This window comes from Coregonus clupeaformis, unplaced genomic scaffold, assembly GCF_020615455.1.
Source record: "Coregonus clupeaformis isolate EN_2021a unplaced genomic scaffold, ASM2061545v1 scaf0005, whole genome shotgun sequence".
Lineage (NCBI taxonomy): Eukaryota > Metazoa > Chordata > Actinopteri > Salmoniformes > Salmonidae > Coregonus > Coregonus clupeaformis.
In genome coordinates, this window is record NW_025533460.1 from 793,450 (window position 1) to 1,081,807 (window position 288,358).

The following is a 288,358-nucleotide window of genomic DNA, read 5'->3' on the forward strand; positions in this document are numbered from 1 at the left end:
CCCCTCTGGTGGATGGTCGAAGACCGCATGGAAGCGGCGGGAGAACTCCGCATAGGTGATAGTGGCGGCGTCTATTCTCCTCCATTCGGCGTTGGCCCACTCCAACGCCTTGCCGGTGAGACAGGAGATGAGGGCAGAAACGCTCTCGTGTCCCGAGGGCGCCGGGTGTACGGTGGCAAGGTAGAGTTCCACTTGTAACAGGAACCCCTGACACCCGGCAGCGGTGCCGTCGTACGCCCTCGGGAGCGAGAGCCGAATCCCACTGGGTTCCGGTAGTTGGACGGGCGGGCTGACCGATGGTGATGGTGCGGTAGGTGGGGGTGTGGGTACCCCGCTGGTCTCCCATCGATGGAGGGTGTTCATCACTCGGTCCAGGGCGTGCCCGATTTGGTTGATCCGATCTTCTTGACCACGAAGGCGCTCCTCCATGATCTCGGTGGGTGCGGGTGCTCCTGCTGATTCCATAAGATGGTGTGTAATTCTGTCAGGAGTGGAGTGTAGTGGGATGTGGAATCACACGCAGGACACAGAGAATTTAAATCCAAAGGTCCATCGTCCCTTTGGAATTTAAATCCCGTCCATCGTCCCTTTGATGCGGTGAAGTTGTCCTGTCCCCTTAGCAGAAAAACACCCCCAAAGCATAATGTTTCCACCTCCATGTTTGACGGTGGGGATGGTGTTCTTTGGGTCATAGGCAGCATTCCTCCTCCTCCAAACACGGCGAGTTGAGTTGATGCCAAAGAGCTCCATTTTGGTCTCATCTGACCACAACACTTTCACCCAGTTCTCCTCTGAATCATTCAGATGTTCATTGGAAAACTTCAGACGGGCCTGTATATGTGCTTTCTTGAGCAGGGGGACCTTGCGGGCGCTACAGGATTTCAGTCCTTCACGGCGTAGTGTGTTACCAATTGTTTTCTTGGTGACTATGGTCCCAGCTGCCTTGAGATCATTGACAAGATCCTCCCGTGTAGTTCTAGGCTGATTCCTCACCGTTCTCATGATCATTGCAACTCCATGAGGTGAGATCTTGCATGGAGCCCTAGGCCGAGGGAGATTGACAGTTATTTTGTGTTTCTTCCATTTGCGAATAATCGCACCAACTGTTGTCACCTTCTCACCAAGCTGCTTGGCAATGGTCTTGTAGCCCATTCCAGCCTTGTGTAGGTCTACAATCTTGTCCCTGACATCCTTGGAGAGCTCTTTGGTCTTGGCCATGGTGGAGAGTTTGGAATCTGATTGATTGATTGCTTCTGTGGACAGGTGTCTTTTATACAGGTAACAAACTGAGATTAGGAGCACTCCCTTTAAGAGTGTGCTCTTAATCTCAGCTCGTTACCTGTATAAAAGACACCTGGGAGCCAGAAATCTTTCTGATTGAGAGGGGGTCAAATACTTATATCCCTCATTAAAATGCTAATCAATTTATAACATTTTTGACATACGTTTTTCTGGATTTTTTAGTTGTTATTCTGTCTCTCACTGTTCAAATAAACCTACCATTAAAATTATAGACTGATCATTTCTTTGTCAGTGGGCAAACGTACAAAATCAGCAGGGGATCAAATACTTTTTTCCCTCACTGTAGATGTCTATGATCATGTCAGGAGTGGAGTGTAGTAGGATGTGGAATCACACGCAGGACACAGAGAATTTAAATCCAAAGGTCTTTAGTGAAGTCCGTAGTACACGCCAAAACCGGCAACAGGCCACAGGCGAAAACAAACGCACACTAGACTGACCAAAGTAAATATGCACAACGTGCAGGACTCTCTAATACCACACAAAAATAAGAGAGAACAAAAATACAGAGGACCAAACAACCACACGACAGTAGAACAATTACACACAACACCTGACCTAACACAAGGGAACTAAATAGGGTGCCTAATGAACACTAAACAATAAACAGGTGTGACAAACAGACAAAACCAATCAAACATGAAACATCGAACGGTGGCAGCTAGTACTCCGGAGACGACGACCGCCGAAGCCTGCCCGAACAAGGAGAAGGGGCCGCCTCGGCCGAAACCGTGACAGATCATTTCAGATTTGGATCTGGTCAGCACCGACCAAATGTTTACTTGTTTAAATAATACCCAGCACGATTTGCAAGTGTTTATTTTTTTTACATTTACATTTTGGTCATTCAGCAGATGCTCTTATTACATTTACATTTTACATTTTAGTCATTTAGCAGACGCTCTTATCCAGAGCGACTTACAGTTAGTGAGTGCATACATTATTATTATTACTTTTTTCATACTGGCCCCCCCCGTGGGAATCGAACCAACAACCCTGGCATTGCAAACGCCATGCTCTACCAACTGAGCTACATCCCTACTGGCCATTCCCTCCCCTACCCTGGACGACGCTGGGCCAATTGTGCGCCGCCCCATGGGTCTCCCGGTCGCGGCCGGCTACGACAGAGCCTGGATCCTTATCCAGAGCGACTTCAACTAAGGTAGATAAACAACAACATATCACAGTCATAGCAAGATAATTTTTTTTACTGAGAATGTTTTTGTAGTTGAAGGGGTCTGTTGGTTTATTCTGTTGGTTAGACTACATTGATGTCATTGCTGCCAGTTTTAAAGCTTTTGAAAAAGCTAACAGAAACTGCATGTGACAGATGGGAGCAATGATCAATATTCTGTTGCAATCTTCAGTTGGCTCCTCTTTTCTATATTAAGAGGCTTTAAAGTTATTAATATTACATAATGCTTATTTAATTGAGAATGTACACTACCAGTCAAATGTTTGGACACACCTACTCATTCAAGTGTATAAAATACATTTTGATTTGTTTAACACTTTTTTGGTTACTACATGATTCCATATGTGTTATTTCATAGTTTTGATGTCTTCACTATTATTCTACAATGTAGAAAATAGTAAAAATAATGAAAAACCCTGGAATGAGTAGGTTTGTCCAAACTTTTCACTGGTACTATATATATGCAGATGAAATTTGGCTTTAGAATCAATGAATGAAAAATATGTATTTTCAACTTCAGGAGAATACGTCTATTCGACATCTAGGAAAAAAACGTATTTTCACCTTTCATTCAGCACCAAAAATGCACCTGATTTCAACGTCCGTAAAATACATATTTTCAAAGTCCGGAAAATAAGTATTTTTTGATGTCCGGAAAATACATATTTTCACCTTTCATTCAGTACCTAAATTGTACCTGACTTCAACGTTAGGAAAATATGTATTTTCAACCTCCGGAAACAACATACTGGGAAGGTATTATTTCACTCATTATCAAACTATTATGCTTCTGTATATTTTGAATATGACTAAATTGTTTAAAATGTCAATTTTTACTTATTTTCTTAGATTCCTTGTAAATTTTGCAGTCAATGTTTTTTATGTCATATTGTCACTACTGGGGGTGTTTTTTGTTAATGACACCTTACAGGACACGTAACGTTACTCCTGGTCACTTCCTACATTCTTTGTCTCCAGACCTGTAAAGGCTTCCGCATGTTTCCCAGCTGAAACAGTTATGACAACTTTTTGTGAGGGTTTTTTGTTCGTTTTGGTTAGTTTTTTTTTGGCTGTTTGGGCACAAACATGTTTTTCTGGAGGCAATCCGAAGTTCGGAGCCGAAGTCTACGCACCTTCATTGATGATTGGTCAACTAGGGATTCTTCAATAAAGTCTTTGTTGTCGTTCAATGAGAGACGACTAGTTTTCATGCACATTTTTTCATTGAGAGATACTGCACCAAACATTTTAGTTAGATGTAAAATTGCTCCTCTGCAAAAAATTTCAACATTAATGACAGATTTCTTGTGTTATCTTAGATTAATTCGGACTATTTTAATTCTTGTTTTTCAAGCGAAGGTCTTTTAATGTTTATGACCAAAAATAACAATAACTGTAGCGATCCTGTGTTTATAAACGTGGATATTGACTTTGCCGACCACCACAAACGAGCTCACTCTTCCTGCCTGTTTCATTACACTACGATCAAAGCCGGCTGCAGACAAACTGTTACAGATCTACAGTGGGGAGAACAAGTATTTGATACACTGCCGATTTTGCAGGTTTTCCTACTTACAAAGCATGTAGAGGTCTGACATTTTTATCATAGGTACACTTCAACTGTGAGAGACGGAATCTAAAACAAAAATCCAGAAAATCACATTGTAATTAATTTGCATTTGATTGCATGACATAAGAATTTGATCACCTACCAACCAGTAAGAATTCCGGCTCTCACAGACCTGTTAGTTTTTCTTTAAGAAGCCCTCCTGTTCTCCACTCATTACCTGTATTAACTGCACCTGTTTGAACTCATTACCTGTATAAATGACACCTCTCCACACACTCAATCAAACAGACTCCAACCTCTCCACAATGGCCAAGACCAGAGAGCTGTGTAAGGACATCAGGGATAAAATTGTAGACCTGCACAAGGCTGGGATGGGCTACAGGACAATAGGCAAGCAGCTTGGTGAGAAGGCAACAACTTTTGGCGCAATTATTAGAAAATGGAAGAAGTTCAAGATGACGGTCAATCACCCTCGGTCTGGGGCTCCATGCAAGATCTTACCTCGTGGGGCATCAATGATCATGAGGAAGGTGAGGGATCAGCCCAGAACTACACGGCAGGACCTGGTCAATGACCTGAAGAGAGCTGGGACCACAGTCTCAAAGAAAACCATTAGTAACACACTACGCCGTCATGGATTAAAATCCTGCAGCGCACGCAAGGTCCCCCTGCTCAAGCCAGCGCATGTCCAGGCCCGTCTGAAGTTTGCCAATGACCATCTGGATGATCCAGAGGAGGAATGGGAGAAGGTCATGTGGTCTGATGAGACAAAAATAGAGCTTTTTGGTCTAAACTCCACTCGCCGTGTTTGGAGGAAGAAGAAGGATGAGTACAACCCCAAGAACACCATCCCAACCGTGAAGCATGGAGGTGGAAACATAATTCTTTGGGGATGCTTTTCTGCAAAGGGGACAGGACGACTGCACCGTATTGAGGGGAGGATGGATGGGGCCATGTATCGCGAGATCTTGGCCAACAACCTCCTTCCCTCAGTAAGAGCATTGAAGATGGGTCGTGGCTGGGTCTTCCAGCATGACAATGACCCGAAAAACACAGCCAGGGCAACTAAGGAGTGGCTCCGTAAGAAGCATCTCAAGGTCCTGGAGTGGCCTAGCCAGTCTCCAGACCTGAACCCAATAGAAAATCTTTGGAGGGAGCTGAATGTCCATATTGCCCAGCGACAGCCCCGAAACCTGAAGGATCTGGAGAAGGTCTGTATGGAGGAGTGGGCCAAAATCCCTGCTGCAGTGTGTGCAAACCTGGTCAAGACCTACAGGAAACGTATGATCTCTGTAATTGCAAACAAAGGTTTCTGTACCAAATATTAAGTTCTGCTTTTCTGATGTATCAAATACTTATGTCATGCAATAAAATGCAAATTAATTACTTAAAAATCATACAATGTGATTTTCTGGATTTTTGTTTTAGACTCCGTCTCTCACAGTTGAAGTGTACCTATGATAAAAATTACAGACCTCTACATGCTTTGCAAAATCGGCAGTGTATCAAATACTTGTTCTCCCCACTGTATATCCATCCTGTCCTGCCTTTTGAAAGTATTTGAAAGCCAAGTTAACAAACAGATCACCGACCATTTCAAATCCCACCGTACCTTCTCCGCTATGCAATCTGGTTTCCCGAGCTGGTCATGGGTGTACCTCAGCCACGCTCAAGGTCCTAAACGATATAATAACCGCGATCGATAAAAGACTGTACTGTGCAGCCGTCTTCATTGACCTGGCCAAGGCTTTTGACTCTTTGAATCACCACATTCTTATTGGCAGACTAAATAGACTTGGTTTCTCAAATGACTGCCTCGCCTGGTTCACCAACTACTTCTCAGATAGAGTTCAATGTGTCAAATCGGAGGGCCTGTTGTCTGGACCTCTGGCAGTCTCTATGGGGGTGCCACAGGGTTCGATTCTCGGGCCGACTCTATTCTCTGTGTATATCAATGATGTCACTCTTGCTGCTGGTGACTCTCAGATCCACCTCTACGCAGATGACACCATTTTGTATACACCTGGCCCTTCATTGGACACTGTGTTAACAAACCTCAAAACGAGCTTCAATGCCATACAACACTCCTTCCATGGCCTCCAACTGCTCTTAAACGCTAATAAAACTAAATGCATGCTCTTCAATCGAACGCTGGTTGCACCCGCCTGCCCGACTAGAATGACTACTCTCGGCGGATCTGACTTAGAATATGTGGACAACTACAAATACCTAGGTGTCTGGTTAGACCGTAAACTTTCCTCCAGACTCACATTAAGCATCTGCAATCCAAAGTTAAATCTAGAATCGGCTTCCTATTTCGCAACAAAGCCTTCTTCACTCATGCTGCTAAACATGCCCTCGTAAAACTGACTATCCTACCGATCCTTGACTTCGGCGATGTCATTTACAAAATAGCTTCCAACACTCTACTCAGCAAATTGGATGTAGTCTATCACAGTGCCATTCGTTTTGTCACCAAAGCCCCATATACTACCCACCATTGTGACCTGTACGCTCTCGTTGGCTGGCCCTCACTACATATTCGTCGCCAAACCCACTGGTTCCAGGTCATCTATAAATCACTTCTAGGCAAATCCCCGCCTTATCTTAGATAATTGGTCACCATAGCAACACCCACCCCGTAGTATGCGTTCCAGCAGGTATATCTCACTGGTCATCCCTAAAGCCAACACCTCCTTTGGTCGCCATTCCTTCCAGTTCTCTGCTGCAAATGACTGGAAAGAACTGCAAAAATCTCTGAAGCTGGAGACACGTATCTCCCTCACTAACTTTAAGTATCAGTTGTCAGAGCAGCTTACCGATCACTGCACCTGTACACAGCCCATCTGTAATTAGCCCACCCAACTACCTCATCCCCATATTGTTATTTACATTGTTATTTATTTTGCTCTTTTGCACCCCAGTATCTCTATTTGCACATCATCTTCTGTACATCTATCACTCCAGTGTTAATAGTAATTATTTTGCACTATGGCCTATTTATTGCCTTACCTCCATAACTTACTACATTTGCACACACCGTATATAGATTTTCTATTGTGTTATTGACTGTACGTTTTGTTTATTCCATATGTAACTCTGTGTTGTTGTTGTTTTTATCGCACTGCTTTGCTTTATCTTGGCCAGGTCGCAGTTGTAAATGAGAACTTGTTCTCAACTGGCTTACCTGGTTAAATAAAGGTGAAATAAAATAATTTTAAAAAATTATCAGCTATGGGGAAATCAGATTTTCTACATTTTGATGCCATATTTATAATTATATGCAAAATTTTCCACCAACAGGTTTCTGTGCCAATGCACCACACAACCAATAAGCAAAGCATACCAACTTCGGGCACTTCAATATCATGGTTTGCATTTTCAACACCACAATAAATAGACTATGTAAATCTCGTCAAACAGAAAATCCATCCCTCCCTACCATGTAGGCTTACCCCGTAACGAAGGCTTGGCTTGACAATCTCCAAATGTCATTAAAGTTTTTGGTGTCTCTATCCTTTCATCAATTGGCAGAATAAAGCCGGGGACTTATTTCCATTGTGGTCCCTATTTTTGACATATATACAATTACATAGATAGATATTAAAAAATGCTCAACCTCCAGATGAGTATGAGGGTGGAGTTTAAGTACAATTCTTACAAGCTTGTTTAGCTGGTAGCTTATTCTTTAGATGTTTGGGGCTGCTGGTGAACCATGATGTGCAGGCATAAATAAGTGACACTGGACTAGCACACTTCCCAGAGTCTTTAGGGTGTCTATAGCTAGGTTTTCATCCAATTGGCGACAGATTTTATACTATAATGGCGCCAGAGAAGATGGCTGCCGTTTTACAGCCCTCTAACCAATTGTACTATTATGTGTGTTTTTCCGCGTTATTTGTAATTTATTTTGTACATAATGTTTCTGCCATCTTCTCTTATAACCAAAAAGAGCTTCTGGATATCAGGACAGCGATTACTCACCTCGTATTGGACAAAGATTTTTTCTTCAACGAGGCGGCCGTGAAGGATATCCTATAAACACCCGACAAGGCCCAAATCCCCGTCATTCGCATGAGGAAGAGACGGAGATATCGTGGACGTAGGTCGGGGTGCCTTGTAAGGATCCGACGGCGAGCTGGTAAACTGCCTCTCCCATCAATCCTATTAGCCAATCTTCAATCATTTGAAAATAAATGGGATGACCTAAGATTACGGTTATCCTACCAACGGGACATTAAAAACTGTAATATCTTATGTTTCACCGAGTCGTGGCTGAACGACGACATGGACAACATACAGCTAGCGGGCTATACGCTACATCGGCAGGATAGAACGGCTGACTCCGGTAAGACAAGGGGTGGCGGTCTGTGTATATTTGTAAACAACAGCTGGTGCACAAAATCAAATACTAAAGAAGTCTCGAGGTTTTGCTCGCCTGAGGTAGAGTATCTTATGATAAGCTGCAGACCACATTATTTACCAAGAGAGTTTTCATCTATATTTTTCATAGCTGTCTATTTACCACCACAAACCAATGCTGGCATTAAGATTGCACTGAATGAGCTGTATAAGGCCATAAGTCAACAGGAAAACGCTCATCCAGAGGCAGCGCTCCTAGTGGCCGGGGACTTTAATGCAGGGAAATTTAAATCTGTTCTACCTAATTTCTACCAGCATGTTATATGTGCAACCAGAGGAAAAAAAACTCTAGACCACCTTTATTCCACACACAGAGACGCATACAAAGCTCTCCCTCGCCCTCCATTTGGCAAATCTGACCATAACTCTATCCTCCTGATTCCCGCTTATAAGCAAAAACTAAAGCAGGAAGCACCAGTGACTCGGTTAATAAAAAAGTGGTCAGATGACGCAGATGCTAAGCTACAGGACTGTTTTGCTAGCACAGACTGGAACATGTTCCGGGATTCTTCCGATAGCATTGAGGAGTACACCACATCAGTCACTGGCTTCATCAATAAGTGCATCGATGATGTCGTCCCCACAGTGACCGTACGTACATACCCCAACCAGAAGCCATGGATTACAGGAAACATCCACACTGAGCTAAAGGGTAGAGCTGCCGCTTTCAAGGAGCGGGACTCTAACCCGGACGCTTTTAAGAAATCCTGCTATGCCCTCCGACGAACCATCAAACAGGCAAAGAGTCAATACAGAACTAAGATTGAATTGTACTACACCGGCTCTGACGCTCATCGGATGTGGCAGGGCTTGAAGACGAGCTAAGACTTCCAGACGAGCTAAACCACTTCTATGCTCGCTTCGAGGCAAGCAACACTGAAGCATGCATGAGAGCACCAGCTGTTCCGGATGACTATGTGATCACGCTCTCCGTAGCCGATGTGAGTAAGACTTTTAAGCAGGTCAACATTCACAAGGCGGATTACCAGGACGTGTACTCCGAGCATGTGCTGACCAACTGGCAAGTGTCTTCACTGACATTTTCAACATGTCCCTGACTGAGTCTGTAATACCAACATGTTTCAAGCAGACCACCATAGTCCCCGTGCCCAAGGACACTAAGATAACCTGCCTAAATGACTACCGACCCGTAGCACTGACGTCTGTAGCCATGAAGTGCTTTGAAAGGCTGGTCATGGCTCACATAAACACCATTATCCCAGAAACCCTAGACCCACTCCAATTTGCATACAGCCCCAACAGATCCACAGATGATGCAATCTCTATTGCACTCCACACTGCCCTTTCCCACCTGGACAAAGGAACACCTACGTGAGAATGCTATTCATTGACTACAGCTCAGCATTCAACACCATAGTGCCCTCAAATCTCATCACTAAGCTAAGGATCCTGGGACTAAACACCTCCCTCTGCAACTGGATCCTGGACTTCCTGACGGGCCGCCCCCAGGTGGTAAGGGTAGGTAACAACACATCTGCCACACTGATCCTCAACACAGGGGCCCCTCAGGGGTGCGTGCTCAGACCCCTCATGTACTCCCTGTTCACCCATGACTGCATGGCCAGGCACGACTCCAACAGTGGTAGGCCTGATCACCGACAACGATGAGACAGCCTATAGGGAGGAGGTCAGAGACCTGGCCGTGTGGTGCCAGGATAACAACCTCTCCCTCAACGTGACCAAGACAAAGGAGATGATTGTGGACTACAGGAAAAAAAAGAGGACTGAGCACGCCCCCATTCTCATCGACGGGGCTGTAGTGGAACAGGTTGAGAGCTTCAAGTTCCTTGGTGTCCACATCACCAACGAACTATCATGGTCCAAACACACCAAGACTCGTGAAGAGGGCACGACAAAGCCTATTCCCCCTTAGGAGACTGAAAAGATTTGGCATGGGTCCTCAGATCCTCAAAAAAATCTACAGCTGCACCATCGAGAGCATCCTGACTGGTTGCATCACCGCCTGGTATGGCAACTGCTTGGCCTCCGACTGCAAGGCACTACAGAGGGTAGTGCGTACGGTCCAGGACATCACTGGGGCCAAGCTTCCTGCCATCCAGGACATCTATACCAGGCAGAGTCAGAGGAAGGCCCTCAAAATTGTCAAAGACTCCAGCCACCCTAGTCATAGACTGTTCTCTCTGCTACCGCACGGCAAGCGGTACCGGAGTGCCAAGTCTAGGTCCAAAATACTTCTCAACAGCTTCTACCCCCAAGCCATAAGACTCCTGAACAGCTAATCATGGCTACCCGGACTATTTGCACTGCCCCCCACCCCCACCCCATCTTTTTACGCTGCTGCTACTCTGTTAATTATTTATGCATAGTCACTTTAACTCTACCCACATGTACATATTACTTCAACTACCTCAACTAGCCGGTGCCCCCGCACATTGACTCTGCACCGGTACCCCCCTGTATATATAGCCTCCCTACTGTTATTTTATTTTACTTCTGCTCTTTTTTTCTCAACACTTTTTTGCTGTTGTTTTATGTTACTTTTTTAATAAAAAATAAATGCACTGTTGGTTAAGGGCTGTAAGTAAGCATTTCACTGTAATGTCTGCACCTGTTGTATTCGGCGCATGTGGCCAATAAAATTTGATTTGATTTGATTTAAAATGCGAATATTCTAAAATCTTAATAAAAACAATATGCCATTTCAGAGATTCCTTTAGGACAATTTGACGCCAGACAACATGACAGGGAAGATTTTAATTTACTGGACATTTGAGAAATTTAAAGGACATCCACCTGCATTCAGATCCGACCTGGCGCTACTAGCGCCATCAATAAACGAGGGATGTTGGCCAAATGAGCAACATTTGCGCGTCCTTAAAAACAGCTATAACTAATTACAAAAACACTATTCCTTGTGTTTCGATGTGTAGCATGTGCAAAACTTTATAGCCTATTTTTGTTTTGTTTTTTAGGCTACTTTCCTAAAATAATAACTGTCCACCTCATGGTTCAGCTGTCAGAGATTTGAGCACTAAATGTATAAGTTCATTGCATGCATAGGCCTATACAGTAGGCTTAGATGTCCACTGTATGATATAAATATTTTTAATATATATATATATATATATATATATATATATATATATACACAGTGGGGAAAAAAAGTATTTAGTCAGCCACCAATTGTGCAAGTTCTCCCACTTAAAAAGATGAGAGAGGCCTTTAATTTTCATCATAGGTACACGTCAACTATGACAGACAAAATGAGAAAAAGAAATCCAGAAAATCACATTGTAGGATTTTTAATGAATTTATTTGCAAATTATGGTGGAAAATAAGTATTTGGTCAATAACAAAAGTTTCTCAATACTTTGTTATATACCCTTTGTTGGCAATGACACAGGTCAAACGTTTTCTGTAAGTCTTCACAAGGTTTTCACACACTGTTGCTGGTATTTTGGCCCATTCCTCCATGCAGATCTCCTCAAGAGCAGTGATGTTTTGGGGCTGTCGCTGGGCAACACGGACTTTCAACTCCCTCCAAAGATTTTCTATGGGGGTTGAGATCTGGAGACTGGCTAGGCCACTCCAGGACCTTGAAATGCTTCTTATGAAGCCACTCCTTCGTTGCCCGGGCGGTGTGTTTGGGATCATTGTCATGCTGAAAGACCCAGCCACGTTTCATCTTCAATGCCCTTGCTGATGGAAGGAGGTTTTCACTCAAAATCTCACGATACATGGCCCCATTCATTCTTTCCTTTACACGGATCAGTCGTCCTGGTCCCTTTGCAGAAAAACAGCCCCAAAGCATGATGTTTCCACCCCCATGCTTCACAGTAGGTATGGTGTTCTTTGGATGCAACTCAGTTGAGTTTTTACCAAAAAGTTATATTTTGGTTTCATCTGACCATATGACATTCTCCCAATCCTCTTCTGGATCATCCAAATGCACTCTAGCAAACTTCAGACGGGCCTGGACATGTACTGGCTTAAGCAGGGGGACACGTCTGGCACTGCAGGATTTGAGTCCCTGGCGGCGTAGTGTGTTACTGATGGTAGGCTTTGTTACTTTGGTCCCAGCTCTCTGCAGGTCATTCACTAGGTCCCCCATGTGGTTCTGGGATTTTTGCTCACCGTTCTTGTGATCATTTTGACCCCACGGGGTGAGATCTTGCGTGGAGCCCCAGATCGAGGGAGATTATCAGTGGTCTTGTATGTCTTCCATTTCCTAATAATTGCTCCCACAGTTGATTTCTTCAAACCAAGCTGCTTACCTATTGCAGATTCAGTCTTCCCAGCCTGGTGCAGGTCTACAATTTTGTTTCTGGTGTCCTTTGACAGCTCTTTGGTCTTGGCCATAGTAGAGTTTGGAGTGTGACTGTTTGAGGTTGTGGACAGGTGTCTTTTATACTGATAACAAGTTCAAACAGGTGCCATTAATACAGGTAACGAGTGGAGGGCAGAGGAGCCTCTTAAAGAAGAAGTTACAGGTCTGTGAGAGCCAGAAATCTTGCTAGTTTGTAGGTGACCAAATACTTATTTTCCACCATAATTTGCAAATAAATTCATTAAAAATCCTACAATGTGATTTTCTGGATTTCTTTTTCTCAATTTGTCTGTCATAGTTGACGTGTACCTCTGATGAAAATTACAGGCCTCTCTCATCTTTTTAAGTGGGAGAACTTGCACAATTGGTGGCTGACTAAATACTTTTTTCGCCCACTGTATGTATATATATATATATATATATATATATATATATATAAAGGAAGAGAAGCTTAGGCCTAACCCCAGAGAGATAGAGATAGATAGAGATATGCTGGTGCCGATGCTGACGGCGACATTTATTTATGTCAGATGGCTACTGCGTCTGCTATACAGATATAGACGTACAGAAGGAGGCTAATTCGTACATTTTCGATTATATTGTTAGATTATAGGAGTAACTCTGGTAGACCTGAAACAGTCTTCCTCACCTCAAGTTCAACTGTCGGAGTCAGTTGGAGCACCGGGGCGCACTGCCTTCATATCATAGGCCTGCCATAGCTAAAGCTTAATAATAGCCACCCCATACCAAACCTTCACACGTTTCTAACCTTTATTAGGGTAATATCAAAAGTAAGTCAAGCCATTGTTTATAGGGAAAATACGAGCAGAAAAGCAAATGTAAACCAGGTAAAAAACGCACTACCCTCCCCTATGCCCAATAAAAAAAACACACAACCCTGCCCAAAGCAACAAAAAATAGTTTGGACCACCCCTCCCCCAGTCAATTTCGATCTGTCCCTTACTCAGTCCAGAGTCTACCCATGTACTGTAAAGTATTATGTATTTTATTAATTTTGTTACAATAAAAGTTAGACTGGTCGAGCAATATGATTTTTTCTAAAACCCTTTGTCTCAGTTTGAACAAAGTAGCCACAAAAATATGAACATACGAAATGTTGATGTTGTCATTGTGTCTGGGCTCAAAGGACATGACTGGATCCGAACAAAACAAAGTGTTCTTCTGAAATCTGTTCAGCTGCTGAGGAGATCTCGCCAATCCTAATTTCCAAAATAGATTCAAACACAGATCACTCAATACCAGTTAGTGCACACCAGCCATGCGGGATAGAATTGCACCGTAGTCGCTCTGCCCTCGCCTCCCAGAACATCAATATAATATTCCATTACAGTGGAAATAAAGGGACGAGACAGAGAGAGGAAATAAATTCAGCTCTGCAGTCATAACCAAATGAGCTTTGTGATATAAGAACCTGAATAATAAAGCAATTATTTGTTTTGGGATTTATTTGGACAAACTACTTTGTTGAACAACTTTACGATGTCTTACATAATCACATTGATGATATCACTTATGTACATCTACCATTACAGTAACAGTAAATTAAGGACATTAACAGTGAAAGAGAAGAGGAGGATAGAGGATAGCGACAAGGAGTGGGACAGAACAACAGGAGGAGATATACTGATAAAAGAAGAGAGGAAAGTGGAGAAAAAATAGCAGGGAGCGGACACAGCATCCTACAGAGGATATACTGTATCAGCTGTCAAGGTGAGGAGGGGGAGGTGGGGGAGGTGGGCTTGGCCATGGAGACATCTTTAGAGATATGCTATGGATAAAAGGGAGGGGCAGATGGAAGATGAGAGAGAGAGAGCGAGAGAGAGAAAGAAAACACAGGGAGGGAGGAGGGCCTGCTGCTGTAGGCCAGGGAGTGGCCTAAGACTGCATATATGTTGAGGAGTGATGGATAGAGGAAGGAGGCAGGGGCTCTGGAGACTAGAAAGGAGGGAGGGAGGGTGGGGGTGAGGAGGACCTGTTTGCAGAGAGGCAGCGGGGTGGGGTGAGGCGGATGGGATGTCTTGTGTGTATAAAAGCTCCGGCACTCCTCAGTCGGACGTCCTGTTGCTTCACTCCCTGCTCCCAGGCACCTTTGGCTCCAACAAACAGAGACAGCAAGAAGGAGAGCTAGACAGATAGATAGTAAGAATTAGATAGTTAGCAGAATTAGAGACCACCAAACCTCAACCATGAGCCACCCTTCAATGAACCACCCTTCAGGCCGCGCCTCCACCTCTTACCGCCGCACGTTCGGGGTCCCCAACCCCATCTCCATGTCCTCCTACTCGCCTTCCTACTCGTCTGTCAACTCCCGCATGCCAATGTCCAGCGGGCACTACATGCGCTCCATGTCGCCCGTGGTGTCCTCTCGCTCTTCCAACTACCACCACCAACAGCGCCAGCGTTCCAGCACCCAGCTGCCCCGTCTCACTTACGAAAAGGTGGACTTCCAGCTGGCAGATGCGGTCAACGCTGAGTTCCTGGCCACCCGCAGCAACGAGAAGGTGGAGCTGCAGGACCTCAACGACCGCTTCGCCAGCTTCATTGACAAGGTGCACTACCTGGAGCAGCAGAACAGCGGGCTGCAGCAGGAGCTGAGCCAGTTCAAGGGCCAGCTGCAGGAGGGAAAGCTCAACCGGGCCACCGAGCTCTTCCAGGAGGAGTTGAGGGAGCTGAGGCGCCAGCTGGACCATGTGGGCAAGGAGAGGGACCAGTACCAGGTGGAGAGGGACAACCTGGCCGAAGACATAAACCTCCTCAAACAGAGGTGGGTGACACGGAGGAGAGAGAGGGAGGGATGGGGTGGGGTATGGATGATGTTTCGGTCGATTTGGGAAGTGAGGGTTAGGGTAAGGAAGGTGGGGGGGTATTGTTGGGGATGTACATGAGTGACGCAGATAAAGTTTGGGAAGTAGTGGTGTTTGGAAAGTGGGGTGTAACAATTGGGAGTGTATTTTAGGAAGTTGGCAGAGGTGGCAGGGGACTGGCTGTTGTTTGGCTCTGATGTTGATTGACACATTCTGGGCAGAGCCTGTCGGGTAGGGGACATGGACAGGGCGTGTGACTGTGGACAGTCTGACTTTCACCATATCACCACCACCCTCCCCTCACCCCCCTAATCCTAAAACACACCCTTACACCGCAATGTTCATGGACTGTATTTTAAACACTGATACAGGACAGGGGGTCTTTGGGCTCCTGCCAAAAACTCCAGACCAGCAGTGGTTAGCTGGCTGGGGCGTGGCACTTTGGAAGGATGGAAACAAAAGCACCGCATATACTACCACACTGTGCTTTACTGCAGTGTGTGTATGTGTGTGTGTGTATGTGTGTGTGTGTGTGTGTGTGTGTGTGTGTGTGTGCGCACTGAATGTCATGGCCATGGACAGGATCCAACATAAAACAAGATAAAGTGCTTCAGCATATCAGAATTTAATTTAAAGGAAGATGAAACTTCCCGCATGCATGGGACGTAAATATGGACACAATACATTTTATTTGAAATGATGCTGCAGTTCCGTCTGCCCTTTCAAACCAAACCACAATACTTTGCATTGAAACTTAAACTTGAGAAAATTCAGACAACCAGTTATGGGAAACAGTATTTTTTCCCATTTGAGTTAGATTATCGGAACAATTTCTTTAGACATACTAGCTACATATTAATACACAAATACTCCCCACATCTATTTCCGGCCCCAAAGAGACAGAGAGATGACAGAAGAGGAGGATGGATAGACTGTGCACAGGGTGGAGCCAGGAAAGAAGTAGGGAGGGGGATGAGAGAGGGAGGGGGCAGAAGAGGAGGAATAGGAGGAAGAAGAGGAGGAGGGGTGGGGAGAGGTGGTGTAGGCGCAGAGAAAAATAGCATCTGGATAAATCAATGTGATTGAATGAGAGTGGCTCCATTAGGGGGTGGGTGTTCAGTGTCTCCTTGTGCTGATGGGACAGTGCCAGGGACACCATTAGGAAAAAAGGAACCCTGCGACATGGCATGAATTAAAGATGAGATGAGGCAGCAAATCCCTACATCCAGTACATGCAGTTTTATTAAATGAAACACATTTAATTAAAAGGAAGATGAAAGTCCCTGCATGCATGGAATTTAAATATAGACACAATAACACATTTAATTCTAAATTACGCTGCAGTTCCATCAGCCCTTTCAAATCAAATCACAATATTTTGCTTTGAAACTTAACATTTAGAAGAATCAGACAAGCAGTTATAGGAAACAGTAATTTTCCCCACTTGAGTTACTTAGATTATCGGAACAATTTCTGTAGACACACACTAGCTACATGTTAACACATATACACTCCCCACGTCTATTCCCTGACCCAGAGAGAGAGAGAGAGAGAGAGATGACAGAAGAGGATGGATAGACTGTGGAGCCAGGAAAGAAGTAGGGAGGGGGATGAGAGAGGGAGGAGGCAGAAGAGAAGGAAGAGGAGGAAGAGGGGTGGGGAGATGGGGTGTAGGAGGGGAGAAGAATTGCATCTAGAAAAATCTATGTGACTCAATGAGAGTGGCTCCATTAGAGGGTGGGTGTTCAGTGTATCCTTGTGCTGATGGGATGGAACCCATTAGGAAAAAAGGACCCCTGCGACACGGCATGAATTAAAGATGAGATGAGGCAGCAATCCCCCCCCCCCCCCCTTCCATTCTAGACATGATGCTGTCTGAGGGGGTGGGCCCTGAGGGGGGACAGACACACCCAGCAACCAAGTGACTGACCACAGGGACAGCCAATCCCCAGCGAGCCTGCTGTGATTCAATGTCAGATATGGAGAGAGCATGGTGTGCACTGATATCACTGGACTTATGATATCATTTCTGATGATCACAACAGTGGAAGCGACACTGTTCTATGACCCTGTCCTATGACGACTAATAAAAAACCAAAAGCTTTATCTAACTGTTTTAACCTATTAGAATATCTATTTAACAAGGTTTTATCATTTGAAATCTGCTTATAAAAACATAAAGTATTTTTCACGTTTGGGAAAGGGAAGGCTTAGTCAGACCAGTCAGTATACTATAGGCTTAGATAGTTTAGTCTTTGCGGCAGAATGCCCAGAGCTGTCAGGATTAAGACAGGGTGTGTGCAGTCCAGATGAACTCCAACAAGGGGTAATTTGCCTAAATTTGTTTGGAGTAGCAGCTGCTGACCCTGTTGGATACGCTCCCAAATCCTTTTACAGGACTTGTGAATTACCAAATTGATCCAGAGGCTTTTTGCCAGCTGATGCTTCTGCCAGAGGAGGCCTATGATACCAAGCCAGACATATTTGGTTTGCGTCCCAAATGGCACCCTATTTCCTATATAGTGCACTACTCTTGATCAGAGCCCTATGGGGGGTGCACTATATAGGGAATAGTGTGCCATTTGTGACAAAACCTTGGATAGCAGTTATGCAATTAGCACTGTGTTCAGTCCTGTCCCAAAGCTTCAGCTTCCTTTGTCCAGAGCTTGACTTAACCTAGACTAAAACCCAAGTATTGTAAACTATATAAAAAAGTTATTAAGTGCCATAAAGAGATAGGATGTGTGTTTATTAACTACAAAATATATGGTGTTATATATTTAATGATTGTAATGTCTATTTTTTTCCCATTCATTTATTTATTCTATGGTGGAGTCCCATAAATAGATACATTAATTTATAACATGAATTTACAACAGTAGGCCTATGCATGATTGTAATATATATGTTCTCCTTGTGTGACCACACCCTAACCCCCCACCCTCTTCATACAGGCTAGATGAGGAGAATCAGAAGAGGGCTGAGGCTGAGAGTAACCTGCTGGTCTTCCGCAAGGTAAACACACCCTAGACTCAAACCATCACACTGTACACCAAATCAATATTTTGGGCAGCGAGTCAATAGATCACGGAAAAAGTCTGATTGAATCACTCAGCCTGGATAATCATACTTGGCTCACCAGTTATGATGTCAGGGCCCAACCCAAAGCGTATTTTTCCTCATAGCCCTGCATAACAGTGACATCTTCTGGTTCGCTGAGATAGAGCTGATTATTATGATAACATGACAGCTCTGAGAACCCTGAAATCAGGGGTGTATTCACTAGGAACCAAACAGAAACAAACAGGCTGAAACGTATGAAAAATGTATGCACTCACTAACTGTAAGTCGCTCTGGATAAGAGCGTCTGCTAAATGACTAAAATGTAAAATGTAAATGTAAACGGTGAGGGACTAATCTGAACTTCTCCAATAAGAAATGCTTGTTTTCATTGCAAAACATTATTCTACGGTTTGCAACAGTGTGCACGAATGAATACAACTCAGGATACTTGCCACTGTGCACACACTGGTTGAATCAACATTGTTTCCACGTCATTTCAATGAAATTACGTTGAACCAACGTGGAATAGACGTTGAATTGACGTCTGTGCCCAGTGGGGTATGACAATGACAAAACATAATATTGATAGTGCTGCATTGTTAATTACATTTACATTTTAGTCATTTAGCAGACGCTCTTATCCAGAGCGACTTACATATATTACCATATGCATCCTACCAACTGTTGAGTGTTATCTAACCAAGACAATGACATTTGTTTACCTGTTTGGGGGTTGATGAAATACTTACTAATCGCAGTTTGATCTGAAACCAGGATGTGGATGATGCCACTCTGTCTCGCCTAGAGCTGGAGAGGAAGATCGAGTCTCTGATGGATGAGATTGAGTTCCTCAAAAAGCTGCATGAAGAGGTAGATGCCGCTGCTGAGATGGTCAACCACAAATTATGGTCTTTGTGATGACTCATTATAATCAACTATGATCCTTATGAATAACAATTAACTGTGGTCCTGATGGTCATGTTATAGTCCTGGTGTTTGACCTGTAATTTGATATGCTGATCTGCTCCTACTTGCATATATTTTTGTACATCTTTTTGTGAATAGTTCACTAAAGTTTATCTGCATCATACCTTTTTGGATTCTACCTGCCATTTTTTCCACTAACCTTCTCACTTGCTCTGCGGTCTTCTCAGGAGATCCAGGATGTGCAGGTGAGTGTCCAGACCCAGCAGATGAAGATGGAGGTGGAACAGACTGCCAGGCCTGATCTGGCCGCTGCCCTCAAGGACATCAGGGCCCAGTACGAGAACATCGCCTCCAAGAACATGCATGAGTCTGAGGAGTGGTACAAGTCCAAGGTGAGGGGGGAACAATACACACACACACTCATGTATGCACACACGCAGAGTAACACCTGTGCTTATTTGTGTGTTTGTTCTGTGCTCCTGCAGTTTTCTGACCTGACGGACTCTGCCAAGCGTAACACTGATGCTCTGAGGCAGGCCAAGCAGGAGCAAAATGAGCACAGGAGGCAGATTCAGTCCCTCAACTGTGAGATCGATGCACTGAAGAGCACGGTGAGGCCTCACAGAACCTGCCTATTTATCTGTAATCACCCCCAGTTTACACTGGCTGAGTGAGCAACTAAAGTACATTGATCTCAGACTTAGCCCCAAATGGTTGCCAGCTGTGAATCACCCAAGTGGGTCATGCATGTAAGTAGAGGATGATGTGAGTGAGCAAAATCCCTCATAATTTCCTCCCACAAAAATCTCCCCCAGAATCTTCCCCCAATGATTGAATACAGTGTTTTATAAGCCCATATGGACTGGGAATCCTGAAGATACAAGACACTCTAATAATAAAATAAATCAAATGAAAGCCCCCATTTCCTCCTGCCCTCATATGTACAGTATGTGTGCATTTTTCAGAACGAGGCTCTGCTGAGGCAGATGCGTGAGATGGAAGGCCAGTTTGGCATGGAGGCCAATAACTACCAGGACAACGTGGGTCGCCTGGAGGAGGAGAAACACCACCTGAAGGACGAGATGGCCCGCCACCTGAGGGAGTACCAGGACCTGCTCAACGTCAAGATGGCCCTGGACATAGAGATCGCCACCTACCGCAAGCTGCTGGAGGGAGAGGAGAGCAGGTGAGGAGGATAAGGGTTAGGACATCCTTACTGGTGTCTGATTATGAACATGTTCCTGAGCTAACATCCTATTGCTTAATTTTCCTTAGGATTACTGTACCCATGCATCCCTCCCAGTATGGCCGTAGTGGTGATAGGGGTGAGATCCATCATATTGCCAATAATACTAGTCTGTTTTTCTTTCTCTCTTCTACTATTCCTTTATTTCTCTCTCCAAGCAAATACACAGATACTTGTCAGTCTCATCTTTAGATTTAACATATCCATAATTGATTAAATTGAGATAAATCATGCACAGTATCAATGTCCCTAAATCAGACGTATCCCCTCATAGCCTATGACCACACACCAGACACCCCTAGCAGGAAGCCCTTGGTGATTAAGACAGTGGAGACTCGTGATGGAGAGGTAAACATTCTAAACATTTCCTGGTATCAAGAAAATGTGTTCCATATTTTCCATGCCCATGATGATATTCACTATACAGTGTAATTTGACTGAGGTCTGTTTCGTTTCTTCTCTTCCTCCAGGTGGTGAAGGAGTCAAAGAAGGAGAAGGAGAGGAGTGAGATGGATGGCAGGAATGACAGGGACCATGATAGGAATGACAGGGACCATGATAGGAATGACAGGGATGACTAGAATAGTTAGCTACCAATCGCCTGTTCCAGATTTAGATGTAACAATATAACACAAAAGATGGAAACAAAAAAAGCAAGTAGTAAAATAAATAAATAGTTTAAAGCTCCTTAATTGCTGCTCACCTTTCACCCTTTAACAGGTATTTTCTGTTGAGCAGAGAGCCTGTAGTAGATATTCGTGCAATGTTAAAACTTGAAGAAATCTCTTAGATAGCAAACTTAGTCACAGGATGTGACCGTGGGGTTACTTTTAATAACCGATCATTTCTCATTGAAGAAAAAATACAAAGACAGCCATACATGAGCATACACAGACACGATAGTGCTATCAAGCAGTGAATGAACGCAAACTTGAGTAGCTCCTGCGGCAAATCTTTTTATTGATACATCACTTGAGGCCTTAATTTACATTGAAATCCCTTACATAAAATGTTTTGTAGCTGAACTTATCATTCACCAAGGGGAAAATAGAAAGTGGCATAACAAAGCAACAGGTTTTTACTGATCCCTCCACAGAAAAAGTTTCTCTCTCCAATAGAAGGACACAATCTGATGTAGCTTTGAGAGACAGTGGACATCAATAAGGAACATTTTGAAAGGGAAAATGTCTCCGTATAGCGCCATGGAACGCTCAATGTCAAATATCTTGCCAGAGAGGGACCACCAATGGGATTGATGATAGATAAACACAGAACAGTAGAATACTGCACTTGCTGCACCACATACTCTGCACATTGCACTCTGCTCAAAAATTAAAAACCTGACAGGGAAATGTGCTATGCGATCATATGAGAATGTGTGTTTCTGACCGCCAAAATATATACAAATGCAATTAAAGTAAACTGGAACAGAGCTACAGAGTTTTGTCTTGACATTCATTTGTATTGCTCTTATATTACTACCCATGGGCAGCTCCAGGGAGAGGCGAGACAGTGCTGAAGGCCCCTCTAGAATAGGCCCCCCAAGAAATATTTGATTAGTACATGCACATATGTGTTCACTGACATTTTCAACCTCTCCCTGACCCAGTCTGTAATACCTAAATGTTTCAAGCAGACCACCATAGTCTCTGTGCCCAAGAATGCCAAGGTAACCTGTCTAAATGACTATCGCTCCGTAGCACTCACATCTGTAGCCATGAAATGCTTTGAAAAGCTGGTCATGGCTCACATCAACACCATCCTCCCAGACACCCTGGACCCAGTCCAATTCGCATACTGCCCCAACAGATCCACAGATGACGCAATCTCTATTGCACTCCACACTGGCCTTTCCCACCTGGACAAATGGAACACCTACAGTGGGGAAAAAAAGTATTTAGTCAGCCACCAATTGTGCAAGTTCTCCCACTTAAAAAGATGAGAGAGGCCTGTAATTTTCATCATAGGTACACGTCAACTATGACAGACAAAATGAGGAAAATAAATCCAGAAAATCACATTGTAGGATTTTTTATGAATTTATTTGCAAATGATGGTGGAAAATAAGTATTTGGTCAATAACAAAAGTTTCTCAATACTTTGTTATATACCCTTTGTTGGCAATGACACAGGTCAAACGTTTTCTGTAAGTCTTCACAAGGTTTTCACACGCTTTTGCTGGTATTTTGGCCCATTCCTCCATGCAGATCTCCTCTAGAGCAGTGATGTTTTGGGGCTGTCGCTGGGCAACACGGACTTTCAACTCCCCTCCAAAGATTTTCTATGGGGTTGAGATCTGGAGACTGGCTAGGCCACTCCAGGACCTTGAAATGCTTCTTACGAAGCCACTCCTTCGTTGCCCGGGCGGTGTGTTTGGGATCATTGTCATGCTGAAAGACCCAGCCACGTTTCATCTTCAATGCCCTTGCTGATGGAAGGAGGTTTTCATTCAAAATCTCACGATACATGGCCCCATTCATTCTTTCCTTTACATGGATCAGTCGTCCTGGTCCCTTTGCAGAAAAACAGCCCCAAAGCATGATGTTTCCACCCCCATGCTTCACAGTAGGTATGGTGTTCTTTGGATGCAACTCAGCATTCTTTGTCCTCCAAACACGACGAGTTGAGTTTTTACCAAAAAGTTATATTTTGGTTTCATCTGACCATATGACATTCTCCCAATCCTCTTCTGGATCATCCAAATGCACTCTAGCAAACTTCAGACGGGCCTGGACATGTACTGGCTTAAGCAGGGGGACACGTCTCGCACTGCAGGATTTGAGTCCCTGGCGGCGTAGTGTGTTACTGATGGTAGGCTTTGTTACTTTGGTCCCAGCTCTCTGCAGGTCATTCACTAGGTCCCCCCGTGTGGTTCTGGGATTTTTGCTCACCGTTCTTGTGATCATTTTGACCCCACGGGGTGAGATCTTGCATGGAGCCCCAGATCGAGGGAGATTATCAGTGGTCTTGTATGTCTTCCATTTCCTAATAATTGCTCCCACAGTTGATTTCTTCAAACCAAGCTGCTTACCTATTGCAGATTCAGTCTTCCCAGCCTGGTGCAGGTCTACAATTTTGTTTCTGGTGTCCTTTGACAGCTCTTTGGTCTTGGCCATAGTGGAGTTTGGAGTGTGACTGTTTGAGGTTGTGGACAGGTGTCTTTTATACTGATAGCAAGTTCAAACAGGTGCCATTAATACAGGTAACGAGTGGAGGACAGAGGAGCCTCTTAAAGAAGAAGTTACAGGTCTGTGAGAGCCAGAAATCTTGCTTGTTTGTAGGTGACCAAATACTTATTTTCCACCATAATTTGCAAATAAATTCATTAAAAATCCTACAATGTGATTTTCTGGAGAAAAAAAATCTAAATTTGTCTGTCATAGTTGACGTGTACCTATGATGAAAATTACAGGCCTCTCTCATCTTTTTAAGTGGGAGAACTTGCACAATTGGTGGCTGACTAAATACTTTTTTTCCCCACTGTATGTGAGAATGCTGTTCATTGACTACAGCTCAACGTTCAACACCATAGTGCCCTTCAAGCGCATCACTAAACTAAGAACCCTGGGACTAAACACACTCACACATACTAAACTGACACTCCAACACACACATACACATACACAAACACACTCACTCACTACATAAGCTCACACACACAAAACACACACGCACCTGCATATTGACGTCACACACACACACAGACTCACTCACACATAGGAACACTTTCACACTCTTCACATACGCTGCAGCTACTCTGTTTATTATCTATCCTGATTGCATAGTCACTTTTACCCATACCTAAATGTACATATTACCTCAACTACCTTGTACCCCGTCACATTGACTCAGTACCGACACTCATTTATATAGCCTCGTTATTGTTATTTTATTGTGTTACTATTTCTTTATTTTTTTTGCTAATCTTTTCTTACTTTTTAACTCTGCATTGTTGGGAAAGGGCTTGTAAGAATTTCACGGTAAAGTCTATACTTGTTGTATTCAGCGCATGTGACAAATAAAATGGTATTTGATTTGATTTGTACACCATATTAAAAGCACCACTACGCGGGGGCCTCCTGATTAGCGCAGCGGTCTAAGGCACTGCATCGCAGTGTTGAAGCGTCACTACAGCCTCTCCCGAATGCGTTGGGGAGTTGCATGGATGAGACAAGATCGTAAATGGATCGCAATTGGATATCACGAAATTGGGGAGAAAAAGGGGGTAAAATTACCACCAAAAAACCTCACTACGCAATGACAATGCTACCCCTTAGCTACCAAAGGAAAAATGATCTGCTGCCGCCACTGCTACTATGAAAGCCTGTTTAAAATGGAGAAATGATTGACAATTGCAATGAATGTGTATTTGCATAAGTGAAACATATAATTCTACAAGTATTCTACAACAGAAACATGATCAACATGAACATGATTTATTACACAGTAATATCTCAGAATAACTAAGAAATCTGAAGAAGAAAAAAACATTCCCAGTGCTCTTTTATGTGTAATGCCCTACTTTAATCAGTGAGCTACTGGAGCGCTACTAGTGAATCACCATGGAGACTAACACCTTGCGGGACAAAATGCAGCCAAGGAATACACAAGAAAAGGTGCTATCTAGAACCTTAAAGGGTTATTCGGCTGTCCTCATAGGAGAACCCTTTGAATAACCTTTTTTGTTGCAGGTAAAACCCTTTTGGGTTCTGGGTTCTACATGGAACCCAAAAGGGTTCTACCTGGAACCAAAAAGGGTTATCCTATGGGGGCAGCCGAAGAATCCTTTTGGAACCCTTTTTTCTAAGTGTAGGCTACACTTCCGGTGAGTAATGCTGTGGCTGGTCATTGCGCCCCCATGGAAATCAATAATGTGCTTATCTGTTAAACAGAGCAACTGGATCCAAAATACAACTAGAGACTGAAATAGTCACTGTTCCATTCATTCCGGTGTTCATGCTGAACTAGCCTGACACATACTGTTTTTTAAACAGCTGCACCTTTTTGTCACAAACAATATCATGTTCATGCAAATGATGAAACACTTGAATCAAAACTCACATATTGACAATATCCGTTCTTCTGGCAAAACAAGAGAATATTCTACCTGTAGGCTAACCTGTGGGCATGCAATTCAAGTGTGGATGATCTATATAAAAATGTAGGCATACAACCCTATAACATGTCTATGTAACAAATGATTCCCTAATGTTTGTTTTGATTTGATCCTAAATGTCAGTGGTAGGTGTAATTCACGTGAGGGACTAGATAACTATTCTTTGGCAGCCACTGATGCAAACAATTTGGACAGCAAACCATGACATTAGATGTAATTCATTGTTTCTGTTATAATAATTGTGTGTGTGTCATATCTGTTAAATCTTCCATAACAGTGGAGTGAAACGCGCTGTCATTCAACTAACAAGGACTGTATTATATGGGGCACAATGTATGGCCCTGTGTAGCTCAGTTGGTAGCGCATGGCGCTTGCAACGCCAGGGTTGTGGGGAGAAAAATAAATGTATGCACTAACTGTAAAGTCGCTCTGGATAAGAGCGTCTGCTAAATGACTTAAATGTAAATGGACAAAGCCATCGATCAGGTGACACCATTCATTCCTATGTGAAGACTGAAAAGAGCCCCACGATGGAGGTGACATAATACCTATAAAACCTAACGGTTAAACAGGGAAATGGTTCGAATCCTTTTTCCCGCCATACATTTTTCCCATAGGGGATTTTAGAAACACTTAATAATAATATGCCATTTAGCAGACGCTTTTATCCAAAGCGACTTACAGTCATGCGTGCATACATTTTTGTGTATGGGTGGTCCCGGGGATCGAACCCACTACCTTGGCGTTACAAGCGCCGTGCTCTACCAGCTGAGCTACAGAGGACCACACTTAAAATAAGGGCTGTGTTTTGTGTAGGCTTACCCTGGCATGACGTTTTCATAACCATGTTTATCTCTCTCAGACAAGGTGACTTTTATCAATATATTCGGCTCTATTTACACTCAATTCGAAAATGCTAATTAGCATCAAAGTAGACATCATGCAAGACTACAAATCCCTGCAAGCTCCTGCACGTCATCTCTAGCTGGCACCTTTGCTAACAGGTAAATTTAAAGAAATGTAGCTAATGTATTCATTGCTACATTTAGCTAACATTAGATACACTGAACAAAAATATAAATGCAACATGTAAAGAGTTGGTCCTATGTTTCATGAGCTGAAATAAAAGATCCCAGAATTTTTCCATACGCACAAAAAGCTTATTTCTCTCACATTTTGTGCACAAATTTGTTTCCATCACTGTTAGTAAGCATTTATTCTTTGCCAAGATAATCCATCCTCTTGACAGGTGTGGCATATCAAGAAGCTGATTAAACAGCATGATTATTACACAGGTGCACCTTGTGCTGGGGGCAATAAAAGGCCACTCTAAAAATGTTCAGTTTTGTCACACACCACAATGCCACAGATGTTTTAAGGGAGTGTGCAATTGACATGCTGACTGCAGGAATGTCCACCAGAGCTGTTGCCAGAGAATTTAATGTTAATTTCTCTACCATAATTTGTTTTAGAGAATTTGGTAGTACGTCAAACCTGCCTCACAACAGCAGACCACGTGTATGGTGGCGTGTGGGCGAGCGGTTTACTGATGTCAACGTTGTGAATAGAGTGCCCCATAGTGTGGGGTTATGGTATGGGCAGCATAAGCTAAAATTGCATTTTATAGATGGCAATTTGAATGCACAGAGATACCGTGATGAGATCCTAAAGCCCATGCATATCTGTATTCCCAGTTGTGAAATCCATAGATTAGGGCCTAATTTATTTATTTAAATTGACTGATTTCCTTATAGGAACTGTAACTCAGTAAAATCTTAGAAATTGTTGCATGTTGCGTTTATAGTTTTGTTCAGTGTAGTTAATCCAGAGATTTTTGCCTTAACTCGGCAGTCTCGTCCAGATCATCATGGTATTTGTAGTTCTTTATGATAGCCACATTAGCAGCTAATTAGTGTTTAATTTGTTGGGTGTAAATACAGGCGAACATATTGATAAGTCACCTTGTCCGAGAGAGATTTACACGGTTATCAAAACGTCACGCCAGGGTAAGCCTACACGAAACACAGCCTTTTATTTTAAGTGTTTCTAAAATCCCCAAATTATTGGAACCATTTCACTGTTTGACCGCCAGGTTTTATGGGTATTATGACTCAAACTGTAGTACTCTATAACTCATACTGTGGTACTCTCCAACCCTGTTCCTGGAGAACTACCCTCCTGTAGGTATTCGCGGCAACCCCAGTTGTAACTAACCTGATTCAGCTTATCAACCAGCTAATTATTAGAATCAGGTGCACAGTGGCGTCTATTCATGAATGCCAAGGGAAGCCAGGCTTCCCCAAAAAATGTTCCAAGAAAATAACATATAATTTATCTTTTGTCTCTCTGTGTTTCATCATTTTCTTTCAGTTCGCAAGAGGCTGAAAGTATCTCACCGGAGAAAGCATCCGAGCAAGCAAAACGGCACTCCTCTGTCTCTGTATGTGTAGGCCATCTACTTGATGCTGTCTGGTCAGAAAGAGTATGACATTATTGCTGCCCGTAGCATTGAATGCAAGGGAAGCCAACGAGCATTTGACTTCCCATGATAAAAAAAGTATAAAATAATAGCCAATCAGCGTTGGGCTAAACTGAGTGAGCTCAACTGTGAATGGTCCTGCGCACCAAAGAAAGTGTCAAGGGAAGCCAGTTTGTATTTGGCTTCACTCCAATCATGTCGAGAGCAAAACGACATTGACAGAAACAACTTGAATTGTTGCAACTTGTTGTGTCCTCCAGTAGCTACCCAGCTAGCTAAAATTGGCCTTTCCATAAATTAGCCATGGCTGGAGATAGGGATTTAGACTTGTGGTTTTACTCAACTCTGTACTGGCCAATGATTTTAACGGTGATTCTGATCCAACCATAAATTCATACATTGTGCCCCTGGTCTCAGAGGATGGAAGTTCAATATGTAGCTAGATGTAGTAGGCTTATGTTAACTGGCTGGCTCATCGATGCCTATGAAAGATAGGCTGGCAAGAAATCATTTTAGCCAGGTAGCCTAGGACAACAAAAAGTAAAATCATGTACTTTATGACAGTCATAGACCGTTTTGTCAACACGAAAAAGAGGATGGCATTGGCGTTAATCTACAAGTAGGGTGAGTCAACATGTTTTTTCTACTTGCATGAACGCGCACACACACACAGACATCAGAATCGTGGACAGCCACATATTTAGCTCACGTTGATTGGACTAAATTGTTTTTGGTATCTTTTAGTTGTCACTGTATTAGACTAAGCATAGGTAATTTGATGATGGTGAAATGGTGTTGGAATAGTGGAGGCAGCTCGTGTTATCTTTGCGACTTGCGATAACTCTCCGTAGTTCTAAATCAATAGTTGTTTAGTCGTCCGAAAATGTCAAACATTATCTTGCTTGACCATGCTGTAGGTCAGCCAAACGCAACTGGTGGTCCGGGTCCGGACACAGAGAAGGGTCAATATGGACCGAACATCGCATTTAGTTATATCAAAGTTAATTATTTTTAAGACAGCTTTCAAAAATCAACCGGGCGCCGCGACCACTAACTCAGCAACCTCTGTTTCTCTCTCTCGAAGCAACCCCCACCTCTACTAATGTCCTGTCTAATCCAATCCCGTGGTTATATGCAAATACAAGAGGCCGCGTCTTACCCAATCACATAAATGCAAATATCCTCCTCGGTACAAGCAGGCAGAAAGAAACAAAGATTTCACCGCGGTTCAACTGTTAATATCAGAAATAGGAGCTTAGTTACCAGTATCTTAGTTAATATGGCTTGTTAAAAAAATTAAAAGAAGCTGACGGCGAAAACCGGACATTCAAAGACGAGTGGACGGAAAAGTATGCATGAATTCACCCCGCAACCAGCACAAAACCAATGTGCATGATATGCAGTGAGTCCGTAGTCCTCGTGAAAGGTGGTGATGTTTAGCGCCATGACACCAATCGTACACTGAACAAAAATATAAACGCGACATGCAACAATTTCAAAGATTTTACTGAGTTACGGTTCATATAAGGAAATCAGTCAATTGAAATAAATTCATTAGGCCCTAATCTATGGATTTCACATGACTGGGATACCGATATGCATCTGTTGGTCATATACAGTGGGGAAAAAAAGTATTTAGTCAGCCACCAATTGTGCAAGTTCTCCCACTTAAAAAGATGAGAGAGGCCTGTAATTTTCATCATAGGTACACGTCAACTATGACAGACAAAATGAGAAAAAAAATCCAGAAAATCACATTGTAGGGTTTTTAATGAGTTTATTTGCAAATTATGGTGGACAAATTTATTTGGTCAATAACAAAAGTTTCTCAATACTTTGTTATATACCATTTGTTGGCAATGACACAGGTCAAACGTTTTCTGTAAGTCTTCACAAGGTTTTCACACACTGTTGCTGGTATTTTGGCCCATTCCTCCATGCAGATCTCCTCTAGAGCAGTGATGTTTTGGGGCTGTCGCTGGGCAACACGGACTTTCAACTCCCTCCAAAGATTTTCTATGGGGTTGAGATCTGGAGACTGGCTAGGCCACTCCAGGACCTTGAAATGCTTCTTACGAAGCCACTCCTTCGTTGCCTGGGGGGTGTGTTTGGGATCATTGTCATGCTGAAAGACCCAGCCACGTTTCATCTTCAATGCCCTTGCTGATGGAAGGAGGTTTTCACTCAAAATCTCACGATACATGGCCCCATTCATTCTTTCCTTTACATGGATCAGTCGTCCTGGTCCCTTTGCAGAAAAAACAGCCCCAAAGCATGATGTTTCCACCCCCATGCTTCACAGTAGGTATGGTGTTCTTTGGATGCAACTCAGCATTCTTTGTCCTCCAAACACGACTGAGTTGAGTTTTTACCAAAAAGTTCTATTTTGGTTTCATCTGACCATATGACATTCTCCCAATCCTCTTCTGGATCATCCAAATGCACTCTAGCAAACTTCAGACGGGCCTGGACATGTACTGGCTTAAGCAGGGGGACACGTCTGGCACTGCAGGATTTGAGTCCCTGGCGGCGTAGTGTGTTACTGATGGTAGGCTTTGTTACTTTGGTCCCAGCTCTCTGCAGGTCATTCACTAGGTCCCCCCGTGTGGTTCTGGGATTTTTGCTCACCATTCTTGTGATCATTTTGACCCCACGGGGTGAGATCTTGCGTGGAGCCCCAGATCGAGGGAGATTATCAGTGGTCTTGTATGTCTTCCATTTCCTAATAATTGCTCCCACAGTTGATTTCTTCAAACCAAGCTGCTTACCTATTGCAGATTCAGTCTTCCCAGCCTGGTGCAGGTCTACAATTTTGTTTCTGGTGTCCTTTGACAGCTCTTTGGTCTTGGCCATAGTGGAGTTTGGAGTGTGACTGTTTGAGGTTGTGGACATGTGTCTTTTATACTGATAACAAGTTCAAACAGGTGCCATTAATACAGGTAACGAGTGGAGGACAGAGGAGCCTCTTAAAGAAGAAGCTACAGGTCTGTGAGAGCCAGAAATCTTGCTTGTTTGTAGGTGACCAAATACTTATTTTCCACCATAATTTGCAAATAAATTCATTAAAAATCCTACAATGTGATTTTCTGGAAAAAAAATTCTCAATTTGTCTGTCATAGTTGACGTGTACCTATGATGAAAATTACAGGCCTCTCTCATCTTTTTAAGTGGGAGAACTTGCACAATTGGTGGCTGACTAAATACTTTTTTCTCTTGATTTAAATATTATTGGGCTAGGTTATTCGTTTTATACAGTTCATTTTCACCTAAACAGTTAAGCCTAAATCCACCCGATTTACTTTACGCCTTATTGAGGTTGTAGGCTAATGGAAGCATGGAATAGGCATTGGTACTCAATGTATGCCAGAAGGAACTTGGTTTGCTAGAATGACTTGAGGTGTGGATTTCTAGTTTCACCCATACCTGAGAACATTTAGGCTACGTGAAGTAAACCTTGACTGCTTCTTGGAGATGTTGCCTAATAAATCAGACTGTGATACAGTCTGAAACAAAACACTGCAAAAATGTGGAAAGTTACCTCTCACGACCTCTACAAGCCAGAAAGATGAAGAAACTTCATTTGAACTTACTCGAACTGTTGTCTGTGCGGTTGGTTCTTTTGTCTTTCGAAATTTGAGTTAAAAATATCCACAGGAAAGTATTATTAAACCAACTTTTTAAAACGCTGGTACTGCCCTTGAGATTTCTGGTACATGCGCAAAATATAAACCCCTGGTTAGAATGCGTGAATCGCGTGCACGTACATGTCTTGTGCTCGAGCCTCAGGTTTTGATGTCTGTTTAAAAGTATCCTCTGGATATTTTGTCCCAAGGTTCAGGAGACAAGTACCAACCACACATAGACAACAGGTGTGGAGTAAGTCCAAATTAGGTTTGTTCAACATTCCGACTTGTAAAGGGACTGTTTGGAATTTTCTACCGTATATACTAGAGACAAGTGTGGAGACTTCCACACTCGGGTTCGTAAAAGGCAATTGGAGATGACTTACAGATGCTTTTCGTTTACAGCTTTGAGTTACAACCAGAGCCATTTGCCCAGATCTATTTATATGGAAATTATGTAGGCTATTTCTTCTATCGTTGTGTATTTTCTCCCCTCTAAATATAGCCTAGTTTTCCACTACAGGTTTTAAACATGCATTTTAAATTTGAACAAGTTGTTACGTTATAGATGGATGACATGGGTTGCCATTACCCAATGCCTCTAGTCTCACTGCTTTTTTTTGTGCTTAGAGGACTAGAGCTTCTACCTGCACCAAAACTCCAGTATTTTTCCTTCATAGCTTGTTCTCCATCTTCTTTTTAAATAGGGAGCCAATTTGTTTTCAGCACTTATTTCCATGACTGATCAAACGCTTGTGTAGTGTTAAAAGGATGAAACTGTGAAGTACAAGTCCTCGTTCATATTTTTTTCAATTATATGACCATTATCAGTTGACCTACATGACCAGGTTACACAGAGGCTGAAATAAAATAGGTCTGTAAAATGGCCATAGCCCCTCTCTCACCATTCAGAGGAGAGCAGGGATACATGAGGTTCTGTGTACAAAACAAAAGGCTGCTTCTCATCCACACCATTTGCTCATGTTGTCCAAATGGTGTTACTGGCCTGTTTACCTGAACTCAGTGACCCGCTGGCCAGATTAGGTGAGGTCAGATGGTTAATGTCACTAGGTCCTGTAGTCTGGGCTAATCCTGGACCAGATAACTTTGCGGTATTTGATTTGATAGTAGGCCTTTCAACTCAACTGTCCGTTTGGATCTTGTCATAGTAAAGGTGTGTGTGTTTTGAGAGGAAGAGATTGAGACATACAGCCAAGCAGCATGCTCGCTGTGCTGCAAAGTTGTCGTCTTGGCATTCAATCTGCTACTAGTGTCACGATCGTCGTTAGATGAAGCGGACCAAGGCGCAGCGTGATATGCGTACATTCTTTTATTTCAGTACACAACACGAACCAAAACAAACGATACGTGAAGTCCTGGGTTGAACACAAACCTTCCGGAACAAGATCCCACAATAAACAGTGCCAAACAGGCTGCCTAAGTATGGTCCCCAATCAGAGACAACAAGCTACAGCTGCCTCTGATTGGGAACCACCCTGGCCAACATAGAAATACACGAACTAGAACAAAACATAGAAAATAACACATAGAAAATCCACACCCTGGCTCAACATATAAGAGTCCCCAGAGCCAGGGCGTGACAACTAGAATGGCAGGTAGCCTAGCAGTTAGAGTGTTGGGCCAGTAAGCGAAACGTCGCTGGTTCGTATACCCGAGCTGAAATGGGGAGAAGTCTGTGACCGTGAACAAGGCACTTAACCCTAATTTGCTCCAGGGGCGCTGTTCTACTATGGCTTACCCTGTAAAACAACACATTTTACTGCATCTAGCCGGTGTATGTGACAATACAGCATATTTTTTAGTGCTGAAAAAATGTGATTGCAATTCCAGACTTGTTGCTCAGTTATTGGTTAATGAGATACCAAAAAATTTCTGGGCTGTGTTAATTCCCAATAAACAAAATCTAAAATCACTAGTACTTATCTTGATTATTCCTTGTGACTTTGTAATAACATTTGATGTAAATTGTTGCTAGTGCTGGTAAAGGCCATATAACAATGTCTCACTCTCTTTGTCTCCTACAGGTTTGAACGGCCTATGAGCTGACGTCTGAAGACCTCAGCTCTGATTATTAGCCAACAAGCCTATAATTTCTCTCATACAGTACTTGTTTTTATGGTATACTATATTCATCTATAGTTATTTATATTAGTTTTTGACTTTTAGTCTTTCCAGAACTATATTAAAAGACTTCTTCCCCACCTCATTATAAATGTCTATTTTTCCATTTCCTGGTTGCAGTCTGTCAGATTGAGCACCGCCTCTCCTGCTGGCAGGCTAGTGCTATATGGACTTGTACATGATGAACTGTGAGCTTTTGACAACATGCAGTGCCCTGGGTTACCTGGAGGGAGACACCTACCACAAAGTACCTGACTGTCTAGGTGAGCTACTACACACGTTGGCTAACAACACTTGCTGTGCTATAAACACAGTGCTGAAGGTAGTAATGTGTACTAGGACCCAGACTTGAAGTGAAGTACTGTGTTTAGGGAGGATTTACAGTATATTTACTATCAAATCAACTTAACTTACTTGTATTAATCTGAGCTAGGCCTAACTGCACTAAATAAATAATGTAAATCCTGTACAGGGCTGTTATGCACACTGCATGTGCAACCTCTGACCCTGTGTGTGTCCCCTGTAGAGAGTGTGAAGGACCTGATCCGGTACATGCGGCATGAGGATGACACGTGGGACACCCGTCATCAGCTGGGGGCGGGCCAGATCCTCCAGAACGACCTGCTGCCCATCATCACCCAGCATAGCCAGGACAAGGCCCTGTTTGACGCCTGCATCAGGTACACTACACAGCCTCAGTACAGGCCTACAGGGACACTTGGCTAGAAAATGGAGGACTTAACTTGTGTACAGTGAGGGAAAAAAGTTTTTGATCCCCTGCTGATTTTGTACGTTTGCCCACTGACAAAGAAATGATCAGTCTATAATTTTAATGGTAGGTACTCCTGAGTGGCGCAGTGGTCTAAGGCACTGCATCGCAGTGCTAACTGTGCCACTAGAGATCCTGGTTCGAATCCAGGCTCTGTCGCAGCCGGCCGCGACCGGGAGACTCATGGGCGGCGCACAATTGGCCCAGCGTCGTCCAGGGTAGGGGAGGGAATGGCCGGCAGGGATGTAGCTCCGTTGATAGAGCATGGCGTTTGCAACGCCAGGGTTGTGGGTTTGATTCCCACGGGGGGCCAGTATAAAAAAATATGTATTCACTAACTGTAAGTCGCTCTGGATAAGAGCGTCTGCTAAATGACTAAAATGTAAATGTAACAGTGAGAGACAGAATAACAACAAAAAAATCCAGAAAAACGCATGTAAAAAATTTTATAAATTGATTTGCATTTTAATGAGGGAAATAAGTATTTGACCCCCTCTCAATCAGAAAGATTTCTGGCTCCCAGGTGTCTTTTATACAGGTAACGAGCTGAGATTAGGAGCACACTCTTAAAGGGAGTGCTCCTAATCTCAGCTTGTTACCTGTATAAAAGACACCTGTCCACAGAAGCAATCAATCAATCAGATTCCAAACTCTCCACCATGGCCAAGACCAAAGAGCTCTCCAAGGATGTCAAGGACAAGATTGTAGACCTACACAAGGCTGGAATGGGCTACAAGACCATCGGCAAGCAGCTTGGTGAGAAGGTGACAACAGTTGGTGCGATTATTCGCAAATGGAAGAAACACAAAAGAACTGTCAATCTCCCTCGGCCTGGGGCTCCATGCAAGATCTCACCTCGTGGAGTTGCAATGATCATGAGAACGGTGAGGAATCAGCCCAGAACTACACGGGAGGATCTTGTCAATGATCTTAAAGCAGCTGGGACCATAGTCACCAAGAAAACAATTGGTAACACACTACTCCATGAAGGACTGAAATCCTGCAGCGCCCGCAAGGTCCCCCTGCTCAAGAAAGCACATATACAGGGCCGTCTGAAGTTTGCCAATGAACATCTGAATGATTCAGAGGAGAACTGGGTGAAAGTATTGTGGTCAGATGAGACCAAAATGGAGCTCTTTGGCATCAACTCAACTCGCCGTGTTTGGAGAAGGAGGAATGCTGCCTATGACCCCAAGAACACCATCCCCACCGTCAAACATGGAGGTGGAAACATTAAGCTTTGGGGGTGTTTTTCTGCTAAGGGGACAGGACAACTTTACCGCATCAAAGGGACGATGGACGGGGCCATGTACCGTCAAATCTTGGGTGAGAACCTCCTTCCCTCAGCCAGGGCATTGAAAATGGGTCGTGGATGGGTATTCCAGCATGACAATGATCCAAAACACACGGCCAAGGCAACAAAGGAGTGGCTCAAGAAGAAGCACATTAAGGTCCTGGAGTGGCCTAGCCAGTCTCCAGACCTTAATCCCATAGAAAATCTGTGGAGGGAGCTGAAGGTTCGAGTTGCCAAACATCAGCCTCGAAACCTTAATGACTTGGAGAAGATCTGCAAAGAGGAGTGGAACAAAACCCTCCTGAGATGTGTGCAAACCTGGTGGCCAACTACAAGAAACGTCTGACCTCTGTGATTGCCAACAAGGGTTTTTCCACCAAGTACTAAGTCATGTTTTGCAGAGGGGTCAAATACTTATTTCCCTCATTAAAATGCAAATCAATTTATAACATTTTTGACATGCGTTTTTCTGGATTTTGTTGTTGTTATTCTGTTTCTCACTGTTCAAATAAACCTACCATTAAAATTATAGACTGATCATGTCTTTGTCAGTGGGCAAACGTACAGAATCAGCAGGGGATCAAATACTTTTTTCCCTCACTGTATATGTAGTTCATCCCTAAACAAATTGTAAGAAGCCTGGATGGATGTTGGATATTGGATCCTGTGGGGTTGTATTTTGGTTGGAGTGTGGTTCTAATGCTGTCTCTCTGTTTCCCCCACAGGCTCATGGTCAACCTTACCCAACCTGCTCTGCTCTGCTTCGGTAAAGTCCCAGATGACCCCACTGTCAGACCACTTCCTGCAAGTGGTGTCCTATTTACAGGCCTATAAGGAGGTAGGAGTGGTGCCACTATGTTTGTGTCCCAAATGGCAACATATTCCCTTTATAGTGCACTACTTTTTACCAGAGCCCTATGGGCCTTGGTCAAAAGTAGTGCCCATATATAGGGAATAGGGTGCCATTTGGGACACGTCCTCTGTACACTGTGTGCACAATTATTAGGTAAGTCAGTATTTTGACCATATCATCATTATTATGCATATTTCCCAACTCCAAGCTGTATAAACTGGAATGCTTATTGGATTTAAGCATATCAGGTGATGTGTATTTGTGTAATGAGGGTGGGTGTGGCCTAAGGAGATCAACACCCTATATCAAGGTGTGTATAATTATTAGGCAGCTTCTTTTCCTCAGGCAAAATGGGCCAAAAAAGAGATTTAACTGACTTTGAAAAGTCAAAAATTGTACAAAGTATTTCAGAGGGATGCAGCACTCTTGAAATTGCTAAGATATTGGGGCGTGATCACAGAACCATCAAACGTTTTGTTGCAAATAGTCAGCAGGGTCGCAAGAACCGTGTTGATATAAAAAGACGCAAATTAACTGCCAAATATTTGAGAAGAATCAAACGTGAAGCTACCAGGAACCCATTATCCTCCAGTGCTGTCATATTCCAGAACTACAACCTACCTGGAGTGCCCAGAAGTACAAGGTGTTCAGTGCTCAGAGACATGGCCAGAAACCCGACCACCACTGAACAAGACACATAAGTTGAAACATCAAGACTGGGCCAAGAAATATCTGAAGACAGATTTTTCAAAGGTTTTATGGACTGATGAGATGAGAGTGACTCTTGACGGACCAGATGGATGGGCCCGTGGCTGGATCAGTAACGGGCACGGAGCTCCACTTCGACTCAGACGCCAGCAAGGTGGAGGTGGGGTACTGGTATGGGCTGGTATTAAAGATGAGCTAGTTGGACCTTTTCGGGTTGAAGATGGACTCAAACTCAACTCTCAAACCTACTGCCAGTTTTTAGAAGACACTTTCTTCAAGCAGTGGTACAGGAAAAAGTCTGCATCTTTCAAGAAGACCATGATTTTTATGCAGGACAATGCTCAATTGCATGCGTCGAAGTACTCCACTGCGTGGCTAGCCAGTAAAGGCCTTAAAGATTAAAGAATAATGACATGGTCCCCTTTCTCACCTGACCTAAACCTTATTGAGAACTTGTGGTCCCTTCTTAAACGGTCGATTTACGGTGAAGGAAAACAGTACACCTCTCTGACCAGTGTCTGGGAGGCTGTGGTTGAAAAGAAGGGTGGCTATATTGGTCACTGATTTTTTGTTGTTGTTGAAATGTCAGAAATGTTTATTTGTAAATTTTGAGTTTATTATTCTCACTTTAACAGATGAAAATAAACAAGTGAGATGGAACTTTTTGTTTTTCATTTAGTTGCATAATAATTGTGCACACTAATAGTTGCCCAATAATTGTGCACACATAGATATTATCCAAAGAAAGCCAAAACCTCACTTACTTTCTTAAATATTCAGGTTTTAATAGGTTGAGTAGTTGTTCAATAATAAAATTAATCCTCAAACATACAACTTGCCTAATAATTGTGCACACAGTGTAATGATTATCTATTTGAGCCCACTCTAGGGGGGAAGAGTGGAGGACTACGGTATGAGCAGTATGATTGACTGTTCTCCCTATGTCTCTCCCTCTCCTCAGGCCTTTGCCAATGAGAAGGTGTTTGGAGTTCTGAGTGAAACCCTGTACAATCTGCTGAAACTGGTGAGTGTTGCACTTTCAGACCAACACACCACAGAATGGAGTCCTCCACAAATTTTCAAAAAAAGAGAGAGAAGCATTGGCCGTGTGTTAAATAATTCTCTCTCTCCCTCTCAGGACTGGGAGCAGAGGCAGGAGGAGGACAACCTGCTGATAGAGAGGAATGTACTGCATGTCCCCGCTGACCCTTACGAGGAGAAGGTCAGAGTTCACTGTGTCCGGTTATGCTGTGACCCCATTCAGTAAATTCCCATTCCCAAGCAGCAGTTCCTGCTGAGGTTTTTAGCCTTGGTCCATTACCATGGCTCGCTCATCAGAGCAACACTCAATGTCTGCCATGTTGAATCATCTCAATCACTCACTGTATTGTCTTTCTTGTTGTCTTGTCTATTTTACTACCCTTCCCTACTCCCCCCTCTGTCTTTCTCTTGCCTCTCCTCTTTTCCTCTCTCACCGCTTTTTCTCTCCCTATCTCCTCCATCTTCTATCCTTTCTGCCTCCGCCCTCCTTTCTCCTCTGGTATTACCTTTACATTTTAGTCATTTAGCAGACGCTCTTATCCAGAGCGACTTACAGTTAGTGAATGCATACGTTTATTTTTTATTTTATTTTTTCATACTTGGCCCCTGTGGGAAACAAACCCACATCCCTGCCGGCCAAACCCTCCCCTACCTTGGACAACGCTGGACCAATTGTGCGCCGCCCATGGGTCTCCCGGTTGCGGCCGGCTGCGACAGAGCCTGGACTCGAACCAGGATCTCTAGTGGCACAGCTAGCACTGCGATGCAGTGCCTTAGACCACTGCACCACTCGGGAGTCAATGTAGAACGTGGACGATGATGCCAGTGTGCATGACAAGCTGCTGTGGGCCATCCACATAAGTGGTCTGGACGACCTGATCAAGTTCCTGGTCTCTGCGTAGAGCGAGCAGCAGTGGACCATGCATGTGTTGGAGGTCATTTCCCTCATGTTCAGAGACCAGGTGAGACCTGAGAGAAACACACCTGGGCCCATATTCATAACATATCTGAGTAGGGTAGCTGATCTAGGACTAGGTACCTGTCCGTGTAATCGCATGCATCAAAAAGGCTGAGAATGAATTAATCAAACATTCCAGCTTCTGCTTCACCCAATATGGCTGCCCATACACAGCCCACAGAATGACTTTTTAAGTGAAAGTGTCCATTCTATTGATTCTAATTCTATGTTCTACCTCCCTGCAGACGCCTGAGCTCCTGGTGAGTGCGGGTCAGGCTCGTTCAACTCAGGAGAAACAGAGAGATGTTCAGGAGCTGGAGGTGCTACGACAGAAAGAGCAGGCGGAGAAACTCAGCCGCACCCTCCAGAGAGGAACCAGGTAACTACACTGATCTCAGAGCAGAGGTAGATTTGAATAAACAAACTGACCTCAGAGCAGTTAAAGAGAACAAGATATTCTCTAGAGAGAAGCCAGGTGAAAACCCCTGTGATTTGCATGCTTTTGTATTGTCTGATGCCTTTTCCTCTCCTTAGACACTCTCGCTTTGGAGGCTCCTACGTGGTTCAGGGACTCAAGTCCCTGAACTGGGCCACCACCCAGCGTCGGCAGGTGGTGGCCCAGTTGGTGGCGATGGGGCTGATGGACAGTGTCAAAGACCTGAAGAAACAGAGGTCAGTCGGTGTCTGTCTGGGGGCCATCATATCTAGGCTACATCCTGTAACCTGCTAGCTTTTACCATAGAGATTCTATATTAATGTCTGGATGTAACATACTGTTTACATGTCAGTACTAGTTAGAGTATTGAAAGGACAAAACCTGACCTGTAGCCTCTGATCTGACCTCCATGAAGGAAAGGCACTCGTATCGTCCTGTGGACAGAGGACGAGAGCTACAGATGCTGTTTGAGGAGTTCAGAGATTCGGATGGTACGTTTTGAAGGTGCCCTTGATTCCCATGCTATACCATGTTACCATAGTGATAAGGGTTGCAGTATTCTTCGTCTCCGTTGGGATAATGGTTGCAGACCTGGGTTAAATTACTATTTGAAATCTTTCAGTTTGCCGTTTTGCACTCATTCTATTGGTTCCATTGTGCCGGGCAAGCTCAATCAAGCCCAGCTAAAGTATTTTGAATTCAGATAGTATTTGAACCCAGTTTTGAGTGGTTGTTATATTTCCGTAGACGTGCTGGGGAACATCCTGAAGAAGGTGACGGCTAAACGGTCCTGCGCCCGCCTGGTGGAGAAGCTGCTTAGCATGGGCCTGGTCTCCGACCGATGGGAACTCCACAAGAAGAGACGCCGCAACCCTAACGCTCTGGGGAAGAGCTCCAGAATTGCAATGGTGAGGGGAATTTATTTCAAATGTTTTGTCTCTTATTGTATAGGGTGTGCAGTATAGAATAAGTTGGCAGTCTAGAAATGTCATAAAAGTAACACCACTATAATGACTGAAGAAAGTCAAAGTATTTGTGTGTAATCTGTTAGACTGAAGAAGAGTTCCTGGCTGACCTCAATGGCGGTCTAACAGAAGAACCCATGGGCCAAGATGAGGAAGATGATGATGATGATGATGATGATGATCACTCGGAGGAGAGCAAGGGGGAGGAGCAGGGGAGGCAGGCTCAGGCAGCCAGACGGAGGAAAAGCAGGGTGGCAGAGCGGGAGAGCACAGTTGAGAAGAATGCCAGGTTGGGGACCATGGTGTACACTCTACGGCAGGAAGGTGAGAGCAGGGCATTCATGTAGCCTCCTGTAGCTCAGATGGTAGAGCATGGTGCTTGCAACGCCAGGGTTGTGGGTTCGATTCCCACGGGGGGCCAGTATGAAAAATTTATGCACTCACTAACTGTAAGTCGCTCTGGATAAGAGCGTCTGCTAAATGACTAAAATGAAATGTTTATGTTCACGTTTTAAATACAGACTACCCCATCTAGGTATCAGTATAGTAGTATGTTCTTTTAATTTGAACATTACACAAAATCAAAGAAGATTTCCTATTGGCAAGAAGGCCACAAAACAGTTTGTGTTTGTCACCATTTGATAAATGGTCCCTAAAGCTGTATTATTTTGTTACAGGTATGTCAGGACCCCTGTTGTCGCTACAGAACAGCCTGAACAGGAAGAAGGTGAGTGGAAATCCACGTGAAAAATGACTATAAAAGTACTGGGGGAGGGGGACACTTGAGCATTAGTATGTATTCCTTTATGTAGTGTAGTGTCTAAACAGTTTATGACTTTGCTGACGTTTGCAAATGGTGTGTTAGAGGAAGTTGACTCAGCTTGCGGAAGCATCTGGAAAGCATTACTATAGGGGCCCCCTAAAACAGAGGAAGTCTGTTATGTGAAGGCCTGGGATTGGTTTATGGGAAAACCACCCATATCATGTTACATATTATAAATACCATGGTTGAAACAAAGGACGGGGAGAATATAACATATTAGAGATTGGGTCAGTTGTTCTCCAGATGTCTGCAGGAGTCTGTAAATTGACGCTGAAATCTTTGATGTAATAAACCATTATAATCAAGGACAGTGTCAGCAGATTTCTTGTTTTCACAGCATCTCAGCATCGTTATCTCGACACTACATTAATGGCGACGAGGTATTTTGGACGTGTTGCGTCTGTTTCAACGTTGCATCATGGGTGCCGGGCTGACTCTCGCTCCAGAGTCCGGCAGATAAGGGTGAGTTTTCTCACCACTTTGGGCACTGGTCAGTTCGTGTGTCCGTGTGTGTGCGTTGAATGACTGCACCGTTAAGAACTTGCGTGTGCGCTTTGCTGTTATTTGCTGTGTGATGAGAATCCGTTCTAAATTTGTTTGCGTTGAAAACAACGCAAACAGGGGGGAGTGTCTATAGGAATTGATAACACTGGGCACAGGGATATTTGGCTTGAATAAAATTGAAAAAGAATAGAATGAAGGAATAAGGCCAGGAACTAAGGAAAAATGTATACTAATTAGGACGTCGTTGATCTACGGAAGCCCTCAAACGAGGCGATCATTAGGATGGGCCGAAAATCCTGAAAACTCACTAGGTTGATTTTTAAGGTCAGTTCTGGGAACTGGAGTTTGTGGTAAATACATTCATTTGTAAGTTACCCCTCGACATATAGTTGACGAGGTATATGTTCGATGTAACCTCTCATTGAATATCTGCAAACTCTAGGTAGCAGAAATTTAGGAAGGAACTATGAGAAATAAGGAACGACGGTAGCATGCTTTAGAGGACCGTAGGAACGGATACATTCCTCTTGAATTGTGTGTGTGTGAGAAAAGAGAGCCTGTGCGTGTGTGAAAAAAAGGGGAGGTCTCTGCTGTGTGTCGACTAAGGCTATGACAACAGAGGTTTTAGTTTTTTGTAAGGAAATATGTTAGTTAAGGTTAAAATCTTATGAGTCTCCATTAGCGAGAACGTTAATAATTGTTTAAAAAACTATGAGCCCCCTGGGAGGAAGTTAAGGTTAAAATCTTATGAGTCTCTATAAAAAGAGAACGTTTAATAACTGTTAAAAGACTATGAGCATACAGGGAGGATTTTAAGAGTGTATAGAGATGTTTTGTAATGGATAAGAAAATAACTATAAATCTGCAGATTAGGATAAGTGAAGATAAGAAACTTCGAAGTAGGATTTGTGTTCTATGTTCTGTGTTGGTTTGGGAGTTTTGTTAAGTGTTACTGTTTGTCTGTGTTGGAAATAACGGAGGGACAGCTGGTCTGTCTACTTTCTGTTGTTTAGCTTGGAGAGAGCTGCTTGGGAGCTCTTCTCACTCTGAAATCGCATTGGTGAATGAACTACGCATGCGTGGGATTTTATGAGTTTAGAGTTACGTAGAGCAAATATGCCACTCCCCTGCCTGCACTTGTGACAGGTTAAAGGACATATTCATAGCCTGTTATACACTAAAAAGTATTAGTAAGTTCATGGTATGTAAGGATCTTAAAATATCTAAGGTTAAAAAGATCATGCATCCAGTACTAGTTCATAGAGATTGATAAAATTCATAATTGTGTTAAAATCCGTCAAGTGTACAAAGGGTAAATATTGTAAGAGGAATGTGTAAACGTTATATTGACTACTTTATTTTGTGGTGCCTAATTTAAGGGTAAAGGTGTTAATCTGTGATCTACTAAATGCTCTTAATCTATGAGCCTGAGATCGATTGCTCTGGTCTCCACCCAACTTCCTGGGGAAATCGCGGTCTTTTTTCCTCATTATACTAAAGTTTTCAGTGAGGAAACATAACTGCATCACTTTCGTGATTATTTCTCCCCTTTTTCAGGTACGTTATTGATATAAAACGAGTTAATTTGAATGTAATAACTTGCTAACATGTCAAGAGAGTTTAAGGTATGTGTTAGTAACATCTTGAGTAAGTTAGAGTTAAGTTGAAGAGAGTTATTAGGTGCGTGTGTGAGTGAAACCTGCTTGGTTGCAGCGAAGAATAGCTTCGTACTGAGAGTAGCTGCCATTTTATGCTAATTGTGAATGAGCATGTGCGCTGTTAATAATATATTTGGGGTTATTTGTATAATGTGTTTCGAATACTTTGTTGACATGGTTGATAAATGTAGTTATGGGTTACTGAGCTAAAGCTACTTTGTGTTTGACAGTTATATTGAAACATTTGTATATGTTTTAGTGAATTACAGTTTATGCTGTTGTGACTTGAATAAGCTTTGTACCCTACAAAACTCTGGTTCCTGTAGATCTGTTGTTCTGTAAAATGTGGTATTTTTGTAAAAGCATTATACTAAAGTTTTCAGTGAGGAAACATAACTGCATCACTTTCGTGATTATTTCTCCCCTTTTTCAGGGGCGTAACATTTTGGAGGCTCCGCTGAGATTGCTGCTCAGATGTCCGGCTTCCACATCCTGGTCGCTGAATTTCGAGCCAGCTAAATCCCTACATAACAACCCAGGCAGGCTGCAGTGAGGAAAGTGTTGCTGTTCGAGGGGAGCTGGAAGTTGGGGGTTAAGTACGTGTCAACTGAGGCCGTTGAGAGACCATCAGAGACAGTAAGGACCATCTAATTCAGAGTCAACTCCTGCACAGTAAAGGTTCCTCCTGTCCTGTCAACATGACAACCGCCTTGGAAGAACTACAAGAAGAGGTAGTAGGAGAATTGCACACCCTGACTAAAGACAAGTTACTAGACGTATGTGATTTCCTTGACATATCAGGCGAACAGAGAAGAGATGTTCAAGACAAATCCCGCATATCACTGATGACTCACATTATGATGTTCCTTGAAAGAGAGGAAGTTGCAGAGTTAGAAGATGGCGGCATGTCGGAATTATTGTTACTTAAAGACAAAATGACAGAGATGATCAGTGGCATAGATAGCAAGACAGGGCAAACTGACCATGATATTGAAACAGCCAGAACACATCACATAATCGAGGGACTGAGAACTGTAACCCCACAACAAGGGGTGGGAACTGAGCAGAGTACTGCAGACAAAGCCAGTGATTCTCTGCGCCAGCCCCAACCCCCTGCCCATCTTCAGAGGAGCATGCAGCTCTCACCCAGTGCACCGCCCGGCTCATACTGGCGCAAAGAGTTAAAAATGTCTGGTCAGATAGGTGAACCGGGCCAGAAAGATAAACTGACTTTTTCCAGCCTTGCCCATCAGATTGAGAATGGACTTAACAGAGGCTATCCTGAGGTAGAAATAGTAGACGCAGTAATCAGGGCTATTTCTCCAGGCTCACAGCTACGCAGCTACTTGGAAGGTAAACCCCAGCTAACTATTCCCACACTTAGATGCATCCTGCGTTCCCACTTCCAAGAGAAGAGTGCAACAGAGCTTTACAAACAGCTAGCTTCAGAAGCACAGCATAGCAAGGAGACCCCTCAAAGCTTCCTGATGCGCGTCTTAGATTTGAGGCAGAAAGTACTATTTGCGTCCCAGGAGTCAGAATCAGGGCTTAAGTATGACCCTGCTCTAGTCCAGCGCATGTGTTTACACACAGTCCTTACAGGTCTCCAGAGTGACAGTATCAGGATAGACATGCAGCCTCTCCTGCTTGATAGCGAAACATCAGATGAGGTTTTGCTAGAGAAGCTTAACATTGCTTGTGCTAATGAGATAGAAAGACGAAACAAAAAGCGTTTTAATGCCCCACAGCCTGCTACAACCGTAAGTGTAGTCCAGTTAGAAGATACGCCATCTGCAAAGTGTCCTGTGAAGGAAGCCAAAGCTAAGATACCCGCAGAACTGTTAACAGAGTTAGCTGAACTTAAGACAGGTGTAGCTTCCCTAAAAGGTCTCAGTGCAGAGATTGCTCAGATTAAGGAGACATTACAGCAGCCTATGTTTCAGTCATCGCCTTATGCCCATGCCCCACTTCCAGTTAGGAGGCCAGATAGGGACCCCCAGCCACCTGTTTCCCAGCAGCAGTATTACAGCAACTACAGTCAGCCCCAAGCACCTGACCCTGTGCAGTATCAATATGCACCTAACCTGTATACCAACCGCTCTGCTCAAGCTCCAAGGAGGTGTTTTGTCTGCCAGCAGGCCAGAACAGATGCACGCTGCACACACTGCTTCCGATGTGGGAGTGGAGAACATTTTCAAGCTGGATGTAAAATCCGGGGAGTCAGACCATCCAAAGAGGCCCCTTTAAACGGGGAAGGGTTACCGCTGAGGGACAAGTGTTAACCGTAGCTACCAAAAAGTCCCAGAAATGTGCAAATTGTGCCAGAGAAGATTAATTTGAGAACCTGAAACAATGTTCATCATGTAAAGAGACACTGTACTGTTCCAAAAGATGTCAAAACCAACATTGGACTAAACATAAGGAAAAATGCACTCACCTAAAAATTGACTCTACCTGTGAAAAGCTTTCCTGTACAGAAGAAAATGCCCACTCTTTACCATCCCTAGCTCAAGGTTGCCACCCCCATAAGGTCACCTCGCTAGTCGGTAGACAGTGCCTTGTTGAGTGTCACCTCAATCGCCACCACCTCCAAGCCCTATGGGACACAGGCTCTCAGGTATCGGTCATTGATGAACGATGGAAAGCGGAATCTCTCCCAAACGCAAGGCTGAGGGATGTTTCAGAAATTCTGGACTCACCTGATGATCTAAGATTGACGGCAGCAAATGGGACTGAAATGCCGTACCTGGGATGGATTGAAACAACTTTTCGGCTAGCCTCTGAAACTGACCAAACAAAGGAACTGATCATCCCAGTGCTGGTAATGAAAGGCTGTCACCTATCTCATCCCATCATAGGTTTCAATGTTATTGAGCACATCCTGACAATGACCGAAAAGACTAAACGGTACAGTACAGTGAAAAAAGCTTTCCCAAGCCTCAAAAGAAATAAGGTGAGGGCTTTTATACAGGCTGTTAGCGCAGAACAGACAGATGAATACGCAGTGAAAACCAAGAAAGAGAAGGTTGCTGTACCAAAACACAGTAGCATTCAGATTGAGTGCCGTGTAGCTTCCCAGCCTTTCAAAGACGACATGACAATGCTTTTCCAGCCAGACCTGAACCCGCAGTGGCCAGATGAACTTGAGTTCTTTGACTAACTAGTCAGACTTAAAAAAAGTTGTTTTTCCAGTTGTCATGCTTGAAATGTCTCTAACCCCACTGACCACGACATTGCCCTGCTAGGACGCACCATAATCGGTACAGTACAAACCATTATGACTGTGTTACCTGCCCAAGTCTTTGAAAAAGCTGTCACCCCAGCCACAGTGAATCACACCAGTGTTCAGACCCCATGTACTGCTACTGAACAGTGGGATCCACCAGTAGGTTTAAGTCACCTAACCGAAGAACAGAGAGAGCTTGTTAGGAAAATGCTTAGAGAAGAGTGTCACTCCTTCTCCAGATCAGACAATGACATTGGCTGCATTGAACGATTGAAAATGACTATTTCTCTAAAGGACTCTGAACCAGTCAAGCGCACATACATGTCAGTGCCCAGGCCACTGTATCAGGAGATGAAGGGTTACCTTCATGACGTCATAGCCCAGGGTTGGGTTAGGAAGTCAAACTCTTCATATTCTTCACCTGTCGTGTGCGTTAGGAAGAAGGACGGGACCCTCCGGTTGTGTATAGATTACAGAGACCTGAACAGAAAGACACATCCCGACCGCCAGCCCATCCCTCGGGTCCAGGACATCATGGACAGTTTAGGTGATAATTCCTGGTTCTCCCTTTTAGATCAGGGAAAAGCATATCACCAAGGGTTCATCTCTGAAGAAAGCAGATCACTGACAGCATTTGTGACCCCATGGGGACTCTATGAGTGGATACGTATGCCATTCGGCCTCATGAACGCTCCTGCAGCTTTTCAGCGTTGTATGGAGGAATGTTTGGAAGGGCTCCGGGACAACATCTGCATTCCTTATCTGGACGACACGCTAGTTTTCAGTAAAACTTTCGACAGCCATGTGAATGATGTGCAAAAGGTTTTGCAGCGTCTCAGAGAGTATGGCATCAAACTCAAGCCAAGTAAGTGTGATCTCTTTAAACCCCAGGTCCGTTATTTGGGCAGAATAGTGTCTGCAGACGGCAGCAAAGTTGACCCAGCCGATTTTGAAGCAGTAAGAGCATTGAAAGAGATCAGACCACAGACTGTGGGCCAGCTCAGAAAAATGCTTGGTTTACTCACTTACTACAGACAGTACATCAAAGACTTTTCTAGGAGGGCCAGCTGTCTGTATGACCTCCTGAAAGCAGATTCAGAGAAAATACCTGACCACCCACGGAAAGCAAAAACAAAGAAAGTAAGTCATGTGGTGCCCTCAAACAAGCCAATCCTGTGGACTGACCAGCATCAACAGGCACTTGAACAGCTGATTGAGTGTCTGCTTCACCCACCAGTCTTAGGTTTCCCTGACTTCACTCAGCCATTTGTTGTACACACTGATGCGTCACACCAAGGCTTGGGAGCAGTTCTTTATCAAGAGCAAAATGGGAAGCTTAGGGTCATTGCTTATGGCTCTCGAACCTTAACAGCAGCTGAGAAGAACTATCACTACCACTCTGGCAAGCTAGAATTTCTAGCTCTAAAATGGGCAATCACTGATAAGTTCCATGATTATTTGTACTATGCTCCGACCTTCACTGTATACAGCGATAACAACCCGCTCAGCTACATTCTGTCTACTGCCAAACTGAACGCAACCACTTCCAGGTGGGTTGCAGAATTGGCTGATTTCCACTTTACAATAAAGTACAGGCCAGGCAGAGAGAACAGTGATGCAGATGCTTTGTCGAGGATGCCACTGGATGTAGAGTCACTGATGAGAGAATGTTCTGAGGAGCTTCCACCAGACACCATTGCCGCCACGATACAAGCAGTAGAGGTACAGAAAGAGCCTTTTGTGCCTTGGTCAATTTCAGCTGCATCTATGTCAGTATCAGCTGAAGGTGAGACAACTACAGCAACAATCAACTCGATCCCAAAAGAGGGGATAAGAGAGGCACAAGAGTCTGATCCGGTCATCCGTCCTGTGCTCGATTTCAAGCTGTCTGGTTCCAAACCGCCAATTAAAGAGCAAAAGGAATTCAGTCCAAAGACAAAATGCCTATTCAGAGAATGGGACAAATTGACAATCGACAGTGATGGTATTCTTTACAGAATCACTACAGCCCGCAAGCAGTTAGTTCTACCAGAGCAGTACAAAGGTAAAGTGATGGAAGAGTTGCACAATAACATGGGACACCAAGGTACTGACCGCACTGTATCACTAGTACGTGACCGCTTCTTCTGGCCTTATATGCAATCTGACATCGAGCACTATGTGACTAAAACTTGTAGCTGTGTCAAGCAGAAAAAGCCAGGCCATGAAACAAGAGCCCCTTTGACAAACATTGTGACAACACAGCCATTTGAACTGGTATGTATAGATTTCCTCCATCTCGACAGATGCAAAGGGAGATATGAGTACATCCTCGTGATTGTTTTATTTTTATTTATTTTAATTTTATTTTTTCGGGGGGATGGATCAGCTTAATATTGCAGATAGATTGTATCTTCTATCAATGTAATTGTCTGCATCACTTCCAATCCCCCATGTTTTTTTTATTTTTTTATATATATATTCCCCTTTATTACTTTTCAACCCCACCATCCTTTCCCTACTTGGAGTAAATTAGTGAACAACAACGCCCAGGCCTCTACTTCCGGTCTATACTTACTATCTACACCTTATGGACAGAGTTAATTTTACAATAATTCTATATCTATATATATATAAAAATATATATATTTATTTATTTTTTTGCTCCTGAACTTCTTCTACTCTCAACCTCTCCGATCATTTTCATGATGTCCATCCGGTTTGCTTCTAAATGCCATATCTTTCTAACTGTGCTCTTTCCCAAAAGCTCCCAACATACAACCTATATACTTATTATGGACACAGTATGCTTACATTATTAGCTATCTTTGTTATTATTTGTTGTTATTTGTTATTAGTCCCATCCTTCAACTCTATTCAATACCTCCCATCTATCTCTTAACACCATCCATATAGGATTTCTATTTGCCATATATATTTCAACCGTACTGTGATGTTTTACAAAAGTTCTGAACCTTTCTATTCTCATTGCTTCTACAGATTGTGAATTAAAAATAAACATTTTTGCTAAAAGTATTATTATATTATTGATTGATTGACTATGACTTTTCAGATCACCCAGTAATGCTATCTGCAAGGTTAGTTCCAGGTAAATATTGCAATCCTTTAGCCATTCCTGGACCTGTGTCCAAAAACAAGCTACAAATGGACAGAACCAAAACAAATGATCTAATGATTCTATCTCTTCACAGCAAAATCTGCAGAGCTGGGAAGATTGTATCCCCCATATAAATAACATTCTATTGGTAGCAAGAATTTTATATAATAATTTAAATTGAAAGATTCTAATTTTTGAATCCGGTGTCGTTTTGCGTGTCAGTTCATAAACACTATGCCATGGGATCGGTACGTCAAAGATCTCTTCCCAACTATTTTGCAATCTATATGGGACTGCTGTCAATCCTTTGGTCCTTAAGTGAAACTGATATACTTTTTTATTTATCACAGTTTTCCCTTAACCAATTATGTTCTTTAATGCAAGGCCGACAGACAAGTTCCTTACTTTCTCCCCCTTCAACTTTCCTCTTCCACTTTTGCGGTAAGGCTGCAATTATTTGGTTGTAATTTTGGGTAGAGCAGACATTTCCATATGTTTTTGTTAGCTGCATGTGCAACATAACTCCACCAGTCCTACCGATGATATCATTTACGAAGATTATACCTTTTCTAAACATTCTGTCAAAAAATAAAGGTTTTTTGTCAATTAGTATATTTGAATTTAACCACAATATTTGTTGCATTATTTGTTCTGTCGTTTCTGGAGGATTAAATTGAAATTGCAACCAACTTTCTATGGCTTGTTTTAGAAATAGTGACATTTGGGAGATTATTTCCTTTTCAAATAACTGAAAGTGAGAGGTTGTAATCTGAATAAAGGGAAAAAGGCCTTTCTTGAACAGTGGGTGAGACAATCTTACTAATTTGCTTGAGAACCAGTTCGGATTTAAGTATAACTTTTGGATGACTGAAGATTTTAGTGATAGGTCTAATGCTTTAATATTTAATAATTTCTGTCCTCCGAATTCATATTCATTATATAAATATGCTCTTTTAATTTTGTCTGGCTTGCCGTTCCAAATAAAATTGAATATTTTTTTCTCATATAATTTAAAAAACTGTTTGCTAGGCGTAGGCAAGACCATAAGCAAATAGGTAAACTGGGATAATACTAAAGAGTTAATCAGGGTGATTTTTCCACAAATTGACAGGTATTTTCCTTTCCATGGTAGTAAGATCTTATCTATTTTTGCTAACTTTCTATTAAAATTTATTGAAGTGAGATCTTTTATTTCCTTTGGGATATGTATTCCGAGTATATCCACATCACCATCAGACCATTTTATTGGTAAACTACATGGTAATGTAAAAATGTAATTTTTAGTGATCCAATACGTAATATAGTACATTTGTCATAATTTGGTTTTAATCCAGAGAGGTTAGAAAATGTATCTAGATCCTCTATGAGGCTGTGGAGGGATTCTAGTTGTGGATCTAAAAGAAAACATGAATCATCTGCGTACAATGACACCTTTGTTTTTAAGCCCTGTATTTCTAATCCTCTGATATTATTATTGGATCTGATTTTAATAGCTAACATCTCGATGGCCACAATAAATAGATATGCCGATAGTGGACAACCTTGTTTCACTCCTCTTGACAGTTTGAAACTTTCTGAGAAATAGCCATTATTTACTATTTTACACCTAGGGTTACTATACATGATTTTGACCCATTTTATAAGAGATTCTCCAAAATTGAAATGCTCCAGGCATTTATATATAAATTCCAGTCGAACTTTATCAAATGCCTTTTCGAAGTCTGCTATGAATAGCAGGCCTGGTTTCCCATATTTTCCATAGTGTTCTATTGTTTCCAATACTTGCCTTATATTATCTCCAATGTATCTTCCATGTAAAAAACCTGTCTGATTAGAATGAATAATATCCGACAATACCTTTTTAATTCTATGCGCTATACATTTTGCTAGGATTTTTGCATCACAACACTGAAGTGTAAGGGGCCTCCAATTTTGTAAATGGACTGGATCTTTATATTTTCCACTTGTATCCTGTTTCAGTAATAATGAGATCAGACCTTCTTCTTGAGTGTCAGATAATCTACCATTTACATAGGAGTGGTTAAAACATGCTAATAACGGTCCTCTTAGTACATCAAAAAAAGGTTTGGTATACCTCGATTGGTATGCCATCCAACCCTGGAGTTTTCCCGGACTTAAAGTCTTTAATTGCATCCAGAAGTTCCTCCTCTGTAATTTCACCTTCACATGAGTCTTTCTGTGTGGCTGTTAATTTGACATTATCAATAGGAAAAAAATCTCTACAATTAGCTTCAGTTAGAGGAGATGGAGGCGACTGAAAAGAAAACATATGCTTAAAATACTTTGTTTCTTCCTTCAAAATATCATTAGGTGAATTATGGGTGACTCCGTCAATTGTAACCAGTTTCATTAAGTTCTTTTTGGTAGCATTCCTATGTTGAAGATTAAAAAAGAATTTTGTGCATTTTTCCCCATATTCCATCCAGTTTGCTTTATTTTTATAATATATTACAATTGATCTTTCTTGAATAAGTTTTTCCATTTCTTTTTGTTTTTCCTCTAATTTATTCTGAGCCTCTATGTTACAGTTTTTATTGCCATCTATCTGTTCTGTTAGACTTTCTATTTCCTTTCTTAGTATAAACTCTTTTGACCTAAATTGCTTTTGTTTTCGAGATGAGTACTGAATTGCATGGCCTCTAAAGGCACATTTAAAGGTGTCCCATACAATAAGGGGATTCGCTGTACCTATGTTATGTTGGAAAAAGTCAGTTATAAATTCCTTTGTTCTAATTATAAATAAATTATCATCTAATAGGCTTTGATTAAATTTCCAATATCCTCGCCCACGTGGAAATTCAGTCAGAGTAATGTATATGCCTATTATATGATGGTCCGACCGCATTCTGTCCCCTATCAACACTTTTTTTACTTTTGGTGCCAACGAGAATGAGATAAGAAAGAAGTCAAGACGACTAGCTTGATTCAGTCTCCGCCATGTATATCTCACTAGATCAGCATATTTAAGCCTCCATATATCTACTAGTTCTAATGTATCCATGACATTCACAATTTCCTTAAGAGCATGTGGGTGATTGTTTGTGGTGTGATTTCCTTTTCGGTCCATTGAGCTATTTAAAACAGTATTATAATCCCCCACCATAATAATATTGTCTTGAGTTGCTTGCAGGCTTGATAATTTATTATATATATTGTCAAAGAATTGTGGATCATCATTATTTGGTCCGTAAAGGTTAATGAGCCATATCTGTTTATGGTCCAATACCATATTTAAAATAATCCATCTACCTTGCGTATCTATTTGGACAATTTGCACATTCGGATCGAAATTACTATTAATTAATATCATCACCCCTTTTGAATTTCTTTGCCCATGGGAGAAGTATATTTCCCCCCACCCATTCTTTTTTCCACGCTACTTCATCTCGAATTGTTGAATGAGTTTCCTGTATACAATATATATTATATTCCTTCTCTTTGAGCCATGTAAATATTGTTCTTCTTTTGTTATTATCAGCTAAGCCATTACAATTATAACTGGCTATACTTATTTCACCATACACCATAATGAGATACAAGTTTCAAGTCTATTTATCATTATATATGTTTGTAAATTTACCAATAAAAAATAGCGTAATGATTGAGTGTCCATATAGCTGTACCGTGATATTTGCATTGCTACGGAGTAACCCTTCAATTGTTCTCCACTAATTCCCCCGCTAAAGCCCCTCCCCATCCCAAGTTGAGCCGTCATCCCAGTGATCAGCATCCCCCCCACGTCCCTCCGTATCCCTAAGGCCCCGAGAGGCCAGGACCCATCCATCGAAAACAGCACACAGTGCCACCCACAAAACAGAAGCAGGTTAACCGCCAAAAGCATTTCCAATGCTTTCACCTCTATATATATATATCTATATAACAATTTTTTTTATTTTTATTATGCATATCCTATTTTCCATCATTATCAATTAATATGCGTAATAATGTCGGCAGTTCACGCATAGGATTCTAACATATAACCAGGATTGCCATTGTATTACATTTAATTCATTGACAAGCAATTATTATCCTAGCAAATAATTCCCGCGGTCCATCCCATACCCCCCCCAACATCCCCACCCCCCACAACAGATGCCAGACCAGCACACACGCACATACTCACATACTCCAACACATCCTCGTGATTGTTGATCATTTTACACGTTTCACTCAAGCCTACGCCACCACATCAAAGTCAGGAAAAACTGCTGCAAATCTCATCTTCAATGACTTTGCCCTGAAGTTTGGGTTCCCCTCCCGCATCCACCATGACCAAGGGGGAGAATTCGAAAATCAGTTGTTCCATCAGTTAAAGAAACTCAGTGGCATGGCGGGGTCCAGAACAACACCCTACCACCCGATGGGGAACGGTCAAGTGGAACGAATGAACAGAACATTGTTGCAAATGCTAAAGACACTAACTGAGACACAAAAGTCAAACTGGAAGGAGTCTCTAAACAAACTGGTTTATGCCTATAACTGCACCCGTTGCGAAGTGACTGGCTATTCACCATTTTATCTTCTGTTTGGGAGATCACCCAGGCTTCCAGTTGATATGTTCTTTGGATTGTGCACAGAGGCAGGTTCCAGTAACCAGCGAGACTACGTGGAGAACTGGAAACGAGGAATGGAAGAAGCATACGCCATTGCAAATGAAAATGCTCAGAAAGCTGCTGAAAGAAGTAAGAAGTACTATGACACTAAAGTTAGGAGTTCAGTGCTACAGCCTGGCGAGCGAGTTCTGATTAAAAACCTGACACCAAGAGGAGGACCAGGCAAACTCCGTAACTATTGGGAAGATCAAATTCACACAGTAGTGAGACAAATGGGTTCAGACCTGCCGATTTATGAGTTGAAACCAGAAAAGGGTAGGGGACGCTCCCGGGTCCTGCACAGAAACCTGCTCATGTCCTGTGACCACTTACCTTTTGAGGGACAACCAGAAATGACTAAAGATGACAAAAGTAAGAAAAAGAGACATCAGCCTGGATCACAGCCTCTAGATTCTGATGAAGACAGCGGGGATGAATATGACCTTCATCATGAGCCGCTACAGGTCCCCACATCTCCTACAGTACCTGAGAGGTATGCTGAACCAGCGAGAGAGTCGGAAAACAGGCCCCCACCAGTGAAACAGACAGTTGCGGTGCCAGTTCCTGATACGCTACCAGCACAGCCTCTTGTTGAAAATCAGCTGGAGGAGAAAACAACAGTTAAAGAACTGCCTGCTGAGGAGATGAACTTGCCTGCTGAAAATGTGCCTGATGATCGTCCACTAAGTGCCTTTCCTTCATTAACTGCTGCTGCTGAACCTGAGGAACCAGCTTACCAGCTGCCACAAAGAGAGAGACACCCTCCAAGACGTACCACCTATGATCAGCTTGGTATCCCTTCCTGCTACAGTATCCAGCCACAGCCACAGTTGTTCCCTGTCTACCCTGCACCAGGACTGGTTCCATGGCTGCCATCACTACAGCGATATTACCTTCAGCCACCCTACATGTATGGACTTCAGCAAACTTGAGGCCACAGACAGAGTTGACATGTTTGACCATGGACTACTGACTGATTTCACAGACTGTCACGAGACAATTAGCAGACTATGCATATAGATCATTAAAACTGATGGACTGTTGACAATAGTATGAGAAAAGACTGCTTATGGACTGTTTATACAGCTGGTCAACAGATATGGACTGTGAATATAACTTCTTGGTTCTATTTGAACTGTGAACTTTGACCTCTGCTCAAGTACTAGCTTACAGAAGAGGATTTTCTACGTCCAGTGCTTATAGACTGTTTAAGAAGACAATGTTGGTAATGTTGGGACAACATTTATTTTGTCGGGGAGAGTGTGACAGGTTAAAGGACATATTCATAGCCTGTTATACACTAAAAAAGTATTAGTAAGTTCATGGTATGTAAGGATCTTAAAATATCTAAGGTTAAAAAGATCATGCATCCAGTACTAGTTCATAGAGATTGATAAAATTCATAATTGTGTTAAAAATCCGTCAAGTGTACAAAGGGTAAATATTGTAAGAGGAATGTGTAAACGTTATATTGACTACTTTATTTTGTGGTGCCTAATTTAAGGGTAAAAGTGTTAATCTGTGATCTACTAAATGCTCTTAATCTATGAGCCTGAGATCGATTGCTCTGGTCTCCACCCAACTTCCTGGGGAAATCGCGGTCTTTTTTCCTCATTATACTAAAGTTTTCAGTGAGGAAACATAACTGCATCACTTTCGTGATTATTTCTCCCCCTTTTTCAGGTACGTTATTGATATAAAACGAGTTAATTTGAATGTAATAACTTGCTAACATGTCAAGAGAGTTTAAGGTATGTGTTAGTAACATCTTGAGTAAGTTAGAGGTAAGTTGAAGAGAGTTATTAGGTGCGTGTGTGAGTGAAACCTGCTTGGTTGCAGCGAAGAATAGCTTCGTACTGAGAGTAGCTGCCATTTTATGCTAATTGTGAATGAGCATGTGCGCTGTTAATAATATATTTGGGGTTATTTGTATAATGTGTTTCGAATACTTTGTTGACATGGTTGATAAATGTAGTTATGGGTTACTGAGCTAAAGCTACTTTGTGTTTGACAGTTATATTGAAACATTTGTATATGTTTTAGTGAATTACAGTTTATGCTGTTGTGACTTGAATAAGCTTTGTACCCTACAAAACTCTGGTTCCTGTAGATCTGTTGTTCTGTAAAATGTGGTATTTTTGTAAAAGCATTATACTAAAGTGTTCAGTGAGGAAACATAACTGCATCACTTTCGTGATTATTTCTCCCCTTTTTCAGGGGCGTAACACACTGAGCTGCTGTGACATGCAGACAGAGAAGGAGGGGGAGACTTACACACGAATAAAGTATTCTGTTTGTTAAATCGGCTGTTGCTTAACAATGAAACTATTTGATTGAGATCTATTGAATGTATAAATGAGAGATACAGTGGGGGAAAAAAGTATTTAGTCAGCCACCAATTGTGCAAGTTCTCCCACTTAAAAAGATGAGAGAGGCCTGTAATTTTCATCATAGGTACACGTCAACTATGACAGACAAATTGAGAATTTTATTTCCAGAAAATCACATTGTAGGATTTTTAATGAATTTATTTGCAAATTATGGTGGAAAATAAGTATTTGGTCAATTACAAACAAGCAAGATTTCTGGCTCTCACAGACCTGTAACTTCTTCTTTAAGAGGCTCCTCTGTCCTCCACTCGTTACCTGTATTAATGGCACCTGTTTGAACTTGTTATCAGTATAAAAGACACCTGTCCACAACCTCAAACAGTCACACTCCAAACTCCACTATGGCCAAGACCAAAGAGCTGTCAAAGGACACCAGAAACAAAATTGTAGACCTGCACCAGGCTGGGAAGACTGAATCTGCAATAGGTACGCAGCTTGGTTTGAAGAAATCAACTGTGGGAGCAATTATTAGGGAAATGGAAGACATACAAGACCACTGATAATCTCCCTCGATCTGGGGCTCCACGCAAGATCTCACCCCGTGGGGTCAAAATGATCACAAGAACGGTGAGCAAAAATCCCAGAACCACACGGGGGACCTAGTGAATGACCTGCAGAGAGCTGGGACCAAAGTAACAAAGCCTACCATCAGTAACACACTACGCCGCCAGGGACTCAAATCCTGCAGTGCCAGACGTGTCCCCCTGCTTAAGCCAGTACATGTCCAGGCCCGTCTGAAGTTTGCTAGAGTGCATTTGGATGATCCAGAAGAGGATTGGGAGAATGTCATATGGTCAGATGAAACCAAAATAGAACTTTTTGGTAAAAACTCAACTCGTCGTGTTTGGAGGACAAAGAATGCTGAGTTGCATCCAAAGAACACCATACCTACTGTGAAGCATGGGGGTGGAAACATCATGCTTTGGGGCTGTTTTTCTGCAAAGGGACCAGGACGACTGATCCGTGTAAAGGAAAGAATGAATGGGGCCATGTATCGTGAGATTTTGAGTGAAAACCTCCTTCCATCAGCAAGGGCATTGAAGATGAAACGTGGCTGGGTCTTTCAGCATGACAATGATCCCAAACATACCGCCGGGCAACGAAGGAGTGGCTTCGTAAGAAGCATTTCAAGGTCCTGGAGTGGCCTAGCCAGTCTCCAGATCTCATCCCCATAGAAAATCTTTGGAGGGAGTTGAAAGTCTGTGTTGCCCAGCGACAGCCCCAAAACATCACTGCTCTAGAGGAGATCTGCATGGAGGAATGGGCCAAAATACCAGCAACAGTGTGTGAAAACCTTGTGAAGACTTACAGAAAACGTTTGACTTGTGTCATTGCCAACAAAGGGTATATAACAAAGTATTGAGAAACTTTTGTTATTGACCAAATACTTATTTTCCACCATAATTTGCAAATAAATTCATTAAAAATCCTACAATGTGATTTTCTGGATTCTTTTTCCTCATTTTGTCTGTCATAGTTGACATGTACCTATGATGAAAATTACAGGCCTCTCATCTTTTTAAGTGGGAGAACTTGCACAATTGGTGGCTGACTAAATACTTTTTTCCCCCACTGTAATTGTGGACAGGTTGGTGACTTTGCTCTGAAATTGCTCCAGAGGGAATTTCAGAGGAAGATACAGGGGCCAGTCAAAGATCATCTGGAGGACCGGTGAACCCTTATAGGGGCCTGGAGCAAGGATTCTAGGGGTGCCCAGAAGATCCGAAAGGGGGGTGTCAGCTGGTAGCATCAGGACCGGAAAAAGATCCAACAATTGAGGTGAAAATAAACAACCGACCATTGGAGGTGATGGCGGATAGCGGAGCTGCTTTTATCTGTGTTCGGCCTGAAGATGTTACACATCTCACTATGTCCAATCAACTAATTAGGACAGTTGGATTTGAGGGTGTGAAACAGCTGATTCCTCTTACGGAACCAATTGAGCCCATATTGGTATCAGAACATACACCTATTGCATTGTTGGGAAGAGATGCATTGTGTAAGTTGAACTGTACAATAACATGTACACCAGACGGCTGTCTGGTAGAAGTGCCAAAGGAAAAGGTTTACCAATTGTTGATGATGACAGAGATGGATTCTTCTTCAGTATTCTGGATTGGAAATCTCAGTGAAGATTTTTTGAAGCAGGCTAAGATATGGGAGAAATTCATTGTGGCAAATATGCCAGATGCGAGGCTTCCGGAATATCCATTTCATTGTACGCTCAAGTATTTCAAGAATGCTGCCCAATCGAACTCAGAGGAATGGTTGAGTCATCAACCAAAGAAAGTTCAACTCAGCTCATGTTGCATAATTTTAGGACCACAAGGAGCAGCTATGAAGATAAACACAGACGATTATCTGGATAAAGAATTTGAGATTGAGAAGAGTGTGCCACATGTGACCTTGTTGGTTTCTGAAGGCTATGAGCAGAAGCAAATAGGAGAAATTATGACAGAAGCAGAGAAAGCTGTTTTTGTACCAATGAAAGAGAATTTGGGGGATTTGGAGGAGTGAAGATCAGCGATTTCTCAAAATAATGATTTTGGCTCAAGGACAAGGAGAGCCATAAGCTGTACGGATGACACATTAATCTATTTGCAGTGTGAAGATGGATTCAGACCCTATGAAAGAGGAGATGTTGCAACAAGTTCCAGAATGTTTGTGGTCTCAACACAGTACCGATATTGGACTTGTGAAATCAGCCCAATTGAGGTGAAAGTTGAACTTCGACCAGGAGCCAGACCTCCTTGGAAGAATCAGTATCCATTGAAAGATGAAGCAATCCAAGGGATTGAACCACAAATTGAAGGACTTTCGAAAGCAGGTGTTTTTAAAAAAATCCTCAGAGTAACAATCCTTTGTTGTCTTTGGAGAAACCATGAGGGGTTGATAGTAGCGCCTCTAGACCTATTAGGTCTGATGATTCAGGAAGCACATGGGTTAGCTAATGTTGCAAGGGGGGAGGTTAGGAGAAAGATCACAAAGGAGTATGGTTTTTGGGCACCATATTTGCTTGAACAGGTTGACTATGTCATAGGCAGGTGCACAATCTGTCTGAAAAATAATGTTCGCAGGGGTGTGACTGTTATTCTTGGTTACATTCCTACACCAAGAGGTGCATAGGATGTCCAACTAAGCTAAAATATGCTCAATCGGTTGCCAAGTTCTTGTGTAAAGAAGTCATAAGCAGGTGGGGACTACCCGATCGAATATCCTCAGATAATGGGAAGGAATTTGTGGATAAATCAGTGAAATTTATGTTGCAAAAATTGGGAATTAAGCAATGTCTTGGAGCAGTTTATCACCCACAAAGTCAAGGGATTTGTGAAAAAAATGAACGGTGTCTTGAAAAATCGCATTGTCAAAATTTGTCAGCATACGGGTCTAAACTGGATAGTGGCGCTTCCTTTAGCATTAATGGTGTGTCGCTCAAGTGAGTTGCGTGATCTACGTATGACACCCCATGAACTGGTAACAGGAAGAAGGATGCCTGCGCCTTGTTTGCGAACAAGCGGAAAGGGTCCAAGCTTGGCTCTTTTGGAAGATTAAATGAGAGCGTACGTTACATATATGGCCAATTTTCATAAAAAGTTGTCCACATATGTTTCTGACAGGCAAAGAAAATAAGAGGTGCAGGAGAAGCTTGATGAGCAAAAAAGGAGTACAGTGCAACCTGGGGACAAGGTGTTCGTGAAGGTATTTAGAAGGAAGTGGTATAACGAACGTCGTGAAGGACCATTTGAAGTTGTTCGTAGTACTGGAACAGCTGTCCAGGTTAAAGGGTCTCCAACGTGGTATAATTTGTCACATTGTGTTAAAGCGCCTGGAGGAGAGGTGCCACGCGCAGAGACAGGATGTTGAAGGCTCAAGAGAGCAGGATGAAGATAGGGGAGAACAGGCAGAAGGAGGGATGCATGACAATATCCAGAGTAAAAACCCAGAAGGAGAGATTGTCCATGTTGTGGACAACGTTGATGATAATGTTTACACTTCTGATGATGCCAGAGATGACTCTGCAATGGATGAAAAGGAAAGGAGATTTGGGGACATTGATTTTCAATACATCCCAGAAACAACAGGGAATATTTCAGTGGAATGTGAAGCAGCAGAGATCACCAAGGGCAACTCTGTTACAGGAGAAGCTGGTGATTCGGTTAGACAAAGTAGGCCTAGACCAGTTAGGAGAAAAGTCAGACCAAAACGTTACGAAAACTAGAGTTGAAGTAACTCTAGGAAAGTCAGCTCAGCTTCCATGTCAGTGCACGAGGGAGAACAGTGGTGAAGGGAAATGTAGAGTTCAGTGGGAAGATAGCTATGGCAGGAGTTTAGATCTGTTAGGAGCAGTTGCTTTGAGAAAGTATGCGTTGCTGAATGATAAGAGAAGACTGAAGATTGAGGGTGATTGCAGTCTCTATGTGTACAATTCCCAGCAGGAGGATCAAGGTGATTATAAATGTATGTTTTATAATCCACAGTTTGAAATTGAGGGATTAGAGTTGGGACTGAGAGTTAATGTAGTGAGACTAGTGGTGATAGATGGAAATACAAATACAAGTAAAGAGCTCCAAGCTGTAGGGAAAATAGATGAATCAACAACAATGACATCAACACTTCAGCCTAATACAACAACAGTGAGAAGCAATTCAACTCTTTCAACATTGACAGATATTAAAGCTATAAATGTATCACATTTGATTACAATGGAGCCTCAGAAAATCGCTCCAACACCAATTTTAGAAGAAAATACTGTCATTAGGGTTAGGATGGGTGGTACAGCTCATCTTCCTTGTAGATGTGAGAGACGGAGTGGGGGTGGTGAAATTCCTCCAACGTGGAGAGATAATTATGGAGAAGAAGTGTTGTTATCAGGACCAGAAGTAGAAGCTGTTTCATCTAGTCAACGGAAGTATATTTTGTACAACGATATGAAGTGGAAGAGGGTTATGAGTGATTGCTCACTTATTTTGCGTAATGTTAAATGGGAAGATCAGGGAGAATATATGTGTACTTATTTAGAGCCAGCGTTAAAATTTGTTCCGGTTAAGAATTATTGGTTACAAGGCTATGTAATTTGTAAGGTGACACTTATGATGGAAGATTTAAAGTCTGCTGAAGTTTTCACAGTCACCAAAGGAGTTCAGGAGCAGTATATTATAGTAGCCACTCCAACAGTAAATAATACACAGAGGACATCTGTCACTTTCCTACTGGAAATAATTAAGAGTGTTAATACATCAACTAAAGCAACTATTTTAACAGTAACTTTGAAAGAGATTAATGTTACGACGGCAATAACACATTTCGGAAATGTGACACAGACACCAACAACAACTTTTCTGAAACTAAAGGATGTAGTAAGAGTGACTCAGAAGTTTATGATACGGATGGAGAGTGCTGTGAATGGTAGTAAGGATAGTTTTGAAATAGGAGAGCAGATGGTAGTAGAGAATTATGTAGATTCATCTGAAATAGTGCAGAATACTATCCTGGAGGTAAAGGATGAGTTTTTTAATTTTGATGGAAGACCAGACGATATATCTGATCAATACCGCTCGTTAGGGAAGAGAGAAACTAAATGGAAGGCATATGGATTTGATTCTTCTGTTTTGCAAATTAAAGATGGATGGGCAGGTAGGAATCTATGGTTCCAGCAGTTAACTCATTCTGTAAGATCAGTGAGGAATCTTGAGGGTCCATGTCTGTTGAGAATTCCAGCACCAGGCACATGGGGTTCAATCTTAGAGACGGTGGCTCAACCTCTATCAAGTACGTGTCAATCTTATGCTTTATAATGGCTGTTGTATCAGCAACAATCATTAACAGATATAATAATGTCGTTGTCGAAGCATTTGTTTAGGCCTAGGTTTAAGTGTTCTTGGTTAAATGAATTACCCTATGTGAATTTGTTAGATCGGAAGGAAAATCAGTTAACAGCGATTCCTGAAGCATTGAAGGTGAAACCCGTGAGGGTTAAAAGCTGTTTTTGTTCAAATAAAACATATGATGGACCGGGTATGTTTATGGGAATATCAGATTGTGATGATTATATGATGACTTTGGGTAAGCATGAACGTAAGGTTAGTAATGAGAAATATAATGTAACTTTTTATGTTCCATTTAGTAAGAAGAGCAGGACTTTGATGGTGAAAGATCAGCTTTTGCCTGGCAATGTGACTATTGGTAATTTTAGAGATATTTGGTGGGTTTGTGGTGATAAAGCATATATATTCTTACCCTATGGATGGAAAGGATGTTGTTACATGTCGACGTTGAAGCTTCCATATGGTTTTTACCATTCAAAGAGGGGAAGCACCGGATACAGATAAATCTGATTCTAGGTCTGGAAATAGGGTGAAAAGGAAAATGGTGCAATTTCCTAGTCTGGAATCCTACCATTGGAGGATAAGTCTAGGAGAGAAGTGGGGACTTAGACTTTTTCCATGGTATGGTGTAACATTTTTGGCAGATCACATTGATAATATTACCTATACTTTGCAGGGTTTTGCAAATGAAACGATAAGAGGGTTTAACCTTCTGTCAAATACTCAAAGAAGTCACAGACTGACGCTGTTGAAACATGACATGGCTCTTGACTATATTTTAGCAAAACAAGGTGGCTTATGTTTGGCTATGAACTTGACGGGGGATGATTGTTATACTTTGATCCCTAATAGTTCCGATAATATCACTAGTGTTATAGATGCATTGAAGAATATAAGGGATGCGTTTGGTAGATCTGAAGGAGCTGGATGGTCAGCAAAGGCTTGGTTGCAAGATCAGTTAGGCCCAGTGGGAGCAGTGATAGTTCAGATTTTAGTGGCCGCTCTTATAGCGCTGTGTGTGATGTTTTGCTTTTGTACTTTGTTATTGACTTTTGCGAAAGCTATGATATTGAGATGGGTTGGAGTTGTGATGCCTGGAGACAACACTCAGATGCCGTTGTTAACTGTTACTGATCTAGATGGAGATAAACAAGTGGGACTGGATGGAGTATTGATGGATAGATATCCATTTTGAATATCCGATCATTTTTCACGTCTTTACATATTATTGTGATATTTAGTATTTTCTTATGAATCAAAGGGGGGAAATGGAATGTGATTCATTTTATATATCATTTTTATATTATTGTTGATATTGATGTTTTAATTTGCATGTGTTGTTTTGCAAAAGATACTGGTTGGTGTTTTCTTTTCTTCCAGAAGCATATGGGGGAATGTGGTAGAGGGGATTCAAATACTCAAACATGGACAATATGAATGGACTGGAGGAAGTGGAACAAGGAAGGTGTGGAAATGTTCAGATTCCATCATCGACGTTGCATTGAAAGTCGAAACTGCTGAGGAGATGCAGTGTAGTGGACTACATTCCACTGTCTGCAATGATATATAGACATATTTGCAAGTGTAATACATAATTTGTCATATTCTTTCTGTATTAATTTTTTAAGAATGATATTTTCTGTTGTTGGGTACATGTGGGGACCTCAGATGTTTTTGTTTATTTCGTGGATGCTTAGGGATATTGGGTCTAGGCAGGGACAGAGAGAATCCACAGGAGGGTCCGATGGGTCGACCAGCCTGAATGTGGACATTTTTGATTGTATTTTGTTTTCTGAGGCTTTCATGTGTATTCAATTGCATCTTAGTTTAAAATGCATTGATAAAGATTTATGAATTGATCTGGAGTACTTAGGTGGTCGCTTGGGGCAGAGGGGCCGTGAGAGAATTTTACTGTCTTGATTGATTGATGGTGTGATGTCACGAGAGGCTACACAGCTTTCAGCGGGATTGCTCAAGTAGTGCAAGGAGACCAGGTTCAACCAAAACAAGGATTTTATTAAAGGTCTTGGGAAACTAACGAAAGTATAACACAATTCTGTTCTCTGGTGGCTCTTTAAGGGTTAACAGTTCAGGGATGTCTCTTCCACATCCAAAATCATAACTCTCCCTCGCTCAAATAACTTTTCCCCAGTCTTACTGTATTCCACGTTGCAGCTAGTGGAAAAAAAAAAAAAAAGTCCTTCCAAATGTCTCTCACGTATTTCCACAGGTGCATATATCCAAAGGTGAGTATTTCCCAAAGGTAAGTATCTCCAAATCCTTATATTCCTCATGGAAGTGGACGTGCAGCACTCTTGTCCTCCAGAGAGCCCAGGTTGGAGACTGTGTCTCTTCCCTTCAACAAACCTTCAGCTCATCAGCTCCTGATTGGTTTCAGCTGCGTGGGAAGATTGGCCATAGAGGGTTGGAGTTCCCGACCATACCAGCAGATGGAGCCATAGCTGTCTGGGTTTGCAGCCATCTCAGGGGGATGTAACGTCCCTCCAGGACACAGCCTCTCGTGACATCACAATGGATATTTGGAAAGAAAGCTGCCAGACAGGTTTTTCGCTCTCACACTCCATAAAGATTTGTTCATATTTCATAGAAATGTATTTACACTCCATAGAAAAATGTGTTTACTCTCCATACATTTTGGTTTATTGCTAAAGTTACTCAATAAGATTTTTTTTTTTTTGTCATAATCCTATTCTTTTCGTTTTCGAGACATAATTAGTCTCGAAGGGGGGAAATATGTAGTGTCTAAACAGTTTATGACTTTGCTGACGTTTGCAAATGGTGTGTTAGAGGAAGTTGACTCAGCTTGCGGAAGCATCTGGAAACTACAGTAGTCCCCTGTAGCTCAGTTGGTAGAGCATGGCGCTTGCAACGCCAGGGTTGTGGGTTTGTTTCCCACGGGGGGCCAGTATGAAAATGTATGCATTCACTAACTGTAAGTCGCTCTGGATAAGAGCGTCTGCTAAATGACTAAAATGTAAAATGTAAATCATTGTGAATTGCTGCATCTTTGAAGCGTGGTTGAGGACATTTGTGATTTATTGTGGCAATTAATGTTCCGTTTTCGTCATCAGGCTTGTTTCAGCCCGTACGGCTTGTCCCTCTGACGGAGGAGAATGTGGACGCAATGGAGAAAAGGAGCTTCCAGAGGTTACTACGGAAAATAGGGGTCTGAGCACCAGCTGATGAGCAGGTGGGATTTAGGCGGCAACTCCGTTACTTATATAAAAATATGTATATTTAATTTTTTTGTCTTACCCACATTAAATGACAGGACTTAGCCCCAAAACATATTTACTTACTTAAAGATGGAATCCGCAGTAGGGGAAACTGCCACTGTCGGCACCATGAACATTATGGTTTTGGTTTTGTTGACGAAGTGAAGGTGAGGAGCGTCGCGCAACGCGCCCAAATAAATTGCAGTACATATTTTGCTGTTCAGTGAAGGGAGAGAAAAAACAGCGTTGTTTGCAGTAACTTTGTTGTATTATCACAAAAGGACGTGGCAGTTTCACAATTAAGGATTCCAACTTTAAGGCAAGATGCGGCTTAAATGAGGCAGTCAACTTTTAAAATGTTGCATTTATGAAAGGCATTGAAGTGATGTCTGTGTTTTTCAGCACTTAGACTACTGTATAGGTAATGTGTGTCTGATGATCGATTAGGAGTCATTCTGGAGGATCCCAGCCAAGATTAAACTGTCCCAGCTAAGGGGAGCGGCGTCGGCCCTGAGCCCCAGTGAGGAGGCCGCGGCAGGGGGAGAGGGGTCGGAGCGGCCAGCCCCAGGGAGCCCCATCCAGGAGCAGCCACAGTGGGAGGCAGCCTCCCACGAGCAGAGAGCCCAGGCCCTCCGAGCCCTGCTGCTGGCCGCAAGAGGAAACATCCCTCTGCCTCAGCAGAACACACAGGTCAGCAGATTAAAGACATTGGATGTGTCTGAAATGGCACCCTATTCACTATATAGTGCACTACTTTTGACCAGAACCCTATGGGTCATGTTCAAAAGTAGTGCACTAGTGAATAGCCATCATCTCATACTCCGTTGATAACTCTTGTAACTCTGAATTGTGGAGATCTCATAGAATTGATCCAAGGTTGTTGTTTAGTTAACCGTAACTTTATTAGGGGAGGTAATATTTCCATCAAACTCTTTACAAATGGATGGCTACCAAAAATTGGAACATGATTAACTACTGTATATTCGCAAACATCCAGTTATATCTGACAAGCCATTTCTGTCTCTTTCTCTTCAGATTTCACGCCTGTTGAGGATATAGATTCAGACACTGCACCTCAGAGGTGAGTTCTCCATTCTGTACACGGTGTGTCTCTTATGCAATAGCATAGCTCTGCCTGTTCTTTTCTGACTTCCACCAAGAGAAGCAGAGTGCTGTTGTTGGACAGCGATGAGGATGGAGGTACTGTGCTTTAACCTAATCATAATCTAGTCATGTTAGTTTTACCCTCAAACTAGAAATGATAGCCTGGGTGCCAATCTGTTTAGCCAACTCCTTTGTCATTGTCTGTCTTGCCAAACAAAGGCAATGACGTGCGTTTGTTAAAGAAGAAACGGACTGGCATCCAGGCTACAAAATGATTAGTATGACATTTAAACATGGAGCTGTTTTGCTAACACTGCTGTCTCCTCTCCTGACAGAGGACTCCTTCACTATGGACCTAGGGGCTGACAGGGACGCGGACTCAGACAGGGAGGCAGTCACTCCGACAGACTCAGACAGTCACTCCGTCCCTGCCAAGCGCAGACGACAGAGGGTCCTGATTGACGATGATGAGGAAGATGATGATTAGAGGAGAAGTCTTCAGTTGGATTTATTTCATTTATATACAGCTTTTCCACTTAGGTGCTCAGTGTTTTACGTAGAAAGGGGGAAACTCACCTCGTCCACCACCAATGTGAGGCATCCAGTTGGACCCAATAGGATTGAAGCATCATCTTACACTATGCCTCTACAGGGCTGTGTGGGGACTGAGGATGGGGAAACCTGGACCTTCACTTAACAAATATTTCTGAGGTGGTAAACAAGTCTTCTCAGAGAAAATCCAAAGACCAGAGAGAGCGAGGGCTCCAGGTTTATTGGAAACATATTGCATTTGATGGGTTTGTCATTATATTCTTCAGTCTTTCTCTTCAGTATTCAATGTTCTGTAGGTATTTCAAAGGTCCAGCCAATACAGGGATTGTACTGTCAATGCCCAGGTTTTAGAATAAAAAAACGAGGTGTTTCTTACCATGGATTTGTCCCAAATGGCACCCTATTCCCTTTATACTGTACTACTTTGGATCAGGGTCCATAGGGTAGAGAGTGCCATTTGGGAGGCAGACTATATTAACTCAAGATTGTAATCAGCAGACTACTGGTTAACTTTTATCACAGTTGGGGTAATAATATATCCGCTGTTTTCAGAATGTTGTTTCATATGTTGCGGATACAGTTCAGGGTAAATCCTGCGCATGTTGATTAATAAAATAAATAAGTAATTACAAGTTTTGCATCTGTGGAGTACACTCATCCACTCATGCTGACTTCACACACCAGCACTGTGCCCTTTTCACCACTAGGGGGCACGTGACATTGTAGAGTAGATTATCTGTCAACCACAAACTCAATTTCCTGGTGGATTTGTTCAGGGGCCAAGCAGAAAATGTTTAAGCACATGAAAGAACCAATGTTAAAAGTATACCTCTATTCAAGAGAAGCATTCATGCCTTTTTCTTAATCCTTAAACATTTCAAGATCCTTAAGCTTTATAACATACTATTCGTTTTTTCCTCATTTATACCAGCATGTCACGTGTGCAACTGGACGTGAAAACTCTAGATCACCTTTACTCCACACACTGAAATGCATACAAAGCTCTACGCCCTCCATTTGGCAAATCTGACCATAACACTATCTTTCTATTTCATTTATATACATTTATACATTTTCTACATTTAGCAGACGCTCTTATCCAGAGCGACTAGGGTTAAGTGCCTTGCTCAAGGGAACATCAACAGATTTTTCACCTAGTCAGCTTGGGGATTCAAACCAGCATCCTTTCAGTTACTGGCCCAACGCTCTTAACCACTAGGCTACCTGCCCCTTACAAGCAAAAACTCAAACAGGAAGTACCAGTGACTCGCTCAATACGGAAGTGGTCCGATGGAGCGGATGCTAAGCTACAGGACTGTTTCGCTAGCGCAGATTGGAATATGTTCCGGAGTTCATCCGATGGCATTGAGGAGTTTACCACATCAGTCACTGGCTTCATTAACAAGTGCATCGATGACTTCGTCCCCACAGTGACCTTACGTACATATCCCAACCATAAACCATGGATTACGGGTAACATCCGCACTGAGCTAAAGGCTACAGCAGCCGCTTCCAAGTAGCGGGACACTAATCCGGACACTTATAATAAATCCAGCTACGCCCTCTGCAGAACCATCAAACAGGAAAAGCATCAAAACAGGACTAAAATCGAATCCTACTACACCAGCTCTGACACTCGTCGGCTGTGGCAGGGCTTGCAAACTATCACTGGTAACAAATGGAAACTCAGCCGCGAGCTGCCCAGTGACCCGAGCCTACCAGACGAGCGAAATGCCTTCAATGCTTGCTTCGAGGCAAGCAACACTGAACCCTGCATGAGATTACCAACTGTTCCGGAAGACTGTGTGATCATGCTCTCTGTAGCCGATGTAAGTAACATTCACAAGGCCGCAGGGTCAGACGGATTACCAGGACGCGTTCTCAGAACATGCGCTGGAAAGTGTCTTCACTGACATTTTCAACCTCTCCCTGACCCAGTCTGTAATACCTATGTTTAGCCATGAAATGCTTTGAAAGTCTGGTCATGGCTCACATCAACATCATCATCCCAGAGACCCTGGACCCACTTCAATTCGCGTACCGCCCCAACAGATCCACAGATGATGCAATCTCTATTGCACTCCACACTGCCCTTTCCCACCTGGACAAGAGGTACACCTATGTGAGAATGCTGTTAATTGACTACAGCTCAGCGTTCAACACCATAGTGCCCTCCAAGCTCATTACTAAGCTAAGGACCTTGGGACTGAACACCTACCTCTGCAACTGGATCCTGGACTTCCTGATGGGCCGCCCCCAGGTGGTGAAGGTAGGCAACAACACATCCGCCACACTGACCCTCAACACGGGGGCCCCTCGGGTGTGTGCTTAGTCCCTTCCTGTTCACCGGCTGTGTGGCCGTTCATGACTCCAACACCATTAAGTTTGCTGATGATACGACGGTGGTAGGCCTGATCACCGACAATGATGAGACAGCCTACAGGGAGGAGGTCAGCGACCTGGCAGTGTGGTGCCAGAACATCAACCTCTCCCTCAACGTCAGCAAGACAAAGGAGCTGATTGTGGACTACAGGAAACAGAGGGCAGAGCACGCCCCCATTCACATCGACAGGTCTGTAGTGGAGCGGGTCGTGAGGTTCAAGTTTCTCGGTGTCCACATCACTAATGATCTATCATGGTCCACACACACACCAACACAGTCGTGAAGAGGGCACGACAACGCCTCTTCTCCCTCAGGAAACTGAAAAGATTTGGCATGGGCCCTCTGATTCTACAGCTTCACCATTGAGAGCATCTTGACTGGCTGCATCACCGCTTGGTATGGAAATTGCTTGGCGACCGTAAGGTGCTACAGAGGGTAGTGCGTACAGCCCAGTACATCACTGGGGCCGAGCTCCCTGCCATCCATGACCTCTATACCAGGCGGTGTCAGGAAGGCCACAAAAATTGTCAGACTCCAGCATCCCAAGTCATAGACTGTTCTCTCTGCTACCACGTGGCAAGCGGTACCGATGCACCAAGTCTGGAACCAACAGGACCCTGAACAGCTTCTACCCCCAAGCCATAAGACTGCTAAATAGTTAGTCGGTGTAGCCATTTGGTTAACTATTTATCTATCTGCATTGACCCTTTTTGCACTAACTTTTTTTGTCTCATCACATACACTGCTGCTACTCTTTATTAGCTGTCACTTAATTCTTAGTTATGTACATACAGTGCACATTTTGTTACGTTACAGCCTTATTAAAAAATGTATTACATTGAGGGTTTTATTTTTATACACAATACCCCATAATAACAAAGCAAAAACAGGTTTTTAGAAATGTTTGCAAATGTATAAATAAAAACTGACATCACATTTACATAAGTATTCAGACCCTTTACTCAGTACTTTGTTGAAGCACCTTTGGCAGCAAATTACAGCCTCAAGTCTTCTTGGGTATGACGCTACAAGCTTGGCACACCTGTATTTGGAGAGTTTATCCCATTCTTCTCTGCAGATCCTCTCAAGCTCTGTCAGGATGGATGGGGACCGACGCTGCACAGCTATTTTCAGGTCTCTCTAGAGATTTTCGATCGGGTGCAAGTCCGGGCTCTGGCTGGGCCACTCAAGGACATTCAGAGTCTTGTCCCAAAGCCACTTCTGCGTTGTCTTGGCTGTGTGCTTTGGGTCGTTGTCCTGTTGGAAGGTGAACCTTGCCCCAGTCTGAGGTCCTGAGCGCTCTGGAGCAGTTTTCATCAATAATAATAATAATAATAATATGCCATTTAGCAGAAGCTTTTATCCAAAGCGACTTACAGTCATGCGTGCATACATTTTTGTGTATGGGTGGTCCCGGGGATCGAACCCACTACCTTGGCGTTACAAGCGCCGTGCTCTACCAGCTGAGCTACAGAGGACCACATCATCAAGGATCTATCTGTACTTCCTGACTAGTCTCCCAGTCCCTGCTGCTGAAAAACATCCTCACCGTATGATGCTGCCACCACCATGCTTCACTGTAGGGATGGTGCAAGTTTCCTCGAGATGTGACGCTTGGCATTCAGGATAAAGAGTTCAATCTTGGTTTCATCAGACCAGAGAATCTTGTTTCTCATGGTCTGAGAGTCCTTTAGGTGCCTTTTGGCAAACTCCAAGCGGGCTGTCGTGCCTTTTACTGAAGAGTGGCTTCCGTCTGGCCACTCTTCCATAAAGGCCTTATTGGTGAAATGCTGCAGAGATGGTTGTCCTTCTGGAAGGTTCTCCACATCTCCATAACTCTGGAGCTCTGTTCGTGACCATTGGGTTCTTGGTCACCTCCCTGACCAAGGCCCTTCTCCCTCAATTGCTCAGTTTGGCCAGGCGGCCAGCTCTAGGAAGATTTTGGTGGTTCCAAACTTCTTCCATTTAAGAATGATGGAGGCCACTGTGTTCTTCGGGACCTTCAATGCTGCAGATATTTTTTGGTACCCTTCCCCAGATCTGTGCCTCGACACAATCCTGTCTTGGAGCTCTACGGACAATTCCTTCGACCTCATGGCTTGATTTTTGGTCTGACTTGCACTGTCAACTGTGGGACCTTCTATAGACAGCTGTGTGCCTTGGACTCCAATCAAGTTGTAGAAACATCTCAAGGATGATCATTGGAAATAGGATGCATCTGAGCTCAATTTTGAGTCTCATAGCGAAGGGTCTGAATACTTATGTAAATAAAGTATTTCTGTTTTATTTTTAATACATTTGCAAAAATGTCTAAACCTGTTTTCGCTTTGTCATTATGGGGTATTGTGTGTAGATGGATGAAAAAAAATAATTTAATCAATTTTAGAATAAGACTAACGTAACAATATGGAAAAAGGGAAGGGGTCTGAATACTTTGTGTATAGCCAAGTTATCGTTACTCATTGTGTATTTATTATTACTTGTTTTATTATGTTTCACTTTTCTATTTCTCTATTTTCTTTCTCTCTTTATTGTTGGAAAGGGCCCGTAAGTAAGCATTTCACTGTTGGTCTGTGCATGTTTGCGAATCATGTGACGAATAAAATTGTATTTGATAAATTGTATTTGATATCCCCCCACATTATTATCCGCCCTACTATTATCTCAAATGAGCAAAATAACTGCTGTACTGTAGGCTGAATTTCTGTGTTCTTCCTGACTCTACCCGTCTACTTTTTCTTTTTTCGTCTACTTACCTATCTCTATTTCCTCAGACCTTGTTTCTGTAAGGACGGGAGAAAGTGGGTGGGTTCAGAGGCATCCCAGTCTGTTTACAATCAGGGCCTGTGGTCTCTCACCTTTCCCAGCTGCGGCGGGGGTGGTCCACCTGGTCCCCACATCTGGAGCATGTTAGTCACTTCCTGTCGCTAGCATCCGGTCAGACCCCTATCCCACAGACCCAGAGCTGGGATGGGAGACGGAGAAGCACAGGAGTGGTCTGGGCCTGTACAAACACAACGAGTGTGTGTCCTGTTGCAAGAATGGTGACCCAGATATTAAATATTGACTGACAGCTAACTATTGACTGACAGCTCAAAGAGTTATGATTTCCAGGTGTTTGTTTTGCAATGAGGGATATAAAGAACCTGTAGGGTATCATACTAGATGGTATAATTAACTGTTTTAAAGTGTTATGCTTTACGGGAAGGGGTGTGTGAATAAACAAACATATTTGAAGTTGGAATATCAGAAGATGTGTCAACAGGTGTCTTTAAGACTGCGTAGAGATATAAAAGAGGACATTTGTGAAGGATATTTTCAAGAAGTAGGCATATCTAGCTGTGTTTTCTGATTCTCTTTCTATAACTTCTCTTCTGTTCCCTCGTGGACTCATATACTCTTTAAATTGACTGAACCTCCCACCTTCCTGTGCTGCAGTACAGAAAAGCTGTAGTTTTATAGGCAGTTCAAAGCCTTTGCACCTCTAGTCAAACAGAGTGCCTTGAAAACATGAACACATTAAATCCTCCTTCTTGTGTACCCATATGTGTGCCGTGTGTATAGGCTACAGAACACTAACCCACTGCTCTGACGTCGTCAACCCACTATAGACTCTACGTCTGGCAATGCTGCCTGTCTGTCATGGCAGATAGTTACAAATCCACAGGAACCCTAGGACTGTACAGAGCTGAGAGAGAAGAATGCAAAGTGACATGGCTTCAAGTCAAACCCAAGTGAAGTAAATACAGCCATAGACCTTTAAAAACATTCCAAAACAGAGATGAGAAGGGCAACACCTACACTACAATCAAATACTGACCACAGAATATGATACAGTACTTCAGCTTCATTGTGTAGCTAAGCTATCTTTGAGCTTGATGTAGTATTGAGGACAATTTTTTTATATGACAAGAAAATGAAATGTTCTAAGGATGTTTAGTTATACTACTCGGAAAATGGGTAACGTACTTACTAAGACAATTCAGTTAAAATTATATTGCATCCTTGAACACTGCTAGCCTAAAAGCATGATCATTATATACAATCAGAGGACAATTTGAAAAGCAAAAGTTGTAAGGATTTGTTTTAGTGGTGTGACTGGGTTGAGGTTTGATATGAAAAGTGTTGAATGATCTGTTGATTTTTGGAAGGTGGGGTTGGAGTCCAGGTTGTTTTTCAAGAGTATTTTGCCAATATCTATCTCCATTCCCCCACGTGCAAGTAGGTCCCCTGCCTGTTCCTAATGTCTTTTAGGCTTGGGGTGGAACTTGGTCGCGGAGCATTTCGTATTATTCTGTACGTAAATCCGTGACACTCCATTTAGTATGATGTTATTTGTTATGGTTACATAAGACAGATGGTTACTTAAGGCAAAACAAAAATTGGGTGGGCGTAGAATGCAAACGTCAGCAACCAAAATGTTGCGAGTTTGAATCTCATCACGGACAACTTTAGCATTTTTGCTGATTAGCAACTTTTCAACTACTTCCTACTTTTTGGCTACTTTGCAACTACTTAGCATGTTAGCTAACCCTTCTCCTAACCCTTACCTTAACCCTTTTAGCTAACCCTTCACCTAACCCTAACCGTAACCCTTTTAGCTAACCCTTCCCCTAACCTTAACCCTTTAACCTAACTCCTAGACTTAACCCTAACCCCTAGCCTAGTGAACATTAGCGAGCTAGCTAACGTTAGCCACCTAGCTAGAATTCGTAACATATCATACATTTTGCAAATTCATAACATATTGTACATTTAGAAAATTCTTTAACATATTGTATTTTTTTAAAATTTGTGACATTGTACGTTTTGCAAATTCGTAACATATAATACGAATTGTAATTCGAAACATATACGAAATGGGTGCTGTACAGGCCAAAATTAATACATACCATATGAAACGTAACATACTAAATGGAATGTTGGGATTTACATACAGAATAATACGAAATGCACTGAGACCAGGTTGTACATTGTTGTGTTCAAATCACCCAATTAGAAAATCGCCAGAGAACACCGCTCTATTCAAAACAGTCACTGGAGGGTACTCGTCTGTCTCTCTCTCTTACACACACACACACTAAGTGCAGTATGCCTAACTATGTTATTACACATTTATTATCTATAATCTATTCTCTATTATTATTATCATCATTATTATTATAGAAGACAAACTCAGTACCATCCAAGCCTCAGGCCCCTATCTCGCCCTCCCAGTCCCAAATTTGAATGCAACTGGGCAGCAATAACAGATGGTATGTTGGCTATGATGTCAAGCGTTTTCAGCTGTTGGCTGAACGTTGGAGGGGAGGGGGAGGGGGAGGGAGAGGGAGAGAGAGGAGGGAGTGGGACTCTCACGAAGAAAAATAATAGGCCTACTCTTTTTAAAATGAGTTTAGAACTCGAGAGAACTAAAACCCCTTGGGTATCGACAACAGTCCACGCCAGATAGAGGGAAAGAGGTGGCGTGTAGAGGAAAAACAATTTGGCTCGCTGTAGCTAGCCTCTGTCAGACGTGACTAACTAGCCAACTGACAAACTTATTTTTAATACAATGCCGTGGAATTTATGAATACATTGTTATAAACCGCAAGAACTCACTTTATTTAAGTTCCTCCGTTGAGACTGCAAATAACGCTTGACTGATTTATAATTTTGGACAGTTTTTGAAGAAGACAAGAACGCGGGGCTGATTCATTTTGAATAGTCTACTTTTGTCCTTAAATCATTGAAGGGAAAACTTTTTATGGTCACTGTGACTGTAGCCTATGTGCATTGGAACCGGTTTTCCCACTGCTGTCTCGATTTTCTGTTTTCGGTTGTGTTCATGCCTGACAGTTTTCACGGAAAACAGATCCACGTAGCCGAACGCAGTCGGTAAGTGTTCTTTACATTGTGTAAATAAGTTATTAACCTTTATAGTATGTAAATTACAGCCATATCATTGGCTATGATGGATTATACTCGCACGGCAGACAATACAATTTATGATCTTTAGGCTCCTTCAAACAGGAGAAAGATACAATGTAACTGAAATACTCTGTAACGTTAGTTCCTGTAGAAGAGCTTTTGTTACATTGTATCTTTTCCCTGCTGTTTGAAAAAGTCTGCGGGTGGGATGCTCATAAACTTGTGTTAGTGACTAGTAAGTTACACCCTTTTGAAGGCAACAACACGATTTTAATAATGAATTCCATAGAGTAAGTATAGGCTAAACTATTTTTGTTTTATTCATTCAGTAATTTATCATATCATTATGATGTCACTCTCCAGTAAATTAATGTGTGGGCTCTGTTTCAAGATAATTTTAGTAGAACCTATTGGGTTATTATACAGAAGATAACAATGTAAACAACTTGGGCAATTAGCCATTGTATGGAGAAAAGCCTGAAATGGATTGATTGTTATCTTTAACAATTGTTATCATAGTCAGACGTGCACTCCCTGATCCTATTGACCAGATAAGCATTGTTATGTATTTTCTCCTTGACAGCTATACAACTACATACAAACAACACCCACTGTAAACATGCCTAGTTTTTTCTCACATCAGTTCACATATTCATTTTTTTCTATTTGTTTTCATCCATTTTTCCTCTGCCATAGTCTCAGACAGGACATGAAAGAGCCTTGGCCTTGTAGCCCAGTGTGTTTACTGGTGGGGGTGTGCCTTGCTTTTTTTTTGGGGGGAATGATAGCTTATGTCCCTCTGTGGCAAAGGAGTCACACATCGTCTCTAGTTACACCCCCCCCCAACGCTCTTTCCTCTCCTACACCCTCCCAGCTAGCCCCCCCAAAGCCAGTCGGCTAGCTAGGGCCAGATGGCTTTGCCTAAACCACCTTGGGAAAATGCAGAGATGGGGCACTTCCCTGATCTGGAGAGAGAAAGAGAGAGAGGCATATGAGGGAGAGGGGGAAAGAGCAGACAGTAAATGCTGGCGTGTGATACTTAACTCCTAGTCCTTGAGGGCCTGTAGTGTACTGTGTTATTCTGTTTTTCCATAATACCTTTTAATTAGCACTGAAGCACTCATCATCACTCCCTGGGTCCCTCCAACCAGGAGCCTTGGTCTTGACCTCAGGAGGGGGTCTTGGTGGCCCGTCTAACCATCCGCCTCCAGGGGTATTGTAATTCCCTAGCTCTGTCTGGCTAGAAAGAAGACTAATCATTCTGAACTACTTTCCTTTCATAATTGTCTACTTTCACTCACCACCTGTAGATCTGAGAGAACATAGTTGAGAGGTAAATTGGAACTCCATCCCAGGGTGTTCACCAATAGCAGTTTTCACACTGGCATTTTCAACCAAAGGTGACTCAAAGACAAACTGGTTGATTAGATTTTCAACCCGAATGGTGTCAACCCAACTAAGGACCAGGGTTGAAATATATTTTTTAATTTTACCTTTATTTAACTAGGCAAGTCAGTTACATTCACATTTAAGTCATTTAGCAGACACTATTATCCAGAGTGACTTACAAATTTGTGCATTCAACTTAGGATAGCCAGTGGGACAACCACCAAATTCTTATTTACAATGACGGCCTACACCGGCCAAACCCGGACGACGCTGGGCCAATTGTGCACTGCCCTATGGGACTCCCAATCACGGCCGGTTGTGATACAGCCTGGAATCGAACCAGGGGGTCTGTAGTGACGCCTCAAGCACTGAGATGCAGTGCCTTAGACCGCTGCGCCACTCGGGAGCAGGGTGGGAAGGAGAGGTCAGAGGAGAGACACCCTAGTCTGGCCTTAATGTAGCCCTGACCCATGATGACAGAGCGTATATTATCCATAATAATCATGGGCGTCAGGTCTTATTGTGGAAACTCTTCTACTGGTGGTGTCATGGTGAATTGAAGTCTTCTACTCTACTGTCTTTACTGACTGTACACTCCACACCCCCGTTAGAGACCCTCAGCTGTGGTAGCAGAGGTCAACCCTGCCAAGGCTCGTATGGTCCAGCCAACAACATGACCTGTCAGAGAATTGAAAGGTCACAACTTTAGCTTAGCGTCTCTTCATCTGTAGGAGGACTGAGGAGCAAGGGGGCAGGGATGGGTCGTGTTTAAATAAGACTGCTGTTGCAAAGCTTGGGCAGCTGTATATACTATCAGTGAGGGGGGTTGGAGAGTGCAGCCTCTGAGGCATGCTCCCTGTCCTGTTGATCTGTAATTCAGTTTGAAACCGGGCCCTTTTTACTGAGCCGGCAGTTTTTAGATAATTTAGAACTGAAAGTTTGTTGAAGTTTAACTTTCCATGCTCTGACAAGCCTGTCTCATGTGTTCTCTGCATCAGGCTATTTCAGGCGAAGTCCTGTGATTGATAGATCCACTAACTTTTTGTTTATTATCATTTCCAGAGACCTCTCCTCATAGACTTGTTCTGGGTCTGGATATCCCCAATTTTTTTGTCCCCTGTAATGTTATTTCTGTATCTATGTCCGCAATGTTAAATTCGTTACAGTAAAACTGAAGATGATGAATGCACAGAGCAGACGTCCTTGTCTATGCAGACAAGGGCAGTCTCTCACATGATAACAAGATTTGTCATGTTATGGTATGTGATGTCACGAGAGGCTACACAGCTTTCAGCGGGATTGCTCAAGTAGTGCAAGGAGACCAGGTTCAACCAAAACAAGGATTTTATTAAAGGTCTTGGGAAACTAACGAAAGTATGACACAATTCTGTTCTCTGGTGGCTCTTTAAGGGTTAACAGTTCAGGGATGTCTCTTCCACATCCAAAATCATAACTCTCCCTCGCTCAAATAACTTTTCCCCAGTCTTACTGTATTCCACGTTGCAGCTAGTGGCCAACCCAGCAAAACGTCCTTCCAAATGTCCCACACGTATTTCCACAGGTGCATATATCCAAAGGTGAGTATTTCCCAAAGGTAAGTATCTCCAAATCCTTATATTCCTCATGGAAGTGGACGTGCAGCCCTCTTGTCCTCCAGAGAGCCCAGCTTGGAGACCGTGTCTCTTCCCTTCACCAAACCTTCAGCTCATCAGCTCCTGATTGGTTTCAGCTGCGTGGGAAGATTGGCCATAGAGGGTTGGAGTTCCCGACCATACCAGCAGATGGAGCCATAGCTGTCTGGGTTTGCAGCCATCTCAGGGGATGTAACGTCCCTCCAGGACACAGCCTCTCGTGACATCACACATCCCCCTCCTCGGGACCGACGTCCTCGTCGGGGTAAAGGCAGCGAAGAAGGCATCACGCCGGGAGAGGGCGTCCGCATTGCCGTGGTGCTTGCCAGACTGCTCTCTCTTCAACTCCTCCAACTCTAGGACCAGGGACTCAGCCTCCTGTTGTCTCTCCTTGAGTTTCTTACTGAACGCATCAGCCTTGGTTTTAGCAGAGTTTAGCTTCTGTTGAGCAGCTTTCAGTTCCTTCTCTCTCTCTGCCTCCGCATTCTTCATCTTGTTCTCCAACACCTTGTACTTCTCCTCTGCCTTCTTCTGGACCTCCTTACTACTGCGCAGGGTCTCCTCACACTCCTCGATGGTCCTGCGCAGCCTCTCCAGCTCCTCCTGTTGCTTAGGGAAGGAGCTCTGTTGGAGTTTAGCCTGGAGGATATCTAACTCTTCTGTCTTCATGTCTAACTGTTGCTTTAACAAACGATACCTCTCAGCGGTCCCCTTCAGACCAGACAGTTCTTTGTCCAGATTCTGTAGCTCCGTCTCTGTGTCGGTCTGGGCACCTGCCATCCCTCTCAGAGCCCGGGCGGGAGTGAGTAACTCGGAGGATTGCACCGGAGCCTTCCCAGGATGAGTCTTGCCTCTCCGTTTCCGAGGTACTCGGGTTATCCTCTCCTGAGACTCCCTCCAGAGTGGGTAAAAGGCTGGGCAGTCTCGTCCAATTAGGACAGGGACGGGGAGGGAATCAACCACCCCCACCGTCGTGTGTATGGTTCCCCGTGTGCTGGTCATTGTAAGTTCAGTAATGGGGTATTCTCTGGTGTCCCCATGGACACAGGAAACTGGGAGGACTTTCCCCGGGGTCAGACACGTTGGGCCCACCAAATCCTTACGCACCAGGGTGGCCCGGCTACCAGAATCCAGTAAGGCCTCCACATCATGGTGATTCACAGTTACCGGGCAGGTGGGGGGTCGATCTGGGCCGCCATCTACGACTCCCAAGAGCGAGGCAAAACGATGTGTGGGTGCTGAGCTGGAGGACTCCGCAGTGGGCATAGGTTCATCGGCTGGTTTCCCACACTGCCAGGAGATATGTCCCATCTCCCCACACCGGTAACACTGTCGAGGTTCCCCATCCTGGTGTACTCTTCTTGGACCCGCCTGGTTTCTGGCTCCCCCTGGAGCCGGGATAAGTCCTGACGTGGCTGGGTTCGAGACCTTGGGGTCCTTTGGACGGGTTCTTCCCATTTGTGGTGGGGCCGCACTCCTGGGGTCTTTTCGGGAAGCATTCAGCATCTCCGCTGTGGCCTGGTACTTTTCCACAGCTTCCACGGTCAGATCAGCCGTGGTCAAGGCCTGTTGACTGATGAACCGTTTTGCCTCATAAGGCAGGGCGCGTAGGTAACGATCCACCACAACGGCCTCCACCACCGCCGCTGCTGTATTCCTCTGCGGATCCAGCCATTTCCTTGCGATTCGGACAAGTTCATGCATCTGCGCCCGAGGAGGTTGGTCTGGTTGGAAGGTCCAACTGTGAAAGCGCTGGGCCATACCAAACTTTGTGAGTCCATATCTGCTGAGGATCTCAGACTTCAGGGCATCATAGTCAGTAACCTGGTCAGGGCCCAGGTCCCGGACAGCATTCAGCGCTTCCCCGGTTAGAAAGGGGGCTAACAGACCAACCCACTGTTGCTTGGGCCAGGCTTCCCTAGTGGCCGTGGCCTCAAATGCATGCAGGTATGCCTCAATGTCATCGGTAGCTCCCATCTTAGATATAAAGTCACTTGCCTTTATTGGGCGGGTATTTTGGACCACCCTCTGTCTCTGCAACTGCAATTCCTCTGCCTTCAGAAGGTTGGCTTTCTTTTGCTCCTCCAAGAGAGCCACGTTTGCTTGCATCTGGGCTTGCTGGCCAGCAACAAGGGCTTTCAATATGTCCTCCATTTCAGTCGGGCGGGGAGCCTACGGCCAACTTGGAAAACTGGGTGATCAAACCTTCGGTATCCTCCTCTGACATGCACTATTAACGCTTGAGCGTGCCTGTATTCTCCACCATCTGTGATGTCACGAGAGGCTACACAGCTTTCAGCGGGATTGCTCAAGTAGTGCAAGGAGACCAGGTTCAACCAAAACAAGGATTTTATTAAAGGTCTTGGGAAACTAACGAAAGTATGACACAATTCTGTTCTCTGGTGGCTCTTTAAGGGTTAACAGTTCAGGGATGTCTCTTCCACATCCAAAATCATAACTCTCCCTCGCTCAAATAACTTTTCCCCAGTCTTACTGTATTCCACGTTGCAGCTAGTGGCCAACCCAGCAAAACGTCCTTCCAAATGTCCCACACGTATTTCCACAGGTGCATATATCCAAAGGTGAGTATTTCCCAAAGGTAAGTATCTCCAAATCCTTATATTCCTCATGGAAGTGGACGTGCAGCCCTCTTGTCCTCCAGAGAGCCCAGCTTGGAGACCGTGTCTCTTCCCTTCACCAAACCTTCAGCTCATCAGCTCCTGATTGGTTTCAGCTGCGTGGGAAGATTGGCCATAGAGGGTTGGAGTTCCCGACCATACCAGCAGATGGAGCCATAGCTGTCTGGGTTTGCAGCCATCTCAGGGGGATGTAACGTCCCTCCAGGACACAGCCTCTCGTGACATCACAGGTATATTACCAGATGCATTTAATTGATTATAATACCAAGTTGCATTCTGAACTGTCTCAATAATCCCAACATGGTCTACTCAATCCGTCTCACTGTCTAGTTTCTTTGTGTCACAGACCTTCAAGTAGCTTGTTCATAGGACATGAGCTCAGAAGAACAAGGCTAGCTCTGTTTAAAAGCACAGGCCTACATACAGTGCCTTCAGAAAGTATTCATACCCTTTGACTTATTCCACATTTTGTTGTGTTACAGTCTGAATTCAAAATGGATTAAATTAATTTTTTGCTCACCCATCTACACACAGTACCCCATAATGACAAAGTGAAAACATGTTTTTAGACATTTTTGCAATTTTTTTTGAAAACAAACATTTCAAAAAACATAATTCCACTTTGACATTAAGGGGTATTGTGTGTAGGCCAGTGACACAAAATCTAAATTTAATCAATTTAAAATTCAGGCTGTAACACAGCAAAATGTGGAAAAAGTAAAGGGGTGTGAATGCTTTCTGAAGGCACTATAGTACAGTAATATCCTGTCGTGGTGCAATGACTTGATCCAAGTCTCCATTCTCTGAACCCTTGACTAAAATCCAGATTAGTATTCCTACTCTGGCTGGAAGGGCTGCCGGCAAACGTGGCAAGCTGGCATTTGCCCCTGCACTTTTCACCCATGGTGCCACCTCTGCTGGTTGGCCACACATCTCTGTCTCCTGCAGTTCTAACTCAGTACCTCAGGAGTGACTGGTATTACCCCTAAGTCCCATCTTAACCCTGCACTCCCTCTTTCACTTTAACCCCTTGCAACTCATAGAGGGGACACAGTAGTACTGTAATGTGGATATGACTACTTTATCGGCTAGAGCTCTGATAGAGAAAAGCCTCAGTTATATTTAAGCTAGCAATCAAGGCTGCAGTGTGCTTATCTGTTATCACACTCCTTATTAAGTATTTCAACATAGCCATGAATGAGTTACTGTCCTGATTTGCATCATATCCCATGGTTGTCAGGCATTGCTCTACAAGCCAAGGACTGATTTAGGTAACATATTTCCTTGGAGTAGCCTATACTCTACTGTACTGTACTGTGTTGGTCCTGCACTGGCAGAGTGTATTTATACACTGACCACACTAGGATCTCCCACAAATAAGCCCCCTCAGTTAAAAGAGCCTGGAAATAGAGTCTATGTTGAACCCTGTTGGTAAGAGGAGATGCTTGTTGTGGGTTATGCTGGGAGATGGAGAGAGTCTTCTCCTGTAGCATTAGTCTAGGAAGGGCAGTCAAGAAGTATTTGGGTGTGGAATTGTTTGGCTGTCTCATTGGCCGAGCCGAGCATCCAAAAGGGATAGTTTAGGGTCTTGGAGATCCAATAACATCCATTCATAGAGGGACTCAACGTATTGGGTGATGTAGTTTCCCCCTGGCTTAGGGGATGCCAGGGAAACCTAGTAGTGTACACGAGGGGAGGTATTTTATGATTGGAGAGATCTTAAGGAGGTACAATTATACCCTGGCACCAGACAGACGTTGGGTGGAATAGAAGAACTGCTCTGCGCTGCTGTAAATGACAGAGCTCAACTGGAAGTGGCAGAGAGCAGAGATACAGAGATGCTGTGTGGGATGGTGAACTCTTCGAGGCCCACCACTCCCCCCAACCCCACACTACAGTAGATCTAGCTGTTACCTTAAGTAATATGAATATCCCCTTTTTTGGAAGCCATTTTGCCTGTTCCCTGACAGTACTCCACAGTATAATGACATACAATTTCATTTTGATTCAACTCATCAGATACATTTATACAAGGACAATTTAACTGTAACTAACTGTTAGTAACTTAGCAGGCTAAGGTCTGATTTCATTATTACTGAACCAGGATACAAGTGGAAAATATAAAGATCCAGTCCATAAAAAAAATTGGAGGCCCCTTACACTTCAGTGTTTTGATGCAAAAATTCTAGCAAAATGTATAGAATTAAAAAGGTATTGTCGGACATTATTCATTCTAATCAGAAAGGTTTTGTTTACATGGAAGATTCATTGGAGATAATATAAGGCAAGTACTGGAAACAATAGAACACTATTAAACATTCTGGGAAACCAGGCCTGCTATTCATAGCAGACTTCGAAAAGGCATTTGATAAAGTACGACTGGGGTTTATACAGTGGGGAGAACAAGTATTTGATACACTGCCGATTTTGCAGGTTTTCCTACTTACAAAGCATGTAGAGGTCTGTCATTTTTATCATAGGTACACTTCAACTGTGAGAGACAGAATCTAAAACAAAAATCCAGAAAATCACATTCTATGATTTTTAAGTAATTCATTTGCATTTTATTGCATGACATAAGTATTTGATCACCTACCAACCAGTATGAATTCCGGCTCTCACAGACCTGTTAGTTTTTCTTTAAGAAGCCCTCCTGTTCTCCACACATTACCTGTATTAACTGCACCTGTTTGAACTCGTTACCTGTATAAAAGACACCTGTCCACACACTCAATCAAACAGACTCCAACCTCTCCACAATGGCCAAGACCAGAGAGCTGTGTAAGGACATCAGGGATAAAATTGTAGACCTGCACAAGGCTGGGATGGGCTACAGGACAATAGGCAAGCAGCTTGGTGAGAAGGCAACAACTGTTGGCGCAATTATTAGAAAATGGAAGAAGTTCAAAATGATGGTCAATCACCCTCGGTCTGGGGCTCCATGCAAGATCTCACCTCGTGGGGCATCAATGATCACGAGAAAGGTGAGGGATCAGCCCAGAACTACACGGCAGGACCTGGTCAATGACCTGAAGAGAGCTGGGACCACAGTCTCAAAGAAAACCATTAGTAACACACTACGCCGTCATGGATTAAAATCCTGCAGCACACGCAATGTCCCCCTGCTCAAGCCAGCGCATGTCCAGGCCCGTCTGAAGTTTGCCAATGACCATCTGGATGATCCAGAGGAGGAATGGGAGAAGGTCATGTGGTCTGATGAGACAAAAATATAGCTTTTTGGTCTAAACTCCACTCGCCGTGTTTGGAGGAAGAAGAAGGATGAGTACAACCCCAAGAACACCATCCCAACCGTGATGCATGGAGGTGGAAACATCATTCTTTGGGGATGCTTTTCTGCAAAGGGGACAGGACGACTGCACCATATTGAGGGGAGGATGGATGGGGCCATGTATCGCAAGATCTTGGCCAACAACCTCCTTCCCTCAGTAAGAGCATTGAAGATGGGTCGTGGCTGGGTCTTCCAGCACGACAATGACCCGAAACACACAGCCAGGGCAACTAAGGAGTGGCACCGTAAGAAGCATCTCAAGGTCCTGGAGTGGCCTAGCCAGTCTCCAGACCTGAACCCAATAGAAAATCTTTGGAGGGAGCTGAAAGTCCGTATTGCCCAGCGACAGCCCCAAAACCTGAAGGATCTGGAGAAGGTCTGTATGGAGGAGTGGGCCAAAATCCCTGCTGCAGTGTGTGCAAACCTGGTCAAGACCTACAGGAAACGTATGATCTCTGTAATTGCAAACAAAGGTTTCTGTACCAAATATTAAGTTCTGCTTTTCTGATGTATCAAATACTTATGTCATGCAATAAAATGCAAATGAATTACTTAAAAATCATAGAATGTGATTCTCTGGATTTTTGTTTTAGATTCCGTCTCTCACAGTTGAAGTGTACCTATGATAAAAAATTACAGGCCTCTACATGCTTTGTAAGTAGGAAAACCTGCGAAATCGGCAGTGTATCAAATACTTGTTCTCCCCACTGTATATAAATGCCTGGAGCTTTTCAATTTTGGAGAATCTCTTATAAAATGGGTTAAAATCATGTATAGTAACCCTAGGTGTAAAATAGTAAATAATGGCTATTTCTCAGAAAGTTTTAAACTGTCAAGAGGAGTGAAACAAGATTGTCCACTATCGGCATATCTATTTATTATGGCCATCGAGATGTTAGCTATTAAAATCAGATCCAACAATAATTTCAAGGGATTAGAAATCCAGGGCTTAAAAACAAAGGTGTCATTGTACGCTGATGATTCATGTTTTATTTTAAACCCACAACTTGAATCCCTCCACAGCCTCATAGAGGATCTAGATACATTTTCTAAACTCTCTGGATTACAACCAAATGATGATAAATGTACTATATTACGTATTGGATCACTAAAAAATACAATTTTTACATTACCATGTAGTTTACCAATAAAATGGTCTGATGGTGATGTGGATATACTCGGAATACATATCCCAAATGAAATAAATGATCTCACTCCAATAAATGTTAATAGAAAGTTAGCAAAAATAGATAAGATCTTGCTACCATGGAAAGGTAAATACCTGTCAATTTGTGGAAAAATCACCCTGATTAACTCTTTAGTATTATCCCAGTTGACCTATTTGCTTATGGTCTTGCCTACGCCTAGCAAACAGTTTTTTTAAATATATGAGAAAAAAATATTCCATTTTATTTGGAACGGCAAGCCAGACAAAATTAAACGGGCCTATTTATATAATGAATATGAATTCGGAGGACAGAAATTATTAAATATTAAAGCATTAGACCTATCACTAAAAGCTTCAGTCATACAAAAGTTATACTTAAATCCAAACTGGTTCTCTAGCAAATTAGTAAGATTGTCTCACCCAATGTTCAAGAATGGCCTTTTTCCCATTATTCAGATTACAACCTCTCACTTTCAGTTATTTGAAAAGGAAATCATCTCCCAAATATCACTATTTCTAAAACAAGCCATAGAAAGTTGGTTGCAATTTCAATTTAATCCTCCAGAAACGACAGAACAAATAATGCAACAAATATTGTGGTTAAACTCAAATATACTAATTGATAAAACAACTTTTTTTTTTGACAAAATGTTTTAAAAAGGTATAATCTATGTAAATGATATCATCGGTAAGACTGGTGGAGTTATGTCGCACACGCAGCTAACAAAAACATATGGAAATGTCTCCTGCAAAAATGGAAGAGGAAAGTGGAAGGGGGAAAAAGTAAGGAATTTGTCTGTCGCCCTTGCATTAAAGAACATCATTGGTTAAAGAAAACTGTGATAAATAAAAAAGTATACCAGTTTCATTTAAGGACCAAAGGATTGACCGCTGTCCCATATACTGTAGATTGCAAAATAGTTGGAAAGAGATTTTTGACGTACCGATCCCATGGCATAGTGTTTATAAACTGATACGCAAAACGACGCCGGATTCAAAACTTAGAATTATTATATAAAATTCTTGCTACCAATATAATGTTATTTATATGGGGGATACAATCTTCCCAGCTCTGCAGATTTTGCTGCGAAGAGACAGAGTCATTAGATCATTTGTTTTGGTACTGTACATTTGTAGCTTGTTTTTGGACACAGGTCCAGGAATGGCTAAAGGATTGCAATATTTACCTGGAGCTAACCCTGCAGATAGCATTACTGGGTGATCTGAAAAGTCATAGTCAATTGATCAATAATATAATAATAATTTTAGCAAAAATGTTTATTTTCAATTTACAATCTGTAGAAACAATGAGAATAGAAAGGTTCAGAACTTTTGTAAAACATCACAGTACAGTTGAAAAATATATGGCAAATAGAAATCCAATATGGATGGTGTTAAGAGATAGATGGGTGGAGTTGAAGGATGGGACTAATAACAACTAACAACAACTAATAACAACAAGATAACTAATAATGTAAGCATACTGTGTCCATAATAGTAAAATAATAATAAATAAAAAACGAAGGAAAAAATTGGAAATAATAAACTAAAAACTATAAAAACTATTTTTTTTTAAATACAAACAATAAAATAAAAATTTAAAAATTTAAAAAACGAAGGAACATAAAACAATATAAAACAGTAATAAGATAAAACAATTAATGAAAAAATAATAATAATAATAAAAAATATATATATAAAACAAATGAAAATTATAAATATACTCTTAAAATTAAGAATTAAAAAATATTAGTTGAAGTCGGAAGTTTACATACACCTTAGCCAAATACAATTAAACTCAGTTTTTCACAATTCCTGACATTTAATCCTAGTAAAAATTCCCTGTTTTAGGTCAGTTAGGATCACCACTTTATTTGAAGAATGTGAAATGTCAGAATAATAGTAGAGAGAATGATTTATTTCAGCTTTTATTTCTTTCATCACGTTCCCAGTGGGTCAAAAGTTTACATACACTCAATTAGTATTTGGTAGCATTGCCTTTAAATTGTTTAACTTGGGTCAAACGTTTCGGGTAGCCTTCCACAAGCTTCCCACAAAAAGTTGGGTGAATTTTGTCCCATTCCTCCTGACAGAGCTGGTGTAACTGAGTCAGGTTTGTAGGCCTCCTTGCTCGCACACGCTTTTTCAGTTCTGCCCACAAATATTCTATAGGATTGAGGTTAGGGCTTTGTGATGGCCACTCCAATACCTTGACTTTGTTGTCCTTAAGCCATTTTGCCACAATTTGGAAGTATGCTTGGGGTCATTGTCCATTTGGAAGACCCATTTGCGATCAAGCTTTAACTTCCTGACTGATGTCATGAGATGTTGCTTCAATATATCCACATAATTGTCCTTCCTCATGATGCCATCTATTTTGTGAAGTGCACCAGTCCCTCCTGCAGCAAAGCAACCCCACAGCATGATGCTGCCACCCCCGTGCTTCACGGTTCGGATGGTGTTCTTCGGCTTGCAAGCAACCCCCTTTTTCCTCCAAACATAACGATGGTCATTATGGCCAAACAGTTCTATTTTTGTTTCATCAGACCAGAGGAAATTTCTCCAAAAAGTACAAGCTTTGTCCCCATGTGCAGTTGCAAACCGTAGTCTGGCTTTTTTATGGCGGTTTTGGAGCAGTGGCTTCTTCCTTGCTGAGCGGCCTTTCAGGTTATGTCGATATAGGACTCGTTTTACTGTGGATATAGATACTTTTGTATCTGTTTCCTCCAGCATCTTCACAAGGTCCTTTGCTGTTGTTCTGGGATTAATTTGCACTTTTCGCACCAAAGTACGTTCATCTCTAGGAGACAGAACGCGTCTCCTTACTGAGCGGTATGACGGCTGCGTGGTCCCACGGTGTTTATACTTGCGTACTATTGTTTGAACAGATGAACGTGATACCTTCAGGCATTTGGAAATTGCTCCCAAGGATGAACCAGACTTGTGGAGGTCTACAATTCTTTTTCTGAGGTCTTGGCTGATTTTTTTGATTTTCCTATGATGTCAAGCAAATAGGCACTGATTTGGAAGGTAGGCCTTGAAATACATCCACAGGTACACCTCCAATTGACTCAAATGATGTCAATTAGCCTATCAGAAGCTTCTAAAGCCATGACATCATTTTCTGGAATTTTCCAAGCTGTTTAAAGGCACAGTCAACTTAGTGTATGTTAACTTCTGACCCACTGGAATTGTGATAATGTGAATTATAAGTGAAACAATCTGTCTGTAAACAATTGTTGGAAAAATTTGCGAGAAAAAAAACCATATGGGGGATTGGAAGTGATGCAGACAATTACATTGATGGACGTTACAATCTATCTGCAATATTAAAGCTGATCTACCCCCTAAAAAAAAAGCAGGCTAACATTTATGCAGTTAGATTTGAACATTTCCTCAGCAGAATGTTGTGGACTTGTCCCGATGCTTTACAGCTAGAGAGATGAGTTCCACTAATATGTTTGAGCTGAGCTATTACAGCTAAACAGTTAAACCTGACTGACCTTAATATTTACAGTGCCTTCAGAAAGTATTCACACCCCTTGACTTTTTCCACATTTCATTGTGTTACAAATTGGGATTCAAATGGATTCAACAATCTACACAAAATACTCTGTAATGTCAAAGTGGAAGAATAATTCTAACATTTGTTATAAATTAATGAAAAATAATGATTAGATAAGTATTCCACCACCAATGGTCAATACATGTTAGAATCACCTTTGGCAGCGATTACATCTGGGAGTCTTTCTGGGTAAGCTTTGCACACCTGGATTGTACAATTTGCCTATTATTATTATTTTTACTCTTCAAGCTCTGTCAAATTGGTTGTTGATCATTGCTAGACAGCCATTTTCAAGTCTTGCCATAGATTGTCAAGCTGATTTAAGTCAAAACTGTAACTAGGCCACTCAGGAACATTCAATGTTGTCTTGGTAAGCAACTCCATTGTATATTCGGCCTTGAGTTTTAGGTTATTGTCCTTCTGAAAGGTGAATTTGTCTCCCAGTGTCTGTTGGAGAGAAGACTGAACCAGGTTTTACACTAGGATTTTGCATGTGCTTAGCTCTATTCTGTTTCTTTTTATCCAAAAACTCCTTAGTCCTTCCCGATGACTAGCATATCCATAAGATGATGCAGCCACCATCATGCTTGAAAATATGAAGAGTGGAACTCAGTGATGTGTTGTGTTGGATTTTCCCAAAAACATAATGCTTTGTATTCAGGACATGAAGTTCATTTCTTTACCACAGTTTTTGCAGTATTACTTTAGTGCCTTGGTGCAGACAGGATGCATGTTTTGGAATATTTTTATTCTGTACAGGCTTCCTTCTTTTCACTCTGTCATTTAGGTTAGTATTGTGGAGTAACTACAATGTTGTCAATCCATCCTCAGTTTTCTCCTATCACAGCCATTGAACTTTGTAACTGTTTTAAAATCACCATTGGTCTCATGGTGAAATCCCTGAGCGGTTTCCTTCCTCTCCGGCAACTGAGTTAGGAAGGACGCCTGTATCTTTGTAGTTAGTGGGTGTATTGATACACCATTCAAAGCTTAATTACTTCACCATGCTCAAAGGGATATTTAGTGTCTGCTTTTTTTTTTTTTAAACCTATCTACCAATAGGTGCCCTTCTTTGCGAGGCATTGGAAAACCTCCCTGGTCTTTGTGGTTGAATCTGTGCTTGAAATTCACTACTCGACTGAGAGACCTTGCAGATAATTGTATTTGTGGGGTACGGAGATGGGGTAATCATTCAAAAGTCAAGTCTTTTCAGGATGTAATCTTTTATTCCATTTTGACATCATGGGGTATTGTGTGTAGATAGATCAGTGGCACAAAATCTAAATTTAACCCATTTGAAATTCAGGCTGTAACGCAACAAAATGTGGAAAAAGTCAAGGGGTGTGAATACTTTCTGAAGGCACTGTAGGTGAGGCTTGGCATCCACTCCTTAGTTTTTGTGTTCATAGTGACTCCGTCGTACTCCACTCCCTGTATAGCCTAGTCTGGCTTTGTAATGACACTATATGTTCAATTGTTTCTTCTTGTCACGGTTTCGGCCGAGACTGCTCCTCCTCCTGGTTCGGGCAGGCTTCGGCGTTCGCCGTCCCTGGAGTACTAGCTGCCACCGTTGAATGTTTCGTGGTGTGATTGCTTTGGTCTGTCTTGTACACCTGTGTCTGTTTGTGTTCTGATTACGTGTCCTATAAGTTCCCTGTTTGGTATGGGTTAGATTGTGTGTTGTTGTCTGCCTGTATTTTCGGAGCTGCGTTTTGACGCTCTGTTTGTTTGTTTAGTGTTTACGCATGGTTTACGTATTCACTCGCCTCTGTTTGTTTTCGAGGCCGTGTATTGTAATTTAGCACTTTTGACTAGTAAAGTCTGTTGGACGAAGCCTCTGTGTCCTGCGCCTGACTCCTCCACCACATCCACATCGGTTCTACTGACAGAACAACAACACCAACCATGGAGTCAGCAGGAGCAGCTGCGACACCCAAGTCGCTGGAGGAACGGATCAGCTATCAGGACACCATGATCCGGCAACTTGGGTCCGCCATGGACGAGGTGTCCAACACTCTGCGCCGGTTGGTTACTGGGGAGGTGCCCACGTCTTCTTACACCATCCCATCACCAACGGCCAGTCCTCCTCTCTCAGCACCGGAACCCAGGGGCATTCGGCTCTCGCTCCCGAGGGCATATGACGGTTCTGCAGCCGGGTGTCAGGGGTTCCTCCTGCAGGTGGAACTTTACCTGGCTACCCTACACCCAGCGCCCTCGGGATACGAGAGCGTCTCCGCCCTCATCTCCTGTCTATCCGGCAAGGCGTTGGAGTGGGCCAACGCCGAATGGAGGGGAATAGACGCCGCTACCATCACCTACGCGGAGTTCTCCCGCCACTTCAGGGCTGTCTTCGATCACCCACCTGAGGGAAAGGCGGCGGGGGAGCGTCTGTTCCACCTCCGACAGGGGAAGAGGAGCGCACAGGAGTTCGCCCTGGAGTTCCGGACTCTAGCGGCGGATGCGGGGTGGAATGAGAGGGCCCTCATCGACCATTACCGGTGTAGCCTACGAGAGGACGTTCGTCGTGAGCTGGCCTGCAGGGACACCAACCTATCCTTCGACCAGTTGGTGGACATCTCCATCCGTCTCGACACCCTGCTGGCTACCCGCGGATGTCCCGAGTGGGGGTCGTCCATTCCACCCTCCAGCACCTCCGAGCCGATTCCCATGGAGCTCGGGGGTGCTGGCGCTAGAGAGAGGAGGAGAGAGAACCCGAGGGGGGCCATCCCCTGCACCAACTGTGGCCGTGGAGGACACACCGCGGCCAGGTGCTGGGGAGGGTCTCCTGGAAGAGGGGACAACAGGTCACGCACTGGGGAGTCATTTCAGGTGAGTAGGCGCCCCACTTACCCAGAGCTCTCTGTTGGTCACATGAGTATTCCTGTGAGATTTCCACAGGTGGCACCTCATTCCCAGCATAAGGCGCTAGTAGATTCAGGCGCAGCTGGGAATTTTATTGATCGTGCATTTTGTCATAGGTTAGGAATTCCCCTTCGGCCGGTAGAAGCCCCCTTTCCTGTCCACGCCCTAGACAGCCGGCCGTTGGGGTCGGGGCTGATCAGAGAAGTCACAGCACCACTTAAGATGACGACGCAGGGGGGTCATGAGGAGATCATTCAGTTTTATCTGATTGACTCTCCTGCGTACCCGTGGTGCTGGGGCTTCCCTGGTTAAGCGCCCATGATCCTACCATTGCGTGGCAACAGAGGGCTCTTATGGAGTGGTCTGCCCAGTGTGTAGGGAAATGTCTAGGTGTTTCCTTAGGGGCGACCTTGGTAGAGAGTCCGAACCAAGTGCCCGCAATGCGCATTCCCCCTGAGTATGAGGACTTAGCACTTGTGTTCAGCAAAACGAGGGCAACACGGCTACCACCTCATAGACAGGGGGACTGTGCGATAAATCTCCAAACAGGAGCGGCACTTCCGCGGAGCCGTGTGTATCCCCTGTCTCAAGAGGAGACTGCGGCTATGGAGACTTACATAGCCGAGTCCTTGGCACAGGGATACATTCGGTCCTCCACTTCCCAGGTTTCCTCGAGTTTCTTCTTTGTGAAGAAGAAGGACGGGGGGTTTGCGCCCGTGTATTGATTACCGTAGTCTCAATCAGATCACGGTTAAGTACAGTTACCCTCTTCCACTGATTGCGACTATGACGGAGTCATTACGCGGAGCGCAGTTCTTCACAAAGTTGGATCTCAGGAGCGCGTACAATCTGGTGCGCATTAGGGAGGGGGATGAATGGAAAACGGCATTTAGTACCACCTCGGGTCATTACGAGTATCTCGTCATGCCATACGGGTTAATGAATGCTCCTTCAGTCTTCCAATCCTTTGTTGACGAGATTTTCCGGGACATGCATGGGCAGGGTGTGGTAGTGTACATCGACGACATCCTAGTGTACTCTTCTACACGAGCCGAGCATGTAGCCCTGGTGCGTCGAGTGTTGAGAAGACTGTTGGAGCATGACTTGTATGTCAAGGCAGAGAAATGCCTGTTCTTCCAGGAGTCCGTCTCCTTTTTGGGTTATCGGTTGTCCGCGTCTGGTGTGGAGATAGAGGTGTGTCGGCCGTGCGTAATTGGCAAACTCCAACCACTGTAAAAGAGGTGCAGCAGTTCTTGGGTTTTGCTAATTACTACCGGAGGTTTATCCGGGGCTTTGGACAGGTTGCAGCTCCCATTACGTCCCTGCTAAAGGGGGGTCCGGTTCGTTTGCAGTGGTCAGCTGAGGCGGACAGGGCATTTGTCAAACTGAAGAACCTGTTCACCTCGGCCCCGGTGCTGGCGCATCCGGATCCCTCTTTACCATTCCAAGTAGAGGTAGACGCGTCCGAGACCGGTATTGGGGCAGTCCTGTCACAACGGTCCGGCACGCCACCTAAGCTCCGCCCCTGTGTGTTCTACTCCAAGAAGCTCAGCTCGGCGGAGCGCAATTATGACGTTGGGGACAGGGAGTTGTTAGCTGTAGTCCAGGCCCTAAAGGTGTGGAGGCATTGGCTTGAGGGGGCTCAACACCCTTTCCTCATTCTGACTGATCACCGTAACCTGGAGTACATCCGGGCAGCTAGGAGATTGAACCCTCGTCAGGCTAGGTGGAACATGTTCCTGACCCGGTTTGTTTTTAAGATCACATACATCCCAGGGTCCCAGAACGGTAAGGCAGACGCCCTGTCCCGGCGGTATGACACAGAGGAGAGGGCCATTGAGCCTACTTCCATACTGCCAGAGTCTTGTCTGGTGGCTCCGGTGGTATGGGAGGTCGATGCGTGAAATCGAGCGGGCACTGCGTACCGACCCTACTCCCCCGAGTGTCCTGTGGGGGCGGACGTACGTTCCGCTCGAGGTTCGTGATCGTCTTATTTATTGGGCTCATACATCACCCTCCTCTGGACATCCAGGTATTGGCCGGACAGTGCACTGCCTTAGCGTGAAATACTGGTGGCCAACGTTAGCTAAGGATGTGAGGGTTTATGTCTCCTCCTGCTCGGTGTGTGCCCAGTGTAAGGCGCCTAGACATTTGCCCAGGGGTAAGTTACATCCCCTGCCCGTTCCACAACGACCATGGTCCCACCTCTCGGTGGATTTTGTAACCGACCTACCCCCTTCCCAGGGGAATACCACCATTTTGGTCGTTGTGGATCGGTTCTCCAAGGCCTGTCGTCTCCTCCCAATGCCGGGTCTCCCTACTGCCCTACAGACCGCCGAGGCCCTATTTACCCACGTGTTCCGGCACTATGGGGTCCCCCGAGGATATTGTGTCTGACCGAGGTCCCCAGTTCACCTCCAGAGTCTGGGGGGCGTTCATGGAACGCTTGGGGGTCTCGGTGAGCCTTACCTCGGGGTACCACCCAGAGAGCAATGGGCAGGTTGAACGAGTCAACCAGGATGTGGGTAGGTTTCTGAGGTCCTATTGCCGGGACCGGCCGGAGGAGTGGTCTAGGTATATCCCCTGGGCAGAGATGGCCCAGAACTCTCTCCGCCACTCCTCCACCAACTTAACACCTTTCCAGTGTGTTTTAGTGTATCAGCCGGTCCTGGCACCGTGGCACGAGAGCCAGATCGAGGCCCCCTGCGGTGGACGAGTGGATTCGGCGCTCGGAGGAGACGTGGGGACGCTGCCCATGTCCATCTGCAGCGGGCCATCCGTCAACAAAAGGCGAGCGCCGATCGCCACCGCAGGAGGGACCGGTGTACGCACCGGGAGATCGAGTCTGGCTCTCGACTCGAAACCTGCCCCTCCGCCTGCCCTGCCGGAAGCTGGGTCGGCGGTTTGTGGGGCCCCTTTAAAGTCCTGAGAAGATTGAACGAGGTGTGTTACAGGTTACAACTGCCTATTGAGTACAAGAATATTAACCCCTCGTTCCATGTGTCTCTTCTCAGGCCGGTGGTAGCTGGCCCACTCCAAGAAGATGAGATAGGAGAGACCCCTCCGCCCCTTTGGACATCGAGGGGGCCCCGGCGTACAGGGTCCGGACCATCTTGGACTCGAGGCGCCGGATGAGTGGTCTCCAGTATCTCGTGGAGTGGGAGGGGTACGGTCCGGAGGAACGGTGCTGGGTGCCTAGGAGGGACATCCTAGATCCATCCCTCCTGACTGAGTTCCACCGTGGGCATCCCACGCGCCCGGATCCGCGTCCTCCTGGCCGTCCCCGAGGCCGGGGTCGGCGCACGGCTGGAGCCGCGCGTCAAGGGGGGGGGGTACTGTCACGGTTTCGGCCGAGACTGCTCCTCCTCCTGGTTCGGGCAGGCTTCGGCGTTCGCCGTCCCCGGAGTACTAGCTGCCACCGTTGAATGTTTCGTGGTGTGATTGCTTTGGTCTGTCTTGTACACCTGTGTCTGTTTGTGTTCTGATTACGTGTCCTATAAGTTCCCTGTTTGGTATTGGTTAGATTGTGTGTTGTTGTCTGCCTGTATTTTCGGAGCTGCGTTTTGACGCTCTGTTTGTTTGTTTAGTGTTTACGCATGGTTTACGTATTCACTCGCCTCTGTTTGTTTTCGAGGCCGTGTATTGTAATTTAGCACTTTTGACTAGTAAAGTCTGTTGGACGAAGCCTCTGTGTCCTGCGCCTGACTCCTCCACCACATCCACATCGGTTCTACTGACACTTCTAGTCTGCAAGTTCTAAACCGTGTGACTTGTAGACCTAATTCTTATGTTTTATGTTTGCTCTCATTAAGAACCCCATCACCCTTTTACTCTGTGTAATGATAAGTACACTACATTCAGTGGTGTAAAGTACTTAAGTAAAATTACTTTAAAATACTACTTAAGTAGCTTTTTTGGTTATCTGTACTTTACTTTACTATTTATATTTTTGACAACTTTTACTTTTACTTCACTACATTCCTAAAGAAAATAATGTACTTTTTACTCCATACATTTTCCCTGACACCCAAAAGTACTCATTACATTTTGAATGCTTAGCATGACAGGACAATGGTCCAATTCACACACTTATCAAGAGAACATCCCTGGTCATCTCTACTGCCTCTGACCTGGCGGACTGACTAAACACAAACGCTTTTTTTGTAAATTATGTCTGAGTGTTGGAGTGTGTCCATGGCTATCCGTAAATAAAAAAATAACACAAATTGTTCCGTCTGGTTTGCTTAATATAAGGAATTTGAAATTATTTGTACTTTAACTTTTAATACTTAATTATATTTTAGCAATTACATTTACTTTTGATACTTAAGTATATTGAAAACCAAATACTTTAAGACTTTTACTCAAGTAGTATTTTACTGGGTAGCTTTCACATTAACTTGAATCATTTTCTATTAAGGTACCTTTACTTTTATTCAAGTATGACAATTGAGTACTTTTTCGACCACTGACTACATTTACTATCCAAATAATCACATATTGTTATTACAGCCCATTTATTTTGTTGTAGGCTATTTAACAACTGAATGCAATTATTAAGGAGGTTGGTGGCATATCTGGCTTTCTGAACTACGTTGACATTGCCATTTGTACAAACACAGAATTGTCGATGTGCATGGGTGGGGATGATTAGAATGTGTAGATTGGAGTTGGTATATTTGCATGAGTTTGTGGGTGCGTGACGTGTGTGGGTCTGTTGACGCAGAGTTTGTGTATGTGTGTGTGAGTGTGCATGGAAGTAGGGGTGTGTGTCTACAGTCGTGGTCGAAAGTTTTGAGAATGACACAAGTATTGGTCTTCACAAAGTTCGCTGCTTCAGTGTTATGAGATATTTTTGTCAGATGTTACTATGGTATACTGAAGTATAATTACAAGCATTCCATAAGTGTCAAAGGCTTTTATTGACAATTACATTAAGTTTATGCAAAGAGTCAATATTTGCAGTGTTGACCCTTCTTTTTCAAGACCTCTGCAATCCGCCCTGGCATGCTGTCAATTAACTTCTGGGCCACATCCTGACTGATGGCTGCCCATTCTTGCATAATCAATGCTTGGAGTTTGTCAGAATTTGTGGGGTTTTGTTTGTCCACCCGCCTCTTGAGGATCGACCACAAGTTCTCAATGGGATTAAGGTCTGGGGAGTTTCCTGGCCATGGACCCAAAATGTCAATGTTTTGTTCCCCGAGCCACTTAGTTATCACTTTTGCCTTATGGCAAGGTGCTCCATCATGCTGGAAAAGGCATTGGTCATCACCAAACTGTTATTGGATGGTTGGGAGAAGTTGCTCTCGGAGGATGTGTTGGTACCATTCTTTATTCATGGCTGTGTTCTTAGGCAAAAATGTGAGTGAGCCCACTCCCTTGGCTGAGAAGCAACCCCACACATGAATGGTCTCATGATGCTTTACTGTTGGCATGACACAGGACTGATGGTAGCGCTCACCTTGTCTTCTCCGGACAAGGTGTTTTCGGGATGCCCCAAACAATCGGAAAGGGGATTCATCAGAGAAAATGACTTTACCCCAGTCCTCAGCAGTCCAATCCCTGTACCTTTTGCAGAATATCAGTCTGTCCCTGATGTTTTTCCTGGAGAGAGGTGGCTTCTTTGCTGCCCTTCTTGACACCAGGTCATCCTCCAAAAGTCTTCGCCTCACTGTGTGTGCAGATGCACTCACACCTGCCTGCTGCCATTCCTGAGCAAGCTCTGCACTGGTGGTGCCCCGATCCTGCAGCTGAATCAACTTTAGGAGACGGTCCTGGCGCTTGCTGGACTTTCTTGGGCGCCCTGACGCCTTCTTCACAACAATTGAACCTCTCTCCTTGAAGTTCTTGATGATCCGATAAATGGTTGATTTAGGTGCAATCTTACTAGCAGCAATATCCTTGCCTGTGAAGCCCTTTTTGTGCAAAGCAATGATGACGGCACGTGTTTCCTTGCAGGTAACCATCGTTAACAGAGGAAGAACAATGATTTCAAGCACCACCCACCTTTTAAAGCTTCCGGTCTGTAATTCTAACTCAATCAGCATGACAGAGTGATCTCCAGCCTTGTCCTCGTCAACACTCTCACCTGTGTTAACGAGAGAATCACTGACATGATGGCAGCTGGTCCTTTTGTGGCAGGGCTGAAATGCAGTGGAAATGTTTTTGGGGGATTAAGTTCATTTTCATGGCAAAGAGGGACTTTGCAATTAATTGCAATTAATCTGATCACTCTTCATGACATTCGGGAGTATATGCAAATTGCCATCATCTAAACTGAGGCAGCAGACTTTGTGAAAATTAGTATTTGTGTCATTCTCAAAACTTTTGACCACAACATGTGTGTCCACGTGTATCTTACACATGACTCTGCCTCTTGAAAAGGCCTCTCATTGTTTCTCTGTTCTTGTACTTACTGTTTTTTATCCTTTTTTTGTAAGGAACTCGCTACAATCAGAGTTGAAAGGCCTCCATTGTCTGGGCCTTTCTCAAAGGCAGGCGTGGAGTGGAAGGGCTTGAGGGAGAATAGGAACTCTCTCTGAAACTGATAAAACTATTACCATATTTAAAAGGCTATACAGTATGTTAGACTGTGTTAGACCATGTGTTAAACAGCGGGTTTCTTGGATACTCATTCAGACATAATATAAAAGATGTGTGCTTGCCACCAGAGACAGTTGCTTGCTTGTCTGTAAGTGAAGAAATGTAGGCCTATAGACTACATTTGAGTTGAAAGGAGAGACGTGGCCATAACTCTGCCTCCATGGTGATTGAGAGGTAGATGGTTTGGGGGGTTGGATAGTCATGTATTTTCTTTTATGATGACTTTACTGAGGTTTGTTATTTTGGCACATCAGCATGTGTTAGAAAGGTCAGTGTGTATGGTCTTATAGTTCATGCCAGTGTTAGGCTTTGTCGTAAAGTTACTGCCCCTCAAATCACTTTCTATACATTCTCACTCGGTAATTACTGCTCTCTGAATGGATTACAGACTACATTCTCTCTCTCTTCTCTCTCTCTCTCTCTCTCTCTCTCTCTCTCTCTCTCTCTCTCTCTCTCTCTCTCTGTCTGTCTCTCGCTCTCTCTTTCTCTTTCTCTCTTTGAAGAGCACTGTAGGGTTCAGAAAACAGTGGGGACTTTCATAGAGAGAGCTCTCTGCTCTCGGTCCAAGCCCGGCTGAATGAAGACTGGAGGCATGGAGGGAGGGGAGTAGGAGGCGGTGCGGCAGTGCCAAAATCACTGCAGGTCCCCCCTCCGCCTCATTCACTCTTGAGGAACAAAGTGTTGTTTGAGAGGCACTGGTCAGAGATTTAGAGGAGAAATGATACAGAGACAGGCTGAGAGAGAGAATTGTGGCGAGCTGTGACTTTATCACCAACTTCAGAAAAATGTCAGGATGTGAAATCAAATCAAAACAAATGTTATTTGTCACATGCGCCGAATACAACAGGTGTAGACCTTACCGTGAAACGCTTACTTACAAGCCCTTAACCAACAATGCAGTTCAATAAATAAATGAACTAAAAAGGCTATATACAGGGGGTACCGGTACCGAGTCAATGTGCGGGGGTACAGGTTAGTCGAGGTAGTTTGTAAAAACAGTGGGGGAGGCCATTTGATTAATTTGAAAGGAGTGTAGATGAGGTATAAGGACGTCTTTATGACTGGTAGATCATTCATTCTATCCTCTCAAACTTTTTCAGCTAGTTGGCTGTCAAAATTGCACTGATAAATAATGGGGAATTGTAGCTATTCGTCCTTCTGCAGCTTGCCTGCCAATGCATGCTTGTCCAAACCAAGCACCCAAGCTAACTGGCTAAAGTTGTCTTGCTTGCTAGCTAGCTACTTCCAGACACAAATGAAAGAACACCTCACTTTGACAATTTTACTCGCTGTAGCAGAGCTGGTTAGGCTGTTTACATGTTATCTAGAGTGTTCTTGACTAACTATTACTTTTTTTGCCTACATTTACTGACACTGACATATTCAGCAGGTGTTGCACGTTCGTAAATTCATCAGTTGTTCTGCGCTCTGGCACACTCAGGCAAGAGTGCGCTGAAATCGGAGTAGATAGCCATATAGCAAGAGATATGCTAACTGTATAACAGTTGTTCAAGTTCTAGCTAGCTAACCAAATGACACCTGCATCTCTAGCTGTGTATAACCACTGAAAAACGATATGAGGGCAAAAAGTCAGTCACTCACCCACTCCTCCAATGGCATGAAATCCTCCTAGCTAGCTAGCTAACATTAGGCTCTGTGTTTTTAGCTCGCTACATAAATAGATACGCTAGCCTATTAGCCACGTTATGACTGACTTGTGATCATTGCCCTTGCTAGTTTAATTGCATTGACATTCCCAGCCTTAGTTACATTCGTCCGTTTTTGTCCAGAATATTGAGTCATTGAAACTGAAACAGTGCATCCCGAATGGAGGCAGCAAACAATGTACCAGGCCAGCTGTGATTTATAACCTGATAGCAATTTTTTTGGGACTACCAAGAAATGTATTGGTGAACTATATTAATCATGCATTGAACTGCATCCATCTATTCTGCCAAAAATGGCTTAGCGTACATCATGGAACGTTGAGTCAAATATAACTTATAAAGTTGGTTTTGTAGCATGAACTGGGAATTTGATATTTTTGACTGATATTATGATTGTTTGTTTCATATCTGCAAAGTAGTTAAAACGCTGTCAGTTCCACTTTAAACTTAAGGTCACCGGTTACTTTGTGTGCTAAATGTGAAGTGTTTTTTGCAATGGGAAGTAATAGTTGTACATTTCTATTGGGAAATGCTTAATGGTTGTGTTTTTGTATTCTTATGATTGGGACCTACTGGCTTATTATGTCAGAGTTTATGGACTGCTTATCCTTTAACATCATGCTGTGTGTGACTGCTGTCTTTCCATCAGCCCTATGCAGTGGTGTAGTGGCGCCTGGAGAAGTGGGTATACTCTAATTTTGCATAAAAGTTCCCAAACGGTTTTCATATATATTTCTGATTCACACAGACACATACGGCTTATACCTGCGTATACCCACCACTACTACACTGGCCCTTTGTGTTTTACAAAAAGTGCACTCCTACATGAGTGCGCTGGTATTACGGTTGCTGTCCTTACAGAATCACGAACCTGTCACACACTGAATGCCGATAGGTTTACCGCTGTGCAAACATGTCTATAATAGATATAAAGGTTGTTAAGATATTAATGTTTCAAGAAAATAGTGTATACAGCGCATTCGGAAAATATTCAGACCCCTTGACTATTTACACATTTTGTTACGTTACACCCTTATTCTAAAATGGAAAATCATCATCAATCTACACACAATACCCCATAATGACAAAGCAAATACAGGTTTAGACATTTTTGCTAATTTATAAAAAAATGTTTTGGGGAGTTTCTCCCATTCTTCTCTGCGGATCCTTTCAAGCTCTGTCAGGTTGGATGGGGAGCGTCGCTGCACAGCTATTTTCAGGTCTCTCCAGAGATGTTCGATCGGGTTCAAGTCCGGGCTCTGGCTGGGCCACTCAAGGACATTCAGAGACTTGTCCCGAAGCCACCCCTGCGTTGTCTTGGCTGTGTGCTTAGGGTCGTTGTCCTGTTGGAAGGTAACCTTCGCCCCAGTCTGAGGTCCTGAGTGCTCTGGAGCCGGTTTTCATCAAGGATCTCTCTGTACTTTGCTCCGTTCATCTTTCCCTCGATCCTGACTAGTCTCCCAGTCCCTGTCGCTGAAAAACATCCCCACAGCATGATGCTGCCACCACCATGCTTCACTGTAGGGATGGTGCAAGGTTTCCTCCAGATGTGACGCTTGGCATTCAGGCCAAAGAGTTCAATTTTGGTTTCATCAGACCAGAGAATCTTGTTTCTCATGGTCTGAGAGTCCTTTAGGTGCATTTTAGCTAACTCCAAGCGGGCTGTCATGTGCCTTTTATTGAGGAGTGGCTTCCGTCTGGCCACTCTACCATAAAGTCCTGATTGGTGGAGTGCTGCAGAGATGATTGTCCTTCTGGAAGGTTCTCCCATCTCCACAGAGGAACTCTGGAGCTCTGTCAGAGTGACCATCGGGTTCTTGGTCACCTCCCTGACCAAGGCCCTTCTCCCCCGATTGCTCAGTTTGGCCGGGCGGCCAGCTCTAGGAAGAGTCTTGGTGGTTCCAAACTTCTTCCATTTAAGAATGATGGAGGCCACTGTGTTCTTGGGGACCTTCAATGCTGCAGACATTTTTTGGTACCCTTCCCCAGATCTGTGCCTCGACACAATCCTGTCTAAGAGCTCTACGGACAATTCCTTTGACCTCATGGCTTGGTTTTTGCTCTCACATGCACTGTCAACTGTGGGACCTTATATAGACAGGTGTGTGCCTTTCCAAATCATGTCCAATCAATTTAATTTATCACAGGTGGACTCCAATCAAGTTGTAGAAACATCTCAAGGATGATCAATGGAAACGGGATGCACCTGAGCTCAATTTCGAGTCTCATAGCAAAGGGGCTGAATACTTTCGAAAAACCTGTTTTCGCTTTGTCACTATGGGGTATTGTGTGTAGATTGATGAGGAAAAAAATTAATGTAAGCAATTTTAGAATAAGGCTGTAACGGTTTCATCTTCAAATTCATAATTTCCTTCATTAGTCAGCATGGATGAGTAAAGGTTATCATAGATCTGTGATTTTACCATAGTGGTCTAGTTATGATAATACATCTGAGGAAATGCACTTAATGACTTGTAACCATGGTGTTTATGTTCCTCGTCAATATAACATAGTGTCCATTCTTTGCCTTATAAGAGATAAAATCCTGGCGGCAGGTAGCTTAGTGGTTAAGAGCGTTGTGCCAGTAACTGAAAGGTCGCTGGTTCTAATCCCCGACCCGACTAGGTGAAAATTCTGTCGATGTGCCCTTGAGCAAGGCACTTAACCCTAGTTGCTCTGGATAAGAGTGTCTGCTAAATGACTAAAATGTAAATAAAAGGCAGGCTGTCTGTGGCTGTCTCTCAGTAGACCACTGTCACATATCATGTGGAGTACATCACATTTGCTCCCTGTTTTTGAAATGAGATGACAAACGAGTCTTGTCCCTTCATTTCCCAGTCAAATGAGCTCCCAAACGGAGCGGGATTTTCATTTTTTCTCTCTCTGCTCAAAACAACCATTTACATAACACTCTTCAGGACTGCCTTTAATCTGCTTAGCGTTCCTCAATAACTAATGACAAGGTCTATTAAGTGCAGCAATTTGACTTCATAAGAAACAAATTGGAAGAGGTCTCATTGCACCATATATCAACATGCCAACATGATTTAATTACAAATATTTAGGGACCAGGTTTGGTTGGTAAAGGTTTGGACAGGTCAGTGAGTGGGGTTATTCAAGTTCAAGAGGATTTGGAAATCTATCCAGAGAGCATGTTTCACCTATTTGACCACATTAAAAATGGGCTTTATCTGTACACAAGTTGTGTTCAAGTTGCCAGCCAGAGAGCATTCTCTCATTGTTTCTTCCACTCGGCTGTAAATGTTGATATCATAGAGTGTCTCACATATTAGAGCATGAGTGAGTGCGTCTGGATCCCTGATGAAAGGCCCATATAAACACAATCCTTTTGATCAGTTCTGAGATCATTTTGAACATGTGGACAGAGGGTGGAGTGTTTTATTTGAATTGTTTAGAGATCATAACCCACAAATGCAGCAGAACCCATTATCATCATCATGTTCTAATAGCCAAGGCATTCAAAATGATATCACCAAGTTAATTTTGAGTCTGTTATGTTGGATTAAACCAGAAAATAAGAGTGTTGGTGTTGATGCTCCAGCCTTCAAATCCAAATCTACCCTTCCTGCTCTGCTTCCTGCCCTGAGGGAAAAGTCACCTACAGCACAGCCCCTGATCTCCACTTCCTCCTCTGGGACACAGCTTCCTGCCAATGAGAGAGCAGAGGAGGGAAGTGGGGCTTAGGGTCAGAGGTCAAAGGTTAAAGTTTCCCTAATAACCTTTTTTTTCCTTCTCATGGTTCGCTTTAGGAGGCAAGTCTGCATTAATCTACAAATGTTTCTCTTATGGTTAATAGGCAACCACAGTTGGCACAAGGTGGACACCATGGAGTGGGTTGGTCCTAGAATGTCCATACTATTCTCCAGTCTCCACCGTGCCCAATGGGCAGGGCACGTTGGGCACGGTGTTTGGCATTTGGAGTAATGTAGAATTAGGTTTATAGCTGCAGCTGTAAGGGCGGGGGGGTGTAGCTGTAGGCCAACGGGCATCATGCCCAGTCAGGGGGAGACCATGGCAAATGGCACAGTCTCGCATACCCCCCCTGTGCCAAGCTGTGCCTCCATACAGCTGGGCTGTAACGTTTAGTTCTCAGCTGCCCCCTGCCTTAAAGCCAGAGCCCACTTGGAATCCCTGACCTCTCTCACAGACCCGCACCCCCATCAGTGGTTCATGAATCCCACCCAAATTAGCTATGTGGGGAACCTGGGCATGGCTCTGCCTGTCTCTCAGCTGTTGAGGCTTGAGCTCCCTCCACCCCACCCCACCCATCCCTCCCTCCATGCATGGTGTTTGTCGAGCAAGTGTGTTAGGCAACATTCTAAAGCAATTTGTTCCAAGGTCGTTTCATACCAACATACTCAGTCATCTATAAGTGTGACTATATTTACTTATACAGCACTAGCAGCAACTTTATTTTAGCTGTTGTCATGACAACACACACAGAAATGTCATATTGGAATGAGGTCATTCAAGATGTACTTCATCGAAATGTATCGAAAGAGAGTATTTCTCAACTTCTACTTCTGCGCCTTGAGCTCCAAGACAAAACATGGAGCCATGTCACTTCCTCCTTATCTGGTGAGAATGGGTGACAATATCAGTATTCTGGACAGCTACCAGCTAGACCCCCATCTAGCCCCCTTCATCCCACTGGGCACAGACGTCAATTCAACGTCTATACCACGTTCAACTTAATTTCATTGAAATAACGTGGAAACAACATTGATTCAACCAGTGTGTGCCCAGTGGGATCGTTCATCCTTCATCCACCCACACACACACTCAGACACCGTCTCCTTTCTCTGGTTCCCTCCATCTCTATGTGGTATGCCCTCTCTCCCAGCATGCTTTGCTGTGTGTGCCAGTAGAGGTCATGGCTGGGGCTTCAGAGCCTTTGTGCTGCCCCATAATGGCTCCATTCTCCCTGAGCGGCACTGACTCCAGGCCTCACACATACACTGGCCACCATTGTGACTCACACAGGGACAATGTGGGGACAGACACATGGACGTGGGAGAGAGTTGGTGTGTGTGAGTGTGTGCGGTCGGATTCACAAGTTGTGCGACTTGATGGATTACCACAACACCCTTGCAGTCGCTTTTTTAATGTCTTCAGAGGTGAGCAGTTATCTTAGCTTTCCATTACTCTTCAAGAATGTTGACTGTAAACAGATATATTTAATAGTTTGCAAAAGTTCTGTCTTTTGCACAATCAGAGGATGTTTTTTTGTCATGAACTTCGATAAAAGTTCCTGTTAGTGTGTTAACCTTGACTAGGGCAGGTTTGAGGTAATGCCACAAAATCCATCCATGTCACCGTAACTGAATATGATGAAAGAGAAGTCCAAACTATAGCCTCAAGGTGAAATGCCCTTATGCTTTACAATATGGGTGATACTGCACAGCACATTATTAGCCTACATACTGAATGACTTCTGTATATCATATTTCAGTCTCATTCTAAAGCATTCATTATCCTGGCTTCATCCTCTCAGACCTACTGGGAAAGTAGTGCCACAGACACAACAGACCAGTGGAACTGTGGAGCTCTCAGATGGCTAGATCATTTGTCTTGAGTTGTCTTTGGCCTTTAGAAAACAAGTGAGACAGAACAGAGAGGACTATCTGGCCGAGACAAAGCCAGACACGTGAAGGACTGAGGGAATGAAGTGAGAACTCTTCCTCTAGCTCTGGAAAAAGAGAGTGAACCAGAGAGATACTTTCCAATGGGCCCTCATTCTTTCCATGTCAAGTCATGGCCAGGTCATAATGTATCTCAGAGAGAGGGGGAAGGAAGGAGGAGTTTAAAAGCAGAAGTAAAGTTTGGGAGAATGGAGGGAGGGAGATAGTAATGCAGAAGACAGATGAAGAGAAAGAGGGGGAGACTGAGAAGTGAGAGATCAGATCAGGAGAGCAGGAAGCCAGCTCTTTTACTGTTTTTCTCCTGAGCCTGAAAACGTGAGTTTGCTGTAATCAGATCAGAACTGAGGTGAGATCATAAAGAAGGCCTGCCAGCAGCCCAAGAGAGAGCGGCCCACCCTGAGCAATGAGTCCTACACATCCTCCCCAACAGGCAGACTGGGAGGGGAGTTGGGGCTGCCTGATTAACCCTTCACTAGCACCACTCGATGTCTGTAGTAGCCCTACTTTTAGTAAAGTAATTGACTTTCACCCTGACATTTTTACTACATAGCCTAGTTTAAATGCATGACACTGACACTGACACCTCAAGTCCAATTTAGGAGAGTTGTAGATAAACAATGAAAACAACTTTGACCCCAATAAACTTGAGTGGGTCTTTGCTGCTGATATTAAATCAGTGTTGAATATGCTCACAGAAAATGATGGCGTTTGAGTGGACACTGGACATCTGCTGCTATGTTGATTAGAATGGTCATAATTGCCTACATACAGTAGAGTAGACAGACACTGCAATAAGTCAATATTCTATATGACGTGCCGGTACTCAGTACTGGTGTCTATAGGCCTTTTTAGTACAGTGTTTTTCAGCAATGTACTACAGGATGTCTCTGTAGTATGTGGTTGGCCATGTTTATGTACTCCAATGAGACTGTAGTCATGGCAACAGGGTGTATGCGTAGTATACAGTACTGTGTGTTATTATGGGAGGCTAGCAGCATATGGAGTGTCTGGCAGGCACCATATGCAGAGTCACCAGGGAGAAGTCACAGCCAGCAGATTTCACACTTCTCCTGAAGCCTCGGGGAACACTGGTGGGAGTGAGGAGGGGTGAGGGGTCAGCGGTCTGAATCAGATGAGGAGGGGGGGTTCTGGAGTGCCCTACATGCAACATGTTACACTTTTGAGTCATTTAGCATCAATGGAGTCTCGCTGCAACACACCACTTTGTGTTCTCTGTTTTGTGGGTAAGGCATCTAAGGCAGTGTTCATTAACCTAGCCCTAGATTTTAAAGTTGAGCTAAGACGTCTGCTCAGTCTTCTTTGCCAGTACTGTGCCCTAAAGTCTTAACAGAGACAAATAAATACTGTAAGATACTTTATTGCATTGTGAGTTTTTAACGCATTGTGATGTCCTGTGATGATCTATGACCTACTCAGATATTTCTCTTTCATGTTACAGGCACCCAAGCTGTTCTGATGAACTCCAGATAACAGCACCACTCCTCATCCTTCAGTCCCAACCTTCAACCCCTACCTCCTCCTCCTTGTCTCCCTGGTGGTCTGGTCGGTCGGAGGGAGCCCCAAGATGACAGACCCTGACGGGGCTGGAGGGGAGGGCCTGGCCGAGGTGAACACCTGCAGCCTGGAGATCGAGAGGAAGTATGAGGTCATCCCTGCCGTCATCTGCTCCATGTGCTGCCTGTTCGGCATCATCTACTGCTTCATTGGTAAGGTCACCACTGGGTGAAGGCCACAAGGCATACCCCAACGATGTCACGTCAACAAGTAAACTAAAGCTTCAGTAACAAGGGTTGCATCCCAAATGGAACCCCATTCCCTATATAGTGCACTACTTTGGCCCATATGGCTCTGTTTAAAAGTAGTGCACTGTGTAGGGAATAGGGTGCCAATTGGGAGGCAAACAATGTAGTAGAGCAGGGGATAGGGAATGTGTATTCAGACATATCATATGTCTGCTAATGTGTTATACAGCAGGGTTCTCCCCAGGATTTTTTAACAAGGTGGTGCTGCTGATTTTTTAACACCTGTAACTGACATTTCCTGCAATCTACAGCAAAACAATAATCATATTAGGGTGTGGTGCCTGGCCTTAAATGATTACAAATAGAGTAAAAAACTGACTTTATTCATTTATTACATTTTTCTCACCAAATCCAACTTAATAACCACAATTGCTTCTTGCTCCTCCACACCACCTCTCTTTTTAGTTTTAATTGTAGGGTAATTTATATGGCATTACATTGCTTTCAGTTGAAATTCTGTAATATTTATATAGTTGGATACGAGTTGCTGATGCCCTAGCCACTGCAATATAACTTTATCTTTAAGCCTTAACTTATCACCTGCATATTTATTTACTGTTAGATTCCTCAGGTTATTGAATCTCCCCCCATTTAAAGTACAACTTTAAATAAGTGTTATTTTCTTTTTAACCCCCTCTCTCCACCTCTCTACCCCTCTCCTCTCTCCTCTCTCCCTCACCATTCCCTCTCTCCACCCCTCTCCTCTCTCCCTCACCATTCCCTCTTCACCTCTCTTCTCTCCTCTCTCCCAGGATATCGCTGCTTCAAAGCGGTCATGTTCCTGTCGGGCCTGATGTTCGGCTCGGTCATCATCTTCCTGCTGTGCCACAAGGAGCGGGTGCTAGACACCCAGCTGAGTGTGGAGGCCTCGGCGGGTATTGGCCTGGGCATCGGCCTGCTGTGTGGCCTGGTCACCATGCTGGTGCGCTCCGTGGGTCTCTTCATGACGGGTCTGTTACTGGGCCTGCTACTTGCCCTCGCCACCCTGCTGGTCACCCACCAGTTCTACACCCCCACCACCGTCTGGGTGCCCCTGGGGGTGCTGCTGGGCACAGGCATGCTGTTCGCCGTGCTCACCCTGCAGTGGCAGAAGCTCTTCACCGTGTTGTCTACGTCTGTCTTCGGGGCGGCCATCATGACGGTGTGCGCCGACTATTTTGTGGAGATGCTGGCGCTGGCTAGCCACGCATATGAGTGCCTGAGGCTGTCGCCAGCGCCGTCGCTCTGCTGGTACAGCTGGGTGATCATGGGTATCTGGCCGGCACTCAGCTTCATGGGGGTGCTGGTGCAGTGGAAGCTGACGGCCGAGGGGTTCTCACACACTGAGGGTAAGCATCATAGAATTACATATAGAAGTAATGTATAGGATCTCTGTGGTAAGCATGGGAGGTAGAGGAAGCTGTTTGTAGAGTATGATGCATCTTTATATCTCAATATGGAGTATGGGTTATATTATGTTCTCTTCACTGCAACAATAGTTTTATGGCGTTAGAGAACATTATTCTGGCATTGAAACAAAACAGATTGTCTCCCAAGCCAGTTTTTTACATTACATTTCAGGTGATTTAAGAATGTCTAATTTTCCCCTAAAGTTCTCATGTGCTCTGTAGAATTACTAAGAAATGACTAATTGAGTAAACACGTCTCTCTCTCTCTCTCTCTCTCTCTCTCTCTCTCTCTCTCTCTCTCTCTCTCTCTCTCTCTCTCTCTCTCTCTCTCTCTCTCTCTCTCTCTCTTTCTCTCCTCTCTCTTCCCTCCTCTCTCTTCCCTCCTCTCTCTTCTCTCCTCTCTCTCCTCTCCTCTCTCGCCTCTCTCTTCTCTCCTCTCTCTTCTCTCCCTCTCTCTCTTCCCTCCTCTCTCTTCCCTCCTCTCTCTTCCCTCCTCTCTCTTCCCTCCTCTCTCTTCTCTCTCTCTCTCTCTCTCTCTCTCTCTCTCTCTCTCTCTCTCTCTCTCTCTCTCTCTCTCTCTCTCTCTCTCTCTCTCTCTCTCTCTCTCTCTCTCTCTCTCTCTCTCTCTCTCTCTCTCTCTCTCTCTCTCTCTCTCTCCTCTCTCTTCCTCTCTCTCTCTCTCTCTCTCTCTCTCTCTCTCTCCTCTCTCTCTCTCCTCTCTCTTCTCTCCCTCCTCTCTCTTCCCTCCTCTCTCTTCCCTCCTCTCTCTTCCCTCCTCTCTCTTCTCTCCTCTCTCTCCTCTCCTCTCTCGCCTCTCTCTTCTCTCCTCTCTCTTCTCTCCCTCCTCTCTCTTCCCTACTCTCTCTTCTCTCCTCTCTCTTCCCTCCTCTCTCTTCCCTCCTCTCTCTCTCTCTCTCTCTTTCTCTCCTCTCTCTTCCCTCCTCTCTCTTCCCTCCTCTCTCTTCTCTCCTCTCTCTTCTCTCCTCTCTCTCCTCTCTCTTCTCTCCTCTCTCTTCTCTCCCTCCTCTCTCTTCCCTCCTCTCTCTTCCCTCCTCTCTCTTCCCTCCTCTCTCTTCTCTCCTCTCTCTCCTCTCCTCTCTCTCCTCTCTCTTCTCTCCTCTCTCCTCTCTCTCCTCTCTCTCGTCTCTCTCTCCTCAGTCATCATCAGCAGGAGGCAGAAGCGGGTCCAGTTGATGCGGATCAGACAGAAAGATGTCAAGAAGCGCCAGCAGAGCAGTGGGCAGGAGGGCACGTATCGTCGCAAGCCCGCCCCTGTCAAACGCTACGCCGGAGACCTGCTGGCACCGGTCAGTCTCGCTCTCACACACACTCTATTCTAATCGAATTCCAACATGTAGAACCCATTCCTAGGTTGATTCTGATTATATTCCCTCTCTCCTCTCTTCTCCCCTCTCTCCTTTATTCCTTCTCTCAGAGCTACCTGCAGAGTCTTAGGGACAGACAGATGTGCACAGGCAACTCCCTCAGCAGCCTGGGCACTACCAACCACACAATGATCGACTTTGACTACGAGACAAGCTCCACTGTACCCCTCACCGCCACCACACCTGTCAACAGGGTCTGACGCACCGAGGGACAAGCAGGGGACCACCCACTTGTTTCTTGTCCCTCCTCCACAGTCCTCCTCCCTATGTAGTGTACTGTTGACCCTACAGACTACTCTTTTAGGGCCTCAGCTCTCATTTAGGCAATGTGAGAGTCTATAGAATAATGGATCTTTCATACATTGAGCTGGAATAGGGCCTTGAATGCTGTCCAAGTGAAGAACAAAGCACCACTCGATCCTAGCAAACCTCCAGTGTACTGTACTGTACCTCATTTGGAATGGCAGACTGGAAGGCGATGGAATGGTTCCTCGGTCTGTGAGCTGTTCCCTGAGAGTGGTTGGTGTTTGGCCCCCCGTTTGATGTGTGCTGTAATCACTCTTTCAATAGACTGGGCCTGTGTGGCCTCTCCCTGTGTTGTGTCTGCTCTTAGCGGTGGCAGGTCCATGTGAAAAGTCTGAAGGCCACTTCTGCCGGAGAGAGAGAAACAGAGAGCACTGAAATGCTTATGGGGTTAGGACAGAGCAGAGTACACAAAGTCAGAAGAAGAAGAAGGAGCAGAAATGATCTCATCTGACTTCTGAGGTTGTATACTTTCTCTGGTGCTTTTATGTGATTGATTGATTACATGTGGGAGAAATCACTTGACTGATGAAAACGGACTGTTCAGAAAGCAATACTGGGAATGGAAATGGATATGAATAGCACGAGAGCTACCTCCTCGAGTGATATCAACTTTTATAATTAGAGTTAACTGTGCTTTAATGACTTGAAATGAACCAGTGGTGAGTAAACTCTGGTCAACTGCCTCGCAGAACAGGACACCAGCTGATGTTGACAAGGCACTGTGACTGGACAAAGAAGAGGACATTTCGAGACACATTTCTCTGACCAGTGTTTGCTGTCTGTGTGAGTGTGTGTGCGTTTGTAATGTTAAGGTGTGTGTATTGATGTTTACTTGTCCCTTTTTGTTAGTAACTGCCTGTATAGTTGAGTGTAGAAGGTTCAGGTCCAGAGAGATACACGGCAGCCATTCTGTGCCTAAATACGATGGAGATTGGCAACTGTTACAAGTGAAATTTACGTTTGTTTTCATTGTAACTGCAGTGCCTTTTTTAGAGGTAGCAATACTGCAATACTATACAATGTTGTTTCAAACCATACTTGGTTATGTCAGTTATTTTGGAGCAGTAGCTTGTTTTCATTACAATTTCTAGGCAGTTTTACCTGTGCAGTACCTGTATTCAGTAATGTATATGATCAATAACATTGAAGGAATATGCTATGGTAAAAATGTGAGCATACATTTGCTGTACTCTAGGTTACTAAGGAATGATCAGTGTTTTTAAAATTGTAATTTACTTTTGTTTTAGAATTTTAGAGGGACAGTAGGCCTACTCTCACTCAGTACTCTCAACTATTCTGAATCTGTATAGAATTGTCAATAGGAAATTGAAAAGATAAACCATTAAATTAGTTTAAAAACAAAAGCTGTCTGAGTCATTTGTCTGAGGCTAAATGGCTCTATTTTCCCTCACTGGTCACCTAGCAACATCAGCGGCCAAATTCTGCCTTGGAATCAGAAACACAGAGGACCTTAAAGGCAACAAATGGGGGTGATTTCCTGCTCCCTGATTGGTTTAAGCAGTGGTGTTGCTGTGGCAGCTCCGAAACTTTAGCAGCCCACAAGTATCATGCATGAAAGCACATGGCTCTCGTCATAGGCTCCTCTGACCTCAAGTATTTTTCTAATCTTGGTGTCTCTGTTGTTAATTAGCCATTGCAATGACATCAGAGTAGGTTTACATCATAAAGGAAACAAGGCCTGTTGAAATTGTGTTATTGTTGACTGTCATGACTAATTTGCACAACTATGTCTTAGATGAAAAAAGTAATTGCATACATATATTCTGAACAGAAATCTAAACCCAATATTTAAAGTACTGGTCCTATGTTTCATGAGGTGAAATAAAAGGTCCCAGACATTTTCCATATGCACAAAAAGCTTATTTCTCTCAAAGGTTGTACACAAATTTGTTTACATCACTGTTAGTGAGCATTTCTCATTTGCCAAGATAATCCACCCACCTGACAGGTGTGGCATAGCAAGTAGCTGATTAAACAGCATGATCATTACACAGGTGCACCTTGTGCTGGGGACAATAATAGGCCACTCTAAAATGTGCAGTTTTGTCACACAACACAATGCCACAGAAATCTCAAGTTTTGAGGGAGCATGCAATTGGCATGCTGACTGCCAGACTGTCCACCACAGCTGTTGCCAGAGAATTGAATGTTAATTTCTCTATCATAAGTCCCCTCCAATGTCGTTTTAGAGAATTTGGCAGTGCCTCCAACTGGCCTCACAACCGCAGACCACGTGTAACCATGCCAGCCCAGGACCTCAACATCCGGCTTCTTGTCCTGCGGAATTGTCTGAGACCAGCCACCCGGACAGCTGGTGAAACTGTGTGTTTGCACAACCGAAGAATTTCTACACAAACTGTTGGAAACCGTCTCAGGGAAGCTCATCTGCGTGCTCGTCGTCCTCACCAGGGTCTTGACTGCAGTTTGGTATCGTAATCGACTTCAGTGGGCAAATGCTCACCTTCGATGGCCACTGGCACGTTGCAGAAGTATGCTCTTCACGGATGAATCCCGGTTTCAACTGTACCGAGCAGATGGCAGACAGCGTGTATGGCGTCATGTGGGCGAGCGGTTTGCTGATGTCAACGTTGTGAACAGAGTGCCTCATGGTGGCGGTTGGGTTATGGTATGGGCAGGAATAAGCTACAGACAACAAACACAATTGCATTTAATTAATGGCAATTTGAATGCACAGAGATACCGTGACAAGCTCCTGAGGCCCATTGTCATGCCATTCATCCACCGCCATCACCTCATGTTTCAGCATGATAATGCACGGCCCCATGTCGTAAGGATCTGTACACAATTCCTGGTAGCTGAAAATGTCCCTGTTCTTCCATGGCCTGCATACTCACCAGTCATGTCACCCATTGAGCATGTTTGTGATGCTCTGGATCGACGTCTACGACAGCTTGTTCCAGTTCCCGCCAATATCCAGCAACTTCGCACAGCCATTGAAGAGGAGTGGGACAACATTCCACAGGCCACAATCAACAGCCTGATCAACTCTATGTGAAGGAGATGTGTCACGTTGCATGAGGCAAATGGTGTTCACACCAGATACTGACTGGTTTTCTGATCCACTCCCCTACCTTTTTTTTAAGGTATCTGTGATCAACAGATGCATATCTGTTTTCCCAGTCATGTGAAATCCATAGATTAGGGCCTAATGAATTTATTTCAATTGACTGATTTCCTTAAATGAACTGTAACTCAGTAAAATCTTTGAAATTGTTGCATGTTGCGTTTATATTTTTGTTCAGTGTACAAAAATAATTTTCAAAAGGTAGGCCTATACACTGAAATGTGAATTCCCTTTAGCTTGTATGAGCATCATGACTATAAAAACATCAATAAGCATGATGAGGTTCAACAGCAACATTAGTACACAATTATAAACCAGTTATAAAATGTGAAAGCTTGTGTCTAAACACCAATGATATCATGTTTCTCTTTGTGGGCAGTGATAAAATATTTACACCATTGCCCTAGAAATGCATAACATGGCGACAATAAACTCACAAATACTTTTTCAGACCCATCCACAGTATCTGCAAGCGAAACGTCAAAAGAAAACGAGAAGTTTCTAACTGGAACACCGTTGAAATCAGTACACATACTGAAAAGAGGGCACACAACAATTGAATAATCCAATCCACATCTGTTGTGAGGGAGAAAATGGCCCCCCTGGAAGGCCCCCTAAGATCATAACAAATAGCCTCTCCACACACACACACACACACACACAGTCTGATCTAAGCCTAACATGTTTGGGCTGTTTGGAAGAAAAGAGCCAGGCCATAATGATATGAACAAACCCAGCAGGTTACTGCTCCAGAACTATAAAGGCATTTTAATTATGTGGGACGACACTCAATACTCAACCTGATAAAGGTTCTTGTGTTTCAAGAAGAATTCATTTGACATAACATTTCAGTTTTATGTACTTTGACTGTACCTAACTCAATCCTCACTTGAAATCATGTACCGGTACATATAAATATGGTTATATGGTTTCCAGACCCCTCACAGTGTGAACACAATGTTATCACAGTGTGGTTGTAGTTGTTGTTGTGGTTCCCTGAAAGGTCAATTGAGCACACATCACGTCAGCACCCTATCAAGGCTTATGGTGTCTACTACCCTCTAGTGTCTGGCTCCTAACAGTGCATCCAGCGTTCACGCTTGCTGAGTGGATAGCCTTTGTCTACACTCAGTAGACTGTTCACACGCCAGTACTTGTCTCCCTTGAAGAAGAAGATCTTTCCATTGGTCAAGGTAAAGGCAGCGTCAGGGCTGGAGGGCACCCCAGTGAAGAGGTTAGACAAGGGTTTGGGGTACACGTTGAGGTTACTGGAGAGCAGCTCATCCCACTGCCAATAACCTGTACCCTGAGGAGACAGACAACAGAGGAGAAAGATGATTAGTACAAAACGTTTTTTGTAAGGTGGATATTTGGCATATTCATCACATTCAAGTGGGTAAAAATGCTAAGGCATCAGTTGTTATCATTAATCTATCTATCTGAAACCATAAAGCTCAGTTGTCATTTGTAACAATGTTGAGTTTACTGGTTGAAAAGTATTGATTTATTTGTGCTGTGTTGTGTTCAACTACCTTGAAAAACACCAGCTTCTTATTCTTCTCCAGGTACAAAGCGGCATCAATATTAGGTGGGAGGCGTTTCAGCTCTTTGGGGTACCCGTAGTCCAGGAGAAAACTGGTGTATCTCCACACTTCATCACCTGTGGTCAGAAACAGTTAGGCTGAAATGAAGTGAGATGAACAGTAACACATTCACACATTCTGGGCCAGATCACTGTCAGTCAATCACTGTCAAGTTTTTTTTACATTTTAGTCATTTAGCAGACGCTCTTATCCAGCGCGACTTACAGTTAGTGAGTGCATATATTTTCATACTGGCCCCCCATGGGAAACGAACCCACAACCCTGGCGTTGCAAGCACCATGCTCTACCAACTGAGCTACAGGGGACCTGTCAAGTAATTTAACACAAGTATTACATAGTTCATACTATCAGTCTTTCTTTTAAAATCGTCTCACGTTACCTAATTTGTTAATCAAAAACATAATACATTTTAATGTCGAGAAAATATTGCACCTTTAAAAAAGTATGTTTTGTTGGTTCTCTGAGAGTAAACGGCTGCGTTCAGGTTCCCAGGCAGTCCGGTCCACAGCCGGTCGATCTTCATGGGTGCATTGTATCCCATGTCAGACACCATCCACACATAATCACCACTGAAGGCAAATGTCTTCCTCCATGGACCTGATGAGAAAGAGGGGCACGAAATAGAACACTGAAGGTCCAATCAGAGTGTGATCTCAACCTGTCAAATCCCATCTTCAGTTCCAATGAAGAGAGTAAAATAAGGTTAGCTGGCTCTGTCAGAGTAAGAAATATTGCTACAATCTTTCTTGACTAGTGGAAGGCAAAACTTAGTGAGGCAAAAATAAGTGCTTCCAAGGGAGACTTCTCTTGACTGTATATCGCTGGCCAGTATTGTGCGCAGACAGCTTACCCAACATGATGGCATCTAACCTGGCGGTGCAGGGGTCTGGGATGTCTCCCTCAGCATCAGGGAGGCTGTCTGTGGGGAGTGTCACTGTGGGCTCAATTGGAACACTTGTACCACGATTACCTAAGACAGACAGAATTGGTGGAAGGGATTAGACTTAGAGGATGAAAGCATTATATGTGACATTTGAGCCCTTTTGTAATTATAAAGTATTCTGATAAGGAGGTACTACTGTGTATGGCAAGCCAGCAGGTCAGAAAATCCTTAGGTCAAACTAAGGATCCACTCACCATACATAGCTTGGATGCCTTTTACGTCATCGGGATGCAGACGGAAGTTGTTACGGTAGCCGGTGTAAAGAGGGGCCATCAGAGCACTTCTGTATTGCGAGTGGCCTAAGCCCAGGGCGTGGCCTATCTCATGGGCAGCGATGATACGCAGGTTAGTGCCGTAGAACATGCCCTCGGTCCAAAACTCATCCTCGTCAAAATGAACAATCCCTGACTCTGGGTGTTCAGCATGGGCCAGCACGTGACCTACAAATGTAAAATATTTTACATTATTTTATATTCCAATTAGGGGTACAACTACTGTGTGTGTGTGTGTGTGTGTGTGTGTGTGTGTGTGTGTTAAACTATTGTAACTCCAATCCCAACCCAATTGTTTCGGGCCCATAGGCAGACTCACCCCTCCCGTCGAAAGGCACGGCACAAGTGGCATCTTTCGCGTGGAATGAGATCCTGATGTCGGCTCGTCCATACTCAACCTCTCGGAAGCTCAGGGGAGCCACATCGCTCCAATACTTAAAGGCAGAGCGGATGGCCCTCTTTGTCTCACTCTTCCGCATGTCTGGAGTATAGTTGTAGATGCGCCAGGTCAGGCTTCTCTTGCGCCAGTAGCCTACAGTAGAGACAAAAAACATGCATTTTACTTCAAACACCTGTCTAGACGAGAAAACACAATTGTGTAGGTGAAGATTATTCTTATTAGGTGAGGATTATTATTTATTATAATTTAATGTGCATAGTGTCTCCCAAAGTTTTAAGTTCCAACCAACCATCTGGGAAACACTGGTCCATCCCACCCCCACATACAATATCCTGTCCACATTTCTTCACTCACCCAGCACTCTGTACTTGAGGGTTTTCTGGTTGAAGGGGTCCTCTATGCCACAGCGAGGCTGTCTCATCATCTCTAGGGTGGCCTTGTCAATCACTCCAGTGACAGGCAGGTCTGTCACCCTCTGGAACACCCTAGGGAAGTGAAGGACTGAAAGCTCCAATAGCAGATACAGCATTTGTGTACTATAAATGGAAGGCAAGGAAGCATTTCCTTCCAATGGGAAATGTTATGCTAAATAATTGCATTGATTGTAGTACATATATCAATGTGACTTGCAAAAGGCTATAGAATAGAGCTGTGTTTGGATCTGTATTCATAAAGGAGCATTTAGAGTAAGTGTGTTCAGATTTTTTGTGTTGGGGAAGAGGAATCACACATTGCCATGAAGAATCACACGTGTAAGTTGTTGTTGTGTTCATAGACTGTAGTTTGTGTTGGTGAGGATCTACTTTACCTGAGGGCCTGAATTACATCTTCTGTCTGGAAGCCCTGGTTCTGAGGATCCAGTGAAGTGTGCAGATAGCCATACTTCATCAGGTATGCCTGGTAACACAATAACCACAGTGGGGATAAAAGGGTTAACTTTAGAAGTTTCAAAGTGCTCTTATTCACCTCTAACATTGTGAATGACAACAGCCACAAGAGAAACCAATGTTGATTCCGTTGCAGTCTACCAGAAAGACTAAAAGCCACAGGTCACACATATGGCACTTTGCATCATACAATGGGTATATGCATGGTCCAGTTCAGATAACGTTTGTATTATGACAATAATGGAGAAAGATAGATACACTGCTATAACAGCCTCCACTCTTCTGGGAAGGCTTTCCACTAGATGTTGGAACATTGCTGCGGGGACTTGCTTCCATTCAGCCACAAGAGCATTAGTGAGGTCACTGATGTTGGGCAATTAGGCCTGGCTCGCAGTTGGCGTTCCAATTCATCCCAAAGGTGTTCGATGGGGTTGAGGTCAGGGCTCTGTGCATGCCAGTCAAGTTCTTCCACACCGATCTTGACAAACCATTTCTGTATGGACCTCACTTTGTGCACGGGGGCATTGTCATGCTGAAACAGGAAAGGGCCTTCCCCAAACTGTTGCCACAAGGTTGGAAGCACAGAATCGTCTAGATTGTCATTTTATGCTGTAGCATTAAGATTTCCCTTCACTAGAACTAAGGGGCCTAGCCCGAACCATGAAAAACAGCCCCAGACCATTATTAAACTTAAAAGTTGGCACTATGTATTGGGGCAGGTAGCGTTCTCCTGGGGTCTGCCAAACCAGTACGTTGGACTGCCAGATGGTGAAGCGTGGTTCATCACACTTTCCATTGCTCCAGAGTCCAATGGTGGCGAGCTTTACACCTCTCCAGCCGACGCTTGGCATTGTGCATGGTGATCTTAGGCTTGTGTGTGGCTGCTCGGCCATGGAAACCCATTTCATGAAGCTCCCGGCGAACAGTTATTGTGCTAACATTGCTTCCAGAGGCAGTTTGGAACTCAGTAGTGAGTGTTGCAACCGAGGACAGATGATCTTTACGCACTACGCGCTTCAGTACTCGGCGGTCCCATTCTGTGAGCTTGTGTGGCCTATGACTTCGTGGCTGAGCCGTTGTTGCTCCTAGACGTTTCCACTTCACAATAACAGCACTTACAGTAGACCGCGGCAGACCTAGCAGGGCAGAAATTTGAGGAACTGACTTGTTGGAAAGGTGACATCCTATGACGGTGCCATGTTGAAAGTCACTGAGTTCTTCAGTAAGGCCATTCTACTGCCAATGCTTGTCTATGGAGATTGCATGGCTGTGTGCTCGATTTGATACACCTGGCAGCAACGGGTGTGGCTGAAATAGCCGAATCCACTAATTTGAAGGGGTGTCCACATACTTTTGTATATCTAGTGTATATTATAATATATTTGAAAGAAGCTGGAAAATTCCTACCGTTGCTTCAGTGACCTCCATCCTCCTGTCCATCACTCCTGTCATTACGCACAGCACGATAGCCATGAGGACCGTCATCTGCAGAAGGTAACCCATTTTGCAAAAGTTCTACGCAGGAAAAACAGCTGTAAGTGTTAGGAAAGCCAAGCAAATATGAGGTATGTAACACACTTTGCAGGACGCTCTTGTCTTAAATACTTAGAAAAATATATATTTATCAAACATCTTTAGGGAGAAAAAATAATTTGTCCTTCACTGTTATCCGTTACTCTCCCAAAACTTTACTCTACTGGTTTACTTCCGTGTGTTCTGGAGTTTTATAACTCAAGTGCCGAGTGAGTCAGCCCTGACCCACTGTGATGATCCATCTCTGAGGAATTGGCCAAGAGCAATGGCCAAAGGAGAGTTTCACTTTGAAACAGTAAAATGATGCAGCTGTCGACCATTTTTTGAATCACTCACACACCCCCATGTGCCTCCTCCTTCTCACGAGGGACACATAGGTGGGAGACTTCAGCCTATAGGCCTATATTTCCCCAGTACCTATGGGATTTTTTTCTAAGTTTCCAGTAATGCCAAATGTGACTTAGGCCTACATTGTTGATTTTTTGTTGTTGTTGTAAGTTCCTGATAATTGTTTCCTCCACAGGGACACCGTAGGGAGCTACAAACGTCAAGGCATGAGAGACATTGGCAACGTTTCACATCGATTCCCGACGGTGCTCACCACACGTAGGCCAATATTTACCACATGTCATTGGCAGAAAGGAGTTGTAACATTGCACAATTGGTCACTAAGCGAAGCTTTTCCATAGTACAGTAATGCCCAAGCCCAACCAACTGTGTCAGTCAGGTGTCAGTCACTGTGTGGTGGTTAAAATATGACCTTGCAGCAGTAGGATCAGGACGTGATAGTGATGGCATAGGCCTATCAAGCACATTCCAATACTTTGTCAAGTGAATATAAAATACTTAATGAATGAATGTTAGGCTTTATGTCATTATGCCTTGAATAGAAAGTATGTGGGGTAATTGGCCTTTATAGACCACATTTGATCAAGTGTTCCTTTCAAGTAGCTGTGCAAGCAAGCCCATATTCAACATCAATCATTTGACCTATGCAAGGGTAGTAAGTCCTCCATTACTATCTATCATAACTGTTTAGATTTTGCGATGTTTGATACTAACAATGTCATGGTCGGTCAATGTATTCCAGCATAGATTTTCACACAGTCCTGGTGCCCTGAGGGCTTAAAGAGACACTGGAGAAATGCTGAGTTTAAGTCCACACCATAGCTGCACTGCACAGCTGCACATTCCTCAGCATTCAACAAGGTGCCATTGACAGATACTACTGACCAAACCACAGAACTACCTCAGGGCCAGAAATACAGTGCCCTGTTTTTGAAGCAAGAGTGTGAAAATGCAAAAAATGTGCTAATATACAGTAAGCGCAACACCAAAAACCATGGTCTCAGTCGCTAGTTTCTCATTCTGACTGGACAGCTTTGGAGCCCCTTTTTACGTAGCATTTCATCCTCCTCCACCTTGTCATCATTAGGAGGATATGCTACAATAATGTTAAAACCCCCACACACTTTTCAAGGACGTACTCAGGTTGGCATTTCAGAAATCAGTTCTGCAGCTTAACCCAATGAGTCCCACCGTAATGCCTACGAGTTTCGAACTTCTAACCCATTTTAAAGAATACCTTTCAAGAAAAAACATTTGTTTCATCAAAAAAATGATGTTTTAGGCTTAGTTATAGTGAAATACATCAATTCTGGTCTTGATTTTGACAGCTCGTTGCAAAAGTTATATATTTTGGTCTTTTAGTAGTAGATCTAGCTATTTTTGCCCCTAGCGGCTCAACTCTACCATTGAAATCGTGATGAAGAGGCACCTACGTCATCTCAAGGGAGGGGTTCGGTTTGAAATACACTCCTTTCTAGATGTGCTTGGTGGTACCAACTGAAGGCTTACTATAAAAGCAAAGGTGGTTCAGTTCGCTTGAACGCTTGCTACGTTGCAGAACGGTTTGTACTGAATGACACATTTCCTCAAAACGCTCTTGTATGTTCTTGAACAGACTTTAAGGTACTGTGCAGTTGCTGCAGTTTGGTGGGTGTAGCGACCACTGGTGGCGACTGGCGAGGTATGAATTGAAGCAGAGTGATATACTGTATTTAAATGGCAGTGGCCATGCTGACAGCATTCCCCTACCCACAACTCAACCCCTCCCCGTTTTTTAACTGGTCGTTCAGTACAGCACAGTTTTTGTTCAATTGAACGTTCCAGAAAGTAAAAACTTACTGAACGCAACCCAGGTGACAGCGCACCTTATTTGGCAATGGTCTTGTTAAGTGGACTATTCCAAAATATTTTGCATGATGCTTCCTTGACTAGACATTACTACTGACGTTACACAAAATTCAAAAGGCAGTAAGGCACATTTCCGCTTACCGTTTCACACACATCTACAGTGTCTTCAGAAAGTATTCAGACCCCTTGACTTTTTCAAAATGTTTTTGTGTTACAGTCTGAATTTAAAATGGATTCAATTGAGATGTTTTGTTCACTGGCCTACACACAATACCCCATAATGTCAAAGTGGAATTATATGTTTTTCTAAAAAAAAAGTACATAAAAAATAAATAATGAAAAGCTGACATGTTGAGTTAATATGTATTCAATCCCTTTGTTATTGTCACGTTCGTTGAATGACGGGTCAGACCAAGGCGCAGCGTGATATACGTACATGTTTATTAAACTAAATAAACACACGACAAAACAATAAACGAAACGAAACGTGAAGTCCAAGGTAGACCACACAACATACCTTACAAGGAACAAGATCCCACAACTAGACAGTGCCAATAGGCTGCCTAAGTATGGTCCCCAATCAGAGACCATGAGCGACAGCTGCCTCTGATTGGGAACCACACCGGCCAACATAGAACTATACATACTAGTTCACAAACATAGAAAACGCACAACAAGGAATATACACACCCTGACTCAACATATAAGCGTCCCCTGAGTCAGGGCGTGACAGTTATGGCAAGCCTAAATAAGTTCAGGAGTAAAAATGTGCTTAACAAGTCACATAATAACTTGCATGGACTGACTGTGTGCAATAATAATGTTTAACATGATTTTTGAACGACTACCTCATCTCTGTACCCCACACACAATTATCTGTAAGGTCCCTCAGTCGAGCAGTGAATTTCAAACACAGATTAAACCATAAAGACCAGGCAGGTTTTTCAATGCCTCGCAAAGAAGGGCACCTATTGGTAGATGTATATTTTTTTTTAAGCAGACATTGAATATCCCTTTGAGCTTGGTGAAGTTATTAATTACACTTTGGATGGTGTATCAATACACCCAGTCACTATAAAGATACAAGCGTCCTTCCTAACTCAGTTGCCGGAGAGGAAGGAAACCAGTCCGGGATTTAAACAATGGCCAATGGTGACTTCAAAACAGTTACAGGTGGCTGTGATAGGAGAAAACTGAGGATGGAGCAACAACATTGTAGTTACTCCACAATACTAACCTAATTGACAGAGTGAAAATATTCCAAAACATGCATCCTGTTTGCATCAAGGTACTAAAGTAATACTGCAAAAACTGTGGCAAAGCAATTAACTTTTTGTCCTGAATATAAAGTGTTATGTTTGGGGTAAACCACTTTCCATTTTTTCAAGCATAGTCGTGGCTGCATCATGTTATGGGTATGCCTGTAATCGTTAAGGACTGGGGAGCTTTTCTGGATTCAAAAGAAATGTAATGGAGCTAAGCACAGGCAAAATCTTAGTGGAAACCCTGGTTCAGTCTGCTTTCTACCAGACACTGGGAGAGGAATTCACCTTTCAGCAGGACATTAACCTAAAGGACAAGGCCAAATATACACTGGAGTTGCTTACCAAGAAGACAGTGTATGTTCCTGAGTGGTTGAGTTACAGTTTTGACTTAAATCTACTTGAAAATCGATGGCAAGACCTGAACATCGTTGTTTAGCAATGATCAACAACCAACTTGACAGAGCTTGAATAATTGTTTTAAGAACAATGGGCAAATGTTGCACAATCCAGGTGTGGAAAGCTCTTAGAGGCTTAACCAGAAACACTCACAGCTTTAATCGCTGCCAAAGGTGCTTCTACAAAGTATTGACTCAGGGGTGTGAATACTTAAGTAAATGAGATATTTCTGTATTTCATTTTCAATAAACTTGCTAAAATGTCTAAAAACATGTTTTCAATTTGTCATAATGGGGTATTGTTTGTAGATGGGTAAGAAAAAAATATATTTAATCCATTTTGAATTCAGGCTGTAACACAACAAAATGTGGAAAAAGTCAAGGGGTATGAATACTTTCTGAAGGCACTGTATGTGCTTTAAGAAGAAGAAAACAACATGTAGACTATGAGGAGTATATGTTTATATTTGTAGCTACAACCATCATAAAAATAAATAGATGCCAATGGTGGTTATATCAACTGGTTGTATTTTTTCCCAACAGCTATGACTGATTGGTGGCGCAGTCCGCTAAGACAGTTGTATAGGGGGGACGACTTTCCCCAAAAAGTATGGAGTCTTTTCCCAAAAACCTACGGTGTCTAACATTTTTTTTACTGGTTGATGTGTTTCCATTACCCATTTAGGCAAATTCGGCATTAATAAATTGGCAACAGCTGTATGCCCTCCCACCTATCTGTTTCATGTCTCAGGTAGCCCGTGAAAGCCAGCATGGATAGAATGCAATAATTGACTAATATTTGTTATATTCTCATAACTGTCATGTGCCTAACATATCGCCACGAATCTAGCGCCCATGCCTAGGCTAGTCCGTGCCATGGTGAAACTTGCACTCCTGTAGATCTAAAATAATTAGATGGTGAAACTTGCACTCCTGTAGATCTGCAATAATTAGAGGTTGAAACTTGCCAGCCAACCCAGCCAATCAGAAAAGCAAGGTGAAGCAATTCAGGCATTCTTGAAAGTCAGGACAATCCTTGTCCTGCAAAGAAACATTATTTTCATAGTTGAAAAAATAGATTTTGCAAGCAGTAGGCTAGGCATTTAGAATTAAATGTGGAGTGGCGCTTATAGTTACGTGATGACATCACGAGCCCCGCATACCTTCAAAAGTATTCGGCAATCATCATTTATTATAAAAACAACATTTCCATCATAATTTGTCGCATTAATGAAAATTCAACCAAATAAAAATCCACCCGTCGAACGATTTTTTTTTTTTATCTTTAGAAAATGTCTCCTATATCTGCGGTTTCCATTACACATGTCGCAAAATAAATTTGGGGGGCGACATTGCTTTTGTCAAATAAACCTGGGTCAATGGAAACCTGAATAAACCTGGGTCAATAGAAAATGCCTAATGTTTGATCGTGCAATGACATTTCACCTTGCTCGCGTCATCTAATGTATGTTCGACTTTTGAACCAGATTTGACTCCATACAGTTGCTTCATAGATCAATGGATGTGAGTTCTAATCGCACATGGTGCAGATATCTTTTCTTTTTCTCCAAATCCTTTATTTACACAATTCATCAGATGCCCACACACTTTTCATTCAGAAAAGTGAAAGCAGAGAGGTCCCCCTGGTAGTAGTTGTACGTTTTTATACAGTACCCAAAACCAATCTGTGAGTTAATTTGACCATTGGAAAAATAGTTACTGCGTAAATACTGCAATGCGGGTTGGATTGAACTGAGCCCTTTTCATTTTCAAGGTGATGATTGGACATTTCTTCCCAACACAATAACGCAATAAATGTGAGTCCACATTTCACCATTTTTTTTTGTGCCCCATGGGGGATTTGAATTTACACTGCAAGTGGCAATAGATGCAATGCACATAACTGTATTATCAGAGCGTGCCAGTGGACTTCTGGTAAATATGCTTTAGTGAGAAATGTTGGGATCAGGTACAACCAGTGGCGGCTGGTGAAAAATATTCTCGGTGGGGCTGTGCCATACTTTTTTTTTCCTGTAACCATCGCGATATATTTTAACACAAACTGCAGGACAGCAGTGCTCAGTGAAACATTCAGTAATTATTTAATGCCAATATTAAAAAGTTGAGGCATTCTTACACAAAAACATATTACACAAACCCAAGCCTTTCATTTGCATTTAAAGTGAACTTTTCACCATTGGTAGTAAACAGGCAACGCAACAGGCATGCTGTCAGAACAGAGTGGAAAGTGGACAATAACATGAAATTATTATAAAGTTTATAGGAAATCTTACACTGTATAAAAGGATGTATAATATAGAAATGGATATCAAGCAGTGGCGGCTGGTGAAAAATATTCTCGGTGGGGCTGTGCCATACTTTTTTTTTCCTGTAACCATCGCGATATATTTTAACACAAACTGCAGGACAGCAGTGCTCAGTGAAACATTCAGTAATTATTTAATGCCAATATTAAAAAGTTGAGGCATTCTTACACAAAAACATATTACACAAACCCAAGCCTTTCATTTGCATTTAAAGTGAACTTTTCACCATTGGTAGTAAACAGGCAACGCAACAGGCATGCTGTCAGAACAGAGTGGAAAGTGGACAATAACATGAAATTATTATAACGTTTATAGGAAATCTTACACTGTATAAAAGGATGTATAATATAGAAATGGATATCAAGTGGATGAACTCAAACCTTTGACTGGAAGAATAGCATACAGTATTTTATGATCATACTAAATGTGACTAATTGTTAATGTGCTCCAGAACTGCAACAATTAATTGATACAAAACAACATATATACAGTAATATTAGCAAAGACACTATTAAGACTTTCTAGAGTACCATATATAACTGGATTTTTTATGCTAAGGTCAACTATATACAAAGAAACATGCGGCCAGAGCTGCTCTGTGTGTGTGTGTCTGTCATCTTATTTGTACAGGAATTTTGCCCGTCTGTCCTTCTGAGTGGCAAACCTCTCAATGACCCTTTGATTAAAGTCAGGAATGTCCCTGACAAGTTTCTTCTCCATGGAGAGCATGGCCAGAGCGTTCAGGCGATCCTGTGTCATGCTGTTTCTCAGGAAGGTCTTGATCCTTTTCAGTGTAGAGAAGCACCTTTCTGACTCAGCAGTTGTCATGGGTGTGGTGATGAGGATCTTGAGGAGGCTGGCAGTCTCTGTGAAAGTGCTCTGAAGGTTGTTCTCCATTAAGAACTGGTACAGGGGCACTGCACCACTACAAGCCTTGAACTCACTGTTCTCATAGATGAGGGACAGTTCGGTTTTGAGCTTGGCCTTGTTCAACATGGGGTACGCCTCCACGGTTGTTTCAAGCGCTGTATCGGGGAACTTCACACTGTGTTGTGGGAACAACTCTCCGTGCAATAGTGTTGCGCTGATGAGGTGCTGGGTGAAGGGAGAACCTCTCTTTGGCATGACTCAGGATGGTATCACATACCTGTAAAGATACATCATCAGCTTTAATTTGCAATTAAGCTATTTTGATGCAAGTGATCCTGACTGACACATGCCTATGTCCAACTCAAGTATATGATTACCAAGGTGCTGATTGTTCAGGGTTTTGGCTACATACTACCAGGCCTGAAAAAAGTTCTAGGGGGGAAACACTGACAATTACATCACAACTTACCTCTATAGCCAACCTCTGTTGTTCTCCTGGTCCCAGCATCCTCCGTCGCTTGATGGGCTGTTGCTGCTCGTCAGATGCGCTGTCCCCACACAAAGAGGGAATTGAGGCCCTGGGTCCAAAAATAAAGTTTAATTTGATAACTTGCAATCAGACTTCTTAACTCACTGTAATTCCCCCTCAACACACAACCAGTGACTTTTTATATATATATATATATATATATATATATATATATATATATATAGACAGACAGACAGACAGACAGATAGTGTGTATATACACACAAACTATGTCTAGTAACTGCTTTTAACCTGTGATGTACATAATTAACTGATGTTATTACGTTTTAAAGCCTTTTTCTATTACATTTGTGAGAGGGATGCAACATCATTTTGTTCTGCTGTGCACTTAGCAATAAAGTTAATCTTCAATAACAACTAGGCCTCTTCTAGAAATTGACCTGGTGGACACCTGAATAATTATTACAAACTGTGTAGTACTTTCCTGCATTATTATCAACGTCTGATTGTGTCTTCTCTTTCCTTTTAAAATACTAAAACAAATATAATTGTGACAGCTCTATGATAATCACTCACTTTGATGACCAGACACATTTAGGCTTTTAAACTGTTGTAAGTGAACTATTCATCTTTCTAACAACATCTTTATCAGCCAATAGTAAATATAGTTATTTACCTGATTGTTAGCATGCTGTCTGTGAACCTCTGGACAAGTGCTTTAATGAAGACAGGGTCGATGTTCCTCTTCTGCAGCTGGCTGAAAAGCATGTCCACATTTGGCATGATCTTGTGGAACAGTGCCAGGAAAAAACAGAAAGCCTCGTCTTCGAGCATCCTCACAAAGCCCCCCGCCTCTCTGACAGTCGGGGCATCAAAGTTCCCAGAGTCTCTGATGGTCTGGAAACACGTTAGGAGGTCATCCCTGTACTCGTACACAGTGTTTACAGCGCGACTGTGGAAGTTCCACCGTGTTGTAGAGGCTCTGGGAGTCTATGCGCAACCACTTCGTCAAGCACGGTGGTTCGCTTGGGAGACCTGGAGAAGAAAGCAGAAAATCCTGCAAGGTCGGAAAAGAAAGTGCCGATCCTGGGGATGCGTGAAGTAGCCTGCTGCATGATGAGGTTCAGCTGATGTGCATAGCAGTGGACGTAGTGCGCATTTTCGTACACATCCACTATTTTACGCTGCACTCCGCCGGTGGCTCCCCTCATCACACTTGCTCCGTCGTAAGCCTGGGCAATAAGTTTGGCCTTTTGTCCATGTGAGAGTATGGTGCTGAGCCTCTCCAGCAGCGCTGTAGCGATGGTGTCGGCGGTTGCGTTCTCGATCAAAATGAACTCGAAAACGCTCTTGGACGTTACTTTTAGCATCGATGTAGCGTATCACAAGCACCAACTGGCAGTGGGTGGAAACGCCAGTCGCCTCGTCAGCTTGAATGGCGATAAAATCAGCACTCTTTACTTCCTCCAGGATGTAATCCTTAAGCACTGACAGCATACAGTCCAACAGCTCGTTCTGTATCGTCTTTGACGTGCCCTTAAAAACGGTAGCTGTCTTCAGGTGCTCCTCCAGCACACTGTCGAGGGAGGCAACAAAATCCACTAAGCCCCGGAAAATGCCGGGGTTGTCCGAGGAGTCAGTCTCCTCGTGCCCACGCAAGGCCAACTCAAAAGCCCCACAGAACTTCACACAATCGATAATTTTGGATAGAATGTGCCTGTTTTTATCCACCTCCTCATTGTGTTTCCTCACCGCAATCCTGTGGCCGTCATCCAGCTGCGTAGCAATGTTCACCCTTCCTAATACAGCTAGCTTTACAGAGTTGTCCATGTGTGCCCTGGTGTTCTCATGTTTCTTTACCTTCTCTGACAGGTGCTTCATATCCCTCACTCCGGTACCTGTCCATGCTGAATCTGACCCCGTCGTTTTAAAAAGCAAGCACGGAAAGCAAAATAAAGCATTAGCATCAGTGCACCCAGCTAGCCAAGCCTTCCTGGTGTACCAGCTACGGGAGAAGCCGCGCATATACTGCTTCCCTTTCTCGCTAGCCTGCTGTCTGATTGAGAGGTCAGGTTGATCTGGGCCCAGCTCTTTCACCCGAACTTTCTCTGACAAAGTTCTCCTCTCAAACGGATCTTGGAGGAGAGATTTCACCGAGTTAGGGTTGGGTCTTGGAGGAGTAACGTTTGCGCTCGCCATTGTCGTCTAGTAAAAATGGCGCCACTGGAGCCCGGTCCTTATTTTATCAGGGGCGAGCTTGGGGCGATAAAATAATCGCCCTCCTTGGATTCGATTTAAGATCGCTGATTGGCTACATTTTATGTCATACATTCATATCTTAAATTAGCAATTGACTTAACTGCTACGTAGACCCGCCTCCTCGGGGCACTTTCTGTATCGCCCAGAGCTGACGAGGCGTTTGACAGGCAGAGGAAAGGTTGCAAATATGATTTTCTATCATATCTTACACATATTACTGTGTGCATTCCATATTTCAAACACACAAATATTGACATACTGATGTTTTTATTATTATTATTATTATTTTTATTTATTTTTTATTTTATTTTTTAAAATAATTTTATTTAAGGGGGCGGCGCCCTAGCGCCCTCTATCGGCCAGCCGCCACTGGGTACAACTACATTTACCACCCACAACTTCTCAACTGAACGCATTTTATTTTAAATTTGAAGAGGTTGGGCAAAGGCTGAAATTGGGGTTGAGAGAGTTACCCTTCAAAAATTGTATCACGTTTCAGGAGAAGACCCAGATGCAGACAGTGTCGAAGTGACAAAAGTTTATTACAAAAACAGGGGGCAGGCAAACGACAGGTCAAGGGCAGGCAGAGGTCAGTAATCCAGATCAGAGTCCAAAAGGTACAGAATGGCAGGCAGTCTCAAGTTCAGGGCAGGCAGAGGTCAATAATCCAGGGTGGTGTGACAAGGTACAGAACGGCAGGCAGGCTCAGGGTCAGGGCAGGTAGAATGGTCAAAACCAGGAAAACAGGAACTTGAGAAAGACAGGAGCAAGGGGAAAACCGCTGGTAGGCTTGACGAAACAAAACAAACTGGCAACAGACAAACAGAGAACACAGGTATAAATACACTGGGGGTAATGGGGAAGATGGGCGACACCTGGAGGGGGGTGGAGATAGGTTACAACTGCCCAGGTATTATCGCATTAACCCCTCGTTCCATGTGTCTCTCCTCAGGCCGGTGGTGGCTGGTCCACTCCAGGAGAATGAGGTACGAGAGGCTCCTCCGCCCCCGTTGGACATCGAGGGGGCTCCTGCGTACTCAGTCCGTTCCATCTTGGATTCGAGGCGTCGGACGGGGGGCCTGCAGTATCTCGTGGAGTGGGAGGGGTACGGTCCGGAAGAACGGTGCTGGGTCCCCAGGAGGGACATTCTAGATCCCTCCATGTTGAGGGACTTCCACCGGAGTCATCCGACTCGCCCTGCTCCGCGTCCTCCTGGCCGTCCCCGAGGCCGGGGTCGGCGCACGGCTGGAGCCGCGCGTCAAGGGGGAGGTACTGTCACGGAATCAGCCAAGGCTGCTCCTCCTCCTTGCTCGGGCAGGTTTCGGCGTTCGTCGTCCCCGGAGTACTAGCTGCCACGATCTATGTTTCGGTGTTTGACTTGTTCCGTGAAGAGCACACTTCTCCAGAGTGCCAGTGGCCATCGAAGGTGAGCATTTGCCTACCGAAGTCGATTACGATGCCAAACTGCAGTCAGGTCAAGACCGTAATGAGGACGACGAGCACGCAGATGAGCTTCCTGAGACGGTTTCTGACAGTTTGTTCAGAAATTCTTCGGTTGTGCAAACCCACAGTTTCATCAGCTGTCCGGGTGGCTGGTCTCAGATGATCCCGCGGGAGAAGAAGCTGGATGTGGAGGTCCTGAGCTGGCGTGGTTACACGTGGTTTGCGGTTGTGAGGACGGTTGGACCTACTGCCAAATTCTCTAAAATGACGTTGGAGGCGGCTTATGGTAGAGAAATGAACATGCAATTCTCTGGCAACAGCTCTGGTGGACATTCCTGCAGTTGGCATTTCAATTGCATGCTCTCTCAAAACATGACACATCTGTGGCATTGTGTTGTGTGACAAAACTGCACAGTTTAGAATGGCCTTTTATTGTCCCCAGCACAAGGTGCACCTGTGTAATGATCATGCTGTTTAATCAGCTTCTTGATAAGCCACACCTTTCAGGTGGATGGATTATCTTGGCAAAGGAGAAATGCTCACTAACAGGGATGTAAACAAATGTGTACACAACATTTGAGAGAAATACGCTTTTTGTGCATATGGAACATTTCTGGATTATTTTATTTCATCTCATGAAAAATGGGACCAACACTTTACATGTTGCGTTTATATTTTTGTTCAGTGTACATGGAATGTTCACAGTGGTATTCCTCAGATGCCTTAAACTCTCTTTTGTTGTTTCCCTCCTTTCGATCTTTCCAGCCCTGTTTCTGTATAAGTATGAGTTCTCTCTCACTGATTCATACCAGTGTTAATGTAAGTGTATCATGCTGTGTGAAAAAACGTCCACAGCTGGAGATCTTTCTACACTCCCTGAGAAAAAACAGTAAATCAAATTACTTTTTCTCAGAACCAAACAGTTCTGTTTACTAACGGTGCCTGTAAATGAAGGACTAGGCAGTAAGGGAATGCTTTCACTATAGTCTGCTCTGTTCTGCTCATCCCAGGTTGAGTCATCATTGACTTTGAGTCATAGAGGAAGAGAGCTAGAGCACAAGGTCACATATCTGCACATTCTGCATGAAACACAAAGTAAATTATAACAGTTTGAAGGGAATACGGATGTCTGACAACTAGGCAAAAAAAAGACTCCCTATAGACTCAGGAATTCCAAATCCAGGTGATACCGGAAAAATAGTTGGACCTCTATTTGAAATAGAGCACGTGTTACTAACAAATTATTGATATTTTAAGCATTATTAACTGATAATAAGTGATTAATTCTCTATTGCAGTGTATGTAAGGCAGAGGGAAAGATGGAATGTAAATCAGGTTGTGAAATGACTGTCCGGATGGTTATCTGGTTTTGATTTATACTGTCCAAGAGCAAGTTATCTGAGGTACTGAATGCCCCCTTTATCTGTCTGTCTATCTGTGATGGGTGTGATGGAAGGAGTCAGGCGCAGGAGGGTACTCACCGAATACAGAGTTTATTCCTCCATTACACAAAATACGCTGGAATAGCGACAAACGAAACAGGCACAGGGGAAACTGTCTACCCTGGCAATACAATGTAATGGTATCGCCATACAATACATAGGCACATGGGAAATATCTACCCTGGCAACAAAATGGTACGAGTAGCTCCACCGAGCTACACTACTCTCACATTCAAACAATCACCCACAAGGACAAGGGGGCAGAGGGAACACTTATACACAGACTAATGAGGGGATTAGAACCAGGTGTGTGGGATTGACAAGACAAGACAAATGTGATGATGATAATTGGGGCGGCAGTGGTTAGTAGGCCGGTGACGACGAACGCCGAAGCCTGCCCGAACAAGGAGGGGAGGCAGCCTCGGTGGAAGTCGTGACACTATCTTGCTCTGTCTCTCTCTCTTTCTACTTCACACACAGCAGGGGTCTGTCCTTTTATTTGTGGAGGGAGGTCACGGGTGGGAATAATGTGCTCAGTCAATGAGTCTCCGTTTCGGGTCTCGCCATGTCACCTAGACACCTGCATGGTTCTGTCTGACTCTGTGCCCTATCTCTCTCCACTTAGCCAACTCTCCCTAAATTCATCCTTTGTTTCCATTCATTATCACAGAGGTTAGTTTTGGCTCAGACTTCCTAACAGAACAGCAATCTCTCAGAGATCATCTACAGATTCCCCAAGTGCCATTCTCTAAAGTGAATTCATGTTGGATGAGCTCCCTGATTTTATGGAGTAGGAGGGCTAAAACATATGTGTCTGTGGTCTGGTCACACGCTGAGTTTGTTGTCTTTTACATCATAAACCGACTTTATTTCTCTGGGCAGTCTGTCCCATCTCTCACTCTGTTTTTCTTTTCATCCCTTCAATTACCTTTCTTATTCTTGTTCCATTTCTCACTTCTGTCTTTCTCTTTCTATTTCTCCCTCTCCACCCTGTTTGTCTCTCTCTCCCTCCTTCTTCCCTCTTTCTCTTGCTAGATGAAATACCTCACCACATCTGTGCATCAATGAGTTCAGCGTGCAGATTAAACAGCCGGAGCCTCCTCTGTACATCACAAAGTAAACTAAACAAGTGTAGATAGATAGAAGTGTGTGTGTGTGTGTGTGTGTGTGTGTGTGTGTGTGTGTGTGTGTGTGTGTGTGTGTGTGTGTGTGTGTGTGAAAGAGCTGGCCTTACTCTAACACTTAAAAAGGCTTAAAAACAATGACTGAGATAAAAGAGGTTAAAATTTACTTAATTTATTTTAAAACTGCAGAGCAAGTAGCTAGGTTTCCATCCAATTGGCAACAGATTTTCATGCAAATATTCTAGTATCTTCCCATCAGAGATGTGTTTCCATCAAATTGACTTATTGGATAAAAGGCTGTGTGTGATGATGTAGTGCACATAAAAATACATTTTGCGGTCAAATTCCCATATACCGAATAAAAAATACAAGTTAAATGGGTTTCCATCGCATTTCCAACTCTACTGATGGTTTTCTCACAAAAAAAGATTGGGTTATACAGCGAGTGTGCCCACTCTGGTATTGGTACCTGCACTCTAGCCCACAACTTGCAGATACAGTGCGGGTATAGCCTATATCAGTGGTTCCCAACCTTTTTTGGTTACCAACTGAATTTTGCTCTGCCCAGAGTACCCCTGAAGTACCTCCTCATGTGCATTTTACCAGTAGGCCTATGGTCTCATGAGTCATAGTACCCCTGGTTGGGAACTACTGGCCTACATGATGAGATGATTATGGACAAAATAGCAATATTATTTAAATTTTTCAAACGGCAGCCAAGCATCAATGATCATGTCACCAGAATAAGACCCTCGATATTTACTGGAAAGGAGCATCAAGCTTGCACTTCACCACCCTGAGAAGTTCATCATATTTTTTTTCCATCTGTACCCTAATAAACCGCATGTTTTCCCCGACAAATCGTAGTGGAAGGACCACACAATATATAATCTTGTGACAAGTTTACTTCGCTGTTTATTATATTATTATTTGCGTATAAAAGCGTTCCCAACGACATTTCTCACATAATTAATTTTACTAACACAAAAAGATCTCACTTTGTCTAGAATATTTTGTTTTGTTGACATTTGTAAAGTTTTCCGACAAATCTTCTGTTTCCATCAGGTATTTCATGACATTTTCTTTATTCGACATATGTACTTTACTCGCATAAAAAGGTTGGATGGAAACCTGGGACCTCATTTATCACTCATGCTTATGCAGGGCCATGACCATGCCAAGTGGTGACACGTGCCAAGTGGTGGAATGAGGGAACTGCTTGTGAAGCGCAGAAGGGGGGAAATATGTATTGACATGTGTGAAATTGTGAGAGTAGGCCTAATAATTAAATCATTTTCAATGTAATTGTATTTCCATTGTGAATTCATACATAGGCCTATCTTGACAGGCTGTATATAATTTGACCACATCAGTGCATTTGTTACGATAATAATCCATATAAAGTACAGTAATATGTTAAATTAGAGGCAACTGTGAAAGTGAAACCATTGTTGAAATACTATAAAAGACTGAGATAATGGGAAATCGAATGAGAGATGGCTGATTTTGCTCTGTTGGAAGATTTGGCACATGCTGCATTTCGCAGAGAGTGCGTTTTTAGAGACAGGTGGAACTTTTTTGCAGAAAGTACAGATCAGTTCATCAGATATAGTTTCCCAAAACCAATCTTATAGGATCTTTGCGAGGATTTAAGACCTACTTTAGAAAGTCAAACACATGCCATTCTGGTGCACATCAAAGCGCTATCCACCCTGCGGTTTTTGGCAGTGTGCACTTTTCAGTGGGAGCTTGCCGATCTGCATCTCACATCCCTCGATGAGCCAATGTGTTGGATGCAATCATCAGCTAAATGAACTGTAACATACCATTTCCATATACCATCGCACAACAGGTTGAAGTCAAGAGGGGTTTCTTTGCCATCAATGGGTTCCCAAATAGGAACGGAGCAATAGAAGGCACCCACATCGCCATAAAAGCATCATCCCAAAACGAGATAAATTACACTGAAAAAAATATACATGCAACATGCAACAATTTCAAAGATTTTAAGGAGTTACAGTTCATATAAGGAAACCAGTCAATTGAAATAAATTCATTAGGCCCTAATCAATGGATTTCGCATGACTGGGAATACAGATATGCATCTGTTGGTCACAGATACCTTTTTAAAAAAGTATGGAGTGTCAATAACCACATTTCCATCCATAGTTTTTATGCGAGTAAAGTCATACCATATTTTAAAAAAATTATCATGACTGCTGTGATGGAAACAGGAAGTTTTGGTACAATTGTATAAATTCCAACAGATAATTTGTTCATTCAACATGGTGAGATCTTTGTATGCCAGTAACATTTATTACAGTTGAAGTCGGAAGTTTACATACACCTTAGCCAAATACATTTAAACTCAGTTTTTCACAATTCCTGACATTTAATCCTAGTAAAAAGTCAGTCTTATGTCAGTTAGGATCACCACTTTATTTTAAGATTGTGAAATGTCAGAAAGTAGAGAGAATGATTTATTTCTGCTTTTATTTCTTTCATCACATTCCCTGTGGGTCAGAAGTTTACATACACTCAATTAGTATTTGGCCCATTCCTCCTGACAGAGCTGGTGTAACTGAGTCAGGTTTGTAGGCCTCCTTGCTCGCAAACGCTTTTTCAGTTCTGCCCACACATTTTCTATAGGATTGAGGTCAGGACTTTGTGATGGCCACTCCAATACCTTGACTTTGTTGTCCTTAAGCCATTTTGCCACAACTTTGGAAGTATGCTTAGGGTCATTGTCCATTTGGAAGACCCATTTGCGACCAAGCTTTAACTTCCTGACTGATGTCTTGAGATGTTGCTTCAATATATCCACATCATTTTCCTTCCTCATGATGCCATCTATTTTGTGAAGTGCACCAGTCCATCCTGCAGCAAAGCACCCCCACAGCATGATGCTGCCTCCCCCGTGCTTCACGGTTGGGATGGTGTTCTTCGGCTTGCAAGTCCCCCTTTTTCCTCAAAAACATAACGATGGTCATTATGGCCAAACAGTTATATTTTTGTTTTATCAGACCAGAGGACATTTCTCCAAAAAGTACGATCTTACTGTGGATATAGATACTTTTGCACCTGTTTCCTCCAGCATCTTAACAAGGTCCTGGGATTGATTTGCACTTTTCGCACCAAAGTACGTTCATCTCTAGGAGACAGAACACATCTCCTTCCTGAGCGGTATGATGGCTGCGTGGTCCCATGGTGTTTATACTTGCGTACTATTGTTTGTACAGATGAAAGTGGTACCTTCAGGCGTTTGGAAAATGCTCCCAAGGATGAACCAGGTCTTGGCTGATTTCTTTCTGAGGTCTTGGCTGATTTCTTCTGATTTTCCCATGATGTCAAGCAAAGAGTCACTGAGTTTGAAGGTAGACCTTGAAATACATCCACAGGTACACCTCCAATTGACTCAAATGATGTAAATTAGCCTATCAGTAGCTTCTAAAGCCATGACATCATTTTCTGGAATTTTCCAAGCTGTTTAAAGGCACAGTCAACTTAGTGTATGTAAACTTCTGACCCACTGGAATTGTGATACAGTGAATTATAAGTGAAATAATCTGTCTGTAAACAATTGTTGGAAAAATGTATTGTGTCATGCACAAAGTAGATGTCCTAACCGACTTGCCAAAACTATAGTTTGTTAACAAGAAATGTGTGGAGGGGTTGAAAAACAAGTTTTAATGACTCCAACCTAAGTGTATGTAAACTTCCGACTTCAACTATATGCGAGAAATGGCAATGGAAATGCCTTTAATGCGCATATATTGATATAATAACCATCATATTACGCGATTATATGTTGTGTGGTCCTCCCACTAAGACTCGGGAAACCATGCACTTTATTAGGCTATAGATTAAATAATTTCTGAGAACTTCACAGGGTGATGAAAGTGCACGATGATCTTGATGCTCTTTTCCAATAAATATTGAGGATCTGATTCTGGTGACATGATGATCGATGCTTGACTGCCTTTTGACTCGCTCTTACCCAGAATAATCTCATAATGTAGACCAGCCTACCCGCACTGTATCTGCTAGCTGTTGGCTAGAGAGCAAGTGCCAAGACCAGAGTAGGCACATTTGCTATTTAATGCAAAAGTTTTTGTGACAAAACTATCAGCAGAGTTGAACATGCGATGGAAACACATTGATCTTTGGATTGTTTTATTCGGTACATGAAAATGTAAGCGATAAAGTACATTTTGTGTGCACTACCTCAACACGCACTGATTTTTAGTCTATTTGGTGGAAACACCACTGGTGGGAAAATTCGCATATTTTCTTTATGTGGATTTTTGAATATTTGCATGAAAATCTGTCGCCAATTGGATGGAACGCTAGCTATTGAGTGTCTTCCATCTTTGAGGACATGTGTTTCCATTGTTATGGTGCATTTCCACACAGGATTTACCCCAGTGTTTTACCCAAAAGGCTCAGACTTTTCTGTTTCCATCTATGGGGCAGGCTGTTGATTGAGGATGTTGACCCTGCTCTTAACAAGTCTCACTGTCAGCCCTAGCTCTGAAAACACAATTACACTAGAGTTTACATTAACATAAAATGCTGGCAGCATACTGGTGTGGGGGGAAGTCTCCATGGAAATGCGGCATTAGAGCAGTCAATATAATAGATAATCTTTGGTCATCCCTGCATACATATACAGTATATACAGGAAGTCATTTTTAATTATGTAGCATTGGTTTCTTCCTATTAGTCATTTTGCATAAAGAAAGGAAGCTCACCCACAGCATATGCTGTGCTTTAATTCAACCTGGACTATCTTTTGGCAAAGCACCAGTGAACTTTTGGGATGTACATATCACTAATTTACTCAGTATTACCTACTTGTTGCTTTTCCTTGTGTGTTAGTATCTCAGTGGTGACAGTTATCTAGTTGAGCTCTTAAACTTGACCTATATTCTGATGTTGTTAGTCATAATTTCTCTCTGCACTGCTGAAGGCTATTTTGGTCTGCTTTACAGGAGTAATAAAGGCACAGTGCACTACTTTTTGTGAATGTATATATATTTTGTTTTTAGCAGCATCCTCAGCACCCCTACTTCCTGCGGCTATGCCTAGACATCCATCTCAAAATGGGGATCAGCCAATTACATTTGTATATTTACTTGCACATGATAGAATGCTACTGTACATTGTAGCTGGTCCCATCAGATAACCTGGCACACGTTAGCCTTATGCTAACCTCACCAGGTGGCAGTGGTTATTTCCTATAACAAATTCTGCGAATTTGGTCAACAAAAAATGTCATTGCTAATTTGCTATGTGAGGCTTATTTGATGGAATAAAAGTTTCATAATGTTTAGGTTGTTACAAATGTACTGATATAAGTGGACACCCTTACAAAATAAGAGTACCGTCAGTGTGCAGTATAAGTGCAGTATGTTGCAAATACATCATCCAAAATAACACCGTTTTTTTTTACTGCAGTAATTTTGTCAGTTACAATGCAGTATAACTGCAGTTCAACTGCAGTACACTGCAGTTATTCTGCAATTACTGCGTCCAAAATACCACAGTTGACTGCAGTTACTGCACTTTTACTGCAGTTTCTTTTTTGTAAGGGCGCACGTGGCATTCCGGCAATTTTGAGCAAAACAATTTTATATCGGAGCTGTGTCTGTTGTTAACACGTATCTGCCCTCTCATTGGCTAAAATGTTCCCACCTGATCTCGCCCCCTTCTGCCTTTGTGTAAAATATAATTTTTCCATTATTAGAGCGGTCTGTCGACTATTTTGTCTATGTAATGGATCATCTTTGCCGCAAGTATATTTATGTTATATGTCATGAATACCATTAGATTAGCACTAGCAAAGACAGTAAACTGGTATACGTTTTGTCATGTGCTATCTGGCCACCAGGGGCCAGCAATGTATCTCTTTCTAGAGTCTAGCCAGAGGTACAGAAGCTTAATTCATGATGATTGCACAACAGCTGAATAACAGTTGGACATACACTATATATATATATACACAAAAGTATGTAGACACCCCTTCAAATTAGTAGATAGTAGGCTATTTCAGCCACACCCGTTGCTGACAGGCGTATAAAATCGAGCACACAGCCATGCAATCTCCATAGAAAACACTGGCAGTAGAATGGCCTTACTGAAGAGCACAGTGACTTTCAACGTCGCACCGTCATAGGATGCCACCTTACCAACAAGTCAGTTCGTCAAATGTCTCCCCTGCTAGAGCTGTCCCGGTCAACTGTGGTCCTCTGTAGCTCAGCTGGTAGAGCACGGCGCTTGTAACGCCAAGGTAGTGGGTTCGATCCCCGGGACCACCCATACACAAAAAAATAAATAATAATAATAAAAATAAAAATAAATGTATGCACGCATGACTGTAAGTCGCTTTGGATAAAAGCGTCTGCTAAATGGCATATTATTATTATTATTATTATAACTGTAAGTGATGTTACTGTGAAGTGGAAATGTCTAGGAGCAACAACAGCTTAGCCGCAAAGTGGTAGGCCACACCACTAAAAATTGTCTGTCATCGGTTGCAACACTCACTAATGAGATCCAAACTGCCTCTGGAAGCAACGTCAGTACAAGAACTGTTCGTCAGGTGCTTCATGAAGTGGGTTTCCATGGCCGAGTAGCTGCACACAAGCCTAAGATCACCATGCGCAATGCCAAGTGTCAGCTGGAGTGGTGTAAAGCTTGCCGCCATTGGTCTCTGGAGCAGTGGAAACACGTTCTCTGGAGTGATGAATCACGCTTCACCATCTGGCAGTCCGACGGACTAATCTAGGTTTGGCAGATGCCAGGAGAACACTACCTGCCCGAATGCATAGTGCCAACTGTAAAGTTTGGTGGAGGAGGAATAATGGTCTGGGGCTGTTTTTCATGGTTCAGGCTAGGCCCCTTAGTTCCAGTGAAGGGAAATCTTAACGCTACAACATACAATGACATTCTAGACGATTCTGTGCTTCCAATTTTGTGGCAACAGTTTGGGGAAGGCCCTTTCCTGTTTCAGCATGACAATGCCCCAGTGCGCAAAGGGAGGTCCATACAGAAATGGTTTGTCAAGATTGGTGTGGAAGACTTTGACTGGCCTGCACAGAGCCCTGACCTCAACCCCATCGAACACCTTTGGGATGAATTGGAACGCCGACTGCGAGCCAGGCCTAATCAGTGCCCGACCTCACTAATGCTCTTGTGGCTGAATTAAAGTCCATGCAGCAATGTTCCAACATCTAGTGGAAAGCCTTCCCAGAAGAGTGGAGGCTGTTATAGCAGCAAGAGGGGGTGGAACCAACTCCATATTAATGCCCATGATTTTGGAATGAGATGTTCGACAAGCAGGTGTCCACATACTTTTGGTCATATAGTGTAAGTTTAATATTTAATATGAATGTGTTATTGATAAATGTTTTAAGTGTTGTTTATTTATCACTTGTTCATTTAAAGCTCGTAATCAATCATGTAGCATGTAATTTGTTAATTATTTGATTAAATTATTTTCTTATAAAAAGTTGTCTCCAAATGAATACTAGAACCAGATAGGTGGAGAAAATATGTTTTATCACACTTGACAGTGGGAAAAAATACATTTCAAAAGTAGCATCGCTGATTCATTTAAATGCATACATTGTGTGCAAAACAATTTATCTAAAAAATATAACTGAGAACTTTATTTTGTGAAAATCTAAACAATGTAGTACCTTGCTTAATGCAGCAGCTAACACTAGCTGAAACTTACAAGATCTAAGTGCTTTTGATCTTACACAATGAATAATTAGTAATATGATAGACAATTTATCAATAGCTATAATCAATATGAGTTAAGACAATGCAAATCAAAGAATTAGAATATTCTCTGGATCCAGCAAATGACACCCATATAAAATCATGAAATGGAAGCAAGCTTGTCATCAAAGCCAAAGAGGTTAGTGAATAGATTTCAGGATATGAAAAGGACTGCACTGGCAAGGCGTTTTTTGCTTGTCCTTGAGCAACTGTTGACACCAACAGATTTGTTACTGTTATCTTGTTTTGTGGTGCGTTTGGGATTCTTTTTAACCCAACTGGCCACATAATGTTCTTTAAGCGCTCAACATTGGCTACGCACAGATGAATGCCTATTTACATTTTTCCATCTCCACTGAACAGAATTATCTGTTTTGCTGTGCAACAAGACAACAGAGGGGTCTTTAGTGTCAGGGCATCACACACACACAGCACCTGTGGTACGGTCAGTTCCCCCACTGAGCTTGAGTGGGTTTGACGTCGTCTGTCTGGAGAGGGCCAGGTTAAAACATCATCATCCGTTTCCCTCTATACTCTTTAAGACTTGAACACAACCCCCTAGATCACAACAGTTTCTACTCTTCTTCCTTTTCCTCATCCTCCTTGACTGTGACTTTCACCCTGTGCCAGGCGTTACTCAGCACTCCCCTCAGGTTCCAGATAGGCGCCACTGAGTCTGGCTGCATGTTGTAGCTGTTGTCCACCGCCTTGCACACAATCTCCAGCTCCTGGGCCGCGGGGGGCAGCGGGGCTGTCAGCTCCCACAGCTTCCAGGCCCAGGCTCTGCCGGGTGGGGGCGAGGGGGCCGGGACCTGCCCCTTCTCACTGCTCTGTAGCTGCGCCACCTGCCAGGTCTGCCCCCCGTCCAGAGACACATCGACACGCACAACCTCCCGTCCGCCCCCGCTCCAGGCGTAGCCCTTCACCGTCACCTCCTCTGCGCTGCGTTCCACCACGGCTCCCTCCGCTGGCTGGGTGATGGCCGACTGGATGGGCAGCTCCTGGATGGCTGGGGCCGACTTGAAGTCCACCGTGTCCCAGTCAGTGGCGGGGGAGAAGCCCTTGTAGTCATTCTGCTGCCAGTGGCTGCTGCTCTCCTCCTCACTCACTATGATCCTTCCCAGCCACTTGACATTGCGGGCGCCCACCGTTCCCGGCACCACCACCCGTACGGGATAGCCATGGTCAGCAGGTAGGTCTTCTCCGTTCATCTGGTACGCCAACAGCACGTCACCCTCTTCACTGACCGCCTTGTTGAGCGGGATAGATGCCCCGTAGGTGGTGCCGGTCACGTCACTGTCCAGTCCTTCAAATTGAACGTGGCATGTCTGCCGGGCCACCTCTGGCCTATAGCCAGCTGCCAGCAGCACATCCTTCAGCCTGGCACCGCTCCACGTAGCATTACTTATCGCAGCAATGCCCCAGTTGAGCCCCTTCACCTGTTTGACTTTGTTCATCTCCGAGCGGCGATTGCCAGCACACTGCAGCGTGGCCGTGACTGTGTGTTTGGGGAAGCGTGTCTTCAGCTCCTCCAGAGAGAGGCTCAGAGGTGCTCCCCCAGGCAGACCCTCCACCTGCAGCCGGTAGGATTTCGGGTCCACTTGTGGCACGGGCAGGTGGTTCCTCTTAAAGAAGATGGCTGAGGGGGTGATGTAGTTGTCGGAGAGGATCTCGGGCGGGGGCTCGGCATTGAAGGGCTTGAGGCTGTTGATGCGCAGGGCAGGGTGCCGCTCCGGGTCGGTGGAGTAGGGATCCGTGGATTTCACGCTTTGCTGCTTCCGCCAGTCCTCCGCACTCAGCTCACCCACCTTAATTTTTAAAATTGTTATAAATAAATATATATACAGTGCCTTTGGAAAGTATTCACACCCCTTGACTTGTTTTCGCTTCGTCATTATGGGGTATTGGGTGTAGATTGCTGAGGAATTGTTTTTATTTAATTCATTTTAGAATAAGGCTGTAACGTAACAAAATGTGGAAAAAGTCAAGGGGTCTGAATACTTTCCGAAGGCACTGTATATATATACACAGTACCAGTCAAAAGTTTGGACACACCTACTCATTCAAGTGTTTTTCTTTATTTTTTACTATTTTCTACATTGTAGAATAATAGTGAAGACATCAAAACTATGAAATAACTCATATGGAATCATGTAGTAACCAAAAAAGTGTTAAACAAATCCAAATATATTTTATATTTGAGATTCTTCAAATAGCCACCCTTTGCCTTGATGACAGCTTTGCATACTTGGCATTCTCTCAACCAGCTTCATGAGGTAGTCATCTGGAATGCATTTCAAGTAACAGGTGTGCCTTCTAATTTGTGGAATTTCTTTCCTTCTTAATGCGTTTGAGCCAATCAGTTGTGTTGTGACAAGGTAGGGGGGGTATACAGAAGATAGCCCTATTTGGTAAAAGACCAAGTCCATATTATGGCAAGAACACCTCAAATAAGCAAAGAGAAATGACAGTCCATCATTACTTTAAGACATGAAGGTCAGTCAATACGGAAAATTTCAAGAACTTTTAAAGTTTCTTCAAGTGCAGTCGCAAAAAACATCAAGCACTATGATGAAACTGGCTCTCATGAGGACAGCCACAGGAAAGGAAGACCCAGAGTTACCTCTGCTGCAGAGGATAAGTTCATTAGAGTTACCAGCCTCAGAAATTGCAGCCCAAATAAATGCTTCACAGAATTCAAGTAACAGACACATCTCAACATCAACTGTTCAGAGGAGACTGTGTGAATCAGGCCTTCATGGTCGAATTGCTGCAAAGAAACCACTACTAAAGGACACCAATAAGAAGAAGAGACTTGCTTGGGCCAAGAAACACGAGCAATGGACATTAGACCTGGTGAAAATCTGTCCTTGAGTCCAAATTTTAGATTTTTGGTTCCAACCGCCGTGTCTTTATGAGACGCAGAGTAGGTGAACGGATGATCTCCGCATGTGTGGTTCCCACCATGAAGCATTGAGGAGATGGTGTGATGGTGCTTTGCTGGTGACACTGTCTGTGATTTATTTAGAATTGAAGGCACACTTAACCAGCATGGCTACCACAGCATTCTGCAGCGATACGCCATCCCATCTGGTTTGCGCTTAGTGGGACTATCATTTGTTTTTCAACAGGACAATGACCCAACACACCTCCAGGCTGTGTAAGGGCTATTTGACAAAGAAGGAGAGTGATGGAGTGCTGCATCAGATGACCTGGCCTCCATAATCACCCAACCTCAACCCAATTGAGATGGTTTGGGGTGAGTTGGACCGCAGAGTGAAGGAAAAGCAGTCAACAAGTGCTCAGCATATGTGAGAACTCCTTCAAGACTGTTGGAAAAGCATTCCAGGTGAAGCTGGTTGAGAGAATGCCAAGAGTGTGCAAAGCTGTCATCAAGGCAAAGGGTGGCTACTTTGAAGAATCTCAAATATAAAATATATTTTGATTTGTTTAACACTTTTTTGGTTACTTCATGATTTCATATGTGTTATTTCATAGTTTTGATGTCTTCACTATTATTCTACAATGTAGAAAATAGTAAAAAATAAAGAAAAACCCTGGAATGAGTAGTTACTTTTGACTGGTACTGTATATATATATATATATATATATATATATTTCACTGTTATGTTGTTTAGATAATAAAAACATAGTCAATTGCAACAAAGGTTTCATAATAAGAATTGGTTATGGGAATATATGCTGTCGTAGCAACATTATAATTATTTACACTTGCACAGACCAGATAACTAAACCACACAGCTCGCCCACCTTATACTCTGACAGGATCTCCAGCACATGGTCTTGCCTGTGAACGGCGTACAGCGCCCAGAAGGGCTCCAGAGCCCCACCTGCTGCTAGCAGGATCTTATCACCGCCAGGGTGCATGGACACAAACTCTGTGATGTCATAGACGCTGCCCTTGTAGGTGACCCAGACGCCCTCCTCAACGGAGCGGTGCTTGGTGACCTCGTCCTGGGTGTAGATGGGCAGAGAGGAGGCTGGGGCTATGGGCTGGACTATAGTGGTGGCTGCCTGCTCAGTCTGGAGACAAGACAAATAACAGCCAAATATCAGCTACAGGGAAAAAAAGAGTAGAAACAACGTTTTGTTACATGTTTTGTAGCATGATTAATGTCAAAAACAAATGGTTAATTTTTGACATTATTCATGCTACAAAACATGTAACAAAATGAATTGTATTGAACAAAATAACACCTTGAAAAACTATAAATGTTGTTAAATGCCCATATTGTAGGATACATTTCTCTAACAGTATCATAGCATAAATGCACCACAACTTCCATCACACCAGCTCTTAGCACGTAGACTGTCCCTCTCACCTGGCTGTGGTGGAGGCCATAGGCCAGTACAGCCCCTGTCCCAGCCAGCAGCCCTGCCAGGGCGTGTCTCCAGTTGGGGCCATGGCTGCGCTGGTACTGCCCTGACTCCTGCCCCCCATGACTGCTGCCCCAGCGTGCACAGAGGCTGCCCACACACACTGCCACAGGAGGGACCGCACCCTGCAACAACTGCACCCTGTAGGAGACACACAGACCAGTGTCACAATCAGACAAACACTGGGGGTGTGTCCCAAATGGCTCTGGGCTCTGGCCAAAATAAGTGCACTATATAGGGAGTCATTTGAGACACACCTAGCAGTTTACTCATGTACTGAATGCATTCATGTTACAGTTAGTTACACCCATGTCCATACAAAAGAGAAGTTATGGTAGGCAGTAACTATGCAACTGACAAAAGCTTTTTCTATTCATGAAAAGGTTTGGGCCCATTAGACTTAATTGACTTGTGAAAATGTTAAAATGGTTTCTATGGTCCAGATTTCACCTGATAACCCAGACAAAGGCCTCTCCTAGGAGACTCCACTCCTTAAAAATGTTAGAGGTCAGGCAAACTGATTACAGTTCATTTCAACAAGGCAATAAGACTAAACAAATAAAGGGGGAGAGACAAATCTGTATTTCAGAAGCTTGTTTGATAAGGAGGTAATTGATTATCTCTGCTCCTGCTTGGAAATCATTAACCCAGCAGCTGACACTAGGGCCGCATACCTATTTAGTGCACTACTTTTGATCACTTTTTACTTTGGGTCCTGGTCAAAAGTAGTGCACTATGTACAGTGCATTCGGAAAGTATTCAGACCCCTTGACTTTTTCCACAATGTCACGTTACAGCCTTATTCTAAAATTGATTAAATCGTTTTTTCCCCCTCATCAATCTACATACAATACCCCATAATGACAAAGCAAAAACAGGTTTCTATAATTTTTAGCACAAAAAAAAATACAGAATTATAGAAATACCTTATTTACATACAGTTGAAGTCAGATGTTTACATACACTTAGGTTGGAGTCATTAAAACCTGTTTTTTCAACCACTCCACAAATGTCTTGTTAACAAACTATAGTTTTGGCAAGTCGGTTAGGACATCTACTTTGTGCATGACAAGTAATTTTTCCAACAATTGTTTACAGACAGATTATTTCACTTATAATTCACTGTATCACAATTACAGTGGGTCAGAAGTTTACATACACTAAGTTGACTGTGCCTTTAAACAGCTTGGAAAATTCCAGAAAATGATGTCATGGCTTTAGAAGCTTCTGATAGGCTAATTGACATCATTTGAGTCAATTGTAGGTGTACCTGTGGATGTATTTCAAGGCCTACCTTCAAACTCAGTGCCTCTTTGCTTGACATCATGGGAAAATCAAAAGAAATCAGCCAAGACCTCAGAAGAAAACAATTTTTACCTCCACAAGTCTGGTTCATCCTTGGGAGCAATTTCCAAATGCCTGAAGGTACCACTTTCATCTGTACAAACAATAGTATGCAAGTATAAACACCATGGGACCACGCAGCCATCATACTGCTCAGGAAGGAGACGCGTTCTGTCTCCTAGAGATTAACGTACTTTGGTGCGAAAAGTGCAAATCAATCCCAGAACAACTTCAAAGGACCTTGTGAAGATGCTGGAGGAAACAGGTACAAAGTATTTATATCCACAGTAAAACGAGTCCAATATCGACATAACCTGAAAGGCCGCTCAGCAAGGAAGAAGCCACTGCTCCAAAACTGCTTGCAAGCCGAAGAACACCATCCCAACCGTGAAGCACGGGGGTGGCAGCATCATGCTTTGGGGGTGCTTTGCTGCAGGATGGACTGGTGCACTTCACAAAATAGATGGCATCATGAGGAAGGAAAATTATGTGGATATATTGAAGCAACATCTCAAGACATCAGTCAGGAAGTTAAAGTTTGGTCGCAAATGGGTCTTCCAAATGGACAATGACCCCAAGCATACCTCCAAAGTTGTGGCAAAATGGCTTAAGGACAACAAAGTCAAGGTATTGGAGTGGCCATCACAAAGCCCTCACCTCAATCCTATAGAACATTTGTGGGCAGAACTGAAAAAGCGTTTGCGAGCAAGGAGGCCTACAAACCTGACTCAGTTACACCAGCTCTGTCAGGTGGAATGGGCCAAAATTCACCCAATTTATTGTGGGAAGCTTGTGGAAGGCTACCCGAAACGTTTGACCCAAGTGAAACAATTTAAAGGCAATGCTACCAAATACTAATTGAGTGTATGTAAACTTCTGACCCACTTTGAATGCGATGAAAGAAATAAAAGCTGAAATAAATCATTCTCACTACTATTATTCTGACATTTCACATTCTTAAAATAAAGTGGTGATCCTAACTGACCTAAGACAGGGAATTTTTACTAGGATTAAATGTCAGGAATTGTGGAAAAACTGATTTTAAATGTATTTGGCTAAGGTGTATGTAAACTTCCGACTTCAACTGTAAGTATTCAGACCCTTTGCTATGAGACTCGAAATTGAGCTCAGGTGCATCCTGTTTCCATTGATCATCCTTGAGATGTTTCTACAACTTGATTGGAGTCCACCTGTAGTAAATTCAATAGATTGGACATGATTTGGAAAGGCACACACCTGTCTATAAAAGGTCCCAGAGTTGACAGTGCATGTCAGAGCAAAAGCCAAGCCATGAGGTCGAAGGACTTGTCCTTAGAGCTCAGAGACAGGATGGTGTCGAGGCACAGATCTGGGGAAGGGTACCAAAAACTTTCTGCAGCATTGAAGGTCCCCAAGAACACAGCGGCCTCCATCATTCTATAATGGAAGAAGTTTGGACTCTCAGACTATGAGAAACAAGATTCTCTGGTCTGATGAAACCAAGATTGAACTCTTTGGCCTGAATGCTAAGCGTCACATCTGGAGGAAACCTGGCACCATCCCTACGGTGAAGCATGGTGGTGGCAGCATCATGCTGTCGGGATGTTTTTCAGCGGCAGGGACTGGGAGACTAGTCAGGATCAAGGGAAAAATGAACGTAGCAAAGTACAGAGAGATCCTTGATGAAAACCTGCTCCAGAGCGCTCAGGTCCTCAGACTGGGGCGAAGGTTCACCTTCCAACAGGACAACGACCCTAAGCACACAGCCAAGACAACGCAGGAGTGGCTTCAGGACAAGTCTCTGAATGTCCTTGAGTGGCCAGCCAGAGCCAGGACTTGAACCCGATCGAACATCTCTGGAGAGACCTAAAAATAGCTGTGCAGCGATGCTCCCCATCCAACCTGACAGAGCTTGAGAGGATCTGCAGAGAAGAATGGGAGAAACTCCTCAAATATTGGTGTGCCAAGCTTTTAGCGTCATACCCAAGAGGACTCGAGGCTGTAATCGCTGCCAAAGGTGCTTCAACAAAGTACTGAGTAAAGGGTCTGAATACTTATGTAAATGTGATTTAAAAAATTATACATCTGCTAAAATTTATAAAAAACGTTTTTTGCTTTGTCATTATGGGGTATTGTGTGTAGACCGATGAGGGAAAAAAACTATTTAATCAATTTTAGAATAAGGCTATAACGTAACAAAATGTGGAAAAAGTCAAGGGGTCTGAATACTTTCTGAATGCACATAGCTAGGGAATAGAGCAACATTTCGGATGCAGTTAGCTGTAATGAAAATTATTCCTTTAAGTCAGTCAAGACATAGTGGCCTTGCGTTGCACTTTGCTGGCTGACAGCCCTGGGTGGCTGGTGTATAACCTGCTTGTTTTTTGGAGACATGTAAGATCTTTTAGTGGCTGTTCTGACTGACTCAGACCTTTGACTAGGCAAGACATTAACAGGCCAAACAGGCCATTAAAGTGGACTATAGCAATAAGGAGACAAGGCAAATGCCAGGTCTGCCAGAATGGCCATGCCTTTAGTGATATATTTTTTATAACTTTGACATTACCTTTATGCTCAAAGGTAACAAATGCAGCTTATTTTATGACTACCTGTGTGACAGGTGACAGTAGTGTTTTTTTTAATACTTTACCTTTGAGTCTTGAGAAGGCCTACTCTGGTTAGGCCTCGGCAGTGTCTGAGGAGCAACATTGCATTGGTGTTGGTAGTCTAAGGGGAAAGAAGTACAATTAATAAACAAGAAGCACAAATACACACGTCCCCCTAACATGAACATCTCATTTAAACATACCCATTTCATAGACCCGTAAAAACCTGGATGTCATTATGTTTAACACAGTCCACTGCCTCGTGAGAAATGCTGACCCTACTGTACTGTCAGATATTATAACATAGTAGATCTGTACCTGAAATCTGTATCTGTAATCATGGTTGTATCCAAGCTGTGTGTGAAATTGAACATCGAGGACAATTTCGTCATGTAAAACCACTGGCACTGGCATTTTCCATCCCTAATGCCAGGTTTACCTGTCTCACATCAGCCCGCTTGTGCTGAGGTGGGAGGGGTGGCAATATTTGAGGTGTGTCCTTAAAAACATGCACAAAAGTGACAATTTCATGCAGCGCTAAAGTTTTAAGACCAACCAAAAGCAGGTCTTAACAATAACACAGATTGCTTGTTTTTCATTTCAGCGAAGCCTGTTTTTTTTGTCATGCCCAATGCATTCCCAAATAGCAGACTATCAATAAAGGATTTGGTTCGTGAGACTGCTTTAAATAAATATGAATTACCAAAGCTTTATTAAAAGATCAAGTTTGGGAGCAGCAAAACAGTGAGCGAATGCAATCTGTAAGATCCTTCCATGTTTATAAAACATTATATTATGTATGGGGGCTGCTCTTAATAATAATAAGCCATTTAGCAGACGCTTTTATCCAAAGCGACTTACAGTCATGCGTGCATAAATTTTTTTGTGTATGGGTGGTCCCGGGGATCGAACCCACTACCTTGGCGTTACAAGCGCCGTGCTCTACCAGCTGAGCTACAGAGGACCTCTTGCAGTGACACGGTCATTTGTGCTCGTCGTTTTCGTGCTTGTTTGTTTGTTTAAAGTTGCGATCCCACCTCAATCAACCAAGTTTGGTATGAAATCAGATAGCTAATAATGAGGCAAATAGCAGTACTTTTGCTGCAACCGCGGATATCATACACAAGAGACGTCCTGCTTAATCTCCGACCCTTTGCTGCAAGCTTAGGCTACAATGGAATATTACAATCAATACAATCAACATGTTCCCAAGAAAAGGCATCTAAAGAAAAGAAGAGTGGCAGTAGAGGAGGAATTCGGAATCGGATTAAAAAACAGCCCTTCAGAAAACGTCTTCCATCTATTGTGCAAGGCAATGCACAAATCATAAAGAATAAGACTGACGAGTAGTGTTGGGCGGCATCCAGATTTTCATATCCTCACACCAGAATTTACGGTATTACTGGTTTAGTACACAAGGGGGCGCCAAAAAGCACCCCAAAAAAGTCAATTGGCCTTCTATTACCAGAATGCTAACAAAATTAGTACAAGTAATAGCAAATTTCCATGGATGCTGCTAGCTAAATATGCTAACGAGAGCAAACGAAAATAAACTAAATTGCAAAGACAGGCAATCCAGCTCATAAAGTTATACATAGGTAGGCGCTACCGAATGTCATTTTTGGTGAATTTGGACATTTACAAGCGAATGTGAACGAGAAACATTGTGCAAATCAACAAAGTTTTGATATATGCTTGTCTGAAGGAAGAACAGTACTGTGTACACACTGTGTCTGTGTGGAGTCTGGGGGTCGCGGGGCTGCCTGCTCTGCTTGGAGAAGATAAGGGAGGAGCAGATGGGGCAGAACGGATAGGAGAAAAAATGCAAGGAAATCAGGCAGCAGCGGCAGCTGTACAGATAACCCATCCAAAGGGCTTTTACTTCTCAAACACAGCAGAAAGCGAACACAATATGATCCCCCGTGACTTCATTATTCCGCCACTTAATTAGATAACTAGCAAGTTAAACTTAGGGGTCGCCCTAATGCAAAATTCGTATTTTTTCACGCAGGAAAAAAAGATACAACGCATATGAAATATCTTGCAGCGTTTCGTCAATATAAATCTAAAATGCTTCTTATTGTAATTTCTGCTCAGCATCAAAATCATTTGGAGGCTTAGTTGCACTTCTCCACTCGGATGAGAATTCACGAACAGGCATTCTATCAAAAGACAGCGCTCTGAATGATGTGTAGCTACTTTTCTCCAGTACTTTTCTTGGTGTAGCCAGCCTAATTTTCTCAGGTAAAACACAAGATTAACTTAAAGCAAAACATTAGGAACTGTCACTGGTTACAATCTTTCTATGATAACATTAGAAATATGGTGGCCATGCATCGTTTTTTGCAAAAAAATACCTTGCTTTTTCATTGTAAGCTCATTTACTTGTGTGGCCGCCAGCCAAATAGTGTTGCACTTCTGTTGTCATCTCATGACAATGAAGCTATTTTCTGCCGAATGTGTTGCACTAATGTATTTTCTGTGAAGGAAAACTATAGTTGCACGTCCCTGATAACTCTATTGAAGCAAAAAAAACATTTGACTTTCAATATAAAACGCAAATATTGTCAATACACAGCTGGACTCACCTGCTCCCGCTTTCTTCTGCTATTTACAAACAAACACTTGACTGGCTCAACTGTTCTGGGGAACTACGATAAGTTTCATAATGTAAAATAATGTGACAGGTGAAATGAAGAACGCAATCTGCTTTACCTCCTAACGTATTGCACAAGTTGACTGCAGGTATTTACTTAAAAAGTAAATATGAATATTGATTGAAAAACTTCAAAAACATAGTTTAAAACGGTATTGAAAAACCATCCTGTGGCTATTTCCAAATACCCCGGTAAACAGTATACCGCCCAAGCCGACGAGCTACAGGCTTGTACCCAATACCTTTCCGAGTACCGACAATCCTGCCTGATCTGTCTGAGACCTGGCTTACGGAACAGGAAACCGTCTCTGCAGTGGAGCTGGACGGCTACACAATCGTTAGAATGGACCAAAACATCAACTCCGGTAAGAGGAAATGCGGAGGAGTTTGTGAGTTCATCAATGAGAAATACTGCAATTCAGCCCATATCACAACGAAGCACCAGGTCTGTACTAAAAATATTGAACTCCTTGCTCTTAACCTACTGCCATACTACCTGCCACAGGAAATAAATCAAGTCTGACTGTTTATTATTTAAATAGCCCCCTTCCGCTGACACCCAAACAGCTGCCGACCTGATCCATGACCTTGTTTCCCATGCTGGGACAGTCAGCTGAAGCAGTAAAGCTGATCATGGGAGACTTTAAAATGTGCAGTCAATCTGAACATTTACCATCATACCAGCAATATGTTACATGTCCTATCCGAAATGAAGCCTGTCTGGACCTCTGTTATGGTAACATCCCAGGTGCGTATTCCTCCAAGGTACTACCCAATCTCGGGGATTTGGCTCATAACATGGTTGGGCTCATCCCAGTCTACAAACAGTGACTGCAGCGAGAGAAGGCTAAATAGGTGGAGATTAACAGCTGGACTCCTGAAGCTACTGAAGCCCTCCAGGACTGTTTCAAGTCCACTGACTGGGCGGCCCTGACGGACAGCGCCGACGACCTGGAAGAGAGTCCACTGACTGGGCGGCCCTGACGGACAGCGCCGACGACCTGGAAGAGAGTCCACTGACTGGGCGGCCCTGACGGACAGCGCCGACGACCTGGAAGAGAGTCCACTGACTGGGCGGCCCTGACGGACAGCGCCGACGACCTGGAAGAGAGTCCACTGACTGGCGGCCCTGACGGACAGCGCCGGCGACCTGGAAGAGAGTCCACTGACTGGGCGGCCCTGACGGACAGCGCCGACGACCTGGAAGAGAGTCCACTGACTGGGCGGCCCTGACGGACAGCGCCGACGACCTGGAAGAGAGTCCACTGACTGGGCGGCCCTGACGGACAGCGCCGACGACCTGGAAGAGAGTCCACTGACTGGGCGGCCCTGACGGACAGCGCCGACGACCTGGAAGAGGCAGTGGATACTGTCTCGGAGTACATCTGTTTCTGTGAGGATCTCGTTATTCCCAATAATAAACCGTGGGTGACTCGGGAATTAAAAGAGCTTCTCAATAAGAAAAAAAGTGTTTAAAATCAGGTGGCAGTAAAGAGGAAAGGAAAAATATTCAAAGACAAAAGCAAAATGAAGGGAGTTCAAGGCTGCATACAAAGACAAATTAGAAAACTTTTTTAAGGACATCTGGCCATCCAGAATCACAACTGACTTCTGCCCCATTGAAGCGTGTGCATTGTTTTCTTGACGTTTTCAGCTAACCCATCTATATGGAAGTATACTGAACAAAATAATAAATGCAACATGTAAAGTGTTGGTCCCATGTTTCATGAGCTGAAATAAAAGATCCCAGAAACGTTCCATTTGCACAAAAAGCTTATTTCTCTCAAATTTAGTGCACACATTTGTTTACAACCATTAGTGAGCATTTCTCCTTTGCCAAGATAATCCATCCACCTGACAGGTGTGGCATATCAAGAAGCTGATTAAACAGCACGATCATTACACAGGTGCACCTTGTGCTGAGGACAATAAAAGATCACTCTAAAATGTGCAGTTTTGTCACACAACAAAATGCCACAGATCTCTCAAGTTGAGGGAGCGTGCAATTGGTATGCTGACTGCAGGAATGTCCACCAGAGCTGTTGCCAGATAATTGAATGTTAATTTCTCTACCATAAGCTGCCACCAACGGCTTATTCACCTGCGGAATCGTCTGAGACCAGCCAGGGCTCCCGAGTGGCGCAGCGGTCTAAGGCACTGCATCTCAGTTCTTGAGGCGTCACTACAGACCCCCTGGTTCGATTCCAGGCTGTATCACAACCGGCTGTGATTGGGAGTCCCATAGGGCGGCGCACAATTGGCCCAGCGTTGTCCGGGTTTGGCCGGTGTAGGCCGTCATTGTAAATAAGAATTTGTTCTTAACTGACTTGCCTAGTTAAATAAAGACAGCTGATGAAACTGTGGGTTTGCACAACTGAAGAATTTCTGCAAAAACTGTCTCAGGGAAGCTAATCTACATGCTCATCGTCCTCACCAGGGTCTTGACCTGACTGCAGTTTGGCGTCGAAACCGACTTCAGTGGGCAAATGCTCACCTTCGATGGCCATTGGCACGCTGGAGACGTGTGCTCTTCACGGATGAATCCCAGTTTCAACTGTACATGGCAGACAGCATGTATGGCATTGTGTGAGCGAGCGGTTTGCTGATGTCAAAGTTGTGAACAGAGTGCCCCATGGTGTCGGTGGGGTTATGGTATGGGCAGGCATAAACTACGGCCAACGAACACAATTGCATTTATTGATGGCAATTTGAATGGACAGAGATAACATGACGAGATCCTGAGGCCCATTGTCATGCCATTCATCCGCCGCCATCGCCTCATGTTTCAGCATGATAATGCACGGCCCCATGTCGCAAGGATCTCTACACAACTCCTGGAAGCTGAAAATGTCCCAGTTCTTCCATGGCTTACATACTCACCAGACATGTCGCATGTTTGGGATGCTCTGTATACGATAGCGTGTTCCAGTTCCCGCCAATATCCAGCAACTTCGCACAGCCATTGAAGAGGAGTGGGACAGCATTCCACAGGTCACAATAAACAGACTGATCAACTCTATGTGAAGATGTGTCACGCTGCATGAGGCAAATAAATGGTGGTCACACCAGATACTGACTGGTTTTCTGATCCATGCCCTTACCCTTTTTTTAAAGGTATCTGTGACCAACAGATGCATATCTGTATTCCCAATCACATGAAATCCATAGATTAGGGCCTATTTAATTTATTTAAGTTGACTGATTTCCTTATATGAACTGTAACTCATTAAAATCTTTGAAATTGTTGCATGTTGCGTTCATATTTTAGTTCAGTGTAACTCAGGGACGTGGCCTCCTCTGTAGCTCAGTTGGTAGAGCATGGCGCTTGCAATGCCAGGGTTGTGGCTTCGATTCCCACGGGGGGCCAGTATGAAAAAAATGTATGCACTCACTAACTGTAAGTCGCTCTGGATAAGAGCGTCTGCTAAATGACTAAAATTAAAAAATTTAAAATGTAACTCCATTTGCTACTGCCATGGTTAAAACGGGTTTCATGAGAATCACCCTACACTATCAGAAGAGTGAAAGGTCTGTGATTAATCGACTGTTTTAAGTGGTTTATTGTCCATCATAAATCTACCTAAGACTGATCGTGATAACAGTTTAAACGCAGCATCCTGGGGCTTCCTTCCTGGAAACAAACATCCTGGACACTGAAAGAGTGCATTTACTTATTTTCATGCAAATTGAGGCACTCGTGGTAAACACCCTTTAAGTAGGTTTTTAGTCAAAAGTCAAATATACGTTAAACACAGCATCCTGGCTTGATACATAGAAACACACAGACTAACAAATCCTGGACACTGAAATGGTATTATAGCTATCCTTCTATTTGAGCCACGGTACAATTCCCACCAAGAGGGTTAACCCTATTGACGCAACTCGGGTGTTTGACTTTCATGCCAGCGACCCGGGTTCGATGCCTTGCCGTTCGTGTCAAAAGTGGGATGACGGCTGTGAGGCCATCGGAACGCACGGCCCGGACTTGTGAGGGGGGCTAAGTATACGAAGCACGGGGACGTGCCTTCCCGTTTGGAAGGGACAGTGTAGCGTCAGCAGTGCTCTAATTCCTACCAAGTGACGTCACTATTGACCCGTGCGTTGCCTTTCACACCAGCGACCCGGGGTTCGATTTCTTGGCCTGCCGTTCGCTACAATATCTTACTTTTTATGCAACCCTCCACAACATATATACATGAGCTTTATTTATTTATATATATATATATATATATATATATATATATATATATATATATATATATATATATATATATATATATATAAATAAATGAGCTTTAATAAAGCTCATTTATATAAATAATGCTCATTTATATATGTTGTGTTAAATGACCTTTTTATATATATATATATATATATATATATAATGTAATTTTTTCTTCTTAAGTAATCAAAACATTATTAGCTACAGCACGAATTCCCTCTTACCTTTATTTCGAATGGCATCAATGGTTCAATTGATTTAGAAATACTCATTATTTCATTAGCTAACCTTACCTTTGATGTGCCTGCATTATCAGAAAGTCGGATGGATGGCAAAGACCTGATAAAATGTCATAGAGGGTATCGTAATGTGGCTTGTTTCATAGCTGCTCCCAGCAGCAAGCTAGCTACATTATTTTAGCATTAGCTAGCATGTGGATTTACCAGCTTGCCATGCCAGGACCATGTCATAAACAAGCCACTCAATAGTATTTCAAGGTGTGGCTAGTGTTCTTGCATTCCAATAATTGAATAGAAACGAGAAATTAATATCTTAAAGAGCAAGCGACATTAACTGTTACTCACCTAAACTTTAATATAGTGTATGTTTTATTATTCCAGATGCACTGCTGTCAAGTACTCGAGGCTCGAGCTCTCCTCCACTAGCCGGTTGTGTACGTAGGTTGCTTGTCAGTGGGCGAGTTCGTTTTGCATTCCCCGGTGCACCGGGTCGGTGGAGGAGAATGGTCTAAAATATGCAACATCAGCCTACCCAGGGCACCTGGCAATGTTAAACGAACTCGCTCATTGTTGGATACTCGCTAGCAGAAATTGGCCAAGTAGGGTTAACTAGGTAAGTCAGCACAAAAATAACCACATCCCCAAATCAAATGGTAGAACACAAAGCAAACTTATTTTGTTAATCCAATTCCTGTGATGCTGATGAATTTAAATATTCAACATCCACATTTTATCAGATACGACTTTGTTTTACATTTCTTGCTCTCCTTTTCATTCATTTCATACATAGGCCTAATGAGCAAAACAATGAAAAAAGCGGGGATGTTATTTTCTTGTTTGTAACAACATGGGGGCAGGTCTTGGGGGCCACTTCCCTAAAGGAATAAAAAGTATGCAAAACGACCAATTATTTCCTCAAAAGACACAGAACTAGCCTGGTCCCAGATCTGTTTGCACTCTTGCCTACTCCATTATTTTCCTTGAGGCCCCCATTACTTGCCAGATAATGAAAATACTGTGGGGGAAGAAACTAGTTAAGACAGTCCCACTGGCCTACAAAAGGACCAGCCCATCGCCATTCCCCCATAGTGCTAACTACTGGTTTTTGAGCTCCAGATATCAATTATCTGCAGATAAATTATAAAAACATTCTCTGAAGATGGTAAATCCTCACTGCATGAATAACATAGTGGGGAAAGATTTCTAAACGAAGATCCGTATTTAGACAAATGAATGTCTCTTTTAGTTGAACGGAGCCAAAATGATCCGGCTAACCAAAAAGACTCAATGCCCATCACTACAGACTGGCACCCAGGATAACACAGAACTTGTTTGATTTAAGTTTAACAGAAAGTTCCACAATGAGGAGAAAGCATAAGATCAGAGGGTTTATGGAATTCATAAAACTATTTATAAATGTATTAACTGCTACTACAAGTGTTAAAATTTACATTTTTTTTGTGAGTGTTAACATTAATATATTATCTTTCAATAGACTGTCTTTCACACTTCTAGAAAATCTGCATATCCACCTATCTGATATTCTTTGATATTGCATCCTATTAAAACGGGACTGCGGTATCTCTGATTCTGGAAATTAATGATCAACTTTCTACTATGTTGCAAGAAAATAGCTCTGCTGAGATGTACTGTAGTCTGACAAGCACTACACCTGCTCGTGGGACTCTGAGGTTCTGTTGATGCCATGTCTACACTTATCTGCCAAATTATGGAGTAGAATTTCTGTTTTTCCATTGACAGCTTAACTCTCAGATATTAATAACATCAAAGATACTCTGTAATAATTTGTGCTTCAGTATCAAGACTGAAGAGTTGCAAAAAAACTAAAACTGCCATTTTGAACCGATTAATTATCCAACAGCTCTACCTTGTGGTAGAACAAAAACCCTACATTTACATGCTATTATGATGCCACTTAAGAAACGGCTCCACAAAGGAAGGACATTCAACTAATGACAGTTTAATCCAAGCTTTCATACAAAAATCTAACAAACTGTCACATTTACATGGCTTTGGCTTAAGTAGCACTAACATAGATACATACATACACAATATCACTTTTACAAGTGATACCCTATCCTGGTCCTAAATGCATCTTTGCATGTACCAGCTCAACCTAAATCAATCTGTATGGGGGGAAAAAAGGAAACACAGAATTAAAACCAATTCATTGTCTTATAGGCAGTGTGGAACCTCATGATATGAATGCCAATTTAAACTTTAAAACAAGACTAAACTGGTGTTATTATGGTCCTGTAGTTACAAGGAAAGTATCATTGAGTGTCTTTGAGATGGGATTCCCCCTAAAATGTCCAGCAGTGGAAAGGTATGAGATGTAACCAAATATCACCATTCTCAGTGTGTGTGTGTGGGTGTCCCCTGCTCTTACTCCACTGTATAACCATGACCAAAAGGGTTCTGGGTTCCTTTCATTCAAGTCTGTGCTCCTTCATGTGGACCTCGTCTACTAGGCTCCTGGTGGTGTACAGTGTGTCCACTGGAGGCCACTGTACGTTGCTCTGTATGGAGGAGCTGGCTGTGCAGTAGACACAGGCATGTGACTTGGCCTCTGCTCCAGTCTCTCTCCTCCACTGAGGCAGCACGGCTCTCTCTCTCTCTCACTGCTGGTTCATCTTAGCTGCTTCTGCCTTGATGAGTGAGATCAGCTCCTGGTTGATCAGGAACACAAAACGAAGACCTGCAATCTGGAGAGACAAACAACTTGTTGTGAGGTTCATGTATTATAAGAGGTGGCTGTTGTTGTTTATGAAAAATACATTTTGCCAATTTTAACAGATTTATCAATCTCAATCTTCTTGCACCAGCTCCCCTATCATATCCCCTGCCATTTAAGTTGTCCAGAACCCTCCACACACCTCCACCACAGAGTTGTTGTTGAGTTTCCACTTGTAGCCAGACAAGACTGGTCTGCCGTCTATGTAGATGGGCCTGCGGCCTTCGTTGGCTATGAAGAAGTCCCCGTTGTTCTTCAGTTTAATGATCCCTGTACATTATTACCAGTTATAAACACACAATGACAAACTAGATTAAGTCCTAATAATATTACTACATGATCGACGTTTAGCAGAAAACAGTCACATTTTAATAAAAAAAAAATAATAAAAATATTTTAACAGGGTATAATTTCACTAAGGTGACGTGAGGACAAGGCAAGCACTGCCCTCTAGAGTCCAGATAATACAGGTTCTTCAGCTTCAGACCCAGGTAATGCAGATAGGGGGTGCGTCTGAAATGGCATTCTATTCCTTACATAGTGCACTATTTTTGACCAGGGCTCATAGGGCCACCCCATAGGGTACCATTTCAGACACAACCAGTGTTAAATGAGGACCATGTCATGGTGCTGCAGGTGATGTAGTAAGTGAGTCACCTTGTTTCCTGGAGATCTTCCATGCAGGTCCTTCCAGAGACAGATCCACATCTATCTGCTTGTCCTTGGTGGCTCTGCCCAGGGTGATCTAGAGGAACAGTCAGATTAGCTTAATAAAATATAGGGCATTTAGCAGTCCAAAGCAATTTACAGTCAAGTGTGCATATATTTTCATATTTTGTAAGCATACATTTCCGTATAATTAACCTGCTCCACAGTCATCTTACTATGGTGCTAATATAATTTGGTATTGGACAGTCTGTACTGTAAATTCAGTTAACTGGTAAATCTGAAATGAGCTGCTCACCTCTCGTGACCTCATAAGGTAGCGAACCATCCGGCCTCTCAGCGCTGCCAGTGTCTGGTTGTCAAAGTCTGGAGAGTTCATCCCTGAGAACAAAACAAAATAAAAGGGCTAGATTCTATCAGATCCGCACTAGCCGACACCCGCATAGCGGTTGTTTTGTCGGTGTGTGGGACAAAAATCACATATTTACCTGATTTGTTTAATATTAATAGTTAACAATGAATATGCTTAACAATAGTAGAGACATTTCTTAACTACCAATGCTGTGCTTTTCATAAGGATGGTTCCCTCTAGCTCCCTGCAGCTGGTCTGGGCGTGTAGTCAAGGACATGGGATAGAGATAAACTTGAGGAACAGATAGACCTGTATTGTTTCAATTTCTCTTTGCTTCTGAGTAATCTGGTCACACGGTCAAGACAAAGAGCCTCAGAATGACCACAGTTTTTCAGTTCATCCTTTCCACAGCTGTGTGGAGATATGGGCAGTAACGGAGCTAACGTTTTCACTTGTTTGTGCGCTATGACCCAATACAAATAGCCACAAGAAGAAAACAAGGTAGCTCCTGATCTGCCGGGGAGGGGTGGAACCAGCCATGACTAAGCATTTTTAGGTCCACTATATAAGATGTCAGCATTTCCTGTTCGTTGGGCTCTCACTCTACTCACTCTGTGGGTGGTGTGACCAGCTCCCTTATCGATACGTTTTTAATAAAGTTAATATTCTGATTGGTGATTGACCTTGTCTCTCCTCATTATTGATTAAAATATCCACCACGTGTCGGAAGTGGAACTGCGTTAGAACTGTCAAATCCACAAGCAGCTCCTTGCGTTAGCTTATCGCGAACACTGCCATTGGATACAAGAAACCACCTGAATGTATAATCTGACAAATCCCATGGAGCCGTGTTAGAAGTTCATGCAGCCGCGTTAACAAGTTCAAACACTCGAATGCGTGATGTTCTATTTTCTACACCTCAATTAGACTGATACTAGGCTATAAATCCACCCTATCCTATTTGAGCGCCTTATCCTATCCCACCTCAAAACCATCACAGATGCCCTCCTTGACCCCCTGCAGTTCGCCTACAGAGCCAACAGGTCTGTGGACAACACTGTCAACATTGGTCTCCAATGAAATTAAAATCATTTTTAATTTCTCTTTCCTCTTTACAATAATTTTAATGATCTTCTGATTTCATCTCTTCAGTTTGTGTTGGAAAGAGAAAGGTTAATGCTGAAGAGAAAAAAATATCCAATCATGTTTTTGTTTGGTGGTCTCTGGTTAGAAACATATAGCTAGCTAAGTCAGCCATTGACTAGGCCTTCAGAAGATGGACAGAAGGCCTCTGCCATTCAACTGTATTAGAGCAGAATTTTGGAATGACAGTGGAATGAATCAATCACATTTTGACTTGCAATGGGTGGGGCCGTTTAGCTATCTCTTTGAAAATAATGACAAACATTGTTACGTTGAAACTATAGATCATAGGTTAGTGTGATGATATTTATTTTTTTGCAATGGTAAGTATACTGAGCAAAAATATAAACGCAACATGCAACAATTTTACTGAGTTACAGTTCATATAACGAAATCAGTCAATTGAAATAAATTCATTAGGCCCTAATCTATGGATTTCACATGACTGGGCAGGGGTGCAGCCATGGTTGGGCCTGGGAGGGCATAGGCCCACCCACTTCGGAGCCAGGCCACCCACTGGGGAGCCAGGCCCAGCCAATCAGAATGAGTTTTTCCCCACAAAAGGGCTTTATTACAGACATAAATACTACTCAGCACCCACCCTCAGACAATCCCACAGATGAAGAAGTCGGATGTGGAGGTCCTGGGCTGGCGTGGTTATATGTGGTCTGCGGTTATGAGACTGGTTGGACGTGCTGCCAAACTCTCTAAAATGACATTGGAGGCAGCTTATGGTCGAGAAATTTGCATTCAATTCTCTGGCAACAGCTCTGTTGGACATTCCTGCAGTCAGCGTGCCAATTTCACGCTCCCTCAAAACTTGACACATCTGTGGCATTGTGTTGTGTGACAAAACTGCACATTATAAAGTGACCTTTTATTGTCTCCAGCACAAGGTGCACCTGTGTAATGATCATGTTGTTTAATCAGTTTCTTGATATGCCACACCTGTCAGGTGGATGGATTATCTTGGCAAAGTAGAAATGCTCACTAACTGGGATAGAAAGAAATTTGTGCACAAAATTTGAGAGAAATACGTTTTTTGTGCATATGGAACATTTCTGGGATGTTTTATTTCAGCTGATGAAACCAACACTTTCCATGTTGTGTTTATATTTTTGTTCAGTGTAATAGCTGGTTTGTTAATTTCATTTAGGAAATTAAATGGTTGTGCTTTTGTCTTGTTATGATTTCATGGTGCCTTCTGGAGTGAATGGGCTGCTTATTCTTTAACATTATTTGATGCTGTGTTTGATTGCTGTTGCCTGTCTATCAGTCGTGTCTATGTGTTTCACCAAAACTGGCTCTCCTTCAGCGCCATGGAGTGCACAGGTATTACGGTCGCTGTCCTTTCAGTGCCACGAGCCTGTCACCTTTGATGTGACACTGTTGTTGTCGCTATTGGTAATAGTGACATTAGGCTACCATAGGTTGTGTAAACAGTGTGTTTTTTGTTTTGCTGGTCACATTATTTTATGCTGTGTGTGTCACGTGTCCATGCCATTTTGTCTCTGTGTGCGCGGCAGCCCGAAGCGCAGCCAGGCCTGTTTGATTCATTCATAAATGTAATCGAAAAGCATTGCTCCTCCTTCACTAGAACTAGTGTGGTCCGACAACAGAAGATATGTCGCATTAAGTGATGCTATGTTTTGTTATTTTCTTGATTTTTGAGTTTGATACAATGTATTGGAAGATTTCTGGTTCCTCTGAAGGCCTAGGTCCTATAGTCACGGTTTGCCACTGGTCTCCACTACATCCTTCAGCACCTTGACAACCCAAGGACATACGCAAGGATACTGTTTGTGGACTTCAGTTCTGCGTTCAACACCATCATCCCAGAGCTGCTGCAGGACAAACTTACCCAGCTGAACGTATCTGACACCATCTGTCGGTGGATCACCGACTTCCTGACCAACAGGACACAATACGTCAAGCTGGGGAAACACCTCTCGCACTCTGTCCCTCAGCATGGGAGCGCCGCAGGGTTGCGTGCTCTCCCCTCTCGTCTACACCAACGACTGCACCTCCAACGACATGTCTGTCAAGCTACTCAAAGTCTGCAGATGACATCACCCTGGTCGGTCTTATCTCCAACGGTGATGAATTCATGTACCGGTTAGAAGTTGACCGGATGGTGGCCTGGTGCAGTCACAATAACCTGGAGTTGAACACTCAAAACCTTGAAGATGGTGATTGACTTCAGGAAGAGTCCCTCACCACCTCTCCCCCTTGAAATCAACGGTTCAGCTGTAAGTATGGCTGAGTCATTTAAATTCCTGGGGACCATCATCTCCCACAACCTCAAGTGGGAGGACAACATCACAGCTAGGGTTGCAAAGCTCCCGCTAATTTAGCAAAGTAAATAACAGAAAGTCTATGGCAATTGATCATAATGTTGGTCTATTTAGATTTGAATAACTTTAAAAAATATATGTATTCATATATAGTATTAATTTATTATATCTGTGTCTATATATTCCATGAGTTTCTAGTAGATAAACCATATGTATGGAGCAATTTCAGTGCTAACAGAAATTGTATTAGAATTTTATCATTTTGAATTACGATATTGAATTTGACATTTTTTAAGTTGTAAAGCACAAATGTAATCATTGAATTCATAAATTGAACTTGTATTTCATGATTTGAAACTGAGTTGAATGAATATGGCATTCTGTTTTAAAATTCAATTTCAAGCAACTGAAAAATCATTGGGTAAGACAAATCAGAAAGGATCAATCGGATTATTATGTAACCGCTCTTTGGGATTGTAATGGGAACCCGGCTAAATTCTGGAAAACTGTCATATCCCTGAAGGGTTCTACTTCTTCCTCTCTGCCACAACAAATTAATTCAGGCACTGGCCTCATTAATGGAAAAAAATGCCATCATTGATGCATTTAATCACCATTTTTTTCAGCGGGCTCTCTCTTTGTGAAAGAACTCCTAAGCATATTCACAATGATATTGGGCTGGATGCTGATAGGGGAAACTTGCTGAATGATCACAGAAATGACAGTCAAAGCTTTTCATTTTGGCTATTTACAGAAAAATAAGTCCTTGATGCTTTGCTAGCAATAGACAACAAAATAATCCACAGGGGCCGACCATTTGGATCCCGGTCTGCTTAAGTGTGCAGCGCCCATCACTGTTGGCTGAATAACCACATTTTTTTATTTAACATTGTTATCAGGAAATATTCCTGATGTGCTGCCACTCCATAAGGGCGGGGATAGTAGTGATCTTAATAATTATTGCCCCATTTCAAGGCTTCTTTGTCTAGCTAAGATTCTTGAATCCTTGGTAAATTTACAACTTTAATCTTTTTTATCTGAGAAATGTATTTTGAATGTAAACCAATCAGGGTTTAGGACTGGGCATAGCACTATTACAGCAACCATTTTAGTTGTTAATGACAATGGAGATGATTGTGGACTACAGGGAAAAAAAGAGGACTGAGCACGCCCCCATTCTCATCGACGGGGCTGTAGTGGAACCGGTTAAGAGCTTCAAGTTCCTTGGTGTCCACATCACCAACAAACTATCATGGTCCAAACAGACCAAGACAGTTGTGAAGAGGGCACGACAAAGCCTATTCCCGCTCAGGAGACTGAAAAGATTTGGCATGGGTCCTCAGATCCTCAAAAAGTTATACAGCTGCACCATCGAGAGCATCCTGACTGGTTGCATCACTGCCTGGTATGGCAACTGCTTGGCCTCCGACCGCAAGGCACTACAGAGGGTAGTGCGTACGGCCCAGTACATCACTCGGGCCAAGCTTCCTGCCACCCAGGACCTCTATACCAGGCGGTGTCAGAGGATGGCCCTAAAAATTATCAGACTCCAGCCACCCTAGTCATAGACTGTTCTCTCTGCTACCGCACGGCAAGCTGTACCAGAGCACCAAGTCTAGGTCCAAAAGGCTTCTTAACAGCTTCTACCCCCAAGCCATAAGACTCCTGAACAGCTAATCATGGCTACCCAGACTATTTGCATTGATAGCTATGCAGGAATCCCTTGCGGATTTAACCTCAAGGATATTTTTTTCAATTTTCGCCTAAAATGACATACCCAAATCGAACTGCCTGTAGCTCAGGACCTGAAGCAAGGATATGCATATTCTTGATACCATTTGAAAGGAAACACTTAGAAGTTTGTGGAAATGTGAAATTAATGTAGGAGAATATAACACATCAGATCTGGTAAAAGATAATACAAACAAAAAAACAATGCTTTTTTTTTTTTTTTTGTCCATCATCTTTTAAATGCAAGAGAAAGGCCAAAATATAATATTGCAGTTTAGGCACAATTTAGATTTTGGCCACTAGATGGCAGCAGTGTGTGTGCAAAATTTCAGATTGATCCAGTGAAGCATTGCAATACTGGACTATTTTGTATCAAGTCTGCCCAAATGTGCCGAATTGGTCAATTGATACATTTTCAAGTATATAACTATAGAGAACATACAAAAATGATATGGTAATACAAAATGTAAGTTTACACACTCCCAGGAATGTCATACATGATGGATCATTAGCTTATACACCAACCTTCACACATCTAGATGGCCGGGATTTTATCAAACAAAACTATGCTACATTTTATCTCTGGGACCCTTAGGATGACAGATTACTGAATATAAGTACATTATTTACCTTCAGAGGTGAATGTATCAAACCAGTTGCCGTGATACGTTTTTTGTTGTTGTGCACTCTCCTCAAGCAATAGCATGTTATTTTTTCACTGTAATAGCTACTGTAAATTGGACAGTGCAGTTAGATTAACAAGAATTTAAGCTTTCTGCCCACATAAAACATAAGTTTGCTGTTACTTACAACAGTCATGCTAATCACATTAGCGCACGTTAGCTCAACCGTCCCGTATACGGGACACCGATCCCGTAGAGGTTAAAACTTGTGCTTAATACGGGCAAAAGAAAACACATGTTGTTTTCAAGACGTGTAGTTCATCTGAAACATTCTTCCGAGAGTTTGAAAACAACATGTACTTCAGATGGTTCTCCAATCGAACGTGTTCGAACGCATATAAATAATTCCGCATTTGGATTGATATGGATTTGACATTTAAAAAACATATAGATGAGCTGGTTAAGAAGCTAAGATTTAAAATGGTATTTTTCTACAGAAACAGATCGTGCCTTTAAGCAGTAGGAAGCAGATTATTTGGTCAACCTTTTTATCTGTTCTTGAGTATGGTGATATTATTTACCAAAGTGCAGCTGCCTGCTCCTACTCTTAAACCTTTGGATGCCATCTACCATAATGCCCTTCATTTTGTTACAGGTGACAGTTTTGATACTCATCACTGCATCCTGTATCAAAAGTTTGGCTGGACTTCACTAAAGACCCGTATATATCTCTACATTACTCCCTTTTTGTTTACAAGGCCTTACTTCATAAACTTTCGTCTTATCTAACTTTGCTGTTGAAGTATAAACACCGGAGTTGCCTAACCCGTTCACAGGATTGGTTAACTCTTGAGGTTCCTATGGTCTTCACTGACTTAGGTAAATCTGCTTTTACTTTTAATGCACCGTATTGCTGGAACAAAATTCTAAATACGTTTTATCTTGATGTTCTGGTACCGTTCGGGCAATTTAAAGCATTGATTGGGGACTTATTTGTGGAGGAATGTAAATGTTTTCTGGGTGATTTGTGATGTTTTATTTGTGCTTCCCATGATTATGTTTGGGTATAATGTGCATATTTATGTTGTATATACAGGGCGCATTTGTAAAAGAGACCTAGGTCTCAATAGGTCTTTCCTGTTAAAATAAAGGTTAAATAAACATTTTATTTTATATTCTAATTCATTATTTATATATTCAGTTTCAATATGGTAGATATTGCTTTCATTGTCTCAAGTTTACAAAACATAATTTCAAGTTCAATTAAGTTTAATATATTCATCTTCTCAGATGCATTCAGACTCAGCTTTCAAATTCAGTTCCCTAAATTCAGATTCAAAACCAGAGACAACATAGAGGAGAACAGATAGAATCAAACGCTCTCTGTGGTAAACAGAAGCTTCTGGCGGTTTCTGAATCCAATGTGACATGTTGAATTTATTTTCTTCCAATTAATTTGGCTCTAGCATTTGAACCTCATTTGAATAAGCTATTATGACCCCATTCCTGAAAGGTAAGACTCTCTGGAAAATGTTCCCCTCTATTATGCTCACACAGGCCGCGTTAGAAGGGAGTGTCACAAAAAACGCATTTTGACCCCCATAAGAATATAGTTGAATAGCCCTGTCATTGCCCTTCCACTCTCTATTTAATCTTACTCTTGTGACTGACTAGGTTCGAACCAGGTCTACTACATGTCACCAGACTGTGTTAGCAAATTTAGCTAAAGCCCATTGGGATGAGATCAGGAAGCTAACACAAGTCTTCAAGTATACAGCAAAGTTACTCATCTTGCTTACATTTCACCCCTCTTTGATCTCATACTCAGAGATCACGGCACCAATATAACTGACTGGGTTTGAAAATCAGGCGTACTAAAAAACAACACTGTCTGTGGCAAACGAAAGCAGAAGGATCTGTGGACCCCATTAAATTAGTGTAAAAGAGGTGGTTTGGTGATCCATGAATGTGATGAGTAGCCTCGTAATTGCCAGACTGATTACCGCTTGTAGCGAAACCATTCATATAAGCTTGTGGGATCACTTCGCTCGCGAGGCTATGTGATGAGCAACCTTGCCTGATACATGAAGACGTGTAAGTTTGACTGATGGGGTTCTAACCCAGGTCTCAGACAAGTTACTCATCACACGAGCGTGGTCACCGAACCACCTGTGTTACACTTCACCCCCCTTTGACCTCTTCCTTGAAGAGACCCATCCAAGTCACAGGACCAATACCTAGGCTTTAGCGCAACAGGCTAACACAGTCTTAACCCACTCAGTCACATTTTAACCTCATAATGACTACCCTTGCAGGGACTTGAAACCAGGGGCGGACTGGGACAAAATAATTATAATAATCGGCCCTGGCATTTCTAACACATCAGCCAATTATTTTCCTTGAGGCCCCCAGACTTGCCCATTATTATCCTTGAGGTCCTCATCATTAGCTAGATAATGATAATTTTGCACAAAGTTAGACAGGCCCACTGAGCTAAAAATGGACCAGCCCATCTGGCATTTGCCCGAAATGCCAGATGGCCAGTCTGCCACTGCTTGAAACTAACACGTTCAACACAAATTAGCACATGTCAAACTAACATGTCTTCAGGTCTCAGGCAGGTTTTCATCACATAAGCATGGATCACTAAACCACGCTCTTTTGACGAGTAACCTTGCTGGATCTTGAAGACTTGTATTAGTGTAGCAGATGGGGATCTGTGAAACTCACTCCTCAGCCTGAAGTATCGCCCCTTGCGCAATTGAAGGCTTTTTTTTAATAGCACGATGGGTTGGAATGCTTCAGGAGGGCGGTCACCTGTGTTTGTGAGGCAGAGGTCCTGAGTTTGAGTCTCCATATGAGCTGAATCAGGGGGAAGAGGTACTCGCTAAGCAGGTAGTGTGACGTCCTTTACAATGGTGTCACTGGACTCGGATCTACAGTTGCGCTGGTTCAACCACTGGGGTCGCTGTGGAGTGAGCTAAGAGGGTGAATGTAGCAGATGGGGATCTGTGAAACTCACTCATAAGCCTGAAGTGTCGCTCCTTGAGCAATTGAAAAAGGCCTTTTTCAATAGTGTGGTGAGTTGAAACCATTCAGGAAGGCAGTCACATGTGTTTGCGAGGCAGAGATCCTGAATTTGAGCAAGATTAAATAGGGAGTGGAAAGGCTATACTTAGAAGGGCTATGATAGAGCTACAGTGCCTTGCAAAAGTATTCATCCCCCTTGGTGTTTTTCCTATTTTGTTGCATTACAACCTGTAATTTAAATGGATTTTTAATAAAGGTGACTGATTCTGATCCAAATGAACATGAAAACATGCATTAGCCTACACTTCCTATCGCCGTTTTGAACTTCTAACACATTAGGGATAATAAGGGAGTGGTTTGTGACACACAAGAGCAGCCGCTCACTTATTTTTCCGCTCATTTGATAGATACACCTCAAACACCGCAAGAACATCTGTTATGCGGAAGTCTGCCAGCTCGGTTTAACGCTCGATCGGATTGAATCGAGGTCAAAGGCCCTGTAAGACTGGCTTCTTACACACACACACGCTCGCATGTACACTAACGGTCAAAAGATAGGACACACCTACTCATTCAAGGGCTTTTCTTTATTTGTACATTGTAGAATAATAGTGAAGACATCCAAACTATGAAACAACACATACGGAATCATGTAGTAACCAAAAAAGTGTTAAACAAATCAAAATATATTTTATATTTGAGATTCTTCAAATAGCCCCCTTTGCCTTGATGACAGATTTGCACACTGTCACGCCCTGGCTCTGGGGACACTTGTATGTTGAGCCAGGGTGTGAGTTTCAGTTGTTTGTCTAGTAGTTGTATTTCTATGTTGGCCAGAGTGGTTCCCAATCAGAGGCAACGAGTGTCAGCTGTTGCTGGTTGTCTCTGATTGGGAACCATATTTAGACAAGCTGTTTTCCCACAGTGGTTGTGGGATCTTGTTCTAGTTGGTTTTGTGTTAGACCGTGAGCTGTCACGTTATCGTTTTGTTGTTTTGTTCGGTTAATCACTAAATAAAGAGTATGTTCGTCTTCAACGCTGCGCCCTGGTCCTCCTCTGTTCCCGGCGATCGTGACAGAAGATCCCAGCAGAACTGGACCAAGCAGCGGGTCCAGGAGCCATCGCCAGGGAAATCTCTGGCGGATATCCAGCGCCTCCTCGACTGGGTCAAGCCGGGTGAGCAAGAGAGGGGCTTGACGTGGAAGCAGAAGGGCGAAAGGCTGGCGAAAAGTATGGAGACCTGGTCCACGGGTAGGAGAGAAGCCCAGAATTTTTTTAGGGGGGGGCTAACGCCGTGGACGACGGGGCAGCAGGAGACCGCGATAGGGCGGCCCAGCGGGTTGGCAGAGGAGGCCGCCAGGTTACGGGGGCCACTGGTCAAAGAGGGGAAGGAAGGTGTAGAGGCACGGCGAGAGGTACTGGGGTGTGTTACCAGTCCGGTCCGGCCCGTTCCAGATCCCGCCGTAGGGCCAGTGGTGTGTGTCCCCAGTACGGTCCGGTCTGTTCCTGCTCCCCGCACCAAGCCTATGGTGCGCGTCGCCAGCTCGGCCCGGCCTGTTCCTGCTCCCCGCACCAAGCCTATGGTGCGCGTCGCCAGCTCGGCCCGGTCTGTTCCTGCTCCCCGCACCAAGCCTATGGTGCGCGTCGCCAGCCCGGCCCGGCCTGTTCCTGCTCCCCGCACCAGGCCAATGGTGCGCGTCGCCAGCCCGGTCCGGCCCGCTCCTGCTCCCCGCACCAAGCCTATGGTGCGCGTCGCCAGCCCGGCCCGCTCCTGCTCCCTGCACCAAGCCTATGGTGCGCGTCGCCAGCCCGGCCCGGCCTGTTCCTGCTCCCCGCACCAGGCCAATGGTGCGCGTCGCCAGCCCGGTCCGGCCCGCTCCTGCTCCCCGCACCAAGCCTATGGTGCGCGTCGTCAGTCCGGCTCGGCCCGTGCCTGTTCCCCACACCAAGCCAGTGGTGTGCGTCGCCAGCCCGGTCCGGCCCGCTCCTGCTCCCCGCACCAAGCCTATGGTGCGCGTCGTCAGTCCGGCACGGCCCGTGCCTGTTCCACCGGTGCCTGGTCCGGCACCGGTCAGCTGCTTCACGCCGGAGCTAGAGCAATCCGCTCCACCAGTGTGCAGTCCAGCTCCGGTCAGCGGGGCCAGACCGGACCAGGGGTTCTTTGGGGGGTTGGAGAGGGAGTGGGGATCAGGCCCGGAGCCGGATCCGCCGCCAAGGCGGAGTGCCCACCCGGTCCCTCCCCTGTGGTATTTAGTTGGCGCGGTCGGAGTCCGCGCCTTTAGGGGGGGGTACTGTCACGCCCTGGCTCTGGGGACACTTGTATGTTGAGCCAGGGTGTGAGTTTCAGTTGTTTGTCTAGTAGTTGTATTTCTATGTTGGCCAGAGTGGTTCCCAATCAGAGGCAACGAGTGTCAGCTGTTGCTGGTTGTTTCTGATTGGGAACCATATTTAGACAAGCTGTTTTCCCACAGTGGTTGTGGGATCTTGTTCTAGTTGGTTTTGTGTTAGACCGTGAGCTGTCACGTTATCGTTTTGTTGTTTTGTTCGGTTAATCACTAAATAAAGAGTATGTTCGTCTTCAACGCTGCGCCTTGGTCCTCCTCTGTTCCCGACGATCGTGACACACACTCTTGGCATTCTCTAAACCAGCTTCATGAGGTAGTCACCTGGAATGCATTTCAATTAACAGGTGTGCCTTCTTAATTCGTGGAATTTCTTTCCTTCTTAATGCGTTTGAGCCAACCAGTTGTGTTGTGACAAGGTAGGGGGTCCATATTATGGCAAGAACAGCTCAAATAAGCAAAGAGAAACGAAAGTCCATTTTTACTTTAAGACATGAAAGTCAGTCAATTCTTCAAGTGCAGTTGCAAAAACCATCAAGCGCTATGATGAAACTGGCTCTCATGAGGACCGCCACAGGAATGGAAGACCCAGAGTTACCTCTGCTGCAGAGGATAAGTTCATTAGAGTTACCAGCCTCAGAAATTGCAGCCCAAATAAATGCTTCACAGAGTTCAAGTCACAGACACATCTCAACATCAACTGTTCAGAGGGGACTATGTAAGTCAGGCCTTCATGGCCGAATTGCTGCAAAGAAACCACTACTAAAGGACACCAATAAGAAGAAGAGACCTGCTTGGGCCAAGAAACACGAGCAATGGACTTTAGACCGGTGGAAATGTCCTTTGGTCTGGAGTCCAAATTGGAGATTCCAACCGCCATGTCTTTGTGAGACGCGGTGTGGTTGAACGGATGATCTCTGCATGTGAAGTTCCCACCGTAAAGCTTGGAGGAGGAGGTGTTATGGTGTGGGGGTGCTTTGCTGGTGACACTGTCTGTGATTTATTTAGAATTCAAGGCACACTTAACCAGCATGGTTACCACAGCATTCTGCAGCGATACGCCATCCCATCTGGTTTGGGCTTAGTGGGACTATCATTTGTTTTTCAACAGGACAATGACCCAACACACCTCCAGGCTGTGTAAGGGCTATTTGACCAAGAAGGAGAGTGATGGAGTGCTGCATCAGATGACCTGGCCTCCACAATCTCCCGACCTCAACTCAGATGGTTTGGGATGAGTCGGACTGCAGAGTGAAGGAAAAGCAGCCAACAAGTGCTCAGCATATGTGGGAACTCCTTAAAGACTGTCGGAAAAGCATTCCAGGTGAAGCTGGTTGAGAGAATGCCAAGAGTGTGCAAAGCTGTCATCAAGGCAAAGGGTGGCTATTTGAAGAATCTCAAATATAAAATATATTTTGATTTGTTTAACACTTTTTTGGTTACTACATGATTCCATATGTGTTATTTCATAGTTTTGATGTCTTCACTATTATTCTACAATGTAGAAAATAGTAAAAATAAAGAAAAACCCTTGAATGAGTAGGTGTGTCCAAACTTTTGACTGGTACTATATATGCACACAGGCAGGCACACACACAAACACATACGCACATAATGCTCACCTGTGATGCTGTCCACCAGGACCTGCCAGCGTGGTAGCTCCTGTTCCAGCTGTCTTATCTCTTTCTTCTGATGGCGGTCAGAGATCATCAGCTCTGAGAGTAAGGAGAGAATAAGGAAGGGGAGAAGGAGAGATGACGCAACACATTTCTACTCCAATAAACCATTAACATGCATTCAGTTGCTCTGAATTTGGTAAATTAAGCACCTTCTTAGACTCCTTTTTATGTGTTAGTAATGTGTAATTTATATGCAAGAATCTATGGTTGCGTAACTCACCATGCTCCAGCACCTCATCCCTGCTCTCCCTGGGTAACGAGACAGACACTGATTAAAATGACTGACACGGGAGGAGCTCTGAATTTAACCTTAGGGAAACTGAAATTAATTGTGCTCAGAACGTTGACCATTTCTCTTACTTTAGCTTAGAATCGTCCACCAGCTGCTCAGCATCAGAGAAGTTGAGGACTTGGTCGCCTTTAGGGAGAGGTTGGACTGCAAAAGATAATCAAACCATACAATAAGGCTCAATTCACTTAGTTTTAGTTTTCAACAGTCAAACATTTGTGTACAGTTAAAAACTTGTTTGAAATAATTACATTAACTTCACTCCATGGATGTCAAGTGATAATAATATAATAATAATAATAATAAGTGATGGGCTAAGAGAGTGTGGCAGTGTTCCAAATGGCACCACTACTTTTGACCAACTAAAAGGGAATAGGGTGCCATTTGGTATGTAACCTGCGTAAGTTGAGTTTCTCTCACCACTCTGGTCCTCCAGCAGGTAGTACTGTTTGAGTAGCTGCCAGTGCACCAGCAAGCTCTTGGGAGTGCGGGAGGGGTAGAACACACTAGGGTGCTTACTCAGCATCTCCTGGAACACCTCCAGCTTGGGCTGACTGCTCTGTTCATCAGAAAACACAAACACACACTTATTCAAACATGTATTAAAACAAATGCACACACTTCTTCAAACTGACACAAATACAGTGCCATCAATCACACACATGTAAAATAGATACATATTTCACCACTTGGCTGAAGTGTATATAAATTAGTCTATATACACATGTATATCAAGTCCACACCATATGTATTTAGACAATTAAGTTAAAATCTACATGTGGCTCTAAACTCCAGCATTTTGTATTGAATGTCATCTTTTATTTGAGGGTATTTTCATACAGATCTGTTGTTGTTGTTGTTGTTGTTGTTGTTGTTGTTGTTTTTTTGGGAGGGGGGGGTAGATCAGCTTTAATATTGCAGATAGATTGTGGCTTCCATCAATGTAATTGTCTGCATCATTTCCAATCCCCCATATTTTTTTCATAAATATATACAGTGCATTCGGAAAGTATTCAGACCCCTTGACTTTTGACATTTTGTTACATTACAGCCTTATTCTAAAATGGATTAAATTGTTTTATTCCCTCATCAATCTACACACAATACCCCATAGTGACAAAGCAAAAACAGGTTTATAGAAATTTTTGCAAATGTATTAAAAATTAACAACTGAAATATCACTTTTACATAAGTATTCAGACCCTTTACTAAGTACTTTGCTGAAGCACCTTTGGCAGTGATTACAGCCTCAAGTCTTCTTGGGTATGATGCCACAAGCTTGGCACACCTGTATTTGGGGAGATTCTCCCATTCTTCTCTGCAGATCCTCTCAAGTGTCGCTGAACAGCTATTTTCAGGTCTCTCCAGAGATGTTCGATCGGGTTCAAGTCCGGGCTCTGGCTGGGCCACTCAAGGACATTCAGAGACTTGTCCCGAAGCCACTCCTGCATTGTCTTTGCTGTGTGCTTAGGGTCGTTGTCCTGTTGAAAGGTGAACCTTCGCCCCCAGTCTGAGGTCATGAGCGCTCTGGAGCAGGTTTTCATCAAGGATTTCTCTGTATCTTTGCTCCGTTCTTCTTTCCCTCAATCTTGACTAGTCTCACAGTCGCTGCCGCTGAAAAACATCCCCACAGCATGATGCTGCCACCACCATGCTTCACCATAGGGATGGTGCCAGGTTTCCTCCAGACGTGACGCTTAGCATTCAGGCCAAAGAGTTCAATTTTGGTTTCATCAGACCAGAGAATCTTGTTTCTCATGGTCAGAGTCCTTTAGGTGCCTTTTAGCAAACTCCAAGCGGGCTGTCATGTGCCTTTTACTGAGGAGTGGCTTCCGTCTGGCCACTCTAACATAAAAGCCTGATTGGTGGAGTGCTGCAGAGATGGTTGTCCTTCTGGAAGGTTCTCCTATCTCCACAGAGGAACTCTGGAGCTCTGTCAGAGTGACCATCGGGTTTCTTGGTCACCTCCCTGACCAAGGCCCTTCAACCCCGATTGCTCAGTTTGGCTGGGTGGCCAGCTTTAGGAAGAGTCTTAGTGGTTCCAAACTTCTTCCATTTAAGAATGATGGAGGCCACTGTGTTCTTGGGGACCTTCAATGCTGCAGAAATTTTTTGGTACCTTGTCTCGGAGCTCTATGGAGCTTGACTGCGGCCCAGTCTCCGAAGGGAGGGGATCATGCTCTGCTTCAGTATGTCACAGTACATGTTGGCATTCATGGTTCCCTCAATGAACTGTAGCTCCCCAGTGCCGGCAGCACTCATGCAGCCCCAGACCTTTTTTATTTTTATTTTTTTATTTCACCTTTATTTAACCAGGTAAGCCAGTTGAGAACAAGTTCTCATTTACAACTGCGACCTGGCCAAGATAAAGCATAGCAGTGCGATAAAAACAACAACACAGAGTTACATATGGGGTAAAAAAAACATAAAGTCACTCCCACCACCATGCTTGACTGTAGGCAAGACACACTTGTCTTTGTACTCCTCACCTGGTTGCCGCCACACACGCTTGACACCATCTGAACCAAATAAGTTTATCTTGGTCTCATCAGACCACAGGACATGGTTCCAGTAATCCATGTCCTTAGTCTGCTTGTCTTCAGCAAACTGTTTGCGGGCTTTCTTGTGCATCATCTTTAGAAGAGACTTCCTTCTGGGACGACAGCCATGCAGACCAATTTGATGCAGTGTGCGGCGTATGATCTGAGCACTGACAGGCTGATCCCCCCACCCCTTCAACCTCTGCAGCAATGCTGGGAGCACTCATACGTCTATTTCCCAAAGACAACCTTTGGATATGATGCTGAGCACGTGCACTCAACTTCTTTGGTCGACCATGGCGAGGCCTGTTCTGAGTGGAACCTGTCCTGTTAAACCGCTGTATGGTCTTGGCCACCGTGCTGCAGCTCAGTTTCAGGGTCTTGGAAATCTTCTTATAGCCCAGGCCATCATTATGTAGATTAACAATTATTTTTTTCAGATCCTCAGAGAGTTCTTTGCCATGAGGTGCCATGTTGAACTTCCAGTGACCCGTATGAGGGAGTGTGAGAGAGATGACACCAAATTTAACACACCTGCTCCCCATTCACACCTGAGACCTTGTAACACTAATGAGTCACATGACACCGGGGAGGGAAAATGGCTAATTGGGCCCAATTTGGACATTTTCACTTAGGGGTGTACTCACTTTTGCTGCCAGCGGTTTAGACATTAACGGCTGTGTGTTTAGTTATTTTGAGGGGACAGGACATTTACACTGTTATACAAGCTGTACACTCACTACTTTACATTGTAACAAAGTGTCATTTCTTCAGTGTTGTCACATGAAAAGATATACTCAAATATTTACAAAAATGTGAGGGGTGTACTCACTTTTGTGAAATACTGTATATAAAAAACATTATATTGGTTGCAAGAATTTTGTATAATAATTTAAATCGAAAAATTCAAAGTTTTGAATCCGGCGTAGTTATGTGTATCAGTTCATAAACCATGTGCCATGGAATCGGTACATCGAAAATCTCTTCCCAACTATTTTGCAATCTATATGGCACAGCTGTCAATTTTTTACTCCTTAAATTAAACTGGTATACTTTTATTTATCACAATTTTCTTTAGCCAATTTTGGTCTTTAATGCAGGGCGACAGACAAGTTCCTTACTTTCTCCCCCTTCCATTTCCCTGTTCCATTTTTGCGGTAATGCTGCAATTAGTTGGTTGTAATTTTGAGTACAGCAGACATTTACATATATTTTTGTTAGCAGCATGTGTGACAACTACACCAGTCCTACTAATGATATCATTTACAAAATATAACTTTTAAAAACATTTCCCCCCCAAAATAAACATTTTATCAATTAATATAATTGAGTTTAACCATAATATTTGTTGTAATATTTGTTCTGTCTTTTCTGGTGGATTAAACAGAAATTGCAACCAACTTTCTATGGCTTGTTTTAAAAATAGCAATATTTTGGAGATTATTTCATTTTCAAATAACCGAAAGTGAAAGTTTGTAATCTGAATAAAGGGAAAAAGGCCATTCTTGAACATGGGGTGAGACATTTTTACTAATCTGCTAGAGAACCAGTCCGGATTTAAGTATAACTTTTGTATGACTGACGCCTTTAGTGAGAGGTCTAATACTTTAATATTTAATCATTTCTGCCCTCTGAATTCATATTCATTATATAAATAGGCCCATTTAATTTTGTCTGGCTTGCCATTCCAAATAAAATTGAATATTTTTTGCTAATATACAGTGGGGGAAAAAGTATTTAGTCAGCCACCAATTGTGCAAGTTCTCCCACTTAAAAAGATGAGAGAGGCCTGTAATTTTCATCATAGGTACACATCAACTATGAGAGACAAAATTAGGAAAAGAAATCCAGAAAATCACATTGTAGGATTTTTAATGAATTTATTTGCAAATTATGGTGGAAAATAAGTATTTGGTCAATAACAAAAGTTTCTCAATACTTTGTTATATACCCTTTGTTGGCAATGACACAGGTCAAATGTTTTCTGTAAGTCTTCACAAGGTTTTCACACACCGTTGCTGGTATTTTGGCCCATTCCTCCATGCAGATCTCCTCTAGAGCAGTGATGTTTTGGGGCTGTCGCTGGACAACACGGACTTTCAACTCCCTCCAAAGATTTTCTATGGGGTTGAGATCTGGAGACTGGCTAGGCCACTCCAGGACCTTGAAATGCTTCTTACGAAGCCACTCCTTCGTTGCCCGGGCGGTGTGTTTGGGATCATTGTCATGCTGAAAGACCCAGCCACGTTTCATCTTCAATACCCTTGCTGATGGAAGGAGGTTTTCACTCAAAATCTCACGATACATGGCCCCATTCATTCTTTCCTTTACACGGATCAGTCGTCCTGGTCCCTTTGCAGAAAAACAGCCCCCAAAGCATGATGTTTCCACCCCCATGCTTCACAGTAGGTATGGTGTTCTTTGGATGCAACTCTGCATTCTTTGTCCTCCAAACACGACGAGTTGAGTTTTTACCAAAAAGTTCTATTTTGGTTTCATCTGACCATATGACTTTCTCCCAATCCTCTTCTGGATCATCCAAATGCACTCTAGCAAACTTCAGACGGGCCTGGACATGTACTGGCTTAAGCAGGGGGACACGTCTGGCACTGCAGGATTTGAGTCCCTGGCGGCGTAGTGTGTTACTGATGGTAGGCTTTGTTACTTTGGTCCCAGCTCTCTGCAGGTCATTCACTAGGTCACCCCGTGTGATTCTGGGATTTTTGCTCACCGTTCTTGTGATCATTTTGACCCCACAGGGTGAGATCTTGCGTGGAGCCCCAGATCGAGGGAGATTATCAGTGGTCTTGTATGTCTTCCATTTCCTAATAATTGCTCCCACAGTTGATTTCTTCAAACCAAGCTGCTTACCTATTGCAGATTCAGTCTTCCCAGCCTGGTGCAGGTCTACAATTTTTGTTTCTGGTGTCCTTTGACAGCTCTTTGGTCTTGGCCATAGTGGAGTTTGGAGTGTGACTGTTTGAGGTTGTGGACAGGTGTCTTTTATACTGATAACAAGTTCAAACAGGTGCCATTAATAGAGGTAACGAGTGGAGGACAGAGGAGCCTCTTAAAGAAGAAGTTACAGGTCTGTGAGAGCCAGAAATCTTGCTTGTTTGTAGGTGACCAAATACTTATTTTCCACCATAATTTGCAAATAAATTCATTAAAAATCTTACAATGTGATTTTCTGGATTTCTTTTCCTCAATTTGTAGGCCTCTCATCTTTTTAAGTGGGAGAACTTGCACAATTGGTGGCTGACTAAATATTTTTTTTCCCCACTGTAATTTTAAAAACAAGTCACTAGGTGTAGGCAAGACCATAAGCAAATACATATCTGTTTTACCATTTAGAAATGAAAGCACTTTATGCTTCTATTCCCCCTCATTTGAAGAAATCATAAGTATTTGGACAAATTCACCTATTGTGTATTAAAGTAGCCAATTGTTTAGTATTTGGTACCAGATTCCTTGCACACAATGACTAGAATAAAGCTTGGGACTCTACAAACTCGTTGGATGCATTTGCAGTTTGTTTTGGTTATGTTTTGCCCAATATTAACTGAATGGTGAATGATAACTGGAGTAATATACAGTTGAATTCGGAAATGTACATACACCTTAGCCAAATACATTTAAACTCAGTTTTTCACAATTCCTGACATTTAATCCTAGTAAAAATTCCCTGTCTTAGGTCAGTTAGGATCACCACTTTATTTTAAGAATGTGAAAGGTCAGAATAATAGCAGAGAATGATTTATTTAAGCTTTTATTTATTTCATCACATTCCCAGTGGGTCAGAAGTTTACATACACTCAATTAGTATTTGGTAGCATTGCCTTTTAATTGTTTAACTTGGGTCAAACGTTTCAGGTAGCCTTCCACAAGCTTCCCACAATAAGTTGGGTGAATTTTGGCCCATTCCTCCTAACAGAGATGGTGTAACTGAGTCAGGTTTGTAGGCCTCCTTGCTCGCACACATGCTTTTTCAGTTCTGCCCACACATTTTCTATAGGATTGAGGTCAGGGCTTTGTGATGGCCACTCCAATACCTTGACTTTGTTGTCCTTAAGCCATTTTGCCACAAATTTGGAAGTATGCTTGGGGTCATTGTCCATTTGGAAGAACAATTTGCGACCAAGCTTTAACTTCCTGACTGATGTCTTGAGATGTTGCTTCAATATATGCACATCATTTTCCTTCCTCATGATGCCATCTATTTTGTGAAGTGCACCAGTCCCTCCTGCAGCAAAGCACCCCCACAGCATGATGCTGCCACCCCCGTGCTTCACAGTTGAGATGGTGTTCTTCAGCTAGCAAGTTCCCCCTTTTTCCTCCAAACATAACGATTATCATTATGGCCAAACAGTTCTATTTTTGTTTTATCAGTCCAGAGGACATTTATCCAAAAAGTACGATCTTTGTCCCCATGTGCAGTTGCAAACCGTAGTCTGTTTTTTTTATGGCGGTTTTGGAGCAGTGGCTTCTTCCTTGCTGAGCGGCCTTTCAGGTTATGTCGATATAGGTCTCGTTTTACTGTGGATATAGATACTTTTGTACCTGTTTCCTCCAGCATCTTCACAAGGTCCTTTGCTGTTGTTCTGGGATTGATTTGCACTTTTCACACCAAAGTACGTTAATCTCTAGGAGACAGAACGCTTCTCCTTCCTGAGCGGTATGATGGCTGCGTGGTCCCATGGTGTTTATACTTGCGTACTATTGTTTGTACAGATGAACGTGGTACCTTCAGTCGTTTTGAAATTGCTCCCAAGGATGAACCAGACTTGTGGAGGTTTACAACTTATTTTCGGAAGTCTTGGCTGATTCATTTTGATTTTCCCATGATGTCAAGTGAAGAGGCACTGAGTTTGAAGGTAGGCCTTGAAATACATCCACAGGTACACCTCCAATTTACTGAAATGATGTCAATTAGCCTATTTGAAGCTTCTAAAGCCATTACATCATTTTCTGGAATTTTCCAAGCTGTTTAAAAGCACAGTCAACTTAGTGTATGTAAACTTCTGACTTGTGATACAGTGAATTATAAGTTAAATAATCTATCTGTAAACAATTGTTGGAAAAATTACTTGCGTCATGCACAAAGTAGATGTCCTAACCAACTTGCCAAAACTATAGTTTGTTAACAAGAAATGTGTGGAGTGGTTGAAAAACGAGTTTTAATGACTCCAATCTAAGTGTATGTAAACTTCCGACTTCAACTGTAAGTGTTCAGAAACATCTATTCTTACTTATAATGAAAGTGACTCCAAAATGACACAAGATATTATTTACCATTCAGTTCCTATTGGGCAAAACGTAATTCAAAACACAACGAAAACAAACTAAAAATGCATCCAGCAAGTTTGAAGAGTCACAAGTTTGATGTAGTCATTGAGTGCAAGGAATATGGGACCAAATATTAAACTTGACTTTTTTAATACACTTTACACTCTTCAAACTAGATACATGACGCGCTTTCATTTCTAAACAGTACAACAGATATGTATGAAAATACCCTCAAATAAAAGGTGGCATTCTGTACTGTCACCTAATATTAAACATTCTATCTCAAATTCAAAATACTGGAGTATAAAGCCACATTTAAATGTTTAGCTTCACTGTGCAAATACATATGGTGTGGACTGTATATGGTTCTGGTTTATGGTGTTTATTATCTCTGAACTGTGTGTATGATTAAAAGGTTGAGAAGTAATGGAGAGCATCAATCCTTTACGTAAGTCTATATTTGGCCGTTGCTTTGTGTAGTAGGAGCTGACTGACTCCATATTTCAAGAGCAAGAGCTGGGTCTTCTTCACCTCATGTGACTCCATATTTCAAACCCCATAGAAACCCGAGACTCACTCACTGAGGGAATCTTAGCCAGCAGAGCCTCCTCAGCCTGACTGAAGAGCGCTTTGCTCTGGATCGCAGCAATGGCCTCCGGATGAAGCTGTCGCATCGCCTGCCATGCCAACCTACAACACAATTTGTTGTCTATTACAATAACAGTTTTGAAGTTAAATAACTAAGGGGAAAACAGATTTGATAGTGGTGGTTAAATGTGGTAGAGGGAGAGAGAAAGAAAGAGAGAGGAAGGAAAAAGATAGGAGGAAGTGGATAGTAGGAGATGGCCAGGGGCAGTGATGTAGTCAAGTCACTAAACCTTGAGTCTGAGTCCCAAGTCCTTTGTGTTCGAGTCCGAGTCCAAGTCTGAGTCCTTTATACTCGAATCACGAGTCCCTTGGTAGTGCTAAAAGCTGCAGTCCACCCCTTTTTCTCCCCAATTTTGTAATATCCAATTGGTAGTTACAGTCTTGTCCCATCGCTGCAACTCCCCTATGGACTCGGGAGAGGCGAAGGTCGAGAGCACGATCCTGCCAAGCTGCACTGCTTCTTGACACACTGCTCGCTTAACCCGGAAGCCAGCTGCACCAATGTGTTGGAGGAAACACCGTCCAGCTGGCGACCAATGTCAGCTTGCAGGCGCCCGGCCCCCACAAGGAGTCGCTAGAGCGCGATGGGACAAGGAAATCCCGGCCGGCCAAACCCTCCCCTAACCCGGACGACGTTGGGCCGATTGTGTGCCGCTTCATTGGTCTCCCGGTCACAGCCTGGGATCGAACCCTGGTCTGTAGTGACGCCTCAAGCACTGCGATGCAGTGCCTTAGACCGCTGTGCTACTCAGGCCTGTCCAACTATTTTTAAAGCTACATTTCATTACACTGTTGCTCATTTTTTAAAGGCTAAATCAGACCATAACTCTATCCTCCTGCTTACAAGCAAAAACTCAAACAGGAAGTAACAGTGATGTGCTCAATATGGAAGTGGCCTGATGAAGCGGATGATAAGCTATAGGACTATTTCGATAGCATGTACAGGAATATGTTCCGGAATTCATCCGATAACATTGAGGAGTTTACCACATCAGTCACTGGATTCATTGACTTATTCCACATTTTGTTGTGTTACAGCCTGAATTCAAAATGGATAATTTTGTTTTATTAAATTACTCATCTACACACAATACCCTATAATAACAAAGTGAAAACATGATTTTAGAAATGTGTGCATATTTATAGAAAATGAAATACAGAAATATCTCATTTACATAAGTATTCACATCAGTCAGTAAATGTTAGAATCACTTTTGGCAGCGATTACAGCGGAGTCTTTCTTGATAAGAGCTTTGCACACCTGGATTGTACAATATTTGCATATTATTCTTTTTTAAATTCTTCAAACTCTGTCAAGTTGGTTGTTGATCATTGCTAAACAGCCATTTTCAAGTCTTGCCATAGATTTTCTAAATGACTTAAGTCAAAACCATAAGTAGTCTTGGTAAACAACTCCAGTGTATATTTGGCCTTGTGTTTTAGGTTATTGTCCTGCTGAAAGGTGAATTTTATTTTTTTATTTTATATATACAGTGGGGGAAAAAGTATTTAGTCAGCCACCAATTGTGCAAGTTCTCCCACTTAAAAAGATGAGAGAGGCCTGTAATTGTCATCATAGGTACACGTCAACTATGACAGACAAAGTGAGAAAAAAAATCCAGAAAATCACATTGTAGGATTTTTTAAGAATTTATTTGCAAATTATGGTGGAAAATAAGTATTTGGTCAATAACAAAAGTTTCTCAATACTTTGCTTTGTTATATACCCTTTGTTGGCAATGACACAGGTCAAACGTTTTCTGTAAGTCTTCACAAGGTTTTCACACACTGTTGCTGGTATTTTGACCCATTCCTCAAATCAAATCAAATCAAATTGTATTGGTCACATGCGCCGAATACAACAGGTGCAGACATTACAGTGAAATGCTTACTTACAGCCCTTAACCAACAGTGCATTTATTTTTAACAAAAAAAGTAAAAATAAAACAACAACAAAAAAAGTGTTGAGAAAAAAAAGAGCAGAAGTAAAATAAAATAACAGTAGGGAGGCTATATATACACAGGGGGGTACCGTTGCAGAGTCAATGTGCGGGGGCACCGGCTAGTTGAGGTAGTTGAGGTAATATGTACATGTGGGTAGAGTTAAAGTGACTATGCATAAATAATTAACAGAGTAGCAGCAGCATAAAAAGGATGGGGTGGGGGGGGGCAGTGCAAATAGTCAGGGTAGCCATGATTAGCTGTTCAGGAGTCTTATGGCTTGGGGGTAGAAGCTGTTGAGAAGTCTTTTGGACCTAGACTTGGCACTCCGGTACCGCTTGCCGTGCGGTAGCAGAGAGAACAGTCTATGACTAAGGTGGCTGGAGTCTTTGACAATTTTGAGGGCCTTCCTCTGACACCGCCTGGTATAGAGGTCCTGGATGGCAGGAAGCTTGGCCCCAGTGATGTACTGGGCCGTACGCACTACCCTCTGTAGTGCCTTGCGGTCGGAGGCCAAGCAGTTGTCATACCAGGCGGTAATGCAACCAGTCAGGATGCTCCATTCCTCCATGCAGATCTCTTCTAGAGCAGTGATGTTTTGGGGCTGTCGCTGGGCAACACAGACTTTCAACTCCCTCCAAAGATTTTCTATGGGGTTGAGATCTGGAGACTGGCTAGGCCACTCCAGGACCTTGAAATGCTTCTTACGAAGCCACTCCTTCGTTGCCCGGGCGGTGTGTTTGGGATCATTGTCATGCTGAAAGACCCAGCCACGTTTCATCTTCAATGCCCTTGCTGATGGAAGGAGGTTTTCACTCAAAATCATCTGACCATATGACATTCTCCCAATCCTCTTCTGGATCATCCAAATGCACTCTAGCAAACTTCAGACGGGCCTGGACATGTACTGGCTTAAGCAGGGGGACACGTCTGGCACTGCAGGATTTGAGTCCCTGGCGGCGTAGTGTGTTACTGATGGTAGGCTTTACTTTGGTCCCAGCTCTCTGCAGGTCATTCACTAGGTCCCCCCGTGTGGTTCTGGGATTTTTGCTCACCGTTCTTGTGATCATTTTGACCCCACGGGTGAGATCTTGCGTGGAGCCCCAGATCGAGGGAGATTATCAGTGGTCTTGTATGTCTTCCATTTCCTAATAATTGCTCCCACAGTTGATTTCTTCAAACCAAGCTGCTTACCTATTGCAGATTCAGTCTTCCCAGCCTGGTGCAGGTCTACAATTTTGTTTCTGGTGTCCTTTGACAGCTCTTTGGTCTTGGCCATAGTGGAGTTTGGAGTGTGACTGTTTGAGGTTGTGGACAGGTGTCTTTTATACTGATAACAAGAAAAACTTCTTAAAGAAAAACTAACAGGTCTGTGAGAGCCGGAATTCTTACTGGTCAAATACTTATGTCATGCAATAAAATGCAAATTAATTACTTAAAAATCATACAATGTGATTTTCTGGATTTTTGTTTTAGATTCCGTCTCTCACAGTTGAAGTGTACCTATGATAACAATTACAGATGTCTACATTCTTTGTAAGTAGGAAAACCTGCAAAATCGGCAGTGTATCAAATACTTGTTCTCCCCACTGTATATTGATTTGCATTTTAATGAGGGAAATAAGTATTTGACCAGAAAGATTTCTGGCTCCCAGGTGTCTTTTATACAGGTAACGAGCTGAGATTAGGAGCACACTCTTAAAGGGAGTGCTCCTAATCTTAGCTTGTTACCTGTATAAAAGACACCTGTCCACAGAAGCAATCAATCAATCAGATTCCAAACTCTCCACCATGGCCAAGACCAAAGAGCTCTCCAAGGATGTCAGGGACAAGATTGTAGACCTACACAAGGCTGGAATGGGCTACAAGACCATCGCCAAGCAGCTTGGTGAGAAGGTGACAACAATTGGTGCGATTTTTCGCAAATGGAAGAAACACAAAAGAACTGTCAATCTCCCTCGGCCTGGGGCTCCATGCAAGATCTCATCTCGTGGAGTTGCAATGATCATGAGAACGGTGAGAAATCAGCCCAGAACTACACGGGAGGATCTTGTCAATGATCTCAAGGCAGCTGGGACCATAGTCACCAAGAAAACAATTGGTAACACACTACGCCGTGAAGGACTGAAATCCTGCAGCGCCCGCAAGGTCCCCCTGCTCAAGAAAGCACATATACAGGCCCATCTGAAGTTTGCCAATGAACATCTGAATGATTTAGAGGAGAACTGGGTGAAAGTGTTGTGGTCAGATGAGACCAAAATCGAGGTCTTTGGCATCAACTCAACTCGCTATGTTTGGAGGAGGAGGAATGCTGCCTATGACCCCAAGAACACCATCCCCACGTGAAACATGGAGGTGGAAACATTATGCTTTGGGATTGTTTTTCTGCTAAGGGGACAGGACAACTTCACCGCATCAAAGGGATGATGGACGGGGCCATGTACCGTCAAATCTTGGGTGAGAACCTTCTTCCCTCAGCCAGGGCATTGAAAATGGGTCGTGGATGGGTATTCCTGCATGACAATGACCCAAAACAAACAGCCAAGGCAACAAAGGAGTGGCTCAAGAAGAAGCACATTAAAGTCCTGGAGTGGCCTAGCCAGTCTCCAGACCTTAATCCCATAGAAAATCTGTGGAGGGAGCTGAAGGTGTGAGTTGCCAAACGTCAGCTTCGAAACCTTAATGACTTGGAGAAGATCTGCAAAGAGGAGTGGGACAAAATCCCTCCTGAGACGTGTGCAAACCTGGTGGCCAACTACAAGAAACGTCTGACCTCTGATTGCCAACAAGGGTTTTGCCACCAAGTACTAAGTAATGTTTTGCAGAGGGGTCAAATACTTATTTCCCTCATTAAAATGCAAATCAATTTATAACATTTTTGACATGTGTTTTTCAGGATTGTTTTGTTGTTATTCTGTCTCTCACTGTTCAAATAAACCTACCATTAAAATTATAGACTGATCATGTCTTTGTCAGTGGGCAAACATACAAAATCAGCAGGGGATCAAAAAAAATTTCCCCTCACTGTGTGTGTGTGTGTATATGTATATATATATATATATATATATATATATACATACATATATATATACACACACACAGTGGGGGAAAAAAGTATTTAGTCAGCCACCAATTGTGCAAGTCCTCCCACTTAAAAAGATGAGAGAGGCCTATAATTTTCATCATAGGTACACATCAACTATGACAGACAAAATGAGAAAAAAAAATCCAGAAAATCACATTGTAGGCTTTTTAATGAATTTATTTGCAAATTATGGTGGAAAATAAGTATTTGGTCACCTACAAACAAGCAAGATTTCTGGCTCTCACAGACCTGTAACTTCTTCTTTAAGAGGCTCCTCTGTCCTCCACTCGTTACCTGTATTAATGGCACCGGTTTGAACTTGTTATCAGTATAAAAGACACCTGTCCACAACCTCAAACAGTCACACTCCAAACTCCACTATGGCCAAGACCAAAGAGCTGTCAAAGGACACCAGAAACAAAATTGTAGACCTGCACCAGGCTGGGAAGACTGAATCTGCAATAGGTAAGCAGCTTGGTTTGAAGAAATCAACTGTGGGAGCAATTATTAGGAAATGGAAGACATACAAGACCACTGATAATCTCCCTCGATCTGGGGCTCCACGCAAGATCTCACCCCGTGGGGTCAAAATGATCACAAGAACGGTGAGCAAAAATCCCAGAACCACACGGGGGGACCTAGTGAATGACCTGCAGAGAGCTGGGACCAAAGTAACAAAGCCTACCATCAGTAACACACTACGCCGCCAGGGACTCAAATCCTGCAGTGCCAGACGTGTCCCCCTGCTTAAGCCAGTACATGTCCAGGCCCGTCTGAAGTTTGCTAGAGTGCATTTGGATGATCCAGAAGAGGATTGGGAGAATGTCATATGGTCAGATGAAACCAAAATAGAACTTTTGGGTAAAAACTCAACTCGTCGTGTTTGGAGGACAAAGAATGCTGAGTTGCATCCAAAGAACACCATACCTACTGTGAAGCATGGGGGTGGAAACATCATGCTTTGGGGCTGTTTTTCTGCAAAGGGACCAGGACGACTGATCCGTGTAAAGGAAAGAATGAATGGGGCCATGTATCGTGAGATTTTGAGTGAAAACCTCCTTCCATCAGCAAGGGCATTGAAGATGAAACGTGGCTGGGTCTTTCAGCATGACAATGATCCCAAACACACCGCCCGGGCAACGAAGGAGTGGCTTCGTAAGAAGCATTTTAAGGTCCTGGAGTGGCCTAGCCAGTCTCCAGATCTCAACCCCATAGAAAATCTTTGGAGGGAGTTGAAAGTCCGTGTTGCCCAGCGACAGCCCCAAAACATCACTGCTCTATAGGAGATCTGCATGGAGGAATGGGCCAAGATACCAGCAACAGTGTGTGAAAACCTTGTGAAGACTTACAGAAAACGTTTGACCTGTGTCATTGCCAACAAAGGGTATATAACAAAGTATTGAGAAACTTTTGTTATTGACCAAATACTTATTTTCTACCATAATTTGCAAATAAATTCATTAAAAATCCTACAATGTGATTTTCTGGATTTTCTTTTATCATTTTGTCTGTCATAGTTGACGTGTACCTATGATGAAAATTACAGGCCTCATCTTTTTAAGTGGGAGAACTTGCACAATTGGTGGCTGACTAAATACTTTTTTTCCCCACTGTACATACATATCCTTTTTAAATATATTTCCCTTTATTACTTTCCAACCCCACCACCCCTTCCCTAATTGGAGCAAACTAGTGAACAACAATGCTTAGGCCTCTACTTCCAGCATATACTTATTATATACATTTTATGGACACAGTCAATTTTACAATCATTCTATTTTGTTTGTTTTTACTGCTGAACTTCCTCTACCCTCAACCTCTCTGATCATTTTCATGATGTCCATCCGGTTTGCTTCTATATGCCATATCTTTCTAACTGTGCTCTTTCACAAAAGCTCTCAACCTATAACCTATATACTTATTATGGACACAGTATGCTTACATTATAAGTTATCTTGTTGTTATTAGTTGTTGTTAGATGTTATTATTCCCATCCTTCAACTCCATTCAACACCACCCATCTATCTCTTAACACCATCCATATTGGATTTCTATTTGCCATATATTTGTCCAAAAACAAGCTACAAATGGACAGTACCAAAACAAATGATCTAATGATTCTGTCTCTTCGCAGGAAAATCTGCAGAGCTGGGAAGATTGTATCCCCCATATGAATCACATTCTATTGATAGCAAGAATTTTATAATATTTTTAATTGAAAAATTGAAAAGGTGAATTTGTCTCCCCAGTGTCTGTTGGAAAGTGCTTTGCTCTATTCTGTTTCTTTTTATTTTAAAAAAATCCCTAGTCCTTGCCAATGACAAGCATACCCATAACATGATGCAGCCACCACCAAGCTTGAAAATATTAAGAGTGGTACTCAGTGATGTGTTGTGTTGGATTTGCCCCAAACATAACGCTTTGTATTCAGGACATCAAGTTAATTTCTTTGCCACATTTTTTGCAGTTCTACTTTAGTGCCATATTGCAAACAGGATGCATGTTTTGGAATATTTGTATTCTGTATAGGCTTCCTTCTTTTCACTCTGTCATTTAGGTTAGTATTGTGGAGTAACTACAATGTTGTTGATCCATCCTCAGTTTTCTCCAATCACAGCCATTAAACTCTGTAACTGTTTTAAAGTAACCATTGGCCTCATGGTGAAATCCCTGAGCGGTTTCCTTGCTCTCCGGCAACGGAGTTAGGAAGGACACCTGTATCTTTCTGGTGACTAGGTGTATTGATACACCATCCAAAGTGTAATTAACTTCACCACACTCAAAGGGATATTCAATGTTGTTTAGTTTTTTTACCCATCTACCAATGGCTGTCGTCCGTTGCGAGGCATTGGAAAACCTCCTTGGTGTTTGTGGTTTAATCTATGTTTGAAATTCACTGCTCGACTGAGGGACCTTACAGATAATTGTATGTGTGGGGTACAGAGATGAGGTAGTCATAAAAAAAATCATTTAAAAACACAATTCATGTACAGATTGAGTCCATGCAATTTATGTGACTTGTTAAGCACATTTTTACTCCTGAACTTACTGTACTTAGGTTTGCCATAACAAAGGGGTTGAATACTTATTGGCTCAAGACATTTCAGCTTTTCATTTGTAATTAATTTGTAAAAATGTCTCAACATAATTCCACTTAGACATTATGGGATATTGTGTGAAGGCTAGTGTTACAGGCTTTGGTTTTTCCATTTATATTTCGAGGTTGGACGTCAGCGCGTGGGGCGCACCGATTGGTGTCACCTCGTTAGTCAGTATGTGTTACACCTGTGCTGGCTTGTCCATCTCGTTAGTCGGAAGATGTTTCACTTGTGCTGGCCCAGGTGATATTTAAGAGTGGCTGGCCCAGTGCTCCAGTTTTCTTGAGAAATGTGGAGGCTTAAAACCTTTAGTTGGCTCTCTTTGATTTCTAGAAAAACAATCCTTTATCTGAGCTTCCCTGTTTTTGTTTTCTCCACTTTTTGGTATGCTTCCTGTCTAAGTTTGGTGTGGGTTTTTCTTTTGTTTGCCTCTTCTTAGGCTACTTTAGTGGGCACTCATGATAGGTGTCTTTTAGGTCCCAGTTGTTGTTGTTAGTCAACTTTCAGTGGACACCCCCATTAGTGTCTCTCAGAACACCTCCTAAAACCCCACCTGTTTAGTTTTGGTTGTTGTCAGTGACTCTTTGTTAGTTCCCCCTTCTGTTTGAACAACAATTTTTTCTTGCTGTGGAATTTAACACCAGTGGCACAAAATCTCAATTTAATCAATTTTGAATTCAGGCTGTAACAACAAAATGTGGAAAAACTAAGGCACCGTCCTGCAAACTTGATGATTGAGTTGGAGGCGTGTGTGGCAGTCATGGGTAGGAGCGGGCTGAGCATGCACCCTTGTGGGGCCCCTGCATTGAGGATCAGCGTAGTGGAGGTGTTGGAGTATTCTACTGTATTATTAGCCCAGAAAGTTTTTTGTGTGATTACATACAGCCGGAAATAACCTTTGGATATCAGAGCGGTGGTAACTCACCAGCATCCAGAAATACGACTTTCCCGAATTAGATTATTTGTTTGTACCCACCAAGGCAACTGAAATTATCCCAGAGGCTGCTCCAAGACGCCGCCGGCAGAGAAGAGGTATTCGGAGTGGACTTCTAGTCCGACTCAGGAGGCGTGCACACCATCCACTGCTTCCGAGTATATTACTCGCTAATGTTCAGTCCCTGGACAATAAAGTAGATGAGCTCAGGGCGAGGATCCCCTTCCAGAGAGACATCAGGGACTGTAACATACTCTGTTTCACTGAATCATTGGCTCTCTCCGGATATACTGTACCCGTCCATACAGCCAGCTTGGTTCTCAGTAGTACATTGCACAGACAGGAATAAAGAACTCTCCGGGAAGAAGAAAGGCAGAGGTGTAGGTTTCATGTTTAACTACTCATGATGTGATTGTGATTGCGTACAGGAACTCAAGTCCTTTTGTTCACCCGACCTAGAATACCTCAATCAACCATGACGGCCCTCAAGGAACTACACTAGACTTTGTGCAAACTGGAAACCACATATCCTAAGGCCGCATTTATTGTAGCTGGGGACTTTAACAAAGCAAATTTGAGGAAAACGCTACCGAAGTTCTAGCAACACATTGCCTGTAGTACTCAAACTTCAAAAACTCTCGACCATTGCCCTCCCTTCCGCAAATCAGATCACAACTTAATTCTGCTCCTCCCTTCCAATGGGCAGAAACTCAAACAGGAAATACCCGTGCTAAGGTCTACTCAATGCTGGTCTGACCAATCGGAATCCATGCTTCAAGATTGTTTTGATCACGCGGATTGGGATATGTTCGGGGTTAACTCTGAGAATAACATTGACGTATACACGGAAATGGTGACTGAGTTCATCAGGAAGTGTATGACGGATGTTGTTCCCACTATGACCATTAAAACCTACCCAAACCAAAAACCATGGATAGATGGCAGCATTCACGCAAAACTGAAAGCACGAACCACCGCATTTAACCACGGAAGGTGACTGGGAATATGGTTCAATACAAACAGTGCAGTTATGCCCTCCGTAAGGCAATCAAACAGGCAAAACGTTAGTACGGAGACAAAGTGGAGTTGCAATTCAACGGCTCAGACACAAGACGTATGTGGCAGGGACTCCAGACAATCACGGATTACAAAGGGAAAACCAGCCACGTCGCAGACACCAACATCTTGCTCCCGGACAAGCTTCTATCTCAAGGCCATCAGACTGTTAAATAGCCATCACTAGCCGGCCTCCACCCAGTACCCTGCCCTGAACTTAGTCACTGTCACTAACCAGCTACCACCCGGTTACTCAACCCTGCACTTTAGAGGCTGCTTCCCTATGTACATAGACATGGAATCACTGGTCACTTTAATAATGTAATACTAGTTAATAATGTTTTCATACTGTTTTACTAATTTAATATGTAAACTCAGCGTTTATTTTCAGTAAACTTAACATGTGTAAATATTTGTATGAACATAATAAGATTCAACAACTGAGACATAAACTGAACAAGTTCCACAGACTAACAGAAATGGAATGATGTGTCCCTGAACAAAGGGGGGGTCAAAATCAAAAGTAACAGTCAGTATCTGGTGTGGCCACCAGCTGCATTAAGTACTGCAGTGTATCTCCTCCTCATGGACTGCACCAGATTTGCCAGTTCTTGCTGTGAGATGCTCTTCACTGGCCATGACATTCCTGTCTTGCAGGAAATCACACACAGAACGAGCAGTATGGCTGGTGGCATTGTCATGCTGAAGGGTCATTTCAGGATGCAGGAAGGGTCCCACATGAGGGCGGAGGATGTCTTCCCTGTAACGCATAGCGTTGAGATTGCCTGCAATGACAACAAGCTCAGTCCGATGATGCTGTGACACACCGCCCCAGACCATGACGGACCCTCCACATCGATCCCGCTCCAGAGTACAGACCTCGGTGTAACGCTCATTCCTTCGACGATAAACGCGAATCCGACCATCACCCCTAGTGAGACAAAACCGCGACTTGTCAGTGAAGAGCACTTTTTGCCAGTCCTGTCTGGTCCAGCGACGGTGGGTTTGTGCCCATAGGCGACATTGTTGCCGGTGAGGTCTGGTGAGGACCTGTCTTACAACACGCCTACAAGCCCTCAGTCCAGCCTTTCTCAGCCTATTGCAGACAGTCTGAGCACTGATGGAGGGATTATGCGTTCCTGGTGTAACTCGGGCAACTGTTGTTGCCATCTTGTACCTGTCCCGCAGGTGTGATGTTCGGATGTACACGTGGTCTGCCACTGCGAGGACGATCAGCTGTCCGTCCTGTCTCCCTGTAGCGCCGTCTTAGGCGTCTCACAGTACGGACATTGCAATTTATTGCCCTGGCCACATCTGCAGTCCTCATGCCTCCTTGCAGCATGCCTAAGGCACGTTCACGCAGATGAGCAGGGACCCTGGGCATCTTTCTTTTGGTGTTTTTCAAAGTCAGTAGAAAGGCCTCTTTAGTGTACTACGTTTTCATAACTGTGACCTTAATTGCCTACCGTCTGTAAGCTGTTAGTGTCTTAACGACCGTCCCACAGGTGCATGTTCATTAATTGTTTATGGTTCATTGAACAAGCATGGGAAACAGTGTTTGCGGACAATTTATGTTTGAGGCTTTACCGAGCCAGACAAACTTCTCTCTTCGCCAAGAGCCCAAGCACTTCCCCAGTGTTTCCCAAGATCAAGTATGCAGAGATTTGCACATCTCCAGTCAGAACAGGCCTTGCACAAACTTTCCCCCCCTGGCACATTTTCCGGCTGGCGCCCACAATGCCTTCATTGTTGTTTTCCTTACAAATAATAACTTTGAACATGTGTGCGTTCCTATCAAAGTAAGTGCCTTATTTTCTGTATATCGTGTTGTCGTTTCTATTGTAGCATACCGTATGCATGTATGGAGCATTATGTATTTACTGTTATATTCACATGGTGACAAATCATGCATTTTGATTCTTGCATGGATTGTAATGGACACACATGATGCGTGTAAAATACTTTTTTGAAGGTTGTACTGAGTTTGATGAGCTAATGCTAAGCTATTTGCCAGCTATGTGTGGCGCCATGTTTGTACAATGCATTCTGGGTGTCACGTAAACGTCTCTCTGACCAAAGATGTTATAACAAAATGAGGTGAAGAGATGGTTAACTCATCTTTCGAGTAAACTTCCGGAAGTGAATGATGGGAAGTGAATGATGGTAGACAACACACCCCATTCAACTTGCATACTGCAAACAGACCAAACTCATCTTGTCTCCTCTTCTTACCTTTGTTTGATGCGGGGGGGAAAAAACATGGCAGCGCGCACAAACTACCCATCATCGGATTACTTTTCATTTTTAGAAAGTGCTTTACTCAATTGTGAGGTCACCTGTAATGTGATGAATTGTAAATAGCAATTGCTATTAGCTAACTCATATTATTGTTTCTGTCAGCCGAGAGTTAGATAAATATGACCGCTTGTGTTACGTCAATCTTTCCTCAGCGTTAAGACTAATGTAGCCTACATTTTCCGGTTTGGATGATTGTGTTATGATGTCGCTACTTCTGTGAATGTCTGAACATTGCATCCAAAAATAAACTGGTCCCATTCAGGACATAACGTTGTAAGGACTGTTTGTGCAAAATAATCAAACGCTGACTGTTGCATCAATCGTAACTGGACGTTCTAAAAAAGCGTTCTAATCACACCGGTTTGAGCGTACGCTACAGGAACCACTGTAGAATGATCGCACCAGTGTGTTGGTACGTGTCAAAGGGTTAAACAGGTTAACATTTGCAAGGCAGCGGGGCCAGACGGAATACCAGGATGCATACTCAGAGCATGCACTGAACAGCTGGCAAGTGTCTTCACTGACATTTCCAACCTATCCCTGACCCAGTCTGTAATACCAACTTGTTTCAAGCAGACCACCATAGACCCCATGCCCAAGAACGCCAAGGAAACCTGCCTAAATGACTATCACCCCGTAGCACTCACATCTTTAGCCATGAATTGCTTTGAAAGGCTGGTCATGGCTCACATCAACACAATCATCCCAGACACACTGGACTCACTCCATTTCGCATAACGCCCAACAGATCCAGAGGACGCAATCTCTATTACACTCCACACTGCCCTCACCCACCTGGACAAAAGGAATACCTATGTATGAATCATCATGGTCAAAACATATAGACTCAATGGTTATTAAAATGAGAAGAAGTCTGTCCATGATAAGGCGTTGCTCTGCTTTCTTGACATCTCAGTCAACCAGACAGGTCCCACAGACCCTAGTTTTGTCGCACCTGGACTAGTGTCCAGTTGTGTGGTCAGGTGCAGCAAAGAAGGACATAGACAAATTGCAGTTGGTCCAAAACAGAGGAGCACCTATTGCACTTAGATGTACACGGAGGGCGAATGTCAATGGCATGCATGTCAATCTCTCCTAGCTCAAAGTTGAGGAGAGATTGACTGCATCGGTATTAGTCCTTGTGCGAGGTGTTGAAGAGTCCAAAAACAGATAAAATAACACCTTATGGCACAACGGGGACTGTGAAGAGACACACAGAAATGTTTATGCATTTGTATTGTATTTTGCATTGTATAATGTATGTGATAAATTGTTGGGATATGACTGTGATATGTGGTTGTCTCGCCTGGCAATCTTAAAATGAATGCACTAGCTGTAGGTTGCTCTGGATGGCAGCATCTGCTGAATGTCTAAATCGTAATGTAAATGTAGTGCTATGTATGTATATTTATGTACACTACTGTTTTTTTGTCCATTAAAATAACATCAAATTGATCAGAAATACAGTGTAGACATTGTTAATGTTGTAAATGGCTATTGTAGCTGGAAACGGCTGATTTTTAATGGAATATCTACATAGGCGTACAGAGGCCCATTATCAGCAACCATCAGTCCTGTGTTCCAATGGCATGTTGTGTTTGCTAATCCAAGTTTATCATTTTAAAAGGCTAATTGATCATTAGAAAACCCTTTTGCAATTATGTTAGCACAGCTGAAAACTGTTGTGCTGATTAAAGAAGCAATAAAACTGGCCTTCTTGAGACTAGTTGAGTATCTGGAGCATCAGCAATTGTGGGTTCGATTACAGGCTCAAAATGGCCAGAAACAAATAACTTTCTTCTGAAACTCGTCAGTCTATTCTTGTTCTGAGAAATGAAGGCTATTCCATGCGAGAAATTGCCAAGAAACTGAAGATCTCGTACAACGCTGTGTACTACTCCCTTCACAGAACAACGCAAACTGTCTCTAACCAGAATAAAAGAGGAGTGGAAGGCCCCGGTGCACAACTGAGCAAGAGGACAAATACATTAGAGTGTCTAGTTTGAGAAACAGGCGCCTCACAGGTCCTCAACTGGCAGCTTCATTAAATAGTACCCGCAAAACACCAGTCTCAACGTCAACAGTGAAGAGGCGACTCTGGGATGCTGACCTTCTAGGCAGAGTTGCAAAGAAAAAGCCATATCTCAGACTGCCCATCTTAATCTTTTCTTTTTATTGGCTAGTCTGAGATATGGCTTTTTCTTTGCAACTCTGCCTAGAAGGTCAGCATCCCGGAGTCACCTCTTCACTAGACTACCATAAAGGCCTGATTGGTGGAGTGCTGCAGAGATGGTTGTCCTTCTGGAAGGTTCTCCCATCTCCACAGAGGAACTCTGGAGCTCTGTCAGAGTGACCATCGGGACTAGACTAATAGCCATTTACAACATTAACAATGTCTACACTGTATTTCTGATCAATTTGGTGTTATTTTAATGGACAAAAAAATCTGACCCTAAGTGACCCCAAACTTTTGAAATGGTTGTGTATATTATGTATTTTATTTGTTGTGTTGTTTCCTATTTGGACCCCAGGAAGAATAGCTGATGCCTCGGCAGCAGCTAATTGGGGATCCTAATACATACTAAATGTCAAGCTCAGGACCCTGGGACTGAACACCTCCCTCTGCAACTGGATCCTGGACTTCCTGATGGGCCGCCACCAGGTGGTGAGGGTAGGCAACAACACATCCACCAGTCTGATCATTAACATAGGGACCCCTCAGGGCTGTGTGCTTAGTCCCCTCCTGCATTCCCCGTTCACCCACGACTGCGTGGCCACACACGACTCCAACACCATCATCAAGTTTGCTGACGACACAACTGATCACTGACGATGATGAGGCTGCCTATATGGAAGAGGTCAGACACCTGGCAGTGTGGTGCAAGGACAACAACCTTTCACTCAACGCCAGGAAGACCAAGGAGCTGATTGTGGACTACAGGAAAAGGAGGGGCGAGCATGCCCCCATCCACATCGATGGGGCTGTAGTGGAGTTGGTCGAGAGCTCCTCGGTGTCCACATCACTAAGGAAATAACATGGTCCACACACACCCACACAGTTGTAAAGAGGGCACGACAATGCTTCTTCCCCCTCAGCAGCCTGAAAAGATTTGGCATGGGCCCTCAGATCCTCAAAAAGTTCTACAGCTGCACCACTGCTTGGTACGGCAACTGCAAGGCGCACGACCACAAAGCGCTATAGAGGGCGGTGAGTACGGCCTAGTACATCACTGGGGCCGAGCTCCCTGCCAATCAGGACCTCTATACCAGGCAGTGTCAGAGGAAGGCCCAAAAAATTGTCAAAGACTCCACCCACCCAACTCATAGACTGTTCTCTCTGCTACCGCATGGCATGAACCAAATCTGGAACCAACAGGACCCTGAAAAGATTCTACCCCAAGCAATGTCTGCTAAACAACTGATCAAATGGCTACCCGGACTACCTGCATTTACCCTTTTTTGCACCAACTCTCTTGCACTGACAATGCCCACAAACTGGACCACATACGCTGCTGCTACTGTCCATCTTGTTGCCTAGTCACTTTACCCATACTATACGTACATAGCTACCTCAATTACCTCGTACTCCAGCACAATACCCCATAAACGACAAAGTGAAAACTATTTTAGCAAATTTATAAGAAATAAAAAACAGAAATACCTTATTTACTTATTTACAAGTATTCAGACCCTTTGCAATGAGACTAGAAATTGGTGCATCCTGTTTCCATTGATCATCCTTGAGATTTTTCTACAACTGTGGTAAATTCAATTGATTGGACATGATTTGGAAAGGTACACACCTGTCTATAAAAAAGGTCCCACAGTTGACAGTGCATGTCACAGCAAAAACCAAGCAATGAGGTCGAAGGAATTGTCCGTAGAGCTCCGAGACAGGATTGTGTGAAGGCACAGATCTGGGGAAGGGTACCAAAACATTTCTGCAGCATTGAAGGTCCCCAAGAACACAGTGGCCTCCATCATTCTTAAATGGAAAAAGTTTGGAACCACCAAGACTCTTCATAGAGCTGGCTGCCCTGCCAAACTGAGCAATCGGGGGAGAAGGGCCTTGGTAAGGGAGGTGACCAAGAACCTGATGGTCACTCTGACAGAGCTCCAGAGTTCCTCTGAGGAGATGGGAGAAACTTCCAGAAGGACAACCATCTCTGCAGCACTCCACCAATCAGACATTTATGGTAGAGTGGCCAGACGGAAACCACTCCTCAGTGAAAGGCACATGACAGCCCGCTTGGAGTTTGCCAAAAGCCTCTTAAAGGACTCTCAGACCATGAGAAACAAGATTCTCTGGTCTGATGAAACCAAGATTGAACTCTTTGGCCTGAATGCCAAGCGTCACGTCTGGAGGAAACCTGGCACAATCCCTATGGTGAAGCATGGTGGTGGCAGCATCAAGCTGTGGGGATGATTTTCAGCGGTAGAGACTGGGAGACTAGTCAGGATCGAGGGAAAGATGAACGGAGCAAAGTACAGAGATCCTTGATGAAAACCTGCTCCAGAGCGCTCAGGACCTCACACTGGGGGCGAAGGTTCACCTTCCAACAGGACAACGACCCTAAGCACCCAGCCAAGACAATGCAGGAGTGGCTTCAGGACAAGTCTTTGAATGTCCTTGAGTGGCCCAGCCAGAGTCCGGACTTGAACCCGATCGAACATCTCTGGAGAGACTTGAAAATAGCTGTGCAGCGATGCTCCCCATCCAACCTGACAGAGCTTGAGAGGATCTGCAGAGAAGCATGGGAGAAACTCCCCAAATACAGGTGTTGATTTGTAGTAGCTTGTAGCGTCATACCCAAGAAGAGTCGAGGCTGTAATCGCTGCCAAAGGTGCTTCAACAAAGTACTGAGTAAAGGGTCTGAATACTTATGTAAATGTGAATACTTTTTTTTATTCATTTGCAAAAATTTCAAAAAGCCTGTTTTTGCTTTGTCATTATGGGTTATTGTGTGTAGATTGATGAGGGGGGGAAACAATTTAATCCATTTTAGAATAAGGCTGTAACGTAACAAAATGTGGAAAAAGTAAAGGGGTCTGAATACTTTCCGAATGCACTGTTTAGCCATGTTATTTTTAATTGTTAGTCACTGTGTATATATATATATATATATATATATATTTTTTTAAATCTTTAACTCTGCATTGTTGGAAAAGTAAGCGTTTCACTGTTAGTCTACACCTGTTGTTTACGAAGCATGTGACAAATAACATTTGATTCTATTTTTTTATAAATACAATCTGGATTTAATAATACAGCCATCTATCATTTGCTGTTATAGTTAGTAAATTGAATTATGAAGATTGGTCGAGTCCTGGCCCAAGTCTGAGTCACCACTGGTCGAGTCCGAGTCGAGTCATGAAAATCGTGACTTGAGTCCGAGTGCTGGACTCGAGTATTACAACACTGGCCAGGGGTTTGTGGGTTGTGGTGGAGCTCTTACTTGGAAATGACGGGGTCGTAGAGCAGTGCGTACCAGCGCTCCTGGATCTCCCGCAGGGTGAAACGACAGCTGAACTTCACCCCCAGATGAACAGAGGTCAGATCTGTCGTCTAACAGCACCCACACACAGATACAACACACACACACACGCAGTCAGTTGCAGCCACTTACGGTTTCAGTGCATTACCATAGTCAATGAGCTGTATGATATACATCCATAGAAAAATAATCTGGATACATCAAACACATTGAGACTTCACAGGTCAAAGTTACACAGTACACTAACTGCCAAATTCCAAAGATGTATAGCCCTGATGCATCAGTTATATACTGAACAAAAATGTAAAACGCAACATGCAACAATTTTTAAGTTTTTACTGAGCTACAGTTCATAAGGAAATAAGGCAATTGAAATAAATTCATTAGGCCTTAATCTATAGAGTTCACCCGACTGGGCAGGGTTGCAGCCATGGGTGGGCCTTGGAGGGCATAGGCCCACCCACTTGTCAGCCAGGCCCACCCAATCAGAAAGATTTTTCCCCCACAAAAGGGCTTTATTACAGACAGAAATACTCCTCAGCACCCCCCTCCCCCCTCAGATGGCGTGGTTAAACTTGGTCTGCGGTTGTGAGGCCAGTTGGACGTACTGCCAAATTCTCTAAAATGACGTTGGAGGCAGTTTATGGTAGGTAAATTAACATTACATTCTCAGGCAACATCTCTGGTGGACATTCCTGCAGTCAACTTGAGACATCTGTGGCATTGTGTTGTGTGACAAAACTGTGAATTTTAAAGTAACCTTTGATTGTCCCCAGCACAAGGTGCACCTGTGTAATGATCATGCTGTTTAGTCAGCTTCTTGATATGCCACACCTGTCAGGTGGATGGATTATCTTGGCAAAGGAGAAATGCTCACTAACAGGGATATAAACAAATGTGTGCACAAAATTAGAGAAATACACTTTTTGTGCGTATGGAAAATGTCTGGGATTTTTTATTTCAGCTCATGAAACATGAGACCAACACTTTACATGTTGCGTTTATATTTTTGTTCAGTGTATATCAATAGTGTATCTCAATTCTCTTTAGGTCTGTTACCTGTAGCACAGCATTGATGAGCAGAAGGTCGTCGGTGGGTTTCCAGCGTCCCAGGTCTTTAGTGATCTGGAGGGGCTGCTTACTCTTCTTCACCCGCTTGGCAATGGGTGGGGGGGTGATCACCATGGTGAGGGGTGGCGTGAGGGCCGTGCTGGACTTGGACACCTAACATAGGGGGGCATGGAGGAGGGGAACCAATGAGGCATCTCCTTTGCCTCATTCAGCATTTACTCTAGTAGGCATTTTGTCATCTGCCAGACACCTTTATTAGGTATCACCCTTACATGCCATTTAATAGGGTGATGATCAAGAGTCTGGAGACAAAGAAAAACCTGACCATATAAACAGCATAATAAACTAGCCATGTAATCAAGAGCAAATTGAACAACAACTACAGGTTTCTCCCTCTATGTTTCTCTTATGAGCTACCCACAATAACACCACCCTCTCTTTGGATTCAACTCCTCCCCTCTACCTTCTTCTTCTCATTGGATGAGGGTTCGCTCCCAGAGCAGCGGATTGGCTCGATGACAGGTGGACCCTTGACCCTGCTAGATGACTTGGCCAGGCTGCTCTCCACCAGCTCATCATCAAACTTCTTCCTCTTAATTGACCTGGAAGTAGGAGAGGAACAGGTTAGATATCATATAGCCACCAGAGCGGACACAGACAGCACCCCTGAGCTATCTTTTCGCCAGGCCTACTTCAAATTCAGTAGGTAGGTGATGCAGAACGAATGCTGTCCAATGGTCAGACGTGTAGGCAGTTCATTTGAATCAGTGAACTGTACAAGGTGTTGCATGTTCATCTTTCAGTTTAACACTGGTGGAAAGATTGAAGCGGGAAAAAGTGCTTGCAGAGTAAGCTATAACATTAAGCTGGACACAAGTGAGTGGCAGTCCAACCTTGAAGAGCTCCTGCGTTTGGGCACAACACCACCACCCCCAACGAAAGCCTGTGTTGCTGTCCTTTTGATGTCTTTCATCCCAGTCGACTCCTCCTCCTCTGACCCAGCTGCTCCAATCGGTGCCCCAACCACAGATGCAATTGCAACACCTGCCTGTATATCTGTCCCCAGACGGAGATAGACTTCGATGTTAGACACTAGAGTCTTTGGATTATGATGACAACAACTTACAACAAGAGGCAGACAGACAACCAAGAGATGTGTATAACGTTACCTTGGTCCATGATCTTGGTCACAGTCCAGAACTTTCGAATAGTAACGTTGCTACATTCGGCAGGTGTCACTCAGACAACGTATATCAGGTGGTAATCTGAGACGAGAGAGAGGAAGGTATCAGTCAGTGATGGGCAGTAAATGGGAGGCATGTGCGGATTGCTAGCAAGCTCAATGTGATAAATATAAGCTGTGCTATGCAGCTATTAACTAGCTAGCTAGCTTGATGTGAACAATATTGATAGATGTTTCGAAAGCCAGCTATCTAACCTTAGATGGATGTAGCTAGGAACGTTTCACATCATTCGCGAGCTAACGTTGGTTATAACAGTAACGAAACAGCCTCTTCGCTCATTCTCTACTTACCTCGTTTATCAGCAAACTAGAATCTAGCCAGGCATATTGACACTTCGATTAACACAATTGCTATACGAATATGTTAACTTATATTCAACATTAGCTAGCTAACAATAACAGAACGAAACACATTTCCGATATGCACAGGAAATGTCGTTTGCAGTCTTCTTCACAACATTCTCATAACGTACATTACTGCTGCCACCAACAGGGCTGGAGTATGGAATGCTCGTTGACATGTAGCGAGGTGGTTGACCCCAAAATGCTTGCGCTTTATTTCAACACGATTCTCTATGTGTGATACAAATAAATGCTATGTAGTTCCAGCATGTGAACTCTTAGGAAATGTGCAATTAATGATGACCTGGTTTAGTCAAATGTTTTACCAACAGATGGTGCTGCAAGACACTTTTCTTTTTAGGGTCATTGCACAATACAACGTTTTGTTTGAATCATAGAGATGTATAGAGATCACAACGTTGTATCTGTCCCATTATGGCATTTGTGAGAGGGCAGAGTCCTCTCCATTTTAAAGTAGTCAATGTCATTCTTCTACTAGCTACTTCTATGACTTGGTAAACAAACTGAAAGGGTGCAAACTGCCACTGTGTGTTGTTTGAACAGGTAAAGCCAAGGTTTGTGATTTACTGCCACTTGCAGTTATGGAATGTTTGCTCACAAGTATAATTCATTGGTTGATCCCTCCTGATGACCTGGATGGAATTATGTGATCCTTCCTTAACCCATAGGAAGTCCCACCCAGTTGACTATTTCAAAATGGTGAAAGTCCTCAATGCCGGTGCCTATGCTAAAACAGGATTTTGGGTGCTAGTCCTCTATACATATCTATGGTTTGAATTCACACGACTAAAATAAACTACATTATTTTCGAAATTAGGAAGGACAATCACACTAATGGATTGAGCAATTCTGAAAAAACAAATCAATCATTAAAATATATAATTTGTGCTATCTATTTCAAATTTCGCCATTAACTTTTCACCTATACAATCACATAACATCCCCTTCAACACATCATGTTACATGTTGTCTGTTTACCAGACAACATAAATTAGGCAGACTAGACCTCTGAGTCAGTATAGGCACTGAAAGGCACAGACCCACTGCTTACAGTCACCTGCTAAAGTCCAGCATTGACCTGGTCTGGTCTCAGGCCACCTAAGGCCCCTACCTCTGTTGCTGCCTCTGCCAGGCAGAGGGGGAAATAAGAGAAAAGGAGTCTATGAATTATTAACCTTTTTGGAAAATTTCAGCTCTGACTGGCTATGGATGTCCTTCCTCCAGTATTTCAGTCCACCACAACCACCACTTAGGCGGTCTTCATTTATTGTAGGCCTATGCATATATAATACTATAAAATGCAACGTATGTTTACAGCTGTGTTGGTAATGCATTGTTCTGTTCATGACCAGAACATTTTGGAGAGTGAATCATGATTACTTGAAGGAAGTGTGGTTGGTATTTTACTCAGAAAGAGAGGCATACCCATCACAAGAACATCCTACTAATGAGTAGGCCGACCACTACAGTGTACTATTTTACATAATTTATAATCTAGAGGGTTGCATCCTGTCTGTCTCAACCTTTGTTCCAGTGTGATTTGGGCGTTTTGGACAGTCAGGGTTATGTACAAAAACCTCACTCTCTCATCCAGAATGTAATTGGGGGTGGAGCGGAATGTGAAGCAAACTGTTGACCTGCAAACTTAGCACCAATGTACGGTAGCACAATGTCCCCACAGACACGTCCCACAGGAACAGCGATACCCAGCAGCGGCTTTCTCAGAACCACCTGCCTTCATGTCTAAATATTAGTCCATCGGTTTGAACCACAGACAAGTTCGAACCAGAAACTAGGTTACAATGTCTTATACGGCTGGGAATTGCCAGGGACCTCACAATGCAATATTCTCACGATACTTAGGTGCCGATACAATATGTATTGCGATACGATACTGCGATTTTATTGCGATTTGATGTTCCAAACATATTGCTCACTATATGTCTTCTGCAGAGAGTCGAGAGAGCATGAGAAAATGAGTTTTGATCAGTCTGGGAAATAAAAGTGCTGAAAACACGTAGGCTCACTATTTAAAAAGAAGATGGAGAACAAGCTATAGGTTGAAAAATAGCGGAATGTTAACGCAGGTACAGCCGACTAGCGCTAGCTAACGCTACCAACAGTAGCAAAAAATGATATACACACTGAACAAAAATATAAATGCAACATGCAACAGTTTCCAAGATTTTACTGAGTTACTGTTCGTATAAGGACATTTGTCAATTGAAATAAATTCATTAGGCCCTAATCTATGGATTTCACATGACTGGGAATACAGAGAGGCATCTGTTGGTCACAGATACCTTTAAAAAAAAGGTAGGGGCATGGATCAGAAAACCAGTCAGTATCTGGTGTGACCACCATTTGCCTCATGCAGCACGACACATCTCCTTAGCATAGAGTTGATCAGGCTGCTGGTTGTGGCCTGTAAAATGTTGTCCCACTCCTCTTCAATGGCTGTGCGAAGTTGCTGGATATTGGCGGGAACTGGAACACGCTGCCGTACACGTCGATCCAGAGCATCCCAAAAATGCTCGATAGGTGATATGTCTGGTGAGTATGCAGGCCATGAAAGAACTGGGACATTTTCAGCTTCCAGGAATTGTGTACAGGCCCTTCAAATCAAATCAAATCAAATTGTATTTGTCACATGCGCCGAATACAACAGGTGTAGACCTTGCTGTGAAATGCTTACTTACAAGCCCTTAACCAACAATGCAGTTCAAGAAATAGAGTTAAGAAAATATTTACTAAATAAACTAAAGTAAAAAATAAAACTAATAAAAAGTAACACAATAAAATAACAATAACGAGGCTATATACAGCGGGTACCGGGACCGAGTCAATGTGCGGGGGTACAGGTTAGTTGAGGTAATTGAGGTAATATGTACATGTAGGTAGAGGTAAAGTGACTAAGCATAAATAATTAACAGAGTAGCAGCAGTGTAAAAACAAAGGGGGGGGTCAATGTAAATAGTCCGGGTGGCCATTTGATTAATTGTTCAGCAGTCTTATGGCTTGGGGGTAGAAGCTGTTAAGGAGCTTTTGGACCTAGACTTGGCGCTCCGGTACCGTTTGCCGTGCGGTAGCAGAGAGAACAGTCTATGACTTGGGTGACTGGAGGCTTTCACAATTTTTTTGGGCCTTCCTCTGACACCGTCTAGTATATAGGTCCTGGATGGCAGGAAGCTTTGCCCCAGTGAGGTACTGGGCCGTACGCAGTACCCTCTGTAGCGCCTTACGGTCGGATGCCAAGCAGTTGCCATACCAGGCGGTGATGCAACTGGTCAGGATGCTCTCGATGGTGCAGCTGTAGAACTTTTTGAGGATCTGGGGACCCATGCCAAATCTTTTCAGTCTTCTGGGGGGAAAAGGTGTTGTCGTGGCCTCTTCACGACTGTCTTGGTGTGTTTGTTGGTGATGTGGACACCAAGGAACTTGAAACTCTCAACCCGCTCCACTACAGCCCCGTCGATGTTAATGGGGGCCTGTTCGGCCCTCCTTTTCCTGTAGTCCACGATCAGCACCTTTGTCTTGCTCACATTGAGGGAGAGGTTATTGTCCTGTCACCACACTGCCAGGTTTCTGACCTCCCTATAGGCTTTCTCATTGTTGTCGGTGATCAGGCCTACCACTGTTGTGTCGTCAGCAAACTTAATGATGGTGTTGGAGTCGTGCTTGGCCACGCAGTCATGGGTGAACATGGAGCACAAGAGGGGACTAAGCATGCACCCCTGAGGGGCCCCCGTGTTGAGGATCAGTGTGGCAGGCGGGGGCGGCCCGTCAGGAAGTCCAGGATCCAGTTGCAGAGGGAGGTGTTTAGTCCCAGGGTCCTTAGCTTAGTGATGAGCTTTGTGGGCACTATGTTGTTGAACGCTGAGCTGTAGTCATTGAACAGCATTCTCACATAGGTGTTATTTTTGTCCAGGTGGGAAAGGGCAGTGTGGAGTGCGATTGAGATTGCGTCATCTGTGGATCTGTTGGGGCGGTATGCGAATTGGAGTGGATCTAGGGTTTCCGTGATGATGGTGTTGATGTGAGTCATGACCAGCCTTTCAAAGCACTTGATGGCTACCGACGTGAGTGCTACGGGGTGGTAGTCATTGAGGCATGTTACCTTCACTTTCTTGGGCACAGGGACTATGGTGGTCTGCTTGAAACATGTAGGTATTACAGACTCGGTCAGGGAGAGGTTGAAAATGTCAGTGAAGACACGTGCCAGTTTGTCTGCGGATGCTCTGAGTACACATCCTGGTATTCCGTCTGGCCCCGAGGCCTTGTGAATGTTGACCTGTTTAAAGGTCTTGCTCACATCGGTTACGTAGAGCGGGATCATACAGTCGTCCGGAACAGCTGGTGCTCTCATGCATGCTTCAGGGTTGCTTGCCTCGAAGCGAGCATAAAAGACATTTCGCTCGTCTGGTAGGCTTGCGTCAATGGGCAGATCGCGGCTGGGTTCCCCTTTGTAGTCCCTAATAGTTTCCAAGCCCTGCCACATCCGACGAGCGTCAGAGCCGGTGTAGTAGGATTCAATCTTAGTCCTGAATTGACGCTTTGCCTGTTTGATGGTTTGTCATGCGACATGGGGCCGTGCATTATCATGCTGAATCATGAGTTGATGGTGGTGGATGAATGGCACGACAATGGGCCTCAGGATCTCGTCATGGTATCTCTGTGCATTCAAATAGCCATAGATAAAATGCAATTGTGTTCGCCCATACCATAACCCCACCGCCACAATGGGGCACTCTGTTCACAACGTTGACATCAGCAAACCGCTTGCCCCACACGTCTGCCTTGTACAGTTGACAAAGAGATTCAGCCGTGAAGAGCACACTTCTCCAGCGAAGGTGAGCATTTGCCCACTGAAGTCTGTTACGACGCCAAACTGCAGTCAGGTCAAGACCCTGGTGAGGACGACGAGCACGCAGATGAGCTTCCCTGAAATGATTACTGACAGTTTGTGCAGAAATTCTTCAGTTGTGCAAACCCACAGTTTCATAAGCTGTCCGGGTGGCTGGTCTCAGACGATCCCACAGGTGAAGAAGCAGGATGTGGAGGTCCTGGGCTGGCGTAGTTACACGTGGTCTGCGGTTGTGAGCCTGGTTGGAAATACTGCCAAATTCTCTAAAACAACTTCGGAGGCGGCTTATGGTAGAGACATTAACATTCAATTCTCTGGCAACAGCTCTGGTGGACATTCCTGCAGTGGCAGCATGCCAATTGTCACCAGCACAAGATGCACCTGTGTAATGGTCATGCTGTTTAATCAGATTATTGATATGCCACACCGGTCAGGTGGATGGATCATCTTGGCCAAGGAGAAATGCTCACTAACAGGGATGTAAACAAATTTGTACACCACATTTGTGAGATAAGCTTTTTGTGCGTATGGAACATTTCTGGGATCTTTTATTTCAGCACATGAGACATGGGACCAACACTTTACATGTTGCGTTTATATTTTTGTTCAGTGTATACAGTGGGGAAAAAAAGTATTTAGTCAGCCACCAATTGTGCAAGTTCTCCCACTTAAAAAGATGAGAGAGGCCTGTAATTTTCATCATAGGTACACGTCAACTATGACAGACAAAATGAGGAAAAAAAATCCAGAAAATCACATTGTAGGATTTTTTATGAATTTATTTGCAAATTATGGTGAAAAATAAGTATTTGGTCACCTACAAACAAGCAAGATTTCTGGCTCTCACAGACCTGTAACTTCTTCTTTAAGAGGCTCCTCTGTCCTCCACTCGTTACCTGTATTAATGGCACCTGTTTGAACTTGCTATCAGTATAAAAGACACCTGTCCACAACCTCAAACAGTCACACTCCAAACTCCACTATGGCCAAGACCAAAGAGCTGTCAAAGGAAACCAGAAACAAAATTGTAGACCTGCACCAGGCTGGGAAGACTGAATCTGCAATAGGTAAGCAGCTTGGTTTGAAGAAATCAACTGTGGGAGCAATTATTAGGAAATGGAAGACATACAAGACCACTGATAATCTCCCTCGATCTGGGGCTCCACGCAAGATCTCACCCCGTGGGGTCAAAATGATCACAAGAACGGTGAGCAAAAATCCCAGAACCACACGGGGGGACCTAGTGAATGACCTGCAGAGAGCTGGACCAAAGTAACAAAGCCTACCATCAGTAACACACTACGCCGCCAGGGACTCAAATCCTGCAGTGCCAGACGTGTCCCCCTGCTTAAGCCAGTACATGTCCAGGCCCGTCTGAAGTTTGCTAGAGTGCATTTGGATGATCCAGAAGAGGATTGGGAGAATGTCATATGGTCAGATGAAACCAAAATAGAACTTTTTGGTAAAAACTCAACTCGTCGTGTTTGGAGGACAAAGAATGCTGAGTTGCATCCAAAGAACACCATACCTACTGTGAAGCATGGGGGTGGAAACATCATGCTTTGGGGCTGTTTTTCTGCAAAGGGACCAGGACGACTGATCCGTGTAAAGGAAAGAATGAATGGGGCCATGTATCGTGAGATTTTGAGTGAAAACCTCCTTCCATCAGCAAGGGCATTGAAGATGAAACGTGGCTGGGTCTTTCAGCATGACAATGATCCCAAACACACCGCCCGGGCAACGAAGGAGTGGCTTCGTAAGAAGCATTTCAAGGTCCTGGAGTGGCCTAGCCAGTCTCCAGATCTCAACCCCATAGAAAATCTTTGGAGGGGAGTTGAAAGTCTGTGTTGCCCAGCGACAGCCCCAAAACATCATTGCTCTAGAGGAGATCTGCATGGAGGAATGGGCCAAAATACCAGCAACAGTGTGTGAAAACCTTGTGAAGACTTACAGAAAACGTTTGACCTGTGTCATTGCCAACAAAGGGTATATAACAAAGTATTGAGAAACTTTTGTTATTGACCAAATACTTATTTTCCACCATAATTTGCAAATAAATTCATTAAAAATCCTACAATGTGATTTTCTGGATTTCTTTTTCTCATTTGTCTGTCATAGTTGACGTGTACCTATGATGAAAATTACAGGCCTCTCATCTTTTTAAGTGGGAGAACTTGCACAATTGGTGGCTGACTAAATACTTTTTTTCCCCACTGTATATACTGTACCTGTCAAAAGTTTGGACACACCTACTCATTCAACGGTTTATCTTTATTTTTACTATTTTCTACATAATAATAGTGAAGACATCAAAACTATGAAATAACACCTATGGAATCAAGTAGTAACCAAAAAGTATTAAACAAATATATTTTATATTTGAGATTCTTCATATAGCCCCCCTTTGCATTGATGACAGCTTTACACACTCTTGCCATTCTCTCAACCAGCTTCATGAGGTAGTCACCTGGAATGCATTTCAATTAACAGGTGTGCCTTCTTAAAACTTAATTTGTGGAATTTCTTTCCTTCTTAATGCATTTGAGCCAATCAGTTGTGTTGTGACAAGATAGGGGTGGTATACAGAAGATAGCCCTATTTGGTAAAAGACCAAGTCCAGATTATGGCAAGAACAGCTCAAATAAGCAAAGAGAAACGACAGTCCATCATTACTTTAAGACATGAAGGTCAGTCAATATGGAACATTTCAAGAACTTTGAATGTTTCTTCAAGAACAGTCGCAAAAACCATCAAGCGCTATGATGAAACTGGCTCTCATGAGGACCACCACAGGAATGGAAGACCCAGAGTTACCTCTGCGGCAGAGGATAAGTTCATTAGTTACCAGCCTCAGAAATTGCAACCCAAATAAAGAGTTCAAGCCACAGACACATCTCAACATCAACTGTTCAGAGTGGACTGTGTGAATCAGGCCTTCATGGTCAAATTGCTGCAGAGAAACCACTACTAAAGGACACCAATAAGAAGAGACCTGCTTGGGCCAAGAAACACGAGCAATGGACATTAGACCGGTGGAAATGTGTCCTTTGGTCTGGAGTCCAAATTTGAGATTTTTGGTTCCAACCACTGTGTCTTTGTGAGGTGTTATGGTGCTTTGCTGGTGACACTGTCTGTGATTTATTTAGATTTCAAGGCACACTTAACCAGCATGGCTACCACAGCATTCTGCAGCGATACGCCATCCCATCTGGTTTGGGCTTAGTGGGACTATAATTTGTTTTTCAACAGGACAATGACCCAACACACCTCCAGGCTGTGTAAGGGCTATTTGACCAAGAAGGAGAGTGATGGAGTGCTGCATCAGATGACCTGGCCTCCACAATCCCCAGACCACAACCCAATTGAGATGGTTTGGGAGGAGTTGGACCGCAGAGTGAAGGAAATGCAGCCAATAAGGGCTAAGAATATGTGGGAACTCCTTCAAGACTGTTGGAAAAGCATTCCAGGTGAAGCAGGTTGAGAGAATGCCAAGAGTGTGCAAAGCTGTCATCAAGGCAAAGGGTGGCTATTTGAATAATCTCAAATCTCAAATATATTTTGATTTGTTTAACACTTTTTTGGTTACTACATGATTCCATGTGTTATTTCATAGTTTTGATGTCTTCACTATTATTCTACAATGTAGAACATAGTAAAAATAAAGAAAAACCCTTGAATGAGTAGGTGTGTCCAAACTTTTGACTGGTACTGTTTACATTCTTATTTGTTATACAAATCGATATATCAATATAATACCGTCCAAAAATAATAGTGCAATATGTAACTATTGATTTTTCCCCCCATCACTAATGCCTTACAGGGAAAAAAATGATGCCGCAAGGTAGCATAATTTTCACATTTCTAGAACAGAAAAAGAAGACCATGCATACATGTATGAAATGTTTTTATTAGAGAACAAATACAAAAGTAAAATAGTTCCATATTGCTATAACAATTTTCTACAATGTGTTATCCCAACAGAGAAAGAAGCTTTTGAAGCACCACATCATACAAGCCACATAAGGTTCTAGATGTAGAAAAACGGGTAACACATAAATAATTTTTTAGATGTAAAAGGTACAGACAACTCACATTAGATAAATAGTTTGGTACAACTGAGTAGGACTTCATAAAAGTTCAAAATACTATAAAAAAAACAACATAAAATGTGTATTTAAAAAGAGTAACCCAGGTGGGAGGATATGGAGCACCATGTTAGTCCCACCAGCTGCCATTTTTCACTAAGATTTTAACGAGCACCATATAAGCGCCATATAAGCACCAAATGAGCACCATCCTGATATGAGCATCATAGTTTTGTCCAAAATAATAATAATTAAATAACACTCTTCTAAAGGTAGTACATGACACATTTCTAACCATTTTATAGAACCTTCATCAGCAATGCGTAAACATTATTAAATGCAACTGAGGCTCTGTTTGGCATCTGCCAATCTATGATTTAAATTAGAGAAGGATAAATTGCTTTCATTTTACATTTTCATTTTAGTCATTTAGCAGACGCTCTTATCCAGAGCGCCTTACAGGAACAATTAGGGTTAAGTGCCTTGCTCAAGGGCACATCGGCAGATTTGTTTCACAGAGTCTGCTCGGGATTCGAACCAGCAACCTTTTGGTTACTGGCCCAACGCTCTTAACTGCTAGGCTACCTGCCGCCCTACTTTCTGTTTGTCTTCGCTAAGGAATGAGTTACAACTTCTCAGTCCATATTTGTTTTGCATTACATGCCATGGTCAGGATGCTTACAGTCAAATAGTAATTGATGTCTGGTTAGGTGAGAGGAACATATGTAGATATCAGATTCCTTTGGTAATACCATTGGCAACTGGCAATACCATTGGCTACAATCTAAACCACTAAAAGTATGTATAAGTGATTGTATTCACAAGCATTATTGAATAAAGCAGAAGGTTTAAAGAGATTGAACGGGATCTTAAGAACTTACAAATTCGTAACATATTGTACAAATTGGAATTTGTAACATATCATAGGAATTGCAGATTTGTAAAAAAAAATATTGCAGGACGTAACATATCATACAAAATGGATGACGTTGTACACCATTTTCAGGGGCCCGTTTTGATTAATGAGCTCTACTTTCAAAACTACTGGCTGAAATTATACAAAACCTTTATAACGCATCTTTAAGTGGTGTAAAGAGGGATCAACCTGATATTGAGAAGGAAAATCACTTGTCATTAAAGGGGAAATCAGCAGTTGCTACATCCAATTTTTTACTTATCAATTAATGATATGTACCCATTGATTCTTGAATAATATAACTTATAAATGCCTCATGATCTTAGTTCAACTGTCGTACCCCATCAGAACCCATAATATAAGCTTGTTTTACTCCAATGTTTGTAAACAAAGTAAACAAACACTATATAGCCTCAAAACATGGTTAAAACTATAATTTTGATTTCATGGATGATCAGTCCTATCATCCATAGCTTTGTCTATGAATTTGTAAGTGGTTACATTTCTTCAGCCCCATCCCTCAGGTTTTTACCAAAACAGGGGCGGGGCCGCTTTGTTATCGTTTCTACTGCTGATTGCAGCTTTATAGTACTATGTCACATAATTAGTCCTGATGCACTTTTCAAGTTTCAGTCAAAGGTTTCAAGTTTTATGCATTTCACTCTGCATGGGGAGAAGTTTCAAGATAGGCTCTAAGACACTTTAAATATTGCCTTACCCACCCTTCACCCTCTCCTAGCCTCCTTGTGCAAAAAATGTGTGGGAAGTGAGTTTCAGTACACTGGAAATGCAACTACTACTGTTCATATACAGAGAGGAATGTTTTCAATTAACAATGACATTAATCTGAGACCTCTATCAGCCCCTCATTCAGCTGCTGTATCAACTCAGACCCAGGCCAGCCCAAACCATCTGGGCTTGAGATCTGAGGGGCTGAGGGCCTGGTCTATGTGTTTAGGCCTACAGGGCTGCAAATTCAGTCGGGCCCTCTTTATCAGTGCTTTTCCCAGTGCTGCCAACTGTCTCACTCTGAGAGACTTGGATTGTCAGTCACTGTCAAATACACATAGCTAGTGTTCAGCAGGTCATCGACTCATCTTTCAATAAACTGCAGGTTGATCTCACTCTCTGGCACCAGCAGTGTCCGGGTCATGGGTTTGACTGCTGCACCACTGCCATCTGGATCGGGCTTCACATCAAACTGCATCAGAATCTGAGGCGACCAGGAGAGGGGTTGAGAAAATTAGAGGGCACCCCTCACATGAAACAGTACTTAGAAGAATGGAAGTCCACTACGAGGCTAAAAACACAGTATACAGTCACGACCGAAATGATTGGCACCCTCGATAAAGATTAGCAAAAAATACTGTATAAAATAAAGAATCAAAATACTGAGCTATATTGTATCCCCCCCCAAAAAAAATTGGGAAATATATTGCTAATACAATTGCTCAGAGATCTTTTTTTTTTTTCAATACTCTGGCACCCTCCCCTTGCGAAGATAACGGCACTGAGCCTTTTTCTAAAATGTTATATGAGATTGGAGAACACATTGGGAGGGATCTTAGACCAGAGAGGAAAATGTATTACTTGTTAAACAAAATCTCATAAAATAATACAATTTTCCCAAAAGATGTAGCATAAAATATAGCTCAATATTTGTATTATTTATTTTATACAGTCTTTTTTTTTTTTTTGCAGTCTTTATCAAGGGTGCCAATAATTTCAGTCATGACTGTATGTACTGGGACTCAAAATGCTATGAAAATGAATGTCATTTTCGGAGACACTTTCTGCCAAAGCCTAGCTGTAAAAGTGACCAAAAATCTACTCACTCGTGCAAGTGCCAGGTAGACCTCCAGCTCTGCGATGCGCCGGCCGATGCAGCTGCGTTTGCCCACACCAAAGGGCACTGAGGCGTAGGGGTGGTGGCCTTCTTCCCGGTTCAGCCAGCGATGGGGCTGGAAGGCATTCGGGTTCGGGAAAAATGCTGCATTCCGGGATGTGGCGAAGTGGCAGAGGGTGATCAGAGTCTGGATAGGATAGAATCGTGAGATACTGCTGTTAGGAATCAGTTTAAAAAACGTTCTATTACACACATTTGCCTTTACACATGAATATTACACCATATTACACCAGATTGCTTTAAAAGTTCTGAGAAAGAAGCATTCAACATTAAGTCAACACCTACGTTTTTGGGGAGGAGGTAGCCGCCGACCTGGATGTCTTTGTCTGCGATGACCCTGGCATTGGCCGGAATAACAGGATAAAGTCTGGAGAAGCCAAAACATAACGATGTCAGTGTGACTGATCAGTCTAATGATTTACGATTGGTTGTAGTAGTTGATTGAATCAAGGGTACATAGTTCACCCCAATTGGTAGTGGATGAAATGAACTTCCCTATGTGCGGTGCCCCCGCACATTGACTCTGTACCGGTACCCCTTGTATATAGCCACCCTACTGTTATTTTATTTTACTGCTGCACTTTAATTAGTTGCTATTTTTTACTTATCTCTTTTCTACTTAACACTTTTTTTTATTTTCTTAAAAACTACATTGTTGGTTAAGGGCTTGTAAGTAAGCATTTCACTGTAATGTCTATTCGGCGCATGTGGCAAATAAAATGTGATTTGATTTATATAATGAGGAGCTATGAGCACTTGGAATAGCGCTATATTAATCCAAACCTATATCATTATTATTACTATTATCATTATCATCATCCAACATTTCTACCTGAGCACTTCCTTGACCACAGCCTTCATGAGGGGCATGCGAGCCACGTCTGCAGCCCCAGGCACCCTCCGACCCCCCATCACGGCCAGTACCTCCTCCCGAAGCGAGGCCTGCACCTCGGGGTGCCGAGACAGCTCGTAAAGGGACCAGGACATGGTGCTGGAGATCTGAACACACAGGACACAGCAGGTCAGTACGACTGAAAGATCATTCACCATAAGGTCACTGTAGCAGTGGATGGAGAGGGTAGTGAGCTCCCTACAGCTAAGCCTAACTGTATGGGATCAGACTTAACACACAGAGAGGGAGATTAAGAAGAGGAAGTATGCTGTAACTAGGACTGAGAGGAAATGGAGATGTTTGGCTATTGGATATGTTAAAAACTAATATTAAAGTACTAGGTCAAAGATGGAGACAGAGAAGACAGAGGTGAGAGAGATGCGAGAGGAAGGAGAGATGAGAAATGTTCCTCACCGTGTCCACCCCAGCCAGGAGCAGCTCGGTGACGTTGCTGTACACTGTCTTCATGGGCAGCCCCGTGCGGGTCAGGAAGTAAGTCAGATATCGCCCCTCCACCTCCTCTCCCCGTGCCACCTTCTCTGCTTCCTCCATCAGACGCTGGTCAATGTGACCTTTAGCTGCAAGGAGAGAGATCAGGGGTCAAGATCAGAATGAAGGAGCTCAGTCAGACCTAGGTTCAAATATTAGTCCGATCTAGGTTCAAATACTATTTGAAATCTTTCAAATACTTTCAGCGTTTGCTTTTAGTCTGACTTGAGTGCCAGATGGGCTAGGTTTGCAGTATTGCGACAATTCTACTGGTTCCATAGCACCAGGCAAGCTCAATCAATTCCAGCTAGTATTTGAAATTATTTCAAATAGTATTTGAACCCAGGTCTGAAGGAGCTCTAGTCAGACTAAAGGGATCCGTACAGCTTAAAGAGGAAAAAATAGACCTCTGGGAAAGCTTACTACAGGGATTACAGGTAATGAATGGAAGGAGACCACACACTATGGGTCCTGTTCAATGGGAACTATTTATAGTTACTATAAATTACTAGAAATCTATCAGTAGAGTGTAACTAACACTGGGGGCAACTAATAATAATCAGTAGGTCAGTCGAATAGCATGGATTAAAGAAGTCCACGGAATTAAACCAAGGTGGAGCAAGTATGAGGCTATCCAAGATGGCAGCTCACCGAATTGGAACATGTAGTCCCAGCACTGGCAGAAAGTGTCCCAGGGCTTGGGGAACAACTGGTGTAACCAGGCGGGCATAGCCATGGTGAGGAGCGTCATGACAAACATGGTGTTAATGGACTGAATGAAACGTTCTGTCTCCGTGGGAACCACAGGGTCTAGGCAACCAATCCTGGACTCAAACAAGATTGAGGAGATCCCTGCAGAGAGGAAGACAGGCAGAGGGTAAGGGGAGATGGTGTGAAGGGTTTGAAGGGCTTTGTTTGTTTGCCCTCTGTAATACAGATCCAATCAAGCCTATTATAGACTTGTCAGAGTAACATACTCGTACCATACACGAGTAAGTTATGGTAATAGACTAAACTAGTAGCCTACAATGCTAATTGACATTGATACAATAGAATGACAATGATAAAGCTGCTTCCTTGTTGTTGTCTCTTATTACGGGCACCTGACCTCAGATGCTGACCTCATATGCCACCGTTTAAAAATACCAACAAAGAAACAGAGTTGAGTAAAAGCAGGCCTCAGGAGCGCACCACAGTGAATGTAAATAGGCCTTACCTTCGAGGCCGAAGCGGTAGAACTCGCTGGCGATGTCCGGGACGAGGCCGCGGGGGTCCTGGCGCCTGCGGAGGCGGAGCTTAGTGATGAGGTCATCTACCACGCCGTTTAGAGTAGCGTCGTAGGCCTCCACCGCCTTTGGACGTAGCATGTGCTTCCCCAGGAGACTCCGCACCGCCTGCCACTCCTCCCCCTCACTGAAGATTAAGGTAAACAGAAAATAATGCCATCAAATGAGTTTTCACACCAACAAACATCAATAATGTACATGTTTTATACAGGCTGGGCCAACTGTACTGTAGGCTACTTGATTGAATTGTAATTGTTCAGTTTGTGTCATTCTTTAGTTTTCTATCTTATGTTTGTTGTGTAGTAAATATTTCAGCTTTTATTTTCATTGTTTTTTCCTTTAAAGCACATTGCATTGCATTCCATGACTGAAATGTGCTGTATAAATAAAGCCTGATTTAATTTGATTTGAGATAGTATTTTCATATTCCTGGTGATTAGGTAATAACCCATAGGTAATAATAACCCATCATAGATCATAGATGGAGGGCTGACTCACTGTCTGGCTGCTAGGCCAATTAGTCCTTTGTCTAAAGTCTTTGCTTCGTCTCTGTTAGTCTTTCCTGTTTCCTGTCAACAGCACGTCACCCTGACATCAGAACAGTTTAAATCAGGATGACAACTCATTGAGTAAGATCACACAGTCATACACTGTCATAAAGATAATTAGGCTGCTATAGTGATATTATTAAATATGGGACACACAGATGCTATGTGTCAAGTTGAACAGTGTCCAATGATGATGACTGTGGCTGTCTGAGGGTGTGAGAGAAGAGGAGACGGGAGGGGGGAAGAGGAGAGGTGTGGTGATGAGAGACAAAGGAATATGGAGATAGGGGAGGGAAAGGGATAAGATAGGGGAGGCAAGGGCAACGGAGTAGAGGGGAGGGGGACAGCATGGGGGGGAAACAGCAGAGGAGAGGAATGGTACTCACGCTGTGAGCAGTCCGTAGCCATGGCCTCGTTGTTTCCTATAGTCCTTCCAGGAGGAGAGGTCAGAGCGGATTGGGGTCTGGCCCTCCTGCCTCAGCACCTGCTCTATCAGGGCTGGCTCGGCCACATGCACTGTCAGGATGGGACCGAAGCTGGCCTTCCACATTGGCCCGTAGCGCTTCACACCCTCAAGCTGGGAGAGGACAACACATTAGCACACAACGCATTTAGATAGCATGATTCACTGGAGATGGAACAGTCCTTAGAATTAGAATGAATCTATTTCTATGGATGGAACATCAACATGTTGTGAGCAGACCTAGCTACAGTTCTAAAGTAAAGTTTATGGACAAAATCTGTTCAATGTTCAAAGCTTTGGGAGCCGCCCTATGGTCAAGATGTGATATAAAGCTTGCCCTCTTGCTCCTTATGCTCCCCATCTACCCCTATGATGTAGCAGACACCCGCAAAGCACAGGAAAGTGCCTGAGTTGCCCAAGGCACTTTCCTGCTCAATGAACCAATGAACCACTTGTCTTACATAGCTTATGCATTTGCAACTGCATGTCTGGTGCATTTAGGTAGCTTTTGTTGGCCCCCTCATAGCTTTTTAATTGCTGAACAATTACATTACACACTGATGGTTATGTTATACAGTACATGTAAGAAGAGCCAGTGACAGTGTCTGCCAGTCTGACACTGTTTATGGCCTTGGCTGACTGAGGGGGGCAAGCCTGCCCTTCCCTATAGCACCATGCCATATCTAACCTAATGGAGCAGGTGTAGAAAGACTGCTAAGCTGAGTTCCCACTTCCGTTTTTCAGGGGAAACAGAAGTTAGGTTGAAAATACTGTACCCCTGAAAATCGGATGATAGCGTTTTCTGGCGACTCCGCGTAGGCTATGCCATACCCAACAGTAATGTAATAACCTATCTATTACAAGACACAATGTGATGACCAGTTACATCTGCCAATGAAAGATACATTACTATGGTACTCCTGTTAAAATGACAGACCCATAAGCACTAAGTATAAGACATTATAAAACACTAATTTCATACATTTACATCAGTGTCTGTCTGGCTAAAAAGTAATGATTAAAAAGAAAGATGAACAAGTCATTCAAATAATTTACCTGCAGCTCGTGGAGGCGGGACAGTCCCCGTTTGGCGAAGAGGTCCCAGGCAAATTTGGCGACGGTTGGTCCCGGCATCTCCTCCAGGGTTTTCATCCGGTGCGTCGCCTCCGTCTTCTTCAGGCTAGCTGCGCTCTCAGCCCACTTCTCCATCCACTTGATCAGCGGGGACGCACTGCGACCGGACACTTTGAGGGCTTGCTGCAGCATCCTTATGGCTATGTTCATACAATGGAAGATGAACGATGGCAAGTGTGTCGGGTGTCGGCGCTCATCTCGCACCAAGACACTGTATTTATACCGCTAGACCCATGCCGAACTAGAGTTGTTAAGTTTCTCAGTGTGGGCCAATGAAAGCAAATGCTGGAGTCGACCCCGCCCAGTGGCAAGGCTGGGACGCAGTAGGCGTGAACTATTTGGAAGGTGTGTCCAATCAGATGGCAGAAGTCAGACCAACCCAAAGTAGCGCACACGTGGAGGGTAAATAGCCTAATCAATTTTCTCAGACACCGGTGGAGCTGCTGAGAAACAATTTTCCTGCACTGCATTTCTCTGTCTAGGCTATTATTAAGAGGAAATGAATAGCAAACAGATCATGCATGATAAGAATTAAGATGTGTTGCCATAAATCACATATTAAAAAGAGTGTAGCTTACTATATCAATGTAGCTTAGCCTACTCCTATTATATGACGTTTATTTGATGTGGATAATCAATTTTACACGAGTATGAAACAAACATGCAAAATCATGTCAGGCTGTTTAGCCTATAATATTCGGGTGTGCTTTGTTTCAGTCACAGTGGGGTTAATATGTTGTATTTCAGTAACTCCAGAATAATCAATGTTAAATTAGTGTTCACTTTTTTTGGAATGCATTTTCCAGTCCTGTAGATGTTGAGCAATAGGTCCATTCGTGATCCTATTATAGGCCTATGCTTCTCAATTCAATAATTCGTTAATACTGCGAATTATCTACTCATAAAGGGCCTACTGAGAATGTATTGCAATAGGCTACATGGATTCTTTGCTGACTCGGGGTTTTCCTGTTGGGTGCTCGCCTCGGTCTTTGTGTGAGCACGAGAGAAAATCCAGACCCGCTTTTCATTAAAGTGGAAGCTTGCCAAAACGGCATGTGTGCACCTTGCGCGATTAAGTAATAGTGGTTTTACTCGGAATCTGCATTGACGTTTGGTGTTCTTCTATAGTTCAAGCCATACAGCCCCTTTCCCCGGATGTCATTTTAAGAGAATTACCGAACACTGAAATACCCACGATTGACTGTAACAGCGCCAAATACAGGCACAGATTTGGTGCATCTTCTTCAGAGGCTTTTTGTGAGTAACTTTCATGTCTGCCAGTGGCGTGTCCAGAACATTTTTAATGGGGTGTATGGCGTCATTTCCGTCTCACAATTGGAAGGCGCAGGGGGGCATGTCGAGAACGTGGGAAATAATATAATATAATATGCCATTTAGCAGACGCTTTTATCCAAAGCGACTTACAGTCATGCGTGCATACATTTTTTTGTGTACGGGTGGTCCCGGGGATCGAACCCACTACCTTGGCGTTACAAGCCGTGCTCTACCAGCTGAGCTACAGAGGACCACATAATGTTGAGCATGGGTGGAGAGAGTTGAGATAAAAAATATTGAGGGGCAGAGGATGATGTTGAGGTGCTGAGAGACAGTTAAGAACTCAGACAAAAATGTTGCATGCCCAGAAAGTGGAATTGAGCACAATAAATTAAGTGTGGAGCTCAGCATCTACCTGCTCACAGTATACTCTCTCGAAATGCAGCTGTGCTTGCAAGATTTGACCTCTGTGTGCTTGCAAATCTGCAATGACATCTTACTCATATTTTTGCCAGCCTTATTGACCAGCACTGCTTTTGTTACAATGCCATTGACTGACGAGCTAAATGGAAGGACGGACCAACGTTATGTTTACATCCCCAAGTAGCTAACCAGTAGCCACATTACAACATGGAGTACTTCCTGCAAGGCGCTTCTTCTTTTAGGGTAGTGATGGGACACCGAGGCTTTCTGAAGGCTTCTGCGCTTTCCACAAATTAGGCAAAAAACTGTTAATTACTCGAAGCTTCATTATGTTTACAATGCTCATTAGTGAAATCTGCTGGTCAGCAATATAGCAGTGTGTGATTATCAGATAAATAAATACAATTCTCCACTGTTTTCATTAAAACTACGTAGCGCAGTGGTAATTCCTTGGCTTTAGTAGCCTATAATCAGTTGGAATCACAGGTTCGCATCTTACATCCTTCTTCCCTTTTCTGCCTTCAAGTTTACTATTAAAAAAAAACAATCTATGGCATTATTTAGGATGCTTAAGACATAAGCTTATACTATACTACACTGAACAAAAATATAAAGGCAACATGTAAAGTGTTGGTCCCATGTTTCATGAGCTGAAATAAAAGATCACAGAATGTTTCCATACACACAAAAAGCTGATTTCTCTCATTTGGCACAAATGTGTTTACATCCCTGTTAGTGAGCATTTATCCTTTGCAAAGGTAATCCATCCACCTGACAGGTGTGGCATATCAAGAAGTTGATTAAACAGCATGATCATTACACAGGTGCACCTTGTGCTGAGGACAATAAAAGGTTAATCAAGAGAACCATCGCGCTCTCCTAGAAGCTTGGCTGGTGCGTAAAATCAGCTAATTCAGACAAACAAAAAAGTGTAATGGGTTCGCACTCAAAAATATGTCGCATAAAGTTACATACTGAAGAAGGCTGTAAAGCCGAATCGTCTGTGTATGCTATCCCTGATGCAGTGACAATAAAAGGCCACTCTAAAATGTGCAGTTTTGTCACACAACACAATGCCACAGATGTCTCAAGTTTTGAGGTAGTGTGCAATTGGCATGCTGACTGCAAGAATGTCCACCAGAGCTGTTGCCAGAGAATTTAATGTTAATTTCTCTACCATAAGCCGTCGTTTTAGAGAATTTGGCAGAATGTCCAACCGGCCTCACAACCGCAGACCACGTGTTACCACGCCAGCCCAGGACCTCCACATCTGGCTTCTTCACATGCAGGATTGTCTGAAACCAGCCACCCGGACAGCTGATGAAACTGTGGGTTTGCACAACTGAAGAATTTCTGCACAAACTGTCAGAAACCGTCTCAGGGAAGCTCATCTGTGTGCTCGTCGTCCTCACCAGGGTCTTGACCTGACTGAGGTTCGGCGTCGTAACCAAGTTCAGTGGGCAAATACTCAAATTCGATGGCCACTGACATGCTGGAAAAGTGTGCTCATCACGGATGAATCCCGGTTTCAACTGTACCGGGCAGATGGCAGACTGATGTCAACATTGTGAACAGAGTACCCCATGATGGCGGTGGGGTTATGGTATGGGCAGGCATAAGCTACGGGAAATGAACACAATTGCATTTTATTTGGGAATTAGCTATTGTTAAATACAGTGGGGGAAAAAAGTATTTAGTCAGCCACCAATTGTGCAAGTTCTCCCACTTCAAAAGATGAGAGAGGCCTGTAATTTTCATCATAGGTACACGTCAACTATGACAGACAAAATGAGAAAAATAAATCCAGAAAATCACATTGTAGGATTTGTAATGAATTTATTTGCAAATTATGGTGGAAAATAAGTATTTGGTCAATAACAAAAGTTTCTCAATACTTTGTTATATACCCTTTGTTGGCAATGACACAGGTCAAACGTTTTCTGTAAGTCTTCACAAGGTTTTCACACACTGTTGCTGGTATTTTGGCCCATTCCTCCATGCAGATCTCCTCTAGAGCAGTGATGTTTTGGGGCTGTCGCTGGGCAACACGGACTTTCAACTCCTTCCAAAGATTTTCTATGGGGTTGAGATCTGGAGACTGGCTAGGCCACTCCAGGACCTTGAAATGCTTCTTACGAAGCCACTCCTTCGTTGCCCGGGCGGTGTGTTTGGGATCATTGTCATGCTGAAAGACCCAGCCACGTTTCATCTTCAATGCCCTTGCTGATGGAAGGAGGTTTTCACTCAAAATCTCACGATACATGGCCCCATTCATTCTTTCCTTTAGATGGATCAGTCGTCCTGGTCCCTCTGCAGAAAATCAGCCCCAAAGCATGATGTTTCCACCCCCATGCTTCACAGTAGGTATGGTGTTCTTTGGATGCAACTCAGCATTCTTTGTCCTCCAAACACGACGAGTTGAGTTTTTACCAAAAAGTTCTATTTTGGTTTCATCTGACCATATGACATTCTCCCAATCCTCTTCTGGATCATCCAAATGCACTCTAGCAAACTTCAGACGGGCCTGGACATGTACTGGCTTAAGCAGGGGGACACGTCTGGCACTGCAGGATTTGAGTCCCTGGCGGCGTAGTGTGTTACTGATGGTAGGCTTTGTCACTTTGGTCCCAGCTCTCTGCAGGTCATTCACTAGGTCCCCCCGTGTGGTTCTGGGATTTTTGCTCACCGTTCTTGTGATCATTTTGACCCCACGGGGTGAGATCTTGCGTGGAGCCCCAGATTGAGGGAGATTATCAGTGGTCTTGTATGTCTTCCATTTCCTAATAATTGCTCCCACAGTTGATTTCTTCAAACCAAGCTGCTTACCTATTGCAGATTCAGTCTTCCCAGCCTGGTGCAGGTCTACAATTTTGTTTCTGGTGTCCTTTGACAGCTCTTTGGTCTTGGCCATAGTGGAGTTTGGAGTGTGACTGTTTGAGGTTGTGGACAGGTGTCTTTTATACTGATAACAAGTTCAAACAGGTGCCATTAATACAGGTAACGAGTGGAGGACAGAGGAGCCTCTTAAAGAAGAAGTTACAGGTCTGTGAGAGCCAGAAATCTTGCTTGTTTGTAGGTGACCAAATACTTATTTTCCACCATAATTTGCAAATAAATTCATAAAAAATCCTACAATGTGATTTTCTGGATTTTTTTCTCTCAATTTGTCTGTCATAGTTGACATGTACCTATGATGAAAATTACAGGCCTCTCTCATCTTTTTAAGTGGGAGAACTTGCACAATTGGTGGCTGACTAAATACTTTTTTCCCCCACTGTAAATAGTGTAGAACACCCTTCTGTCTCTGGTGTGTGTTTGGAAGGTCTACATTTCTTTTAACCACTCATTCATACAAACTGATACAAATGCAATAACTGACATATTCACTTGTCTATTGTCCCATTCTTCAATCTGGTCTTTGATATATATTTAAGTTGATACACCCGTGTGATGTGTCTAATATACATGAATACAAATGTATTCACCCGGGACATGAGACTTTAATTGATTTTTAGAACTTTTGAATCATAAACTCTAAGTGTTGTCTTGATTGATAAAGTCTGCATATTGTTTGTTAAGTTACCATAGTTAGTAAAAATGTGAAGACCAACAGACTATGAACAAGTTATTATTTTGTAACCTAACTATTTAAAATAAAAATTAACATGCATAGTTTAGACACAGCTTTATGGCATTTAGTCATCCCCCAAATTCGGCCATTGACCATTGTATCCTTCCTCAGGGAACGGCCTGCTGACAGCTGACAACAGGGTGGCATGTATTTTGATGTGCTGCTCTAGAGTTCCATGGCCCAGCAGACTCACCTGGGGACATGGGGAAAGATGCATGTTCGTTTTTTATTAAAGTCTGGGAGACTTTTAGAGGGAGGAGAGAGTATGAGTTTAAGTGAGTACAGTAAATCCAACCAGTGACCCTTGATTATATACTATAATCACAGACCCCAATAGTGAAGGTGCATAAGTATACTATTACGATCGGAGCCTACTTCTCTGTGCTCTGGAGAGATCGCAGGTAGTTGGTCAGAAGGCTCTAGAGGTCCTTGGAATATTCTGTCGCTGTATCACCTGGAGAGAGAGAGATGGATAGAAGTACTGAGAGTGCTTGAAAGAAAGAGAGCTAGAGAGTTAACAAGTAACAAGTATTACATGTTTGATTATTGAGGACTAAGGGGGCCTTCAAATCAGAAAATGGATGTGTAAAAGACGCAGCAACTCAATGGTTTTCAATGGGAGGAGTGTGTTGGGAGGCCCTAGCATTGTGTTGCGCTGTCCATCAGGAAAGTTGCAAAGACGTATCCATTGAAAATGTAGAGCAGTGTTTCTCCTAACCACACCGCTGCGTCGGACAAGCGTTATATGCATTTTTATTTGAGGGCAGCCTTACTCTGTGTTTCAAGTTGTATCTTCATGTCTGTAACTTCCCCTCTTACTGGGTGAGTTCGTTTTGCATGGCCCGGTGCCCCGGATGGGTGGAGTTTTACTTAAGCACCAATGGAATGTGCTCACCCGTGACCTCCCATTGGCCCAGGGCCTCCTGTCTAACCCTCTAATCAGTCTCTGACAGGAAGTTACTCCAGTAGACAGGTTTATGGTGCATACAGTGAGGGAAAAAAGTATTTGATCCCCTGCTGATTTTGTACGTTTGCCCACTGACAAAGAAATGATCAGTCTATAATTTGAATGGTAGGTTTATTTGAACAGTGAGAGACAGAATAACAACAAAAAAATCCAGAAAAACGCATGTCAAAAATGTTATAAATTGATTTGCATTTTAATGAGGGAAATAAGTATTTGACCCCCTCTCAATCAGAAAGATTTCTGGCTCCCAGGTGTCTTTTATACAGGTAACGAGCTGAGATTAGGAGCACACTCTTAAAGGGAGTGCTCCTAATCTCAGTTTGTTACCTGTATAAAAGACACCTGTCCACAGAAGCAATCAATCAACCAGATTCCAAACTCTCCACCATAGCCAAGACCAAAGAGCTCTGCAAAGATGTCAGGGACAAGATTGTAGACCTACACAAGGCTGGAATGGGCTACAAGACCATCGCCAAGCAGCTTGGTGAGAAGGTGACAACAGTTGGTGCGATTATTCGCAAATGGAAGAAACACAAAGGAACTGTCAATCTCCCTCGGCCTGGGGCTCCATGCAAGATCTCATGCAATGATCATGAGAACGGTAAGGAATTAGCCCAGAACTACACGGGAGGATCTTGTCAATGATCTCAAGGCAGCTGGGACCATAGTCACCAAGAAAACAATTGGTAACACACTACGAAGGACTGAAATCCTGCAGCGCCCGCAAGGTCCCCCTGCTCAAGAAAGCACATATACAGGCCCGTCTGAAGTTTGCCAATGAACATCTGAATGATTCAGAGGAGAACTGGGTGAAAGTATTGTGGTCAGATGAGACCAAAATCGAGCTCTTTGGTATCAACTCAACTCGCCGTGTTTGGAGGAAGAATGCTGCCTATGACCCCAAGAACACCATCCCCACCATCAAACATGGAGGTGGAAACATTATGCTTTGGGGGTGTTTTTCTGCTAAGGGGACAGGACAACTTCACCGCATCAAAGGGACAATGGACGGGGACATGTACCGTCAACTCTTGGGTGAGAACCTCCTTCCCTCAGCTAGGGCATTGAAAATGGGTCGTGGATGGGTATTCCAGCATGACAATGACCCAAAACAAACGGCCAAGGCAACAAAGGAGTGCCTCAAGAAGAAGCACATTAAAGTCCTGGAGTGGCCTAGCCAGTCTCCAGACCTTAATCCCATTGAAAATCTGTGGAGGGAGCTGAAGGTTCGAGTTGCCAAACATCAGCCTCAAAACCTTAATGACTTGGAGAAGATCTGCAAAGAGGAGTGGAACAAAATCCATCCTGAGATGTGTGCAAACCTGGTGGCCAATTACAAGAAACGTCTGACCTCTGTGAGGGGTGCGTCACTTGAGTGGGTTGAGTTACTGACGTGATCTTCCTGTCTGGGTTGGCGCCCCCCCTTGGTTTGTGCTGTGGTGGAGACCTCTGTGGGCTATACTCGGCCTTGTCTCAGGATTGTAAGTTGGTGGTTGAGGATATCCCTCTGGTGGTGCGGGGGCTGTGCTTTGGCAGAGTGGGTGGGGTTATATCCTTCCTGTTTGGCCCCGTCCGGGGGTTTCTTCGGATGGGGCCACAGTGTCTCCGGACCGCTCCTGTCTCAGCCTCCAGTATTTATGCTGCAGTAGTTTATGTGTCGGGGGGCTGGGGTTAGTTGGTTATACCTGGAGTACTTCTCCTGTCTTATCCAGTGTCCTGTGTGAATTTAAGTATGCTCTCTCTAATTCTCTCGTTCTCTCTTTCTCTCTGAGAACCTGAGCCCTAGGACCATACGTCAGGACTACCGGGCATGCTGACACCTTGCTGTCCCCAGTCCGCCTGGCCTTGCTGCTATTCCAGTTTCAACTGTTCTGCCTGCGGTTATGGAACCCCTACCTGTCCCAGACCTGCTGTTTTCAACTCTTAATGATCGGCTATGAAAAGCCAACTGAGATTTATTCCTGATTATTATTTGACCATGCTTGTCACTTATGAACATTTTTGAACATCTTGGCATGGTTCTGTTATAATCTCCACCCGGCACAGCCAGAAGAGGACTGGCCACCCCTCATAGCCTGGTTCCTCTCTAGGTTTCTTCCTAGGTTTTGGCCTTTCTAGGGAGTTTTTCCTAGCCACCGTGCTTCTACACCTGCATTACTAGCTGTTTGGGGTTTTAGGCTGGGTTTCTGTAAAGCACTTCGAGATATTAGCTGATGTAAGAAGGGCTATATAAAATAAAATTGATTGATTGATTGATTGATTGCCAACACGGGTTTTGCCACCAAGTACTAAGTCATGTTTTGCAGAGGGGTCAAATATTGATTTCCCTCATTAAAATGCAAATCAATTTATAACATTTTTGACATGCGTTTTTCTGGATTTATTTGTTGTTATTCTGTCTCTCACTGTTCAAATAAACCTACCATTAAAATTATAGACTGATCATGTCTTTGTCAGTGGGCAAACATACAAAATCAGCAGTGGATCAAATACTTATTTCCCTCACTGTAGTTCTCCACTACTCATATGATTGGAGTATTAGTTCTTCAAATAGTATCGGTAGGGAGCCCAGCGCCTAAGGAGTTGGACCTATAACCGAAAGGTGCCGTCATGACATACTGACACTGACATGGGGTGCTCCATGTTCTTCCATGGTAGCAGGCCTTAACCTGGATGTGGGGAAATGCCCTGCCTTGGAGTATGGTTGCATCTATCTCCACCTGGCTCTTTGGAAATCAGGTGACAAACCTGAATTGATTAGCAAAATAAAATTGTACCTGTATTTAGACAATTGTAGTCAAGACAGCCACAGTGTACAGGTTTTTGTTCCAGCACTCTACTAACACGTCACTGAACTAATTGTGGTCTAAATTGAAGACCACGATTAGTTGAATGAGATGTTTGTGCTATGCAGGAATAAAAACGTGCACACAGTTCAGTCCCCTGGGACTAGGGTAGCAAAAATCCAGTACCTTTCCCAGAATCCCCAGGTTTTCCAGAAATCCTGGTTGGAGTGTTCCAGATTTCCTGCTTATTCCCTTCTGATTCCGGGAATTTTCCAACCGGGTTTTCGGGAAAACCAGGGAATTTGGGGAAAGTTACCCGATTTTTGCAACTACCTGGGACAGAAATCACCTACGTCTTTATTATAGAACGACCTCCCTAAGTAACAATGAGATGACAATTCTGCATGATATGGACAATAACGTGTGGATCTACTGGTAATTGCCAAAATAAAGGAAACACCAACATAAAGTGTCTTAATAGGGCGTTGGGTCACCACGAGCCAGAACAGCTTCAATGATACAAGTGTCTGAACTCTATTGCAGGGATGCGACACCATTCTTCCACAATAAATTCTATCCTTTGGTGTTTTGTTGAAAGTGGTGGAAAACGCTGTCTCAGGCGCAGCTCCAGTATCTCCCATAAGTGTTCAATTTGGTTGAGATCTGGTGGAGGAGACGGCCATGGCATATGGTTTATATCGTTTTCATGATCATCAAACCATTCAGGCACTCGTGCCCTATGGGATGGGGGCATTGCCATCCTATGGGGGCATAGCCATGGTAGCCAAAATAATGGCCTGCCCAGCATGTTTATACATGACCTTAAGCATGATGGGATGTTAATTGCTTAATTAACTCAGGAACCACACTTGTGTTGAAACACCTGCTTTCAATATACTTTGTTTTCCTCATTTACTGAAGTGTTTACATTGTTTTGGCAGTTACCTGTATTTTTATCTAACATGTTGCACCTTCCTGAATAAACTCCAGAATAAACATAAGGAGACTTTCCTGGTGCTTGGGAGGTCCCTAAGGTTCTACATCTGTCTGGGTGTTATGTGCCTTAGTCTTTAAAATATAACTAGCAAATATTGTTTATTTTTTAGAAACCTATCATTAGCTACATTGATGAACTCAGGTGATGGTGGGAGTTAGTTATCTAGCTAGCTAGTTCTTCCAGAGGTTTTTATGCTAGCTAGCTAATGGCCTTTTTATAATCTTTATAGATAATATAAAAATATTAATTTTCCCCTCACATCTAGAGCTGGCTAATATAGCAAGCCAGTTGATAGTATAGTAGTTAGGATTAATGCAATGTGTGACAGTAGCTATATGGGCACCATCAACTAGATAATTGAGTGATGAAATCCGAAGGAATGACATCATATCAGAATAAGGTTTATAGCTAAACTGGAATTACTGAGTCTACCATTACAGATATCCACTGGCAAACCTTTAAATAAATGAGATCATCAAAAAGACATTGAAATAGCATTAGGCTGAATTAGCTAGCTAGCTAGCTAGCTTTCTTACCTGAGAAGAAGTGACTTGCTGGGAGTCTGCCATGTTGCAATGTGGCTACTGGCTAGCAGTGTTGCCAACTCCTCAGTAAGGAAAGTAGCTATTGGCTGTCCTAAAAGTCGCTAAATGACGTCATCACCTAATTTGCCATGTGCATGTAATTGTGATGGCCGCTGTATGAGAGAGGAATAACGTCGTGGGAGAGACAAAAAGTGAGTAAAAAATAACCTAAATATGTTTAGAACTACAAATGAACTTTCTTCTGTCGATTGTTTTTTTTTTTAATGTCATAATTCCAACCCTCCTCCTTTATCTGGGCTTAGGACCGGCAAAAGTTACCCAAAAGAGACACTCTGGCGGAGTTACTTATTTATTTATTTATTTTTAATTTGGTTTGGTTTTTAACCTTATGGTCCACTTAGCAGCCTACAACAAGTCACAGTAAAACATGAACATTTATTAACCATAACATAAATAAAAAAAAGTGCATACAATCTACATTAACAATCTAAATGGACCAAAAAGAGACAATAGAAAAAACTGTCAATGGCAATGTGAGAAAATGATGGTAACTAGTCTGGCCTTAATTCAGGTTAATAGTTTTTTTTCCCCAGACCCCCCTCCACACACACACAGGCTGTGCTGGCTCACAGAAAGAGTGGGTCATCGTCATTTTGATCAAGGCTCTCTATGGCAGGTTCAGCAACTGAGGGAGCTGCCTTAAATGAGTAAGCAGCTGATGTGCCAAAAAGCTGCAAAACATTATCAGGCAGCTGGTGCTCATAGCAAGCCTCACCAGACAGCTTCAGTCCATATCGAATGTACAGGATGGAGTTAAGCGTCTGCAAGGACATCCGATTTCTAAGTTTGCTTTTTACCACACTCATCTGGCTGAATACTCTCTTGACTTCGAGTGTGGCAAGGACAACACAGACACAGCAGCCATGGCAAGTTCTTGAAATGGGTTGATACCAGCTGCATCCCTGAACTTTCAAATCTCACTCCAGAAGCCCAGTGTGTTTTTTGTCTCATTCCATTTACTAAGATGGATGGCACACCATTGCTGGACAATCTTGTCTATCTCTGCAGGGGAGTAGCCAAGGAGCTTGGCTATTTTTTCTATTTCTCCAGGGCTCTTATTGTGCTTTAGAGTTTCCTCCACATTGAAAACGGACATGTACTGCAATGCTTCGATGTTGTCCGGCAGTCTCACCCTCAACTCATTAGTGAGGGAGATGGTGAAGGCTACACACCGCTTTCGGACATTGTTTTCATCCTCAGGCGCAAGGTGGAGCTCAGCTGCCTTTGACTCAAAAAGGTAACCAAGGTACGGTTTGGGACTGATGTTTCCATCTATTGGCCCTTTGAGTACATCAACATTTGCCAGTGGATTCAGCACCCTGCTGCTCACAGACTTGATCAGGCTAACCAAGCTGTCAAGTAGCTTAAGAGGATCTACTTGCTCTCCCTCAAAAGCCTTGATGGCCAACTGTCCGTCACCCAGCACTGACTTCAAAAAAGTCAGATACAATATGTTTTGAGGATCACCGTACATGGAGTATAAAACCTCAGCCATGTAGCAGTGTTCACTGGACTTGGTGACTGCGTAATGCAGCCTAAGCTCCTCCCACTGGTCCAAAATGTGTGAAACCGCGGGTTCAATGGAGAGCCAATGTGTGGCACACACAGCGAATAAGAACCAGATCTTTGAGGCCATACTCCTCCTTCAGCACTTTATGGACCCCATTGTTAATCCCCGCCATAACAGAGGCATTGTCAGTCCCTATCCCCAGGAGTTTCTCTTTATTAAGACAACACTTCTCGAGGAAAGCCACAACAGCACAGGCTATAGATTTGGCATCTCCTCCCTCCAACTCAACAAGCACCAGAAATGTTGATACAATTGTCTGCTTGGTGTCACTAAAGTACCTTATGACAACCCCCAGGTACTTAGAAACACTTACATCCGTGGACTCATCGAGGAGGAGGCTGAACACCATTAATCATTTCTGTGCACTTTGTCCTGTGCATTTTGAAGTGGGTAGTAGCAGCAGTGGAGTCTGAGAAAGCAGCTCTACATGCTTCTCCAATGTGATCACATGCCATATGAGGCCGCCATGCTAATACCATGGTGGCCTCAGCCTTTTTTGCAGTTTTAACCATAAATGGCAGCTTGTTTTGGGTGGAACTGTTATAAGGCTTTGCTTTTTGAGTATGTTTTTGAGTTGTCATGTGTTTCTTTACATCACTAAGTTTGGCGTAGAAATCAGCCTTACAATACAGGCAGTATGCCTGTGTATCATTTCCAATAAACGGCTTCAACCAGCCTTTGAATTCAGGGTTTGATTCCCACTCCTTTCTGTATTTTTGAGTGTACAGTTTAGACTGAGACATGATGAGCTAGCCAGCTAGATGTTTAACTTATATCACAGAGAGGCACACACACAGTGGACGAGGTGAGTAAGTGAGTCGATTTTTTGAAAATGTGTTGCTAGAGGGGTCTGAATACTCGCTAAATATAACGACAAAGTCGCTAAGTTGGCAACACTGCTGGCTAAATACCAACCTGGGGATGTAAACATCATGTTGTCTGGGTCCCGTCTTCCATTTAGCTAGCCAATCAATGGCATTATAACAAAAAGCAGTGCTATGATTGGTCAATAAGGCTGCCAATCATATTTGAGTAACGTCATTGTAGATTTGCGAGCGCACAGAGATCATATCACGCAAGCACAGGTGAATTTCGACAGAGCGCAGGCAAGTATACCATGAGCAGGGAGATGTGTGCTCTAAACGTAATTTCTTGCTCTCAATTCCACTTCCTGGGCACGCAAAAATTTTCTCTGAGCTGTGACTTCAAATTTTTTTTATCTGAACTCTCAACTCTCTCCACGTGCGCACAACATTATCCTCCGCGTTCTCGACATTCCTCCCTGCTTCTTTGAATTATGAGACGGAACTGACGCCCTAGTGACGCCCTAGGGGTGTGTGGCCAACGTGGCGCACAGACCCATTTTTGTGGGGCCATAACATTTTGAACCTTAATCGATGCAAGTTGGATTTTTTCAATATAATTATGATGGTTCAACGCATTAAATGTTTGGTACATTTCCCTGTTCAAAAAAAATTATAATCAATTCCAAAAGTCTTGTTACATTGTTTGCATTTAAGGGCAGGATTCTATATAAGAGTATTAGCAAACAACAGTAAATTCACTTGAAAGTGCCTGTTTTGAGGTTGGACTTTAGCACATATAGCTCGTTAGCACGTAGGGCGTGCCAATTGGTGTCACCTCGTTAGACCTCTGCTGGTTGCTATCTCATTTGTGGGAAGGTGTTTCACCTGTGCTGGCCCAGGTGCTATTTAAGAGTGGCTGGCAGTGTTGCCAACTTAACTAATTTGTCGCTATATTTAGCGAGTATTAAGACCCCTCTAGCGACACATTTTCAAAAATGTGACTAGCGTCAAATCTAGAGACTTTTTCTGGTGTTATCATTCTTGCTCTTCTCAACGAGCCACGGGTGCTGCCGTGGGCCCCACCCTCAACGAGCAACGGGTGCTGCCGCGGGCCCCACTCCCGTCCCAAAGCACTCACAGGCGGCCCAGTCCTCGCGCAGCAGTCCCTCCCAGCTGCAGTCAGAGCAGGAGATGTTCACCCCTCCGCGTCCAGACTGCAAATGCATCGCGCATGCTGGAAGCCGCCGCTGGCTGATCCCGCCCTGGCTTACATTCAGGGTGGGATGTAAATATAAACTGTTCTTTGTCTAAAATAAATGACTGCATTTGACTCACACAGCCTCAGTCACTTACTCACCTCGTCCACTGTGTGTGTGCCTCTCTGTGACATAAGTTAAACATCTAGCTGGCTAGCTCATCATGTCTAAACTGTACACTCAAAAATACAGAAAGGAGTGGGAATCAAACCCTGAATTCAAAGGCTGGTTGAAGCTGTTTATTTTTTTTCATTTTTTTTTTTCACCTTTATTTAACCAGGTAAGCCAGTTGAGAACAAGTTCTCATTTACAACTGCGACCTGGCCAAGATAAAGCAAAGCAGTGCGATAAAAACAACACAGAGTTACATATGGGGTAAAAAACATAAAGTCAAAAATACAACAGAAAATATATATACAGTGTGTGCAAATGTAGCAAGTTATGGAGGTAAGGCAATAAATAGGCTATAGTGCAAAATAATTACAATATTATTAACACTGGAATGCTAGATGTGCAAGAGATTATGTGCAAATAGACATACTGGGGTGCAAAAGAGCAAAATAAATAACAATATAGGGATGAGGTAGTTGGGTGGGCTCATTTCAGATGGGCTGTGTACAGATGCAGTGATCGGTAAGGTGCTCTGACAACTGATGCTTAAAGTTAGTGAGGGAGATAAGAGTCTCCAGCTTCAGAGATTTTTGCAATTCGTTCCAGTCATTGGCAGCAGAGAACTGGAAGGAATGGCGGCCAAAGGAGGTGTTGGCTTTGGGAATGACCAGTGAGATATACCTGCTGGAGCGCAGACTACGGGTGGGTGCTGCTATGGTGACCAATGAGCTAAGATAAGGCGGGGATTTGCCTAACAGTGATTTATAGATGGCCTGGAGCCAGTGGGTTTGACGACGAACATGTAGTGAGGACCAGCCAACAAGAGCGTACAGGTCACAGTGGTGGGTAGCGTATGGGGCTTTGGAGACAAAACGGATGGCACTGTGATAGACTACATCCAATTTGCTGAGTAGAGTGTTGGAGGCTATTTTGTAAATGACATCGCCGAAGTCAAGGATCGGAAGATAGTCAGTTTTACGAGGGCATGTTTGGCAGCATGAGTGAAGGAGGCTTTGTTGCGAAATAGGAAGCCGATTCTAGATTTAACTTTGGATTGGAGATTCTTTATGTGAGTCTGGAAGGAGAGTTTACAGTCTAACCAGACACCTAGGTATTTGTAGTTGTCCACATACTCTAGGTCAGACCGGTCGAGAGTAGTGATTCTAGTCGGGTGGGCGGGTGCCAGCAGCGTTCGATTGAAGAGCATGCATTTAATTTTGCTAGTGTTTAAGAGCAGTTGGAGGCTACTGAAGGAGTGTTGTATGGCATTGAAGCTCGTTTGGAGGTTTGTTAACACAGTGTCCAATGAAGGGCCAGATGTATACAAAATGGTGTCGTCTGCGTAGAGGTGGATCTGAGAGTCACCGGCAGCAAGAGCGACATCATTGATATACACGGAGAAAAGTGTCGGCCCAAGAATTGAACCCTGTGGCACCCCCATAGAGACTGCCATAGGTCCAGACAACAGGCCCTCCGATTTTACACACTGAACTCTATCTGAGAAGTAGTTGGTGAACCAGGCGAGGCAGTCATTTTGAGAAACCAAGGCTATTTAGTCTGCCAATAAGAATGCGGTGGTTGACAGAGTCGAAAGCCTTGGCCAGGTCGATGAAGACGGCTGCACAGTACTGTCTATTATCAATCGCGGTTATGATATCGTTTAGCTTTCCAATCTCTGGGGATCTCAGACGTTATGAAAGAGAGGTTGAACAGAGGGTTGCGACAATTTCGGCGGCTAGTTTTAGAAAGAAAGGGTCCAGATTGTCTAGCCCAGCTGATTTGTAGGGGTCCAGATTTTGCAGCTCTTTCAAAATTGGAGATGATACACAGGCATACTGCCTGTATTGTAAGGCTGATTTCTACACAAAACTTAGTGATGTAAAAAAAACACATGACAACTCAAAAACATACTCAAAAGGCAAAGCCTTATAACAGTTCCACCCAAAACAAGCTGCCATTTATGGTTAAAACTGCAAAAAAGGCTGATGCCACCATGGCATTAGCTATCGCTGAACACTGTTCCATGCTGGCATGTGATCACATTGGAGAAGCATGTAGAGCTGCTTTCTCAGACTCCACTGCTGCTACTACCCACTTCAAAATGCACAGGACAAAGTGCACAGAAATGATTAATGGTGTTCTAGCGCCATACTTTCTGAAAAAGTTGGTCGCAGATGTGGGTGACCAGCGTTTCAGCCTCCTCCTCAATGAGTCCACGGATGTAAGTGTTTCTAAGTACCTGGGGGTTGTGATAAGGTACTTTAGTGACACCAAGCAGACAATTGTATCAACATTTCTGGGGCTTGTTGAGTTGGAGGGAGGAGATGCCAAATCTATAGCACGTGCTGTTGTGGCTTTCCTCGAGAAGTGTTGTCTTAAAAAAGAGAAACTCCTGGGGATAGGGACTGACAATGCCTCTGTTATGGCGGGGATTAACAATGGGGTCCATAAAGTGCTGAAGGAGGAGTATGGCCTCAAAGATCTGGTTCTTATTCGCTGTGTGTGCCACACATTGGCTCTCCATTGAACCCGCGGTTTCACACATTTTGGACCAGTGGGAGGAGCTTAGGCTGCATTACGCAGTCACCAAGTCCAGTGAACACTGCTACATGGCTGAGGTTTTATACTCCATGTACGGTGATCCTCAAAACATATTGTATCTGACTTTTTTGAAGTCAGTGCTGGGTGCTGGGTGATGTACTCAAAGGGCCAATAGATGGAAACATCAGTCCCAAACCGTACCTTGGTTACCTTTTTGAGTCAAAGGCAGCTGAGCTCCACCTTGCGCCTGAGGATGAAAACAATGTCCGAAAGCGGTGTGTAGCCTTCACCATCTCCCTCACTAATGAGTTGAGGGTGAGACTGCCGGACAACATCGAAGCATTGCAGTACATGTCAGTTTTCAATGTGGAGGAAACTCTAAAGCACAATAAGAGCCCTGGAGAAATAGAAAAAATAGCCAAGCTCCTTGGCTACTCCCCTACAGAGAGAGACAAGATTGTCCAGCAATGGCGTGCCATCCATCTTAGTAAATGGAATGAGACAAAAAACACACTGGGCTTCTGGAGTGAGATTTGAAAGTTCAGGGATGCAGCTGATATCAACCCATTTCAAGAACTTGCCATGGCTGCTGTGTCTGTGTTGTCCTTGCCACACTCGATTGCTGAAGTCGAGAGAGTATTCAGCCAGATGAGTGTGGTAAAAAGCAAACGTAGAAATCGGATGTCCTTGCAGACCCTTAACTCCATCCTGTACATTCGATATGGACTGAAGCTGTCTGGTGAGGCTTGCTATGAGCACCAGCTGCCTGATAATGTTTTGCAGTTTTTTGGCACATCAGCTGCTTACTCATTTAAGTCAGCTCCCTCAGTTGCTGAACCTGCCATTGAGAGCCTTGACCAAAATGACGAAGACCCACTCTTTCTGTGAGCCAGCACAGCCTGTGTGTGTGTGGAGGGGGGGTCTTGATATATATTTGTTTATGTTATGGTTAAAAATGTTCATGTTTTACTGTGACTTGTTGTAGGCTCCTAAGTGGACCATAAGGTTAAAAACCAAACCAAAAAAAAGAAAAAGAAAAAGTACCTCCGCCAGAGTGTCTCTTTTGCCGGCCCCAAGCCCGGATAAAGGAGGCGGGTTGGAATATGACATAAAAAAAAACAAGAATCAACAGAAGAAAGTTCATTTGTAGTTTTAAACATATTTAGGGTGTTTTTTCTCACTTTTTGTCTTTCCCACGACGTTATTCCTCTCTCATACAGCGTCAATCACAATTACATGCACATGGCCAATTATGCAAATTAGGTGATGACGTCATTTAGCGACTTTTAGGACAGCCAATACCTACTTTCCTTACTGAGGAGTTGGCAACACTGGTGGCTGGCCCAGTGCTCCAGTTGTCTTGATAGATGTGGAAGGTTAACACCTTTAGTTGGCTCTCCCTATTTACATTTTTAGAAAAACAATCCTTTATCTGTTTTCCCTAATTTCGTTTTGCTCTACCTTTTTGGTTTGGTTCCTGTCTTTAAGTTTGGTGTGGGTTTTTCTTTTGTTTGCGTCTTCTCTGGCAAATTTAGTGTGTAACTCATGGTGGGTGTCTTTTAGGTTCCAGTTGTTGTTGCTAGTCAACTTTCAGTGGACACCCCAATGAGTGTCTTTCAGAACCACTCCTAAAACCCCACCTGTTTTGTTTTGGTTGTTGGTCAGTAACTCTTTGTTAGTTCCCTCTTCTGTTTGAGCGGCATTTTTGGTTTTCTTGCTGGGGAACGTAACAAAATGGGAGCTCGTCCAGGATTTAGTTTCCCCTGAGTATTGTAGTCGCTCTAGTCACCTACTCTGAAGCTCTGCTGTGCCCAGATATTTAAGTGTTCAAAATACACTTTTGTGGTAGAATATCTGTTACTGACCTCCACCTTGAGGGGTTATAAAATTGGTGGAATCATTTTGAAAGTTGCATAAACACACAGGCTAATAAAATAAAGCCATGGACTTTAAGATGGAAGCATTTGTGGAAAACCCTACATGGGAGTTGCTAGATAAATGTAGAAAGGCGAATCTGCTCGTCATTGCAAAGTATTATGACATCAAAGTGGCATCTGGCAATCCAAAAGCAATAGTCAGTTGATCGGTACTGCTTTGGTGGAGGAGGAAATCCTTCAGGAGAGGGAGGTTGATGAAATGGGTCCTACGGGTGGTAGAGTACACCCCATAGACGTGCAACTACGAGAGGTAGAACTAAAGGCAAAATGGGAACTTTATGGGCTTCATAGTAAAGACATAATATAACTGTAATAATGTATTACCTTTTTATGAACACAACCAGTCATGATTTCATCTGATTGTCAAACAAATCCTTTCAAAAAGTAGGTTAAGTAGGTTACTTACGCACTTTCGTCTACTCCAAAATAAGTCCAGCAGTGCACTGTGCATACACCATTTGAATGGAAGAGGACATTATTACAAACACCATAAGTGTAATGACATTCAGCCTACAAAGTGGCGTGTATTAATGGATGCCAAGGGAAGCCATGCTTCCCCCAACAGTTTTACAATAAAAAAAGAAACAAACTTATAAAATGATTACTCATTTGTGTCAATCCATGCTTCATAATTTTCCTTCAATTCGTAAGAGGATGTATCTATTTCACCAGAGAAAGCATCCGAGCGAGGCAAACAGCGCCCCTCTGTCTTAGTATCTGTAGCCCATGTATTTGATGCTGTCTGGCCAAAAATAATATGACATGTCATACTCTTTTTGGCCAGATAGGATCAGATTCATGGCCTACACATATTAATAATATAATAATTAAGACAGAGGGGCGCTGTTTGCCAAGCTCGGATGCTTTCTCTGGTGAGATTGATGAGTCATGTTGTTGGTGTGCGTCTTGGTCAGAATTATCAATATATTCAGAGACGACCTATCAGATATAACACGCGGATCCGCCATGGATGTCCGCGTGGGTAATCAAATGATAATTTCTTGGGAATAAGGATTATTCTAGTAGGGTAATTGACCTTCTAGAAACAATGTGTCAGAGCACTCCTGTGTGTGTTGATGGATAGATAATGGGAGAATCGAAAGTTCTTATGGATCTTATGTACTTTCACTATCAAGGCTTTGCTTTTGGGCATAAAACGCGCCAGCAGGCTACAACTTGACATAGGCCTAATGGTTTATATGATTATACATGATTGTAGCCTAAGCCTACTGTATATTTGGCCTAATTGCACAAATATGACTCAAACCAATAATAGGCCTAATCAATGCATATACAGTGAGGGAAAAAAGTATTTGATCCCCTGCTGATTTTGTACGTTTGCCCACTGACAAAGACATGATCAGTCTATCATTTTAATGGTAGGTTTATTTGAACAGTGAGAGACAGAATAACAACAAAAAAATCCAGAAGAACGCATGTCAAAAATGTTATAAATTGATTTGCATTTTAATGAGGGAAATAAGTATTTGACCCCTCTGCAAAACATGACTTTGTACTTGGTGGCAAAACCCTTGTTGGCAATCACAGAGGTCAGACGTTTCTTGTAGTTGGCCACCAGGTTTGCACACATCTCAGGAGGGATTTTGTCCCACTCCTCTTTGCAGATCTTCTCCAAGTCATTAAGGTTTTGAGGCTGACGTTTGGCCACTCGAACCTTCAGCTCCCTCCACAGATTTTCTATGGGATTAAGGTCTGGAGACTGGCTAGGCCACTCCAGGACCTTAATGTGCTTCTTCTTGAGCCACTCCTTTGTTGCCTTGGCCGTGTGTTATCGGTCATTGTCATGCTGGAATACCCATCCACAACCCATTTTCAATGCCCTGGCTGAGGGAAGGAGGTTCTCACCCAAGATTTGACGGTACATGGCCCTGTCCATCGTCCCTTTGATGCGGTGAAGTTGTCCTGTCCCCTTAGCAGAAAAACACCCCCAAAGCATAATGTTTCCACCTCCATGTTTGGTGGGGATGGTGTTCTTGGGGTCATAGGCAGCATTCCTCCTCCTCCAAACACGGCAAGTTGAGTTGATGCCAAAGAGTTCAATTTTGGTCTCATCTGACCACAACACTTTCACCCAGTTCTCCTCTGAATCATTCAGATGTTCATTGGCAAACTTCAGACGGGCATGTATATGTGCTTTCTTGAGCAGGGGGACCTTGCGGGCGCTGCAGGATATCAGTCCTTCACGGCATAGTGTGTTACCAATTGTTTTCTTGGTGACTATGGTCCCAGCTGCCTTGAGATCATTGACAAGATTCTCCCATGTAGTTCTGGGCTGATTCCTCACCGTTCTCATGATCATTGCAACTCCACGAGGTGAGATCTTGCATGGAGCCCCAGGCCGAGGGAGATTGACAGTTCTTTTGTGTTTCTTCCATTTGCGAATAATCGCACCAACTGTTGTCACCTTCTCACCAAGCTGCTTGGCGATGGTCTTGTAGCCCATTCCAGCCTTGTGTAGGTCTACAATCTTGTCCCTGACATCCTTGGAGAGCTCTTTGGTCTTGGCTATGGTGGAGAGTTTGGAATCTGGTTGATTGATTGCTTCTGTGGACAGGTGTCTTTTATACAGGTAACAAACTGAGATTAGGAGCACTCCCTTTAAGAGTGTGCTCCTAATCTCAGCTCGTTACCTGTATAAAAGACACCTGGGAGCCAGAAATCTTTCTGATTGAGAGGGGGTCAAATACTTATTTCCCTCATTAAAATGCAAATCAATTTATAACATTTTTGACATGCGTTTTTCTGGATTTTTTTTTGTTATTCTGTCTCACACTGTTCAAATAAACCTACCATTAAAATTATAGACTGATCATTTCTTTGTCAGTGGGCAAACGTACAAAATCAGCAGGGGATCAAATACTTTTTTCCCTCACTGTATTATAGTTGTGGTATTCAATTTTGGCCTTCTTTCCAAAATCAAGTTTTGACTCCATGATATAATTGTCAGAATGATTGCTTGCATAGGCCAGCACTTGAGGGCCCGCTTCAAATACAATTGCAATTCAGACAGAATATATGCAATAAACATTCACACCCCTTGATTTTTCCAAATGTTGTTTTTACAGCCTGAATTTAAAATATATTAAATTGGGATTTTTTTGTCACTGGCCTACACACAATACCCCATAATTTCAAAGTGGAATTATGTTTTTAGAAATGTTTACAAATTAATTAAAAAAAGAAAAGCTGAAATGTCTTGAGTCAAAAAGTATTCAACCCCTTTGTTATGGCAAGCCTAAACAAGTTCAGGAGTAAAACTGTGCTTAACAAGTCACATAATAAATTCCATGGACTCACTCTGTGTGCAATAATAGTGTTTACCATGATTTTTTAATGACAACCTCACCTCATTGATGCTTGGCAAGCATATAATCCTAAAGCAAAAGAGTACACTTTCTACTCAAACAGGCATAAATCATTCTCACAAATTGATTTAATACTATTATCTACACCTCTATTTTCTTTAATCAATATATATATATTTTTTTACATATGAGCTTGTCTGACCTCACTGTATGTATGTGTATATATACAGTGGGGAGAACAAGTATTTGATACACTGCCGATTTTGCAGGTTTTCCTACTTACAAAGCATGTAGAGGTCTGTAATTTTTATCATAGGTACACTTCAACTGTCAGAGACGGAATCTAAAACAAAAATCCAGAAAATCACATTGTATGATTTTTAAGTAATTAATTTGCATGACATAAGTATTTGATCACCTACCAACCAGTAAGAATTCCGGCTCTCACAGACTCTTTACCTGTATAAAAGACACCTGTCCACACACTCAATCAAACAGACTCCAACCTCTCCACAATGGCCAAGACCAGAGAGCTGTGTAAGGACATTAGGGATAAAATTGTAGACCTGCACAAGGATGGGATGGGCTACAGGACAATAGGCAAGCAGCTTGGTGAGAAGGCAATAACTGTTGGTGCGATTATTAGAAAATGGAAGAAGTTCAAGATGACGGTCAATCACCCTCGGTCTGGGGCTCCATGCAAGATCTCACCTCGTGGGGCATCAATGATCATGAGGAAGGTGAGGGATCAGCCCAGAACTACACAGCAGGACCTGGTCAATGACCTGAAGAGTGCTGGGACCACAGTCTCAAAGAAAACCATTAGTAACACACTACGCCGCCATGGATTAAAATCCTGCAGCGCACGCAAGGTCCCCCTGCTCAAGCCAGCGCATGTCCAGGCCCGTCTGAAGTTTGCCAATGACCATCTGGATGATCCAGAGGAGGAATGGGAGAAGGTCATGTGGTCTGATGAGACAAAAATAGAGCTTTTTGGTCTAAACTCCACTCGCCGTGTTTGGAGGAAGAAGAAGGATGAGTACAACCCCAAGAACACCATACCAACCGTGAAGCATGGATGTGGATGTCACGGTTCAGACAGACGACAAGAGGACCACAATTGCGTCACACCAGAAAGTTTATTTAAACTTAAGGGGAAAGGGATGTAGGGAGTGAGTGAAGGCTCCAGGGGTTATCCCGTCCGATGTGCTGGGTCTGTGCCTCCCCCCAGTGGCAGCGATGCGTCCGATGACGCCGGTGGTTGGTGGTCCAGAAGTCCTGGGGGGGGGAGGAAACACAGACACAACGGGGCGGATGAAAACAGGCAGAAGTACAGTTCAAGGGAAATCCAAATACGTTGTAGCAAGGCAGAAGGCTGGTCAGAGTTACCGGGGTCGAAGAGTAGTCAGGAGTCGTAATGGCAGAAAGCAGGTCTGGTTCTCCTGGGGCAGAAGAGTATCCAGGAATCAGGCAGGTCCGGGGTCACAAAACAGGGGTGAACCAGAAGCGCGAGCACACAGGTTCCGGGTGTGAGCTTTGCAGACGATCTGACAAAGGAGAGCTGAAAGACAGGGCTATAAATACTGGGAGAGGTTAGTGGGTAATGCAGCGCAGCTGGCAGAGTAATTAGAGCCGAGCAGAGCAGGGACAGGTGGAGCTAGTTAGGCTGAGTAGAGAGAGAGTGGTGAGCAGAGTGGAAACAACTTAAGGTGGTAACCCAGTGGAGTGAGAGGGCTCATGACAGTGGAAACATCATTCTTTGGGGATGCTTTTCTGCAAAGGGGACAGGACGACTGCACCGTATTGAGGGGAGGATGGATGGGGCCATGTATTGCGAGATCTTGGCCAACAACCTCCTTCCCTCAGTAAGAGCATTGAAGATGGGTCGTGGCTGGGTCTTCCAGCATGACAACGACCCGAAACACACAGCCAGGGCAACTAAGGAGTGGCTCCGTAAGAAGCATCTCAAGGTCCTGGAGTGGCCTAGCCAGTCTCCAGACCTGAAGGATCTGGAGAAGGTCTGTATGGAGGAGTGGGCCAAAATCCCTGCTGCAGTGTGTGCAAACCTGATCAAGACCTGCAGGAAACATATGATCTCTGTAATTGCAAACAAAGGTTTCTGTACCAAATATTAAGTTCTGCTTTTCTGATGTATCAAATACTTATGTCATGCAATAAAATGCAAATTAATTACTTAAAAATCATACAATGTGATTTTCTGGATTTTTGTTGTAGATTCCGTCTCTGACAGTTGAAGTGTACCTATGATAAAAATTACAGACCTCTACATGCTTTGTAAGTAGGAAAACCTCCAAAATCGGCAGTGTATCAAATACTTGTTCTCCCCACTGTATATGTGTATGTATGTGTATGTATATATATATATATATATGCGCGAGATAAAAAAAACATATGGGGGATTGGAAGTGATGCAGACAATTACATTGATGGAAGTTACAATCTATCTGCAATATTAAAGCTGATGTACCTCCTCAAAAAAATAAAAAAATATGTTATATATATATATGACAGACTGTTCATGTTATGGGGGTAGAAAGGCTTCTGCTTTTCTTAGGAATATAATAGTACAAGACCAATGCTTGTACACCTGTGTCAAATCTAACCAGGAACGTGTTTTCTTCATTTGTTCCTCTGAACCCCTGCCAGGCCGCTGGACAACTGATACTCTGCCCTGAGTTTCAAACCCAAACAAAGCAGCAAGGCAGTGTGGGACAGGTCAGCCTCGGTCAGCCCAGTCAGCAGCTCTAGCTGGATGACAGGGACCAGAGGACATTCTGTCACAGACATATATCTTTTAACTTGGTGGGAGGGAGGAGGCGTAGGAAGAGGGGGATGAGGAAGAGTGGAGACTTCCTGAGGGGATGAATCGATACCATAAAAAAAACAAAAAAAAAAAACAAGCCATGAGGTCGATGGAATTGTTCGTAGAGCTCCGAGACAGGATTGTGTCGAGGCACAGATCTAGGGAAGAGTTCCAAAAAATTTCTACAGCATTGAAGGTCCCCAAGAACACAGTGGCCTCCATCATTCTTAAATGGAAGAAGTTTGGAACCACCAAGACTCTTCCTAAAGCTGGCCGCTCGGCCAAACTGAGCAATCGTGGGAGAAGGGCCTTGGTAAGGGAGGTGACCAAGAACCTGATGGTCACTCTGTGGAGATGGGAGAACCTTCCAGAAGGACAACCATCTCTGCAGCACTCCACCAATCAGGCCTTTATGGTAGAGTGGCCAGACGGAAGCCACTCCTCAGTAAAAGGCACATGACAGCCCGCTTTGAGTTTGGCAAAAGAAACCTAAACGACTCTCAGACCATGAGAAACAAGATTCTCTGGTCTGATGAAACCAAGATTGAACTCTTTGGCCTGAATGCCAAACGTTACGTCTGGAGGAAACCTGGCACCATTTTCCGAATGCACTGGATGTATAAGCTGGAAGTAGCAGCCCAATAATTGTTGTTCATTAGTTTACTCCAATTAGGCAAAGGATGATAGGGTTAGGGGAAAATATTGTAATAAAGAAGGTAGATATATTACAAATAAATATTTACCAAAAAATATATGTGGGATTGGAAATGATGCAGATACTTACACAATCTACAGTATCAGCAATATTAAAGCTGATCTCAGAAGGAATACCATCTCATCCAGGTGATTTGCCTTTATTCATGCTATCCAATGCCCTTTTGAGTTCATTGATAGCGATCTGGGCTCCCAGTGATGTGGCTTCCTCTGTTGAGAGAAGAGTTGGTAATTATTTTAGAAGGACTTAAGGTGGGTTGCACCAACATGGATTAACTCTTAAAGGTTTATCTATTAATCTTGTTGCACGAAATTTTAAACCTAGGTTTTAGATTAATCCTAGTTAAATTAAATCCTTCCTCTAATCTAAGTTTAGTTTTCACTTTAAACCTAGATACATTTAAGCCTGTTGCTCAATAAAAAAAAAATGAATATACATTTAGATTGGAGATTAATTCTAAACTGCCACTTGAGGTGGTTTAACTGATAAAATGGCAGTATATATACTGTGGAGAGACCAAAACGACAGAGTTCCTCAGAGAATAATTAGAGACAGGTTAAATCCTGTTGAATTTTATGATAATGATGAGTTTTCAAGGCGATGCCGCTTCTCCAAGGACTCTGTAATGCAATTGGAAAGAAAGGTTGGACCAACCATTAAGCATGGGAGTGATAGGAACGCGGCTGTACCCCCACTACTTCAGCTCCTGGTGGCCCTACGGTTCTACGCAACTGTATGTTTCCAGATGGTGGATGGGGGCCTTTTTGGACTCCACAAGTCAACCGTCTGCAGGATTGTAGTCAGTGTCCAGTGCTATTGCCAGTCTGAAGAATCAGTATATAAGGTTCAGCCCTACAGAGGAAACAGCAGCTGGATTTTACAGGAGAGCTAGATTCCCAGGTGTACTAGGGGCAATAGACTGTACACACATTCCTATTCCTAATCCTGGTGGCGAGAATGGAGAACTATTCCGTAATCAGAAAGGTTACTGCTCCATCAACGTGCAGGCTGTCTGTGATGACAAAGGTCAACTCACTAACATCGTAGCTAGATGGCCAGGATCCACCCATGGCAGCAGAATCTTTGACAATAGTCTGGCTTGGTGTGGATTTACAATCAGAGGTGTCGAGTTCTTTATAGAAGCGGGAAAATCTTTGATTAATTTGGGTTCTGATAGTAATTCCCCAGTTTCAGATTCAATAGTTGCAATATCAGCTAATTGATCCTTACTGCGTAGCTTGTTGGCCAGTAAACGACTGGGACGATTACCATGGAAGTAATGGTTGAGTCGAACTCGATGGATGGCAAATTCTGCTCTCTGTCTTATCAATCAATTATTTTCTGTCTTGACTTTTGAAAGAGTAGTAGCTACCTGGTCTGAAAAGAGTGTTTGTTGAGAACGCTCTTATGCAGTTAACAACATTTCCAATTCTGATATCTTCTTTAATTGTGATTTATTCAACCCAGATGCAAATGCAGTTGCATTATTTTTTATAAAACCTTTGGTGTCATCCCATATAATTCGGGGGTCATCAACATAATTTTTTTTGATCATTATTAATTAATTTAGTTGAATTTCAAAGTGATCACAGAATGTAGGATTTTGTAGTAATGAAATGTTGAAACACCCTCTTGTGATTCTGAAATTTGAAGTTGACAGTAGTAGGTGTGGTGGTCAGACAAGCTCATATGTAAAAAATATATATATATATTGATTAAAGAAAATAGAGGTGTAGATAATAGTATTAAATCAATTTGTGAGAATGATTTATGCCTGTTTGAGTAGAAAGTGTACTCTTTTGCTTTAGGATTATATGCTTGCCAAGCATCAATGAGGTGAGGTTGTCATTAAAAAATCATGGTAAACACTATTATTGCACACAGAGTGAGTCCATGGAATTTATTATGTGACTTGTTAGCACAGTTTTACTCCTAAACTTGTTTAGGCTTGCCATAACAAAGGGGGTTGAATACTTTTTGACTCAAGACATTTCAGCTTTTCTTTTTTAAATTAATTTGTAAACATTTCTAAAAACATAATTCCACTTTGAAATTATGGGGTATTGTGTGTAGGCCAGTGACAAAAAAATCCCAATTTAATATATTTTAAATTCAGGCTGTAAAAACAACATTTGGAAAAATCAAGGGGTGTGAATGTTTATTGCATATATTCTGTCTGAATTGCAATTGTATTTGAAGCGGGCCCTCAAGTGCTGGCCTATGCAAGCAATCATTCTGACAATTATATAATGGAGTCAAAACTTGATTTTGGAAAGAAGGCCAAAATTGAATACCACAACTATAATACAGTGAGGGAAAAAAGTATTTGATCCCCTGCTGATTTTGTACGTTTGCCCACTGACAAAGAAATGATCAGTCTATAATTTTAATGGTAGGTTTATTTGAACAGTGTGAGACAGAATAACAACAAAAAAATCCAGAAAAACGCATGTCAAAAATGTTATAAATTGATTTGCATTTTAATGAGGGAAATAAGTATTTGACCCCCTCTCAATCAGAAAGATTTCTGGCTCCCAGGTGTCTTTTATACAGGTAACGAGCTGAGATTAGGAGCACACTCTTAAAGGGAGTGCTCCTAATCTCAGTTTGTTACCTGTATAAAAGACACCTGTCCACAGAAGCAATCAATCAACCAGATTCCAAACTCTCCACCATAGCCAAGACCAAAGAGCTCTCCAAGGATGTCAGGGACAAGATTGTAGACCTACACTAGGCTGGAATGGGCTACAAGACCATCGCAAAGCAGCTTGGTGAGAAGGTGACAACAGTTGGTGCGATTATTCGCAAATGGAAGAAACACAAAAGAACTGTCAATCTCCCTCGGCCTGGGGCTCCATGCAAGATCTCACCTCGTGGAGTTGCAATGATCATGAGAACGGTGAGGAATCAGCCCAGAACTACATGGGAGGATCTTGTCAATGATCTCAAGGCAGCTGGGACCATAGTCACCAAGAAAACAATTGGTAACACACTACGCCGTGAAGGACTGAAATCCTGCAGCGCCCGCAAGGTCCCCCTGCTCAAGAAAGCACATATACATGCCCGTCTGAAGTTTGCCAATGAACATCTGAATGATTCAGAGGAGAACTGGGTGAAAGTGTTGTGGTCGGATGAGACCAAAATTGAACTCTTTGGCATCAACTCAACTTGCCGTGTTTGGAGGAGGAGGAATGCTGCCTATGACCCCAAGAACACCATCCCCACCATACATGGAGGTGGAAACGTTATGCTTTGGGGGTGTTTTTCTGCTAAGGGGACAGGACAACTTCACCGCATCAAAGGGACGATGGACAGGGCCATGTACCGTCAAATCTTGGGTGAGAACCTCCTTCCCTCAGCCAGGGCATTGAAAATGGGTTGTGGATGGGTATTCCAGCATGACAATGACCCAAAACACATGGCCAAGGCAACAAAGGAGTGGCTCAAGAAGAAGCACATTAAGGTCCTGGAGTGGCCTAGCCAGTCTCCAGACCTTAATCCCATAGAAAATCTGTGGAGGGAGCTGAAGGTTCGAGTGGCCAAACGTCAGCCTCGAAACCTTAATGACTTGGAGAAGATCTGCAAAGAGGAGTGGGACAAAATCCCTCCTGAGATGTGTGCAAACCTGGTGGCCAACTACAAGAAACGTCTGACCTCTGTGATTGCCAACAAGGGTTTTGCCACCAAGTACTGAGTCATGTTTTGCAGAGGGGTCAAATACTTATTTCCCTCATTAAAATGCAAATCAATTTATAACATTTTTTACATGCGTTTTTCTGGATTTTTTTGTTGTTATTCTGTCTCTCACTGTTCAAATAAACCTAACATTAAAATGATAGACTGATCATGTCTTTGTCAGTGGGCAAACGTACAAAATCAGCAGGGGATCAAATACTTTTTTCCCTCACTGTAGATATATATATATATACAGTGGGGAGAACAAGTATTTGATACACTGCCGATGTTGCAGGTTTTCCTACTTACAAAGCATGTAGAGGTCTGTAATTTTTATCTTAGGTACACTTCAACTGTGAGAGACGGAATATAAAACAAAAATCCAGAAAATCACATTGTATGATTTTTAAGTAATTAATTTGCATTTTATTGCATGACATAAGTATTTGATACATCCGAAAAGCAGAACTTAATATTTGGTACAAAAACCTTTGTTTGCAATTACAGAGATCATACGTTTCCTGTGGGTCTTGACCAGGTTTGCACACACTGCAGCAGGGATTTTGGCCCACTCCTCCATACAGATCTTCTCCAGATCCTTCAGGTTTCGGGGCTGTCGCTGGGCAATACGGACTTTCAGCTCCCTCCAAAGATTTTCTATTGGGTTCAGGTCTGGAGACTGGCTAGGCCACTCCAGGACCTTGAGATGCTTCTTACGGAGCCACTCCTTAGTTGCCCTGGCTGTGTGTTTTGGGTCGTTGTCATGCTGGAAGACCCAGCCACGACCCATCTTCAATGCTCTTACTGAGGGAAGGAGGTTGTTGGCCAAGATCTCGCGATACATGGCCCCATCCATCCTCCCCTCAATACGGTGCAGTCGTCCTGTCCCCTTTGCAGAAAAGCATCCACAAAGAATGATGTTTCCACCTCCATGCTTCACGGTTGGTATGGTGTTCTTGGGGTTGTACTCATCCTTCTTCTTCCTCCAAACACAGCGAGTGGAGTTTAGACCAAAAAGCTCTATTTTTTGTCTCATCAGACCACATGACCTTCTCCCATTCCTCCTCTGGATCATCCAGATGGTCATTGGCAAACTTCAGACGGGCCTGGACATGCGCTGGCTTGAGCAGGGGGACCTTGCGTGCGCTGCAGGATTTTAATCCATGACGGCGTAGTGTGTTACTAATGGTTTTCTTTGAGACTGTGGTCCCAGCTCTCTTCAGGTCATTGACCAGGTCCTGCCGTGTAGTTCTGGGCTGATCCCTCATCTTCCTCATGATCATTGATGCCCCACGAGGTGAGCTCTTGCATGGAGCCCCAGACCAAGGGTGATTGACCGTCATTTTGAACTTCTTCCATTTTCTAATAATTGCGCCAACAGTTGTTGCCTTCTCACCAAGCTGCTTGTCTATTGTCCTGTAGCCCATCCCAGCCTTGTGCAGGTCTACAATTTTATTCCTGATGTCCTTACACAGCTCTCTGGTCTTGGCCATTGTGGAGAGGTCGGAGTCTGTTTGATTGAGTGTGTGGACAGGTGTCTTTTATACAGGTAATGAGTTCAAACAGGTGCAGTTAATACAGGTAATGAGTGGAGAACAGGAGGGCTTCTTAAAGAAAAACTAACAGGTCTGTGAGAGCCGGAATTCTTACTGGTTGGTAGGTGATCAAATACTTATGTCATGCAATAAAATGCAAATTAATTACTTAAAAATCATACAATGTGATTTTCTGGATTTTTGTTTTAGATTCAGTCTCTCACAGTTGAAGTGTACCTATGATAAAAATTACAGACCTCTACATGCTTTGTAAGTAGGAAAACCTGTAAAATTGGCAGTGTATCAAATACTTGTTCTCCCCACTGTATATACATACATATCCTTTAGAAATATATATATTTCCCTTTATTACTTTCCAACCCCACCATCCCCTCCCTAATTGGAGTAAACTAGTGAACAACAATGCTTAGGCCTCTACTTCATGCTTATACATACTATATAAATTTTAGGGACATGGTCAATAATTATATTTTGTTTTTACTCCTGAACTTCCTCCGATCATTTTCATGATGTCCATCTGGTATGCTTCTATATGCCATATCTTTCTAACTGTGTTCTTTCACAAAAGCTCACAATATATAACCTATATACTTATTATGGACACAGCATGTCTTACACTAGTTATGTTGTTGTTATTAGTTGTTGTTATTAGTCCAATCCTTCAGCTCCATTCAACACCTCCCATCTATCTCTTAACACCATCCATATTGGATTTCTATTTGCCATATATTTTTCAACTGTACTGTGATGTTTTACAAAAGTTCTGAACCTTTCTATTCTCATTGTTTCTACAGTTTGTGAATTGAAAATAAACATCTTTGCTAAAAGTATTATTATATTATTGATCGATTGACTATGACTTTTCAGATCACCCAGTAGTGCTATCTGCAGGGTCAGCTCCTGTGTCCAGAAACAAGCTACAAATGGACAGTACCAAAACAAATGATCTAAATTCTGTCCCTTCACAGCCAAATCTGCAGAGCTGGGAAGATTGTATCCCCCATACAAATAACATTCTATTGGTAGCAAGAATTTTATATAATAATTTAAATTGAAAAATTCTAGGTTTGGAATCCGGCGTCGTTTTGCGTATCAGTTCATAAACACTATGCCATGGAATCGGTACGTCAAAAATCTCTTCCCAACTATTTTGCAATCTATATGGGACGGCTGTCAATCTTTTCGTCCTTAAATGAAACTGGTAAACTTTTTTATTTATCACAATTTTCTTAAACCAATTATGTTCTTTAATGCAAGGCCGACAGACAAGTTCCTTACTTTTTCCTCCTTCCACTTTCCTCTTCCATTTTTGCGGTAATGCTGCAATTATTTGGTTGTAATTTTGGGTAGAGCAGACATTTCCATATGTTTTTGTTAGCTGCATGTGCGACATAACTCCACCATCATTTACGAAGATTATACCTTTTTTTTTTTTTCTCAAAAAATAACGTTTTTTTTTTTTTTTATTGTTTTGAGTTTAACCACAATATTTGTTGCAATATTTGTTCTGTCATTTTTGGAGGATTAAATTGAAATTGCAACCAACCTTCTATGGCTTGTTTTAGAAATAGTGATATTTGGGATATGATTTCCTTTTCAAATACCTGAAAGTGAGGGGTTGTAATCTGAATAAAGGGAAAAAGTCCCTTCTTGAACATTGGGTGAGACAATCTTACTAGTTTGCTAGAGAACCAGTTCGGATTTAAGTATAATTTTTGTATGAGTGAAGCTTTTAGTGATAGGCCTAATGCTTTAATATTTAATAATTTCTGTCCTACTAATTCATATTCATTATATAAATAGGCCCGTTTAATTTTGTCTGGCTTGCCGTTCCAAATAAAATTGAATATTTTTTTCTCATATGATTAAAAAAACTGTTCGCTAGGCGTAGGCAAGACCATAAGCAAATAGGTAAACTGGGATAATACTAAAGAGTTAATCAGGGTGATTTTTCCACAAATTGACAGGTATTTACCTTTCCATGGTAGCAAGATCTTATCTATTTTAGCTAACTTTCTATTAAAATGTTTTGGAGTGAGATCATTTATTTCATTTGGGATATGTATTCCGAGTATATCCACATCACCATCAGACCATTTTATTGGTAAACTACATGGACATTTTTATTTTTTTATTTTTTAGTGATCCAATACGTAATATAGTACATTTATCATAATTTGGTTGTAATCCAGAGAGGTTAGAAAATTTATCTAGATCCTCTATGAGGCTGTGGAGGGATTCAAGTTGTGGATTTAAAAGAAAACATGAATCATCAGCGTACAATGACACCTTTGTTTTTAAGCCCTGGATTTCTAATCCCTTGATATTATTGTTGGATCTGATTTTAATAGCTAACATCTCGATGGCCATAATAAATAGATATGCTGATAGTGGACAACTTTGTTTCACTACTCTTGACAGTTTAAAACTTTCAGAGAAATAGCCATTATTTACTATTTTACACCTAGGGTTACTATACATGATTTTAACCCAATTTATAAGAGATTGTCCAAAATTGAAATGCTCCAGTCATTTATACAGTGGGGGAAAAAAGTATTTAGTCAGCCACCAATTGTGCAAGTTCTCCCACTTAAAAAGATGAGAGAGGCCTGTAATTTTCATCATAGGTACACGTCAACTATGACAGACAAATTGAGAAAAAAAAATCCAGAAAATAACATTGTAGGATTTTTTATGAATTTATTTGCAAATTATGGTGGAAAATAAGTATTTGGTCACCTACAAACAAGCAAGATTTCTGGCTCTCACAGACCTGTAACTTCTTCTTTAAGAGGCTCCTCTGTCCTCCACTCGTTACCTGTATTAATGGCACCTGTTTGAACTTGTTATCAGTATAAAAGACACCTGTCCACAACCTCAAACAGTCACACTCCAAACTCCACTATGGCCAAGACCAAAGAGCTGTCAAAGGTCACCAGAAACAAAATTGTAGACCTGCACCAGGCTGGGAAGGCTGAATCTGCAATAGGTAAGCAGCTTGGTTTGAAGAAATCAACTGTGGGAGCAATTATTAGGAAATGGAAGACATACAAGACCACTGATAATCTCCCTCGATCTGGGGCTCCACGCAAGATCTCACCCCGTGGGGTCAAAATGATCACAAGAACGGTGAGCAAAAATCCCAGAACCACACGGGGGACCTAGTGAATGACCTGCAGAGAGCTGGGACCAAAGTAACAAAGCCTACCATCAGTAACACACTACGCCGCCAGGGACTCAAATCCTGCAGTGCGAGACGTGTCCCCCTGCTTAAGCCAGTACATGTCCAGGCCCGTCTGAAGTTTGCTAGAGTGCATTTGGATGATCCAGAAGAGGATTGGGAGAATGTCAGATGGTCAGATGAAACCAAAATAGAACTTTTTGGTAAAAACTCAACTCGTCGTGTTTGGAGGACAAAGAATGCTGAGTTGCATCCAAAGAACACCATACCTACTGTGAAGCATGGGGGTGGAAACATCATGATTTGGGGCTGTTTTTCTGCAAAGGGACCAGGACGACTGATCCGTGTAAAGGAAAGAATGAATGGGGCCATGTATCATGAGATTTTAAGTGAAAACCTCCTTCCATCAGCAAGGGCATTGAAGATGAAACATGGCTGGGTCTTTCAGCATGACAATGATCCCAAACACACCGCCCGGGCAACGAAGGAGTGGCTTCGTAAGAAGCATTTCAAGGTCCTGGAGTGGCCTAGCCAGTCTCCAGATCTCAACCCCATAGAAAATCTTTGGAGGGAGTTGAAAGTCTGTGTTGCCCAGCGACAGCCCCAAAACATCACTGCTCTAGAGGAGATCTGCATGGAGGAATGGGCCAAGATACCAGCAACAGTGTGTGAAAACCTTGTGAAGACTTACAGAAAACGTTTGACCTGTGTCATTGCCAACAAAGGGTATATAACAAAGTATTGAGAAACTTTTGTTATTGACCAAATACTTATTTTCCACCATAATTTGCAAATAAATTCATTAAAAATCCTACAATGTGATTTTCTGGATTTTTTTTTCTCATTTTGTCTGTCATAGTTGACGTGTACCTATGATGAAAATTACAGGCCTCTCTCATCTTTTTAAGTGGGAGAACTTGCACAATTGGTGGCTGACTAAATACTTTTTTTCCCCACTGTATATAAACCCCAGTCGTACTTTATCAAATGCCTTTTCGAAGTCTGCTATGAATAGTAGGCCTGGCTTCCCAGATTTTTCATAGTGTTCTATTGTTTCCAGTACTTGCCTTATATTATCTTCAATGTTTCGCCCATGTAAAAAAACCTGTCTGATTAGAATGAATAATGTCCGACAATACCTTTTTAATTCTATGCGCTATACATTTTGCTAGAATTTTTTGCATCACAACACTGAAGTGTAAGGGGCCGCCAATTTTTTAAATGGACTGTATCTTTATATTTTCCACTTCTATCCTGTTTCAGTAATAATGAAATCAGACCTTTTTTGTGAGTGTCTGATAACCTACCATTTACATAGGAGTGGTTAAAACATGCTAATAACGGTCCTCTGAGTATATCAAAAAAGGTTTGGTATACCTCGACTGGTATGCCATCCAACCCTGGAGTTTTCCCGGACTTAAAGTCTTAAATTGCATCCAGAAGTTCCTCCTCTGTAATTTCACCTTCACCTCTTTCTGTATGGCTGTTAATTTTACATTATCAATAGAAAAAAATCTCTACAATTTGCTTCAGTTAGAGTAGATGGAGGCGACTGAAATGAAAACATATGCTTAAAGTACTTTGTTTCCGCCTTCAAAATATAATTTGGTGAATCATGGCTGACTCCGTCATTTGTAACCAGTTTCAATAAATTATTTTTGGTAGCATTCCTATGTTGAAGATTAAAAAAGAATTTGGTGCATTTTTCCCCATATTCCATACAGTTTGCTTTATTATTATAATATATTACACTTGATCTTTCTTGAATAAGTTTCTCCATTTCTTTTTGGTTTTCCTCTAATTTATTGTTACAGTTTTTATTGCTATCTATCTGTTCTGTTAGACCTTCTATTTCCTTTGTTAGTGTGGACTCTTTTGACCTAAATTGCTTTTGTTTTTGAGATGAGTACTGAATTGCATGGCCTCTAAAGGCACATTTAAAGGTGTCCCATACAATAAGGGGATTTGCTGTACCTATGTTATGTCGTACAAAATCAGTTATACATTCCTCTGTCCTAGTTAAAAACAAGTTATCATCCAATAGGCTTTGATTACATTTCCAATATCCTCGCCCACGTGGAAATTCAGTAAGAGTAATGTATATGCCAATTATATGATGGTCCGACCAAACTTCTTCCATTTAAGAATGATGGAGGCCACTGTGTTCTTGGGGACCTTCAATGCTGTAGACATTTTTTGGTACCCTTCCCCAGATCTGTGCCTCGACACAATCCTGTCTCGGAGCTCTACGAACAATTCCATCGACCTCATGGCTTGGTTTTTGCTCTGACATTTATTGTCAACTGTGGGGCCTTATATAGACAGGTGTGTGCCTTTCCAAATCATGTCCAATCAATTGAATTTACCACAGGTGGACTCCAATCAAGTTGTAGATACAGCTCAAGGATGATCAATGGAAACAGGATGCACCCGAGCTCAATTTCGAGTCTCATATCAAAGGGTCTGAATACTTATTTAAATAAGGCATTTCTGTTTTTTATTTTAAATAAATTTGCGAAAATTTCTAAAAACCTATTTTCGCTTTGTCATTATGGGATATTGTGTGCAGATTGATGAGGATTTTGTATTTATTTAATCCATTTTAGAATAAGGCTGTAACGTAACAAAATGTCAAGGGGTCTGAATACTTTCTCAATGCACTGTACCATATACATTTTACAGACACAGTATATTTTACATTAGTTATCTAGTTTTTTTGTTGCTATATTTGTTATTTGTAGTCCCACCCTTCAGCTCCCGTCAACCCCTTCCATCTATCTCTGAACACCATCCAGTTTTGATTTCTATTGCTGTAATGTTTCACAAAAGTCCTGAAAAGTCCTGAACCTTTCTGTTCTCATAGTTTCTACAGATTGTAAATTAAAGATTAGACACCGTGTTAACAAACCTCCAAACGAGCTTCAATGCCATACAACACTCCTTACGTAGCCTCCAACTGCTCTTAAAAGCTAGTAAAACTAAATGCATGCTCTTCAATCGAACGCTGCTTGCACCCGCCCGCCAGACTAGAATCACTACTCTCGGCGGGTCTGACTTAGAATATGTGGACAACTACAAATACCTAGGTGTCTGGTTAGACCGTAAACTCTCCTTCCAGACTCACATTAAGCATCTCCAATCCAAAGTTAAATCTAGAATCGGCTTCCTATTTCGCAACAAAGCCTCCTTCACTCATGCTGCCAAACATGCCCTCGTAAAACTAACTATCCTACCGATCCTTGACTTCAGCGATGTCATTTACAAAATAGCCTTCAACACTCAGCAAATTGGATGTAGTCTATCACAGTGCCATCCGTTTCTTCACCAAAGCCCCATATACTACCCACCATTGTGTCCTGTACGCTCTCGTTGGCTGGCCCTCACTACATATTCATCGCCAATCCCACTGGCTCCAGGTCATCTATAAATCTCTGCTAGGCAAATCCCCGCCTTATCTTAGCTCATTGGTCACCATAGCAAAACCCACCCGTAGTATGCGCTCCAGCAGGTATATCTCACTGGTCATTCCCAAAGCCAACACCTCCTTTGGCCGCCATTCCTTCCAGTTCTCTGCTGCTGACTGGAATGAACTGCAAAAATCTCTGAAGCTGGAGACTCTTATCTCCCTCACTAACTTTAAGCATCAGTTGTCAGAACAGCTTACAGATCACTGCACCTGTACAAAGCCCATCTGTAATTAGCCCACCCAACTACCTCATCCCCATATTGTTATTTATTTTGCTCATTTGCACCCCAGTATCTCTATTTGCACATCATCTTCTGCACATCTATCACGCCAGTGTTAATACTAAATTGTAATTATTTTGCACTATGGCCTATTTATTGCCTTAACTCCATACAGTGAGGGAAAAAAATATTTGATCCCCTGCTGATTTTGTACGTTTGCCCACTGACAAAGACATGATCAGTCTATAATTTTAATGGTAGGTTTATTTGAACAGTGAGAGACAGAATAACAACAAGAAAATCCAGAAAAACGCTTGTCAAAAATGTTATAAATTGATTTGCATTTTAATGAGGGAAATAAGTATTTGACCCCTCTGCAAAACATGACTTAGTACTTGGTGGCAAAACCCTTGTTGGCAATCACAGAGGTCAGATGTTTCTTGTAGTTGGCCACCAGGTTTGAACACATCTCAGGAGGGATTTTGTCCCACTCCTCTTTGCAGATCTTCTCCATGTCATTAAGGTTTCGAGGCTGACGTTTGGCAACTCGAACCTTCAGCTCCCTCCACAGATTTTCTATGGGATTAAGGTCTGGAGACTGGCTAGGCCACTCCAGGAACTTAATGTGCTTCTTCTTGAGCCACTCCTTTGTTGCCTTGGCCGTGTGTTTTGGGTCATTATCATGCTGGAATACCCATACACGACCCATTTTCAAAGCCCTGGCTGAGGGAAGGAGGTTCTCACCCAAGATTTGATGGTAGATGGCCCCATCCATCGTCCCTTTGATGCGGTGAAGTTGTCCTGTCCCCTTAGCAGAAAAACACCCCCAAAGCATAATGTTTCCACCTCCATGTTTGACGGTGGGGATGGTGTTCTTGGGGTCATAGGCAGCATTCCTCCTCCTCCAAACACGGCGAGTTGAGTTGATGGCAAAGACCTTGATTTTGGTCTCATCTGACCACAACATTTTCACCCAGTTCTCCTCTGAATCATTCAGATGTTCATTGGCAAACTTCAGACGGGCCTGTATATGTGCTTTCTTGAGCAGGGGGACCTTGCGGGCGCTGCAGGATTTCAGTCCTTCACGGTGTAGTGTGTTACCAATTGTTTTCTTGGTGACTATGGTCCCAGCTGCCTTGAGATCATTGACAAGATCCTCCCGTGGTCTTAGCCATGGTGGAGAGTTTGGAATCTGATTGATTGATTGCTTCTGTGGACAGGTGTCTTTTATACAGGTAACAAACTGAGATTAGGAGCACTCCCTTTAAGAGTGTGCTCCTAATCTCAGCTCGTTACCTGTATAAAAGACACCTGGGAGCCAGAAATCTTTCTGATTGAGAGGGGGTCAAATACTTATTTCCCTCATTAAAATGCAAATCAATTATTTAACATTTTTGACATGCGTTTTTCTGGATTTTTTTGTTGTTATTCTGTCTCTCACTGTTCAAATAAACCTACCATTAAAAATATAGACTGATAATTTCTTTGTCAGTGGGCAAACATACAAAATCAGCAGGGGATCAAATACTTTTTTCCCCTCACTGTAACTTACTACATTTGCACATAACTTACTATTGTGTTATTGACTGTATGTTTTGTTTATCCCATGTGTAACTCTGTGTTGTTATTGTTTTTATCGCACTGCTTTTCTTTATCTTGGCCAGGTCGCAGTTGTAAATGAGAACTTGTTCTCAACTGGCCTACCTGGTCAAATAAAGGTGAAATAAAGAAAAATATATAAAATATAAAATGTTTTTCTAAGAGTATTATTATATTATTGATTGATTGACTATGACTTTTCAAATCACCCAGCAGTGCTATTTGCAGAGTTAGGTCCAGGTAAATGTTGTAATTATTGTAATAGGTCCACTATTGCTCGAAATGATTAACACAGCCTTTCACAAAGTTTAATTTGGGAGAGCACTAATTTCCCTTTTATAAAAAAAAGGTAAGGATGCCAACTAGTGTTTTCACTATCTTTGATAAACACAGATATTAAACTGTTTTCCAAAATGTTGTCGTCCCATCTCGAGACTTACTTGACCAAAGCGGGTTTGTTAAAAAATGTTTTATCCTCGGATAACCTCTGTTGATTTCATAAAAATCTTAAATGCTTCATCAGAAACAACAGCTCCTTGGGCTATTTTCTCTCGATGCAGAAAAAGCTTTTGATAGACTAGAATGGTCATATCTCTGGTCTGTCTTGGAACATATGGGAATTGGCTCCAATTTCATTAATATGATTGAAATGCTATATGCCAATCCCTCAGCCATAGTTATAACAGGCAATATCTGCTCCGCTCCATTCAGAATCACTAGAAGCAGCAGACAAGGCGATTCAATTTCTCCTTTGTTATTTTTTTTATCCATGGAACCCCTTACCCAGGCAATTCGTCAATCAAAGGAAATAACACAGATTTCCTAAATTTTACTGATCACTTCATCTCATTATATGCAGACAATATTTTAATATATCTGGACAATGTATCTCAATCGCTCCCAAACGCACTGAACATCATAGATAAATTCAGCTTAATCTCAAGTTATAAAATGAATCTAACCAAATCAGCCCTACTGCCTCTCAAGACCCCGATGGAGGACTCCATCTCTACTTATGTAATTCCAATCGTTTCCCATTTTAAATATTTGTTAGTAGATACTGTAGTTCTAATTTAAAGTTTTGGAAATGTTAGTTGTTTTAATGTTTGTAGCTGTAATGGTTCAAGAGCAGTTGCATTTAAAATGTTTACAATTGTGTTCTTATGGTTGGTGTTAAAATGGTTTTATTCTAATCTATAACATTATTTATAGTTTATAAAGGTCTTAGAGAATTTTAAGTTAGGATAGCCTGAACGTTTTAAAGTTGGTCTTGGCCAAGGAGCAGGACCATTTTGAACAGCTACCCCTGTATTCCTATGGTTCGCATTCAAACCCATGTTAATTTGTGCAAATTTTAAATGGTTATAGTTCAAAAAGTATAAATAGTATCACAAATCTGAAGCAATCAATCTAAGTTGGGTCCGTCTGCACATTTGTCATGAACCCTGCGTCCTGAGTCTGTTCCTGCCTGTGTAACCGTTTTTCTGCTCTGAATCTCCTGTTTCCTGAAGGTTCCTGAACGCACCCTGTCCGGTTGCCGGGCGACGTTGCTAGGCGGGTGATCTCTCGATTACCCACACCTGCTTCTCATCAGCTTCGGCACACCTGGTCCTGATCATCACCCCTTCATAAACTCTGACCTGACATCCATTCCCTGCCGGATCGTTAGCCATGAACAGTATGTTTTGTCAGCGTATCAGCCTCTGAGTTACTAGCGTTAGTTTTGTTGTTTTTGCACCTTGTTGGCCTGCCGTGTACTTACCTCCGTTTTTTTTCTGTCTACAGTCATTCTCCCGGGATCTTCACCCAACCCCTGCCTGGTTGTCGGCGGCTGCCGTGCCATCATTGGATCTGCCACTGGATCTGGATTATTCTGCATTTTTTGAATCTGTAATAAATACTCACCTTCGTTCAACTCACCTTGTCCTGGTCTGCTTCTGGGTTCTGTCGTAGAGAACCGTGACAGAACGATCCGGCCAGAAATGAACCCAGCGGACCTGGTATCTGTTCGCCTTGCCATTACCCATCAGGAAAAGATGTTGGGACAACACAGCACGGCGCTACAGGAGATAGCGTTGTCGGTTCGGAACTTTTCTACCAGTCTGACGAAGATCCAGGCTCAGCTCAGTTTGCCGGTGGAGAATCCACCACCGGTTTCACCTCTCTCGCCTGCCGTTTCTGGAGCTGTGCCCTTCCGTGAGCCCAAGGTTCCGACGTCTGATAAGTATGAAGGGGATTTGGGAAGATGCCGTTCCTTTCTTATGCAGTGTGGATTAGTGTTCGATCTACAGCCCCACTCTTACGCCACAGACAAGGCTAGGATAGCCTTTGTTATTGAATTGCTGCGTGGTAGAGCCCTGGAGTGGGCTTCAGCCGTATGGGAACGACAGGACACCTGCATGGCGTCATACCAGGAGTTCACGGCAGAGATGAGGAAGCTGTTTGACCATCCAGTCCGAGGTAAGGACGCAGCTAAGCGCCTGTTTTCTCTTCGCCAAGGAGCTCGCGAGAGTTGCCGACTCGTGATCGAATTCAGGACATTGGCTGTGGAGAGTGGGTGGAATGAAGAGTCATTGCAAGCGGCCTTTTATCAGGGGTTGTCGGAGCAACTCAAGGATGAGTTGATCTCCTATCCGGAGCCTAGTGACCTGGACAGTTTGGTAGCTTTGTCTATTCGGGTGGATAACAGAGTTCGAGAGAGAAGGAGGGAGAAGCAATGGGGCCCGTCCAATCAATCAGCTTCTCGTTTCCCAGTTGGGTCAGGAGGTGGACCAGAACGCGTCGATCATTGTCCACCACACGGGATTAGTGGAGAGGTCCTGCCTCCAGACTCTGAACCCATGCAAGTGGGGCAGCACGGGTTAACCAAGGAGGAGCGCCAACATAGACGTGAGACCAACCGCTGCCTCTACTGTGGGAGTTCGGGACATTACATCTCCACTTGTTCCCAGCGGCCGTCAAACTGCTCGGCTCGCTAAGTTTGGGAGGACTTTTAGCGAGACAGTTTCAACCTCTCAATACCCCTGTCAGCCCCCGTTTCCCGGCTACCCTCATGAACAGGAATCAGAGTTTAGCGATTAACGCTTTCGTCGATTCAGGTGCCGATGGCATCTTTATTGATGCCGACGTGGTGGTACAGCTGGGGCTTCCCAAGGAGCGATTACCGGAAGCCATTGAAGCTACCACTCTGAACGGCAGTAGTCTGGCACGTATCACGATGAGGACTGAACCGGTTAAGATGCTGTTGTCAGGGAATCATTCTGAGGTTATCTCATTCTTCATTCTGCCTTCTCCCCATGTTCCTCTGGTCCTTGGATACCCCTGGCTGAAGGAACACAATCCCACGTTCGATTGGGTGACTGGCAAGGTAACTAGTTGGAGCATTGATTGTCATGCTAACTGCCTCAAGACTGCCTGTTCCCATTCTGTTCCCAGTCAGGTCATTGAGGCTAACCCCCCAGATTTGTCCCTGGTTCCCGAAACACATCACGATTTGGGGGAAGTGTTCAGTAAGCAGAGGGCTCTGTCACTCCCTCCCCACCGACCATATGATTGTGCCATAAACCTGTTCCCTGGAGCTGCCTATCCCAAGGGACGGTTATACAGCATCTCCCGACCTGAACGTGAAGCTTTGGAGACCTACAGTGGGGAAAAAAAGTATTTAGTCAGCCACCAATTGTGCAAGTTCTCCCACTTAAAAAGATGAGAGAGGCCTGTAATTTTCATCATAGGTACACGTCAACTATGACAGACGAATTGAGGAAAAAAAATCCAGAAAATCACATTGTAGGATTTTTTATGAATTTATTTGCAAATTATGGTGGAAAATAAGTATTTGGTCACCTACAAACAAGCAAGATTTCTGGCTCTCAAAGACCTGTAACTTCTTCTTTAAGAGGCTCCTCTGTCCTCCACTCGTTACCTGTATTAATGGCACCTGTTTGAACTTGTTATCAGTATAAAAGACACCTGTCCACAACCTCAAACAGTCACACTCCAAACTCCACTATGGCCAAGACCAAAGAGCTGTCAAAGGACACCAGAAACAAAATGGTAGACCTGCACCAGGCTGGGAAGACTGAATCTGCAATAGGTAAGCAGCTTGGTTTGAAGAAATCAATTGTGGGAGCAATTATTAGGAAATGGAAGACATACAAGACCACTGATAATCTCCATCGATCTGGGGCTCCACGCAAGATCTCACCCCGTGGGGTCAAAATGATCACAAGAACGGTGAGCAAAATCCCAGAACCACACGGGGACCTAGTGAATGACCTGCAGAGAGCTGGGACCAAAGTAACAAAGCCTACCATCAGTAACACACTACGCCGCCAGGGACTCAAATCCTGCAGTGCAAGACGTGTACCCCTGCTTAAGCCAGTACATGTCCAGGCCCGTCTGAAGTTTGCTAGAGTGCATTTGGATGATCCAGAAGAGGATTGGGAGAATGTCATATGGTCAGATGAAACCAAAATAGAACTTTTTGGTAAAAACTCAACTCGTCGTGTTTGGAGGACAAAGAATGCTGAGTTGCATCCAAATAACACCATACCTACTGTGAAGCATGGGGGTGGAAACATCATGCTTTGGGGCTGTTTTTCTGCAAAGGGACCAGGTCGACTGATCCGTGTAAAGGAAAGAATGAATGGGGCCATGTATCGTGAGATTTTGAGTGAAAACCTCCTTCCATCAGCAAGGGCATTGAAGATGAAACGTGGCTGGGTCTTTCAGCATGACAATGATCCCAAACACACCGCCCGGGCAACGAAGGAGTGGCTTCGTAAGAAGCATTTCAAGGTCCTGGAGTGGCCTAGCCAGTCTCCAGATCTCAACCCCATAGAAAATCTTTGGAGGGAGTTGAAAGTCTGTGTTGCCCAGCGACAGCCCCAAAACATCACTGCTCTAGAGGAGATCTGCATGGAGGAATGGGCCAAAATACCAGCAACAGTGTGTGAAAACCTTGTGAAGACTTACAGAAAACGTTTGACCTGTGTCATTGCCAACAAAGGGTATATAACAAAGTATTGAGAAACTTTTGTTATTGACCAAATACTTATTTTCCACCATAATTTGCAAATAAATTCATAAAAAATCCTACAATGTGATTTTCTGGAATTTTTTTCCTCATTTTGTCTGTCATAGTTGACGTGTACCTATGATGAAAATTACAGGCCTCTCTCATCTTTTTAAGTGGGAGAACTTGCACAATTGGTGGCTGACTAAATACTTTTTTTCCCCACTGTACATAAAGGAGTCCCTAGCTGCTGGTCTCATTCGTCCCTCGTCATCACCCCTGGGGGCAGGATTCTTCTTTGTGAGTAAAAAGGATGGCACTCTTCGACCTTGTATTGATTATCGGGGGTTGAATGATATCACGGTCAAGAACAAGTATCCCCTGCCCTTGATGAGCTCTGCTTTCGACTCCTTACAGGGTGCTACTGTGTTCACCAAGCTGGACCTACGCAATGCGTATCATCTGGTCCAGATCAGAGAGGGGGACGAGTGGTTGACTGGTTTCAATACACCGATGGGTCATTTCGAGTATCAGGTGATGCCGTTTGGACTGACCAATGCTCCAGCAGTGTTCCAGAGTATGGTGAATGACGTCCTGAGAGATATGATCGGTCTTTTTGTGTTCGTTTACCTGGATGACATTCTTATCTTCTCTAAGGAGCTTTCCAGCCACGTCCAGCATGTCAAGCAGGTTCTGCAGCGATTGTTGGAGAATCGTCTGTTTGTGAAGGCCGAGAAGTGTGAATTTCACGCCCACACTACATCCTTCCTCGGGTACATCATCTCCAGGGGAGAGATTAGGATGGACCAAGAGAAGGTTAGGGCGGTTCTGGATTGGGCCAAGCCCGGTACGAGATTGCAGCTCCAGAGGTTTCTGGGGTTTGCGAATTTCTATCGTAGATTTATCCGTGATTACAGCCGTGTGGCCGCTCCTTTAACTGCCCTGACCTCTAGTACCAGAACCTTCAGTTGGAATCCTGAGGCGGACCGAGCATTTCTGGATTTGAAGAGGTGATTCACCAACGCTCCGATTCTCTCTCAACCTGACACGGCCCGTCAGTTTGTCGTTGAAGTGGATGCGTCTGATGTGGGGGTTGGCGCCATCCTGTCCCAGCGACGCTCCACTGACGGTAAACTCCATCCCTGCGCCTACTACTCTCGTCGTCTTTCGTCTGCGGAGAGGAACTACGATGTGGGTAACCGGGAGCTTCTCGCGGTGAAACTTGCCTTGGAGGAGTGGCGCCACTGGTTGGAGGGGGCGGAGCAACCGTTTGTTGTCTGGACTGACCACAAGAATCTTGCTTACGTGCAATCGGCTAAACGTCTCAACTCCCGTCAGGCCAGGTGGTCGTTGTTTTTTGGACGCTTTAATTTTTCCTTGACGTTCCGACCGGGGTCTAAGAACGGCAAGGCGGGCCTTGTCCCGGATGTTCTCCAAGACGGAGGAGAGTGGGGCCAAGACTGAGACGATTCTTCCCCGGAACCTTGTCGTGGGAGCCGTTATGTGGAGGATTGAGGAGGAGGTTATGGCGGCCCTTCGGACGCAGCCCGGCCCCGGTAACGGTCCACCCGGTCGGTTGTTTGTGCCTGAGTCGGTCCGTTCGGCTGTCCCCCAATGGTCCCACGCCAGCAAGATGGCTTGTCACCCTGGCGTGGCTCGGACAATGGCGCTTCTACGCAGACGATTTTGGTGGCCTGCCATGGGAGAAGATACTCGGAGGTTTGTTGCTGCCTGTCCAGTTTGTGCGCAGAACAAGAGTGCCAATCGGCCCAGCTCTGGACTTCTTCACCCCCTAACGATTCCCCGGCGACCATGGTCACATCTGGCCCTGGACTTTGTCACTGGGTTGCCCTCTTCTGAGGGGAACACGGTCATTCTGACTATTGTGGACAGATTCAGCAAGTTCGCCCACTTTGTGCCCATCTCCAAGCTTCCCTCTGCCTCTGAGACGTCCAAGATCCTGGTTAGGGAGGTTTTCAGGGTCCACGGATTGCCCAGTGACACAGTTTCCGACCGTGGCCCTCAGTTCACCTCTGCTGTCTGGAAATCCTTCTGTTTGGCCATTGGAGCTACAGTCAGTCTCACATCTGGATTTCACCCCCAATCTAATGGTCAGGCGGAGAGAGCGAACCAGAAGATGGAATCCACGCTGCGCTGCCTTGTTTCCTCCAACCCCACCTCTTGGGTCTCTCAGTTGCCTTGGGTTGAGTATGCCCACAATACTCTCCCTACTTCTGCCACTGGGATGTCTCCCTTCCAGTGCCTATACGGCTACCAACCCCCCTTGTTTCCTTCTCAGGAGAAGGATCTCTCGGTTCCCTCTGTCCAGGCCCACATTCGTCGTTGCCACCGGACCTGGCATCGGGCCAGAAAGGCCCTCCTTAGAGTTTCTGACCGGTATCAGCTCCAGGCGAATCGTCGCCGTATTCCAGCCCCCGCTTATGCCATCGGAGATAGGGTCTGGTTGGCTACACGGAACCTTCCTCTGCGGACTGAGTCAAGGAAACTGTCGCCGAGGTTCATTGGTCCGTTTGTGGTGGAGAGAGTAATTCATCCTGTTGTGGTTCGACTCAAGTTGCCTAGTACACTCAGAGTCCATCCCACCTTCCATGTCTCCTGCCTCAAGCCTGTTCTCCTCAGCCCTCTGTTGCCCCCTCCGCCTCGGATGATCGGAGGAGGTCCTGTCTACACGGTGCGCCGCATCATGGATTCCAGACGGCGGGGCCGGGGTTTCCAGTATCTCGTGGACTGGGAGGGGTATGGTCCTGAGGAGAGGAGTTGGATTCCTCGGCGTCAGATCCTTGATGCTGACCTCCTTCGTGACTTCTACCGCCTCAAACCTGGCGCTCCGGGTAGTCCGCCCGGTGGCGTTCATCGGAGGGGGGGTACTGTCATGAACCCTACGTCCTGAGTCTGTTCCTGCCTGTGTTGCCGTTTTTCTGCTCTGAATCTCCTGTTTCCTGAAGGTTCCTGAACGCACCCTGTCCGGTTGCCGGGCGACGTTGCTAGGCGGGTGATCTCTCGATTACCCGCACCTGCTTCTCATCAGCTTCGGCACACCTGGTCCTGATCATCACCCCTTCATAAGCTCTGACCTGACATCCATTCCCTGCCGGATCGTTAGCCATGAACAGTATGTTTTGTCAGCGTATCAGCCTCTGAGTTACTAGCGTTAGTTTTGTTGTTTTTGCACCTTGTTGGCCCGCCGTGTACTTACCTCCATATTTTTTCTGTCTACAGTCATTCTCCCGGGACCTTCACCCAACCCCTGCCTGGTTGTCGGCGGCTGCCGTGCCATCATTGGATCTGCCACTTCACCTCCACCAACTCATCTCCGCCGCCCGCTCCGTCTCCTGGATTATTCTGCATTTTTTGAATCTGTAATAAATACTCACCTTCGTTCAACTCACCTTGTCCTGGTCTGCTTCTGGGTTCTGTCGTAGAGAACCGTGACAACATTTGAACGTTGGTTTGGAGTTGATAGCTTAAATGGTGAAAGAGGAGAGGTTTATCATTTTTTGTTTGTTTTACCATTAAAGTCTATGGCCCTTTTATAATAATATAATATGCCATTTAGCAGACGCTTTTATCCAAAGCGACTTACAGTCATGTGTGCATACATTTTTACGTATGGGTGGTCCCGGGGATCGAACCCACTACCCTGGCGTTACAAGCGCCATGCTCTACCAATTGAGCTACAGAGGACCACAAATCAAATCACATCAAATGTATTTGTTACATGCGCAGAATACAACAGGTGTAGACTTTACCGTGAAATGCTTACTTACGAGCCCTTTCCCAGCAATGCAGTTAAAAAGTAATAAAAATTAGCAAACAAGAAAAAAAAGGAAATAGTAACACTGTAAAATAACAATAACGAGGCTATATAGAAGGAGTACCGGTACCTAGTCAATGTGCAGGGGTAAGAGGTAGTTGAGGTAATATTTACATGTAGGTAGGGGTAAAAGTGACTAGGCAATCAGGATAGATAATAAACAGAGTAGCAGCAGCATATGTGAGTGTGTGTGTGTGGCGTCAATATGCATGTCTATGTGAGGTCGTCGGAGGTCGTCGGGTAAGCTTGGCGTCGGGTAAGCTTGGCTTTATACATAGCTTGGGCTTTGTCGAGTAAGGCTTAAACTATGTATTTAGATTGTAGTTAGGTATTGTAGGTAGTTATCGTGGGTTGTTGTATGTAATTATTGTAGGTTAGTATTGTATTCGGCTATGCCCGGTGTAGCACGAAGCTAGCTAGCTAACCCACCACCTGGACTAGCTGGCGAGTAGCTATTAGCAACGGTATAGTTGTTTCACGCCTGAGAGTGCCTGTAATTACGCCAGCTGGCTGCCTACAATAATTACATACAATAATTGCCTACCATTCAGCTGTTTTCTAACCTCATTGTCTGAACCGTTAACGTTAGGTAGCAAGTGGCTACTGTGTTTAAAATTTAGCTAGCTTGTTGCTACCTGGATAGCTACTAGTAAACAATAGCTGGAACGACCGAGCGAACAGACGCGAACTGGCTGAGTCAATTCAGTGGCTAGCTTTGCACTTGGCTAGCTAACAGTAGCTGCTAGGGGTAAGTCATAACCTACATTTGTGTTTTGTTTTTTACATATTGATAGCCCGAGTCGTTCAAGGAATTCGGGACATGGGTGACTAGTTAACGTTAGTTTGGCTCTCTCTGTGTGTTCGTGCCGTGAAAGGAGGGGTTCTTCTTTGTCTGAAAGCAATGGCTAGCTAGTTTGCTAACTATTCTAGCTAACTAACTGGCTGAATAAGTTGACGACGTACTCGCTCAAGCTGTCGGGACTAACCCACAACGTTAGACACGGACACGAACGATCTGCTTGCGTGTTGATACACTGGTGGTTTGTTGTGGCCGAGTATTGGCGCTAAACCGTGTTGTTGGAGTCCGGCATGCTAGCTGGCTGTGGCGTCTTATGACTAAGTGCCTGGACGATTTTTCACGGAATAATACTGCACCTAGTTAGCTAGCTGAATAAACTAAGTTAGTCTATTCCTAGAAAACATTGAACCACTGTAGTTTTACAACAATTATAGTTTCTGAGGTGGAAGTTGGGAGAGTTATATTTGGGAGTTGTGGTGAGGGAGGCCCCGCTCTCTCCTTTCCCAGATGTTTAGTTCATTTCATTCCGATCTCCTCTGCATTATTGTAGCCATCTGCTGCAGCCTGTCAACTATGCCTCTGCCTATCCCTGTTCTCTCCTCTCCGCACAGGCTACACAAATGCCTCACACCGCGTGGCTGCTGCCTCTCTAACCTGGTGGTCCCTGCACGCTCCACCCACGTGGAGTTCCAGGTATCAGGCAGCCTCTGGAACTGCCGTTCTGCTGCCAACAAGGCAGAGTTCATCTCAGCCTATGCTACCCTCCAGTCCCTTGACTTCTTGGCGCTGACGGAAACATGGATTACCACTGAAAACACTGCTACTCCTACTGCTCTCTCCTCGTCTGACCATGTGTTCTCGCATACCCCGAGAGCATCTGGTCAGCGGGGTGGTGGCACAGGAATCCTCATCTCTCCCAAGTGGACATTCTCAATTTTTCCCCTGACCCATCTGTCTATCTCCTCATTTGAATTCCATGCTGTCACAGTCACTAGCCCATTTAAGCTTAATATCCTTGTCATCTATTGCCCTCCAGGTTCCCTTGGAGAGTTCATCAATGAGCTTGACGCCTTGATAAGTTCCTTTCCTGAGGATGGCTCACCCCTCACAGTTCTGGGGGATTTCAACCTCCCTACGTCTACATTTGACTCATTTCTCTCTGCCTCCTTCTTTCCACTCCTCTCCTCTTTTGACCTCACCCTCTCACCATCCCCCCTACTCACAAGGCAGGCAATACGCTTGACCTCATCTTTACTAGATGCTGTTCTTCTACTAATCTCACTGCAACTCCCCTCCATGTCTCCGACCACTACTTTGTATCCTTTTCCTCTCTCGCTCTCCTCCAACACTACTCACTCTGCCCCTACACAGATGGTAATGCGCCGCCGCAAACTTCGCTCTCTCTCTCCCGCTACTCTCTCCTCTTCCATCCTATCATCTCTTCCCTCTGCTCAATCCTTCTCCCTCCAATCTCCTGATTCTGCCTCCTCAACCCTCCTCTCCTCCCTTTCTGCATCCTTTGACTCTCTATGTCCCCTATCCTCCCGGCTGGCTCGGTCCTCCCCTCCAGCTCCGTGGCTTGATGACTCATTGCGAGCTCACAGAACAGAGCTCCGGGCAGCTGAGCGGAAATGGAAGAAAACTAGACTCCCTGCGGACCTGGCATCTTTTCATTCCCTCCTCTCTACATTTTCTTCATCTGTTTCTGCTGCTAAGGCCACTTTCTACCACTCTAATTCCAAGCATCTGCCTCTAACCCTAGGAAGCTCTTTGCCACATTCTCCTCCCTGCTGAATCCTCCCCCCTCCCTCTCTGTGGATGACTTTGTCAACCATTTTGAAAAGAAGGTTGACGACATCCGATCCTCGTTTGTTAAGTCAAATGACACTGCTGGTCCTGCTCACACTGCCCTACCCTATGCTTTGACTTCTTTCTCCCCTCTCTCTCCAGATAAAATCTTGCGACTTGTGACGGCAGGCCGCCCAACAACCTGCCCGCTTGACCCTATCCCCTCCTCTCTTCTCCAGACCATCTCCGGTGACCTTCTCCCTTACCTCACCTCACTGATCAACTCATCCTTGACCGCTGGCTATGTCCCTTCCGTCTTCAAGAGAGCGAGAGTTGCACCCCTTCTCAAAAAACCAACACTCTGATGTCAACAACTACAGACCAGTATCCCTTCTTTCTTTTCTCTCCAAAACTATTGAGCGTGCCGTCTTTAGCCAACTCTCTTGCTATCTCTCTCAGAATGACCTTCTTGATCCAAACCAGTCAGGTTTCAAGACTGGTCATTCAACTGAGGCTGCTCTTCTCTGTGTCACGGAGGCTCTCCGCACTGCTAAAGCTAACTCTCTCTCCTCTGCTCTTGTCCTTCTAGACCTGTCTACTGCCTTTGATACTGTGAACCATCAGATCCTCCTCTCCACCCTCTCCGAGCTGGGCATCTCCGGCGTGGCTCACTCTTGGATTGCGTCCTACCTGACCGGTCGCTCCTACCAAGTGGCGTGGCGAGAAGCTGTCTCCGCACCACGTGCTCTCACCACTGGTGTCCCCCAGGGCTCAGTTCTAGGCCCTCTCCTATTCTCCCTATACACCAAGTCACTTGGCTCTGTCATATCCTCACATGGCCTCTCCTATCATTGCTACGCTGACGACACACAACTAATCTTCTCCTTTCCCCCTTCTGATAACCAGGTGGCGAATCGCATCTCTGCATGTCTGGCAGACATATCAGTATGGATGACGGATCACCACCTCAAGCTGAAACTTGGCAAGACGGAGCTGCTCTTCCTCCCGGGGAAGGACTGCCTGTTCCATGATCTCGCCATCACGGTTGACAACTCCGTTGTGTCCTCCTCCCAGAGTGCAAAGAGCCTTGGCGTGACCCTGGACAACACCCTGTCGTTCTCCGCTAACATCAAGGCGGTGACCCGATCCTGTAGGTTCATGCTCTACAACATTCGGAGAGTACGACCCTGCCTTACACAGGAAGCGGCACAGGTCCTAATCCAGGCACTTGTCATCTTCCGTCTGGATTACTGCAACTCGCTGTTGGCTGGGCTCCCTGCCTGTGCCATTAAACCCCTACAACTCATCCAGAATGCCGCAGCCCGTCTGGTGTTCAACCTTCCCAAGTTCTCTCACGTCACCCCGCTCCTCCGCACACTCCACTGGCTTCCAGTTGAAGCTCGCATCTGCTACAAGACCATGGTGCTTGCCTACGGAGCTGTGAGGGGAACGGCACCTCCGTACCTTCAGGCTCTGATCAGTCCCTACACCCAAACGAGGGCATTGTGTTCATCCACCTCTGGCCTGCTGGCTCCCCTACCTCTGCGGAAGCATAGTTCCCGCTCAGCCCAGTCAAAACTGTTCGCTGCTCTGGCACCCCAATGGTGGAACAAGCTCCCTCACGACGCCAGGACAGCGGAGTCACTCACCACCTTCCGGAGACATTTGAAACCCCACCTCTTTAAGGAATACCTGGGATAGGATAAAGTAATCCTTCTACCCCCCCCCTTACCCCAACCGCAACCCCAACCCCCCCCCAAAAAAAAAAACAACAACATTGTAAAGTGGTGATCCCACTGGCTATAAGGTGAATGCACCTATTTGTAAGTCGCTCTGGATAAGAGCGTCTGCTAAATGACGTAAATGTAAATGTATGTGTATTTTGCGTGTGTGTATTGGGAGTGTCAGTGTAGTATGTGTGAGTGTGTGGGTAGTGTCCAGTGAGTGTGCATAGAGCCAGTGCAAGAATGTCAGTGCAAAAAAAAGGGGATCAATGCAAAATCTACGGGTAGCTATTTGATTAACTGTTCAGCAGTCTTATGGCTTGAGGGTAGAAGCTGTTCAGGAGCCTTTTAGTCCCAGACTTGGCTCTCCAGTATCAGATTTGGCACTTTTATTGCCATTGAAATGCATTGGAGATCATTAGGTGTGTTTGCTGAAAGCAAAGCACAACTTTAGAAACTGTTCATACTTTAAAACGTGCAGACTGGCTATGGTACTGTTGGTTGAAAAAACCCGTTTTGATACTACATATACTTTTCACACTACAACCATATTTGCATAAATCCAAATGCATTTCAGGGGCCATAGACTTGAATGGGAAAAATTCCAGTTGCTACTAGTCTTCAACCATTTAAGTTAGAAACGCCATTGAAACTCTGAAACATGCAGACCTGTCTGGAATAGTGTGCTTATATACAGCTTTTTTATACCATTTATACTTTTTGAACTATAACCGTTTTAAATGTGCACAACAGTTCCATAGGCTTGAATGGGAAGTATTTGGATTCGCCACTGCTCTTAAACCGTTAAAGCTACCAACACTTGAAATCTCAAACAAATGTCAAATGTGCTTGTGTATAGTGTGCTTGTATACAGTGGGTGGGCCTATGCCCTCCCAGGCCCACCTATGGCAGCACCCCTGCCCAGTCATGTGAAATCCATAGATTAGGGCCTAATGAATTTATTTCAATTGACTGATTTCCTTATATGAACTGTAACCAAGTAAAATCTTTTTGCATGTTGCGTTTATATTTTGAAAGAGGAAGCAAAATACTTTAAGCATATGTTTTCATTTCAGTCTCCTCCATCTCCACTAACTGAAGTTAATTGTATGTTTTCTTTCTAATAATAGTGTAAAATTAACAGCTGTACAGAAAGACTTATGTGAAGGCCAAATTACAGAGGAGGAACTTCTTGATGCAATTAAAGCCCTTAAGTCTGCAAAAACTCCAGGACTGGATGGCATACCAGTTGAGGTATAAATAACCTTTTTCGATGTACTCAGAGGTCAGTTATTAGCACGTTTTAACCACTCCTATGAAAATGGTAGATTATCAGATACTCAGCAAGAAGGTCTGATTTCACTATTATTGAAACAGGACCCAGGTGAAAAATATAAAGATCCAATCCACCCCAAAAACTGGAGGCCCTTACATTACCGTGTAGTTTACCAATAAAATGGTCTGACGGTGAAGTAGACATATTCAGTATTCATATCTCAAAAGAAAGAAATGATTTCACTACAATAAATGTTAATATAAAGTTAGCAAAAATAGATAAGGTCTTGCTACCATGGAAAGGTAAATACCTGTCTATTAATTATTTAGTCATATCCCAGTTGACCTATTTACTTATGGCCCTGCCTACACTGAACGACTTGTTTAAAAAAAAATATATGAGCAAAACATATTCCACTTTAGTTGGAATGGCAAGCCAGACAAAATTAAACAGGCCTATTTATATAATGAATATGAAATCGTAGGGCTAAAATGATTAAATATTAAAGCAATTAACCTCTCACTAAAGGCTTCAGTCATACAAAATGTATACTTAAATCCCAACGGGTTCTCCAGCAGATTAGGAAGAATGGCTCACCCCGTGTTAAAAGATGGCCTGATTACAACCTCGCACTTTCGGTTATTTGAAAATGAAATAATCTAAAAAATATTGTTATTTTTAAATCAAACCATAGAAAGCTGGTTGCAATTTCAGTTTCATCCACCAGAAAAGACAGAACAAATATTACAACAAATATTATGGTTAAACTCAAATATACTAATTGATTAAAACAACTTAAAAAAATAAAAATAAAAAAAAGCTTCATTTTTGTTAATTATATCATAAATAGGGCTGGTGGAGTTATGTCACACATGGAGCTAACAAAAATCAATGGAAATGTCTGTTCTATCCAAAATTACAACCAACTGATTGCAGCATTACCGCAAAAATGGGGGAGGCAAGTGGAAGGAACTTGTCTGAAAGCCCTACATTAAAGACCAAAATTGAAAAAACTAAACAATAATTGGGATGAATAAAAAAAGTATACCAGTTCCATTTAAGGGCCAAAAAATAGACAGCTGGGCCATACAGGCTGCAAAATGGTTGCGAAGATATTTTTTATGTGCCGATTCTATGGCACATGGTTTATGAACTGATACACAAAACAATGCCTGATTCAAAACTTAGAGTTTTTCTATTTAAATTACACAAAATTCTTGCAACCAATAAAATGTTAAGTATACTTTTTTTCCCTCACTGTATATTTAAAAAAAGGATATGTATATGTATGTATGTATGTATGTATGTATGTATGTATGTATGTATGTATGTACAGTGGGGAGAACAAGTATTTGATACACTGCCGATTTTGCAGGTTTTCCTACTTACAAAGCATGTAGAGGTCTGTAATTTTTATCATAGGTACACTTCAACTGTGAGAGACGGAATCTAAAACAAAAATCCAGAAAATCACATTGTATGATTTTTAAGTAATTAATTTGCATTTTATTGCATGACATAAGTATTTGATCACCTACCAACCAGTAAGAATTCCGGCTCTCACAGACCTGTTAGTTTTTCTTTAAGAAGCCCTCCTGTTCTCCACTCCTTACCTGTATTAACTGCACCTGTTTGAACTCGTTACCTGTATAAAAGACACCTGTCCACACACTCAATCAAACAGACTCCAACCTCTCCACAATGGCCAAGACCAGAGAGCTGTGTAAGGACATAAGGGATACAATTGTAGACCTGCACAAGGCTGGGATGGGCTACAGGACAATAGGCAAGCAGCTTGGTGAGAAGGCAACAACTGTTGGCGCAATTATTAGAAAATGGAAGAAGTTCAAGATGACGGTCAATCACCCTCGGTCTGGGGCTCCATGCAAGATCTCACCTCGTGGGGCATCAATGATCATGAGGAAGGTGAGGGATCAGCCCAGAACTACACGGCAGGACCTGGTCAATGACCTGAAGAGAGCTGGGACCACAGTCTCAAAGAAAACCATTAGTAACACACTACGCCGTCATGGATTAAAATCCTGCAGCGCACGCAAGGTCCCCCTGCTCAAGCCAGCGCATGTCCAGGCCCGTCTGAAGTTTGCCAATGACCATCTGGATGATCCAGAGGAGGAATGGGAGAAGGTCATGTGGTCTGATGAGACAAAAATAGAGCTTTTTGGTCTAAACTCCACTCGTCGTGTTTGGAGGAAGAAGAAGGATGAGTACAACCCCAAGAACACCATCCCAACCGTGAAGAATGGATGTGGAAACATCATTCTTTGGGGATGCTTTTCTTCAAAGGGGACAGGACGACTGCACCGTATTGAGGGGAGGATAGATGGGGCCATGTATCGCAAGATCTTGGCCAACAACCTCCTTCCCTCAGTAAGAGCATTGAAGATGGGTCGTGGCTGGGTCTTCAAGCATAACAACGACCCGAAACACACAGCCAGGGCAACTAAGGAGTGGCTCCTTAAGAAGCATCTCAAGGTCCTGGAGTGGCCTAGCCAGTCTCCAGACCTGAACCCAATAGAAAATATTTGGAGGGAGCTGAAAGTCCGTATTGCCCAGCGACAGCCCCGAAACCTGAAGGATCTGTTGAAGGTCTGTATGGAGGAGTGGGCCAAAATCCCTGCTGCAGTGTGTGCAAACCTGGTCAAGACCTACAGGAAACGTATGATCTCTGTAATTGCAAACAAAGGTTTCTGTACCAAATATTAAGTTCTGCTTTTCTGATGTATCAAATACTTATGTCATGCAATAAAATGCAAATTAATTACTTAAAAATCATACAATGTGATTTTCTGGATTTTTGTTTTAGATTCCGTCTCTGACAGTTGAAGTGTACCTATGATAAAAATTACAGACCTCTACATGCTTTGTAAGTAGGAAAACCTGCAAAATCGGCAGTGTATCAAATACTTGTTCTCCCCACTGTATAAACTGTATAAACCCCAGTCGTACTTTATCAAATGCCTTTTCGAAGTCTGCTATGAATAGAATATATTATCTCCAATGAATCTTCCATGTAAACAAAACCTTTCTGATTAGAATGAATAATGTCCGACAATACCTTTTTAATTCTATGCGCTATACATTTTGCTAGAATTTTTGCATCAAAACACTGAAGTGTAAGGGGTTTCCCAGAATTTTTAATAGTGTTCTATTGTTTCCAGTACTTGCCTTATATTATCTCCAATGAATCTTCCATGTAAACAAAACCTTTCTGATTAGAATGAATAATGTCCGACAATACCTTTTTAATTCTATGCGCTATACATTTTGCTAGAATTTTTGCATCAAAACACTGAAGTGTAAGGGGCCTCCAATTTTTTTTATGGACTGGATCTTTATATTTTCCACTTGATTTGAGTCCCTGGCGGCGTAGTGTGTTACTGATGGTAGGCTTTGATACTAGGTCCCCACGTGTGGTTCTGGGATTTTTGCTCACCGTTCTTGTGATCATTTTGACCCCACAGGGTGAGATCTTGCGTGGAGCCCCAGATCGAGGGAGATTATCAGTGGTCTTGTATGTCTTCCATTTCCTAATAATTGCTCCCACAGTTGATTTCTTCAAACCAAGCTGCTTACCTATTGCAGATTCAGTCTTCCCAGCCTGGTGCAGGTCTACAATTTTGTTTCTGGTGTCCTATGACAGCTCTTTGGTCTTGGCCATAGTGGAGTTTGGAGTGTGACTGTTTGAGGTTGTGGACAGGTGTCTTTTATACTGATAACAAGTTCAAACAGGTGCCATTAATACAGGTAACGAGTGGAGGACAGAGGAGCCTCTTAAAGAAGAAGTTACAGGTCTGTGAGAGCCAGAAATCTTGCTTGTTTGTAGGTGACCAAATACTTATTTTCCACCATAATTTGCAAATAAATTCATTAAAAATCCTACAATGTGATTTTCTGGATTTTTTTTTCTCAATTTGTCTGTCATAGTTGACGTGTACCTATGATGAAAATTACAGGCCTCTCTCATCTTTTTAAGTGAGAGAACTTGCACAATTGGTGGCTGACTAAATACTTTTTTCCCCCACTGTATCAGTGGGTTTTGTGAAGAATGAGCCATCTGATTCAATGAATGATGGAGCGGAGTTTGCCTTTTGCCCAAAATTTCATTTAGGGTGCTCCAAAGCTTTTTACTTTCATTCTTTATGTCATTTATCTTTGTTTCATAGTGTAGTTTCTTCTTCTTTTTATTTAGTTTAGTCACATGATTTCTCAATTTGCAGTACGTTTGCCAATCGATTGTACAGCCAGACCTATTTGCCATCTCTTTTGCCTCATCCCTCTCAACCATAAAAATTTTCAATTCCTCATCAATCCATGGGGATTTAACAGTTTTTACAGTTATTTTCTTAATGGGTGCATGCTTATTAGTAACTGGGATAAGCAATTTCATAAATGCGTCAAGTGCAGCATCTGGTTGCTCGTCGTTACTCACCACAGACCAACAAATATTATTCACATCAACAACATAGGAATCACTTCAGAACTTCTTCTATGACCTCTTATACACAATATTAGGCCCAGTCTTTGGAACTTTGGTTTTCCTAGATATGGCTACTATATTGTGATCACTACAGCCAATGGATTTGGATACTGCTTTCAAACAAATTTCTGCAGCATTAGTAAAGATATGATCAATACATGTTGATGATTTCATTCCTGTACTGTTTGTAACTACCCTGGTAGGTTGATTGAGAACCTGAACCAGCTTGCAGGCACAAGTTATAGTTTGAAGCTTTATTTTGAGTGGGCAGCCTGATGAAGGCCAGTCAATATTTAAATCACCCAGAAAGTATACCTCTCTATTGATATCACATATATTATCTAGCATTTCACACACATGCTATCCAGATGACTGTTAGCACTTGGTGGTCTATAGCAGCTTCCCACCAGAATGGGCTTTAGGTGAGGCAGGTGAACCTGTAGCAATATTACTTCAACAGTATTTAACATGAGATCCTCTCTAACCTTTACAGGAATGTGGTTCTGAATACAGACCGCAACACCGCCCCCATTGGCATTTCTGTCTTTTCTGTAAATGTCATAACCTTGTATTGCTACCACTGTATCATCAAAGGTATTATCTAAGTGAGTTTCAGAGATTGTCAGAATATGAATATCATTAACCTTGTTTCTTAAGCTACATACGTTAACATGGGCTATTTTTAACACTTTTCTGGGATGCTTGATTATTGTTCTTGCTTTACTGGGAAGCTTAGCAGAGGTAGACATACTCTGGTTATTTTTATTAGTGCAGGGTGAGCTGCACACAGTGGTCTTCCAACTAGGGCACACCACCTCAGTGCTAACAGTATTACTCTGGTTCATAGGCATATGATTACTGCATACAATAGCTGTTGGATCAACAGAGGCATTACGGGCAGTAAGAGGGACATAAATTAGGTTATTTACATTGTGTCTTCCAACGCCCCTAGGATAATGTACATTTGCTGAATCATTATGATGACTCAGCGACACAATGGTAGGGATTAAATGAGCTGGACTTGGGTCTTTGATAAGTCATTGTCTCAACGCAGCCTTATAATGCTGTGAATTATAATGCTGTGAAAAGATCCAGGAACCCAAATGATTTGGGTGGATCCCATCCTCCTTATAATATGAGCTTTGTTTCCAGAAGGTATCAAAATTGTCAATAAATGTTACACCCACAGACTTGCAATAGTCTCGTAGCCAGTTATGGAGGGCTAAAAGTCTAATGAACCGTTCAATGCCACGATTTAGGGAGGGCAGAGGGCCAGATATTATGGGGTGTTTGTTGGTGTCAAGTAGAGACCCAATCAGTTCTTTCAAATCCATCTTTAGCTGTTCTGATCTGCCCTTCAGAATGTCATTTGACCCCACATGAACCATGACAGGATCCGCCCCCGGTGACTGACTCACAGCCTCGGGAAGCACCCTGGTGATATCCTGAACTTTTGCCCCAGGAAAACATAAAGTCTTTGCCCCAGGTACAGATATATGCCTCACCATCGAACTCCCTATCACAATCGCCGGAATGATCCGGCCTCTGACGTGTCTCGAAGCAGATTGCGAGGCCAGAGCCACAGAACTCACCTGATAAGAGGGCTGCTGAGACGCCGGCTGCGTGCAGGCCACAACCGCCAAAGGGACAGAGCTCTGATCCAGAGAGCACGGCACAGCGGAGGGGGTCTCAAGTACCCCCTGTGGATAGGCCAAGTACCCCCAGGGGTCCTAGTACCCCTGGTTGGGAACCACTGCAATAGATGGCAATGGCATACTGGTCGGCTAAATGAAGGTACGGAATGTCCTAGATGGGTCTATTCAGGGTTAGAATTAAAGGGGTCCCCATCTTACAGGGGTCCCAATAAGAATTGAAATGTATTTGGGTCCACAAAGAAAATAAATTGACGTTGTGCACATCTCTTTATCTTTTTTTAAAAGTAGAGACAGACAACGGATATGCACGACAAAAGCATTACCAATTATTAGTGTTCAAGGATGGTGGTGAGGTAATGCGGAGGTTGGCCCAAAAGTCGATGAACCCCTCCTCCCCATGCTCCAATACTGATGAGTTCAGAAGCAATGGGATGGGGATGCTGAGAGGGAGATCAGATTGTTTTATGACAATATCCCTCCCAGTAGTTTTCTTATCATGCCATCAGTGGATAGACCCCCCAGCAAAAATAACATTGGATTGGTGGATTCTTGGAGACAATTCAATTTATCAATACCATTGGTCGGCACATTTTTGGCGATCATCTGCATTTGTTGTGAGTGTTGTGTAGCTACAGGTATATGGGTTTATTTATTCAAAGTTTGGATTACACATTGACTCTTGGGGGTGGCAATGCCATTGAAAGTGGTTTTGATCCACCTAAATGTTCATAACTCTTATTAGTACTCTTTACCATGCTGCTCTAAGATTTGTAACCAACACAATATCTCTACACATCACTGTACTGTATATCAGTTAGCAGCATGCCCATCCTTAACTGTAACGAGACAGACTCATTGGTACATGTTTGTCTTTAAGGCCATTTTATGACAGCTGCCAACATGCACTGCCTTCAGAAAGTATTCACCCCTTGACATTTTCTACATTTTGTTGTGTTACAGCCTGAATGTACATTTGAGATTTTGTGTCACTGGCCTACACACAATACCCCATAATGTAAAAGTGGAATGATATTTTCTGAAATTTTTACAAATTAATACAAAAATGAAAAGCTGAAATGTCTTGAGTCAATAAGTATTCAACCCCTTTGTTATGGCAAGCCTAAAGAAGTTCAGGAGTAAAACCTTGCTTAACAAGTCACATAATAATTAGCATGGACTCACTCTGTATGCATCAATAGTGTTTAACATGATTTTTGAATGACTACCTCATCTCTGTACCCCACGCATACAATTATCTGTAAGGTCCCTCAGTTGAGCGATACATTTCAAACACAGATTCAACCACTAAGATCAGGGTGGTTTTCCAATGCCTCGCAAAGAAGGATCACTCACATAAGAGGACAAAACAGAAACATTTCGGATAAAACCGGAGTTCATCACAATAAAATGACAGCTCTTAATAAAGATTGTTTATAAAAGAAGACCAGCTCTATATGATATTAAAACAAATAGTTTTGAGCTGTCAATTCATTAAAGCAGGCATTTGAAGGTGTTAGAAAAGTCCCTAGTTGTGGATCTCATCAAGGAATAGGTATCAATACACCCAGTCACTACAAAGATACTACAGAGTTTTTCTGTGATAGGAGAAAACTGAGGATGGATCAACAACATTGTAGTTACTCCACAATACTAACCTACGTGACAGAGTGAAAAGAAGGAAGCCTGTACAGAATACAAATATTCCAAAACATGCATCTTGTTTGCAATAAGGCACTACAGTAAAACTGCAAAATATGTGGCAAAGAAATGAACTTTGTCTTGAATACAAAGCGTTATTTTGGGGGCAAATCCAACACATCACTGAGTACCACTTTTCATTTCTTCAAGCATGGTGGTGGCTGCATCATGTTATGGGTATGGTTTTTGTCGGCAAGGAGGGAGTTTTTTAGGATAAAAAGAAACGGAATAGAGCTAAGCACAGGCAAAATCCAAGAGGGAAACCTGGTTCAGTCTGCTTTCCAACAGACACTTGGAGACAAATTCACCTTTCAGCAAGACAATAACCTAAAATACAAGGTCAAATATACACTGGAGTTGCTTACCAAGACGACATCTAATGTTCTGGAGTGGCCAAGTTACAGTTTTGACTTAAATCGACTTGAAAATGTATGGCAAGACTTGAAAATGGCTGTCTAGCAATGATCAACAACCAAGTTGACATAGCTTGAAGAATGTTTTTAATAATGTGCAAATATTGTATAATCCAGGTGTGCAAAGTTCTTAAAGATTTACCCAGAAAGACTCATAGCTGTAATCACTGCCGAAGGTGATAACAACATGTATTGACACAAGGGTGTGAATACTTATGTAAATTAGATGTCTTTATATTATTTCTAAAAACATGTTTTTACTTTGTCATTATGGGGTATTGTGTGTAGATGGGTAAAATAAATAAATAATGCATTAAGAATTCAGGCTGTATCAACAAATTGTGGAATAAGTCAAGGGGTATGAATACTTTCTGAAGGCACTGTATTCACCCTACAGAGTCATGGAAATTACCTTCTGAGATCAGAACTGTATTTTATATAATGTTCCCAATGCTGCCCCATCATCTTGGAACAATTGGCAAAAGGACTTTAAACTAGATCATTTTATTCAGATTGATGATTTAAAATCCCAGATTAGAGCGCTGTTGACCACAGATTGCACATGTTTTTAAATCGGCAATCACCAGTTGAAACAATAACTAAAAGCTTTCTTCCCACCGTTCCGGTAAAAAAAGTGGGGGGATGGGGCTGGAGAAATGTAACCACTCTCAAATTCAAAGACAGAGCTATGGATGCAACATCATGCAAGGACTGACCATTCATGATATCAACATTGTAGTTTTAATCATGTTTTAGGCTATACAGTTTTTGTTTACTTAGTTTACAAACATTGGAGTAAAATAAGATTATATTTTGGGTTCTGATGGGGTACGATAGTTGAACTATGCAAATGAGGCATTTATAAGCTATATTCTTCAAGAATCAATGGGTGTAGAAAAGGCTCTCATTCTCTCACACTTTTTAGTTTTTTTGTCTCTAACTGCACTTTTTGGGGAACTGTCCATTTAACTGCAGGCTCCTGTGAGCGCACCTGCAACCATCTAATAATAAATAATAATATGCCATTTAGCAGACGCTTTTATCCAAAGCGACTTACAGTCATGCGTGCATACATTTTTTTTGTGCATCTCCCTCTTTAAATACCAGAGTTTCTTTGTCTTTAGTTCAGTGCCAAACAATCCATGCAGTTGGGAAGAACTCTCCACCATGTATTTATTTTATTTCTGTTCATCTGTGCGTCCAATATCCAACCACACATAAAGCAATAATGCAAATGAAATGGATGATCATTGATTGGAGAAAATAAATGGGAGCTAAACCTCTCTAAAATAATCCTCAAGTCTCTCTCCCTATCCTTGTCTTCTTATCGGGACACCTGCAACCAGTATCAGCTCCTACCTCACCCAGTGCTTTCTTAAAAAGGCAACCTGCCTCAACAAGTATAAGTCCAAAAATTGATGCAGCAGCTGCTGATTGCCCCTTTAAGGAGCATTTTGCTCGGAAACCTGCTCTTTTAAAGAGCGACTGAACTCACAGATTCTGCATGTGTTTTTCTGCTGCTTATTATGAAAAACAAGATTTCAATCTTGGGGTTGTGGTTTGATATGGTTGTGTTATCGTACCCTGGCAGTTACAGTTGTTTATCCCTACGGTGTCTCAATAGGGACAAAAAAACGTTGCAACTCAAATAGTCTGAAATAATCTAAGATAAAATGTAATACATTTTTACGTTTTTGCAGAGGTTTTAGTCACGCAATTTTACATCTAGCTATTGTGTTTGGTGCAGTATTTCTCAAGTTAACAAAATGTACATGAAAACTACTAGTGCACTGCAGAGATTATTGACTCTGCTGCTGCGTAGGATTGAGAACTTTCATTAGCAAGCTGTCAAACTATCGTAAATAAAGCACAAGCAACACTTTATCAGTGCCCAAAATCCCTAGCTAGCTAGCAAAGTTCCATCTGTGTTTATCAATGAAGCTAGCTAGTAGTAGTTAGTAGGCATATTGAGTTCCTGCACCTCTTTTAGAATATTAGCTAAAAAAAAGTATAATGGAGTTCCTGCCCTTTAAGTTCTCTTATGCTTGTTCATTGTTATGTTATATGTTGTGTCTCATGTAGTCAGTTCCAACATTATTGTCACCCTTGATAAAGATGAACAAAAAATACTTTACAATAAATTATACTGAGCTACTGTATATTGTATGCTCAGAAAAAAAACAGAAAATTATTTTGTTCCCATACAATTGCTCAGCGAAATAGATTTTGTTTAACAAGTCATAGTCTAGCCAACCAGGTTTTTGGCTAAAATGTCCTGGTACTGGGTAAAGTTCATGATCCCATTGACCTTATCAAGGGCACCAGGACCAGTGGAAGCAAAATAGCCCCATAACATCAAAGATCCACCACCATATTTTACAGTAGGTATGGGACTCTTTCTGCAGACGCGTCTTTCTTTCTACGCAAAACCCAGCACTGGTGTGCGTGGCCAAAGAGCTCTATTTTCATGTCATCTGACCATAACACCGGGTTTAATCCAAGACCAATGCAGTTTAGCAAACTCCAGGTGTTTACATTTGATAAATGACATGAAAATAGAGCTTGACGAGATTGGAATCCTGCATTGATAATATTGGAACACTTGAGCCGCACACTCTTGTTTGGGTACGACAAGACAAGTGGACATGCTGAGCTATGAGGATAAAAGTTTAGCCAGGGACATGTACATGAGACGTTTTAACAATATCAGAGTAACTCCATGGTCAAATGGGGTTCAGTAAGAGTCAAGTGTGAAAGATAACTGGTGGCCGCTGAAGTGTACACTAGTGCACCAGCCCCGGAGCACCTACTTCCAGTTTTAGAATGCTATTCTACACATTTTGTCATGCGGTTGAGAGAAAATGTTGCAGTTTTAAAGCCATTTCCTGCAATTCTACACATTTTGCCATGGGGCAGAGAGAAAAATGTGCTGTTTTATAGCTCATCTCATGCTATTCTTCACATTTTACCACGAGGCTGAGAGATAATTTTGCAGTTTTAAAGCTAATTTCCTGCTATTCTACACATTTTGGCATTGCTTATTTAGTGTTCATATGTTATAAATAAATCTATTTTGGGGATTTGGGGCCACGTGCCTGGTCGGTAATCTGGCCCTGTAGCGCACAAACCGTCTCAGAGGTCGTAAAACATCTGAAAGGTCTCCCTCCTTTTAGTAACCAACAATGGCATCAAACGTTTCCATTTGGGGGTTATGTGATGCCGAGCTTCATAATAGTTTGACATTATGATAGGAGGTCATCTTTAAAGGATCATGCAGAAGTTATCAAATTATGTCTGTCTGCTCTCCTGTTGCATATTGATGGCTACATGGACCTCTGTACAAGCAGGAGCCAAGTCTCCTTTCACTCCGGTGCACTTCTTGTCATCTCAGATATGGACATCAATGTACCATGGTTTCATAGCCTATCCTAACATACGCATCTTGGTCCTGTCCAATTCTTCATGCAAGATAACTGACTCAGTAACTAAGTACACTGGAGGCAGCTAGACCACACAAGAAGCTGATACCATTCAAACTCCCTTTCCATCACCAGACATTTTAATTAATTCTGTGCCCAACAGAGGAGATTAATATTGATTATAAAAAATTATGTGGAAGAATAGGGCTCATTGTGCAGCGGAGTGCTGAGCATTGGTTTGGCCCAGTTGGAGAGAGTGTGTGCTATGCAGCGGAGCGAAGCATGGTTGGGATAGCCTGAGATGTTTCCTTGTACCGTGTTGGCCCAGTGCCCAGACTAGTGTGTGAAAGTTCATGGCTGTTGCATGCCTGTCTGGGCACTGGCAGGAGTGTGTCTGTGTGTGTACAAACCTATGGGAATGAGATATGTGAGTGTGCGCTAGCCGCAGGGTTGGGGTCAATTCAGAATTTCTGAATTAATTTAAACAATACATTTGAATTGAATTGGCCACACCCCACAGGAAGCAAAATCTAAATTGAATTGGAAAAAAAAGTTGAATTTAATTCAAATCAATTCACATGAAAGTCTCATTCATTTGACAAATCATGATTTACATAATATGGCGCCGGAGGAGATGGCTGCCGTTTTACGGGCTCCTAACCAATTGTGCTATTGTGTTTGTTTTTTCGCGTTATTTGTAACTTATTTGTACATAATGTTTCTGCCACCGTCTCTTATGACCGAAAAGAGCTTATGGATATCAGGACAGCGATTACTCACCTCGTACTGGACGAATACTTTTTCTTTAACGAGTCGGACGCAAAGGATTTACTTCAGACACCCGACAAGGCCCAAATCCCTGTCATTCGCATGAAGAAGAGACGGCAATATCGGGGTCGTAGGTCGGGGTGCCTTGTAAGGATCCGACAGCGAGTGGGTAATCTGCCTCTACCATCAGTCCTATTAGCCAACGTACAATCATTGGATAATAAAATGGATGAGCTCCGATCAAGAATATCCTACCAGCGGGACATTAAAAAAGGTAATATCTTATGTTTCACCGAGTCGAGGCTGAACGACGACATGGATAACATACAGCTGGCGGGGTTTTTGGTGCATCGGCAAGATAGAACAGCTGCCTCCGGTGTATATTTCTAAATAACAGCTGGTGCACAAAATCTAATATTAAGGAAATTTTGCTCGCCTGAGGTAGAGTATCTCATGATAAGCTGCAGACCACACTATCTACCAAGAGAGTTTTCATCTACATTCTTCGTAGCTGTCTATTTACCACCACAAACCGATGCTGGCACTAAGACCACACTCAATGAACTGTATACGGCCATAAGCAAACAGGAAAACGCTCATCCAGAGGCGGCGCTCCTAGTGGCCGGGGACTTTAATGCAGGGAAACTTACATCCGTTTTACCTCATTTCTACCAGCATGTTAAATGTGCAACCTGAGGGGAAAAAAACTCTAGACCACCTTTACTCCACACACAGAGATACGTACAAAGCTCTCCCTCGCCCCCCATTTAGCAAATCTGACCATAATTCTATCCTCCTGCTTCCTGCTTACAAGCAAAAACTAAAGCAGGAAGCACCAGTGGTCAGATGAAGCAGATGCTAAGCTACAGGACTGTTTTGCTAGCACAGACTGGAATATGTTCCGGGATTCTTCTGATGGTATTGAGTAGTACACCACATTTTTCCTATTTTGTTGCCTTACAACCTGGAATTAAAATGGATTTTTGGGGGGTTTGTATCATTTGATTTACGCAACATGCCTACCACTTTGAAGATGCAAAATATTTTTTATTGTGAAACAAACAAGAAATATGACAAAAAAAACAGAACTTGAGCATGCATAACTATTCACCCCCCCCCCAAAAGTCAATACTTTGTAGAGCCACCTTTTGCAGCAATTACAGCTGCAAGTCTCTTGGGGTATGTCTCTATAAGCTTGGCACATCTAGCCACTGGGATATTTGCCCATTCTTCAAGGCAAAACTGCTCCAGCTCCTTCAAGTTGGATGGGTTCCGCTGGTGTACAGCAATCTTTAAGTCATCCCACTGATTCTCAATTGGATTGAGGTCTGGGCTTTGACTAGGCCATTCCAAGACATTTAAATGTTTCCCCTTAAACCACTCAAGTATTGCTTTAGCAGTATGCTTAGGGTCATTGTCCTGCTGGAAGGTGAACCTCCGTCCCAGTCTCAAATCTCTGGAAGACTGAAACAGGTTTCCCTCAAGAATTTCCCTGTATTTAGCGCCATTCCATCATTCCTTCAATTCTGACCAGTTTCCTAGTCCCTGCCGATGAAAAAACATCCCCACAGCATGATGCTGCCACCACCATGCTTCACTGTGGGGATGGTGTTCTCAGGGTGATGAGAGGTGTTGGGTTTGCGCCAGACATAGCGTTTTCCTTGATGGCCAAAAAGCTCAGTTTTAGTCTCATCTGACCAGAGTAACTTTTTCCATATGTTTGGGGAGT

General features: G+C 43.2%; 6 protein-coding genes, 1 long non-coding RNA gene and 1 pseudogene across 10 annotated transcripts; 3 read left to right on the forward strand and 5 right to left on the reverse strand.

The window, feature by feature from the left end:
• The first annotated feature begins 14,808 nt into the window (after positions 1-14,808).
• Positions 14,809-22,291, forward strand: prph (peripherin). The gene is made up of 9 exons (XM_041891761.2): positions 14,809-15,583; positions 18,578-18,638; positions 19,461-19,556; positions 19,841-20,005; positions 20,099-20,224; positions 20,579-20,799; positions 20,889-20,938; positions 21,134-21,207; positions 21,330-22,291. Exons 1-9 carry the CDS (start codon positions 15,006-15,008, stop codon positions 21,438-21,440), a joined length of 1,482 nt encoding a protein of 493 aa, XP_041747695.1. The 5' UTR covers positions 14,809-15,005; the 3' UTR covers positions 21,441-22,291.
• A 12,094-nt stretch (positions 22,292-34,385) lies between these two features.
• On the forward strand, positions 34,386-68,206 carry LOC121578803 (annotated as a pseudogene).
• A 7,782-nt stretch (positions 68,207-75,988) lies between these two features.
• Positions 75,989-113,309, forward strand: LOC121577835 (transmembrane protein 198-like). 2 transcript variants are annotated; one of them, XM_041891762.2, is made up of 5 exons: positions 75,989-76,531; positions 108,503-108,770; positions 109,619-110,194; positions 111,413-111,561; positions 111,690-113,309. In XM_041891762.2, exons 2-5 carry the CDS (start codon positions 108,629-108,631, stop codon positions 111,837-111,839), a joined length of 1,017 nt encoding a protein of 338 aa, XP_041747696.2. In that variant the 5' UTR covers positions 75,989-76,531; positions 108,503-108,628; the 3' UTR covers positions 111,840-113,309. The 2 variants fall into 2 exon arrangements, with proteins under 2 accessions (XP_041747696.2, XP_045068253.1); XM_045212318.1 differs by lacking the exon at positions 75,989-76,531 and adding an exon at positions 106,424-106,518.
• A 1,951-nt stretch (positions 113,310-115,260) lies between these two features.
• On the reverse strand, positions 115,261-120,835 carry LOC121578580 (matrix metalloproteinase-19-like). The gene is made up of 9 exons (XM_041892948.1): positions 120,565-120,835; positions 119,079-119,167; positions 118,625-118,755; positions 118,190-118,402; positions 117,793-118,038; positions 117,506-117,625; positions 117,088-117,252; positions 116,584-116,711; positions 115,261-116,357 (listed from the first exon to the last, which is right to left on the reverse strand). The coding sequence occupies exons 1-9, from the start codon at positions 120,658-120,660 to the stop codon at positions 116,127-116,129; spliced, it is 1,419 nt and encodes a 472-aa protein (XP_041748882.1). The 5' UTR covers positions 120,661-120,835; the 3' UTR covers positions 115,261-116,126.
• A 21,208-nt stretch (positions 120,836-142,043) lies between these two features.
• suox (sulfite oxidase) lies at positions 142,044-158,242 on the reverse strand. Of its 2 annotated transcripts, none has more exons than XM_041891763.2 (5): positions 158,075-158,242; positions 150,657-150,733; positions 146,629-146,824; positions 146,057-146,329; positions 142,044-144,093 (listed from the first exon to the last, which is right to left on the reverse strand). In XM_041891763.2, the coding sequence occupies exons 2-5, from the start codon at positions 150,713-150,715 to the stop codon at positions 142,861-142,863; spliced, it is 1,761 nt and encodes a 586-aa protein (XP_041747697.1). In that variant the 5' UTR covers positions 150,716-150,733; positions 158,075-158,242; the 3' UTR covers positions 142,044-142,860. The 2 variants fall into 2 exon arrangements, with proteins under 2 accessions (XP_041747697.1, XP_041747698.1); XM_041891764.2 differs by lacking the exon at positions 158,075-158,242 and adding an exon at positions 157,784-157,946.
• Positions 158,243-159,690: 1,448 nt separating this feature from the next.
• Positions 159,691-203,810, reverse strand: LOC121577838 (microspherule protein 1-like). Of its 2 annotated transcripts, XM_041891765.1 has the most exons (15): positions 203,620-203,810; positions 203,255-203,350; positions 202,979-203,141; positions 202,549-202,687; positions 202,074-202,238; positions 200,976-201,085; positions 183,041-183,149; positions 175,054-175,192; positions 174,705-174,780; positions 174,565-174,593; positions 174,288-174,380; positions 161,449-161,531; positions 161,142-161,229; positions 160,627-160,754; positions 159,691-160,455 (listed from the first exon to the last, which is right to left on the reverse strand). In XM_041891765.1, the coding sequence occupies exons 2-15, from the start codon at positions 203,262-203,264 to the stop codon at positions 160,369-160,371; spliced, it is 1,419 nt and encodes a 472-aa protein (XP_041747699.1). In that variant the 5' UTR covers positions 203,265-203,350; positions 203,620-203,810; the 3' UTR covers positions 159,691-160,368. The 2 variants fall into 2 exon arrangements, with proteins under 2 accessions (XP_041747699.1, XP_041747701.1); XM_041891767.1 differs by lacking the exons at positions 202,979-203,141; positions 203,255-203,350; positions 203,620-203,810 and adding an exon at positions 202,778-202,969.
• A 10,212-nt stretch (positions 203,811-214,022) lies between these two features.
• Positions 214,023-220,505, reverse strand: LOC121577839 (25-hydroxyvitamin D-1 alpha hydroxylase, mitochondrial-like). The gene is made up of 9 exons (XM_041891768.2): positions 220,197-220,505; positions 219,064-219,254; positions 218,060-218,256; positions 217,495-217,695; positions 216,769-216,932; positions 216,295-216,461; positions 215,748-215,829; positions 215,392-215,589; positions 214,023-214,769 (listed from the first exon to the last, which is right to left on the reverse strand). Exons 1-9 carry the CDS (start codon positions 220,422-220,424, stop codon positions 214,650-214,652), a joined length of 1,548 nt encoding a protein of 515 aa, XP_041747702.1. The 5' UTR covers positions 220,425-220,505; the 3' UTR covers positions 214,023-214,649.
• A 5,139-nt stretch (positions 220,506-225,644) lies between these two features.
• LOC121578581 lies at positions 225,645-230,956 on the reverse strand. Its single transcript, XR_006002781.1, has 3 exons — positions 230,890-230,956; positions 225,979-226,057; positions 225,645-225,796 (listed from the first exon to the last, which is right to left on the reverse strand). It is a non-coding gene; the product is annotated as an uncharacterized LOC121578581 (long non-coding RNA).
• Positions 230,957-288,358: the final 57,402 nt, after the last annotated feature.

Coding starts and splice junctions, on each gene's coding strand:
- LOC121577839 (XM_041891768.2), bottom strand. CDS start 220,424: ATGAACATAGCCATAAGGATGCTGCAGCAAGCCCTCAAAGTGTCCGGT. Junction 218,257..219,063: donor GGCTACGGACTGCTCACAGC/GTGAGTACCATT, acceptor CTTAATCTTCAG/TGAGGGGGAGGAGTGGCAGG. Junction 216,933..217,494: donor GGACTACATGTTCCAATTCG/GTGAGCTGCCAT, acceptor CTCTCCTTGCAG/CTAAAGGTCACATTGACCAG.
- suox (XM_041891763.2), bottom strand. CDS start 150,715: ATGTTGCTCCTCAGACACTGCCGAGGCCTAACCAGAGTAGGCCTTCTC. Junction 146,825..150,656: donor GGCCTTCTCAAGACTCAAAG/GTAAAGTATTAA, acceptor TGTCTCCTACAG/GGTGCAGTTGTTGCAGGGTG. Junction 144,094..146,056: donor AGATCCTGTCAGAGTATAAG/GTGGGCGAGCTG, acceptor TTAAAAATTAAG/GTGGGTGAGCTGAGTGCGGA.
- prph (XM_041891761.2), top strand. CDS start 15,006: ATGAGCCACCCTTCAATGAACCACCCTTCAGGCCGCGCCTCCACCTCT. Junction 18,639..19,460: donor ACCTGCTGGTCTTCCGCAAG/GTAAACACACCC, acceptor ATCTGAAACCAG/GATGTGGATGATGCCACTCT. Junction 20,800..20,888: donor CTGGAGGGAGAGGAGAGCAG/GTGAGGAGGATA, acceptor AATTTTCCTTAG/GATTACTGTACCCATGCATC.
- LOC121577835 (XM_041891762.2), top strand. CDS start 108,629: ATGACAGACCCTGACGGGGCTGGAGGGGAGGGCCTGGCCGAGGTGAAC. Junction 108,771..109,618: donor CATCATCTACTGCTTCATTG/GTAAGGTCACCA, acceptor CCTCTCTCCCAG/GATATCGCTGCTTCAAAGCG. Junction 111,562..111,689: donor CCGGAGACCTGCTGGCACCG/GTCAGTCTCGCT, acceptor TCCTTCTCTCAG/AGCTACCTGCAGAGTCTTAG.
- LOC121578580 (XM_041892948.1), bottom strand. CDS start 120,660: ATGGGTTACCTTCTGCAGATGACGGTCCTCATGGCTATCGTGCTGTGC. Junction 118,756..119,078: donor GATGTAATTCAGGCCCTCAG/GTAAAGTAGATC, acceptor TCACTTCCCTAG/GGTGTTCCAGAGGGTGACAG. Junction 118,039..118,189: donor CGTGCCTTTCGACGGGAGGG/GTGAGTCTGCCT, acceptor TTACATTTGTAG/GTCACGTGCTGGCCCATGCT.
- LOC121577838 (XM_041891765.1), bottom strand. Junction 183,150..200,975: donor TACGACCCCGTCATTTCCAA/GTAAGAGCTCCA, acceptor ATTGTGTTGTAG/GTTGGCATGGCAGGCGATGC. Junction 175,193..183,040: donor TGCTGGCTAAGATTCCCTCA/GTGAGTGAGTCT, acceptor TCTGATGAACAG/AGCAGTCAGCCCAAGCTGGA.